The 243,793-nt window shown below is 43.2% G+C and overlaps 1 protein-coding gene and 1 pseudogene across 1 annotated transcript; both read right to left on the bottom strand.

The window, feature by feature from the left end:
- Window positions 1-10,588: 10,588 nt before the first annotated feature.
- Window positions 10,589-120,421, bottom strand: LOC139275814 (single-minded homolog 2-like). Its single transcript, XM_070893022.1, has 11 exons — window positions 120,247-120,421; window positions 95,776-95,858; window positions 95,308-95,397; window positions 86,587-86,695; window positions 70,894-70,979; window positions 62,031-62,230; window positions 59,477-59,583; window positions 58,365-58,512; window positions 29,401-29,566; window positions 16,234-16,642; window positions 10,589-11,761 (listed from the first exon to the last, which is right to left on the bottom strand). The coding sequence occupies exons 1-11, from the start codon at window positions 120,419-120,421 to the stop codon at window positions 11,037-11,039; spliced, it is 2,298 nt and encodes a 765-aa protein (XP_070749123.1). The 3' UTR covers window positions 10,589-11,036.
- Window positions 54,055-54,198, bottom strand: LOC139276649 (U2 spliceosomal RNA; annotated as a pseudogene).
- Window positions 120,422-243,793: the final 123,372 nt, after the last annotated feature.

Below are 243,793 nucleotides of genomic sequence, written 5' to 3'. Positions count from 1 at the left end.
GACACAAACAACATTCCGGGTATAAAAGGGGTCAGAGGGTCTAGTAAGAAGGAGGAACTGAGGGAAATCCTTATTAGTCGGTAAATTGTGTTGGGGAAATTGATGGGATTGAAGGCCGATAAATCCCCAGGGCCTGATGGACTGCATCTCAGAGTACTTAAGGAGGTGGCCTTGGAAATAGCGGATGCATTGACAGTCATTTTCCAACATTCCATTGACTCTGGATCAGTTCCTATGGAGTGGAGGGTAGCCAATGTAACCGCACTTTTTAAAAAAGGAGGGAGAGAGAAAACGGAATTATAGACCGGTCAGCCTGACATCGGTAGTGGGTAAAATGATGGAATCAATTATTAAGGATGTCATAGCAGCGCATTTGGAAAGAGGTGACATGATAGGTCCAAGTCAGCATGGATTTGTGAAAGGGAAATCATGCTTGACAAATCTTCTGGAATTTTTTGAGGATGTTTCCAATAAAGTGGACAAGGGAGAACCAGTTGATGTGGTGTATTTGGACTTTCAGAAGGCTTTCGACGAGGTCCCACACAAGAGATTAATGTGCAAAGTTAAAGCACATGGGATTGGGGGTAGTGTGCTGACGTGGATTGAGAACTGGTTGTCAGACAGGAAGCAAAGAGTAGGAGTAAAAGGGTACTTTTCAGAATGGCAGGCAGTGACTAGTGGGGTACCGCAAGGTTCTGTGCTGGGGCCCCAGCTGTTTACATTGTACATTAATGATTTAGACGAGGGGATTAAATGTAGTATCTCCAAATTTGCGGATGAAACTAAGTTGGGTGGCAGTGTGATCTGCGAGGGGGATGCTATGAGGCTGCAGAGTGACTTGAATAGGTTAGGTGAGTGGGCAAATGCATGGCAGATGAAGTATAATGTGGATAAATGTGAGGTTATCCACTTTGGTGGTAAAAACAGAGAGACAGACTATTATCTGAATGGTGACAGATTAGGAAAAGGGGAGGTGCAACGAGACCTGGGTGTCATGGTACATCAGTCATTGAAGGTTGGCATGCAGGTACAGCAGGTGGTGAAGAAAGCTAATGGCATGTTGGCCTTCATAGCGAGGGGATTTGAATACAGGGGCAGGGAGGTGTTACTACAGTTGTACAGGGCCTTGGTGAGGCCATACCTGGAGTATTGTGTACAGTTTTGGTCTCCTAACTTGAGGAAGGACATTCTTGCTGTTGAGGGAGTGCAGCGAAGGTTCACCAGACTGATTCCCAGGATGGTGGGACCGACATATCAAGAAAGACTGGATCAACTGGGCTTGTATTCACTGGAGTTCAGAAGAATAGAGGGGATCTCATGGAAGCGTTTGAAATTCTGACGGGTTTAGACAGGTTAGATGCAGGAAGAATGTTCCCAATGTTGGGGAAGTCCAGAACCAGGAGTCACAGTCTAAGGATAAGGGGTAAGCCATTTAGGACCGAGATGAGGAGAAACTTCTTCACCCAGAGAGTGGTGAACCTGTGGAATTTTCTACCACAGAAAGTTGTTGAAGCCAATTCACTAAATATATTCAAAAAGGAGTTAGATGTAGTCCTTACTACTCGGGGGATCAAGGGGTATGGCGAGAAAGCAGGAATGGGGTACTGAAGTTGCATGTTCAGCCATGAACTCATTGAATGGCGGTGCAGGCTCGAAGGGCCGAATGGCCTACTCCTGCACCTATTTTCTATGTTTCTATGTCGCCTTTGGTTCTTTTGCCAATCACCTTAAATCTGTGTCCTCTGGTTCTCAACCCGTCGAGTACCAGAGGACACAGATGTAAAGTGACCTTACATTGGTCACTGAGTAGTGAAGATGAATGTCAGATTGGAACATTGGAGAGAGAAGAGAGTGCTTTGCGCTGGGATTTGGAAGCCACTATGTGATTATCTGTTGGAAATGCAGGCACATTGAAGTCCTTGCACTGACCAACCTTCAGGTTATAAATGGTGGCGCAAAGTGAATTGATCTGAAGAAGCACTGAGTAGAAAAAAATAGGCAAAATGCATACAGGGTACTTCATGATTGGTGATAAAATAGCTAAGGCTAAAGGTAGACTCAAAGCTCAACATAGGAGCAGGGGTAGACCATTCATCCTCTCGAGCCTATTCCGCCATTTACTTTAGATCATGGCTGATCTGTACCTCAACTCCAATTATCCGCAATAATACTTGTTATTATTGAAGAATCTCAGAGTCTGTCTGCCTACCCCTGTCTTTAATATTGCTGCAAATACCAGCTCTCAAATATCACTGTTGTGGATTGGAAGCCCAATTCAGCAAGTTTTCTCTTTCAAGATGCTTAGAATTGTTTTCTTTCTCTTGTAGTTGATCTGAGAAAGTTGAGATTGCCATTTGTAGGTTGTCAGAGTTTCTTCACTGTGGATAGTAGCTGATCGCTTATAGGTTTGGATTTCAGTGTATCCCCGGCACACACTGCAAAAGTACTGAAGAACTCTGGGAATCCCAGCCCATAGCGATTTTGTTTAACTTTTCATAAGAAATGTGGATTTTCCCAGTGCAAGATTGCAACCTTCGTAAGGTATTCTTGCTTTCAACTTGCAAGATCTTCCTAGGTATATGACTATGTGAGATGGCTCCCTCTGTGTGACTGAGAGTTCAGAGCCATGTATAACTTATACATTTACATTTTAAGTTTGTGATCAAGTGTTTCTGAAGTAGGGCAGGTTTATTTTTTTTACTGTGCCACACTGCTTTTAGAAATCTAAAATGTTAATTTTGTGGTAAATAATTTTTAAAGTGTTTATAAAATGTAACTTTTATTCCCTTCACCTTCACCCCTTCTACCTTTATATGTCCCTTCTTCCTCCCCTTTTTTCCTCCCCTTCTCCCTCAATCCTTCTCTATTTCTCTCCCCCATCCTGCCTCCTCTACCCCCCCCTTCCACTCTTCTCCCTCTCCCTCTTCTTTTCTCTGCCCCCCTCTGCCTCCATATGCCCTTTGTGTTTTCCTCCTCCCCTCGTTATTCTGTCCAGGTCACTGGTTGCAGCGGTATGGCTGCTTCCTCTGGGCTTCAGCTCCACCCTGCAGTCTTCTGGCAAACCGTCTTCACCCCAGACGTCCAACTCGTCTCTGCGCTCTTACTATGCTCTACCTTTGTGGCCTGTAAGCTGCTCTTCCTTTCCCTTCCTCCCTGGCCTATCTCTCCCTTCCCTCTGTCCTCTGCAATGTTGCTTCAATTGTACAGAGCCTTGGTCAGGCCTCAGCTGCAGTACTGCATTCAGTTTTGGGCCCTGCACCTCAGGAAGGATATATTAGCCCTGGAGGAGATACAGTGCAGATTCACCAGAATGGGGCTTAATGGGTTAAATTATGAGCTCCTTGAGTAAGGGGGTTAATTGTAAGGGCCTTTTTTGCAGTAAAGGAATTCAAATCTGAGATTCCCTAGTTAAAAACTGATCATGCAACCATTGGAACACATGTAGCCCAAAAATCTACCATATACATCAGGACTATATTTAAAAGTCTCTCTGCCCCACAGTCACAACCTCAATCAGTTTTTTTTTTTACAATGTCTTATATTTATATATTTTTTAAGCGAAAGAGTACAAGGCCTCTCAGAGCAAGAGGGAACACATTATTCAGTAATCCTCATCTACACTTTGATAATGGTTGCTTATGTTTGTGAGTCACTTTGAGTGTTCTAGCATTGTCACCATGGGCTCAGTCCACTCATCTTGGACTTTATCCATCTAATCTGGTCTAAATTCAATAGCGTCTCAAATGCATCTGGATGATTGCCGAGTAACACTACTATCTTGGGAGATTTTTACTGTGCGATTTTTTTTTAACGTTCTAAAAGCAAGCAACTTGCATGTTGACTCAAGTGGGTTTTTCAGATGACAGACTTGAAAGGAAATCAATAACATCATGTGTGGGTATGGGCCCCAAACTGGAATTTGAGCTCATAATCTAGTCTGACAGTCCAGTGCAGTACTGAGGAAGCACTGTATTGTCAGAGGTGCCATCTTTCAGATAAGATAAACATGTTCTGGTAGTTCAGGTGGATGTTAAAGATCCCATGGCACTATGCGAGGAAGAACAGGATGTTCTCCCTGAGTCATGGTTATCATCAACTAATACCTTCGAAAGAAAAGATAACTGGTCATACATCTCATGGCTGTTTGTGGGACACTACTGGCAGAGAATAAAAAGTAAGACCTGCATTTTTATTGCAGTTTGCCTACTTAATTTTTTTTAATTGTGTGAAGTACTTTGAGATGGTTTGACATGATATTGTAGAATAAAAATTGCATGTATTTTATATAGGCTTAATGAGACATGGTCTGAGCAACTGCTTAGAAAACAATTTAGTACACAGAGCTATCGAAATACAAGTTGTTGTTGTTGATCTACCATCTCTGAATTTCTGTTTTGAACCACACCCTGTCTCTGCTCCACACTGTGTCATGGCCACAGTACCAAGGACATTGCTTGGGAGCTCAGATTTTGGCTACTTCTGATGGACGTCTTGTTTGAGGTAATGAATATGCACTACATTTAGCATTTCCAAGCCTGGCACTGATTAGTACTCCTGGTAATGGCAGTAAATACACATCCCACCTTCTGGGCAGGTCCTCTGACCTCTTGCCATGCTCACTCACCAACTATGCTCCTGTAGGGGTAGGGATACAGCTGCCATATTGGTCCAGTAGAACCTGTCTTCATGCAGCAGCCAGACACATGCCTTCTTCTGCACTTCTCACAAGCAATTTGTGTACCTTTAGTCACTTGATGGAACTCCCAATGCCCTAACCTGCATGTAACCTCCCCCCGCCCTCTAGTTCCTTTTTGAAAAAAGGGTTGTCTTTCTTTTTTCTTGAGATTATTACCCTTGTTTTTCATTGTCTCAATTCTCCTTGAAGGCAAACACATGCTGGTTGTGTACTATAGATCCCCAAACAATCAAAGGGAGATAGAAGAGCAAATGTGTCAGCAAATTTCTGAAAAATGCAAAAACTATAGGGCGGTAATAGTAGGGGATTTCAACTACCCTAATAGTAACTGGGATAAAATAAGTGTGAAGGGTATAGAGGGTTCAGAATTCCTAAAATGCATTCACGAGAACTTGTTTAGCCAGTACACGGCAAACCCAACAAGGAAGGGGGTGGTTCTTGAATAGTTTTACGGAATGAAGCTGAGCAGGTGGAAGGGGTATCAGTGAGAGAGCATTTTGGTACTCGTGATCATAATTTAGTTAGATTTAGAGTAGTTAGGGAAAAGGACAAAGATAGACCAGGAATACAAGTTCACAATTGGGGAAATGCCAAATTTACTTAGCTGAGATGTGATTTAGTCAAAGGGGACTGGAAACAGCTGCTTGAAAGTAAATCAGGAGGAGATTGTGAGAGTTCAGAGCAAATATGTTCCCTTAAAGAAAAAGGATGGGACTAACAAATCTAAAGCCCCCTGGATGTCAAAGAGCATACAGGGCAGGATAAACAAAAAAAGAGAGACTTTTGACGGATACTGAGAGCTCAACAATGCAGAAACCCTAGAGGAGTATAGAAAGTGCAGGGGTGAAATTAAAAGGAAATTAAGAAAGCGAAGAGAGCATTTTTTAGTAAGTAAAATCAAGGAAAACCCGAAGATGTTTTATAAATACATTAAGAGTAAGAGGATAACTAAAGAAAGAGTAGGGCCTATTAGCGACCATAAAAGTAATCTCTGTGTGGAGGTGGAAGACGTGGGTATGGTTCTTAATGAATACTTTGCATCTGTTTCAGAGAGAGGTGATGCAGACATTGCAATCGGGGAGGAGGAGTGTGAAATATTAGATAAAATTAACATAATGAAAGAGGAAGTATTATTGGGTTTAGCATCTTTGCAAGTGGATAAGTCCCCAGGCCCGGATGAAATATATCCCAGGCTGTTAAGGGAAGCAAGAGAGGAAATAGCAGAGGCTCTTACCATCATTTTCCAATCCTCTTTAGCTCCAGGTGTGGTGTCAGAGGACTGGAGGACTGCTAACGTACCGTTGTTTAGAAAGGGATAGACTGAGTAATTACAGGCCAGTCAGCCTAACCTCGGTGGTGGGAAAATTATTGGAAAAACTTCTGAGGGTCAGGATAAATTTTCATTTAGAAAGACACGGATTAATCTAGGACAGTCAGCATGGATTTGTTAAGGGAGGGTCGTGTTTGACTACAACAACACAAAAGCAAAATACTGCAGATGCTGGAATCTGAAATAAAAACAGAAAATGCTGGAAATCTCGACAGGTCAGGCAGCATCTGTGGAGAGAAGCAGAGTTAAAGTTTCAGGTCGATGACCCTTCGTCAGATGACCATTCTGACAAAGGGTCATCGACCCAAAACATTAACTCTGCTTCTCTCCACAGCTGCTGCCTGACCCGTTGAGATTTCCAGCATTTTCTGTCGGGTCTGACTAATTTGATTGACCTTCCTCGCTACCTCAAAAATTTCAATGAGGGTGGTGCGTTTGATGTAGTCCATATGGATTTTAGCAAGGCTTTTGATAAGGTCCCACGTGGCAAACTGGTCATGAAAGTAAAAGCCCATGGGATCCAAGGCAAAGTGGCAAGTAAGATCCAAAATTAGCTCAGAAACAGGAAGCAAGGGGTAATGGTTCATGGGTGTTTCTGTCACTGGAAGGCTGTTTCCAGTGGGATTCCGCAGGGCTCAGTGCTAGGTCCCTTGCTTTTTGTGGTATATATCAATACTTTAGATTTGAATGTAGGAGGTATGATTAAAACGTTTGCAGATGATACAAAAATAGGTTGTGTGGTTGATAATGAAGAAGAAAGCTGTAGATTGCAGGAAGATATCAATGAACAGTTCAGGTGGGCAGAACAGTGGCAAAAGGAATTCAATCCTGCGAAGTATGATGTAATGCATTTGGGGAGGGCTAACAAGGTAAGGGAATACACAATAAATGGTAGGATACTAAGAAGTGCAGAGGAACAAAGGGACCTTGGAGTGAATGTCCACAGGTCCTGAAGGTAGCAGGACAGGTAGATAAGGTGGTTAAGAAGGCCTTTATTAGCCGTGGCATAGAATACAAGAGAAGAGAGGTTATGCTTGAACTGTATAAAACACTAGTTAGGCCACAGCTAGAGTACTGCGTGCAGTTCTGGTCACCACATTACAAGAAAGATGTGATTGCACTAGAAAGGGTACAGAGGAGATTTACGACAATGTTGCCAGGACTGGAGAATTTTAGCTATGAGGAAAGATTGGATAGGCTGTGGTTGTTTTCTTTGGAACAGAGGAGGCTGAGGGAAGAGCTTATTGTGTATAAAATAATAAGGGGCCTAGGAAGGACCTATTTCCCTTAGCAGAGAGGTCAACACCAGGGGGCATAGATTTAAAGTAATTGTTTGGAGTTTTAGAGGGGATTTGAGAGGAAATGTTTTCTCCCAAAGGGTGGTGGGGGTCTGGAACCCACTGCTTGAAAGGGTGGTAGGGGCAGAAACTCTCACCGCATTTAAAAAAGTACCTGGATATGTACTGGAAATGTCGTAAGCTACAGGGCTACAAACCAAGAGCTGGAAAGTGGGATTAGCCTGGATAGTTCTTGGTCAGCTGGCGCAGACATGATGGGCCAAAATGGCCTCCTTCCTTGCTGCAAATTTCTATGATTCTATGATTGTAAGTCCCTTCCACCTTTCTAATTTCTCTCTCATGTTATCTTCGCCCTCTCTTCCTATACGTGTGCTTTTGTATTTTATGTTTACTTGGTCTTGCACCATTTTCAATTGCTTCCACTTGCTAAAGTTGAAGCTCATAGAATTGAGGGCAAATTATTAACCTGGTTAGGAGATTGGTTGAGCGCAGGAAACAGAGCGTAGGGATAAAGGGCAGGTACTCTAATTGGCAAGATGTGACTAGTGGCATCCCATAGGGATCTGTGTTGGGGCCACGACTATTCACTATTTATTAATGATTTAGATGATGGAATAGAAAGCCACATGTCAAAGTTTGCAGATGACACAAAGGTAGCTGACATTGTAAACAGTGTATGTGGAAGCATAACATTACAAAGAGATATTGGGGCTGAATTTGCAGCCCCTATGGGTGAATACGAGGTCTGCACGTGGCCGTAAGGGCCCCACAAGTTCCAAGTTTAGGCATGCACTGAAACCCAGAACTTGCGATCTGTCAAGAATCCTTTTGAAGGATCGTACGAATCCAAAAGAAAAGGGCGTGAGGTTTGTAGATTCACGCTCCTGAGCCTCTCTGAGTACCCGCGGGTAGAGGTCCACTCATCCTAGGGGTGCATACAATTTGCAAGGGCCCCTGGGATGACATGGGCTTGCCCAACTAAAAAAAGGGAATTTCCATTCATATTTATGGGGTTTCTGTTTGTACAGACAGAAACCCCATAAGTATGATTGGGAATCACTTAAAAAATACACAAACACACAAAATAAATATATATTTTTAATTACATATTTAAAATTAATTAAAATGTAATTTAATTAAATATTTTTTGAATTTTTTTTTACTATATTTTAACAGAGCTAAAAATAAACTTACCTTATTGGACAGGGTTTTTAATGTATAGTGAATGCTAACATTTTATTTTGCTATTTTTTTAAAACTCTTACACTGGTGGTGTAAGAATTTCAAGGGTATTCGCTGGGCAGAAGTTGGGCAAATAGCCCAAATCTCCGGCCCAATTTCTACCCCAATAATAGATTAACTGAATGGACAAAACTGTGATAAATGGATTTCAATGTAGGCAAATATGAGGTGATCCACTTTGGGCCTAAAAAGGATAGATCAGAGTACTTTCTAAATGATGAAAAGCTAGAAGTAGTGGGGGTTGAAGGCGACTTAAGGGTCCATATACATAGATCATTGAACTGTCATGGATAGGTACAAAAAAATCAACAAAAAGGCTAATGGAATGCTGACCTTTATATTTCGAGGATTAGAATACAAAGGATTAGAAGTCATGCTGCAGCTATACAATGCCTTGTTAGACCACAGCTGGAGTAATGTGTTCAGTTCTGGGCACCACACCTTAGGAAGGATATATTGACCAATTCCCTTTTAAGGCTATTATTGAAACTGTATCCACCACTTTATCAGGCAGTGCATTCCAAATCCTAGCCACTTGTTGCGCAAAAAAAGATTTTCCTCATGGCGCCTCCAGTTCTTTGGCATCCCACTATCCGACTCACCATTCAAATACATTGAACGGCGTAAAGTTGCTGTACTTACTTCATAGATACGGACTAAACTCACCAGAAAAAGTTTGGGCTTGTCCATTCCAGTGTAAGTACTCTTTTAACGGCATGGTTAGTCTTAATTACTGCCAAACAAACCTCTCCGGCACTGAAAATTAATATTTACAAGTGTGGAGTCTCATTCCTTCAGATTTTAATTATTGTTGGAGATTTTTTAAAATTTCTCTGCTCACTCACCAGCTTAGCTTCTGCGGGGGTAAGGATGCAGCTGCTGTGTATTTTTTTTTAACCTTTTTCTTTCTGCCTCTTTTATCGCTCTCTCTTAATCCAAGCTTTGTTTCCCTCTATTTCGCTTTCTGTACCTGATTTGACTTTGAATTAAATATTCTAACTGACATTTCCTGGTTCAGACTGTTCTGCTCATTAACGATTCTTCAATCTGATTGGCTAAGGTTACTTAACTTGTTCACATAAGTCCCAGATGCTCTGTAGAGGGTGCTGCGCTGTTTGGCTTACAGGAAGTTCTAGTGCAAAAGCCCATAGAATGTCAATGGGCAAGTCTAATAAACAGCTAGCCACTTGGAGCAAAATATGTGCAGCTGTAAGATTTTTAATGTATTTTAGATGGATATTAATAATCTAGTTCTGCAGAATGAACACATTAAGTAGTTTGGGTGCCCCCCCCCCCACCACTCCCCCCCCCCCCCCAAGAACAAAAATGTTCTATTTAATATTTATATATTATTTTTAAAATGTTCTGAGATGATTTGCTAAATTCCTGAGTTGAACAGCTTGTGTGCATTGACCAAAGGTTTGCCAGTTGTATATTAGCTTAATCTCTGTAATAATTAATAAAACTAACTTGATCAGTATATGTTTTAGTAGTGTCATTTAAATAGATGGTGCTAAAACTTGTCCCCTGTTGGTGTCATTCCCTTTTAATTGGTGGACTTTACATGTCATTTTAAGGTTTTTGAATTGTTTTGTTCAAAATGTGAATAAACCCTCACCATTGACTTTTGAGTGACAATTGTGATAAATACATCTGTATTTTAAAGAGACAGCACATGTGCTACATGTTTTTTTAGGTTTGGTCTACTGGAGGCATCAATGTGAAACTGTTCTGGTAAGGGGCTAGCAAGGGAGTAGTCTGTAGTTATGCACTGATCATTTTCTGCAAGTGTTTCCCATACTTGTCCATTTAATCTGATTTATGATTTAGAAACAATTTAGCTTGGCAAAGACCACTTGGTGCTCACTGAGTTTTGCAGAAGCAGCAGTTTGTTGTATAAAAGTTCTCCGTTACAACATTGAGTGATGCATGGGCCAGTTACAACCTGTGTATACTGTGGAGCAATAAAGGACCTTGATTTTGATCATTGCAATCATTTAATACATAGTATTATTCCTTCATGAATCTGAAACAAGACCTTACAATGCAGACAAGAAGTAACTTTCTGTTTGACATTGATAGTGTCCATTATATATAAGTCAATAAGATAATCACTATTAATGGGGGGGGGGAGCAGGGGTGGCAAGCATATTTTCAATAATGCAAGTAAAAAGGTAATGCAACATTCTGTGAACAGTTCCATGTGCCCACATTTCGGATATTGCACAAGTGATAACGTTTTGTGTGTTTGTCTTCTTAGGACATATTGGTTTAGATTTTAAACTCCAGAGACAAAGAAACGCATCAGCAACTCAAGGCAACGGAATAAGAATTTTGAGCTTTGAGTTATTTATGGTTTGCCAGTACAGCTGCAAACTTGGCCGAGTGTGGTACCTGGAAATGTAACAACAGTTCTTGTTTAGTTACTCTGTAACAAATGCGCCCTCTATATACACATGTAGATTCCTTGTCACCTCCCATTTGTTATTATGACAGATGTCCCTATGTAATGTGGAAGGACAGGTTCTTGGTGCATTTCTGGTGAAGAGTTCAATGCTGGACTTGGGTTTCTATAGCCAAAAGAATTCTTCTCATCAGCAGCATGTCCTCGGTTTTCCATGATGTAGCCTGTAACCGCGCAGGGTGATCTTTGGAAGGTATGCTTAGTAAAGAACTGACCGTAGCTTAAGGATCCGAGCTGGGTTTGTCCTGATGTCCCCATACCCAATGGTTCCTGCTGTTCGTGTACCCTCCCTTCATTCAGTTTTGTCATGTCTCTAACATTATTCATGTTGTCCAGGTTGGGTTTGTGGTGGTTGCCGTGTTCGTACTGGAGCTCTTTCATACAAATCCTTCTAGTTTGTTCATATGGTGTTTGGGTTGGTAAAAGTTGCTGGCTTATCCTTGCCATTGGCTTGGCTGCGTCGCAGTCTGACTTAGCTAACAAAGAATTATTCAAAGAGGTTGAAAAATACTTTTCGTCATTGCATAATTTCTCCTGAGAATTATGTTTGAACAGTACCTTACACTCTTCCTTGATAGCATGCTGCGTGGGCTGTAATATTTCTAATTTGTTTTGCTTCACAGGGTTAATGTAAGGTTCTTCCTTATATTTATTGTTTGGTCTTGATGATGCACAACTTGGGAAGGTGGCAGATGTTGCTGCTTCACAATGCCTGCTGTTAGGCAACACACCTAAATGAAAGAGAGGGTATTAAGAAAGCATTAGGCACAATGCAATGGGAGTGCAATAGCTGTTGAATGAGCTCTAAATTGGCAACTGGTGTTTCTAATTAGCCTAGGTTGTTGACGCAACGTCCAATTATTTTCCAGCATTCCATTAAGGTGCGAGCAAATCAATTTATTCATTCAAGAATCCTATTAAGTATTCCAGTGGCTGATTTCATATTAAAACAGAAACTGTACCATATGTCGGCTCTGGCATTTTGAAACTTTGGGAATACAAAAGGAAGCTACTGTGTCCATTTACTCTTAATGGAGGTTTGTGTCTTAGATCACTGTATAAACGGCATGTGAATTCAATCAGCATATACTCGATAATGGATGGTTTACAATGAGGCATAAGCCAATAATTAAATAGAGATGTTCTGATGATATCCTCAACAGCGAAAGCAATGTTTTGAGCAGTTTAGTAACCTGTGTAAATCTCCCAAGATTGAAAGGCAGCTTTGATCTCATTTATGTTTATTTATATGGCATAATATTAAGTTACTGTTTTTGTAATGAGTAGATGACATACATTATCAATTAACAAAGATGATCAACTTGAAGGCATGCTGCATAATATAAAAAGTACTGTAGTCATTTTTTCTGCCCCACAGAGCTATAGAGATTTCTTTTCTTGTTTTGGGGAATGTATTTTATGCACTATATGGGCTAGAATTTCAGTAAATTTTGAAAAGTTGAAAAGATAACAGCCAGGCGCTAATCATTCTCTCCTCCAGCAATATTCAGTTTTAGCGCTCCAAGAGGGAAGTGGAGCGCTAACTCAAGCGCTATATACTTCGCTTAGGGCGCTAAAGTCCGAGAGCGGGGCTGTAGTGGCAGAATAGTAAACAATTTTGAGTGCATTGGTAATGGCATGGGAGGGTGCTTCCCTCACTTAAAGGAAAGGCCCAATGATGCTGCACAAGCTAGTTATCGGCAGTTCTGTTTTGCAAGGCGACCTGCGTGACTGCCATTACAGCCACAAACATTCTCACAAAGTGGAGGGCTTGGCCATCTTCCACCAGTGAAACATGAAAAACTTTGTGCAGACACCAGACTGGTGCAAATAATAAAGGTTGCGCTACCTGAAACCCATTCCCTTTAATTACCGCTCCCTAAGCGGCCAGCTGAGTTCACAACCTCTTGCTGGCGTTGTCGGCGCAAGGCGATATAACAAGGGACGGGAATTAATTTTACATCTGGGGTGATAACGGGGTGCTGCACATTTTATGATGTCATGATCTGCGAGGTGCTATAGGCCCAGGTGCTATGAGTTAAACCGACACTGAGTTTTGCAGGCGTCACTGCATTCGCAGCGCCCAGTCGCTAATCCGTTAGCGCCCCATTAGCTCCCCCGGCGCTAACAAGTGCCGCAAATCTACCAAATTTCTGGCCATATATCTTTCAGGAAAAAATTGATTTGTTTCTGGAAGGTGTCAGTTAGTTTCTAACCTGGTTACCTTAATAAAATTAGTGAGATTCAGTGATACTTGACACTCCATTTTTGGTCACTCCAGGCATTATATCGGTCACTCCAGGCACGACCTATAACCCCGGTAGTTGCCACTTAAATTTTTGAACAGTTACATAATTGGATGTGGCAGTAGACACTTGAATTCAGATGCAAATCAAGGGCATAACATTTTTTTTAAGTCCTTTCTTAACTCTAGGCTGACACTCCCAATGCAGTACTGAGGGAGTGCTGCATTGTCGGAGGTGCCGTCTTTTGGATGAGATGTTAAACCGAGGCCCCGTCTGCTCTCTCAGTTGGACATAAAAGATCCCATGGCACAATTTCAAAGAAGCAGGGAGTTATCCCCGGTGTCCTGGCTAATATTTATCCCTCAATCAACATCACAAAAACAGAATATCTGGTCATTATCACATTGCTGTTTGTGGAAACGTGCTGTGCAAATTGACTTCTGCCTTTCCTACATTACATCAGCAATTCCACTTCAAAAGTACTTCATTGGTTGTAAAGCGCTTTGGGACACCCTGAGGTCATGACAGGCGCTATATAAATGCAAGTCTTTCTTTCCTAAGAACATAGTAGGAGCAGCAAAATTTATTTTCAGCTAACACTTTGTCAAATATTGTCCACATTGATGAAAGTCGGGAGTTTTAATTAGGCACATGCTCTTACATAGATCGACAGGAACATTTTGGCTGTGAACCTTTGATGAACTAAGTGAAAGTGGCGGTTGTCTGCAGTAGTATCCTCATTGCTACAGCCATTCGTTATTTTTATTTTTTAAAAATTGTGTGTGTGTAATTTTACTGTCTTGCCTTCAAATTTTTCATCTCTGTAAAAATTGTTGATTTACTGTGCAGTGTCTTACTCAGCTACTTCATGGCACACTCCCAAAGACACATACATCCATGAGGACAAGAGAGCATCACTCCAGCTACTTCACCTCTGGTACATAACTATTCTAAAACTCCGATAATTAATCATACCCATTGGCTAGAGGCTGGAGTGTGGGTCTCCAATTACAATATGAGCCTAGAATGAAATCAGTGTAACTTGAGCTCCTGGCTCGTCAAACAGTCCATTGGGCTCCCAAGGAAAGCTACCAAGAAAGTTTACACAACTAAAAGTTATTTTGTGTTGTTTTTCTTTAAAGCTATTTTTATTAATCTCCAAATGTACAATGTGGCTTTAATAGCCCGTAATTTGCGGCCAGTGGTAAAGCAAAGGTGCTTGGCCACTGCCCTGAAGAAACCGTCCACAGAGATCTCGCAATCTCTGTGGTGAGAAGTTTGCCTTTTCTGACCTTCAATTGATTTCAGCGCTCTGCAATGGGAATTCCCCAGTGCGATGCTGCGGTGACGTCAACAAGCTGTCAAAGCAGCCAATCGCATTGCAGAAGTTTCACAGTCAGGAAACGAGAAGCTGTTTTTATCCGGACTTTAAAAAAAAATGTTATAGAAAGTGAAATAAAGATTGGGGGGTGGGGAGAAATTGCCCCTATTTGAGAGGCCCGTTGGCGCCAACGATGGGCACTTTTCGCATGGCGGGGGTGGGTGGGAGGGGTGGAGTACCGGCTCCCGGGAAATTGCCTGGGAGTTTGCGGAGGTGCTGTCATGGAAATTTCCCCATGTCCCACGAGGCAGGTCGCGAAGCTGGCCAACTTCCCCTCGTGAGGCAGAAGTTAAAGGGAAGGTCACCAGTGCCCCACGGATGCATTCTTAGTTTTTTGGCCAACTCTCGGTTCGGCTAGCCTACCTGTGTTTTTCCGTGGTCCGGGCAGCCATTGTCCAGCCCGGCACTCCGTTTTGGTTGCCGGGCTGCAGGCCCAGTACCACGCTGCCTTGGTGGTCCAGTAGAGGCCTTGCAGAGTGTGCAGCAGTGCTCCCCTTTAAGGGAAGGGGAGGGACGTTGAAGTGTGTGAACGCTATTCGGAGCATCCACGTAGTGCTGCACAACTCGCCCCGTTAGTGCCGCCAGAACCATCCCTAAAGGAAGTGGAGCGCATGAGATTGCGTCCATTTCCTTTGAGGGGCGGTATTACCAATTCAGCGGCTGGAGCGGTACTTCTGCACAGGAAGACCCGCCCCGAGAAGGCAATTTTGCTGCCTGAAACTCTCTCATGGGCATAAGGTAGATGCTGACATATCACAAGCAAACTTTTTTTTAAAAGTTTTTAAAATAGTAATTTTTTTATCATAATAGAGAAACTTAACACTCCACAAATATAAAAATAGTTTTTCAGGGCTAGAACGTTTGTTTAGCAGTCAATACGCTGTTACAATCCCAGTTACACCTATTCCAACAAGGCTTAACATTTAATGGGATATTTAATAGCGATATTACCACGGAAAAGCCGAAATTTCCAGCAGTTTCACCGATTTCCCTGATTACACTGATTGCCGGCTATGGGAAGTGGGGAAGAAGGCGTCCACAGCATAGCCAGTGTCAGAGCAGTGAATAACTGACCACAACTTCAGGATTTCTGCGGTTAGATGGGCGTGCGCCACATCCTGAAGCCGCAGTCAGTTTCAGAGGGGTAATGACGGTGAATGCTGCTAGTTCACCATCATTATCCACTGCAAATGCTGGGCCAATAATTTTTAGGAGCTGTGTTAAAACAATTTCAAGCAAGCAAATAATCAATGGTGAATAGATTACATTTTTCTGGATGAGGCGTTGGCCTGTGAAAAATCCTATGGCATTTTTCAAAGAGGAGCAGGGAATTCTCCTGATGTCCTGAACAATATTCTTCTCTCAACCAGCACCAGCAAAAGTGATTTAACTGCTCATGTATTTCATTTGCTGTCAGTGGGATCTTGTTGCTGCATTTGCCTATGTAACAGTGACTGCACTTAAAAATAAATAAATAAATAATTGGTTGTGAAGCACTTTGAGAGTCAATTGAAAACCTGTGTAAAAAAATATATATATATTCTTAGGTAGTTCACAGTAGAACAGCATAACTTACACTGATAATTCTGTGCAGAACAATACTGGGATTCACTGATCTGCTGATCATGCAGATTCTTCGGGGGAGACCGACTTTGAGTTGGTGATGAACTTGTCAAATGCCAACAACTGTCGCTGGTTGCCTGAAACGCACCCATGTAGAATCTTGCTGTTTCACAAGGCGACCCTTGACTCTGGGCTATCCTGCTAGGCGTCATCTGTTTTTTGCTGGCAAGCACTTGGGGCTCCAGTGGGAGGTGTCCATAGGTGTAGGGGAAAGGGAGCCCATGTGACGAGGCATAAAGAAGTTCATTGTTGTCTTGCTGGGAAGTGTCTTCCTGGGGTGATACAGCGTTCAGCGAGGGGCTTCCTCCCCAGCTACTGACATGGTCATAATCAGCTTTCTCAGTATGGAAGGAATTATATTGCTGCAAATGTGGAAGAGGGGAAAGGAAAGTCACTTGTAATAAAGGAACTGCATGTCAAAAAAGGAATTTAATCTCATTGCACAACCTTTTCTCAAACCATATTAAAAAAAAATGATTTAAAAAATATTTTTGCATCTATTTATGTCATCCACATTCCTGTTATATGAAATTGATTACATTAGATTTGATTTTCTGGAGTTTTTTAAACATTTATCTCAGGATATTAACCAATTCTGGAATTTTCCAACATCTGCAGGTGTCTATTCCCTTTATTCGCTATTCCTGGTGAAACCATCAGCCTGAGCACAAACACCTTTATAGTTTTGCAGCAAATACCATGCAGAAGCAAGCTTTCTCCTTGTGTGTATAAGAAGCCAACAAATCATTCATAAATATCAGCTGCAGACCCAGGCTAGGGAAGACTTTAGAACTAGCTTCATAATTCTAATTATTTGTGAATAGATACTTTGGGGGAGAAATTCGGGTCGTTTGAGGCACAAATGACTTTTCGCCCGGGCGTGGTGCCACTAACGATTCCCACGCACTTCCGCTGGAGTTTAGCGGCGGAGCTAATCGGTTGCACCCCAGGCTGTTGCACTGGCGATGATGACATCATCACCGTGCACAGCGACCCATTTTTGTCCCAGAGCAAAAATTGGGTAGTGCCCCTTGAAGCTGCCGTGGGCGATGACAGTGCCAGCTTCACGGGGCTCGTACAGGGCTGTAGGCCGCTCGCGGGTCGAAAATTAAAGGGGAGGTGTGGCAGTGAAAAATTTTAAAATGGCCGACTTACCAGTCGCGGCCTTATTCATTGCAGATCATGAGGCCCATGCCGCGATCTTGCAGTCCGGCACTCTGCTTGTGTGCAGGACAACTGCCACCCCTCTCCCTGGTGGTCCAGCGCTGGCCCCTTCTCCCTCCTGCAGATTCGACAGCTTGGCCCTCCCTTTTAATGGAATGGGAGGGCTCTGTCTTCCTGCTAGCTCCCTCTGCATAGCGCTTTAAATTCACATGCCTTTGTGCCCCTGTCCCGCCCCCGATCAGAAGTGGAGCGCGAGATATTGTGCTCTACTTCCTCTAGGGGGCGGTTAGGCCAATATAGGTTGTGGGTGGGACTTCTGTGCCTTGCGCAGAAACTCCCACCTCGCGGCTAGTATCGCCCCCAAACAATACCCTTTTTGCCCCCTTTATTTTTGCACATTTTTGAACGACTCAAATGTACTCTTCATAATTTTCCAATAAATTTCCTTACCCTACTTGCAAAATGCCGAGGTATCAACACTGCATCGGATCAATTAATCTGATCTTTATTACATTAAAAGCAGTTGGCAAATTTGTTGTTATATCACTTAATGTTAATTGTATTGCAAATGGGAAAATTTCAACATTCCGTTCGAAGGATGTACAGTAGTTGTGACAGTTCAACTCTCAAAACTTACCAGCATTGGTTGGATAGTCCTAAAATCTATACAAAAAGTACATGTTCTAAAGAATTCCTAATATTCATTTAATTTTCTTTTTGTGTTTAAATTGATGTCAGCCTTGGCTCAGTCATAGTACTGTTGCCTCTGCGTAAGAAGGTTATAGGTTCAAGCTCCATTCCACAGACTTAAGCAGATAATCTAGGCTGAGACTTTGGTGCAGTACTGAAGGATTGCTACACTGTCTGAGGAGGAGGTGTAAGAATAAAAGTGTTTATTAATGATAAAATTGATTCTGTGTATGCATAAATGTTAAAAGTGTAGATTATATGGAAAGGCTGCAGTGTTGAAACAAAATGGAAGCTCACAGACTTCCAGCATGTTTGTATATTGTCTTCTGGCTGGACAGAGCTTAAAGGAACAAAGGTGTTAATTGGAAAGCCATTAACCTAGTCAAGGAGTGGCGCCGGCCCTCCAGACAGACACATGTAGGAGGAGAAGCCAATCAGGAACGGCTCTGGAACCAAGATCCAATCTTGAGGCTTCCTGAGAAACAATTGCTTTAAGAGGTATAAAAACTCAAACCAAGATTGCTCTGTCTCTTTTCTTAAGCACACAGCAAAAGGCAGAACCTCTCTCTACGGACAAAGAAGCAGGCCGTGTGCTTTGCCAGAGGGAAGTGACGTATACCTTTTTATAAATCATCATTGTAACATCATTGCAGCTGTTGAAATTAAGTCGATCCATAGGATAGCCGATGACTGCTGATAAATGTACATGTGTGTGTGTTTAATAAACTATTCCGAATTGTTTTAAAAGAATCGGTCTCACTGTCAATTTAATGCCAGAGATTTAGAGATCTTACAAATTGGGGGCTCGTTCGGGATCTGGCGAGACAGCTGTTGATGATTCTTTTGAACAATTGGAAATTTTGGGAGTTGCGATTCTAACCTGTGTTGCGAGTATAAACTATTAATGGTTAAACAGATCGGGAGAGTTGTGTCTTAAGGAGTGGTCGTCTCAATAGTTGTAACTGGTTAAGTGGGGACCCACCAGTAGTTACATTCAAAAGACACAGGACAAAGGGATCGGTCATGAACAGAAAGCCAACAAAAAGAAATGTTTATCAGGTGAAGTTATCCATAACGGACATAGAAGAGTTACAGGCATGGGCACCGTACTTCCGTAAGGGCCAACATGCATCCTTTGGGGAGCTCGTGGCATTTATCCAGGAGAAAGTAGAACAGGGAAAGCTAAGGCCAAAATGGGCAATCGGTCTCTTGGCATTCAGCACATTTTATTGTGCCCGGAGAGATGAGGAATTAATGAGGCAGGACGCCAAAGTAATCCAAGATTTAAAAGAACAAAAGGCAAAAGAGATACAGGATTTAAAAGAATTGTAAGTAAAAGAGATTCAACTAAAAGAAAAAGAGATTCAAGTTATAAAACAACAAAAGGAAGAAGGCCTCCAAATTGTGAAGCAGTTAAAAGAGGGAGAAATACAGCATTTAAGACAAGAAATTAGTAAATTAAACCACAGTATTAGGCAATTAGAAAGAGGGGCTGAACAGGCAGCTTCATTGCTACAACAACAAAGCCTCTCAAACTTAAATGCCATTGCAGCCATCGTTGAAGCAAATGAAAAACAATTGGAGTTAAAAAAATATAAATTGGAAAACTTGGGGCTCCAGCAAGAGATAGAAGATGCTAGGGGTGCATTAAGGCAAGTAATTAAGAAGCTACATAGGGAGGCACATCATTCCCAGTGCCAACTAGAAATAGCGAAGCTAAAAAGTAAGTTAGGGGAGCAGAAGGCCCTCGTATCCGTAGTAGTAATACGAGGAGCCATAACAGAGACAGCAGAAGGGGATGAGGGGGAGATAGATTGGGAAGAGGAAGGCAGTCAGTATAATCCCCAGCGTGGTGGTGTAGGATGGGATATCTTGGAGACACAAGAGCCAACCGTAGCCATAGTAACCACTTCTTTACAACGTAATACACATGGTCACATCACCAGTAACTATACCGACTCACGGCCCATATCTGGTGCTGACGCCACGGCGTGTAGCCATGAGTTGGGGCCCATTAATGATGAAGATGACCCACTGGAAGTTAATAGGAGGTGGGCAAATTTCAGGAGGGGTCACCCTGAGTTGGAAGAGCGAGACTTAACACGAATTCTCCTCTTGGACTGTTCCACTTCCCTAAAGGATAATCTACCATACACAGTCCTCCAGCCTGGCACAGTGGCCGATGCACTCATGACTGAGATGCTAAATCATTTAGGGATCCAAAACTTGAACTTAGTGGCTCTGCTTAATCAGACCAAGCAGCGCCAGGAAGAGACCCCTAGAGCCTTCAGTAATCGCCTGTACGATATCTATCAACATACGCAGAACGAGGTATCTGCAAATGCTACAGTAGGAAAGAATCAGGAACAATTTAAATCGATGTTCCTGACCCAACTCCACTCTTTAGTTAAAACCACCCTGGGCGTAGCCATGACGCCCACCAATCAGTGGACAAATATAGAGATCAGCGCTCAAATAGCCTGGGAGATGGTAAAAGACCAGTTAAAGGTGAAGTCACCACCCTTTGCAAATAAACCAGTGTCAATGGTGGAGGGATCTCAAAACTAATCCTTTAAGGGACAGTGCTTTAATTGTAAGAAGGTAGGCCACCTAACAAAAGACTGCAGCAGACCCAGACCAGCACTGAACCATGATGCAACACATAGATATCTCCCAAGGGATGAATCCAAACCCTCTGGGATGGAACAACAATTGGCTCAGTTAGTAATCCTTCTAAAGAAGGATGAATCCAAGCCCTCTGGCTCAGATCAATGATTGGACCAGTTGATAACCCTCATACAAACCCAAATTGCCATGGGGAGGATGCAAAATCATTTACACAATCACCGATGCACACTCATTAGAGAGACCCATTCAAGGATGGACCCTATGACAGGGTTCAGCCTCCAAAGATTGGTTGGAAGTGGGGCTCCGACGTGATGGTAGCGGGAGACCAGTAGTCCTTGTTGTCTTAAAAGGGAGCAGGCAGCAGATTATGCTTATTAATACTGGCTCAGCCGTTACCATCATCCACACCCCATACCCTGAACGCCATGCAGCGGCAGGCAAGGGTTGTATGATCCTTAAAGGATTTAACGGTGATATAACCACCGCGTATACAGGGAAGGCCACTGAACTTCAGTTGGGAGGCCTCACCTGTAAGGTCCCAGCGCCGATGCTGATGACCACCCCCGACGGAAGGGGAATTGTAGGGACTGATGTGTTGGATCAGTATGGCACGGTGATAGATTATAATCAGGACTGTGTTTGGATGGGATTGAGAGATAAGGCAGGAGTGATAGAAATTTCAGATGCTCACTCAGTTTTTGCTATTAAGAAGCCATCTGAGTATGACCCTCCGGGGAGCGAAAATGAAGCTGTGGCAAAACTAATTCAGGAACACCTAGTGGTGTTTGCCACAACTGTGGAAAAATGGCAGGCAAAAAATCTATTGAGCGACCCCCCCCACTCATTCACTAAACAGTACTCCATCCCAAGGGAGAGTCACCCTTACATCCGCAACACCATAAAATCCCTAGTCAAGCAGGGTGTTCTTAGGATAGGCACTTTCACGACCAATTCTCCCACATGGCTGGTTAAAAACCCTGATAGCAGCTGCCAACTGACTTGATTACAGAAAGTTAAATTCTGTAACACCAGCCTGCTCACCAGCAGCAAGAGAAACTCCCACCATATTATCTCAAATTCCTGCTGGTTCCAAGTACTTCTCGACCCTCAACATCGCCAATGTGAGCTGATCGATTACAGCCCATTGTGTATGCGACTGGAATCCTACAGGGGGCAGAAAAGCCGTATACCACATGCGAGCGCCACCTACTGGCCGTCTTCTGGTCGGTGCATCTCTTTACCTTTATTACTGGGTTACAGGCTACAATCCTGCACAGCGGACACACACCTCCGAAACTATTGATGAAACCTGGAGATTCGCTAGTTTCCTCGCAGCGCCTCAGCAAATGGACATTGGACTTTATGGAAAGAGACATTGATACCATTTCCAAACCCACCACATTGCTGCCACAATTTCTGATCTATCATTGAATGCATGAATGCCCGTTACCTCTGAGTAACTTTGAGACCCATCCTGTGCAGAAAGAGCCCATACAGGGTGCCCCAGATGTCTACATCGATGGATTCTCATATCACATTGAAGGATCCCCTCACACCGGATATGCTGTGGTATTGCCAGAAAGAACAATCCAGTGAAGATGCAACAGACAGTCTTCACAATATGCAAAAATAACCGCACTTCTAACTGCTGTGAAGGAAACCTCAGATAGACCCGTGAATATTTGGTCTGATAGTGTCTATGCTATAAACACCATGCTCTCCCTGCCCCTATACCACAAAAAAGACTATTGTATGATAGACTGTAAGGCCCTGGTCCATGGGCCCTGGTTACGCCTGCTCTGGTCATACCTTAAACAGCGATCCCAGTCCTGCTTCATTGGAAAGGTGGCAGCCCATAGAAAAGGGGGTTCACATAGTAAGGGAAATTCCAGAGCAGAGCAGCCAAGGACGCTGCAAGTGATGGGGAGATAAAGGATATAGTTGTTGAGCTCTGCAATGCTGTTAGCAAGGCCTCCCCAACAAATCACCTAGATTTAAAATCCCTGCAGCAGCAATACTGGTCATATGCTGTTGTAAAGAGTGGGAATAAACGGGTCCTTTTCAGAATGGCAGGCAGTGACTAGTGGGGTGCCGCAGGGTTCAGTACTGGGACCCCAGCTATTTACAATACACATTAATGATTTAGACGAAGGAATTGAATGTAATATCTCCAAGTTTGCAGATGACACTAAGCTGGGTGGCGGTGTGAGCTGTGAGGAGGATGCTAGGAGGCTGCAGGGGGACGTGGACAGGTTAGGTGAATGGGCAAATGCATGGCAGATGCAGCATAATGTGGATAAGTGTGAGGTTATCCACTTTGGTGGCAAAAACAGGAAGGCAGATTATTATCTGAATAGTGACAGATTAGTAAAAGGGGAGGTGCAATGAGACCTGGGTGTCATGGTACATCAGTCATTGAAGGTAGGCATGCAGGTACAGCAGGCAGTAAAGAAGGCAAATGGCATGTTGCCTTTCATAGCGGGGATTTGAGTATAGGAGCAGGGAGGTCTTACTGCAGTTGTACAGGGCCTTGGTGAGACCACACCTTGAGTATTGTGTTCAGTTTTGGTCTCCTAATCTGAGGAAGGACATTCTTGCTATTGAGGGAGTGCAGCGAAGGTTCACCAGACTGATTTCTGGGATGGCAGGACTGACATATGAAGAAAGATTGGATCGACTAGGCATATATTCACTGGAATTTAGAAGAATGAGAGGGGATCTCATAGAAATATATAAAATTTTGACGGGATTGGACAGGTTAAATGCAGGAAGAATGTTCCCGATGTTGGGGAAGTCCAGAACCAGAGGTCACTGTCTAAGGATAAGGGATAAGCCATTTAGGACCGAGATGAGGAGAAACTTCTTCACTCAGAGAATTGTGAACCTCTGGAATTCTCTACCACTGAAAGTTATTGAGGCCAGTTTGTTAGATATATTCAAAAGGGAGTTAGATGTGGCCCTTACGGCTAAAGGGATCAAGGGATATGGAGAGAAAGCAGGAATGGGGTACTAAAGTTGCATGATCAGCCATGATCATATTGAACGGTGGTGCAAGCTCGAATGGCCGAATGGCCTACTCCTGCACCTACTTTCTATGTTTCTATGTTTCTATGTAAGCGCTTGGCACAAGGAAGGCAGACCCCTTCCTCAACCAACAGCCTGGGCTCCCAACACCATACTAGCCACTGCCCCTGACTCAGATGAGCAGTTGCTGATGTTCAAAAGAAAGCTAAACACCTGCCCGCTGGTGTGTGTTCCACCAGAGGTGGGTCAGGAATTGCTCTCCCTCTTTCACTCCCACCCCACAGCAGGGCACTATTTGGCCCTGGTAACCTTCTACAAGGTAGCATCCACAGCTTGATGACCTTCCATGAGGGAAACAATCGACCAATATGTGACACGATGCCTACCGTGCCTGCAACACAATCCTCCCGCATGCATTAACCGAGCCTTGCTTCAAAGCGTACCCTCACCTCAAGGGCCATGGACTCACCTCCAGATAGACTTCATTGGGCCACTTCCACAGGAGCAAGGAAATTTTCAGCATACCCTAGTGGTGGTTGATCAATTCACTAAATGGATTGAAGCATTCCCCTGCCACTCCAACACCGCAATCACAGCAGCCAAAACACTATTGAATCATGTGTTTTGTAGGTGGGGAGTACCAGTACAAGTGGACAGCGATCAAGGTTCACACTTTACTGGTAAAATTTTTGCCCACCTGCAGGAAATATTGGGGATAAAACACAAATTACATATTGCTCACCGCCCCCAGTCATCCGGAGGGGTTGAAAGGGGGAACAGGACCCTCAAGTTAATGTTAAAAAAATTGTGCGTGGACCACCCTACTCAATGTGCTAACATGCTGCCAATGTGCTTAATGGCAATGAGGTCCACATCTCATAGAACAACAGGGGTCTCCCCATCTCAGGCCATGACGGGGAGGCTCATGAGAACACCAGGTCAGCTAACATTGTCAGGGGACTCATCCCTGTTAATGAAAACATGTAGTTCCAAGTGGCTGGAACAAGTGGTAGATCACACCATCAGATCAATCGATTTGTGGGCACCAAATTGGGGAAGTCAAAAAGACAACTTAAAAGATACTTTGACAAGAAAGTACGTCCCTTTGAATACAAGGTGGGAGACTCTGTAATATTCCAAATTATGGGAAAAAGAAGCTGCCTTTGAGCCCAGGTGGTGGGGACCGCATAAGATTATAGACCGATTGAACCTCGCGGTTTATTTGATTCAGTTACCGGGGGAAAAGGGTGTTAAGTACGAGAAGTGGTTTCACATTAATCAGTTAAAAAGTGCCAAAGAGTAAATACTGCACTGATCTTGTTTCCCACAGACCATGTTACGGATCCTCACGATTGTCAGGATGATACAGGCCACGACTGAAGCCGAGGGAAGATGAAGAAGTGGGAGCTGCAGCATGACTCACGAACATCATCAATCATCAATGTGCTGTGAGAAGCGACGGTGCACTGAAGATTGTACTATAGTAAATCCCCTACATGTGGCATACACCTTACGAGGTGGGGATCAAGTCAGGCCATGCACTTTCCCCTATCTCTAAGTTTAAAACCCATTATACAGCGGTCATCTACCTCACAGAAACATAAACAGCAGAGCTATCAGAACCCTCTCATGTTTATGATATATGAGCCTTGAGGAGATCAACCATATGAGGTGTCAATAAGGATATTTCCCCCTCAAGGTGGGGAGTTTGTAAGAATAAAATTGTTTATTAATAATAAAATTGATTCTGTGTATGTATAAATGTTAAAAGTGTAGATTATACAGAAAGGCTGCAGTGTTGAAACAAAATGGAAGCTCACAGACTTCCAGCATGTTTGTATATTGTTTTCTGGCTGGACAGAGCTTAAAGGAACAAAGGTGTTAATTGGAAAGCCATGGAAAGTCAAGGAGTGGCACCAGCCCTCCAGACAGACACATGTATGAGGAGAAGCCAATTAGGAACGGCCCTGGAACCAAGATCCAATCCTGAGACTTCCTGAGAAACAATGGCTTTAAGAGGTATAAAAACTCAAGCCAAAGATTGCTCTGTCTCTTCTCTTAAGCACACTGCAAAAGGCAGGACCTCTCTCTACGGACAAAGGAGCAGGCCGTGTGCTTTGCCAGAGGGAAGTGACGTATACCTTTTTATAAATCATCATTGTAACATCATTGTATCTGTTGTAACTAAGTCGACTGCTGTTTCTCTGATAAGATGTGTATGTGTGGGTTTAATAAACAATTCCAAATTGTTTTAAAAGAATCAGTCTGACTGTCAATTTAATGCCAGAGATTTAGAAATCTTACAGAGGAGGCATTAAACCAAGATCTCATCTGCCATGGCATCATTCAAAGAAGAGCAGAGTGTTGGTCCCAGTGTCCTGACACAATTTATCCTTAACCATCACCATTAAAACACATGATCTAGTTATTTATCTCATTGCTGTTTGTGGGACCTTGCTTGGGCGCAAATTGGCTACTGTGCTTGTTTACATTCTAGCAGTGACTGCATTTAAACATAGAAATATAGAAAATAGGAGCAGTAGTAGGCCATGATCATATTGAATGGAGACACGAATGGCTGATCCTCTATCTCAACACCATAATTCCCGCTTTTTCCTCATACTTAAAAATATTTAATTGGTTGTGAAGTGCTGTGGGATGTCCTGAGAACATGGAAAGCCCATATAAATGCAAGTTTATTCTTTCTTTATTCATTGGTGTTGAATGATCGGGGAAGGGGAGGGTTCCAGTCTCCTGCTGCTCTCCAGTGGTGCCTAATTGGGATGGCAGGGATGTGAGGGTGGCGGGTGGGAGCAAGTTTGTGATCAGCAGTCGAACCTTCCAAGGGTACATTGGCTGCCAGCATTCGCTGCTTGAGCTTGCATATAGTGAGTGACCACTTGTATGAAGTGTCAAGGCCTGTGGAGCTGTGCTCCATTTAAGTGTCTTGCTTTTAAGCTTATTGTGTTTACATTTTCCAATGCTTGGAATAGTAGAGAACAAAACATTGGGGATATTCAAAAGACAGATGACGCTATAATGCGCGAGTTGGGGTTGAGCTTCAATGAACCTTTTCCCATTTCCGACTGCCCTCATGTTCTTCATGTTAAGTTTTACAGATTGGCCCAGCATTCATGACGCACGCTGTTATTAGTGCGTTCAAAACCCAGCAGTTTGTGGCGAGGAAGAGATATGCTGTGAGTTGTGAATCGCCACAAATTGTTGGATGATTAGTTAGCCTGGCAAAATCCTCCCCACAGAATTTTGTAGCTCGCTGTCATCCTCCTCGTGGGTTTCAACAAATTACTGGATTTACACTGTAAATATGAATTAAACTCGTCGCAGAAAGTTAGGGAGGCTATTTCATGGCGTAAGGACCCTGTAAATGGAGTAATTAATAGTTCTGACAAGAAACTCAACCTTGGGGCGCCCAGAAAGGGAACAGTTGAAACTGTGGAGTAGTAAACTGTCTCTGGAGGGTTTTACATTTTAAATATTACATTTAAAGCTTTTGTTGTAACTTTTCTTTTTAGTCTCTTTTTTTAAATCTCTCTCTGAATCCAATCTTTCTTTCCCTCTCTTTATTTTTCTTTTTGTATCTAATTTCAATCTAATTCATCCTATTTTCTTCTCTGTCATTCGCTCTGTTTCTTTCTGTATCCTTAAATGTTATTGGTTAAGGAGATGGACCATTGGTCCTGGTGTTCACCAAGGTCCCAGATGCCCCGTTGGTCTCACTGCGCCATTATCTATTTGCACTTCCAGTATTTTGTGGCATATAAATAATTGGAGCTAGAGGTTGAGGAAATAAAATCCAAACTATCCCCACTCCCGCAAATTCTGGACCATTATTAAGCTATTGAAAAGGGCTAAACGTCCATGCTACAGAAAACAGTGTTAAATTTTTATGTTTTTCTGCCATTATAGAATCCAGTTGTGTTATGAAGATCCCTAGTGTTTTTTATAGCTACTATCCTGCCAGGCAGAATATTCGAAACATTCAAATTGAAACCATATAAGATTACAAGTTAGGTTATTTCAAGACTGTCATGTTATTTGGTTATATGTATTCAAGTTACTCAGCTTGATTTCATCCAGCATAGTTTTCCCCGACGTTTGTGGGTAATTACATGGCTCAGAGCGGTATTATGCCATGGAATCATAGAATGATACAGCATAAAAGGAAGCCATTCGGCTCATTGTTTCCGTGCTTTGGTAGAGCTTTCCAATTAGTCTCACTTCCCTGCTCTTTCTCCATAGCCCTGTAAATGCTTTTCCTTCAAGTATTTATCCCATTTCCTTTTGAAAGTTACGATTGAATCTGTTTTCCATCTTTCAGGCAGTGCATTCCAGATCACAACAACTCGCTGTGTGAAAATATTTTTCAGGCTGGTCCCACCAGGTTTGAATTCTTGTTTTTAGCTGAATGATCTCCGCTGCAGTGAGGGAAGGAGTGCTACAAGTGGTCTCCTGGATTAGGGAAGGGAAACATTACCTAGGGTTCATCGTCCTCATTACTATCCAATGAACCACACTGCAAAATGCCCTGTGTGCACCTTGGATGAGTAGAAATTCAGACTCAGAGGCAATCTTCCCATGGCTGAAAAGCCTGCCAACACACACAAGTGGCTAATGGGTACTTGGATGACGTACAGTAAAACACTTTCTGGGCATGAGTTAGTATCTGTAGATGAGAAGTGTATAAAAGGGAAGAATTGTTTCTAAAATAAGCAATAAACATTAGAAATGTTAAAGTAATCAGTTTTGGAAGTGTTATTGAAGAATAACTGTGCCTACTTCTTGTAGCTTGGTTCTCAAACCATTAAGTTTTTAAAGTTACAATAAGTGGCAGTCCAATCTATGACTGTAAATTGGAAACAGTCTTGTATCAAGGGATGAATATACAGTGCCTCTCTTATTTGAATAGCTGAAATTATTACCGTGTTGAAAAGCAATGAGAATTGAAAAATAAACATGCAGTCAAAGGCCTACAGATGTAATTTCCATCTCCATCTCCAACTTCATGTAAATGTTTGGAAATGTTTGAATATGTAATAAAGAATTCAGTATTTTCGGCTGGGGATGCCTTGTGTTACTGTAAAACAGCATTGTGCATGGTACTGCAGTAGCCTTGTGTGCTTGGTGCCCCAATGTGGTAGGGTGTAGGTTTGGGCTTATTATTCTCTATAGTCTCAGTTCTTGCCCTTACCATGCTGTCAGGGAGAAATAGAAAACACAAGCCAAGTGCTTCCCCATAGGGAGTAAGTAAAAGTCAGATGAGTCATCCTGGATGTCTTTTGTACACTTCCTATTGCCTTAATCAAGCTTGGCTTTTCCAGAGAGGCCTACAAGCAGCTCATCTGCTTTTTTTCATCCCTTTCTTCGATTTGCACTATGCAGCATTCCAGTGAGACATGCTACTAGGAACTGTGCCAGAGTAACTCAATGTAAGAAAGCATCTGCCCTCGGCTCTACACTTCTCCTTGACAACCAGGCTGCGAGTCTGAGAAAACCTCAATTCTAGTACTGTATGCACGGTGAGCTCAACGTTCTGCGGTGTCTGGACAAGCGGGTTAGGGGTGTGGGGTGAAGGACATTATTCCATAATATGTACCTGTGGGTAAGGAGATGTTTTTAGCTTAGACTTCAACTTGGAAATTTTGGGTTTCAGTTGTTTTTGGCTTTCATGTGAGGTAGACAGCAGCATCTTGTAGGGAAATGAGGACTTGGCGGCTGTAGTCTGGTCCAGTGATAATTGCAGTTCCTTGTATTCAATGTCCCTGCAAGATAAGATTCAACAACACTGTAACGTGCGGTAATAATTTTTACAAAGTGTTAAACACATTATTTTAAATGACTTAAAAAGTGCATTAATAGAACACTGACAGGAGTTTAACGCAAATTCATTAACCAGTCCTCTGAAAATAGCACACAGGAGGAAATTAAATCCACAAGTGTTCAAACAGTCGTATCTGCAGTAATTAACTAATGTCGGCTTTATATCCGCTTAATATTCCGATCTGTCTCTTTGTCAGGCAACAGTTGATAGCCTTGTCCTGGTCATTTCCTTTAGACCAGCGGCTGTCTGTCATACATCTGGAATGTGCTTGGAGCATGCTGCTGATTTCATCGTATCACCAGCTCTCACAAAACCCTGTTTCTCATATAAGAAAAAAATTAAACTGAAAATTTATTGCACTTTGACGTGCAACAGGGACCTGCTGCTGAGAGATGACTGGTTATTTTATTCTACTGTATATTCTCGTTGGACTGTGCAATCATACAGTAAATGAAGCTGGAAGGCCCACATATTCTTATTTTGTCAAAAGAGGGGTGTAATGCCCATTTTTATTTGCACTCATTACTTGTCACCTGCTAACATGATGGAGATGTGTTGTTTTGTAGCATGCAATTTTATTAAATGCAACTTTCAATAGCAGGAGTGGGAAATAACAATTAGTCATGATGCATCTGTAATAATAATCTTTTAATACTCCTTGAGCACCTGGTAAGCCACTTAACCAGTATAATGAATGAAAAGCTGAGTAATCCAGCTGTGGATTGAGCTATACAGGTACTTGTGTGAAATAATTGAATGGCTGAAGCTTTGCTTGTCAACTGTGCTAGGATGAAACAACAGAACTTTGTTCCCTGCAAGATAAGAAATTAAATGTGCTAGAAAAGCAAAGAGATCGGAGATTACAAATATCGAAATCACAAAGGACTGCAGTTCATTTCTAGAAGAATAGCATAGAATGCAAAAGTTAAAGACCGCAATAGATTAAAAGAAATGTTGCTAAAAAAAAATAGCAAACCTTAGGATTGGGATGATTTTCAAATTCAGCACAGTATGTACAAGAAATTAATAAAGAGAGAGAAAATAAAATATGAGAGTAAACTAGCGAGGAACATAAAGCAGATTGTAAAAGCTTCTACAAGTATGTAAAAAGGAAGAGATTAGCAAAAGTAAATGGGGGGTCCCTTACAGGCAGAGACAAGAGAAATGGGGAATAAGGAAATGAGAGCGATATGAAAAAAATACTTTGTATCTGTCTTCATGAAGAAGATACAAAAAACATTCCGGAAATACTAGGTAACCAAGGGTCTAGTGAGAATGAGGAACTTAAAGAAATTAGTAAAGAAATAGTACTGGAGAAACTAATGGGACTAAAAGTCGGCAAATCCCCTGGACCTGATGGTCTACATTCTAGGATTTTAAAAGAGGTGGCTACAGAGATAGTGGATACATTGGTTTTAATCTTCCAGGATTCTCTAGATTCTAGAACTTGTCCCCACAGATTAGAAGGTTCAAAATGTAACCTTGCTATTCAAGAAAGGAGGGAGAGAGAAAACAGGGAACTATAGACCAGTTAGCCTGACATCCGTCGTAGGGAAAATGCTAGAATCTATTATTTGGGATAATAGGGGTAACAGGGCACCTAGAAAATGATAATATGATTTGGCAGAGTCAATACAAATTTATGAAAGGAAAATCGTGTTTGATAAATTTGTTAATGTTTTTTGAGGTTCTAACTCACAGGGTAGATAAGGGGGAACCAGTGGCTGTAGTGTACCTTGTATTCGGATTTTCAAAAAGCATTCGTTAAGGAGCCACACAAGAGGTTATTATACAAAATTAGGGCTCATTGGATTGGGGGTAATATGTATTGAGGATTGGTTAACGGACAAAAAACAGGGAGCAGGAATTAGCGGGTAATTTTCGGGTTGGCAGGCTGTAACTAGTGGGATATCGCAAGGAACAGTATGTGGGCCTCAGCTATTTACAATCTGTATCAATGAGTTAGATATATCCAAGTTTTCTGATGATACAACGCTAGATGCGAAAGTAAGTTGTGAGGAGGACGCAAAGAGGCTGCAAAGGGATATAGACAGTTTAAGTGAGTGGGCAAGAACATGACAGATGGAATATAATATGGATAAATGTGAAGTTAGTCACTTTAGCAGGAAAAATAGAAAAGTAGAATATTTTTTAAATGTTGAGAGATTGGGAAATGTTGGTATTCAGAGGGATCTGGGTGTCCTTGTACACGAATCATGGAAAGTTAACATGCAGGTACAGCAAGCAATTAGGAAAGCAAATAGTATGTAGCCTTTATTACAAAAGGATTGGAGTATGAGTAAATAGGTCTTAGTACAAGTATATAGGGCCTTGGTGAGACCACACCTGGAGTACTGTGTACAGTTTTTGTCTCCTTACCTAAGGAAGGATAAATTTGCCATTGAGGGAGTGCAACAAAGGTTCACCAGACTGGTTCCTGGGATGGGGAGATTGAGGAGATTAGACCTATATTCCCTAGAGTTTAGTAGAATTAGAGGTGATCTCATTGAAACATATAAAATTCTTAAGGGGTTTGACAAGGTAGATGCTGAGAGGTTGTTTCCCCTTGCTGGGAGTCTAGAACTAGGGGGCATAGTCCGTGTCTGTCCCATTTCCTACACCTCTGCCCTCATCCCTACCATTCCTCCCAGAACCATGACAGGGTTCCCCTTGTCCTCACCTTCCACCCCACCAGCCTCCACATTCAACGGATCATCCTCTGCCATTTTCGCCACCTCCAGTGTCATGCTACCACCAAACACACCTTCCTCTCCCCTCCTCGTTCAGCATTCCAAAGGGACTGTTTCTTCCGTGACACCCTGGTCCACTCCTCAATCACCCCAACAACTGCTTCCCTTCCCACGGCACCTTCCCGTGCAAGTGCAGGAGATGCAACATCAGCCCTTTTACCTCCTCCCTTCCCGGCCCGTCCAGGGCCCCAAACACTCCTTCCAGGTGAAACAGCGATTTACTTTGTACTTCTTTCAATTTAGTATACAGTATTCACTGCCCTTGATGCAGTCTCCTCTACAGTGGGGAGACCAAATGCAAACTGGGTGATCACTTTACGGAACAACTCCATTCAGTCCACAAGCGTGACCCCGAGCTTCCGGTTACTTGCCCTTTTAATTCTCCACCCCACTCCCACTCTGACCTTGTTGTCCTCGGACTCCTACACTGTTCCAATGAAGCTCAATGAAAGCTCGAGGAACAGCACCGCATCTTTCAATCAGTCACATTCCAGCCTTCCGGACTCAACATCGAGTTCAACAATTTCAGACCATAACCACTGCTCCCATTTCTTCGGACAACGTGTGCTGGTAATAAATCTGCTATAGACATTTACCACCTCTAGATCCATATTCTGTTTCTTTACTTGTCCCATTACCATCTCTTTTCACTTTACACCATCACCCCTTTTCTCATTTAATCTCTCCTGCCTTCCACTCTATCACAGACCTACACCTTTGTTCTTTCCTCCCCTCCCCCCTCTCCCTCCCTCTGTACTTGCTTAAAAGTACATCTGTAACACTTTCCAGTTCTGATGAAAGGTGACCGACCTGAAACGTTAACTCTGTATCGCTCTCCACAGATGTTGCCTGACCTGCTGAGTATTTCCAGCATTCTTAGCTTATATTTCAGATTTCCAACATCCGCAGTGTTTTGCCTTTTTATTGGAAAGATATGGGGGCAGGATGGGAAGAGGTAATCAGAGTGGGAGGAGGTTTATGTGGATTATAAACACTGGCGTAGACCTGTTGTGTCGAATGGTCTGTAGATTCTATATAATTCTATGTAGCATAATGTAAGTTCTGACAATATAGAATCAAAGTGAATAAGTGCTCATACGTCTTTTAAATCGCAAGAAAAATGAGCAATCTAGATTGATTTTATATCCTTCCTATAATGGAGTGGCCAAAATAGCACACAATATTCTGCTGTGGTCTAAGATTTCATACTAGTATGCTTTAATATCACAATTTTTTCTTTTAAATCATAGAATCATAGAATGGTTATAGCACAGAAGGGGGCCATTCGGCCCGTCGAGCCCGTGCCGACTCTCTTCAACAGTACTTCAGCTAGTCCCACTCCCCTGCCCTTTCCCCGTAGTCCTGCAATTTTTTTCCTTCAGGTACCCACTAGTTCCTGTTTGCCAACCGGAAAATGGACCATTTATCCCGACTCTCTGTTGTCTGTTAGGTAGTCAATCCTTTATCCATGCTAATATATTACCCCCAACCCCGTGACATTTTATCTTGTGCAGTAACCTTTTATGTGGCACGTTATCGAATGCCTTCTGGAAATCCAAATACACCACATCCACTGGTTCCTCCTTATCCACCCTGCTCGTTACATACTCAAAGAACTCCAGCAAATTTGTCAAACATGATTTCCCTTTCATAAAACCATGCTGGCTCTGCTTGATTGAATTTGCTTTTCCAAATGCCCTGCTCCTGCTTCCTTAATAATGGACTCAAGCATTTTCCCAACGATTGATGTTAGGCTAACTGGTCTATAGTTTCCAGCTTTTTGTCTGCCTCCTTTTTTAAATAGGGGTGTTACATTTGTGGTTTTCCAATCTCCAATCCGGAGGGACCGCCCCAGAATCCAGGAAATTTTGGTAGATTACAACCAATGCATCCACTATCTCTACAGCCACTTATTTTAAGACCCTAGGATATAAGCCATCAGGTCCAGGTGACGTCCACCTTTAGTCCCATTATTTTACCGAATGTATGCAACCCTATGTAACCAGCATTCTACCGCCACCAGAGGGCATATCTGTTGGAGTCCCAAGGGATCCCAGCATTCCTTGGGAGCACTGTATAAAAGCAGGTGTCCCATGCTGTACCAATACTCTGGAGTTAGAATAAAGAGACTAAGGTCACACTCACTCACGTCTACAGTACTCAATCACATTACCTTATTCTGGACATAACAACTGACGATGAAATAACGAACCATTACACGAAAATGCAGAGAACTGTTGGTATCCTGGAGAAATCCTCAGAAGGGGACGATTGGGAGGCCTTCGTGGAGCGACTCGACCAATACTTAGTGGCCAATGAGCTGGAAGGGAGTATGAATGCTGCCAAATGAAGGGCGATCCTCCTCACAGTCTGCGGGGCAACAACCTATGGCCTCATGAAGAATCTTCTTGCTCCGGTGAAACCAACAACCAAATCATGTGAAGAACTGTATACACTGGTCCGGGAGCACCTAAATCCGAAGGAGAGCTTTCTGATGGTAAGGTATCGATTTTACACATGTCAACAGTCTGAAGGCCAGGAAGCGGTGAGCTACATCGCCGAACTAAGGCAGGACATTGCGAATTTGATGGATTCCTGGAGCAAATGCTAAGAGACTTTTTTGTGCTTGACTTTGGCCATGAGGTTATCCTTCGCAAACTATTGACTGTCGAAACACCGAACCTGAGCAAAGCCATAACGATAGCCCAGGCATTTATGTCCACCAGCGATAACATCAAATTTTGCAGCATAAAGATGTTTCGGCAAGCACTGTACACAAAGTTACGTTGTTTTCAGGTAGGAATGCATGTGGCAGAACGTACACGCCTGCAGCTGCATGACCTCAGATGACTCAGAATCCACCATCAAGCGTTAATGCGAGGCAGTTAACACCTTGTTGGCGCTGCGGAGGTGATCACCGAGCCCATCAATGTCACTTAAACACTATGCGTGCAAAGGCTGTGGAACAATGAGACACCTCCAGAGAATGTGCAGACGAGCTGCAAACCCTGCAAACCACCACGTTGCAGAGGAAGACCGATCTATGGTGAATCAAACTGAGCTAGAGACTCAAACCGAGGAGGCAGAAGTGTATGGGGTACACACCTTCATCACGAAATGTCCACCGATCATGTTAAAAGTTGAACTGAACAGAATTCCAGTATCCATGGAATTGGACACGGGTGCAAGTCAGTCCATCATGAGCAAAAAGGCCTTCGACAGGCTGTGGTGCAACAAGGCACACAGGCCCAAGCTGAGCCCCAAGCTGAGAACTTACACTAAAGAGCTGATCCCTGTAATTGGCAGCACAGCAGTAAAAGTCTCCTATGATGGAGCAGTGCACGAACTACCACTATGGATTGTACCAGGAGATGAACCCACCCCACACTGTTCGGCAGAAGCTGGATGGGAAAAATCTGCTGGAACTGAGACGACATCCGAAATCTGAGCGCTTTCGTCCATCGACGAAGCCTCATATGCCCAGGTTCTGAGCAAGTTTCCGTTGTTGTTTGAGCCAGGCATCCGAAGTTTCTCGGGGGCGAAAGTGCAGATCCACTTGATTCCCGGTACTAGATCCTTCCACCAGAAGGCATGGGTGGTGCCATATATGATGCGAGAGAAAGTGGAGATCGAGCTAGACAGGCTGCGTCGTGCCGGTAATCCCGTGGTTTTGCCCAAGAAAGGCAGGGAAATGTTCATACGCGACCTACACAGTACCCACCCAGGCATAATAATGATGAAAGCTATAGCCAGATCCCATGTGTGATGGCCCGGCATCGACTCAGATTTGGAGTCTTGCGTGTGCCAATGCAACACTTGCTCTCAATTGAGCAATGCAACCAGGGAGGCACCGCTAAGTTTGTGGTCATGGCCCTCCAAACCGAGGTCCAGGATCCATGTTGACTTCGCTGGCCCATTTCTAGGAAAAATGTTCTTGGTGGTTGTGGATGCTTATTCTAAGTGGATTGAGTGTGTAATAATGTCTGTAAGCATGTCCACCGCCACCATCAAAAATCTACGAGCCATGTTTGCCATGCACGGTCAGCGGCAATGGCCCGTGCTTCAGCAGCACTGAATTCAAGGAATTCATGACCCGTAATGGGATCAAGCACATCACATCTGCCCCGTTCAAGCCCGCATCCAATGGCCAGGCAGAACGGGTAGTCGAAACCATCAAGCAAAGCTTGAAACGCATGTCGGAAGGCTCCCTGCAGACCCGCCTGCCCCGAGACCTGCTCAGCTACTGCACCAGACCCCATTCGCTCACCGGGGTTCCCCCAGCCGAGCTGCTCATGAAAAGGGCGCTCAAAACAAGGCTCTCTCTTGCCCACCCTGACCTCCATGATTACGTCGAGGGCAGGCGGCATCAACAAAGCATGTACCATGATCGCGCAAATTTGTCACACGACATTTGAAGTCAATGACCCTGTATTTGTACTCAACTATGGACATGATCCCATAATAAGAACATAAGAACATAAGAATTAGGAACAGGAGTATGCCATCTAGCCCCTCGAGCATGCTCCTCCATTCAACAAGATCATGGCTGATCTGGCCGTGGACTCAGCTCCACTTACCCGCCCGCTCCCCGTAACCCTTAATTCCCTTATTGGTTAAAAATCTATCTATCTCTGACTTGAATACATTCAATGAGCTAGCCTCAACTGCTTCCTTGGCCAGAGAATTCCACAGATTCACAACCCTCTGAGAGAAGAAATTCCTTCTCAACTCGGTTTTAAATTGGCTCCCCCATATTTTGAGGCTGTGCCTCCGAGTTCTAGTCTCCCCGACCAGTGGAAACAACCTCTCTGCCTCTATCTTGTCTATCCCTTTCATTATTTTAAATGTTTCTGTAAGATCACCCCTCATCCTTCTGAACTCCAACGAGTAAAGACCCAGTCTACTCAATCTATCATCATAAGGTAACCCCCTCATCTCCGGAATCAGCCTAGTGAATCGTCTCTGTACCCCCTCCAAAGCTAGTATATCCTTCCTTAAGTAAGGTGACCAAAACTGCACGCAGTACTCCAGGTGCGGCCTCACCAATACCCTATACAGTTGCGGCAGGACCTCCCTGCTTTTGTACTCCATCCCTCTCGCAATGAAGGCCAACATTCCATTCGCCTTCCTGATTACCTGCTGCACCTGCAAACTAACTTTTTGGGATTCATGCACAAGGACCCCCAGGTCCCTCTGCACCGCAGCATGTTATAATTTCTCCCCTTTCAAATAATATTCCTTTTTACTGTTTTTTTTCCCCAAGGTGGATGACCTCACACTTTCCGACATTGTATTCCATCTGCCAAACCTTAGCCCATTCGCTTAACCAATCTAAATCTCTTTGCAGCCTCTCTGTGTCCTCTACACAACCCGCTTTCCCACTAATCTTTGTGTCATCTGCAAATTTTGTTACACTACACTCTGTCCCCTCTTCCAGGTCATCTATGTATATTGTAAACAGTTGTGGTCCCAGCACCGATCCCTGTGGCACACCACTAACCACCGATTTCCAAACCGAAAAGGATCCATTTATCCCGACTCTCTGCTTTCTGTTAGCCAGCCAATTCTCGATCCATGCTAATACATTTCCTCTGACTCCGTGTACCTTTATCTTCTGCAGTAACCTTTTGTGTGGCACCTTATCGAATGCCTTTTGGAAATCTAAATACACCACATCCATCGGTACACCTCTATCCACCATGCTCGTTATATCCTCAAAGAATTCCAGTAAATTAGTTAAACATGATTTACCCTTCATGAATCCATGCTGCGTCTGCTTGATTGCACTATTCCTATCTAGATATCCCACTATTTCTTCCTTAATTATAGTTTCAAGCATTTTCCCCACTATAGATGTTACACTAACCGGCCTATAGTTACCTGCCTTTTGTCTGCCCCCTTTTTTAAACAGAGGCGTTACATTAGCTGCTTTCCAATCCGCTGGTACCTCCCCAGAGTCCAGAGAATTTTGGTAGATTATAACGAATGCATCTGCTATAACTTCCGTCATCTCTTTTAATACCCTGGGATGCATTTCATCAGGACCAGGGGACATGTCTACCTTGAGTCCCATTATCCTGTCCAGCACTACCCCCCTAGTGATAGTGATTGTCTCAAGGTCCTCCCTTCCCACATTCCTGTGACCAGCAATTTTTGGCATGGTTTTTGTGTCTTCCACTGTGAAGACCGAAGGAAAATAATTGTTTAAGGTCTCAGCCATTTCCACATTTCTCATTATTAAATCACCCTTCTCATCTTCTAAGGGACCAACATTTACCCAAATGGTTTGCTGGTACTGTCATAGCCAAAGAAGGGAGTCAGGTGTTTCAGGTCAAACTTGCAAATGGACTAACTTGCAGAAAGCATTTGGCCCAAACCAAACTGCGATTCATAGACAGCCACGAGCAACCTGAAGAGGACACCACCAACTTCGATCCTCCGACACACACACAAGTGGCAACTGACATCACGGTTGACTATGAAGCTGAGCTCATCATCCCCAGCAGCCTGGCAAGGCCAGCTGCCCAGCAGCCCAGTGAAGAAGCAACCATCTCACCTGCACCTGCATTTGTACCGAGACGATCGACTAGGAAGCGAAAAGCCCCAGATCTTCTCACCCTGTAAATAAGTGTACTATTGACTTTGGGAGGGAGTGATGTTATGTATGCAACCCTATGTAACCAGCATTCTACTGCCACCAGAGGGCATATCTGTTGGCGTCCCAAGGGATCCCAGCATAAACAGGCCTCCCATGCTGTACCAACACTCTGGAGTTAGAATAAAGATTCTAAGGTCACACTCACTCACGTCTACAGTACTCAATCACATTACTTTATTCTGGACACAACAACTTTTTCTTTAGCGACAGTGATTGTATTACGTTTCTCCCTCCCTATAGCCCTTTGATTATCCACTATTGGGATGTTTTTTGTGTCTTCTACCGTGAAGACCGATACAAAATATTTGTTCAACGTCTCTGCCATTTCCCTGTTCTCTATTATTAATTACCCAGTCTCATCTTCTAGGGGACCAACATTTACTTTAGCCACTCTTTTCCTTTTTATGTCCTGCAGAAATTCTTACTACCTGTTTTATATTTCATGCTAGTTTACTCTCATAATCTATCTTCCCTCTCTTTATCATTGTTTTAGTTATTCTTTGTTAGTTTTTAAAAGTTTCCCATTCCTCTGCTCTCCCACTAGTCTTGGCCACGTTGTAAGCCCTTGTTTTCAATTTGATACCCTCCCTTATTTCCTTAGTTAGCTACGGATGATTATCCCTTCTCTTATAGTTTTTCCTTCTCATTGGGATATATTTATGTTGCGAGTTATGAAATATCTCCTTAAATCTCTGCCACTGCCCATCAACTGTCCCACACTTTAATCTATTCTCCCAGTCCACTTTAGCCAACTCTGCCCTCATACCTTTGTAGTCTCCTTCATTTAAGCTTAGGACCCTGGCTTGAGAACCAACTTTCTCACCCTCCAATTGAATTTGAAATTCAACCATGTTATGGTCACACATTCCTGGAGGATCCTTTACTACGAGATCATTTATTAATCCTGTCTCATTACACAGTACCAGATCTAAGATAACCTGCTCCCTAGTTGGTTCCGCAACATACTGTTCAAGGAAACTATTCCGGATACACTCTATGACCTCTTCCTCATGGCTGCCCTGGCCAATTTGCTTTCTCCAATCAATATGAAGGTTAAAATTGCCCATGATTATTGCCGTTCCTTTATTACAAGCGCCATTATTTCTTGATTTATACTCCGTTCAACAGTGTAGCTACTGTTAGGGGGCCTATAGACTACGCCCACCAGCGACTTTTTCCACTTATTATTCCTTATCGCCACTCAAACTGATTCAACATCTTGATCCTCTGAGCTAATATCGTTTCTCACTAACGCACTGATCCCATCCTTTATTATCAGTGCTATCCCACCTCCTTTTCCTTTCTGTCTGTTCTTCCTAATTGTCAAATACCCCTGAATATTTAGTCCCCAGTCCTGGTCACCTTGCAGGAATGTCTCTGTAATGGCTATCAGACCATACTCATTTGTATCTATTTGTGCCGTCAGCTCATCTATTTTGTTACGAATGCTATGTGATTCCAGATAAAGAGCTTTTACATTTTTTTTTACCATTTTTTCCTGGTTTGACCCACTAGTGGGGTGCGACAGGGATTGGTGGTGAGTCCTCAACTATTTACAATCTACATTAATTACTTGGATGAAGGGACCGAGTGTAATGTAGCCAAGTTTGCTGATGATACAAAGATGGGTGGGAAAGCAAATTGTGAGGAGCAGACAAAAAATCTGCAAAGGGATATAGACAGGCTAAGTGAGTGGGCAAAAATCTGTCAGATGAAGCATAATGTGGGAAAATGTGAGGTTATCTACTTTGGCAGAAAAAATAGGAAAGCAAATTACAATTTAAATGGAGAAAAATTGAAAAAAGTTAGCATGCAGGTACAGCAAGTAATCAGGAAGACAAATGGAATGTTGGCCTTTATTGCAAGGGGGATAGAATATAAAAGCAGAGCAGCCCTGCTACAACCGTATAGGATATTGGTAAGGCTACACCTAGAGTACTGCATGCAGTTTTGGTCTCCATATTTAAGGAAGGATATACTTGCATTGGAGGCTCTTCGAGAAGGTTCACTAGGTTGATTCCGGAGATGAGGGGGTTGACTTATGAAGATAGGTTAAGTAGGTTGGGCCTATACACATTTAAGTTCAGAAGATTGAGAGGTGATCTTATCGAAAGATATAAGATAATGAGGGGGCTCGACAAGGTGGATGCAGAAAGGATATTTCCACTCATATGGGAAACTAAAACTAGGGGACATGGTCTCAGAATAAGGGGCCGCCCAGTTAAAACTGAGATGAGGAGGAATTTCTTCTCTCAGAGGGTTGTAAATCTATGGAATTCTTTGCCCAGAGAGCTGTGGAGACTGAGTCATGGAATATATTTAAGGCAGAGATAATCAGATTTTTGAGCAATAAGGGAGTAAAGGGTCATGGGGAGCGGGCAGATCAGATCAACCATTATCTCATTGAATGGTGGAGCAGGCTTGAGGGGCCAAATGGCCTCATCCTACTTGTATGTCCTATGTTCTCATGTTCTTATGTACTTATCCAACTCACTTTTGAAAGCCACGATTGAGTCTGCCTCCACCACCCTTTCAGGCAGTGCATTCCAGATCATAACCACTCGCTGTGTAAAAAAGTTTCCCCTCATGTTGCCTTTGTTTCTTTTGTCAATCACCTTAAATCTGTGTCCTCTGATTCTCGATCCTTCAGCCAATGGGAACAGTTTCTCCCTATCCACCCTGTCTAGACCCCTCATGATTTTGAACATCTCTATCAAATCTCCTCTCAATCTTCTCGGCTCCAAGGAGAACAACCCCAGCTTCTCAGTCTATCCACGTAACTGAAGTCCTTCATCCCTGGAACCATTCTCAGAAATCTTTTCTGCCAGCTCTCTGAGGCCTTCACATCCTTCCTAAAGTGCAGTGCCCAGAATTGGACACAATACTTCAGTTGAGGCCAAACCAGTGTTTTTTAAGGTTCATCGATGACACCAGTTCCTCAGTTTTGGTTCTTATACTCTGTGCAATAATCTACATACATAAATTACATAGGTAAAGGGACATGAGTGAAAGCCTTAAAGCCAGATTGAAAGAATGAAAGAAAAGATGATATTCAGCAAAAGAGAAAATTAGACAAACACTGATCGTGAAAAAAAACATTCAGAGATAAATGGGAATTTTCTGGGGTCTTTGCAGATGCGACCGGAGGCGGGTCAGGTGGGAAAGTTGAAATAAGTGGCAACGGGTTGTGAATCCGCTGTCTTCCCATTCCCATGCGCCTTTCCCTCGAGCACGTTTGCCGGCACGGCAGCGACCTGATCGGCAGAGGAGGGCGAACTAATTCAAATCATTATCAACACTTTAAGGAAAAAAAGATCCTTAAGTGCCTTTTTTTTAGCCAAACTTTCAAATTTCACTGGATGACCACGGGATTCACACAGCTCGGGAACCACATCTGTCAACCTGAGACGGGCGTTGAGTGGCCATTGATCCAGCTGATTAGCTGACAGCATGAAATATACTATAAAATCTCCCACCTCTCAGCTGGTCACTTTCCTCAGGCAGATGTTGCTGCTGACTGCATTCCCAGCACACATTTAGCTTTCTACAGGCTGCAAATGTTCCCAGCAAAGTTTCCATCTCGTCTCACCTCATTGGCAGAACCTACCACACCATTGACAGATTGCTTCTGCACCAACAACAACACCAACCTTCTCCACAATCACCTGCTGCTGCACAGGACAGAGCGTATTAGCGCAGGGCTGCATCGTGACAGAGGCGATACCCCCAACACAGGGTATACAGGCAGAGAATGAGCTTCCTCAACATGACGGAGCAGCAGTGCCAAAGGAGGCTCAGACTATCGCGCTAGGTCATCGCAGACATTTGCACATTGCTGGAGCAAGACCTGCAGCCCAGATGAGCGGGTGGACATGACTAACCAGTGGCTGTCAAAATCGGCACCACCCTCAACTTCTTCGCCTCAGGCTCCTTCAAGGGATCTGCAGCAGACATTTGCAGCATCTCACAGTCGGCCGCCCACAGATGCATTACCCAGATCACCGATGCCCTGTTTGACAAATCGACCAATTATATCAACTTTGCCACTGATGAAGCCAGTGTAACTGTGCGGGTGCTAGGCTTTGCGGCTCTGGGTGGCTTCCCACGGGTGCAGGGCATCATCGACTGCACACATGTGGCCATCAAGGCACCCCCACATCACCCAGGAGTCTTTGTCATCCGCAAGAGCTTGCAATCCCTCAATGTGCAGCTTGTCTGCAACCATTGGAAGATCATCGTGCACATGTGTATCAAATTCCCTGGCATCTGCCATGACTCATCCTGCGCCAGTCCACCCTCCCTCAGCTCTTCGCTCCTCCAAACAGACTTTCCAGCTGGCTGCTTGGGGGCAAGGGCTATCCACGGAAGACGTGGCTCATGACACCCTTGAGGAGGCCAAGTACTGAGGCCGAGGTGAGATATAATGAGAGCCACAGTTCCACCAGATGTGTCATAGAGCAGAAAATAGGCATGCTGAAAATGCGCTTCGAGGCCTTGACAGATCTGGAGTAGCCTTTCACTAATCACCAGAATCATCGTGGTCTGCTGCGTACTGCACAACATAGCACAATAGTGAGGATTAGCACTGCATGGCAGAAGGAGCAAGACACTGAGCACACCGCCTCCTCCTTCTCCTTGAAGGAGCATCAGCTGGAAGATGAGGAGGAGCAGGAGCTGGAGGATCCACCCGAGCACATTGCTGCCCAGGAAGCCAGGGATGGCCTCATCCTGGCCAGATTTATTAACTTGACGCTGTACACCCATATGGCTGTCACATGCTGTGCCAGGTTGGCACCACCACAATGACCAAGCCATTCTTTTCACACTGACCACCATTGCTGGAGGTAATGTTATGTCTCACCATTCATTCCAATGCACTAAGCCACTTCCAATGGTGCACACAGATTTGTCCAAGATCGGAATGTGGTGAAAATAAAGATTTTTATGGTTGTGATTACAGTAATGGAAACTTGACATTAGCATTGACTAAAACACGCAAGTGGCTACCCATGTGAATCTACCTGTGTGTCATCTTTCTCTTCCGTGCTCTACATCAATGATTTGGATGAAGGAATTCAATGTAATATCTCCAGGTTTGCAGATAACACTAAACTGGGTGGCAGTGTGAGCTGTGAGGGGAACGCTAGGAGGCTGCAGAGTGCTACCCCTGTGGCTTCAGCAGAGGTAGAGGCAGGCTGCTCACTTCCCTGCTGTGACTGGTTAGACACTGTTAGTGGATGTCCTCTGGATTTTGGAGCCTGTGATGGCCCAGCCAAGGTCTGCTCCTCCTGTGACTGTGCAGGGGCAGACTCGCCCATCGCTGTCCGAGGAGGCATCTGGGGCTCCGACTGAGGGAGTGGCAATGGGGGAGAAGTGTAAATACTTTGAGAGGAGCCCACACATCAATGTCCCCTCTCACAGTAATCCCTCTCATGGGCCATCTGCATTTTCCTGCTAATAAGGAGCTGGAGAGCACCTTGCTGCACATCAGTGGGCCCATAATGACCCACATCTTAGCTGACATCCCTCCTATGAGGAGGTCATCTCTGCCATCTATTCTCCATAGAGACATGTGGTCCTGTGAGTAACACATTAGCTGTTCTATGCAGGTGGCCATCCTATCCATGGAAGAGCCTACAGTCACCATCACTTGTGACACGTGGTGCTCATGTTAGAGATGGACTCCTCCATTCTCTGCACATTTGCAGACATCACACTCACAAAACCTATCAAAACCTCCTGCACTTCTTGCTGCACCTCCAGGATCGTCCGCTTTCTGGATGGCCCCCAAGGCTCAGTGTCTGCATGCAGCTGAGCAGAGCAGGGAGCGTCCTGCGCTCTCCGTCGGGGAGTCACCACTGCTGTCCCTGCCTCCACCATCTCCTCTTACTCACTTGTAACTTGTAACAGACCCGGTGAGAACACTACTCTATCCCGCGTGGGACCCACCAAGGTGTGCATCTCTGCGCTGGTGCTGGATGCACTTGTGTCTGGTGATACTGCACCCTCAGAGGCTGGAGGTTCCTCTGAGGAGTCGTCTTCTTCTTCCTGGACAGCCGGAGGTGGGGGGTGGGGCTCTTGATGGACCTGTGAGAGAGTAAATAAATGAGTTTACATAGAAACATAGAAAATAGGTGCAGGAGTAGGTCAGTCGGCCCTTCAAGCCTGAAACCACCATTCAATAAGATCAAGGCTAATCATTCCCTCAGTACCCCTTTCTTGCTTTCTCTCCATACCCCTTGATCCTCTTAGCTGTAAAGGCCATATCTAACTCCCTCTTGAATATATCCAATGAACTGGCATCAACATCTCTCTGTGGCAGGGAATTCCATAGGTTAACAACTCTCTGAGTGAAGAAGTTTCTCCTCATCTCAGTCCTAAATGACCTACACCTTATCCTAAGACTGTGTCCCCTGGTTCTGGACTTCCCTAACATCGGGAACATTCTATCCGCATCTAACCTGTCCCGTCCCGTCAGAATCTTATATGTTTTTATGAGATCCCCTCTCATTCTTCTAAACTCCAATGTATAAAGGCCCAGTTGATCCAGTCTCTCCTCATATGTCAGTCCAGCCATCCAGGGAATCAGTCGCTGCACTCCCTCAATAGCAAGAACGTCCTTCCTCAGATTAGGAGACCAAAACTGAACACAATATTCCAGGTGAGGCCTCACTAAGGCCCTGTACAACTGCAGTAAGACCTCCCTGCTCCTATACTCAAATCCTCTAGCTATGAAGGCCAACATACCATTTGCCTTCTTCACCGCCTGCTGTACCTGTATGCCAACTTACAATGACTGATGAACCATGACACCCAGGTCTCGTTGCACCTCCCCTTTTCCTAATCTGCTGCCATTCAGGTAATATTCTGCCTTCGTGTTTTTGCACCCAAAGTGGATAACCTCACATTTATTCACATTATACTGCATCTGCCATGCATTTTCCCACTCACCTAACCTGTCCAAATCACCCTGCAGCCTCCTAGCGTTCCCCTCACAGCTCACACTACCACCCAGTTTAGTGTCATCTGCAAACTTGGAGATATTACATTGAATTCCTTCATCCAAATCATTGATGTATATTGTAAAGAGTTGGCGTCCCAGCACTGAGCCCTGCGGCACTCCACTAGTCACTGCCTGCCATTCTGAAAAGGACCCGTTAATCCCGATTCTCTGCTTCCTGTCTGCCAACGAGTTCTCTTTCCACATTAGTACAATACCCCCAACACCATGTGCATTGATTTTGCACACCAATCTCTTGTGTGGGACCTTGTCAAAAGCCTTTTGAAAGTCCAAATACACCACATCCACTGGTTTTCCCTTGTCTACTCTACTAGTTACATCCTCAAAAAATTCCAGAAGATTTGTCAAGCATGAGTTCCCTATCACAAATCCATGCTGACTTGGACCGATCCTGTCACTGCTTTCCAAATGCGCTGCTATTTCATTCTTAATAATTGATTCCAACATTTTCCCCACTACTGATGTCAGGCTAACCGGTCTATAATTACCCACTTTATTTCTCCCTCCCTTTTTAAAAAGTGGTGTTACATTAGCTACCCTCCAGTCCATAGGAATTGATCTGGAATTGATAGATTGTTGGAAAATGATCACCAATAGAAATCCACTATTTCTAGGGCCACTTCCTTAAGTACTCTGGGATGCAGACTATCAAGCCCCGGAGTTTTATTGGCCTTCAATCCCATCAATTTCCCTAACACAATTTCCCGCCTAATAAGGATATCCTTCAGTTCCTCCTTCTCATTAGACCCTCTGTCCCCTAGTACATTCGGAAGGTTATTCGTGTCTTCCTTCGTGAAGACAGAACCAAAGTATTTGTTCAATTGGTTTGCCATTTCTTTGTTCCCCATTATAAATTTACCTGAATGCGACTGCAAGGGATCTATGTTTGTCTTCACGAGTCTTTTTCTCTTCACATATCTATAGAAGCTTTTGCAGTCAGTTTTTATGTTCCCGGTAAGCTTCTTCTCATACTCTATTTTCCCCATCTTAATTAAACCCTTTGTCCTCCTCTGCTGAATTCCAAATTTCTCCCAGTCCTCAGGTTTATTGCTTTTTTTGGCCAATTTATATGCCTCTTCTTGGATTTAACACTATCCTTAATTTACCTTGTTAGCCACGGTTGAGCCACCTTCCCTGCTTTATTTTTACTCCAGACAGGAATGTACAATTGCTGAAGTTCATCCATGTGATCTTTCAATGTTTGCCATTGCCTATCGACTGTCAACCCTTTAAGTATCATTTGCCAGTCTATTCTAGCCAATTCACGCCTCAAACCATATGTCATATGAAGAATGGGTACAGGTACCATTATGCACATGATGACCATTCAATAGCTGCTGACATCAGCCGCCATATGAGTGACTGCTGTATGTCATGTAGCTGTATGATACTTGAATCTGTCACCCAGTTGCTCAGAGGTCCCCGTCTCCCAGGTCGCCCACCTCCAGCTGCTCGGTGTCTCCAGATACTTCTAACACAGCCTCCTCTGCCGTTGTGAGGGTGGCAAATGATGGAGGGCCACCTCCAGTTCTCTCCCTCTCTTCCTACAAGGAGAGAAAGAAGAGAAGGTTGAGTGAGAGTGATGGAATGAGTGTGAGGAATAGATGGGTTACATCTTTAGAGGGAGACTATGATGGAATGGTGTGCCAAAGCCAAGTGGCTTCCTTGTGTGTTGTTAGTTGGTATGATTGCAGTAGGATGAGTGTGAGTGTGAGGGGTGGCTAGTGAGATGGAATGTGAGAATGTAGACAGGGAGAGGGATGGGTGGACGTGCAAGGTATGTTGGTATGAGTAAGGGTGTGCAGAAGTAGTATTGGGAAGGCAGAGTGATAGGAATGTGATGAGGGCACAGCAGGATGAAGTTGAATGTGACTTTGTACTCACCATTCCTCACCTCATGAGATCAGTAAAATATTCCCGGCACTGCACCCAGGTCCTCCTGACCACGTCCCTGCTGTTCACCAACTCTGCAATTTGCAGCCAGGCTCCTTTTGTCTCCTGGGGAGGTCTCTTCCGCCCATTAGAAGAGAAGAGGACCTCCCTACCTGCCCTGTCTCACTCCACAAGCATAGGGAGGACCTGGATGCAGCCCTCTGCCTCTGTGCAGTCACATTTCCAAGTTTTTGCAACAATCATGAGCTCCAGTTCGGTGACTGCACACTCCTAGCTGAATTTTCAAATGCAATGTGGCCATGGCTCCTTTAAATATCCTGGCCGAAAACATGTCATTGATGATGTCATCAGACCCACACCATTTAATAGGGCTGGGTAACGCGCAGGGCGGGCTTAATGGGCCCCATTAATGCCAAGTCGACTTCTGCAGTGGGATGGAATGAAGAACGGGGTCGCGACCTGCCACGACGACCGCCCGCACCCGACCCGCCCAGGTAAAGACAATTCCGGCCTACAAGTGTCAGAACCATACAGGGACAGAAGAACCACAGTGCAAGATAAACAGGATGGCTCAGGGGGCAGTACAAAATGAATTAGAGAATAGAAAAGAATGAGACTGTTGCTAGAAGCGATTGTAAATTTAGCTTATTTTCCCTCCAGGAGCAAGTACACCAGAAATCAAATTATATTATATAATATTATAGCATATGTTACATGGTACAGTGCCAGAGGTTGTGAGTTCAAGTCCAACTCCAGGGACTTGAGCACATAATCTAAGCTGGGGAAATGTGAAATTATTCATTTTAGTGGGAAGGATAAAAAAGCAGAATATTTATTAAAGGTGAAAGACGAGTAAATGTTGGTATGCAGAGGGATTTGATTGTCCTTGTACATGAATCACCGAAAGTTAACATGCAGGTACAGCAACAGTTAGGAAGGCAAATGGTATTTTAGTGTTTAATGCAAAGAGGTTAGAGTACAAGAATAAGGAAGTCTTGCTGAAATTATATAGAGCTTTGGTGAGACCACACCTGGCATACTGTGTACAGTTTTGGTCTCCTTACTTAAGGAAGGATATACTTGCCTTAGACAGGGGTGCAACAAGGTTTACTAGATTGATGCCTGGGATGAGAGGGTTCTCCTATGAGGAGAGATGAAGTAGAATGGGCTTTTATTCTCTGGAGTTTGGAAGAATGAGAGGTGATCTCATTGAAATGTATGAAATTCTTACGAGGCTTGATAGGGTAGATGCAGGGAAGCTTTTTGCCCTGACTGGAGAGTCTAGAACCAGGGATCACAGTCTCAGGGCAAGGGGTCGGCCATTTAGGACTGAAATGAGAAGAAATTTCTTTACTCAGATGGTTGTAAATCTTTGGAATTCTCTACACCAGTCGTTGAGTATATTCAAGACAGGAATCAACAGATTTTTGGACATTAAAGGAATCAAGGATGTGGAGATCAGGCAGGAAGGTTGAGGTAAAAGATCAACCATGACCTTACTGAATGGCAGAGCCGGCTTGAGGGGCTGTATGGCTTACTCCTGCTCTTATTTCTTATATTCTTGAAGTACGAGTACTTCACTGAAGTACTGAGGGAATGCTGCATTGTCGGAGGTGCCGTCTTTTGGAAGAGACATTCAACCAAGGCCTTGTCTGCCCACTCAGGTGGATGTAAAAGGTCCCATGGCACTATTCGAAGAAGAGCAGGGGAGATCACCCTAGTGTCCTGACCAATATTTATCCTTCCGACATCACCACTAAAACAGATTATTTGGTTATCATCACATTGGCGCTTGTGGGAGCATGCTGTGCACAAATTGGCTGCTGCATTTCTCACGACAGTAACTACGCTTCAAAAAGTACTTCATTGGCTGTAAAGCGCTTTGGCACATCCTGACGTTGTGAAAGGCGCTATATAAATGCAAGTTCCTTCTTTATTACAAAGATTTTGATAACATCTATCACACTTCAGACATCCCACTTCACAAGGCCAAAAGCATATGAAAAAAGAAAGTTGTTCATCTCATGGTGATTGGCTCCCATCCCGTGCTGTTTCTGGCCCCCGATCCTCCCCCTCCCCCCCACAGTGCTGAACCCGGCCGGCCCGGGATGGTCTGGACCCCACCCCTCTGCTCCTTCAGCCGCCCCGCGATGATGTGGACACCCCCGCTCTCCCCCACCCCACCCTCCCTCCCTCCCTCCCCACACTGAGCTGGTCCTGACCTGTGGTCGCGATCATGATCTTTTCACATCCCCCAGCCGCTCCTCTGGCCAATCTTTTCGGACCCGCCCCCCCCTCGGCCCCTGCGCGATCCCTCCCTCACTCCTCTGTGCGGCCTAGTGCCGCAGACCTCCCTGCCCACAGCCAGCCTCTCAATCTGGCTGGTTGCGGCTGGGAAACAGAGGTTTCCCATTCAAATCTGGCCCTGCCGTTAAAGTCATTCTCCCGAGTTTCCTGACCGCCTTGGAGCCTCCCACCCGCAATCCATCTTCCCCATTAAGATTCAGCTCAGACTAAAAAGTTGTGCATAATGCTCCTGTAGTTATAAAACTGCAGATCCTCTGACTTGCCAGGAGAAGACCACAGGAGATCCACTGGTATTTCTGGTGCAGAAACGATGGACTTAATGGCCTCCTTCTATGTCATAAATTTGTATGATTCTTATAACAATGAATACTTTTCAGTCCTGGATAAACTTTAACTTGTGTTTGCTTCTGTCTGTTAGAGGAATCTCATTTATATTTCTGCTTGCCAGCTAAAATACAACAACATTGCAATTCCTGATTAACATTTTAATTGTTTTTTCTGTGCATCCATTAAAGTTAAATGCTAGAAATGTATTCACCTTTGCACCTAGTGACAGCAGCATAAAGTCGCCACTGGTTTATGCAGACTGAATTTGGCCAGTCTTTATGGTGTAAGCAGCCTGGGGGTTATTTTGGTGAAAGGGTGAAATCAGGCGCTAAATGGGAGCTACGCAAATAAGACTCGCCTGTTTGAAAGTTTGGTTTTAGCACGCAATTGTGGTCTGAATTGCTGATTACCATTTTTTGAACTTGCCTGGATGTGCTAAACCAGATACCTGCAGGTTTAGCACTCAAGCACTGATTAAATGCCATTTTCATGAAGCAGTATATGTGGGCTCCACTCAACCACTTACACTGATGATGTGGAGTGTACTGGCTGACACACAGCATCATGTTTCAGGATGGCTCAGCAACCAAGTGAGAGGGTGCACAAGTTCTTGGACGCAGCAGTGGGGGTCCTGGTGAAGGAGGTCCAGAAGAGGATGGATGTCCTGTACCCCCCCCGTTGCTCTCTCCTGCAGCAGCTGGTGCTGCTCTGCCTAGCCTCTTGTCCTCCTCACATTCCTCCTGCAGAGAAAAGGGGGATCCTTAGCAGGATGCCAGTGACCCAAGCACTGCCTTTCTCCTGGTGACTCTTATAAGGTGTCCAATAAGGTGGAGTAGAGCAGCACTCACTTTTTTGGGGGGAAGTCCTCAGAGAATTTATGGAATAAATGTTGATAGAGTATTGGTGAAGTTTTAAGAAAGTGTCCCAAAAGTCTCCCGATGTGTTTCAAAAGTCCTCTTCAAACCTCCAGCAGCAAGTGAACAGAAAAAGGTTGTGCTTAAAATCCTCCACAATGGCTTGTTTACTTTCAATCAGCTGGTCGGGGCTAGGAGAAGGCGTTAGGTCAAGCGCTAGCCACCGAAATGCTGTGCAGCCTCCTTAATGAGCGCTAACAGGAAATACAAGTGGTAATCAGCATCTTAACGATCCTTCGGGCAACCGTTTCTAGCGCAATCATCAACTCCTTTACCAAGATGGCGGCATATGCTAAATGCAGGCTAAACTGAGGTTTCCCCTTAAGACCCCACCTTGACCACCTCAGAGGCTCTTTATCACCTAAAGTATCTGGGGGAAATCAAAGCAAGATCAAACAATGACACTATATTCTCCATGGGCAGGAGCCAACAACTGGTGGGAGCCCAAATGTTCTTCCAAATGCCACAATTTCCCAAAGTGCAAGGTGTGATTGATTGCACACACATGTGCACCTGCACACAGTAGTGAGTCATGCATGAACTAGCAACACTGTCAATCAATGTATAGCTTATATGCAAACATCTGCACAAAGCAATGCAGGTGAATGTTTGCTTTTCTGACAGCACTTATGATGTATTCATTTTAAGGCAGTCACCATGTCCCCATTATTTGCTCCTTGGTGTAATTTTGGCTCAGTTGCTAGCACTCTTACCTAGAGCCAGAAAGTTGTGGGTTCAAGTCCCTCTCCAGGAATTGAACACATAATCTAGGCTGAAGCTCCAGTGCAGTGCTGAGTGAGTGCTGCATTCTTTTAGATGAGATATTAAACCAACTTCCTACTCATTGGCCATGAAAGACCCCGTGGCATCTTTTGAAGAACAGGGAGTTCTCCCGGACAACATTCCTCTCTCAACCAACGTCACCAGAAACAGATTAACTGGTCATTCACCTCATTGTTGTTTGTGGTGCCTTGATGTGCTCAAAGTGACTGCCACGTTTGCCTATATAACAGTGACTGCACCTTAAAGGTAATCCATTGGTTGCAAAGTGATTTGGGATATCTCGAGAACATCCCGAGTTTGATTAGGTGCTATATAAATGAAAGTCTCATGTTCTTTCTTTTTTTCCTTCTTTATTTCTTACTTTCCTAATCAGAAGGTGTAAGGCTGGATTCTTGGGGAGCAGGAATACCTGGTGTAGTAGTCTCGGACACTAGCAGAGTACAGGCATCATGAGCTTCCTGCCTCCCACGAGACCCATTACTGAGCACACCCGAGACAGGGTGGTGCAGTCAGAGGCACTCTGTATTATAGCCCCGTTAAGATGTCACAAATCGTTGTGGTGTGCTGCGCTCTCCGTAACTTTGCTCTGCAACATGGAATCCACATCAAGCTGCCAGGATAAGCGGCTCAGAATATTGAGACGTCTCTGAGGTCTCCAATGTAGATGTTTCTGGAGTTGTTTCTTTGCCATGTATCAGAGCATTACTTGTGCGGGTTGCAGAATATCTCACACTCGCTGCCATGTAATAAAAGCTGATAAAGCATATTCCACTATTGCTCAAAAATCTTGCTCAGAAAGCATCTATCTTCTAAACGTTCAGCTCGAAATCAGGACCCTCATTAACTGTGGATGGATGAAATCTTACACTTCTGGCCAGCTGCTTTCTGCTCCTCCCATGTCACTGCCACCTGCTGTTGCTACTTGTGCTCTGTGCTTCACCCACTATATTCTCCACAAGTTCAATTTCTAAATCCCTGGGTTGGATATACCTGCACTGCTATTTGCAAGGTGCACTTGAATGATGCAATTCACTGTGAGGTGTGTAGTTACACCTGGTCATTGGTCCCCGCCTCAGCTTCTTCTGCCACACCTACAGAAAGAGAAAATATATTTTTTACATCTTGATGGCATGTAGCCTTCACGTAAACAATTGATGTTCAAAGCATGTTTCATGGTCAGTGAGCACATGACGCGATAGGGTGGAGACTTAAGGAAGGATACGCGTGATACTAACCCTGAGGGCTGAGGACACTTACTTCCCCATCTCGTGATTCCTCTTCAAACAACCATCTCTGTTTGCAGAGCCTGTTTTTCAAAAGGGGGAAACAATGCATCTTGGTCAGTGCGCCTCCTGTTCCCGCTCTTCTCCTCTTGAATGCTTTCTTCTACAGAAGCAGAGGCATGCATTGAGCTGTTGATGTTGTTGGCATTGCGTACACTAAAACTTATGTATCATAAATGTTGGGAAGACAAAATGGTGCAGCATGCAAGTGTTACATCTGAAGAGAGGTGGTTCTACTGTTGAGGCTTTTATTGAAGGAGGATGTGCTGGCAAAAGGAGGTGGGACAAAGTGAAAAGTGCACCCTTATAGGCAACCAAGAAAAACTAGTCAAATATTGCAACAACAGGATGGTAGGAGGGAACCGTTCATGGCAGTAATAGTTACCGCACTGAATTTAAAAAAATTTTTATATCCAATTTCTTTCCAGATCAACTCTAACGCCAAAGATCACTTTGCGGCAATATATTTGATCTTAGCCAAAAGGCCGAGAGGCGAAGTTGCACCATTCCTGGATACACTGCAATACCAGGTCGGTGCATGGAGTGGACGGGGCAAGCCCCTGTTCCAGCTCCCTGTCCAAAAAACTGATAAGAACAGATACTACACTTGATCTTAGCCAAAAGGCTGAGAAGCGACTGCACTGAATATTTATGAGATCGCACTGTGGGCCCTTACCCTGCCAATCTGATGAGGTCATCCAGCTTTGTCTGCAATTACAGCCAGCTTCTCTGCACGGTGCTACTGTCATTCATAGAAAGAAAGACCTTAGATTTATATAGCGCCTTTCATGACCTCAGGAATGTTCCATAGTACTTTACAGCCAATGAAGTACTTTCGACGTGTAGTCACCTCTGGCCAAGGCCTTTGACCCAACTTGAGTTGATCCAATGGCTGTTGATTGGGTGGCGATGGGGGATGAGGGGGCAACAGGACTCTGCTGTGCTGCACTTGCTCCAGCAAGATTTCTGTAGCCTCCTCCTTGAAGTGCGCACCCTGCAGCTGCCACAGCTGCTCAGCGACATTTTCCATGTTTGCTAAAAAAAAATCTCCATTCCATTTTTATTCCATGTGTTTCCAGAATTTTTATTGTTTTTTCTGGGGATTGTAATTCCATTGGTTTTACCATTTAAAAAAAAGACTATATCAGAGTGATACCTCTATTTCCCACACTCAGGCCCCACCGAGGTGCAAGCGAGGCGGGCGACGTTGGGGATGGATTCAAACTCCGCTCCTGGCTCCATGCCGGCTTCCCCCACGACTTTGCCCTGATGGGGCTTGTTAAGCCAGCCCTGCGAGGTTCCTGGCCAATTGAAAGGAAGCAGGTCTGATGACATCATTTGATGATGCGTTTCCTTAAAGGGACTATGCCCACATTCATTTGATAGTTGTTCTGTCAGTGTTCTGCAGCCTTGAGCTGCTGCAAGCACAAAAGTGCATGGCTGCACTCCGGCTCTCCCATGACGCCCTCCACATGCTTATGGAGGGAGTCACAGCACGCAGGGTTCTCTTCCCTTCTAGTGTGTGGAAGATAACTCCCCAGGACACCAACACAACCTGGTTGCATCACAGGAAGGCACAAGCAGGGATGTCGTCAGGAGGACCTGGCTGCAGTGGCGCAAACCTTTCAATGATCTCAGTAGATCACAAAATGCTAAAGCAATGCCGCACCCAACCTCCTCCTGCTGTGCCACTCAACACATCCCTATCATTCTGCCTTCCCTACCCTACTCCTTAGTCACATCAACTTACCTTGCACTTCCACCCATCCCTCTCTCTCTATCTACTTTATCACTTTCCCATCTCACTAGCCACTCCTCATACTCACCCTCATCCTAGTGCAATCATACTAAAAAGACACAAGGATAGGCACTTGGATGTTTTATCCAATGTTCATGTAAAGTTTCTGTTATTGTGTTGTCAAACATTGAAATCTTTATTTTCAACACGTTGCCTTTTTGGACAGATTTGTGTGCACCTTTGGAAGTGGCTTAGTGATTGCAGTAAATGGTGAGACATAAGGTTATGCCCCGCAATGGTGATGAGTGTGAAAGGAATGGCTTGGACATTGAAGGGATGCTTTATGGTGTTGAAGTGGAGTGGTGCCAACCCGGAGCATCAGGTGGTAGCCAGGGTATACAGCATCAAGTGAGGTAAATATGGCCATGGTGAGGCCATCCCTGGCCTCCCGGGCAGCAATGTGGCCAGGTACTGATGCCCTCTGTCCTGTTCAGCATTGGGTGATTGTGGAGAAGGTTGGTATTGTTGTTGGTGATGCTGGTGTGGCTAGTGATGTTGGTGTTGGGGCTGATCGTGGTGGGATTCTGAGGACCAAGCTGAGATTTTTCAAGGGCAACGATGCAGCTGGAATATATGGCTGCTGAAGTTGAGATGACAGAAGTGATCTTTCAATGGTGAGAGATGTTATTCCAATGAGGTGAAACTGGATAGAGAGTTTAATCCAAACACTTCCAACCTTCCTAAAGCTGAAAAGTGTATTCCAAGTCCTGAAGGCTCTACCTTCTAACATTGGAAAGTGAACAGCTGTGAAATGGTAGCTTTTATACAACTTTTGCAGCTGTCACTTATTCAAAGCGATGGATAGTTGTTGAAAACCAGACCTACTTACCTGACGTGATCAGCGAGCGACGGAAACCACGTGAAAAAGTTGGAAAAATGGTTAGAAGGTGGTAAAATGCTGTTCAACTACCTTTAAACAACCTCTTAACTATTTCATTTGACTCACCCGCCACTTAGTGCCGGGTCTGTAAAGCGCAGGCAGACCCAGCACTTGGGAAACTTACACGGAGGCGGGTTGAGAGCGGGATACCGACTCGCTGTCAATCTTTTAGATTTTGACACCTCCAAACCCGCCCTCTGAGCGCCAGCAAAATCCAACTCTTAGTGTATGGGTAACCTGACTAAGATTGCTCAGGTAATGCTGACTCAGTTTTGAACCAGACCGACACTACCCAAATTTACTTCACTTGGGAACCACTACCGATCAGTGTAAGTTGATCCAGGGTTCTAGATATGAAAGGGACAGTGTTCTACTCCTCTATATTGATCAATTCAATCACCTCTCCACTCCCACCTCACCACCAACTTACAAAGAATTACTACTATGAGAAACTGGTAGTTTGCAACATAAACCAAATATATACTGAACCTGGTGTTAGTTACCATGGAATTCAACTTACTAAACTTTTTATCTCAGTTGGTCTTTTACATTGAACAGCCTGTTAAGTAAATACAATGTTATTTTCATTACTTTGTATTTGTTGGTCAGAGTTTCCCACCCTCACGCCACTGATTTCCACCCCCACCTGCCCTACTTCTGCCATGTTTGGAGAGAACTGGGATAGGCAGGGTGGAGGAAAATGTCCAAATTATGATGCTCATTTGATTTCCCACTGTAAGTGCTGAGTGTGTTCAATACATCTACCTATATACAGGCAAGCACATTGAAATGATTCAAATGATGGAGATACATCATCTGATCTATTTTCCGTCATTGGACCCATAACAACACTGGACGCAAGGGAAGCCTACTCATTCCTGGCATCCAGCATTGCTTTGACTGGGGAGAGGGATTTCAACTTTAAATGACAGAAAGCTTTGGCACCAGATCTTTATAAAGAAGTTCCATTTCACTGATAGCTCAGAGGCCCCTGTGGCTTGCAGCAGCAAATCTCTGCCCCTCACTGCTGCCAAACTCCTAGGCAGAGGCCAAGGAGCCCTCCAAAAATACCTAACTGAGCTGGAGGCTGGAAAATTGGCATGGGTTGAGGGTGAGCCTTTGTGGTGTGCAGAAATCCTGCCATGCCGAAGCTGCACCCAATTCTGCTAAAGCGAAGATCTGGGCTGTTTTCACAGGATCGTATGGCACAGAAGGAGGCCATTCGGCCCATCGTGCCTATGCCGGCTCTTTGAAAATTCTATACAATTAGTCCCATTTCCCCGCTCTTTCTACATAGCCCTGCAAATATTTCCTTTATATATAGAATAGTATTTATCCAATTGATTTTTATAGGTTACTATTCAATGTGTTTCCATCATTCTTTCAGGCAGTGCATTCAGATCATAACAACTCGCTGAGTAAAACAATTTCTCGCAATCGCTCCTCTGTTATTTTTTTGCCAATTATCTTAAATCTGTGTCATCTGGTTACCGAACCTCCTGACAGTAGAAACAGTTCCCCTTATTTGTTCTATCAAAATCCCTCATAATTTTGAATACACCTATTAAATCTCCCTTTAACCTTCTATGCTCCAAGGAGAACAACCCCAGCTTCTCCATTCTCTCCATTATCTTCATTAGACTTTTTTCTTCTTGTGGCTTTTCAACCTTGTAAGGATGACACCAATGGTTTACAATGGAAATCACTCTAGGCCTCTAGATTCCATTCATTTATTAACTGATGTTTTAACATATAAAAAGTGATCAGGTATACTGAATGACATTGTATTTTTCCCTTTCTTTAAAAAAAAGCAAAATAGTAGCCTTGGATGACATCTATTGAGAAGTGGAATTGAGAATTAGAGATATGTGACAACACTGCTTGACGTTTTTTTTCAGGGGCAGTAAATCAATGTTTCCTAAAGTAGGGGATCAACAGCTAGGTATAGGGGGAGTTCATAACAGAATAGTCATATGGGGAATCATAGATGGAGTAAGCTTGATGGGTTGATTGGCCTTTTCTTGTTCTGGATTTTTTAAAATCTTTTTGTGTATTACTGTAAGTTAGTTCTTTCAAACGTTATTACAAATTTTGAGTCGCTAATACATCTTATACATTTACTTACGTGAGGACATAATTGACGCTCACAATGCAGTGGGGTCTGGATGAACGACTGTTGTGTACAATGGTAGCATAACTCTGAACCCACACCCAGCCTCCATGCTTCGACAGCAGCCTGTAGTACTTCGTTGTGACTTGTCCTTTGACCAGCACTTCCAGAATAATTCAACAAAAGAAAATTACTTGGTAATTTTTTACAGCATAATTTCAGCTGAATATTAAAGCATGTTGCATTCTTTCCTCATACTGTACTACAGTTTGAAAAAATGTAACTAGGGAACTTGGAATCATACTATAAGTTAGAAACTATACTGTTCGCAGTATTAGCGGATAAGTGCTTAATGTGTTCATTGAACATGCTTCTCCCATTATTTTAACAGAAGTGTTAACCATTTTAAAATAAAGGGGAGTCTCTCACTGTTTAAAAATGCTCTTCCTCCTTCTAGAAATCTTCACTGTGTTTATTTCAATACTCATCACATTGTCTTCTACTCTAATACAATCTTTTACAGTCTCTCAATTTAGGAATTCCTAAACTCAATCAGGTTTTGCTTTCTTCTACAATCGTCAGGCTTTTAAAATGCAAGTTTGCTGTTACCTAATCACTATTTCGTGATTTACCTCATCACTTGCATTATTTCCCACCTAGCTGTTCTGTGCTACGAAGCCTGACCCGCCCCTTTGGTTTCTCAACAAAAGATGATTGAATGGGAGTTAAGTTTGCCTGTTTTGCAACTGTCAATCAAATCATAATCTTGAAATTGTTTATAATTACATTATTTTCATATTATATTTTATGAATATTATGTTCAGACTTCATTCCTTTATGGTATTAAACAGAGAATTGTCCAACGTTAGCCATATGGCTAACTGCCTTTGTTATTGATGGACGCTAAAGTTGACAAATTAACAGCTGTGCCACGATTACGGCAAGACCACCGAGTGATAGTCCACAGTTGATCACCTGAAAATATTGACCTATTTGTTATAAATCTAGATGCATAAACTACATTAAAATCAGCTAGGGAGTTTTAACTGTTAAGTGGTGTATAATAATTGATTCGTAAAAAGTGTTCTGGAATGAGTACCATTTCAGGTGAGCAGCTTGTTACTCACAGAGGTGATGTGCGTATCTTAAATGGAAAACATCACATCCATGGACGTGATGGTACAACGTCTTCTCTATCAGGTCCTGAGGTTCATATCCAGTTAACTCTGCAACCCTGGATGGTAAAAACAACAGACAGTGATATAAAAAGCAATCTAGTTCAGATAGAACAAAGCACATTGGATCCTGGGCTTTACATATATATATGTACATATATAGGTAAATAAAGTAGAAGGCAAAAATATATTGCTAAACAAATGCAAATTATTGGTTTGGCAGTAGTTTGAATATTGTAACCAGCTTTGGGTCTCTTATATTCCGAAGAATGTCAAGGCCATAGGCAGGATATCGAAGAGATTGACATGAAGAAGACAAGAGATAAGAGGTTTTGGTCATGATGAGAGACCACAGAAACTGGGGATCTTTTCATGAGTGCAGAGCAGGTAAATAGAAGATCTGCTAGACATGCTCAAAATTCTAAAGGTTTTGATGAGGTAAATATAAGAACATAAGAACATAAGAAAAAGGAACAGGAGTCGGCATACGGCCCCTCGAGCCTTCTCCGCCATTCAATACGATCATGGCTGATCCAATCATGTCCTCAAGGTCCACTTTCCTGCTCACTCCCCATAACCCCTTATTCCCTTATCGTTTAAGAAACTGTCTATTTCTGTCTTAAATTTATTCAATGTCCCAGCTTCCACAGCTCTCTGAGGCAGCGAATTCCACAGATCCACAACACTCTGAGAGAAGAAATTTCTCCTCATCTCAGTTTTAAATGGGCGGCCCCTTATTCTAAGATCATGCCCTCTAGTTCTCTTCTCCACCATCAGTGGAAACATCCTCTCTGCATCCACCTTGTCAAGCCCCCTCATAATCTTATACATTTCGATAAGATCACCTCTCATTCTTCTGAATTCCAATGAGTAGTGGCTCAACCTACTCAACATTTTCTCATAAGTCAACCCCCTCATCTCTGGAGTCAACCTTTTGAACCTTCTCTGAACTGCCTCCACAGTGTATATTCTTTCGTAAATATGGAAACCAAAACTGCACACAGTATTTCAGGTGTGGCCTCACCAATACCCTGTACAACTGTAGCAAGACTTCTCTGCTTTTATACTCCATCCCCTTTGCAATAAAGGCCAAGGTTCCATTGGCCTTCCTGATCACTTGCTGTAACTGCATACTAACCTTTTGTGTTTCATGCACCCCCAGGTCCCGCTGTACTTTCTCCATTTAAATAATAACTTGCTCTTTGATTTTTTCTGACAAAGTGCATGACCTCACACTTTCCAACATTATACTCCATCTGCCAAATCTTTGCCCACTCACTTAGCTGTCTATGTCCTTTTGCAGATATTGTGTGTTCTCCTCACACATTGCTTTTCCTTCCATCTTTGTATCGTCGGCAAACTTGGCTACGTTACACTCGGTCCCTTCCTCCAAGTCGTTAATATAGATTGTAAATAGTTGGGGTCCCAACATTGATCCCTGCAGCACCCCACTGGTTACTGATTGCCAACCCGAGAATGAACCATTTATCCCTTTTCCCCGTAGAAACAAGTTATTTCCACTAGTCAGTGAGTGGGTAACTAGAGAGTATAAATTTAAAATCATCATTAAAAGAATGAAGGTTAGAATCATTATTTTTCCCATGTGGAGGGAATATTCTGCAAGAAACTGTGGTGGATGCAATATCTGTAATATCTTATACAAGGGGAGTGGATAAAATTTTTTAAAGGTTATAGGGAAGAGCAGAGAATGGGACTAAATGGATAGGTCTTCTAGACAGCTGGTACAGGCTATGTCTCCAGTGTTGCAGAGTAGGTACATTGCAAGGGAATCCCACCAACTCCTGTAAATACCATCGACAAACAATGGAAGCACTTTAACATGATTGGAGATGATTACTGCAGCAACAGGAATAGGCCACTGTGCCCAAACAAGTCTGTCATTTTTCAGAGATCAACTCCACCAACCCACTCTCTCAACATAATCCCACAATTCTTTCTTTCTATCAAAGTGCATCCAATTAATCCAGCCACAAGGAATCATACTTATTGCAAAAGTAGAGTTTTGTATAATTGACAAAGTTCTCTGAAGCATGACCCTGTGGTGGACTACTAGAAAGAGGTGCTCATCGAGAGGTCGCGCTGTGGTCTGGCACAACTCAGGCTGGTAGTATCAGGCAGGTTTGGGCAACAGATGACACTGTTATGTTCTGTTGGAGGATGTAAAGCCCTTCTATTCTACTTTTTCCCTGCTCTTATCAGTCTCCTTGTGCTGAGGGCGCTCTAGCACCCAATTGTGCCATCCTTCAGTTAGGAGCCAAATCGCAATGGCCTGGTGATTAATCATCCTCCAGTTTTCCTCTCCCTTGTGCGATTTGCTAAGCAAAAGGAACACGGTTGAGAATGGGGAACTCAGTAAAGTGGAAGTTTCATGCATTGGTGCTCCGACACCATAATACCTACACCCTGGGATTTCAAAGCTATAGAGAACTCAATCCTTGCAACTATCACTTGCTTTTGAAACATTTTGCCAGTTTGAGGTTCATACCTTGAGTCCAGGAATATGAGTTTGAGATCCAGACTGGCTCTGAACATGAACATGTTACTGTGAAGTTTGATTTCAGTGATAGCGCTGGGTGGTAATGAATGTCCCACTGCCACCAGTCCCACAATCTGGTAACAGCCATCATAGAGAGCTACGTCAAATACATACTGGCGGATTTTCAAATACCCACTGCAGTGGATAACCTACAGAGAAGGAAGATTTGAGTTGATTTATGCATGGTGAGAATATTATCTAGACTTACAGAAGAATCTAATCAAGTGAAACTGATCTGTTTCACTCACAAATGCTAAAAGTGGGGACTTTTATTAAATAATACTAAGCTGCGCACTTATTTTTACTCTAACTTGTCCCACAATCTATTTATTAATAGGGAACTGCCAAAGAAGGGCAGGCTAGGTGCTGTAGAGCATTGGTGTGCCAAGATGGTGCAGTACAGAGAGGACACAATGTACGTTCACAGTTGATATTGCCAACCATGTCTTTGGAAGGAGATTCCTGTTCACCATTTGGGTATACATTGCTCTGCAGCAGGGAGATGGGGGAATACCAAAAAGACGATATCTAACCCCTGGTCTCCATGCTGTTATGTGGAAAATGTTGATTCTCTTAACAGTGTTGAGCATAGAAATTAAGAAAAGTTAAAATAATTATTAAAAAGGGAGAAAAGTTAATATAAGCAAAAAGAATCTAATGCAGCAAATAATTTTCTGCTTAATTATTGATTCAGACCTTTAAAAAAGAGCTTGATACACCTCTGATTTGGAATGTGATTGAAGATTGTTTGGATAAGTACAGACAGATCATTGAACATTGTTTGCTGAATGGTGCTTCCTGAGCTGCTAGGATCAGGGGAATGTCATGCCAAGGACAGCAGCCCACGCAAGGATCGATAATGTCGAGTGTAATGTTAAATAGACATTCTGGAGTTCTGCTTTTTAAGGAGAGAAGAAAGTTTGCAGAAGTTTTTTTTCCCAGCAGATGGGCTATGTTGGCTTCCTGATAAAGAGCTTGCAGTTATGATGGACTGGAAATTCATCAAAAACCATTACCACCGTTTTTTCGGCGGTATTTGCAAATCAAGTTTTTTTTTAACCGTCGAAATACCGCTATGACTGAAAGCCGCTAGTTTGGTCAAACGTTGACCGGTGGTAGCGCTAGCGGTTTTTTAGGCCTTACACGATTTGTTTTTTTGCCACTGAAAACAAACGATCTTCTGCGCATGCGCAATTTTTATTTTCCGATCTTTTTTTCCCCCCGCGATTCTGGTCAGGTCTCAGGGTTAGAGTGCACCTGTGCATGTGCAGAACATCCATTTGTTTGTCATCCACTTTTGAGAGAATTTTGAAAGGAGAAGATGCAGCAGGTTGAGGTCGCAAGGCAGAGGGCCAGAAAGTTTAGTTTGGATGCCCAAGAGGCACTTGTGGCAGCCGTAGAAAGTAGATGGAGTTTACTAGAAGTGGTCGAGGTAAACCTCCCCCAGCCGTTGCAAGAAGGTTATGGACTGCTGTTGCTGAGGAGGTATCCTCAGCAGAAGATATCCACAGGGACTTCCACCAATGTAGGAAGAGGTGGAATTACCTTTGCACATCCGTGAGAGTAAGTAATATTTTTATTCATGCACTCCTTGATTACTTACATTGTAAATCTGGCACATGTTGCTGTAGGTAGGCTTAGTGTTGCACCTTATTTGCCATGAATGATCTTTACACATTATTAAGATCGCTTTCTGAGATCTTAAAAGATGTTTCTGGACTTCGATGTCTTCCTCATGAACCAGGTGTAGCTTAATGGGCCATTAAACAAAGGATTGTATTAAATGCACACAGTATGTTCGAAGTGCTTTGATGGATATCTGTGTGTGCCACAAGAGCAGAAGGGCAATTCTGTTAACCATTGCTATTGTCATTTTTGCAACAAAAGCTGGCTTACAATCAGAAAGAACAGGCCGCTGACTAATGTGGAGGAACATGTGGCAGCTCTGGTTGGTGTCTACAGAAGATCAAGTATCCGTGCAGGTGCTGATCTCATGACTGGAACTGAGGGTAAGTCCTACAAAATCTCTGGGCTGGGTTGGGGTCATGTAATGTCATGTAGTGTCTGTGGACTCGGGTTTGGGTAATTTCATGTAGTGTTGCTCAACGGTATATAATGCAGTCGATATGGTCCTTCAAATAAGCCTGTGCTATGTGACCAAACTCATGTCACCCTGCCCCCTCCCCTGCTGCTAACCACTCATTTTTTGTTTTCTATTTTGCAGATGAGAGGTCGCACATGCCTCATCACCAAATGCAAGCCTCCACCTCATTCCATCATACGTGGGTCCAAGAGGAAGAGGAAGATGAGGATGAGGGGTGCCTAGAGGACCCATTAGAGGAACAACATGGTCAAGCTGTTGTGGGGTGGAAGGGGGGGTGGGTGTTGTCAGTGGGGGTGGAGAGGTTGGAGGAGTTAGCACCTGTTTTAGCTGCGGCCACAACTTCCTCGGAGGGAGCCACATTTCGAGGCTTCCCCGCCTCCGAGACAGCGGGTCCAAGTGGTGTGCAGCAACGCACATCCAGGGTAGAACCCCATATGCCGTTTCTACGGAGGTTGAGTTGGCAAAGCCGGTCTGCTGAAAGACAGGTGGACGCACACCTGGATATGGTGGGACTGTCAAGGGAGAGTGTCGAACTGGGTCGAGAGCTCCTCCAGGCCCTGGGTGGCATTTCCGGCAACATTGTGGCACAATCTGCGACACTATCTGTGGACATGTTGCAGATGGCTGCTGCGATCCGGGAGAACACCGAGGCTGTCAATGCCCAGCGGCAATTGAAGGTCTCGACTTTTGGCACAGCAGTCCCCCAGTGTCATACCATCCAGACCCACAGCACCTGTGAGTGGGGAGGCAGAACAAGAGCCCTCCGACTCAGAAGCCGGGCTTTCCATTCCCCGAGCTTCTTCATGTGGCATCTCCATCGTCTATCCCCCGGCAACAGCAGTGCCCTGTATGCCTTGCTGCACAACATCATGGTCCCAACGCAGGTAGGGGTAGGAACTAAGCGGGGGGGGGGAGGATTAAGACCGGGGGTGAGGGAGGGGGGGTGGTAGAGGGGGTGGGAGAGGTGGGAGAGGTGGCCGCAGTTAAAAAGAAGTTTGGTGTGGGGTGGGGTGGCGGTTGTTGTTGTTTGTTATGGTTATAGTTATTTGATCAAAGCGTTAACAACTATTTGAAGACATTTATTTATTTAACTGTCAAAATTACTATCAACAATGTTCAAATTGTCTTATTATTCACCTTAACCATTCTTGCGCAGTGTCTCATTTTTAGAATAAGAAGGGTAATAGTCAACATGGTGGGATAGAGTGGGCAGGCAACGGTGAAATGTGCCTTGATTTATGAGCTGCTGACTTAAGACTTTTGCAGTGGTGAAACCTCCACGAGGCCTCCCCTGTGGTGGTGGTGGGGGTGCTGGCATGGGTTCATCGCAAGGCTCCTCGTCCTCCCTCTCCTTGTCGTCGTTGTCTTCCTCCTCCTTCCCTCTCTCCTCAGGTGGTCCTGCAGCCCAGTGACAATTCCTGTCCCCTCATAATGGCTAAGTTGTGTAGCATGCAGCACACCACAATGAACTCAGCGACCTGCTGCCTCCAGAGTGGTCCAGGCATCGGAAGCGCTGCTTGAGCACTCCAATTGTCTTTTCGACGAAATTGTGTGTGGCTGTATGGCTATTATTGATACTCTGCTTCTGTCTGAGGGTTCCGGAGGGGGGCCATGAGCCAGGTGGCGAGGCCGTAACCTTTGTCCCCCAGCATCCAGCTCTGGCCTTGTGGCTGATGCTCAAACAGGTATAAGACAGTGCTCTCACGCAAGATGAAAGCATCATGGATTCTCCCTGGAAACTGGGCATTAACTGCCATGATGCACTGTGTGTAGTCGCAGATGATCTGTATGTTCTGAGAGTGGAATTCCTTTCGGTTTTGGTAAACCTCTGGCTCCTGTAAAGGTGCTTGTAGGGTGATGTGCATAGAGTCAATGGCACCCTGAACCTTGGGGAAGTCAGAAATTCTTGCCAAACCCACAGCCCTCTCATTCTGTGCCTTCCTGGTCATTGGGAAGTTTATAAAGTCCATCCTGCGTGTGTACAGTGCAGTAGTCACCTGGCGAATGCAGCGATGTGTAGCGTGCTGCGAGATGCAGCATATATCCCCTGCTGGTGCCTGAAAGGAGCCGGAGGCATAGAAGGCAAGTGCAGCAGTCACCTTCACCTCGATAGGCAGTGCAGTCCTGTTGGTGGTGGTGGGCTGTAGATTTGCCTTTATGAGCAGGCATATCTCTGTGACCACCTCTTTTCAAAAACGCAGTCTTCTAATGCAATCAGACAGGTGCATGTATGAGCGCTGTTCTCTGAAACCTGGTTATGGGTAAGGCCTCCTCCCCATAAGTCTGTGAGCTCTTTGATTACGATCATAATGCTCTTGAATAAGCCTTCTTCCAGCTCGATTCTGCATAGAAAAAGTAGCCAGCATTATTGGCAGAGATATTAAAGGCCCCATTCTTTTAAATGTCCTCAAATGTCCTCCAATGTGCTCAAATAGCCTTTAAAACGAACTATGAGCTCACATAAAGCTCACTGTGTAATATGCAGCTTTCGCTGAAAATCCTTTTATGCACTGAACTTTTGCTCCGTTTTTCAAAATGGCATCATTACCGCTGGGTGTGTCATGGGTCCGAGCAGATAAGGCTTCAGTTTTCACAGCGGTTTTTTAGGTCAGCAGTAAAAATGGCGATATCGACAAAATTACTGTCGGTGGTAATTTTGGGGCATTGCACATCGATTGACATCATAAAATGGTGAAAAAAATGGGCTGGCATAATTTTTTACTGCCGGTGGATAGCCACTGATAAATTTACCGGCGGTAAGTTATTATATCCGCCGAAAAATGGCGGTAAATGGGCCTAAAGCTGATGTTTTTCGGCGGTATTTTGTCGTTTCGGGCAGAAAATGGTGCGGCGGGAAATTCATTGAAGTCTTCCGCCGGCAGTTTTGAAATACTGCTGGGGAGCGGACCGCCGGCGTGCAAGACTGGAAAAAACACTTTCACCCGAGTTTGGTCACAGCGGTGATCTGTAGATAGGGTAAAAAAAAACACCGAGGAAAGCCTGTTGGTGTAGCCCTTGGAAACAGCGGTAGGTATGAAAATCTGCAAAAAAGGTAAGTTAAAGTTTATTTTTAAGTTCATTTGCAGCGATCCGCTAGAAAAGGGTCTTGTGAATATTTTGCAATTTATTATTTTTTGTTTTTTTGAAAAATATTTTTTGTATTTTCCCCCACGCAGCGGCAATCAGCCTTGGACTAAAGTTGGCGAGGATCGCGGTTTCTGCCGCGAATCCTTGCACAACGCCGATTTTTCCCACCGGGTGGATTTTTCCCCATTTTTTCATGGATTTTCCACTTCAAAATCACAGCGGAGTCATAGCGGATTTTTTTGGCGGCAAACCGGTGGTACCATTTTTTCGTGAATTTCCAACTCATCTCTCAAAGCACTTCACATGGAATGAATTACATTGTGTAGTTACTATTGTTAGGTGCATAAAATTGATTGTATATCACTCCTCTCCATCTTCCTGTTTCATCTCCTCTCACCTCTTGGGCAGCATATCCACAAGATTTTTTTGTCAATTGTATTTATTTCCTCCTTCCTATGTTTACCCATTTTGCTTCAGGTTTTTAAAAACAAATGATAGCTCTTATTTATTATCTCTCAGTTGTCTCTTTTTTGTTCGCTCACTAGTTTCGATCGCCTGCATGGGTCAGAGAAGAATTTTCCTAGATTTTTTCTCCCTAATTTGGCCTGGGTTTTTATCTGTTTTTTGCTTCTCCCAGATCATCACATGGCTCCAGTCGGGATGGAGTGTAGAATGTTTTAGTATAAGGGGTGTCGCAGTTGTGGTGAGGCAGACTGGTTGGGCTGGGTGATCTTTGCCTTTCCGTCATTGTTCATAGGTTTATATGTAACCTTTAGGACTGCTGACCAAGGGCCGTGTGGCTCTTTGTCGGCCGGTATGGACACGATGGGCCGAAATAGCCTCCTTCTGCGCTGTAAATTTCTATGTTTCTATGTTTCTATACTCTGATGAGTCCATGAGGTTAGTATGTTGCTGAGGAAAGATTGCTGGAATAACTTCTGACTCACCTCCTCTGTTAAATCAAACTTCCTGACTAACTTATTTTTCAAGATTCCACTCTCCAGCTATGTATGGAATGCAGACTTTGAAAAATCCACTTTCAGAAAAACCCGAAAATAAATTAGTAAGAGAATATATAAAATATATAAAATACAAAAACCCCATTGTAATAGGAAGTCTAAGCATATAGTGTATGATGTGGTGTAAAAACAATTCAAGTTGGCAGATAGTCTTTTAGCCATCATTACTCAAATCTATTTGTTTGAACTGCCATATAATCTAATTTATAAGGAAACTATCCAAGCTCCATGCACTGCCTAATGCAGAAGTGAGCCAGGCAGATGAGCAAAGGGACCAGATTTGGCCCCTGGCCTTTGCTGAATTAACTGATCTCAGCTCCGGTGTTGGTAGGCATGCAACAATCGACATCAGTGGCCCTTGGCTAGTGGCCCTTGGCTAGGGAGGGAATAAATTAGCCAGAATACCAATTATTGATTAGAATTCAGTGACCCTCATTGGAAAGTGCATGTGTGTGGTCATAAACATAAAGTTGCCACAGGCAGAATGGAGCTTTGTGATACTGGGAAGAGTGAAAGTCATAGTCAGGAACAGCCCACAGTATAACTTGGTCTTGCAGCTATGCTTTGCATGCTGCAGTTACTGATCTCAGACTGCAGCTGTAATTTGCATGACACATACATACTAGATAGCACACAGTGATTTTCAAGCCTATAAGAGACAAGAGAGGTAATTTTAACTTTGGGTAACAATGTAAAATGGGCGATTTCAGATTCTTTGTCTGTTATAAACCCTATTTTCCTTTCTATTGACATCCACCCCAAAGGGTGGAGATTAAATTATAAACCACAAAAACAAAACTCAAGTACAACTCTCACTTGTTATTGAAAATCCATAGTTTGTTATTCCGTATAATATTTAGAAATGTTATGATTTTACTTTTTTTACTAGCAGGAATATCATAGCAGTGGCAATCGGCAGATGCCTGTGACTGAGCCTTGTGGTTTAATAAGCTATGATCTTGGGTTTTATTGACTGTTACAAATATCACATGCCTTCTTTATTAAAAATATTTATGAAAAGTGCTTCATAGTCATTACCAAAGTGAGTATGAAATGGATATTCTGTTGTGCCCTGTAGCACATTCCAGCTGTACTGATGCTTTCAATAATGGTAGAACAGTTCAGCCACAGCGTTTCCGTAGTGTAGTGGTAGAACAGTTCATCTTAGATCAACCTTCAAGCAAATAAAATATCATTCTTGCAGACTGTGGTGCAAGCTCCAATTGCTTTCTTTTAATAGTGGTCACTCTGTCAGCATTTGCCATGAACTTTCATTGATACAAATAAAGTCAGTGTCAAGAAGGATAACGTACATAAAAAAGATTGTATGTGGTCTATGAAAGGAATAGGGTTGATGATTGAATGGCCTTCTCCCATTCCATGCGTTCCTGTGTTATGCTCATCTGTATCCCAGCTAACTCTGTTATAACAGCTTCATTCGTGTAGTGATTTTTGCAGCAAGGCCAAAAGACAAAGCAGAGCTTTCTGACATCAGTATTCAGACTGCTGACTGAGGGAAGACCGGGGAAATCAAATACATGTAGGATCAATTTTTTCCCTGCCTGAATCTGATCTGATAATTCATGAGTGACAAAGCCATAAATGATTTATAGTTGGTCTATTGAAACGAAGAAATAATTCTCCTTTTCTTTTCCTCCAATTTTCTCCTTTAATGCAAGTTGTTGCTGGTATATAGCCCCACAAGTGTCAGCAGTCCTATTTCAGCAATGTGGCAATTCTGCAGGTGTTACTCAGACAGTGACTGCCAGCAGGTTATTTGACTGGAGGGCCCTCACAGCCAAGCACAATCCTGTCCACGTGCACACTTACTTTCCAGCAGGATAGTAACAAGGAACAGGAACCATGCCTGATCTTCCGTAGCCCAGATAGCACTCGGGCTCACTGTTGTCAGCTAACAACATACAGAGCAGGGAATTAAACCTGGGTCTTTCTGGCCAGTATTAACGAAGGACCACACCAAGGGGTGCATTCAGCCACTGAGCCATCAGGGTAGGGAATGGAGTTATTTATCAGATTATATCACTGACCATAATATTTAAAATACTTAGAATTCAACTGAACAATAAATTAATTTTAATTAATATTGTTGTTGATTTTGCATTGGTGTTCGTGCCTTCAGCTGCCAAGGCCCTAAGCTTTGGAATTCCCGCCCTAAACCTCTCGGCTTCTTTACCTCTCTCTCTCCTCCATTCAGACGCTCCTTAAAACTGTCCACAGTCCTAATATCTCCTTATATGGGTCGGTGTCAAATTTGTTTGATTACGCTCCTGTGAAGCGCCTTGGGATGTTTTACTACATTAAAGGCGTTATATAAATGTAAGTTGTTGGTGTAGTAGCTTGAAAACATTAAGTTAAGTGAATGTGGTGTTACCTTGTCTTATTTCTTGAGATAAGTTTTTATTTACCCCACTGGTGTTTCAGCACAAGAGTGCAGTAAATTGGTCTCATCATCCAACCTGTGGGATATCTCCCAAACGAAGAATCGTGTAATTACAGATTAGTCTATGAGAGGATTTGATGCCGGTATTTTTATACATTTGTTTGTGTGTACTTCTTTCAATTATCATTTTCATTTTCTTACCTTGTAACCACCACAAGTCAAACCTGCATTTCTTTTGGCCAGAACACATTTCATGCGCAGAAAGAAGGAGCGCTCAATTTCATATTCTGAAAAGGAACATCAAACAATTTTATTATACCAGAGGTTAAAATTTCCAAACAACCTGCCAGCGCCCAATTACCGCCCAAAAGACTGCTAAGATTGTCAAGATTATCGCCGGCGAAAACTTCCTCCAAAAAAGAAAAAAATCCGCCCAGCGAATAAAATGGGCCCCGATTCGCGGCGAAAAAAGTGAATTTAGGGTTGATTGGGTGGTTCTTAGAGAAAATGGGCGATAATGAATAAATTTACTAAAATTTACCCCGAGGATGCGGGTTGGGACTGGGAGGAGAAAAACACTAAAAATATTTTTTCAAAAAACATAACATTAAAAATCATAAAATCATTCTCAGGATCCTTTCAACTTAAATCACCACAACAGAATTTTAAAATAATTAGTAGAAAACCAATTACTTACCTTTTTCTTGCAGGGCTACTTACCTACCGCCCAGCTCCGCTGATTCTGGGCGTTTTTAAAAATAATTACCTATGGGTCCCTGTTGAGCCAAATATCGCGCCATGGTGATCTGTGGATGGTGCACGCCGGTGGTCCGCTCCCCAGTGGTACTTTGAAACCGCTGGCGTAACTCAGTTGGGCAATTTCTCACCGACCCAGTTATCGCCCAAAATGGCCAATACCACCCAGAAACTGGGCGGTGAACCACTGCAAATTCTAGCCCCAGGACTTTTATAAACTAAGAAATCATGGTATGTTATTGTATAAGATGTACAGAACTATTGTAACCCAGTAAAAAAATAGTAATGTCTTTTAATATAATGATTATTATTTGTTCTTGGGATGTGGGTGCTGCTGGCATGGCCAGATTTAATGCCTATTAGTTGCCCTGAGAAGTGATGATGGGCCTCGGCTTGAAATATGTATGAGAAAAATGTCTTATTGTACAAGATATACTGTACTGTATATTGTTCAAGATTTCTTCACACAGAGGATTGTGGGGGTCTAGAACTCACTGCCTGAAAGGATGGTAGGGCAGAAACCCTCACCAAATTTAAAAAGTACTTGGATGTGCACCTGAAGTGCCGTAACCTGCAGGGTTACGGACCTATCGCTCGAAAGTGGGATTAGGCTGGATAGCCTCTTGTTGGCCGGCATGGACATGATTGGCCGAAATGGCCTCCTTCCGTGCTGTAAACTTCTATGATTCTACGTGTTGCTCGGATTACATTCCAGTAATAACAATCTTAGGAGTAACACTTGGACATGTTTTTTGATATTGTAAAACACATTCTGATTTACTGGGTTCTAACTATATTTTTTAGTTAAAACGATAGAACCAAATCGATCAGTATGTAGCTGGGAGTGTAAGAATTCATGTTGGAGGACAAGAGGATTGGCACATGTTTTTTTTTTATTCGTTATAGGATGCAAGCGTCGCTGGTAAGGCCAACATTTATTACTCATCTCTAATTGCTCGAGAAGGTGGTGGTGAACCGCCTTCTTGAACCGCTGCGGTCCATGTGGTGAAGGTACTCCCACAGTGCTGTTACGGAGGAAGTTCCAGGATTTTGACCCAGTGACGATGAAGGAACGCCGATATACTTCCAAGTCAGGATGGTTTGTGACTTGGAGGGGAACTTACAGGTGATGGTGCTCCCATGCCCCTGGCACCCTTGTCCTTCTAGGTGGTAGAAGTCGCGGGTTTGGGAAGTGCTGCTGAAGAAGCCTTGGTGAGTTGCTGCAGTGCATCTTGTAGATGATACACACTGCAGCCGGTGGTGGAGGGAGTGAATGCTTATGTTGTGATGAAGGGTGGGAATGTGGTGGATGCTGGGGATTGTATGTGGTAGCGGGGAAGAGGACTGATGCGCATGGACAATTTGTTTTAGGCCATTATAGTGAACCATGGAAGTGTGTAAAGTAAGTGGGGGAGATCGTACCCTGAGCTGAGCATTTTCAGAGGCCTGACAAGGTACATCTTGGTGGAAGAGGGGAGAAAGTTGTTGGAGGTAAGTTTATTGATAAGTGTGTTGTTTGTGAATAATTTAATTTTTTATATACTTTAACATGTTAGATTTTATTTGTCGGAATTTAAGAAAGGGGTGGGTTAGACCAATATGATCATGGATATGATTTGGAAAGAATTTTGTGAGTGATGTGCTCAAAGACTGTGAAGTAGTTGTTAAAGTATTTTAATTGGAGATTTATGAACACTTTCCCAATCTAATTTTATTATAACAAAGCACAAAACACACATGCAAAATTGTTGCAATTTGGTATTGATAAAATTAATAGGTTACTTATATCCTAGTCAATTTAGTAAGGATCCAGATAGGAGGTGAAATTATATTTCAAGCTTTACTATTGTTTTGGGGTATTTTCTAACTTTCTTACTCTAGACCATTTCAGCTGCCGTGTCTTCGATCACCCTCATGATCCAAATCCCCACAATTTTGACAGTGTCTATCCTTGCCTTGAGATATAGATAATGATTATAGTAACAAGCCTGAGAAACAAATAGGAAACACTGTCTGTTAATTGCTTTTCACTACTGGACTTATCCTGTTCCTCCATAAGTTCTTACTTCAATCTTTCAGAGTGGTAGAGGATCACATTTTAAGTTAAAATATCAAACAACTAAAAACCTACGAGCAAATAGGTTGACATTCATATAATATAGTTATATATTTATAATGGGCATCCTTCCATCTTGCTCCTTGAATACTAATAATACGGTTCATTTATGAAGACAGGTTGCAGCAACTTGGCTTGTTTTCCTTTGAGTTTAGAAGGCTAAGGGGTTTAAAATTATAAAAGAATTTAATAGGGTAAATATAAAGAGACCATTTTTCCTGGCGGGGGAATCTAATACAAGGGGCATAATCTTAAAATTAGAGATAGGCCAGGTAAGAATGAAATCAGGACACATTTTTTCACACAAAGGGTAATGTAAATCTGGGACTCTCTCTCTCTCTCTCTGGGTGATAGATTTTTGTTAGGTAAAGGGCATCAAGAGATATGGAGCAAAATCAGGTAAATGGAGTTAAGGTACAGATCGGAGATGATCTAATAGAATGCCAGAACAGGTTTGAGAGGCTGAATGGTCTACTCTTGTTCCTATGTTCTTAAAAGGATTCAAACTCTATGAACTGAGATAACCCTTTGTAAATAACGTTTAAATAAATAGTATTTTTGCTTTACTTTGAATTTCTTGCCACTGTGGGAGTCTAATTTATTAAAGCTGCTCCCTGGAAGATCAAAATGTTTTTTCACTCTTTTAAGAGTTTCAATCTAATTGGTTCCTTTCCTGAGATCATAGAATCATAGAATGGTTACAGCATGGAAGGAGGCCATTTGGCCCATTGAGCCTGTGCCAGCTCTCTGCAAGAGCACCTCAGCTAGTCCCACTCCCCTGCCTTTTCCCTATAGCCCTGCAAAAAGTTTTTCTTTCAGGTACTTATCCAACTCCCTTTTGAAAGCAGTGATTGAATCTGCCTCCACCACCCTTTATGTCCACCCGAGAGATTTTTGCATTCCAGATCCTAACCACTCACGGTGTAAGAAAGTTTTTTCTTATGTTGCCTTTGGTTCTTTTGCCAATTACCTTAAATCTGGCTCTTGATCTTTCCGCCAATGGGAACAGTTTCTTTCTAACTACTCATGATTTTGAACACCTCTATCAAATCTCCTCTTTTCAAACTCACTCCCAATTCAGACCAAATCGGTTCTCTTGTGTATCAGAGAAGAGTTATTGGGACTTGGAATTTTGAATATCCCACCAAACAAAGAACATTTGTGCAAACACTTTTCAATCCCGATAATGCCCATTTTATTCATCGGTTTTCAGATTGTGTCTGTCCCCCAAGTAAGAGTGTTGGGTTTTAGCTACATGGAGTTGGTGTGACTGAACTATTCGCACAAAGACTTTACCTCAGTAAAGAATCTTGCAACAAAATCACTTATAAAATGCCATCGGGTGACTGTCAACATAAGTACAATATAATGTTCGATGCCAGCCTCAACACTGATCACAGTTTATTGTGCCCATATTGTGCCACAAATTTCATGCCTCAGTGATCATAAATATGGCAAGAAAATCAAAAGTCCCAATTTACAGACACTGAAACCAAGCCATGCCCCTGGCTGTGTTGATTTCACTGAAAAATGATAATGTTCTGGCAGCAGCACTGGCTCCACTGTATCAGAAGCTGATGAAATGCCCTACAAGCCAATGAATAAATATGCACACAATGCAGCATGTATGTATCTGGGCATGTGTAGTAGACTTCTGAGGAGTTTTTTTTAAAGGGGAAATTAGTACACCCTGTTCAACCAGGCTAGCACTACTGAGCTGCATTGAATAATGACAGCTTTAGTAGTCAGGGCTTCTGCCAGATACAACAACAGTTTAAGAGCTCGGAATTGCACAGAGCTAAGAGGTTGTTGCTATTTTGTACATAACCAAACTGTTTTTTTTCTTCCACTTCTCTCCCGATTCGAGCTGGGGCTGCAGTTTCATCAACACCAGAAGCTCACTAGCATCTCGACCAGGAGATTGTTCTTCATGCAAGAATGCCAGCAAGCCACTGAACCATGCAGGCCAGTCGAGCTTAATCGTGTCCTTGCCCAAAGTCCAGGCAATTGCAGTTCTAGCAGGAACTAGTGGAATAGGAATCCTGGAGGATTTTATTTTCCTCTTCCCAGCCCAGGAGAATTGTTGCCAAATATAAGCCCCCAATTGCTGCCCACTCCACGCAGGCTGGCAATCAGCCCCGAAAAGCATCAATTATCTGTGTCAGTGGGTAGCACACTCGCCTCTGAGTCAGAAGGTTGTGGCTTCAAGTCCCACTCCAGGGACTAGCGCACAAAAATCTAGGCTGACACTCCAGTGCAGTGCTGAGGGAGCGCTGCACTTTCAGAGGTGCTGTCTTTCGGATGAGATGTTAAGCCGAGGCCCCTTCTGTTCTCTCAGGTGGATGTAAAATATCCCATGACACTATTTTGAAGAAAAGCAGGGGAGTTATCCTCAGTGTCCTGGTCAATATTTATCCCTCAATCAACATCACTCAAACAGATTATCTGGTCATCATCACATTGCTGTTTGTGGGAGTTTGCTGTGTGCAAACTGGCTGCCTTGTTTCCTACATTACAACAGTGACTACACTTCAAAAAGTACTTCATTGGCTGTAAAGCACTTTGGGACGTCTGGTGGTCAAGAAAGGCGCTATAGAAATGCAAGTCTTTCTTTCTTTCTAATTACTACAGTGGGTGGTGCTGTCACTCACTCGGCTGGACTGTTTTTTAAATGAAGTTCTTTCTCCTTGTGTACAAATATAGAAGATATAAATTTTAGCGATATCAGATATTAATAATTGTGCCATAATCTTAACTTGTCTTTTCTCTTTTTAGATGCTGTGTTTTCCCAGCACTTTCTGTTTGTACCTTGTAGATATTGGAGTAGATTTTCAACTCGGCGGCCAGGCGTAAAACTGGCATTGCAGATCTGCCACCCGCTATAGAAACCTCCTGATTTTCATTTCCGGTGGCAAGTTGAAACTCTACCCCACTGATTTTGCACCCCTTCTTAATGCAAATATGATTTGTTTTAATGCTCTGAAATTATTACTACTGGGCCCTGAAGAAATGTAACTAGTAATACTGTACATTTTCATCACTAGGAAGATGTCATTGAGACGGGATCTCATAGAAACATATAAAATTCTGACGGGATTGGACAGGTTTGATGCAGGAAGAATGTTCCCGATGTTGGGGGAGTCCAGAACCAGGGGTCACAGTCTAAGGATAAGGGGTAAGCCATTTAGGACCAAGATGAGGAGAAACTTCTTCACTCAGAGAATTGTGAACATGTGGAATTCCCTACCGCAGAGAGTTGTTGAGGGAAGTTCGTTAGATATATTCAAAAGGGTGTTAGATGTGGCCCTTACAGCTAAAGTGATCAAGGGGTATGGAGAGAAAGCAGGAATGGGGTAATGAAGTTCCATGATCATATTGAATGGTGGTGCAGGCTCGAAGGACCGAATGGCCTACTCCTGCACCTATTTTCTACATTTCTATGACTCTTATTGGTGCAAAGTATTCTGGGGAAAATGTTAATTGGTGATATTTTGTTCCAAAAGATTCTGGCCAATAACTAAACACATACTATTAATGTTATTACATACTTTTATGAGCCGGAATTCTTGTAAAAGTAGATCACAGTGATGTCATCCCTCCAAGAATACACCACAAAGGAGTAGCAATGGCAACTTGGCAGTGGGAAAAAAATGCTGTTTACAAATTTGGATTTCTCAACAACACGTAGGGAGGATGATTTACTCCAGTGAAATGGTAAGCTTGTTCTTTATAATTGGGCTTACAATTTTATTGCAGAGTTCATGCTTTGGATTTTTTTGTCAACAGTTAGTTATATAAAAAGGATTTTTTAAAGTTTGCAGTAAGATAAATACCTACGTGATATAACCAAAAAATAAATAAAACACACATATGCTGTACATAATTTGAGGAAAATAGGATCAATGCATTTAAAGGGAAGCTAGATAAGTATATGAGGGAGAAAGGAATAGAAGGATATGCTGATAGGGTGAGATGACGTAGGGTGGGAGGAGGCTCCTGTGGAGCATAAATACTGGCATGGACCAGTTGGGCTAAATGGCCTGTTTCTATGCTGTACATTGAATGTAATTCTATATGATTTCATACAACGTGCACCTGACCCAAATAACTTATGGTCTGGTTACTTGGCTCATTCATATAAAAATGGTGTCCATCCATATTCTGTATAACAGAAATTGTGCCAAGTTGCAGATGCAATATGACAATCTTTTTCCAGTGCCCCTCACATGTATAGACACCAACTTGCAGGGAGCAATACACCTCAACCCTTTTGCTTTGCTGGGGGCAGGAGACATCTTTTGTGTGAGCTGTGCCTGTTGCTCAGTGGGTAGCACTCTCGCCTCAGAGTTAGAAGGTTGTTGGTTCAAGTCCCACTCCAGAGAATTGAGCACATGAATCTAGGCTAACAGTCCAGTGCAATGCTGCACTGTCGGAGGTGCCGTCTTTTAGATGAGATGTTAAACCGAGGGCCTGTCTGCTCTCTCGGTGGATTTTAGAGATTCCATGGCATTATATTGAAGAAGAGCAGGGGAGTTATCCCCAGTGTCCAATATTTATCCTTCAATTAGCAACACTTAGAAAACATTTATTTGGTCATTATTACACTGCTGTCTGTGGGACCTTACTGTGCACATTTGGCTGTTGAGTCTCCTACATTATAATAGTAACTTCATTTCAAAAGTACTTCATTGGCTGTAAAGTGCTTTGGGATGTCCTGAAAAACACTATATAAATGCAAGTCTTTCTTTAAGTTTATCTGAGAGTCCCTACTCCTGCACAGCTCAGGTTCCAATCTAACCTTGGATTGGTCTCTTACACATCAGTCTTCACCCATTTAAAAAAAAAAGTTACCTAACTTACCACTGGTTGCTGCTTATATAGGTTTGTTGCTTAGCATTGTGCCAAAGCTTCCACAAAGTTACTATTTTAATGTTTCAATACAATAGTAAGACAGGGTATGTTTTCCCTCTGCTTAAATCTGAACCCACGTCTACGTCGAACATTAAGTTTCACTCATGCGGTTAACTAAACCGAGATTGTTTTTGTGGTGAGTGATGGGGGCAACAGTAAAAACTTTAAATTAGGACCACATTCATACACCAAAATGAGAAGGAATGGTGTGTATTGTGTGTGCCTCCTTTAAAGGAGACACTTGTTAATTTGATTGATTCTAATTGGCACCAAAAAAAGGGAGATGGAACAGGTGCTGGCGATTGGCTGTCTTCACTGACCAAATTTGTTAAAGTTTCTGGCATTTTTCCTGTTTAGAATCCAATTGGAGTCTTGTTACTTAAGTGCCCAGATCAACTTGACCCAATTCTCTCTCTCATCCATTCCTACAAATATCCTTCCCTTAGTCTGAAGGAACTAAGTGAGAGAGAAATAAAAGTCATTGCTGGGTTAGAATCAGAAACAACAAGACCTATGCTGGCTAAGTAGGAGGAGGAATCTGGCTAGTATCTCCCCCTAACCGTTACTACAAATGTAAAGAATACCATGACCTGAATTGTAATATGTGAAATTAATAAGTACATTTGGCTTGAATTGTGCTGATGTTCCAATCCAGAGGATTAAAAATCAGGGTTTATGTTTAATGTGCAATGATCATACATTCTTTTTGATCAGATCAACTTGCCTGAATGAGGTGTTCTCTGTGTGCTTTGAACACGCAGTGCTCGTCGGTCATGCTCCTACAATGTATTTCACAAACCGACACACACACACACACACACACACACACACACCCACACACACACCCCACCTCACACACACCCCAGCCGCACCCCACACGCACACACACCACACGCACACACCACCCGCACCCCACACGCGCACACACACATACACCCCACACACACATACTTGTAAAACCATATACTGCAATGAAAAGATATTTTATAGGCACATCAGTAGTAAGAATATAGTCAAAGTAAGGTAGGGCCATGAATAGATGAAGAAGACAAGCTTGTAGTGGAGAATGAGGGATGATAAGTAAGTACTTGCCTCAGTTTTCACAGAGGAGGTGGATTTTGGAATTGCAGAACTGTTAGTAGAGATTGTTGTTCAAAGAGAAATGGTACTAAAGGAGTCTCTCACACATAAGGTAGACAAATCATTAGGACTTGATATTCAATGATCCTGAGGGAATCTAGGAAAGGGAAATTATTCCAGAGTCCAGTAGAGAGTGACAAATCTGACTGCACGTCTGACTTCCCGCTTCAAAAAAGGACACAGGAATAAGCCAGGAAATTATAGGCATGTTGGTCTTGCTTCAGTCATTGGTTAACTAACAGGACATCAACATGAGCTAATCAGGGACAGTTAATACACATTTATAAAAGGCCAGTCGTGTTTGGCCAACCTTGTAGAATTCTTTAAGGAAATAACGGAGAGGGAAGATAAGGATTTTTATATAGATTTTCTTGGATTGGAATTGTGCGGTAAGTGCAATTCTACAGGTGTCTGTGTTGAGGATGCTCTCATTTACTATACGTAGAAATGAGACAGACTCTGGAATAAGCTGATGACATCAAATTGGAGTATGTGGCAAATTTTGTCGAGGCTTGTGAAAGATTTCTCATCTGATAAACTAAGATGCCATTCATATATTTTATTTGTACCAGAGGGAAAAAAAAGTTCATCCATGTCAAATCTATTCACAAAGTTGTTTTTACTTTTGATTCAGTTTTGTGTCTGATGTCAGACAGAGGTCAAAGCTGTTCTCATTAATAGCCAGTCAAGTTACTTACTTCTATTTAGTGACCTGCACAAAGTGTAAACTTCTGAATCTAATATTTAAAATTTTAATCTCGGAGTTATGTGAGCAATTCTTATGAAACAATTACTAGAGGATGGATGAATGCTAGTAGCAATTATTTTTTACAAGTTTAGTTATGGTGGCTTTAATTAATGTTGCTTTACAAAAATTGCTGCTAGATAAAGAAAATGTAATCTGGAGTGGCCCGGTTGTCTTTTTTTTTGCCTACCTCACACCTTTCACACAGGAAGCAGCATATCTCTTAACCCCGGGCCCAATGAACACAAGGACAAAAAATTAGAAGTGCCTTTTAATGCTGGGGCTACAAGAGAAATGCAGAAACCAGACTGCTACTTTCTCTTGGCTGGTCTTGCATGTCTGCTCACAGCCAGCTGGTTAGAGTGGCATTGGCTCAGATCCAAGAGCCAGTTGTTTGCCAGCTCACTTGGCTAGAGACTGATGCGTGACATGGACAGAGGGCTGGGAAATTTGAAAAAGGCAAAAGTATGTATTTTTTTTAACTGTGGAAACAGAAAATGCTGAAAATGCATGCAGCTGTATCAGCATCAGAAAGAGAAAAGGCCGGTTAATATGATAGGTGGAATGCTATATGTATGAATATAAAGGGGCTGCAGGAGGGGTCAAAACTAAAAATCATGGTTTAAAAACTAGTATTAAAACACTCTAGCTAAACGCATGCAGCATTCAAAAAAAGTAAATGAGTGGAAGGCACAAATCATTACAAATGGGTATGATTTGGTGTCCATTACAGAAACGTGGTTGCAGGGTAGCCAAGACTGGGAATTAAAAATACAGGGGTATCTGACAATTCGGAAAGATAGACAAGAAGGGAAAGGAGGTGGGGTAGCTCTGTTAATAAAGGATGATATCAGGGCAGTTGTAAGAAATGATATTGGCCCTAATGAACAAAATGTTGAATCATTGTGGGTGGAGATTAGAGATAGTAAGGGGAAAAAGTCACTGGTGGGCGTAGTTTATAGGCCCCCAAATAATAACTTCATGGTAGGGCGGGCAATAATCGAGGGAATAATGGAGGCATGTGAAAAAGGAACGGCAGTAATCATGGGGGATTTTAACCTACATATCGATTGGTCAAATCAAATCGCATGGGGTAGCCTTGAGGAGGAATTCATAGAATGCATACGGAATTGTTTCTTAGAACAGTATGTTACAGAACCTACAAGGGAGCAAGCTATCTTAGATCTGGTCCTGTGTAATGAGACAGGAATAATAAACGATCTCCTATTAAAAGATCCTCTCGGAATGAGTGATCACAGTATGGTTGAATTTGTAATACAGATTGAGGGTGAGGAAGTAGTGTCTCAAACGAGCGTACTATGCTTAAACAAAGGGCACTACAGTGGGATCAGGGCAGAGTTGGCTAAAGTAGACTGGAAACACAGACTAAACGGTGGCTCAATTGAGGAACAGTGGAGGATTTTGAAGGAGCTCTTTCATAGTGTTCAACAAAAATATATTCCAGTGAAAAAGTAGGGCGGTAAGAGAAGGGATAACCAGCCGTGGATAACCAAGGAAATAAAGGAGAGTATCAAATTAAAAACCAATGCGTATAAGGTGGCCAAGGTTAGTGGGAAACTAGAAGATTGGGAAAATTTTAAACGACAGCAAAGAATGACTAAGAAAGCAATAAAGAAAGGAAAGATAGATTACGAAAGTAAACTTGCGCAAAACATAAAAACAGATAGTAAAAGCTTTGACCGATATATAAAACGGAAAAGAGTGACTAAAGTAAATGTTGGTCCCTTAGAAGATGAGAAGGGGGATTTAATAATGGGAAATGTGGAAATGGCTGAGACCTTAAACAATTATTTTGCTTCGGTCTTTACAGTGGAAGACACAAAAACCATGCCAAAAATTGAGATAATCACTATCACTACGGGGGTAGTGCTGGACAGGCTAATGGGACTCAAAGTAGACAAGTCCCCTGGTCCTGATGAAATGCATCCCAGGGTATTAAAAGAGATGGCGGAAGTTATAGCAGATGCATTCGTTATAATCTACCAAAATTCTCTGGACTCTGGGGAGGTACCAGCGGATTGGAAAGCAGCTAATGTAACGCCTCTGTTTAAAAAAGGAGGCAGACAAAAGGCAGGTAACTATAGGCTGGTTAGTTTAACATCTGTAGTGGGGAAAATGCTTGAAGCTATCATTAAGGAAGAAATATCTAGATAGGAATAGTGCAATCAAGCAGACGCAACATGGATTCATGAAGGGGAAATCATGTTTAACTAATTTACTGGAATTCTTTGAGGATATCACGAGCATGGTGGATAGAGGTGTACGGATGGATGTGGTGTATTTAGATTTCCAAAAGGCATTCGAAAAGGTGCCACACAAAAGGTTACTGCAGAAGATAAAGGTATGCGGAGTCAGAGAAAATGTATTAGCGTGGATCGAGAATTGGCTGGCTAACAGAAAGCAGAGAGTCGGGATAAATGGGTCCTTTTCGGTTTGGAAATCGGTGGTTAGTGGTGTGCCACAGGGATCGGTGCTGGGACCACAACTGTTTACAATATACATAGATGACCTGGAAGAGGGGACAGAGTGTAGTGTAACAAAATTTGCAGATGACACAAAGATTAGTGGGGAAGCGGGTTGTGTAGAGGACACAGAGAGGCTGCAAAGAGGTTAAGCGAATGGGCTAAGGTTTGGCAGATGGAATACAATGTCGGAAAATGTGAGGCCATCCACCTTGGGGAAAAAAAACAGTAAAAGGGAATATTATTTGAATGGGGAGAAATTGCAACATGCTGCGGTGCAGAAGGACCTGGGGGTCCTTGTGCATGAATCCCAAAAAGTTAGTTTGCAGGTGCAGCAGGTAATCAGGAAGGCGAATGGAATGTTGGCCTTCATTGCGAGAGGGATGGAGTATGAAAGCAGGGAGGTCCTGCTGCAACTGTACAGGGTATTGGTGAGGCCACATCTAGAGTACTGTGTGCAGTTTTGGTCACCTTACTTAAGGAAGGATATACTAGCTTTGGAGCGGGTATAGAGACGATTCACTAGGTTGATTCCGGAGATGAGGAGGTTACCTTATGATGATAGATTGAGTAGACTGGGTCTTTACTCGTTGGAGTTCAGAAGGATGAGGGGTGATCTTATAGAAACATTTAAAATAATGAAAGGGATAGACAAGATAGAGGCAGAGAGGTTGTTTCCACTGGTCGGGGAGACTACAACTAGGGGACACAGCCTCAAAATACGGGGGATCCAATTTAAAACCGAGTTGAGAAGGAATTTCTTCTCCCAGAGGGTTGTGAATCTGTGGAATTATCTGCCCAAGGAAGCAGTTGAGGCTAGCTCATTGAATGTATTCAAATCACAGATAGATAAATTTTTAACCAATAAGGGAATTAAGGGTTACGGGGAGTGGGCGGGTAAGTGGAGCTGAGTCCACGGCCAGATCAGCCATAATCTTGTTGAATGGCGGAGCAGGTTTGAAGGGCTAGGTGGCCTACTCCTGTTCCTAATTCTTACGTTCTTATGTTCTTATGCTTCATTCAGGTTTTATCGTTCGTTGTTCTCTTTCAATCTCATTTTTTGCATTTGCCTGAAGAAATATTTGTTTAAACCGTGAGTGCTGATGATGTCATGGAGCTGCAGAGATTGGCAGTGGATGGGAGAAGGATCATCACTCGTAGACATCAATATTACAACAGGCAGCTTCAGCGGTTTGTATTGCTAGCTGCGTAACTCTATCTCACTGTAGGAGTCGGTAACATGTCTAAATTAGTTCCCTTAAATGATGTCATCAGTGCCTTAGCAAAATGATTCAGAAACAGATGAAAAAATTAGGATTAAGATGAGACAGTCAATTCCTAAAATGTGTTGGTTCAAATATAAGTGAACATGAATTAAAAGCTGGTGGTTGAGATACTTGCTTCATTCCTCTGGCTATCATTTCAAGCAAAACACTATGTGGTTGTGATTTTCATTCATATTTTTTCTCTCTCTGCCAAATTAACCCTCAGCTTTGCACTTCTTAGGAAAATAGGAATCGGAGTTGGCCATTCAGCCTCTTGAACCTGCTCCACCATTCAATAAGACCATGGCTCATCTGCGCCTCAATTTCATTTACCCGCATTAGCTCCATAATCCCTTGATATCCTTGCTCAACAAAAATCTATCAATCTCAGTCTTGAAAGCTCCATTTGTCCCAGCATCCACAGCCTTTTTTTTTGCACCGGAGATTTTCTACCAGACTTTGTGTGGAGAAAGTGCTTCCCGATTTCCTTCTTGACTGGCCTAGCTCTAATTATTCCAAGAGCAGGATGCCCATCAATGTGAGGCATCTCAGTGCTAGAAGATGAAATACTTTCCTACTCTTGAGGTTCACTAGCATCAAGCACTCCCAGCTCAGGTCACGTGCAGGTTGATGCAGAATGCTTCCTTGTTGGCACAATGTTTCTTGGTTTCTCGGTCATGCCCCTTTGGTTGATGAGCACATACAACAAAAACAAATCACCAAGAAACAATAATTGAGGGAAAGGAAGAAAGTTTGCAGGCTCATGTGCACCATTCACAGCACAGTAAAATGACCTATTTGGTGCCAATTGGTACCAAGTCATGGGCAGTGGACTGTGGACTCATACCCTGTAAAATTGGGTCAAGACTATTCCAAATCATTTCATCTTGCAGCTGTCGAGAGAGAGTAGACTTAGTTCCGTCAATCTGGGCAGGATTTGAACCTCGGCCGCAGACTGCAGTTTAAAGAATATTCTACCAGTACATGAATATGCCAGCCATATTCTGCCTTGCCATATAGTTCATTTTTAACCATGAAATTATTATTTTTTTAATTTTAGAAATCATTTTTCTCAGCTTACAAATGCCTTGAATAGTGTATCAAAATGCTGCGTATATCCATGAGAGGAAAGATTTGCATTTACATAGGATTTATGACACAGAAACAGGTCATTCGGCCCAACCAGTCCACTCGAGCCTCCTCCCATCTTTTCTCATCTAAATCTATCAGCATAATCCTCTATGCCTTCTCCCTCATATGCTTGTCTAGTCTCTTCTTAAATGCATCTTTACTATTCGCTTCAACCACTCCCTGTGGTAGCAAGTTCCACATTCTCACCATTCTTTGGATAAAGAAGTTTCTTCTGAATTCCCCATTGGATTTCTTGGTGACTATCTTATATTAATGGCCTCTAGTTATGCTCTTCCCCACAAGTGGGAACATTCTCTCTGCATCCACTCTATCAAAACCTTTCAGAATTTTAAAGACCTCTATTAGGTCACCCCTCAGCCTTCGTTTTCAAGGAAAAAGAGACCCAGCCTGTTCATCCTTTCCTGATATGTATACCCTCGCATTTCTCATATCGTCCTTGTAAATCTTCTCTGAACCTTCTCTAGTGTCTCTATTTCCTTTTTATAATATGGCGACCAGAACTGTACGCAGTACTCTAAGTGTGGTCTAACCAAAGTTCGATACAGGTTTAGCATAACTTTCCAACTTTATATAGCATCTTATTATGTCTCACAGAACTGTCCCAAAACACTTCATGTACAACTAATTACTTTGAAGTGAAGTGGCTGTTGTTATATCTGCAAACAGAGTGACCATTTGGCACACAGAAAATTCAAACAACAATGACCAGTTGATCTGGGGTTGAGGGAAAAATCTTGACCAGACCACAAGGAGAACACTCTGCTCTGATTTGAATAGTACCACAAGATCTTTAACATCTGTTTGAATCAATCTTTATTTACAATTGCACCCACAAGGCAGCAAATCTAATAAGGCAGCACTCCCTCAGTATTACACTGGAGTGACTGCTGAGATCATATACTCAAGTCTTGAAGTAGGCTTGAAGTCACAACTTTCTGACTCTGAGGCAAGAGTGCTACTGATGGAAGCAAGGTGATTTACTTTGACAAGCAAGATTCCCTGAAGGAAACTTGATAAACATTTTCCACAGTGCTGTAAAAAGGGAGCTTACTGAGTTTCATGATGATAGATCAAAGTTCATCAAGTAACAGGTCTTGCTAAAAGTTTAAATATGGTAGTAAAAGATGAACACAGAGCTTTGTTAATCTCTGGCTGCACCATTCCTAGCAACTTCTTTGATTTCTCTTTTGTAGCATTTATAAAAAGTCTTGGATAAAATTGGTTTGAAATTATGTGAGCGGCGCAAAACTGTATGTTGAACCCTGCCCTGTTTAGGCTACTGATTATAATTAAATGCAGTTTAGAGAGATGTCAATCAGATGGTACCTTGCAGTAGATGAGGATGGAGAGGCTGGTGAGCTGCGAGGACCGCTGTCATCTCATCGTGATCGGAGGGATGAATATACTCATAAATGCTGTTCCCAGTTAGCTCCACCTGGTAACGAGAACCCATCAGACCTTATAAAACATGTATATCAACACATTGCATGTAATGTCGATCATCCTGCTTTGTTTAGAAAATAAAAATGGAAACCGGGCACATGAGCCCAGGTCACTTACCCAACCTGGAGCCGGCCTGATTTTAATCTGCTCAGTTGAGCCGGTGGCAAGGACACCCACTCAAAGCTGACGGGGTCCTTTCGGGATTGAGCGGGACCAGTTGCAATTTTTACTAGGCAGCCTCAGTGGGAAGTGGCAGCGAGTTTCCCGCCAGGCCATCCCAGCGGGGGAGGAACAGGGGCAGAAGAGGCCTGAAAAGGTCAGTTTAATTTTTTCTTCCCTTTCCTTGTGGGGCCAGGAGGAGCAGGATTGCTTCTCCAGCCCCTACAAGGAAAGCTTAGTCCTCCCCTGTCACAATCTTATTTTCCCTTGTCCCTCACCCAGAGGCACCGAAAGCTGATTGTAGTATGTAGATAAAAAATCAGAACCCATTTTACAATGGCTAAAAGCACCAAACATAGTAATCATCAAAATTTTTTGAGCCCTGCTGAAACCAGTTAATTCAGCACAGACTGGGAAGGAACGATGATCCACTCAGCTCCACAAAGTATATTTACTAACTGGGAAATTAACATGGACCCTTCGATGAAGATTAGATGTAGCTTGTGTTTCAAAATAACAAACAGTTTTACATCTAGGCAGGATCAGTGCAATACTGGACAATACTACAATCTGTCCTCTGACGAGATTGAAGATTTGAATATCAAATTAGAGTATATTTCAACATAAGGAATTTTATAAGAATAGATAAATGTCACTAGATCCAACAGCCTAGCCTTTTTTTGTTAGATCATTTCAACCAATTGACATATAGAACTGCTGACATCACAATCAGTTTGGTGCACGTGGTCTGCTGAAGACTGCAAAGCAGTTACAGAGCAATGCCTACGAAAGCATAGGATGAGCTTAGGCCATTTAGCCCATCACGCCCTCGCCTTGCATAGATGTTTTGACTATTTATAGAACCAGCACGTTATATTCAATTCAGCTAAGTTTGTCACATATTTTAAATTGCTGCGATAACTAGTTTGTTTACCACTATAAATAATGGCACAGGAGGTGAGATAATTAATGGTCAAAATACACAATCATGTCAGTAAGATTGGATACCAACCCAGTTATACACATTTACCAGTCAGTTTATCATCTCCACTTACATTTTAAAACTGCTATTGCAATCAATAGTATTAAAACTGTTCATGATTTTTCTCCCATTGTCTAATAGCGGGAGGATGAGATTTGGGTCAGTGCAATCATCTGGACTCCTCAAACCTGACTATAAATAAGGAAGAGGTTTGCTGCTACCAGCAGGAAGGCAAAGGCAACACTTCACTGTTACATACCTTTCTTGTGGAGATCCATCAAGCATGGCACAAACCTAAAATGCGAACTACCGCAGCCATGAATGCAGAGGTTCCCTTAAGTGTCTCTCCAAATGTTTATTTTCATCTGTGGATTGACACATAATGGAGGCATCATGGTTGCTTCCTCTGTAATGGCCACTGATGTTGATAATTATGTTATTGTGGTCAGGATGCACCTGAAGAGTAATTGAGTGCCAACCTTTTCTGTCCATGTAGATCATAGGGGTTATATGATAAGCCCTGATACCGACATGGGTATCACCTTTGGCACCTTACACTTGAGGGAATCCTGCCACCCTGTGAAGGATCTGCTCCCTGTTCAGATGATGCCTCCTTTTCACAAGGAAACTGATGAAGGTTTTGCCCCTTGCAAATATGGTGTTTGTCACTTGCTTGATAGTTATGTCTACTGCAGACTGCCTGATGTGATAGATATCCCTTGCAGTGTTTGGAAGGATCTGGTAGCACGAAAGCAACATGCTATGATAACCTTCATTTCTATGAGAAGAGACAAAATCTGGACCAGGTGTCTGTAGAAGATGGCACAACTTGGTGACATTTTGTCTTGTGAAGTGGAGCTGGTGAGACAGGTCACCATGTCTAGGTAAAGAAAGAACGCGCATTTATATCATGCCTTTCATGACCTCAGGATGTCCCAAAGTGCTTTGCCAATTAAATACTTTTGAAGTGTAGTCACCGTCAATGTTCCCTCTAATTTTTATTTTAGGTGTGCGGTGGCTGTGCGGCCCATTCAAAATTTCATCCAAGTGCGGTTTCTTCTATATAAAAGATGATGAGTGGTCTGCGCCAGACCTCCAGAATGCTGTGTGGCTTAGCGGGAATGTTAGTCACTGTTGTAATGTAGGAAACGCAGCAGCCTATTTGCACAGCAAACTCCCACAAACAACACTGTGATAATGACCAGATAATCTGTTTTAGTGATGTTGATTAAGGGATAAATATTGCCCCAAACACTGGGGAGAACTTGTCTACTCTTCCAATAGCGCCATGGGATCTTTTACATTCACCTGAGAGGGCAGGCAGGGTTTCAGTTTTATTGTCTCATCCGAAGGATGGTGTATATAGAAGCTATGTGTGGAGAGGCCTATAATTGCAGGTCCTGGTGTAATGATGGGTGAGGAAATAATGCCTCAAGTGCCATTGCAGCTGAAATTGTCCTTATCTAAATCATGCAGTGCTTTGTAACGAGCAAAGTGCAGAAAAATATCATTGCAAATGCAACTAAAAAAACTTTGAACAGCAAATTGTAACATAGAACTGTGCTAGAGATGAAATACATTGTAAAATTGGGTTTACAAAATAGCAGCTCAAAGTACATTAATCGCGAATGGGTAACATAGCCTTGCAACATTATCCCCTGAAAGTCTTGCATATAACATGTCTCACACTATGGATACATTTAATGTATTATTCTTTTACAATAGGCTCAAAATATCCCCGGATCTAATCAAAAAACAATTTACATTATCCACTTAGTGAATACCATAAAGACTGCATATTTTCCACCTCTGTAACATCGGCCGTCTCTGCACCTGCCTTGGCTCATCGGCTGCCAAATCTTTCATCCATGCATTTGCCAACTCCAGAGTTGACTATTCCAATGCTGTCCTGGCTAGCTTACCATGCTCCATAAACTTCAGCTCATCTAAAACTCTGCTTCCCGTAGCCTATGCTGCACCAAATCCCACTCATTCATTACCCCTGTGCTCGCTGACTACATTGGCTCCCATTCCCCCAGCACCTCAATGTTAAATTTCTCATCCTTGTGTTTAATCCCTTCATGGACTCGCCCCTCCCTGTCTCTGTAACCTTCACCAACCTGACAACCCTCTGAAAACTCTGTGTTCCGTCAACTCTGGCCGTTTGTGCATACATTACTTCCTTTGATCTAACATTGGCGACCATGCCTCCCTGGGTCTCTCCTCTCCTCTTTCGTCAAAACCCTCCTTAAAACCCATGTCTTTGACCAAGCTTTTAATGATCCCTCCTAATATCATCATCTTCAGCTCAGCGTCAGTCTTTGTCTGACTGCGCTGCTATGAAACACATTGGGACATTTTTCTACATTAAAGGTGCTATGTAAGTGGCAGCTGTTACAGCATAATTTTGGTGAATTTTGTGTTCATCAAGGTGTAGCAATGAGAAATGGAATTCCCCGTACTCCACAATGTGCCTCAACCACAACTTCAAAGGAACATACCACTGCAGCAGTGTGATATTTTCTTATTTCCCAAAAGAGTCATTATGTTCTCCTTCTGAGTGAGATTGCTAAAGCAGTAAATGCTTTGTGCTCTGGACATGCATCATTATAAGAAAAGCCTCTGAATGTGCTCACTAACTTGCTCTTGAAATGGGGGAACAATGTATATTAATTCTCAATGCCTATTACAACACCTAGAATTTTCTCTGCCAGCTAAAGTTTGTTTTCAAATAACAATATGTTAAAGTGTTTGACAGATTATTACAGTGCAAAAGGTGGCTGAGGAGCAGCTTGCCACAATGCACCAATTTACTTACAGCAGAAAGGTGGACCCCTGGGCTTAGATTCTGATCGTTGTTCAAATGTGTTGCATTAGGGTACCGTGCCCAATGTTAATAGGATATGTCAATTTAAAACAGATGAATCAGGATTGTGATTGAAACTCTCAAGAATAATTTCAATCATGAGCAATTCTGTGATTTAAGAAATTCAAATGTATTCATATAACATAAGCCACAGCTCAGCATCAAATATTTTGAAGTGACGGGGTGTTTCCAAAGGTGTTTTTTTTTAATGGATGCTTAAATGAGCTGCATTCCTTGATTTATGTTTTATAAATGTAACTTTATGATTATGGGGGTGCTATCTTTTACATACCATGTATTATTTGTGCAGGAATTTGCACAGTGCATCCTGTTCAGGTCGCTGAACATGAGTTTTCTCTGGCAGTTGAGTAAAAACACACCATCCTAGACCTGGGGCTGAGTGTGTGTTTGTGTGTATGTGTGTGTGCATTGACAATTATGGTTTTCAAACTCCAATTGGACCCTGCACCAACCTTTCTGTCATGGGGAAGGCGCATGCCCAACAGATACCGTGATGGTGACTGAGTCATTGTAGTGATCTGAATGATGTATTATTTGTTTTCTATTAAAATAATTAAGGAATTGATGCACAGCTCTAGCTGGTCCTGCCTTTTTCCTCCACCAAGGGCCATTGGAAGTGATGGACACAGCAGTGAGCTTATCCTACCAGTCATTGCGCCATCTAAGGGAATGGTGGCATAGTAGTTATGTTACTGGATTAGTTATCCAGAGGCCTGGTCTAATGATTCCGAATGGGATGAATTCAAATCCTGCCATGGTAGCTGGAGAATTCAAATGCAATGAATTAAATAATCTGGAATAAAAAGCTACTATCAGTAATGGTGACCATGAATCTACTGGATTGTCGTTCACTAATGTCCCTCAGGGAAGGAAATCTTCTGTCCTTACCTGGTCTGGCCTATATGTGACTCCAGACCCACAGCAATGTGCTTGACTCTTAACTGCCCTCTGAAGTGGCCTAGCAAGCCACTCAAGGGCAATTAGGGATGGGCAATAAATGCTGGCCTTCACAGCGATGCCCACATCCCATGATAGGAAATGCATTGCCTGGGAAATAGGGTGATCACAGGTGATAGAAAACATGAAGATATAATCCATTCTGTTCAGCCATATTCAAAAAGCAGCCCCAACACTACCCTATGTGCAATTATGTTTATTTCTTTTCAAAATTAGCTTAAACATGTTCCTCTGAACATTTCTCCTAGCTCGAAATAGTCTATCCTGTACACTCTTCTTCCTTGTTGCCTCTCACTATGTTTAAATCAAGATTCATCTCACTACTCCGAGTCCAATTCATCCATTCCTAGGACCCCCAAATCGTTGGCCTTCTCACCCACCTCAGTCTTCCTTTCCTACAATATATAAATGCTTTAAAACACAAGCTTACTCTCTCCTGATCACCCTATTTTGAGGTTTTTTTTCTCGTCATTCCTATTTTTAATTCAAGCTTGGCGGTGCCCTGCACAATGAGCTCAAGCTGTTGCCTAAATTTCTTAATAACATTAAATTAGGAATAGGAATGGGCCATTCATCCCCTCGAGCCTGCTCCATCACTTAATTAGATCATGGCTGATCTGTACCTCAACTCCATTTACCTGCCTTTTCTCCATAATCCCTAGATACCCTTACATAGAAACATAGAAAATAGGTGCAGGAGTAGGCCATTCAGCCCTTCTAGCCTGCACCGCCATTCAATGAGTTCATGGCTGAACATGCAACTTCAGTACCCCCTTCCTGCTTTCTCGCCATACCCCTTGATCCCCCGAGTAGTAAGGACTTCATCTAACTCCCTTTTGAATATATTTAGTGAATTGGCCTCAACTACTTTCTGTGGTAGAGAATTCCACAGGTTCACCACTCTCTGGGTGAAGAAGTTTCTCCTCATCTCGGTCCTAAATGGCTTACCCATTATCCTTAGACTGTGACCCCTGTTCTGGACTTCCCCAACATTGGGAACATTCTTCCTGCATCTAACCTGTCTAAACCCGTCAGAATTTTAAACGTTTCTATGAGGACCCCTCTCATTCTTCTGAACTCCAGTGAATACAAGCCCAGTTGATCCAGTCTTTCTTGATAGGTCAGTCCCACCATCCCGGGAATCAGTCTGGTGAATCTTCGCTGCACTCCCTCAATAGCAAGAATGTCCTTCCTCAAGTTAGGAGACCAAAACTGTACACAATACTCCAGGTGTGGCCTCACCAAGGCCCTGTACAACTGTAGCAACACCTCCCTGCCCCTGTACTCAAATCCCCTCGCTATGAAGGCCAACATGCCATTTGCTTTCTTAACCGCCTGCTGTACCTGCATGCCAACCTTCAATGACTGATGTACCATGACACCCAGGTCTCGTTGCACCTCCCCTTTTCCTAATCTGTCACCATTCAGATAATAGTCTGTCTCTCTGTTTTACCACTACCCAACAAAGGTCTTTCTACCTCAGTCTTGAAAGCTCCAATTGTCCTACCATCCACAGCATTTCGGGAGAAGAGTTCCAGATGTCTACTACCCTTTGTGTGAAAAGTGCTTCCTGATTTTTCTTTTCTCCTGAAGGGCTGAGCTTTCATTTGAAGCTTTGTCCTGGAGACATCAGAGGAAATAGTTTCTCAGTATCTACCTTATCAAATCCTTTTAACATTTTTAATACCTGGGTCAGATCACCCCTCAATCTTTTATACTCCAGGGACCACAAGCCGAATTTATGTAACCTGTCCTGATAATTTAACCCCCTAAGCCCCAGTACTATTCTAGCGAATCTGCATTGTACCCCAGCCAAGGTCAGTATATCCTTCTGAAGTGAGGCATCCAGAACTGAACGCAGTACTCCAGATGGGGCCTGACCAAGGCTCTATATAACTTTGGGGGGCGGGATGGCTGATGACTGGTGCTAGAAATTAGCAGTTATTAATGATTTACTGGGAAATATGGGAATTGAGAATAATGGCTTTTGCCATAATTTAAATACACTTTGGAACAAGTCATCAAAATGTAAATGATAAAACAGGCATATTACATTGCACCAGAGGGAAAGGTTGTTTGAATGAGTGAAAAAAAATTGCAAGTGTGACCGTCTGGCTAGCGACGGTAAGATTTCTTCCAGACAGAGGGGCTGAGAAAGGGTTAGGGACGGAACTAAAACCCGCAGATCACATTAGCATGTGAAAAGTAAAGGGACACTTTGATCCTTCATTTCAAAATCTGAGGGTCAAAATAAAGATTGGACAGGTCACGGCTTAGCACCTAGTGTACAAATTGTTTTGTGCAGTGGGTCAACCGATCAGATTAGGAACCATTTTTTTTAAATAGCACACAAAAAAATGAAGCGATGAGAACTGCTGAAAAAAAAACCCTAAAAAATACCTCGCAAACTACAGTGTCCGATTAATCCCGCGACATTCCTGTTGTAAAATAGCCCGGCGCTTTTTTGGATTGCAAACGGCGGCAGTACATCTGGTGGAAAGCTGCGCATACTTAAGCTTAATCTGCACCAATGTAGCATCACCCAGTCGGAGAGATTTGGGGGAAACCGAAGGTTCACGATTTTCTCAGCAATATCTGAGAAAATGAGATGTGTGTGTGTGTATCTTTGCAGACGTCGCCAATCGGCACTTGTTTTTTTCAGATACCAGTTTTACAACTCTATTCATGGTGTTTCCAATCTCGATTTACAGTTGTGGAGCTGTGACATTATGTGTAATATTTGTTTGATGTCATATTAATTTTCTTTTCATCAAAAGATAGAAGAGTGAAATAAGAGGAAATGCTGGAAATGTGTAGTTGGCACTTGACCGAGGAAGCGGGGGTTTAAAGTTTGAGGTGGGGACCTTCTGCAAACTGTAAATGTTAATCGGTGTTTCTCTTCCAAATATTAACTGACTATTCCCAGAATAGTGGTGTTCCTGATTATCTTTCTCTCTCCTTCCTCCTATTTCAACAACAACTTGTATTTATAAAGTGCCTTTAACGTAGTAAAACATCATGAGGGACTTCACAGGAGTGTTATCAAACAAAATGTTACTCCCAGCCACATAAGAAAATATTGGGACAGGTGACTAAAAGCTTGATCAGAGGTAGGTTTTCAGAAAGTCTTAAAGGGGGAAAGAGGGGCGGAGCGGTTTAGCGAGAGAATTCCAGTTGTTTTTCTCTTTTGCAATTTTCTATTGTTCCTCTTTCTTTCTATCTATTCTTTTCTCCTTCCTTTCGCTATCAACAAACAAGTCTAAAGAGTGACTCCAACTCCACAACCGGACTTCTAGTCATTTAATGATTTTTTTAAAGCAAAATTCTGAGTGGACCATCTGTATCTCCACAATAACCCTTTCTTTTGCAAGTTGTAGTCACCCAGGCGCTTGGCCGCTGCAACCTGCTCCCTTTCAGATACCGATTGTCAGAGCTGCTCTTTCCTTACGCATGTCCGTTGAGGAGGTTTATATTCTGACTCAAACGCTTTTAGCATTTGCTGTTTATATTGCACATTTAATTTTTTTTCTACTTTCTGACAAGGACGTGATCATCAAATGGAGTCACTCAAGGTGTATGCTGTGTATTTCAAAGGCGTTCCGAAAATGTGATTTCTTACCTGGGACAATCCCAAATGGACTGACGCAGTTTCCGAAATGTACATGATTTTACCATCGGACGCGACTACAAAAACAAAGCCATCTAGAGTCTGAAAAAGACACAGAAATAAAGAGCAAAGCACCCGTCAGTCTGTACATTTTAACGGAATGATCATTAATCGAATAAGATACCTCACACCACTCCACTGTTGCACAACCTTCTCTACTTTCCATTTAACACATTACAGATGCTGCCCGAATGCAGAGTTTGAGTGCAGAAATAATTTATTACATTTAAAAAAAAGGAATGAACGTCTTATTAAATGATTGAGTTTTGTGGGGATAGGAGTAGGATATAGTGGTAATGATCGTCTGCCGATTACTTGCTCCTCCCCATCCCCACCCCTCCCCCCCCATATTTATTTAATCGCATTGTGTCTACAAGTCTATAACCGGTATGTATTAGTTTCGTTAAGAAGTTCCATTACCTGAAGTAAGTGAGATCCTAATTCTCTGGCCATATTGTCCAAAGGACTTACGCGACTAGACTGTCCCCAGGCGTCTCCCAGACCTGAATGAGAAACAACACCAAGTGTATCAGCAGCTTTCAAACCATTTTAGTTGTTAACTGCAGATAACGAACTGTCACAGTGACCTGACAGAAATTGCATGTTTCAACAAGGTGATGACTGATTTCTGATGATTCCACAATTAATAACCAGTCAATCCTTATGCTTCTGCATAAAACAATCTTTAGGAGAACATTCACGTTTCTTTTAAGTAGCTTCTATATATGTTTGAATTGTTCACTGACGCAGAGTGAATATAGTTTCATTTTTTAAAAATATTTTTCTAAACAATTTTTACTTTACATGTAAGGTTGTCACTGAATCTGCAATACTGCTGTGAGATATGTCGGCTTGGCTGAGTTGTATGTCTGTGTTTGTGTGGGTACTTTGTTTGTTGATGTGTATGTGTGCGTTTCTCTGGGTGTTTAATGTTTTAATGTCTCCAGCCCGAAGGTTGCGAGTTCAAGCCTCACTCCATACAAAGATGGGAGGAAAAGCAATGGATTAGGAGGACACAAAAATCTGCAAAAGGACATAGACAGGCTAAGTGAGTGGACAAAAAATTGGCAAATGGAGTATAATGTTGGAAAGTGTGAGGTCATGCACTTTTTGGCAGAAAAAAAATCAAAAAGCAAGTTATTATTTAAATGCAGAAAGATTGCAAAGTGCCGCAGTACAGCGGGACCTGGGGGTACTTGTGCATGACACACAAAAGGATAGTATGCAGTTGCAGCAAGTGATCAGGAAGGCCAATGGTATCTTGGCCTAAATTTAAGACAGAAATAGACAGGGAATAAGGGGTTATGGGGAGTGGGCAGGGAACTGGAGCTGAGTCCATGATCAGATCAGCCATGATCTTATTGAATGATGGAGCAGGCTCGAGGGGCCATATGGCCTACTCCTGTTTCTATTTCTTATGTTCTTATGTTCTTATAAAAGCAAGAAAGTCTTGCTACAGTTATACAGGGTATTGGTGAGGCCACACTTGGAATACTGCGTGCAGTTTTGGTTTCCATATTTACGACAGGATATACTTGCTTTGGAGGCAGTTCAGAGAAGGTTCACTAGGTTGATTCTGGAGATGAGGGGGTTGACTTATGAGGAAAGGTTGAGTAGGTTGGGCCTCTACTCATTGGAGTTCAGAAGAAGGAGGGGTGATCTTATTGAAACGTATAAGATTATGAGGGGGCTTGACAAGATGGATGCAGAGGATGTTTCCACTGATAGGGGAGACTATAACTAGGGGGCATAATCTTAGAATAAGGGGCTGCCGATTTAAAACTGAGATAAGGAGAAATTTCTTCTCTCAGAGGGTTGTAAATCTGTGGAATTCACTGCCTCAGAGAGCTGTGGAAGCTGGGACATTGAATAAATTTAAGACAGAAATAGACAGTTTCTTAAACGGTAAGGGGTTATGGGGAGTGGGCAGGGAAGTCCATGATCGGATCAGCCATGATCGTATTAAATGGCGGAGCAGGCTTGAGGGGCCTTATAGCCTCCTCCTGTTCCTATTTCTTATATTTTTATGTTCCAGTGACTCGGAGGTGCTGTCTTTTGGATGAGATATTAAAGCAAGGCCCGTGTGCCCTCTCGGGTGGACGTAAAATATCCCATGGCACTATTTGGAAGAGTTGGGGAGTTATCCCGGTGTCCTGTTCAACATTTATCCCTCAATCAACATCACTAAAAACATATTATCTGATTATTGTCACATTGCTGTTTGTGGGAGCTGTGTGCAAATTGGCTGTCGCGTTTCCTACATTACAACAGTAACCACACTTCAAAAGGTACTTCATTGGTTGTAAAGATAGTTGGGACATCCAGAGATTGTGACAGGCCCTATATAAATGCAAGTTCTTTATTTTCGTGTATGTGTGTTAGTGTAGGGAGTTATGCGTTGATGTGTATGCATGTAGTATTTCTATTTATGTGGGCTTTTAGCGCATATGTATGTATGTGTGGGTATGAGTAGACAGTGCGTTAATGTGATGCATGGGTGTTTGTATTTTGTGGATACCTACTCTTTAACCTGTAGATATTCAGCATGTATGGATAGATGAGTATCTCGTGTGCTCATGTGAATTTATGTGGTTTATATAGTGTACATGTATGTGTGTGGTGTATATGCGTGTTTGTGGTGTATATGGGATATAATTGTGCGTTTACGTGATGTCCATGTATGTGTGAGGATGTGATGTGGGGTATGTACTGCAAGCTGCATTTTAGTTACACCCGATACCAAATTGATCCCAATTTTGGGCATAAAGTGGATCGCAGTTTTCTGGTACAGAACAGAATAACACCCCGTTTTCCTTCCTCTCAAACCCTCCTTTTACATCTGCTCCAGTCGAACAGTCCTATCAAACTCATTCAAGAGTGACTCCGACCCCCAGGCTGGTCAAAATATTGCGGTGAGTGGTACTCAGAAAAAAAAATCACGCCGGAACGACACTCCAGTTTCATCTGAGACCGGGAGCAAGTATATTATAACGTGCCCGATGTGGATTAGGATGTCGTTTTACAGCCTGTGTCACAGCAACGCAAAGCAAAGTTTAACTCCCGGGTCAAATCTTCGTCTAACTCTGAAACACAACAGTGTGCGTCGCCTCTCTCCTGCTCCCTCGGGGAGCAGTCATTTTATAAATGTAAGCAGAGATTTTTTTTAATGTTTTGAAAAGGAGGGCGACTCCTCTCCACTCTCAAAACCTACGTGTGCACAGCTCTCCCTCGCCCATTAAACTGCACTTGCTGTTCGAAGTAGAACTGAGCTGCTGCCCGCTGAAAATTGCGCTCTAGCCTGGTGCAGCCACGGCGCAAGTGGCACTGGATTTAGTCTTGTTTAAAGTGTTCTGTTATATTAAAAGAGTTTTCGTGTATGTGTGTGTGTGAGGTATCCAATATCGCGTGTCCGTTTGTGAAGTGAGCCTGATTATGGTTCGGTACGTAGTTGGATTTGTGCCTTATATATGGTGGACGGGTGTATGTCTTCACATGTGATGTACAAGAATGTATATGGTGCACGTTTGTCCTGGGCATTTACACGTTTGTTGTATGGGGTTTACCAATTGTCTACGCATTTGGTGTATGGGGGTGTCCTGTGCATCCTACTTATTTAAAAAAAAATGTATTCACTGGATATGGGCATCTCTGGCAAGGCCAGCATTTATTGCCCAGGGTGGTACTGCCTTCTTGAACCGCTGCAGTACATCTGAGTGGCTTGCTAGTTAAGAGTGAACCACATTGCTGCAGTCACATATAGGCCAGACCAGGCAAGGACGACAGATTTCCTTCCCTAAAGGACATGGGTTTTTACTCCGGTGGTTTTCTGGTCAACATTATTGATACCAGCTTTTTATATCAGATTTATTTCATTAACTGAAATTCAATTCCCCAGCTGCCATGGTAGGATTTGAACTGGTGTCTCCCGATCATTATTCTAGACATATGGATTAATAGTCTAGTAGCATAACCAACCACTATGCTACCGTACCATATTTATACAGGTGGTGTATGCTTGTGCACACATACAGTCTATGGTTGTGTAAACATTTACACGTGCGCTATATATTTACATGTGTACACATGGTTTGTATGTCCTGTATATTTAGATATGCAGCGTGTCCTGCACGTTTACACACGTGGGGTGTATATGTACTGTGCATTTGTACATATGTTTTATGGCGTGCACTGTATATTTACGCTTGCGATGTATACACGTGTGGCATGTGCAGTATGTTTGTCTTGTTTCCAGTTGCTGTTTTAAGCAGCCGAGTAATGTATTTATAGCAAATTTGTAATCTCAACTATCAGAATGTAGTTTTATCAACATGATTTCCAGTTCTCTCCTCTTCAAGTGATTATTAATTCCCCAGTCACTGCGGGGAAGAGCGCCATTGCCTTTGTGTGTAAATGTTTTTAGAAATGCAGCTGATAAATGAGTCCGATGGAATCATTCAGAACTAATGAGAGTATTAACCAGTCTGGGGATGTGCGGCTCCACCTTCACGTCTCTCATTAGAGAGCGTGTCGGCCCATGCTAATAGCACCTGAAGAAGAGTCAAGCCCACAGATCCCTGATGTCGGCTGCAACATCATTCGGGACGGGGGAAGGGAAGTGAGGATAACAGAGAGAAAATGAAACCCCCTAATGAATAGTTTTACATTTGATTTGACTCAAATGAATGTTTGCTAATGTTAGTGGGTTACAAATATGCCGCGGGCCGCTTTACTTCAAGTAATCCAGTGTTATAGTTGGATATGTATGTGTGCTACATATGTGTATCTGTGCGTGCATATGTGCCTGTCTGACTGACTGACTGAGCGGGGCTAAATTACATCCGTGCATGATGTCCCCTTAAGGATTGATTGGATTTCCCACCAAATAGTAATTAAAACACACACACACACACACACACACATATATATAATATATATATATTTGGAGAAGCTAATACACAATGTGATACTCCTCCGTCCCTCTTCCTCCCCACTCCTTGTCTGAATTGCAACATGTGATGGATATCTTAAATTGAATTTGTGTGATTCTGTGACGGGTATACAAGGTTTTTTTTATTGCATCATAAATTAACCACAGCGAATGCAGTTTTTAAAAAGGCAATCTCTCAAACTATAAAATCTATTCGAGTCCAAAAAGGATACATCAATGACGGATCAAACAGAACAAGCAAAGAATCTGCTATTTTCTTCCCGTTGATGAAGGGAAGGCGCCTTTTATTACAGGTTCTGGGGTACATTAGTGTCTGTCAGTATATAAGATTTCTGCCAGATGAAAATGTCAGCAATATTCGTATTACTGCTCGCTCCATGGGAGGAGCGGCGGGGCGCCCAGCACTTAGTTCAAACTAGACGGATAGTAATTAATTTTGGCAACACTTTAGGAATAACGCCGTATGGATTATTGCTCTAATATAACCTCTGGGTCGTCCATTACTGGCGCCTAGATTAGGTGTATTTCGTGGTCCAATAATCCGAAACACTTCTGGGCTAATAAGATTTCAAAATCGACCTAGATGTGAATGGAGTCTTAACAATTGACGACTGCTTTGCATGGCACTTAGAGCAATGTGGAATTTTCCACTATGACCGGGACAGAGATGCAGTATTATGCATCCACGCCTCCTTTAACATAGTATTTCTCTGTAATCAACTGTGAAGTATTTCTGGAGCCGCCACTTGCTAATCTTGCTCATTATGCTTCAACAACATGCAACATGTTGGCAGTTACCATCAGAATGCAAAAAAAACAGCCGGAAAAATGAATAAAGCCCCCATAATATATATACCTTCGAGTAATTTTAAAATAACAACCTAATCTCGTGGTTCAGCCGATGGTTATAAATCACTCAGTGTTCACTCTTGTATTTTGTACAATCTGATCCCACCCCCGCCGTATAATCATTGCCAGATCCAAAATGATTTGCAATTCACCATCCGAATCAACTCCGAGGAACAGGAGTCGGCCATTCAGCCTCTCAAGCCTGTTCCACCATTCAATTAGACCATGGCTGATCTGTATCTTAACTCTATCTACCCGCCTTGGTTCTGTAACCCTTAAATATACTTGCCTAACAAAAATCTATCTGTCACAATTTTGAAATTTTCAATTGACCTAGTGGCAACAGCTTTTTGAGGGAAGAGAGTTCCAGATTTTCACTAGCCTGTGTTTGAAGAAGTACTTTCTGACATCTCTCCTGAACAGCCAAGCTCAAATTTTAAGGTTATATCCCCTTGTTCTGGACTCCCTCACCGGATAAAATAGTGTCTCTCTATCTACCCTATCAAATCATTTAATCATGTTAAACACCTCAATTAGACCACCCAATTAATCTTCTATGTTTAAGAGAATACAAGTCTAGTTTATGGAGCTGTCCTCATAATTTAACGCTTTTAGCTCCGGTATTTTGTAAGTCTGCAACGCACCGCCTCCAAGGTCAATATATCCTTCCTGAGGTCCGGTGCCCAGAACAGAATGCAGTACTCCAGCTGGGGTCACACCAGACCTCTACACTGCTGTAACATAACTTCCACCCATTTGTATTCCAGCCCTCCTGAGATAAAGGCCAACATTCTATTAACCTTTTGAATTTTTTTTTGTACCTGTCTAGTAACGTTTAGTGATTTCTGTACTGGGACCCCTAAATCTCTCTGCTCATCAACAGATCCTAGCTACTCGCTATTCAGAAACTACTTTGATCTGTTCTTGGGTCCAAAGTGGATGACCTCACACTTTCCCACACTGAACTCCATCTGGTACAGTTTTGCCCACTCGCTTAATCTATCAATGTCCCTTTGCAACTTTCTGCTCCATCACCTAATTTAGTGGCATCAGCAAACTTAGATACACCGTCTCTATTCCCTCATCCATGTCACTTATATATAATGAAAAGCTTTGGCTCCAGTACAGATCCCTGGGGGACACCACTAGTCACATTCTGCCAATTTGAGTACATACCCATTATCACTACTCTCTGTTTTCCAGTGGGGTTCTGCAGAACTCGGTACTAGGTCCTTTGCTTTTGGTGGTATATATCAATGATGTATCAATGCAGTGCGGGCAGACGCAGCAAGAGGGGTGAGGGAGCGCCAAGAGTCAATAGAGGGAAGTGACCGGGGCCCAGGACAGGCGTGAATCTGGGGCCCAGAAGAGGCGAGGGCTCAGGGGCAGCACGGGCCAGCCCACACTGCGATATGTGTGCGCGCTCGGTCTGTGCAGCACAACTGGTCTCCAGTTAGTCTTGGTAACCCTTGCCACTGGACCAAGACCTAGCTCTGTCAAGCCCGTGTGGTGGCTGGTGTGCACGGCCACCACACGTTAAAACAATCCAAGCACAGGCATCTTCCAACCTTCACAATGTAGTTCGGGATCTGGAATATTCGGTCCTTCATTGAAACATCTGTGAACTCATCCCCTTTTGGCGTGGAATCAAGTCATCCTCGCTTCGAGGGACTGCCTATGATGATGATGATGATGACTCTCTGTCTCCTACCTTCTAACCAATTCCCTATCCAAGCCAATAGGTTGCCTCCGGTTACATGCGCTATGGATCAGGGGACAACATTCTGCATCCGTTTAATACTGGAGATATGCTATGACTTCAGAGTCAATATGATGCAGAGGTGGAAATATAACTGAGGACCCAGATCAGCAATTTGACTTCTAGCAAGAGCACAATCACCTGCCTCCTGCGATAAGCACTCCATTCTAGTGCAGAGCTGTGCGCTGGCATCACGCGGCCAGAAGCCTGGTGAAATAAGTCCCTTTACAGAGAACTGTTTGCCCCAAACAATCCATTGACTTAGAGTCCAGAGGGGTTACTTATATCCACTACACTTCTCATCACACTTTGGCAAATATGCTATGCACATGAAGATTCATGAGGGTGTGTGCTATCACGTCAACATCAAGGGCACATGTCCAGGAGCCCAGAAATTCACCTGAGTGGAGGTACAGTATAACTCCGGCCTATCCAATGGATGTAGGCTCAAAAACATACACTGGTCTCCGACAAGCTAATATAACAGCACCCATCCCTTTAGATAGACCATGATGCCATTCATGTAATGTATTTTAATTAGAAGCAACACAACAAATAAATCAGAAATCTGAAAATACTACATTGGTCGCAGAGGATTACAGACAGTCCAGGGTTGAGACGCGTGCTTAGTGTTTGAGTTTAACTCTGGCAGTTAGTAAAGCTCTGTCAAGCATTTGATTACATTGTAATCCATCCCCACTAGTTCCGTATCCTCTACCTAATGTGCATTAGGTAACGAATTCCATTATAATACTGATTTAGAACTACTAAAATACCCTCCTGTGAATCAAACGACGAAGTTATTACACAGTGGTGATACTACAAAAGCTTCTCAAAGTCATCAGTCAGCTCCACTAATAATTATCATTGGCACTGTTTCCATTTGTTTAATCTAAGACTGCAGTTATACTGCACTCTGTACCAATCAAAGCGGCGTGAGATGGCCTCAGGGCTTCAGTGCAGTACTTATTCGGCCACTTCTGATTTGATGTGTATCCAAAATTTCTGTGTATCGATGCGAAAGTGTCAGTATACATTTACCCTAAAGTACATAGGGATCAACTGCAGTTCCTGTGACATTCGTGAACTCCTGGAGCTGTTCTTTCTTCTTAAGTTGTCCTCTGAGCACTTGGAGTAAATTATATTCTTATTACTTACTGCCAAACATCTAGAATTTGATGCAAACTTTAATATTTCAACATGAAATGACAGTTCTTCCATGTATCAAGGCGTCGAACCCTCAAGAGTTATACAATAATTTTATTTTGAGAGTGGGGAAAATGTGATACAAGAAGGTTAGAACTGTTTGGGAATCTTTACATTTTAAATGTATCAAATTGCTGATTGGAACGCAGTCAACACACCTTTTTAATCCAGGGACGCCAAATAGATATAACTAGAACGTAGAGCTCCACACCCCGTTAATCGGCCTTATAGAAGAACAGACCTGACTTTTTGTCCGACTGAATAATGTTTTATCATTTTCTTAAGTATTTTTGGTTCGGATTAATTGCCGCAACAGCTAGCGAACCAGTGACAACAAAAGAACGTCAAAACAAGGAAATTGTGTCTTTTGGGTGGAATTCAATTTTTTAAAATTAATTAAAGTTTCAATAGTAATTTAAGACAGAAACTCACAAGGATCTCGGCCAATTGTAGCAACGGTAATTTAAATAATCTTTCACAAGCATCCATCCATCTGGGAATGAGTTCGTGGCTGAAGGTTCGCACTACCAAGGGGAAAGGTGTATTTTATAGGGTTGTGAAACTAGCCGACAGTTCTACTGCGGTCCTGCGACAAACGTGTGGGGAGAGACTTTAAATCCGCCATTATTAACACGCCACAGGGTTCACAAATTCACGATCAAATACTAACCCCCTCCTCGCTTTCTGGAATAGGAGTCCCTTTGCTAATGCAACAATCTATCAGTTTCAGATTTCTGGTCGTAAATTGAAAACCATCAAACAATGCATCTCTGCTGTAGGATCTGGAAACTTGCCATTGGAATGAATTGTTTGAAACGCTTGCTCAATGATTTATAGGCACCCATACGAAGTAACCTATTAATCTCCATATTGCGCTGTGCAGGTGTGGGTTAGTGCTCAACCCACATCTAGACGTGAGATATAGTACACATTATTGCAGATCTACCTATATATTTATTGCAAATGGAGACTGGTCTATTTTAACCGAAGCAATTAAGATGGGTTCTCAATAAATTGTGCATTTTAAGATCTGCAATTGAACAAATGCACTCAGAACAGGACTATAGGAGCATAGCCTGGAAAAGACCGGTCCATGCGGTTTGATGCTAATTACCTTACATAATGTCTATTGTATGTATTCTGGTAATCAGGGAACACAAACATTGCGCCTTTGTTAAAAAAACAAATATGAAAACAACATTTAAAGTAGCGTCTAAAGAACATACGAAAAGACATGAAACTAAGGTTCACAATAGTATGGCCAAAATACACATATGCACATGCAGAGAGTGAGAGAAGGAATTAGCCCAGATAAATTGGAAAGAAAAGACGATAGGCAAGACAGTGGACAAAGAATGGGAAGGAGTCAGAGGAGATATTTAAGATACCAACTAAATAAATTCCACAAGTGGTAAAGGATGTGCAGCAATAGATGATGATCCTTTGCCGAGTAGAAAATTACAATTAAAAAGGCATATGACAAATCTACTCGAGAAAATCAAACGGAATATAGAAAATATAAAAGCAGAGCAAGATTAGAAAGGTTAAGAGAGGGTATGAAGAAGGACTGGCAGGTAACCTAAAGGGAAATAGTAATGACTACTATAATGATGTAAAAAATAAATAATCGAGTTGATTAGAGATGAAGAATGCAATCTTATAGAACATGAAGGAATAGTTTGCCTTAGTTTTTAGAGGAAAATATGGTAATGAGAATGAAACGGCACAAGAGAAGATGTAGCAGTTAGATGGAATAACTATAGATTAGGAAGTAGTGCTGAATAAATTGTGGAACTCAAACTAGAAAAGGCATGGGTGGGGGCGGCTGATGGCATACATCTCAGAATGCTGAAGGAAGTCAGAGAGGAAATAGCAGAGGCTCTGGCCACTACATATCTAATATAATTGTGCCAGAGTATAGGGTTGCCAATATACCTCTTTTAAAGGGAGAAACATATAGACCAGGCAACCATAGACTAGTTAGCCGAATAACAGGCAATAAAGGCCATAATATGGAACAAAATTTTACACACCTAGAAAACCGGGGTTAATTAAGGACAGTAAGCACAGAATTGTAAAAAAAGGCAAGTCGTGTCTGACAAACAATAACAACTTGTATTTATATAGCACCTTTAATGTAGTGAAACGTCCTGAGAGTATTGAGACAAAAAAATGGACACCGAGCCGCAGAAGGAGAAACTAAGGAAGGTGACCAAAAGCTTGCTCAAGAGGTAGGTTTTAAGGAGCATCTTGAAGGAAGAAAGAGAGGTGGAGAGGAAAGAGAGATGGAGAGGCAAAGAGGTTTAGGCAGGGAATTCTAGAGCTTGGGGCCTAGGCAGCAGAAGGCACAGTCACCAATGGTTGAACGAATATAATCAAGGATGCTCAAGAGGGCAGAATTAGAGGAGCACAGATATCTCGGTGGTGGTGGTGGGGGGGTGGGGGGGGGGGGTTGTGGGGCTGAAGAGGATTACAGAGATAGGGAGGGGTGAGGCCATGGAGGAATTTGAAAACAAGGATGAGAATTTTGAAATTGAGGCGTTGCTTAAATGGGAGCCAATATAGGTCAGTGAGCACAGGGGTGATGGGTGAGTCTGTGGTGGATCTGTTGGTCAGGATTATGGCTTGTATGTTGTTATGGAGCAGGTGGAGGATGGTGACAAACTTTTGGGGGCAGCAGGAATGGAGGGGGATGCTCCATAGTCCCTCAAGATTGACAGTGTCAAAGGCCTTTGAGAGGTCAAAGAAGGCCATGTACAAGTGTTGGTGCTGTCCCCTGCATTTCTCTTGCAGTTGTCGCGTGGTCTTGATCAGGCCAACATCCCCAACATTGAAGCACTGACCACACACGAACAGTTCTGTTGGGTGGGCCACATCGTCCGCATGCCCGACACGAGATTCCCAAAGCAAGCGCTCTATTCGGAACTCCTACATGGCAAGCGAGCCCCAGGTGGGCAGAGGAAACATTTCAAGGACACCCTCAAAGGCTCCTAGATAAAGTGCAACTTCTCCACTGGCACCTGGGAATCCCTGGCCCAAGACTGCCCTAAGTGGAGGAAGAGCATCTGGGAGGGCGCTGAGCACCTCTAGCCTTATCGCTGAGAGCATGCAGAAAACCAGCGGAAGGAGTGTGCGGCAAACCAGACTCCCACCCATCCTTTCCTTCAGCAACTGTCTGTACCACCTGTGACATTAACTGTAATTCCTGTATTGGACTGTGCAGTCACCTGAGAACTCACTTTTAGAGTGGAAGCAAGTCTTCCTCGATTTTGAGGGACTGCCTATGATGATGATGAGGGTGAGTGGGACTTGGTGCGGTTAGAACACAGGCAGCTGAGTTTTGGATCACCTCTATTTTACGTAGCATAGAATGTGGGAGGCCAGCCAGGAGTGTGTTGGAATAGTCAAGTTTGATATAGTTCTTGGAGGAAATAACAGAGTGTTTTGATAAAGGAAATGCAGTGTACCATGTGCATATGGATTTTCAGAAAGCATTTGGATAAGATGCCATATAGAAGTTTTATTACTATTAAAGTATATGATATTATAATGAATGTGACAGCATGGATAGGAAGTTGGTGAAAGGCCAAAAAATAGAGTAGTGGTTAATGGGTACATTTTGAAACTGGAGTTATGTACTAGTGCTGTCGCACAGGGTCAATGTTAGGACTAACGTTCTTTCTCTCTTGAGTACAATATCACAATTTGTAGATGACCCCAAAAATAAAGGAGTCTGATTAACTGTAAAGGGACAGTAAATGACTTCAAGAATATGTAGACAGGTTAATAGATTGTGCCAATAAATGTCAAATAGAACTTAATGCAGAGAAATGTAAGGTGATACATTTTGGGAGGAAGAATGAGAGGAAATATACATTAAATGGCAAAGCTTTAGAAGGAGTGAAGGAGAAGAGAGACTCGGGAGTTCAGATGCACAAATCTTTAAAAGTGGAGAATAAGTTCATGAAGCTTTAAGGGTTTTATGAATAAGGACATTAAGTATAAAGGCAAAAATAAACTTACAAATCATTGCTCAGGTCACAGAATACTGTATCCACTTTTAGGTATCTAACACTTGGAAGGATGTTTAAGACAATGGAGAGTGTTCAGAAGAGATTCACTAAATCAATGCCAAGGATTAGATAGTTTAGTTATGAGGAAAGACCAAAGAATGGATACTTTTCACTAGAAAAGAGGGTAAGAGAACTAATCGATGTATTCATTATAAGAGTTTTGATAAGTAGATAGGGATAATCTATTTCCACTGATTGATAAGTAAAGGGCATAACTTTAAAATCATCAATGAAAGAGCGAAGGAAGAAGTTAGTTTCTTATGGACAAGTTTGTTAGGATTGGAATGCCCCCAAATAAACAATGGTTAAAGTAGAATCCATAGCTTATAAAAGGGAAGTGAGCAAATGTTTGAAACATTAAAACGGTATGGAAACAGGGCAAGGGACTGGAACGAAGTGGGATCGTTCTTTCAGTTAGCCCGTGCTGAATGGCTTCTTTCTGTGTTGTAAAATTCCATGCTTAGATCCAGCAGAACCAACGCTTTGTAGTGATATATTTTGAGTATGCTCATCCTTGAGCAAATATTATTTGAACTTAAGCTCATTAAAAATGATACTCGACACTGCGAGCTGGAGGCTCCACGGTAGGTGCTTTGTAAGGCTGAAGTGATATTCTTCCCGAGCACCTCCCTATGGATTGGCATTGACACAATAAGAAAACCCAGTTCCAAATGGGCTGTGCAGAATGCTGAGTCTCATTAGTTAAGTCATCAGAGAACTTAAAGTTTAAGAGGCAAGTCAATATGTAAAGGGGACGCTAACAGGTGCAAGCATTTTCCTTTCTTTTAGCTTTAAATGCAGTAACGCGGCCGCTGCTCCTAATTCACTGTTAGTTCAGTTGAAATAATATTCGCTTTCCTCGAAGGGCTACGTCTCATTTTTAAGCGGCCTTACTGTTTTTAAGTCCTAAATAATGCTCGATGTTGTGCTTCAATTTATGTCACTATAACACAACTACATTTTCTATGATATTTTGTTTCGAAAGTACTTAAGCATCAATTTCAATGTAAAATTCCCTCCAAATAAAATGCACAAACATCTCTTCATATTTGTCTTTTGTGAGATATTAAAGAGAGCGTTGGGTTTGGGTTATTTAACCAATAATCTCAGTCGGGTTATTTTTATTGGAACCTGAAAAGGTCCTTAACAAACTCTTTTCTCCCATCAAAAATAGTTGTCTGTACTCCGTGTAACAGGAAATACCCCTATCGAGGTTGGAGTTCCTCTTTCGATTTCAACTGGGTTGCAGATTGGGACCGAGGGAAAGGTCAATTATATCGGTATTCGACATAATTTCAGTGGAAAATCTGAAGGACACAAATAGACCAGAAACATTGCCTGGAGAAGGCTTATTTTCCATTGGCTTAAACCCCAGTAAAGTACGGCAGGGAGGAAGACGAGCTGAATGTCACCTGTGCTAAGATTGTAAATCTCTTGTGGTTAGGCATTTTGATCCTGATTAATGTATTAACAGAAACCTGTCGAGATTCTCTTACTGAATTAAGTAAAGTACTTTGAATTAATATGAAAGGAACGTGAGAAAAAAATCCAGAAAAAAATATGTAGGGTCCTTTTACAGCAGGCCTAGGTTAATTATAACCCCCTCCCACGGACTCCAGATACCAGTAAAGTGACTGACTTGTGATAAGCAGGTTTCTGTCATTATCTTGACATGTTCGAATCGGTACCAAATCCCTTTGTCCTTCAGTCAGTAATGAAGTCCAATATATCCAATCTGGTCATATTCAGCATTCATTGCACCTCCTGACATTATTGCAAATAATAGGATGGGGCAGAGTAAGCGCAATACAAATAAGCTATAGGGATATTTCAAATCGGCTGAAAGCTTTCTGACAAAATGTGTGAGTATGTAAAAGACTACGGCTGATGTATTGGTGGATTGTAAAATAATAAATGACAGATTGAGTATTCTGCACTATGTACGGTACATTGTTTCTCCCGCTTTGCCACTTATTCTATCTTGTGCAAACAAAAGATATTGCACTGACGTGTGACCTAGCCTCAGTATAGTTAACCGTAGCGTTAAAACGCCGCCGAGGTTGTGTGCCATTCATGAATGGGCTTTTGTGTTTTCTGTCTGTATATTCACTTCCTCTTTTTCACTTTCCAAAGGTCAAAAGGCAAGGTTGAGTTTTCTCTCTCTCTCTTTTCCAAGTTAGCTTTAACGATGGGCCTTTGCTTTGCTGAGTGATTCTCTCTCCGCACCCCGCCCCCCACCCCCGCCCCGTCCCCCACCCCGGAGAACGCGTGAGGTCGGTGGGCTGTGAGATTCTACCCCCTTACCCCAGCATCATCATCATCAACACCTACACCGTCAATACAGAGCGAGGGCGCAGGGAAGGTCCAACGTTATTAATCTGTCACTTATTTTCATCGTCGTTTAACCAACACTCATCCGCAGTGACAATATAATTTCAGGAAACACCGAGAATAAAATATTCGACATGTCCTTCTATTTTCTCTGAAAACATTTTAACGATCACATATTACTCGTGCTGTGGAAAGCATCCATCGAATTAAGAAAAGAGGCGTTTTCTTGGATCAGGAGATGTGTCACTTGGCGTTTATTTTGTTTCCATTATTTGCATTATTGGCATTTAAACGCCGCAGTTTACAGTGGCCTACATTTAAACCGATAGTTGGGGCATGTAATTGAAACAACACAGGCGAGGGAGCAGTGACTGTGGAAGCCGCCCCTGAGATTCACCAAGTTCTGATAAGTGAACGGAATTTATTTTCAGCGGGTGTATGTGTGGCACCCTTTATTGGCAGCAGCTCGTTAAACATTGACACTTTCCGATCTAATGGCTGAATGGAGCGGAGAGAGGTTTATTAGTCTGTCCCCTTCCCCCACCCCACCCCCCAACCCCACATCACTCCCAACCCCACCACGCCCCAACCCCCCACCCTCCCACCTCACCCCCAACCCACCACCAACCCACATCACCCCCAACCTCACCTCACCCAACCCCCGCTCCCCACCTCACCCCTGCCCCACCCCCAACCCCACATCACCCCCAACCCCACCTCACCCAACCCCCGCTCCCCACCTCACCCCCGCCCCACTCCCCAACCCCACATCATCCCCAACCCCACCTCACCCAACCCCCACCCCAACCGCATCCTCCACCCCGCCCCCAACTCCATCCTCCACCTCGCCCCCCAACCTCACCCAACCCCATCCCCCACCTCGCCTCTGCCCCCAACCCCACATTCCCCCTCCCTGGGGCGAACTGAAAAGTGTTCCAGTGCACCACGGAATACATTTTAGGGGCACTTGAGCCTTGGCCATCAGATGGTCCAGGAACTGTGAAAGCTCAGTCTTTGCTTAATCAAAGCAGATTTAAAACGTGACTCTGGTATCTAACTGTAAGCCCACATGCAGTATCAGGGTTTTACTGTGCAATGACTGGGTCTCGCGCCTTGTCATTAATTACTGCCGAATTTAACTAAACACAGGGGATTTCATCGTCTAACGGGACAGGGATGCAACAGTCCAATAAAGTCTTACAACGTGACAAATACAACAGGACTCCTTCACACCCATGGAGACACCAATTATAAGTATGCCCGACAGTTATTTCGGATCATGAAACCATCTTGAAAGTTGAAAATAAGAATGGTAAGTGCAAAATAAGCCAATCAACCCGGATTATTTCTTGCAGTCGCCGACTAGCTTGCTGTGCATTTCCAGCATTTTTTTAAATTTCAGATTTCCAGAATCCGCTGTGTTTGGCTGTAGTTTTTGCAGTTCTGTGTACTTAACCCTTTCCGTATCATACTGCTGCCTACGTACAGTTGGCGTTTCTATCGCATTAATCAAGATAATAAATAACCATTTTCAGAGAAACGGCTTTTTCCTGAAAAGATCGTAACACCTCAGAGTTGGTGTTGAAATGAGCAAGTATGTTTACATATTGTGGTCACCAAAGGTAGATTGAGCAGGGTGCGATTACATTTGTGTATGAGATGGGGGGAAGTATTATAGGAAATGCATTTTCACGGTATTATTCAACGTTCACGAAACGTCATTTTTTAAACTTTAACATGTGCGGTTAGTTTGTCTGACGTCGGTTGCAATATGTAATCATCATTAATGCACACTCCAATTCGCACCAGTGGACCAATCTCCGGCGCGATCTATATGAAACAGTTATTATTCAAAGTTCACAAAAGCAAATGTAAAATTTCTTTCCAATAAATATTTTCCAGAGGTCGGTGACTTTAATTTTCCATAAGATATATTTTTCTATGACAAAATCGGTATTGCTAAATCCTAATCCATTCCCCTTTACCGAATATGTTCCAGATGAGCATGCTTCCACCATCAAGCTTCCTGAAGTCTGGCAGCAAGATATCCCAAAAACCAAAGGAAAAAAATGTTAAATAATTACTCTTGCTAGGAGCGATCATGGAACCTTTAATGTGGGAAGCTTTCCGAAAGCATAGTTACCTTCTGCATTGATTGATGTCTTAATGAATTCGGCAAGAGTGAAGCAGCCCGCAGATTCTCATACACTAATGTGTATCAATATAAACACAGCGACCCCCCTCCATTCGCCTTGCACCATTTCACATAACTAATTACAAACGCATCTTAAATCAGTTAGTAAATTTATCACCCATAATTCTATAGGCTTATTTATTGTCCCGCATCGGTGTAGAATGTGCATTTGCAGAGCTGATTAATCACTGTGTTTCTGTGCAGCAGAAGAAAAATATTTTTAAAAATGGATTTACTTTATGCACATGACACTCGTTTAACGCTCATTTTCATGCCATGTGCGATCAAGAGCGCTCTGCGATTACTGTATGTTGACGTTGCCTGTTTCTATTTGAGACCTGTAACTGTTCGAATTCAATTACTGTCCAAGAAACTAACAGACGTCGGTTTGCTTTATCACACACACAAAAAAAATCACAGCAGTAACAATGAGAAACAATCTTATTCACCTGAGTTCTGATTCTGTGATAACTGCTCTTGGAGGCGTTTCAGCTCAGCATTTTTAAACCGTGTATATTCCCGCCTCAATGAACTGCATTTTACCAATCAAGACTTAAAGATATATAGTATGGAAAAAGATTTGCCTCTTGATGCGGGGATGTCTGTATTGCATGTATCTACCGTGTGCATGTGTATATATTAATCTGCGCGCATGTCTGTGCATCAATGCATGCATGTATTTGTGTTTATGTTTACATATATGTAATTGCATGTGTGCATTGGTACATGCATACCAGTATGTTAATACGTATCTTTATATCAGAAAAAGTTTGCATTTATACAGCAGTTTTCAGGACCTCGGGATATACCAAAGCGCTTCTCAGCCAATTAAATACTTTTGAAATGTAGTCATTGTTGCAATGTAGGGTAACGGTAGCCAATTTGGCAAAGCAAAGTCCCACAAACAGCAATGAGGTAATGATCAAATAATCTATTTTTTTAGTGATAGTTGAGATATATATATATATTGACCATGACACCGGGGAGAACTCCCGTCCTCTTCGAATAGTACTATGGGATCTTTCACTACCATCTGAAATTGCAAACGGCGCATCCGTTCAATTTCTTATCCGAAAGACAGCAGCCGCGGCGGTACAGCATTCCCTCAGTACTACACTGAAGTTTCACATTTGGAGTGAAGTTTGAGCCCCCAGCACTCAGAGGCGAGAGTGCTACCGCTGGACGGTGACAGATTAGGAAAAGGGGAGGTGCAAAGAGACCTGGGTGTCATGGTACATCAGTCATTGAAGGTTGGCATGCAGGTACAGCAGGCGGTTAAGAAAGCAAATGGCATGTTGGCCTTCATAGTGAGGGGATTTGAGTACAGGGGCAGGGAGGTGTTGCTACAGTTGTACAGGGCCTTGGTGAGGCCACACCTGGAGTATTGTGTACAGTTTTGGTCTCCTAACCTGAGGAAGGACATTCTTGCTATTGAGGGAGTGCAGCGATGGCTCACCAGACTGATTCCCGGGATGGCGGGACTGACCTATCAAGAAAGATTGGATCAACTGGGCTTGTATTCACTGGAGTTCAGAAGAATGAGAGGGGACCTCATAGAAACGTTTAAAATTCTGACGGGGTTAGACAGGTTAGATGCAGGAAGAATGTTCCCAATGTTGGGGAAGTCCAGAACCAGGGGACACAGTCTAAGGATAAGGGGAAAGCCATTTAGGACCGAGATGAGGAGGAATTTCTTCACCCAGAGAGTGGTGAACCTGTGGAATTCTCTACCACAGAAAGTTGTTGAGGCCAATTCACTAAATATATTCAAAAAGGAGTTAGATGAAGTCCTTACTACTAGGGGAATCAAGGGGTATGGTGAGAAAGCAGGAATGGGGTACTGAAGTTGCATGTTCAGCCATGAACTCATTGAATGGCGGTGCAGGCTAGAAGGGCCGAATGGCCTACTCCTGCACCTATTTTCTATGTTTCTATGTTTCTATGGACCACGGCGGACACATCGTACGTATGTGTCAATATTCAAGATCTACAAATCTCAGAGGCTTTAAAAATAAATTATTCGTTTTTTGGATGTGGGCGTCGCTAGCTCGGCCAGCATTTATTGCCCATCGCTAATTGCTGCTTTTATAAGTTTATATTTAAGATGGTTTGTGCCATTTGGTTCACCTTATAAAGAAATATATAACACCATGGATGTCTGGATACCACTTTGTTCAATGCCTCCCCACTGTAGCTACGGTTAAACCGCTTACATATATGGGCATGCATCTCACAGCAATTTCTACATGTTAAGACAGCAGGCAGGGCAGTCTCTCCATAACATTTAAGAGTGCATTTACATTGCAAATTTAGCATTAGCGCCAAGTATTTCCACTTTACTCCGATGCTAAACTTGAATGTAAATCTAGTGCAGTATCAACCCTGATTTACCAGGGCTCTTGGGCACAATTAAAACTGACCTTAATTTTAATAGTTAACATTGACGTTTTTAATTGTTGAGTGGAGCTCTGGGCAGGACCATTAAGATTCCCGCCATACAGAGGCCAAGCAATGTAAACATGGTACTAAGGACTCGAACCTAAACTGCAGCCATTGTCGGAGAGCAGTCGCTGCACTACAACTATATCCTAAAAAATTCTAAATTTAGAAATCCAAACGACTGTGTGGGCACTTCACACAGGGACTGGAGTTATACTATACTTGGTGCCAAATGTTATCGGCGCGAGAGGTCCTCCCGGGGGATGGGTCTCACACCATCTTGTTTTAGTGCTGCAGAGAATCAAACGGGGACTTGAATCCCCCAGTTATACTGTCAGGGGCAATGGGCACCTGAAACTGCTTTGCATGGACTGGAATGTGGCAGTATGACTGGTCTTTGAAGGATCAGTCAAGGAGAGTGAAATCACGCAACACAATAAAATATTTAATAATATGGGACACTATTACAACACTACAAATACTTAATTGGCTGCAAAATGCTTTGGGACGTCCTGAGGCCGGGAAAGGCGCTATATAAATACAAGTCTTTTCACTAAGCTCCCCTTGATTTGTTGCTTTTTTTTTTACGTTCATCTGTGTCTATATTACCAGAGTCACTCCAACACCCCATTCGGTTTCGAGACCTTTCCACCCGATAAGGCGTGAGACATGTACAAATGATAATTTATCTTCATCGTGGCAATATACGAATCTATCTTGTGAGGGATCAATAAACGCTGGGCTATGAGTGAGTGGGAGTCGCCCGCTTTCTTCTTGTCACAAACGCCGCTTCACCTACAAAGCAAAGCCCCTCCTCCCTCCAACTCGCGGTAAAAGCGGGGACCTGGAGTTTTTACATAAGGAGCATTTGGGCGTGTCCAAGCGACACGTTGATGTGACACCATCTCTCTGCCATGTTTATTGCCACGGTGCGCGTGTGTTTTGCAGGAGGGCACGGGTGTACGTGCCGCCAGTGAGCAACCTGAACGTAGCATTGAACTGGAGTTAAATGTGACCCCGCGGTCCCTGATGCATCATCCGAGAATTAAAGTGGGAATGACTTCAGGTACACACCACCAAAACAATCCATTATTGGATGTGTCGGCTTTGCTTTTAGGGCTGTAACGAACGAAGTGGATAATTCACAAATCGAATTATTTGTAAATTAAACTGGTTTCAAGCTACATTGCAAAACAGGCACCCTTTCAAAATAAAATCTGTTATAAACTCTAACTTGAACAGAGGAAAATTAATTGATTGAATCAGATATTTCATTGTGTCACTAAGAAATATCAGAGACGTCACTTTCTGTGAAGTTACCAATGTAATAGGTATATCATACCTATATATGAGATCCCTTATTTTCAGACCCCTGCGTCTGGGTTATGGCGCGGTTTACAGTTTTAAACAAATGGATCTGGCTAAAATAGCTTTAGGTATTTTCGTAGTGTGGTGTGCAGCTGATTTTAAAAACCTGGTCCACCACTCCAGATATATTAGTAAATATATGTGCTGATTTTCTCAAACAGTCATCGCAAGGAGCTATTCAATAGCAAAAATGATAGCTGGAAGAATGGACGCTGCGCCATAATGCAAACGGCGGTGAATATTCTTCTCTAATAAAATAACACTAGATTTATAGATGTCTTTATCCTCGGAATGTACAATCTCGCCTGTCCTCGTTAGATTGCAAACCAGTCTTAGTGCCTATCTGAAATCGGTCTAACTGATATACATTGTTGGAACAGAAGTACTTTGTATGCGTTTAATTAAGGAAGGTGAGTTATGAATGGGGTTGGCGATCTGCGGATCAATGCAAACACCTCAAACCGTACACTCGGATCCCAGAGAATGAAACAGTCCGACTGCTGAGAATATATTGGGAGAAGTGCCTCAACAAAGGAATGCATCAATAGCTGGCCGCTGCCCTGACCGTCTGTAGTCTTTCTATGGCCCTGGCCGCCTCTCTTATTTAATAATGGTCCCTTTGCATTAGCCACAGACTTCCGTACAAAAGCTTATGGAATGCAATGGAGGGGGATACAATAGCACTGTTGCAAACGACTGATCTATAATTTCCCTCCTAGCTTGACGAACGATCGCAAATGAAAATGATATATTTTTGCCATATGCCCATACCTTGGGACAGATGCATCTGCTCTGTGCTGTGACCCGATTGCATTTCGCAGCATCCACCATTACATTCTCCAGGCTATTATTTCATAAGAAATAAAGGACATAGATCTCTTTTTGCAAAAACTGGAAAAAGTGGAACAACTGTCAGTCCCCAAAGTTAAAGGGGTATATTACAAGCGGCACTGCAGATTGTTTAAACCTGCATCAAGGGGTATTATTAGAGGCTGTATATGCACAGCCTCCAATCCAAACAAAAGCGACTTGCTTTTTAAATCTTTTATTCAATCCTTCTAGATTATGAAGACCAATTTGCAAGCAAACCTTGCAGGAAACTGAACTCTCCCTCTCACCAGTAAATTCATACAAAACAAACGATTACTGTCAACGTCACGACTATCTGAATTATGCCTTGTTTAAATATGGGGAAATGGTGCGTGACCAGTTGAGATGCTGCACATGCAAATACTCGGACGATTGTTCAACAGTCAGCGTGCACCCCTCTTGGAGGCTGCGGGGAGATTTAAGAGAGCTCAGACACAACTTTATTTTACACCTTAATCCAGCAGGAAAGATGACGATATACAAAATGTGCGGTTTATGTAAATTCATTTTTGAATGTGTTTATAAAACACACTATATATATATATATACACACACTCACAAATGTATAATAGTGTCTATTTCTAATTTTAAGCAACGCTTTCTGGAACAGGTGTGTCACCAGTTTGAGTTTTAGTCCCAATTATACTATAAATGCGGATATACATTTAAGGATCTCCGAGAACAATATCGGCTTTTAACAACTGTGCAACATTTAATAATTAACTCGAATTAAATAACTAAAAATTGGGTTTGCCCATAATATTCTGCAAGGTGTGTTTTAAAAACACGATAAATTGTAGAATAGATTGAGAATAATGGTTCCCCCCATCACTATTTCAGTGCGGTGGAGGTACCCCGCTCTCTATTGTATATCTGAAATGACGGCTGGATCATTGCTGTTGCTTGGTCCAGTGCATCCTGTCAGCCTTTATTTCACACTGCAACAAGACAGGCCGCATATATCACGGAGTGGGACGTGTCAGTTTATTTAGTTATTCATCGAACATTAACCAGGATTTAATGAAAATTTTAGAGCGCAGAATTTTATTGCAGTGTCAATATACACAATGACATGGTAACAAATTGCCACCGGATTCCAGCTGAGATTAGGCATATCCGACCTCTGGTTCCTATGCATTAAAATATGTCAAGCTATTACATTAATAACAGCGATTCTAATTCTATAATTCCAATTACACGAGAGAGATACGGTTGTATATAAAGACGGACCGGGTACTTTTGCATTCTCCGTCTAAATCGCAGTTTAATTGCTAGTTTTAGACCCTAGATGTTGTATAGAATAATGGGCGCGTGTTATATTTTATAAAAGGGCGGAACTAGGCGTCCTGCTAAAATGTACCATTTTTATATTATTACACAATGTTGAATAATGATTTCCCCCTCTTCCTTTAAGAAAATGTTTGCGGAAAATTTAACATTTCTAACTGATTAGTAGTTCCTAGTTAAAACGTATTACCAATTTCACGAGAATAATGACTTTCTCCCTTCTCATCCGGAAAAACAAATCGTAATCCATATTGGTTTGTACAAATGATTTCATGTTTAAGGATAGTTTCCTTCGTGTAAGTGCACCTGTATGGAATTCATGTGGACAAGTGCTACACCCAGAAACGCGGTGCCTAGCACCGTAGGCCCAGAGCAAGTATCTTTATCTGTTGTGGGGGTGGATGGGGTTGCGCTGGTGTAGTAACATTGCAAATGCATTAAAAAAAACCTGTTTATGAATCACGTGCATACTTTGAAAAAGGCATCTAAGAAGTCTCTACACTTCGTGATCAAAGCAACTCCATTCCTCTTGGGTGTGTGTATTACACATATAAAGCTTCGGGTTGTGTTTATTTTAAATTGTAGGCCCTAATAATGTAATATTTATACTAAAGTGCTGAAGATTATTTCTGGAAACAAATGATTTTTTGTTGAAAATTCTTTAGTTACCAATCTTAGCGGATGCTTTCCCCCGAAAGGACACTGACACACACACACACACACACACACACAGAACTGACTAATCAGTAGTCAGGAATAATTCAGGCTTCACTGGATGACCCATGAACTCAAAGAAAACGCAAATCAACCCGAGATTGTGTCTTGACTGATATGAAGGTGTCCTGGAAGCTTTATATCTTTCAACCTGTTCATACACAACAGCTTCACACAGTCGGAGAATTGCTCGAAGTCTCATTTTACTAAACGACCAACGGGCATTTACACAAGAAGATAAATTATTTAAGATCCGGTTAGTTAAGCACGATGATTAATAATTTGTCATTGTGTCCGGCCGATTAACCTGCGAGAACGGCGCTGAGAACACTCGGTTGCCAAAAGGCTGGTTTGCCACGAAATTATACAAAATATTATTTAAGTAATGTCACATTAAAATATATAAAATACGAATGGGTTACAAAATCCGAATAAAATCAGGCCAAACTTTGCAATTTGCAGAGCAGATTAAAAGTGAATCTTATTTGGAAAATGGTCATGTATAACACTTAGGGCACATTATAACTGCAACTCTGAACATCTAAGTATAAATAAGCCCCATGTTTCATTAATCTGCCTTTTTAATACTAATTCAAGCAGATTTCCCTCGCGAATATTTATACCCTGGAACCCAGCTCTGATTTGAAGGTAAAAATGTTCAACTTTCGCTGTAAAATTAAACTTTAGAACGGTTAGCCTTAAAAAAAGGAGCGTTAAATTTTTAATAAAAAGGAACCTGGATTCAACTAGAGAAGGGGCTTTAAAGAATAATGGCACGGAACATCAAGCAACGCCGAATGCTAGGACTTGGAAGGAAACGACTTGTTTCAATGTCCTTTCGGCTAGTGCTTACCCTCAGGAAATACAGCCCTCATCTTGAGGTAGCTGGTCGTCAGTCTGATGATTGAGGCTTTGTCCAGCTGAGAGGTGATGGCCGAGGGTAGAGGCAGCAACTTAGCCAGCTCGTAAAATTCCCCATTTTCCTTTTCTCTTCTCGTCTTCGCGGCATTTTTGGACTTTTCCTTCATCTCGCCTATTGTACCGGAGTGTTACTGACATAATAAATACACTGGATCTGAAGCCCCGAGAACATTCGTTAGCTTTTTAAAAAAAAAGTTTTTTCGTCTGAGAAAAAAAGTTTTTCCTCTTCCTATGCAAGGGCCAGAAATATCACTTAAGGCTTTAAAAAAATGTTTCGAATAATGTTGCTTTTCATTCTCGGCACATTTCTGGCTTGTATTGAATATAATGAGATGGAGTGCTGTGTCTTTCAGTAGCCGCTTCTCCACACAGCACCTATGTGTTCGCCTTCAGGCTCGGCTTTCGGGGCAGATTCCGAAGAAATTGTTGTGTTAACTTCACAATCAGGTTGTGCGAGTTGTGGTGACACCCCCTTTTTCCCACCTCCCTTTCTTCCAGCCTTTATCCGTGATTCCCCGCTCTCTTATCCAACCCCCTTCCTCAGCTCCGAGCGAATGCTGCTCCCCGGCCGGCGGAGCTGGTGTGCTGGTCTCGGGGACTCTCTCCTCAGTTGGGGCTCCGGTTGTGAAGGGCGAGTCGCCGGACCCGCTGGCCACCCGCGACCATCCCGCGCTTTGACACCAGAGCTCCAAGGAAAGAGGGCCGCATTCAGAGGTAAAGATCGCCCCTAACAGCTCAGCGAGCCAATTCGTTTAGATCAGATCTCAGACTGTGATCCCCTCGCTCTCCAGTCACCATACCCACAGGTTCCTGTTCCCTACTGCGCACCATACGCTTGATGTTGGTGCTATGTCTTTAGGGGTGGGGTGTTGAGGGGGTGGGCGATGTTCATGTGCGATGCTCTCCTCAGTTTTCTGGCTGAATTATTCCAGTTCAGCCTGTCAGCCTCCCCTCAGTCCTGATCCGCATTGACCCCGTCACCATCTCCGAATCGTATTGCAGAGTGTGCGGGATCCGGAGAGGGAAGTGATCTGGCCCAGACCAGGTTGCCAGGGTGTGAGGACACTGCGTGCGGTTTGTTTTCGTTTTCCTTTTACCAGCCGGGAGGTTCTTGTTAAGTTTGCATGGCCCTATTTTCACTTGAGGTTCGCAGAGAGCAATGCATCCATCTCCGAGATAAGCAGTGATCTCGGTTCTCTGTGGCACACGCCCGAGTGGCGGGTCAGGTCTCTCACGTCAGTTCCAGGTTACGCGGATACAATCCTGTCCTCGCTTCAGGCTCTTAATATTAAGTGAACGCTTAAAATGAAAGGTTTTTTTTTCTAATGCTGTCGCCATTTCACTCCACTCGTTCACAAGTGTGCACTTGTGAGTGTCTGAGAGAGAATGAGAACATTCTCCAGATTCAGTGGAAGTCCACAAACTCAAAGATTCATTGCTTCTTGCAGTCCCTCACACACTTACCTCACTCACACTTAACCTCACTCACTCACTCACTCACTCAATCACACTCACACATAATCACGCACACTCAACCTCACTCACTCACATTCATTCATACTCAATCTCATTCAGACTCAACCTCACACTCAAGCTCACTCACACTCAACCGCATCCACTCACTTACACTCACTTACACTCAACCTCACTCACACTCAACCTCACTCATACCAAACCTCGATCACTCGCTCACATTTAACCTCACTCACTCACTCACTCACACTCAACCTCTCAGTCACACTCAACCTCATTCACTCAACCACATTCAACCTCACTCACACTCAACCTCATTCAACCTCACTTTCACACACAACCTCACTCACTCTCACACACAACCTCACTCACACTCAACCTCATTCACACTCAACCTCACTCAACCTCACACTCACTTGCTCACTCACTCAACTTCACTCTCACTCACACACTCAACCTCACTCACTAAGTCTCATTCACTCACTCAACCTCATTCTTTCGGCCTCACACAATCTCACTCAATCACACTCAACCTCACTCATTTGATCGCACTCAACCTCACTCACTGAACCTCATTCATTCACACTCATCCTCACTCACAATGTCCTTTTTGGTCTCACATAATCTTGCTCACTCACACTCAACCTCGCTCACTCACAATCAGCCTCACCCACCCACACTCAGCCTCACTCACTTGGCCTCCCTCAGTTAGATCTGTGATAATGACCAGATAATGGTCCGGATTTTATGGGGCCTCTGATCGTAAGTGCCCCGCAAGTTCTGAGTTTCCGCATGCGGTCTGTCAAGTTTCAGCTTAACCGACTATCCGCATGCGCAGGAAATGGACATTCACTGGTGGCGAGTTGGGCTATTTGCCCAACTACTGTCCAGCGAATGCCCACAAAACGCTTACACATGCTAAAAGCAGGCATAGGGCTTTAAAAAAAAACAGCAAACAATTAAAATAAATTAAAAAAAATAATTTAAACATTCAAAAATCTTTAAAATTAGTTTAGGTTATTTTGGCCTCTTTAAAAATGTTTCAATTTATTTTTCAAAAAATTAAATTAAAACAAATGTTTAATTAAATTACATTTTATATTCATTTTAAACATGTGATGATTTATTTTTATTTAGGTTCTGTGAAAGTGCTTTTTATGTCATTCGTAATATGCTTATGGGGATGCCATATGTAAATGGAATCCTCATAAGCATCATGGGAATCCCCCTTTTTGACTGGTCGGGCTGGCCCACCTGATCCCAGGGATGCTTGCGAACTGCATGTGCCCTTGGGCTATATTGGCCTTTACACAGGCGTATGCCAGCAGGCCCAGGAGCGTATGTCTTCAAAGGTACGGAGGTACCAGGTAGGCATGTACTTTTCTTGTGGATCGGAAGCATTCACCCACAGGAAGCCTCCGACCACAATTTCTCTGTTCTTGTTAAGTTCAACAGTGCCTACACTTCAAAAGCATTTATTTGGCTGTAAAGCACTTTGGGATATCCGGTGGTCATGAAAGTTGCTAGATAAATGCAAGTCTTTCTCTTTTCTCAGTCATTTGCTACCCCACAAACTCACTCACTGCCTCAATCGCCCACTTGCAGCCTCACTCACTGCTTGTGTCACTAATTTACTAATTTACTGATTGGCTCGTTCATTGTTTCACACCCACTTTCTCACTGCTTTGTTTACTAATTGTCTCATTCACTCTCCCTTTCATGCATTGGCTCACTCACTCACTTACAGTCCCTTGCACTCTCTCATCCACTTACTCATTCACTTGTGCACTATCTCACACTCCCTATCTCATTCACTCATTTAACTCACTGCCTCATTTGTTGACTGTCTCGTTCATAAGGGAACACTTGAGGGTAAGTAAAGAAGCATACATTAAGTACATGGAAACCAGGGGAGTGCATGATAAGGGAAAATATGAAGAGATTAGGAGAGAAGTCAAAAAACAATTCGGAAGGCAAAGAGAAACTATGAAATTAAATTATCAAGGAACATAAAACAAAATAGTAAAATATTTTATAGGCACATCAATTAAAAAAAAGGAAGGCTGAGATGGGAATAGGATCTTTAAGGGATAGACAGGATAATACCACAGGTAACTATTGAGCAATAGCGGAAATATTAAATAATTATTTTGCTTCATGGACCTCATTGGATGATGAGATTACTAATAAGATAACTGCATTTAAAATTAAAAGAGGGGATATATTAAATAAATTAATTAGACTCACAGAGGATAAAAGCTCTGGATTGCACCCGCACCTTTAAAAAGAATCTAGGGAAGAGATAGCAGAGGCATTACTACACATAGTTAATCATTCATTAGAAAAAGGTATAGTGCCAGAGGACTGCCAGATAGCTAATGTAATACCTATATTTAAGAAGGGGGATAGAAAATGTCCAGGGAATTATAGACCAGTCAGCTTAACATCACTGGTGGGAAAAATAATGTAATCCCTACTAAAGGATAAAATAGAACATCTAGAAACCAAAAATATAACTGAATAGTTAGCATGGATTTCAAAAGAGAACATCTTGTTTGACCATCCTCATTGAATTTTTTGAAGAGGTAATGCAGTAGATGTAATTTATCTAGATTTTCAAAAGGCCTTTGATAAGATACCCCATAATAGACTGATGAACAAGGTCAGAGAGTGCAGAGTCAGGGGACAAGTAGCAGAATGGCTAGCTAGCTGGCTTCAAGACAGAAAGCAGAGAGTAGAGGTAATAGAAACATAGAAAATAGGTGCAGGAGTAGGCCATTCAGCCCTTCTAGCCTGCACCACCATTCAATGAGTTCATGGCTGAACATGCAACTTCAGTACCCCCTTCCTGCTTTCTCGCCATACCCCTTGATCCCCCGAGTAGTAAGGACTTCATCTAACTCCCTTTTGAATATATTTAGTGAATTGGCCTCAACTATTTTCTGTGGTAGAGAATTCCACAGGTTCACCACTCTCTGGGTGAAGAAGTTTCTCCTCATCTCGGTCCTAAATGGCTTACCCCTTATCCTTAGACTGTGACCCCTGGTTCTGGACTTCCCCAACATTGGGAACATTCTTCCTGTATCTAACCTGTCTAAACCCATCAGAATTTTAAACGTTTCTATGAGGTCCCCTCTCATTCTTCTGAACTCCAGTGAATACAAGCCCAGTTGATCCAGTCTTTCTTGATAGGTCAGTCCCACCATCCCGGGAATCAGTCTGGTGAATCTTCGATGCACTCCCTCAATAGCAAGAATGTCCTTCCTCAAGTTAGGAGACCAAAACTGTACACAATACTCCAGGTGTGGCCTCACCAAGGCCCTGTACAACTATAGCAACACCTCCCTGCCCCTGTACTCAAATCCCCTCGCTATGAAGGCCAACATGCCATTTGCTTTCTTAACCGCCTGCTGTACCTGCATGCCAACCTTCAATGACTGATGTACCATGACACCCAGGTCTCGTTGCACCTCCCCTTTTCCTAATCTGTCACCATTCAGATAATAGTCTGTCTCTCTGTTTTTACCACCAAAGTGGATAACCTCACATTTATCCACATTATACTTCATGTAGCTATTCACAGTGGCAGAAGGTGTTCCACAAGGATCAGCGCTGGCACCATTGTTGTTCACAATTTATATTAACAATTTAGACTTTGGAATCAAAAACACAATTTTTAAATTTTCAGATGACACCAAGTTGGGGGGATAATCAATACTGAGGAGGACTGCAACAAATTACAGGAGGCCATTAATAAACTTGCAGAATGAGCAAGCATATAATTGGCAAATTAAGTTCAACACAGATAAATGTGAGATATTACATTTTGGTAGGAAGAATAGGGAGATCACTTATTACTTGGAGGATGCAAGTCTAAGTGGGGTAGAGGAACAAAGGGATCTCAGAATACAAATACACAAATCACTAAAAGTTGCGACACAGGTTAGCAAGGTCATAAAAAAGCAAACCAAGCACTAGGGTTTATTTCTAGAGGTGTAGAATTGAAAAGTAGGGAAGTTATGATTGAACCTTGGTTAGACCACACTTACAGTTCTACAGTTCTGGCCCCTATATTATACAAAGGGTACAGAGTCACTAAATAGGGTGCAGAGAAGATTTACAAGGATGATACCAGAAATGCGAGGGTCAACATATCAGAAAAAGGATGAACAAGGTGGGGGGTCTCTTTTCCCTTGAAAAAAGGAAGGCTGAGGGCTGACCTAATAGAGGTTTTTAAAATGATTAAAGGTTTTGATAGAGTGGATACAGAGAGAATGTTTCTACTTGTGGGGAAGAGCATAACTAGAGGCCATCAATATAAGATAGTCACCAAGAAATCCAAAAGGGAATTCAGAAGAAACTTCTTTACCCAAAGAGTGGTGAGAATGTGGAACTCACTGCCACAGGGAGTGATTGAAGCGAATAGTATAGATGCATTTAAGGGGAGGCTATACAAGCATATGAGGGAGAAGTGAATAGAGGGTTATGGTAATAGATTTAAATGATGAAAGACGGGAGGACGCTCAAGTGGAGCATAAACGTCGGTAGGGAACTGGTTGGGCCGAATGGCCTGTTTCTATACCATAAATTCTATTTAAATCATCTCAAACATACTACTGTCTCACTCACACTGTTTCTCACTCTGTCTCACTCGCCAGCTCGCTATCCCACGCGTTGTCTCATTCACCCACTGACTGACTGATTCACTCATTTCTACTCACTCGGCCACTTAACAGCTACAAAGTTATCAAGAACGTGAACTCGGTTCTAGATATCCAGCGCAGCGGAGACCCCGCAGTGTGCACCATGTGCCTTTCCGCTGAAGAGCAGAGACTGCAGCTACCCTTTCCACTGCCTCCGGAAGATTCAAGTGCACAAAGTTAGTCCCGTGAGCTCACTGCCTCGTATTATGCACAAACTGTTACATTTTCTGCACGATTCACTTTAAAACAACGTTAATTGTTGGATTTTTTCTCTTAAAATAAATTATATCGGATTGACTGACATACGTACCAAAGATTTTGTGAGTGAGTGATATAATGAGAGACAGAAACGTAGGGGCGTCTGACTGAAATTACTTCATAGTATCCTTGTTTCCATATCGAGAGACAGAGCACATTGGGGCTTTGATCATTGTCAATGAAACTCTCAAATCCATATTGTGATCATGTGACTGACATTATTCTATCGGAGTCAAGGGACTGACAGCATTAAATTGATTCACATTATTATTGTGTAAGTAAGTCACTACATTGAAGTGAATTGATTAACATAATATTGTAGTATAATTGATATTGGTTATGTGACATTAAATTGTAACTATGTGGCTGGTTATGTGACTGGCGTTATTCTTCTGTACTTACACGATTGACTATCATATTGTAGTTATGTAGCTGATAATATATTACAGCTATGGGACTGACGTTATATTTTGATTGTGATTGACATATTTTAGTTGCGTAACAGAAATTATAATATTGTTTTTATTGCAGTTATGTTTTTTAAATTAGTTCCTGGGATGTAGGCATTGCTGGCAAGGCCGACATTTATTGCCCATCCCCAATTGCCCTTGAGAAGGTGGTGATGAGCCGCCATTTCAGAGGAAAGTTAAGAGTCAACCACATTGTGGGTCTGGAGTCACATATAGGCTAGACCGGGTAAGGATGGCAGATTTTATTCCCTAGAGGACATTAGTGAACCAGATGGGTTTTTATGACACTAGCTTCATGGTTACCATTAGTGATACTAACTATGTGATACACATTATATTGTACTGACGTGGCTGACAATAATTATGATGTGGTATATGGCTGACTATTATATTGAACTGGTCTGATTGACAGTTATGCTGTGGTTATGTGATTGATATATTGCATTGCAATCAACTAATATATTGTAGTTGTGTGTCTGATATAATGTAGTTGTGTGATTGCCATTATTATATTGCAGTTTTGTGACTAACATTAATTATATTTTAGTTATGTGACTGAATATTAGTGTGCTTGTATGACATACACCATTACATGTTAGGTATATGACTAACATTATTATTCTAATCATCATCATCATAGGCAATCCCTCGGAATCGAGGAAGACTTGCTTCCACTCTTAGCATGAGTTCTTAGATGGCTGTACAGTCCAATAGAAGAACCACAGTCTCTGTCACAGGTGGGACAGACAGTGGTTGAAGGAAAGGGTGGGCGGGGAGTCTGGTTTGCCGCTCGCTCCTTCTGCTGCCTGTGCTTGATTTCTGCATGGTCTCGGCGATGAGACTCGAGGAGGTCAGCACCCTCCAGGATGCACTTCCTCCACTTAGAGTGGACTTTGGCCAGGGACTCCCAGCTGTCAGTGGGGATGTCGCACTTTATCAGGGAGGCTTTGATGGTGTCCTTGTAACGTTTCCGCTGCTCACCTTTGGCTTGTTTGCCGTGGACGAGTTCTGAGTAGGACGCTTGCTTTGGGAGTCTCGTGTCTGGCATGCGAACTATGTGGCCTGCCCAGCGGAGCTGATCAAGTGTGGTCAGTGCTTCAATGCTGGGGATGTTGACCTAGACGAGGACACTAACATTGGTGCATCTGTCCTCCCAGGAGATTTGTAGGATATTGCGGAGACATCATTGGTGGTATTTCTCCAGCGACTTGAGGTGTCTACTATACATGGTCCATGTCTCTGAGCCAAACAGGAGGGCGGGTATTACTACGGCCCTGTAGTTATGTGATTGACATTATTATATTATAGTGTGATTCACATCATATTTTAATTATTGTATTGTAGTTATGTGCCAGACTATCATACTATACTTTTCTGATTGATAATTATGTGAGTGATATGCTTTTGCAGTTGTGTGTCTGACATACTGTAGGTATGCGATTGGCATTATTATGTTATATTTATGTGTCTAACAATAGAACAGTTATGTGACTGAGAATATCATATTATGTTTATATGACTGACATTTTTATATTTTAATTATGTGACTGTTATTATTATATTGCTGTAATTTGATAGACATTATTATTTAGTTGTTCTGTGACTGAAAGGATAATGCTGTCTTTATGTAATTGATGTTACATACCACTTCACTGCAGTATTGAGGAAGTTCCGCACCATCAAAGAAACTGTCTTTCAGATGAGATGTGAAAATGCCCTGTCTGTCCATTCAGGTGGATATAAAAGATTTCATAGCACTATTCAAAGAAGTGCACGACAGTCCTCCTGCTGCCATGGCCAAAATTTATTCCTCAGCCAACATCACTAAAACAGATTACCTGGTGATTTATTGTTTTGCTGTTTGTAAGATCTTGTGGTGTGTATTTACCTACCTATAACAGTGACTGCAACTCATAAGAACTTAATTGGCTGTGAAGTGCTTTTGGATGTTTTAAGGTTGCAAAAGGTGCTATATAAATGCAAGATATATCTATCTGTCTATCTATCTTTTGTAATATATAGTAATGTCTAAGGTTATTAAATTGTCGTTATGTGACTGACATTATATGTTATTGTAGTTATATTAATAAGAACATAGACAGACTGGTGATATTTTGATAGGAAGAATGAGGAGAGGCATTATAAGCAAAATGGTACAATTTTAAAGGGGGTGCAGAAACAGAGAGACCTGGAGGTGTATACACACAAATCTTTGAAGGTGGCAGGACAAGTTGCGAAGGCCATTAAAAATGCATATGGGATCCTTGGCTTTATTAGCAGAGGCATAGAGTAGAAAAGCAAGGAAGTTGTGCTAAACCTTTAACTGGTAAGGCCCCAGCTGGAGTGTTAAGTCCAATTCTGGGCAACAAACGTTAGGAAGGACGTCAACTTGTCACGGCCTTCGAGAGCATGCGGGGTTGATGGTACCAGGGATGCAAGACTTCAGTTATGTGGAGAGACTAGAGAAGCTGGTGTTGCTCTCCTTAGTACAGAGAAGGTTAAAGGAAGCTTTAATCGAGGCATTCAAAATCATGAAGACTTTTGATGGAGTAAATAACAACAACTTTCATTTATATAGCACCTATAATTTAAGAAAACATCCCAAAGTACTTCACTGGAGTGTTGTCAAGCAAAATTTGACACTGCGCCACATAACGAGATATTAGGACAGATGGCCAAAAGCTTGGTCAATGAGGTAGGCTTTAAAAAAGTATCTTAAAAGAGCTGAGAGGTAGAAAGGTAGAGAGGTTTAGGGAAAGAATTCCATAACTTAGGGCCAAGCAGCTGAAGAGACAGCCACCAATGGTGGAGCAAAGAAAAAAGGAGCTACACAAGGGGCCACAATTGGAAGAGCGCAGAGTTCAGTGTAGGGCTGGAGGTGTTTACAGAAATAAGGATGGGTGAGGCCATGGAGGGATTTGAAAACAAGATTGAGAATTTTAAACATGAGACATTGCCAGACCAGGAACCAATGTAGGTCAGTGAGTACAGGGGAGATGGGGGAATGGAACTTCTAGGAGAAACTGGTTCCACTGGCAGAAGGATGGTAACCTGAGGACACAGATTTAAGGTAATTGGCAAAAAAACAATGGTGAGATGAGGAGACTTGTTATGATCTGGAATGCACTGGCTGAAAGGGTGGTGGAAGCAGATTCAATATTAAGTTTCTAAAGGAATTGGATAAATGCTGGAAGGGGAAACATTGTCAGGGTGATGGGGAAAAGGCAGGGGGATTGGGACTAATTAGATAGCCCCTTCAAAGAGCCGGTATAGGCATGATGGGCCAAATGGCTTCTTTCTGTGCTGTGTCATTCTATGGTTTTATGTTGTAGTCTCTGGAAATTTTTCTACATTGATGGCACAATATAAATTCATATTCTTGTTGTGTGATTGGCCTTATATTGTACAATAGTGCACATTCCCAATATTGATCACGCCACCATTGGCTGTAGCTTCAAGTGCCTGAGCACTATGCTCTGGAATTCCCTCCCTAAGCCTCTCCACCTCTCTCTCCTCTAAGACACTCCTTAAAACTTACCTCCCTGTCCTAATAGCTCCTTATGTGGCTCAGTGTCAAATCTTTGGAAGTTTTAAAGCCACTATATAAATGTAAGTAACAGAAAGGGTAGATAAGGGTAGAGTAACAAGAAGGATAGATAAGGGTAATGCAATAGATGTAATATATTTAGATTTCTAAAAGGCTTTTGATAAGGTCATAGTAGATTCATGATAAAGGTCAGAACATGTGGAGTCAGGAGACAAGTAACAGAATGGATAGCAAGCTGGTTACAAAACAGAAAACAGGGAGTAGGAGTTAAAGGTAATTACTCAGACAGGCAAAAGGTGGGAAGTGGTGTTCCAAAAGGATCAGTGCTGGGACTACCCTTCATTTACATAAATGATTTGCACTCGGGAATCAGAAGTACAATTAAAAAATTTGCAGATGATGCCAAATTGGAGGGTGTAGTTAAAACAGAAGAAGATAGCAACAAAATACAAGAAGACATTAATAAATTGGCAAATGAATTTCAATATCGGTATGTGTGAGGTGATACATTTTTGTCGGATGAATAAGGAGGCCATACACTCCTTTGAAAATAAGTTTCTAAATGGGGTAGAGGAGCAAAGGGATCTGGGGTTACAGATACACAAATCACAAAAAGTAGTAACACAGGTTAAAAAGGGCATAGGAAAGCAAACAAAGCAATGCGGTTCATTTCTAAAGAGATAGAATGGAAAACCGACGAGTTGGGCCTGAAATCCCAGTGCTGGGCTTCCTGCGGGCACTCCCCTGAAAATAAGATAAAAGATCCGCAACTACCTATTGCTGTTGCGCCCTCCAGCGATTCCGGTCAGAGGCCTTCTCTTCCTGCGCATCGGAGTGCATTCATGGCTTGGAGATGCGGAGGGAGAAGCTGGAGTCACATGGTACTGGACAGCCAATCAAGGTACAGTATTCTCATTCATAATAATGGGAACTCCGCAAGTAGAAGTTCTCATTATTATGAATGAGAACCCTCCCCCCAAACACCTAAACACAAATATTTTTTTTTTAAAAAACCTCATACATTTAATATTAATTTAAATTAAAGTTAATGAAATGTATTAGAAAAAAAATATTTTTCGGTATTTTTTAAAGTGATGTAATTAGGGCCTAAATAAACTTACCTTAGTGGACAGGGTTTTTAACATAAAAATGTGTTTTTAAATTTTATTTTTTATGCTTTTTATATGTTTTAAAACTCTTACACTGGTACAAGAAGGCTTTGCGTCTGCTTTTACCGAGTGCAAGAGTTTTGAGGACATTCACTGGGCAAGAGATGGGCAAATAGTGCAATCTCACCCGTGTGAATGTCCTGGCTGTGGGAATGCGTTGTATCTGTCAAGCTAAAACCTGACAGATCGGAAAAGCCTGTTTTCGGCGCATGTGCATCACGTGCAGAAAACCGGCTTTTGTGGGGCCTCGCCGGGTCCGTACGTATTCCGTACGGACCCGGCAAGGCCGGAATTTCAGGCCCAATATATTAAACTTGTACAGAACCTTGGTTATACCACACTTGAAATACTGTGAACAGTTCTGGTCTCCATATAATAAAAAGGATATATAGGCACTGGAGAAGGTGCAAAAAAGATTTGCTAGAGTGATAACAGAACTGAGAGATTATATCTATCAGGAAAGATTGAACAGGCTGGGGCTCTTTTCTCCAGAAAAGAGAAGACTGAGGGTTGGCCTGATGGAGGTCTTTAAAATTATGGAAGGATTTGATAGAATAGATGTAGAGAAGGTGTTTCCACTTGAGGGGGAGACCAGAACTAGGGGCCATAAATATAAGATCATCACTAATAAATCCAATAGGGAATTCTGGAGAAACTTCTTTACCCAGAGAGTGGTTAGAATGTGGAACTTGCTACCACAAGGAGTGGTTGAGGCAAACAGCATAGATGCATTTAAGAGGAAGCTAGATAAACGCTCTAATGGGCAGGATGTGAATAGTGGTGTCCCACAAGGATCTGCATTGGTGCTTCAACTATTCGTTGTATTTACTAACGACTTAGATGATGGGATAGAAAGCCACATATCCAAGTTTGTCGATGACACAAGGCTCGGTTGCATTGTTAGCAGTGTAGATGGAAGCATAAAATGACAAAGATATTAATAGATTAAGTGAATGGGCAAAACTATAGCAAATTGATTTCAATGTGAGGTTATCCACTTTGGACCTAAAAAGGAAAGAACAGAGTACTTTCTATGTGGTGAAAATCTAGAAGCAGTGGGGGTGTAAAGAGACTTGAGGATCCATGTACATAGATCATTAAAATGTCATGGACAGGTACAGAAAATAATCAAAAAAGGATAATGGAATACTGGCCTTTATATCTAGAAAACTAGAGTACAAGGGTGTAGAAATTATGCTACAGCATCTGCAAAGACCTGGTTATAACACATCTGGAGTACTGTGAGCGATTCTGGGCACTACACCATAGATAGGATATATTGACCTTGGAGGGAGTGCAGTGTAGATATACCAGAATGTTACCTGGACTCCAAGGGTTAAATTACGAGGAGAGATTACACAAATTAAGGTTGTATTCCCTGGAATTTAAAAGGTTAAGGGGTGATTTGATCGACGTTTTCAAGATATTAAGGTGAACTGAGAGTAGATAAAGGGAAACTATTTCCATTGGTTGGGGAATCTAGGACTGGGGAGCATAGCTTAAAAATTAAAGCTAGACCGTCCAGAAGTGAAGTTAGGAAACACTTCTACACACAAAGGGCGGTGGAAGTTGGAACTCTCTTCCACAAACAGCAATTGATACTAGAGCAATTGTTAATTTTAAATCTGAGAGTGATAGATTTTTGTTAACCAAAGGTATTAAGGGGGAGGGGGCAGTGTGTATATGAAGTTAGGTTACAGATCAGCCATGATCTAATTGAATGGCAGAACTGGCTGGAGGGGCTGAATGACCTACTCCTGTTCCTGTGGGGGAGAAAGGAATAGGAGGATATGTTGATGGGGTTAGATGAAGAAGGGTGGGAGGAGACTCGTGTGGCGCGTAAACACCGGTATGGACCTGTTGGGCTGAATGGCCTGTTTCTGTGCTGTAAATACTATATAAGTTGTTGCTGAGGTTGTTAAATTATCGATGTTTGCTTTATATTATATATACATGACTGGTAGTATTATATTGCCCTAAGGAGACGGACGTTATATTCTGGCCTGACTGACTTTATTATACTGTAAGTATCTGATTGAGGTTTTTTTTTAATCAGAGCTCGTTCTGTTGTTGCTTTTTAATATTGTGACGTTGATGTGCGCGTTGCTGAATATTTACTGTTCATTAATTTTTGTGAACAACGTATTTACATAGGCTCGTGAAACTTGTTTTGCAACGCGAATGTAAATGATAGGTCTGGATAAATTTTGAATAACAGCCCGAAATGTTTCTAATGTTAACGCGGGACATCTGCAGAATCACTTGGCAATTATAAGAAGGTGAAGAAAGATGTAGCCTGATTGTCTTCCTTGGGATTCCAGTCCTTTTCTGGAGATAGGGACAAGCAGATCACACACTTTGTGGCGCATCTATTTCAAAAGCTTGGAGTAATTCACTCCAGCGGCATATCTGCATCGTCCCGGGAATTATGCAACCTTCGACTTACGCCGTTGCATAATAAGCCTAATTTATTATTTTCAGGATTGGTTAATAGAAAGAAGTTTATAGCATTCTATATTGGGGATTGTAATACACATTTATCGAGTGCAATACACCTGTTTGTGCTAAGCCTTGCGTTTATTAAATATTTGATTAAGTAATGTTATAAGCGGAAGCGCACAGTGTTGCATTTGAACGGACTTTCTTATTTGAGATAAATGCTACTGAATAATACAACAATTACAAATGAGAAGTTGCAGGAAATCCGAAATTCGAGCAGAAAATGTTGCAACGACCAGCCGGCGTCTGAACTCGCAGGACGGAACTAATGCAGATGTCCCACTTGAAACACGAGAGCATCTTTCTCTATCAGATGGTGACTGACATTCTGTTCCTCTCTCGCATTTTCTGTTTTAATTTTCCATTGTGCCGTGTGTTGGATCCCGGGTTTACCGAGTGAAATGTATATTGTCGCGACTTGTTACCCAAGTCCTTCAATTACTGGCAGCTCAGATGCACAAAGTCAGTTGGCGCTGGACACCGAACTATCTTCACATCTATCTTTCGAAGACGGCGTTAAAATCCAACAAGCTCTATAAAATATGTTGATATAACAATATTTGCTATTAATTGGTCTATTGCCATTTATTCAGTCTTAATCAGAAAGGAACGCGATAACCCGATAGAAATGCAAACAATCGCATCCAAATATGCGTTTTTTTATTGTAATTCTAAATACGACCATTTTATCTGATCTTATCCACCCAATTGAACAAACACAGTCCCGTCCAAATCTATAGTTTTGTGTTAACATGCGGTCTATTATTTTCTACTTGCTGTGGTTTCCAGTTTCAGAATCACAGACGGTGCAGCAAATTCAATAATGTGATAGTCCTGCTATTATCGCCAATATTTTCCATATTTTCATTTGATAATGAAATAAACGCCGAAGTTTTATTTAGTTGACGATAACATTGTCATTTCTAAAATACGTTGCGTTAAATACAGAATTTTATATTATTTATGCCAATCATGAATATATAATAGCTGCACTCTATAAACACCACAGAAGCTAAATTTGTGAATTTATGAGACTACGAGGTTCCTGACAATACCATCCTCCTGGAATTATGTGATTTATATAGTCCAGAAGTTTTTTTATATCATATGGATTTTTGATATTTGTATATATATATATATGTGTGTGTGTGTGTGTAGCAAAATAGCCAATAAATCTGTATTGGACAGAAAGTAGTTATAGTTTCTTTTTATCCAATATGGGCTATTGCATACAATAAAAATGTAATTCTATAACTATCAATAACAAACAAAATATCTTCACACCTACCTCAATAGTGTTTTTTTCTGAAGCATATGCCCCTCGCCATTAAGGGAGAACTTCCAGATTCCTTTCTTGGCATGCGGGATGTGTCTCGGTTAATGGGAATAAAAACCAAAGCAGAGCTCTGGGGAATTAGGCAGTGCTTTCTAAGAGCGGACGAAGGTACGATGGGCCCAATGGCCTTATTCTAGGCTGTATAATCTATGATTCTTTCTGGAGAAATCCCAATCGCCACAGATTTCTACATTAGCCGGTTCACCTTTTTTTGATCAATGGTATATACATATGTGGGGCCACTCTGGGAAAGGGAAATTCCAGTTGATCCAATGTGTCCTCTCGGGTAATGCCGAATGCACCGCTATGTGGCAAAGAATCACTGCCCAGGTTCGTAAATGAATTCCTCAAATTGCCGACATTCGATCATTTGGATCACACTTCAATTGATAAATGCTCCACAGCGGAGATGAATCTACACAACTGATTATCCTTGGTGCAGTTTTAAACGTTAATTATGAGGTTAGTTAACAGCATTCTCACAAATACACAATCTGCATTAAAAACCTTCGGATCGTCGTCTATTGCGGCAAAGCCATTTATACAGGAGAACTACATGCCATGATTAAGTTGTGTATGAATTATTTGTCACTTCGGGTGATGGATTCCCGCGGCGAGTGAGATTTAACTCGAGCGCGCAAATTGAATTCTACCCCGTGCACAGAAACGAGATATCTATATATATCATCAATTCTCTTTATTTCATGTATCAAATGATTCGCAAGGTACACAGATTACGCAAGGACAAAAGTATTTCCCATACAGTGTTTCCCTCATAACACATAACTCACACATGTTGCAGACACTTTACAGTTGGAAGTGTCGATGTAACAACTTGTATATAGGCCTTTAACGTAGTAAAACGTCCCAAGGCCTTCACAGGAGTGTTATAAGACAAAACAAATACATTTGACACCGGCCACAGAAGAAGAAATTACGCAGATGACCAAAAGCTTGGCCCTGGAGGTAGGTTTTAACGAGCGTCTTAAAGGAGAAAAGAGAGGTCGAGGGTTTTAGTGAATGGAATGGAGAGCGCATTCCGTACGAAAAGGCGCGGAGAAAGAGTGAGGGATCCAGCGAATTTTGATTAAACCATTTTCACAATGAGATTAAAATACATTTTTTGTTTCTATAAACGATTAATTGAAATACATCTTTTGACACAGCGGGACGGGTTTCAGTGGCATTTCTGCTTGATTAACGAGGCAACGGGCAGACGAGGAGCAGAATGAAAGGCTGCTTATAATTCTGTAGCATTGAGTCGATGTAATAGTGTTATTGAGTAATTCATTGAATGGACCGCTTTGGGTCGTTTTCTGAAAAGTGTGATAAAGCTACAGAAATACAAACTGCAGAAGTTAAATTATACATTTTTACGAATTCCGATAGATCAAAAGAAACGATTTGATAAGAAAGTAACAGAATCGGAGTTATTTTCAATGTTTTTAGAACACAAACTTTAAATGAAAAACCGATGGGATAACTGGGAGTAAGAGGTCGCTTTTTTGCGGACTCATTGCTCTGTTGTAAGGGGGCGGTCTGCAGCACCGCTAAACCGTTCGGATTCATTTGAACAGAATGCTTAAATGAGTAACTTTGTCTTAGTGAAAGGTTTCGGGCTTCCCACAAGCGCGCATTGTTGGAACCTTTTCAGGGAGCGACTGTCCGAAAATACCTGGGCCCTCTCCAGCTGTGAAGGCTTCATGTCGCCTGATACAGTTGATTTATTTATTTTGTTTCACTGGCTGCGATACTCAAGCTATCACTTTCGTACAGCCTACCATCTCTGATGGATTAATGCAAGTGGCCGATATACAGGAAAAAAGGCGCCACCAGATGCTGAACACTGCCCACTGAAACAGTCTAATTCAGAAATTCTTGTAGATCACTGCCCTGGAGCTTCTGTGCTCGCACTCCTTTCCTAGGGCTTTATGCACGATGAGAATTTTAAGCTCCCGAGTGATACATTTTTCTTGGGCTGCACACTGTTCAAATTGATCAAATCTTGCTCACTTTCAGGGCAACCATGGTAATGGACTTCCTATAAAACTTTTATTTTTGAACATTTCGGTAATCAACATTGCTCGCGTCAATATCTCTGCCCAGAATTTTCACTTTGGGACGTGTCAATTAAAATACATTTTGGATTGCTTTATCGTCTTGTTTGTTCAAATGTTACATATACAATAAAAAAGCACGCCTCTTTTGTATCGTCTCTCTCCATTCCCATCTATCTTTCCTGCTTTCTCCACCCTCACTCTCACTTTAAGGGCCAAAAGTTGACGACAGTTAAACTCAAACGACAGTTTGTTTTTAAAATGATTAAAAATGGTAATTTGATGCATTCGGAATGTGTCTATTTCAGCGATGGATTAAACCCATCCAAAGACGCGCGATGTCTGGAAGGAATAATTTCCAAAGTATGAACAGACGACCGAATGATTCATGATATATTTTAAAATCTCCACCTACAAAAATCTTGTTAGTTAAATGCCCCGAACCTGTTTCTCTAAACAGCGTGTATCATACTTCCCAAGTGAGTAGTTTTATCCGCATTGTGGACATTTTATTGGTAGCTTCACGTCCTATGCACTTAGCCGAGCGCAGTCTCACTTACAATTACCTAAGCATAACCTAAAACATATCTAGTTGCAAATCAACTAATGAGTTACCTAAAAATAAGTGCAGACGCTGAATAATGCACTGAATCTAAATGTTGGGATGAGATTATTTTAATTGGGTTTGGAAGTAGTTATTCATTTTAATGGAGAGGTATTAAGGTCTCCCTCAGCACAACACCCAATCAGTGAGCGTCAGCTCGCTACGTACAGATTGAAACCAATTCATTGTTAAACTTGGATGACATCACCAGGACCACATGAAGGAAAGCAGAATAAAACTCAGAGGGCTGGATTTGGGATTTTCGAGATTCCCAGGTGCAATTCATGGCGGTGCGCAAAAGTTAGCACCGGGATAATGTTAGCGACAGAGCGAGGAACTTTTGCGGAAAGGAAGCCCCATTGGCGTTAAGTCCAGCGTTGCACCACAGACTGTGTGTGGCGGAGGCGAAATTTCCGGCGCGGACGGAGGCGGCCATTTTGCGCATGTGCTTTTCTTGTCCCCGCCCCCCCTTTCCACATCCTGGTTTACGTTCCTGTCGCAAAGGCCAATGCAGCGCGCAGCAACTTCTTGTGTGCATGCGCATTTAAACCAGCGCACTTTAGCCATTTCTGCAGAGATGGAGGAGGAAGTGGCAAGCCAGTCGGGAGCCAGGCCTTCCAGGCCACGAGCTGGTCTAGTGCATCCCTAGACACCATCTCCATTGTCTGACCCCCCAAGACATCATCCCTCTCACAGCTTTCCTGCATGCCCTAATGCCACATTGAAGAGGAGCAGCTGGCATGGGAGGGGGATGAAGGGAAAGGGGGCAAAAGATGGTGGCGAAAAATAGTGGGGCAGGCAAAATCTACAGTACAGGATGCAGACTTTACTTTCGTTTTGATGAAAGTGCAGGATGCAGCATTTATTTTCATATTGTTGTGACTGCAGGATGCAGTTATTCTGTGAAATGCCTGACTCGGTGAAATCACTGTGGGCTTTGTTGAGGGAGTATTTAAGAATCATCTTCATCATAGGCAGTCCACTCCTGAAGTGAGTTCTTTGGTGGCTGAACAGTCCAATACGAGAGCCACAGACTCTGTCACAGGTGGGACAAATAGTCGTTGAGGGAGGGGGTGGGCGGGACTGGTTCATCGCACACTCTTTCCGCTGCCTGCGCTTGATTTCTCCATGCTCTCAGCATTGAGACTCGAGGTGCTCAGCCCCCTCTCGGATGCACTTCCTCCACTTAGGGCAGTCTTGGGCCAGGGAGTCCCAGGTGTCAGTGGGGATGTTGCACTTTATCAGGGAGGCTTTGAAGGTGTCCTTGTAGCGTTTCCGCTGCTCACCTTTGGCTCGTTTGTCATGAAGGAGCTCTGAGTAGAGCACTTGCTTTGGGAGTCTCGTGTCTGGCATGCGGACTATGTGGCCTGCCCAGCGGAGCTGATCGAGTGTGGTCAGTGCTTCAATGCTGGGGATGTTAGCCTGAGTGAGGATGCTGATGTTGGTGTGCCTGTCCTCCCAGGGGATTTATAGGATCTTGCGGAGACATCTTTGGTGTTATTTCTCCAGCAACTTGAGGTGTCTACTGTACATGGTCCATGTCTCTGAGCCATATAGGAGGGCAGGTATTACTACAGCCATGTAGACCATGAGCTTGGTGGCAGTTTGGAGGGTCTGGTCTTCAAACACTCGTTTCCTCATGCGACCAAAGTCTGCACTGGCACACTGGAAGCGGTGTTGGATCCTGTCGTCGACGCCTGCTCTTGTTGATAGGAGGCTCCACAGATATGGGAAGTGGTCCAGGGCCGTGCCGTGGATCTTGATGACTGGGGGGGGCAGTGTTGTGCAGTGAGGACAGGCTGGTGGAGGACCTTTGTCTTTGGGATGTTTAGCGTAAGGCCCATGCTTTCATATGCCTCAGTAACTACGTTGACTATGTCCTGGAGTGCGGCTTCTGTATGTGCGCAGATGCAGGCGTCATCCCCGTACTGTAGCTCGACGACAGAGGTTGGGGTGGTCTTGGATCTAGCCTGGAGATGGCGCAGGTTGAACAGGTTCCCACTGGTTCTGTAGTTTAGTTCCACTCCAGTGCGGAGCTTGTTGACTGTGAGGTGAAGCATGACAGTGAGAAAGATTGAGGAGAGGGTTAGGGCAATGATGCAGCCCTGTTTGACCCCGGTCCAGACTTGAATTGGGTCTGTGATGGATCCGTTGGTAAGGATCACGGCCTGCATGTCATTGTGGAGCAGGCGGAGGATGGTGACGAATTTTTGGGGGCATCTGAAACGGAGGAGGACACTCCATAGACCCTTGCGGTTAACAGTGTCAAAGGCCTTTGTAAGGTTGAAGAAGGCCATGTATAAGGGCTGGTGCTGTTCTCTGCATTTTTCCTGTAGCTGTCACGCTGCAAAAATCATGTCCGTTGTGCCCCATAGGGGACAAAATCCGCATTGTGACTCCGGGAGGAGCTCCTCAGCCACAGGGCGAAAACGGTTGAGGAGGACTCTAGCGACGACTTTCCCAGTGGCTGATAGCAGGGAGATTCCTCTGTAGTTGCTGCAGTCAGACTTGTCCCCATTTTTAAAGATGGTCACGATTACTGCATCTCTGAGATCCCCCGACATGCTCTCCTCCCTCCAGATGATAGAGCTGAGGTCGTGAATTCATGCCATCAGTGCCTCTCCACCATACTTCAATGCATCGGCAAGGATTCCGTCCACACCCATAGCCTTGTTGTTTTTGAGCTGTCTTATGGCTTTTTCTACCTCGTGCAGCATTGCTCCAAACAACTCTCACCAGATCTCGGCAACTTTCCCTCCCCACAACCTCCCCCTCCTCCCGCTCTCTAAAACTCCCCTAACCAAATAGACCCCAATAGGGGGTCTAAGCACGTAAACCGAAACCCTTACCCCTCACCCTAGTCCCAACCCTGCCGGTCCCATGAGTTCGGGCCTACCTCAGGCTTCCTACCACATCACCCATCGACGTTCCCCGGCGACCTCCGACACCTCCCGGCGACCTCTGATGCCCCCGGGCCGACCTCCGATATCTCCCGGTGACCTCCCATGACCTCCGAAGTCTCCCGACGACTTCCGACTTCTCGCAACGAGTCCCACGAGTTCGGGCCATCCAGGCCTACCGCAGGCCTTCCATCGCCGACCTCCGACGTCCCCCGGCGACCCCCAGAGGTGGCGGCTTCGACCTGGACTTGGACATCGGGCCTCCACCCCCCACTCCAGCGACGACCGGAACACCTTCTATTTAAGAATGTTACATTGTTGATTACATTTTTCCTTCACCTTAACCATTGCTGTCTCGTGTCTCATGTACAGAGTAAGTGGGGCAATAGTCAGCATGGTGCAATAGAGTGGTGAGACAATGCTCCAACCTACCATTCAACCTTCAAACAAAGCATTCAATGATGAGCTGCTGACGTAAGGCTCTTGCAGCGGCCACATCTCCACACTGCCTCCCCTATGGTTGTGGTGGTGGGGCATTGGTTCGTCACCAAGCTCTTCTTCCTCATCTTCCTCCTCCCCCTGAGATGGTCCTGCAATCCCCATTGGCACTATATTTTACACATTCCATAACTAATTGTCGAATGCCTGTTTCAGTCCTGAGTCATGTTGCTGCTGGTAGGCTGTAGGTTTGCCTGTGGGAGCTGGCATATCTCTGCAGCCACTTATTTTCTGAAGCGCAGCCTTTAAAAGCACTGCGCATCAGAAATGTGTAGGTAGGACTGATGTTCCCTGTAAACCCGTGGGGGGGTAAGGCCTCCTGTTGAAAAGTCTGTGACTGCTTTGATTCCGTTGCAAACGATGGTAAGACTTCTTCCAGTTTGAAGCCATCTGGCAATAGCAGCCAGCATAGTGACTCCAGAGCAAGCCTGGCCCCCATTGTATTCTCTTATTGACCTTAAAAACAGACGATAAACTCACATAAAAGTTCGATTGCAAGTGTGCACTAACGCAACGTTCTGCTCGCAACCGTGGAGTCAGTCACAACTGCGACATTACATTCTCCAGTGTCCCTTTAAACATGGTGCCTATTGTGCCTGTACACCCTGAGGCTGCCTGGTTTTTCTGGTTGGGTACTGGAGTGGATGCAAAAGCAGGTGCTAAGGCCGAATGTTTCGCTCGGGGCACTAGTGCGGCGTTGCACGACGATTGATGTCATCTGGACGGTCCAAATGGCGGACGGGCCGCAAATGTTTTGCACCGCCGCAAAACCAATGGGGAAACTTCCACTCTGGCGGCTAATTTTAAATGTTAGCAGGTGTGTGGGTCTGCGTTTTGATAACATTCAAAACAATTAAAAGTAAGTTTGGTAAACGCTAACCTGATACAAAGGATCACTTGGAGGTTTCTAAATTGAAGCTTTTCACTGAGCTGGAGTTACACTGCACCAGATATGAACTCAAATTGGTGTCAAATAACCTTCTTCGGGGGAACATTTCAAACACCTGTCTTTAGTGTGCTTAGAAGTCAGATTAGGCCCTGGCTCCCACTTTAGTACTGGTGCACATCCAAAGCCATTTCACACCAATGTGCCAGTAGCAGTAGTATGCCCACTCAATGACGCAATGCGAGTCCACCTCAAGGAGGTCAACCTGTGGATTGGAATTTGGATATGTAGCCGGCCAAATCAAACTGAATTGAGACAAACTGTGTGGAGGCAACCTTACACAGTTTCTGCTTCACCTCAGTTGCTGTATAACGACAGCGAGCATAAAGGGACATTTAAGAAGTTCCTCGGTGGTCAAATGTACTGCTTAGAAAATTAATAAACTTCATTTGTAACCATTTTAATGTGCATATCTAAATGTTAAATTAAAAAAAAACTGGGATTCAATTAGCCATGTGCATATGCAGATCGATATTTTCCCTCATCAGAGAGTGGCACAGAGTTGGCAGTATAACTTGATTATGTGCACTAAAAATGCTCTCAGAAGGCGCCAGACTCAAATCAGTAACTATTATAATTGTGTCAATGGTAATTAGTGAAAGGGCACAAAAGGAATTTCAGATGTTCACAGCTAGGAAGAGGAGAAGAGTTTACTGGGAGGGAAATATAAAACATTTGCTTTTTAGGAAGTTTTGAGCTTTTGATCAGTTGGATGATATAATGTAGTTTGCTATAATATAATTTCCTTGAAGTATTTTCCAGGATATCTATCACATTACATTCTAATTACTGGATCTATTTTTCTTTCAAAATTTGAAGAGGATATTCATTATGTAAACATTCTAATGCACATTACCCAACCACTACCCAATTATTAATCTCACTACCTCCAGCTGTACTGGAACAAAATCACAAAGGAATTTCATGCACCATTTGATCCAGCTTTTCCGACCTACCTCTTTGCTCAATCAAGTTATTTAAAATAAATCATTTCATACAAACATTATGAAACCAGTGGGATATGATTTTTATGTCCCACTCATTGGTGCTGATCATAACTCACTCATTAATTCATTGTTCACAATATTATTGGTTCAGTCATCATGACATATGAATCAAATCCCATCGACCTTTCCAATGTATTCTGCGTTCATTAATTAACCTTGTAGATGTATTTGTTGAAAAATGAAGAACTGCATTGCTATGGAGTTAGAACTGGTCAGTATTTTAGAAAAAAAATCATATTTAATATATTTTGGGAAGTTGCTTCTCTTGGTATGTTCATTATGCACAATATAAAGGAAGCTGGAAATAATTATTTTCAGTAGGTTACTGCAGAAAATTCTAACATGCTGGTTAAAAATGGTTGAAATTGCACGTAAGTAGAATGCTCTTGAATTCCATTTAGTGGGTTCTCTTATTCTTTATTCTTGTTGATGCAACGTGAAAATATTACCATTTTCTGAAAAATGATGGCTTTCATATTGGACAACATACTTTGTATTTGAACATAATCTATAAAGTCTCTCATCTCAAATTGCACATTCATTTAACTCTCATTTAACTTGAGCACAATACAAATCTAGGCTGACCCTCCATGGGCTGAGGGAGTACTGCACTGTCAGAAGTGCTATCTTTCCTCTCAGGTGGATGTAAAAGATCCCATGGCACCAGTTCAAGCAAGAGCAGGGGAGTTATCTCTGTGTCCTGGCCAATATTTATCCTTAAATTAACATAACAAAAACAGATTATCTGGTCATTGTCACATTGCTATTGTGGGAGTTTGCTGTGCACAAGTTGACTGCTGCGTTTCCCACATTACAACAGTGACTACACTCCAAAAGTACTTAATTCATTGTAAAGCGCTTTGAGACGTCCAGTGGTCGTGAAAGGCACTATATAAATGCAAGTTTTTCTTTCTTTTTCATTGGCTCGGATTCTACTCTCACCAATGAAAGAATGGGACTCGCCATTCACGTCGCTGACAGCTGCCTACAGACTTTCCACCAGCTTGTCAGCAGAGATTTCCTCTAATTCAGCGTCTTTTCCAGCACGGCAATCTCTACAAGCGACTGTCATGTCTGTGAACATGGCAAGCAACAGTATGTCTCTTCAACCAATCAAATTGAAGAATACTCACTGAGACACACAGTGTCCAAACCAGGAAATATGAAGCAGGATATATAAATTAGATTTCACTGATGTACAGAAAGCAAAATCAAGGGCCTGAACTTGATGGAAGCTAAGTTCTGCCCAAGTGCCGCCCAAAGGATCGCTGAGAGACCTGATGGTACTTTGGGCAGGAGTTGCATTAAAAAGTCCTGGAATGACCACCTGGCAGCAAAGAAACGACTTACGCCATGAATCTGGGCAGCAGTGAGCGAGAGCTCCCAATCTCGGCGGCAGATACAACCCTTGGCAAAGTACCGCCGAGGATTGAGTCGGGCCCAGGGAGGGGGAAACATATAAAAATAAAAATGTACACACAAAAAAATATAAAACACTGGAAAAACTTCAGGGGACCCCATCCACCTGAATTGCTGTAAAAAAAATAAAGAAAAGAAGATTACTAACCTTTTTTTGCAGGTCTTCGTACTTACCGTTGAGGTTAGACCTGCCTGCACGCAACAGTCCTTCCCCCTGCTGCTGCCAATTCCCACTCGGAGCAAACTGGTAGCTCGGCGGGCGGGAGGACACTTGCGCACGTTGCGCGCTAGCGGACATCAGCGGGCGGTTCCCAGCTGTCTTCCCTCCCCGCCAGTGGGAGGCCTCCATGAAACTGGCACCAAGGGGAGACCGCCCAGAAAACTCTGAGGCAGTCGGCGGCAGCGGGCGACAGTGGGCGGTGAGTCCACCAAGTTCGGGGCCCAAGATTGGGAAATACAGATGGGGTTAAAGGAGAGAGATAAAAGAGACAGACAGAGAAAGTAAAAACAAAACACAATTTTCATTTAAATTTAAAAATAAATATCTCCAACACTACTTTTCTTCTGAGGGAATGAAACTCCACACTTATAAAATTAATTTTTCAGGGCCAGATTTGTTGTGCAGCAGTAATTATCACTTACCACACCTTTTAAAAATTCACTTACTCCTGAATGCACCAATCCTAAGTTTTTCAACTGTTTTCAGTGAGGAACCAATGGGCAAGTAACTCAAGTTCATGTCATTGCAGTCATTTCAGTACCGAGTCTGTCAGTGAGGACTGCAACAGCATAACCTGTGGAGGAGCGAGGTTTATCTGACAGCAACTTCCGGACTTCTGCGTGTAACTGCGCATGCGCGTACTCCAGAAGCTGCTGTTAGATTGCCTCCATAATAATGGTGAGCACTGATAGCTTCACAGCTATTCTTACTGCAAATTCTGGGTGTGTTGGCATCATCTAAACCAACTCATAGGATTATAGCCTTAAGCCTTACTCTCAGCCACTTAATAATGTTTTCATGCTCAACAACAACAACTTGTATTTATATAGCACCTTTAACATAATGAAACATCCCAAGGCGCTTCACAGGAGTATTATGAGATAAAAAATTTGACACCGAGCTGCATAAGTAGAAAATAGCGCAGGTGACCAAAAGCTTGGTCAAAGAAGTATGTTTTAAGGAATGCCTTGAAGGAGGGAAAAGATGTACAGAGGTGGAGAAGTTTAGGCAGGGAGATCCAGAGCTTGGGGCCTAGGCAACAGAAGGCACGGCCACCAATGGTTGAGCGATTATAATCAGGGATGCTCAAGAGGGCAGAATTATGGGAGCACAGACATGTCGGCAAGGGGGTTGCGGCTGGAGGAGATTACAGAGATAGGGAGGGGCAAGGCCACGGAGGGACTTGAAAATAAGGATAGGAATTTTGAAATCGATGCGTTGCTTAACCAACTGGAAGCCAATGTAGGTCAGCGAGCACAGGGATGATGGGTGAGTGGGACTTGGTGCGAGTTAGGACACGGGCAACCCAGTTTTGGATCATCTCTAGTTTACGTAGGGTAGAATGTGGGAAGCCAGCCAGGTGTGTATTAGAATAGTCAAGTCTAGTGGTAACGAACGCATGGATGAGGGCTTCAGCAGTGGATGAGCTGAGGCAAGGGCGGGAACAGGCGATGTTACGGAGGTGGAAGTAGGCGGTCTTGGTAATGCTGCAGATATGTGGTCGAAAACTCATTTCAGGGTCAAATATGACACCATGATTGCAAACAGTCTGGTTTAGCCTCAGACAGAAGTTGGGGAGAGGGATGGAGTCAGTGGCTAGGGAGCGAAGTTTGTGGCAGGGACCGAAAACAATGGCTTCGGTCTTTCCAATATTCAATTAGAGAAAATTTCTGCTCATCCAGAACTGGATGTCGGACAAGCAATCTGACAATTTAGGGACCGTGGAGGGGTTGAGGGAAATAATAGTGAGGTAGAGCTGGGTGTCATCAGCGTACATGTGGAAACTGACACTGTGTTTTCAGATGATGTCGTCAAGGGGCAAATGTAGATGAGAAATAGGAAAGGGCCAAGGATAGATCCTTGGGGGAAACCAGAGATAACGATGCAGGGTGGGAAGAGAATTTGTTGCAGGTAATTCTCTGGCTACGTTTAGATAGATAAGAATGGAACCAGACAAGTGCAGTCCCACCCAGCTGGATGATGGTGGAGAGGCATTGGCGGCATTGAATGGTCAACTGTGTTAAAGGTTGCAGACAAGTCAAGGAGGACGAGGAGGGATAGTTTGCCTTTGTCACAGTCACAAAGGATGTCATTTGTGACTTTGATGAGAGCCATTTCTAACCTGTGGCAGGCGCGGAAACCGGATTGGAGGGATTCAAACATGGAATTGCGGGAAAGATGGGCATGGATTTGGGAGGCAACAACACATTCAAAGACTTTGGAGAGAAAAGGGATTTTGGAGATGGGGTGGTAGTTTGCAAGGACGGAGGGGTCGAAGGTTGTTTTTTGAGGAGGGGGTGATGACGGCAGATTTGAGGGAAAGGGGGACAGTACCTGAGGGGAGAAAACCGTTAACAATGTCAGCTAATATGGGAACCAGAAAAGGAAGTTGGGTGGTCAGCAGTTTGGTAGGAATAGGGTCAAGGGAGCAGGAAATGGGTCAATCATGAGGGGAGATCAAAGAGAAACTGGAGAAAGATATGAGGTCAAGGCTAGGGCAGGGGGCTTCCTTAGAGGAAGTTTGGCCCAGTGGGCTAGGGGAAGGAAGAGAACTCGCAGAGGCAGCTGATCGCATGGTCTCAATCTTTGAGACAAAGAAGTCCATGAGCTCATCACACTTGTTAGAGGTGAGTGTGGTGGAGACAGGGGAGAGGGGTTTAAACAGACAGTTAGCACTATAGTAGAATTGTAGCTGAGGGTTATCTTTGCTTTCCAGAATGATCCTGGAATAGTGAGCAGTTTTGTCAGACAAAAATAGGACCTGATAATGCTTTATGTGGTCCAGCCAGACCTGGCGGTGAATGGCTAAACCAGTTGTCCGCCACATCCGTTTCAGTCTGCGCCCCTTGGACTTGAGGGAGCAAAGATGAGGGCTGTACCAGGGGGAATGGCTAGGGTGAGAAAGAGTAATAGTTTTAACAGGGACTAAGGCATCAAAGATGGTGGTGAGGGTGTGCTTGAGCAGATTGGTGGCTGCAGAAATGTCATGGTGAAAGGAGGGCCAAATGCTGGACAGTTTGGAGTTGATAAGTGCAGTTGTAAGAGAGTTGGGAGAGAGTTTTTTCCAGGGGCGGACACAGAGGAGGAGGGTGTGGGTGGAGAACAATGCAAGGAAATGTTCAGAGGTGGCCTTATCTACAATTGATACAGTAGGAGTAGTAGCGAGGCCACAAGAGATGGCAAGATCAAGGGGATGGCCGTGAATATGGGTTGGAGAATTTACATGGAGGGAGAGATTAAGGGAGGATAGGAGGATTGTAAACTCGGAGAGGGAGCATGATGAATTGAGATGGAGGTTGAAATCACTGAGGATGAGAAGTTGCCCGGTGCAGATGCTGAAGGAGGAAAGCAATGAAGATAGCTTAGTGATAAAACTTTTATGATACTTGGCTGGGCTGTAGAGAATGAGAAATTTAAATGAGAGCTCGGAACACAAAAACGTACATACAAAAAGCATACAAAATTAATATTTTCTACTTTCGTACTTGAGACAACCTGCAAAAAAACAGCAATTGCTCTACTGTTAATTCAGGTGGAATTAGATTCTTGCATTATAACTGAAGGAGTATCGTATCTGGCTGACTGAATTTGCTCAACTTTGACACAAGACTGTTCACTACTAATAAATTAACACCCTAATATTAAGGAAGTGACTGCGGCCACATTAGAAACAATGGCCATAATTGACAAGATGTAAGTCTTTATTAATAACATTAACTTGAGTAATACCATTAGCTAGCGGGGGAGATGCACAGTAAAGGTGAAGGAGCGTCCAATACCTATTTCTAGCATCATAAAAAGAAACAACTGGAATTGCTCATTTTATAACCCATAAATAAAATGCTGGGAATCTGTGGTTTTAGAATTAGGAGCAGGAGCAACCATTCAGCCCCTCGAGCCTGCTCCACCATTCAATAAGATCACAGCTGATTTTCTACCTCAACTCCACTTTCATGTACTGTCCCTGTTATATATGTAAACTTGTATATACTCTGTCCAGCCACCAGAAGGCTCATCCTCTGGAGTCCCAAGGGATCCCATAATCCTTTGGGAGCCCAGGTATTTAAGGAGGCCTCACAGGTTGGAGGGGTACTCTGGAGACCTGCAATAAAAGACTAAGGTCACACTGTACTTTGAGCTCACAGTATTCAGTCTGACTCTTTTTTCATACGTAACAGTTCCCATAATCCCTTGACTTACTATTCAAAAATCTATTGATCTCTGTCTTGAATATACTCACAGATGAAGCCTCCACAGCCCTTGGGGTAGAGAATTCCAAAGATTCGCCACCCTCTGAGTGAAGAAATTTCTCCTCAACTCAGTCCTAAATGGCTGACCCCTTATTCTGAGCCCTGGCTCTAGACTCCCCAGCCAGAGGAAACATCCTCCCTACATCTACCCTGTCTAGCCCTGCAAGAACTTTGTATGTTTCAATGAGATCATCACTCATTCTTCTAAACTCTAGAGAATATAGGCTTAGTCTGCTCAACCTCTTCTCATAGGACAATCCCCCCATCCCAGGAATCAGTCTGATGAATCTTTGTTGCACTCCCTTATGACAAGTATATCCTTGGAGACCAAAACCGTACATAATACTCCAGGTGCGGTCTAACCAGGGCTGTATAGAATTGCAATAAGATGTCTTCACTCTTATACTTAAATCCTCTTCTAATAAAGGCCAACATACCATTTGCTTTCTTAATTGCTTGCTGTACCTGCATGTTAACTTGTAGTGATTTGTGTACAAGGACACCCAAGTCCCAATCTCTCACCATTTAAAAAAACTCCGCTTTTCTATTTTTCCTACCAAAATAGAAAACTTCACATTTCTCCACATTATATTCAATTTGCCATGTTCTTGCCCATTCATTTAGCCTGTCTATATTCTCTTGAAGCCTCTTTGCATCCTCCTCACAACTTACATTCCTACCAAGTTTTGCAACAGGCAGTTTTACTAATTAAGGTTTAATTTGTGAGAAGACTGAAAAGCAGCCACTCCTGGTGCACCTGTAATAAAGCTGCTTTGTCTCAACAACAACTTGTATTTATATAGCACCTTTAAAGCTACACAGGAGTGTAATAAGACAAAAACAATTGACACCGAGCCACATAAGGAGAAATTAGGGCAGATGTCCAAAAGCTTGGTCAAAGAGTGTTTTATGGAGTGTCTTAAAGGAGTTAGAGAGGTGGAGAGGTTTAGGGAGGGAAGTCCAGAGCTTAGTGCTGAGGCAGCTGAAGGCATGGCCACCAATGGTTGAGCGATTAAAATCGGGGATGCTCAAGAGGACAGAATTAGAGAAGCGCAGATATCTTCTGGGGAGGTGGGGTGTGGGGGTGGGGGTGGGGGGACGGGCTGGGTGTGGACTGGGGGAGATTACAGAGATAGGGAGGGCAAGGCCATGATGGGATTTAAAAACAAGGATAAGAATTTTGAAATCGAGACGTTGCTTAACCGGACGCCAATGTCTTCTTCTTAGGCAGCCCCCCGGAGTTGAGGATGACTTGCATCCCCGCTAAAATGACTGATGAGACCAATGTGGGATCTACAGTGTCTGTCACAGGTGTGGCAGATGGTGGTTGAAGGGACGGGTGGGTGGGGTGCATGGTTTGTTGTACGCTCCTTTCGCTGTTTGTGCTTGTCTTCCCCGTGCTTCCGACGAAGAGACTCAAAGTGCTTGTACCTTCTCGAATGCTTCTCCTCCACTTTGAGTGGTCATGGGCCAGAGATTCCAAGAATCGGTGAGGATGTTACATTTTTTCAAGGAGGCTTTGAGGGTGACCTTGAAGTGTTCTCTTTGCCCTCCTGGGACTCACCTGCCATGTCGAAGCTCGGAGTCGAGCGCTTGTTTCGGGAGTCTAGTATCAGGCATGCGGACAAAGTGGCCCATCCATCGGAGCTGATCGAGTGTGGTCAATGCCTCGATGCTGGGGATGTTGGCCTGAGAGAGAACGCTGATGTTGATGCGCCTATCCTGTCAATTAATTTGTAGGGTTTTGGGAGGCAGCGTTGATGGTACTTCTCCAGTGCTTTGAGGTGCCTACTGTACATAGTCCATGTCTCTGAAGCATATAGGAGGACGGGTATCACTGCTGCTCTGTAGACCATGAGCTTGGTGCCGGGTTAGAGATCTTGGTCTTCAAACACTCATTTCCTCAGGCGGCCGAAGGCTGCATTGGCGCACTGAAGGCGGTGTTGGACTTCATCATTGATGCCTGTCCTTGCTGATAGTAAGCTCCCAAGGTATAGGAAGTGGTCCACATTGTCCAAGGTCTCATCATGAATCTTGATAATCAGGAGCAGTACTATGTGGTGGGGCAGGTTGGTAGAGAATCTTTATCTTACTGATGTTTAATCAGGCCCAGACTCTCGCACGCTTCAGTGAAGGTGTCAACGATGGTTTGGAGTTTGGACTCCGAGTGTGCACAAACGCAAGCGTCATCTGCATATTGCAATTCAGTGACAGAGGTTGGGACAACCTTGGATCTGGACTGGAGACGTTAGAGGTTGAACAATTTTCCGCTTGTCCTGTAGATTAACTCCACTCCAATGGCGAGCTTGTTAAAGGTGAGATGAAGCATTGCAGCGAGGAAGATTGAGAAGTGTGTTGATGCGATGACACAGCTTTGCTTGACCCTGGTCTGCACTTGTATCGGGTCTGTGGCTGATCCGTTGGTAAGAATCACGGCTTGCATGTCATCAAGAAGCAGGCGGAGGATGGTGAAAAACTTTTGAGGACAGCCGAATTTGAGAAGGACACTCCATAATCCCTCACAGTTGACAGAGTTGTGAGGTCAGAGAAAGCCATGAACAGAGGTTGATGCTGCTCCCTACATTTTTCTTGGATTTGTCGCGCAGTGAAGATCATGTCCATTGTGTTCCTTAGTGGGCGGAATTCGCATTGCGACTCTGAGAGGAGCTTCTCAGCCACTACAATGTAGGTCAGTAAGCACAGACGTGATGGGTGAATGGGATTTGGTGCGAGTTAGGACACGGCAGCCGAGTTTTGGATGACCTCCAGTTTATGCAGGGTAGAACATAGGAGACCAGCCAGGAGAGCATTAGAATAGTCAGATCTAGAGGCAACAAAGGCATGGATGAGGGTTTCAGCAGCAGATGAGCTGAGGCAGGGTGGTGTAAGAATAAAAGTATTTATTAATGATAAAATTGATTCTGTGTATGTATAAATGTTAAAAATGAGATCATACGAAAAGATAGTTTTGAAAGAGACAAAATGGATGCTCACAGGCTTCCAGCATATTCTGTGTGTATATTGTCTTCTGGCTGGACAGAGCTTAAAGATGTGTATTGGAAAGCCATTGACCTAATCATGGAATGCGCCGGTCCTCCAGACAGGCACATGTGTGAGGAGAGCCAATAAGGAACAGCCCTGGAACCAAGATCCAATTCTGGGGCTTTCTGAGGGACAATGGCTTTGAGAGGTATAAGAACTCAAGCCAACGTCTTCTCTCTCTCTCCTTCTCTCCTGAGCACATGGCAAAATGCCCACTCACGACCAGCTGAAACACCAGGCCGTGTGCTCAGCCAGCCAGACAGAGGAAAGTGACGTATACCTTTTTATAAATCATTATTGTAACATTGCATCTGTTGTAACTAAGTCGATCCATAGGATAGCTGATGACTGCTGATAAATGTGCATGTGTGTATGTTTAATAAACTATTCAGAATTGTTTTAAAAGAATCAGTCTCACTGTCAATTTAATGCCAGAGATTTAGAAATCTTACAAACTGGGGGCTGTTCCTGGATCTGGCGAGACAGCTTTTTGATGATTCTTTTGAACAATTGGAAATTTCGGGAGTTGTGATTCTAACCTATGTTGCGAAGTATAATTACAAATGGTTAAATGGATCGGGAGAAGTTGCGTCTTCAGGAGCAATCGTCTCAATAGTTGGAACTGTTTAAGTAGGGACCCACCAATTGTTATATTCAAAAGACTCAGGATGAAAGGATTGGTCATGAACAGAAAACCAACAATAAAAATAAATGTTGAGCTAGTTTATCAGGAGAAGTTATTTGAAACAGTATCCATAACAGACATAGAAGAGTTAAAGGCACAGGCACAGTATCTCCACAAGGACCAACCTGTGTCCTTCGGGGAACTAGTGTCATTTATCCAGGAGAAAGTAGATAAAGGAAAGTTAAGGCCAAAATGGGCAAATGGTCTCGTGGCATTCAGCGTATTTTATTGTGCCAGGAGAGAGGAGGAATTAATGAGGCGGGAGGTCAAAATGATACAGGATTTAAAAGAATTGCAAGTAGAAGAGATTCAACTAAAAGAAAGAGAGAATGAAGGTATAAAACAACAAAAGGAAGAAGGCCTCCAACTTGTGAAACACTTAAAAGAAGGAGAAATACAGCATTTAAGACAAGAAATTGGTCAATTAAACCACAGTATTAGGCAATTAGAAAGAGGGGACGAACAGGCAGCTTCAGTGCTACAACAACAAGGCCTCTCAAATTTAAATGTCACAGCAGCCGTCGTTGAATCAAATGAAAACAAATTAGAGTTAAAAAATATAAATGGGAAAACTTGGGGCTCCAGCAAGAGACAGAAGATGCTAGGGATGCATTAAGGGAAGTAATTAAGAAGCCACATAGGGAGGCAGATCACTCCCTGTGCCAACTTGAAATAGCGAGGCTAAAAATTAAGTTAGGGGAGCAGAAGGCCCTGGTATCCGTAGTAACATGGGGAGCCATAACAGAGACAGCAGAAGGGGACAAAGGGGAGACAGATTGGGAAGAGGAAGGAAGTCAGTATAATCCCCAGGAGGGTGGTGTAGAATGGGATATCTTGGAGACACAAGAGCCTATCGTCGCTGTAGTAACCACGTCATTATGATGTAATATGCATGGTCATATCACCAGTAACCATACCGACTCACGGCCCATATCTTGTGCTGACGCCACAGCATATAGCCACGAGTTGGGGCTCATTAATGATGGGGACGACCCACTGGAAGTTAATAGGAGATGGGAACATTTCAGCAGGGGTCACCCCGAGTTGGAAGAGAGAGACTTAACCCGAGTCCTCCACTTGGACTGTTCCACTTCCCTAAAGGAAAATCTGCCAGAAGCAGTCCTCCAGCCTGGCACAGCGGCCGATGTACTCATGACCGAGATCCTAAACCTTTTAGGGATCCAAAACTTGAACTTAGTGGCTCTGCTTAATCAGACCAAGCAGCGCCCAGAAGAAAGCCCTAGAGCCTTCAATAATCGTCTGTACGATATCTATCAACGTACGCAGAACTAGGCAAATGCTAGAGTAGGAAAGAATCAGGAACAATTTAAATCGATGTTCCTGACCCAACTCCACTCTTTAATTAAAACCACCCTGGGCATAGCCAAGAGGCCCACCAATCAGTGGACAGATATAGAGACCAATGATCAAATAGCCTGGGAGTTGGTAAAAGACCAGTTAAAGGTGAAGTCACCACCCATTGCAAATAAACCAGTGTCAATGGTGGAGGGATCTCGAAACTACCTCTTTAAGGGACAGTGCTTTAATTGTAAAAAGGTAGGCCACCTAGCAAAAGACTGCAGCAGACCCAGACCAGCACCGAACCATGATGCAACACATAGATATCTCCCGAGAGACGAATCCAAGCCCTCTGGGACAGATCAACGATTGGATCAGTTGATCATTCTCATACAAACCCAAATTACCATGGGAGGATGCAAAATCATTTACCGGTGCACACAATCGCCGATGCACACTCATTAGAGAGACGCATTCCAGGATCGACCCCATGACCATGTTCGGCTCCCAAAGATTGGTCGGAAGTGGAGTTCCAACATGATGGTAGCGGGAAACCAGTAGTCCTCATTGTCTTAAAAGGGGGCAGGCAGCAAATTATGTTTATCGATACTGGCTCAGCCGTTACCATCTTCCACACCCCATACCCTGAACGCCATGCAGTGACGGGCAAGGGTTGTATGACCCTTAAAGGGTTTAGCGGTGATACAACCACCGTGTATACAGGGAAGGCCACTGAACTTCAGTTGAGAGGCCTCACCTGTAAGGTCCCAGTACCGAAGCTGATGACCACCCCCAACGGAAGGGGAATTGTAGGGACTGGTGTGTTGGATCAGTATGGCACAGTGATAGATTATAATCATGACTGTGTTTGGATGGGATTGAGAGATAAGGCAGGAGTGATAGAAATTTCAGATGCTCACTCGGTATTTGCTATTAAGAGTATGACCCTCCGGGGAGCGAAAATGAAGCTGTGGCAAAACTAATTCAGGAACACCTAGCGGTGTTTGCCACATGCAAGCATGATTGTGGAAAAATGGCAGGTGAAGAATCTATAGAGGGACTACCCCCCCCCCCCCACTCATTCACTAAACAGTACCCTATCCCAAGGGAGAGTCACTCTTATATCCGAGACACCATAAAATCCCTAGTCGAGCAGGGTATTCTTAGGATAGGCACCCTCACGACCAATTCACCCACATGGCTAGTTAAAAAACCTGATAGCTGATCCCTCCTGATCCCATGCAGCCCTTCCATTTGGAGGTCGGGGCCACAGAGCAAAGCCTCACTGCAGTTCTGTGCCAAATGCGAGCTGATCGATTACAGCCCATTGCGTATGCGTTTTGAATCCTGCAGGGGACAGAAAGCCGTATACCACATGCGAGCGCCACCTACTGGCCGTCTTCTGGTCGGTACATCACTTTACCTTTATTACTGGGTTACAGGCTACAATCCTACACAGCGGACACACACCTCTGAAACTACTGATGAAACCTGGAGATTCGCTAGTTTCCTCACAGCGCCTCAGCAAATGGACATTGGAATTTATGGAAAGAGACATTGATACCATTTCCAAACCCACCACATTGCTGCCACGATTTCTGATCTATGAGGGGGACCCGCATGAATGTCCGTTACCCCGATTAACTTTGAGACCCATCCTGTGCAGAAAGAGCCAAAACAGGCTGCCCCAGATATCTATATCAATGGGTCCTCATATCACATTGAGGGATCCCCTCACACCGGATATGCTGTGGTTTTGCCAGAAAGAACCATCCAGCGAAGATGCAACAGACAGTCTTCACAATATGCAGAAATTGCCGCACTTCTAACTGCTGTGAAGGAAACCTCAGATAGACCCGTGAATAGTTGGTCCGATAGTGTCTATGCTATAAACACCATGCTCTCCTTGCCCCTATGCCACAAAAATGACTATCGTACGATAGACAGTAAGGCCCTGGTCCATGGGCCCTGGTTACGCCTGCTCTGGTCATACCTTAATCAGAGATCCCAGCCCTGCTTTATAGGAAAGGTAGCAGCCCATAGAAAAGGGGGTCCACATAGTGAGGGAAATTCCAGAGCAGACAGAGCAGCCAAGGATGCTGCGAGTGATGGGGAGATAAAGGATATAGTTGTTGAGCCCTGCAATGCTGTTAGCAAGGCCTCCCAAACAGATCACCTAGATTTAAAATCCCTGCAGCAGCAATACTGGTCATATGCTGTTGTAAGCACCTGGCACGAGGAAGACAGACCCCTTCCTCAACCAACAGCCTGGGCTAGTACCATACTAGCCACTGCCCCTGACTCAGATGAGCAGTTGCTGATGTTCAAAAGAAAGCCAAACGCCTGCCCGGTGGTGGGTGTTCCACAAGAGGTGGGTCAGGAACTGCTCTCCCTCTTTCACTCTCACCCCACAGCAGGGCACTATTCGGCCCTGGTAACGTTCTATAAGGTAGTATCCACAGCTTGGTGGCCTTCCATAAGGGAAACAATCAACCAATATGTGGCACGATGCCTACCGTGCCTGCAACACAATCCTCCCGCATGCACTAACCGAGCCTTGCTTCAAAATGCACGCCCACCTCAAGGGCCATGGACTCACCTCCAGATAGACTTCATTGGGCCACTTCCACAGGCGCAAGGCAATTTTCAGCATGCCTTAGTAGAGGTGGATCAATTTACTAAATGGATTGAAGCATTCCCCTGCCGCTCCAACACTGCAATCACAGCAGTCAAAACACTATTGAACCATGTGTTTTGTAGGTGGGGAGTACCAGTACAAGTGACCAGCGATCAAGGTTCACACTTTACCGCTAACATTTTTACCCACCTGCAGGAAATGTTGGGGATAAAACACAAATTACATATTGCTCACCACCCCCAGTCATCCGGAGGGGTTGAAAGGGGGAACAGGACCCTCAAGTTAATGTTAAAAAAATTGTGCGCGGACCACCCTACTCAATGGGCTAACATGCTGCCAATGTGCTTAATGGCAATGAGGCCCACACTTCATAGAACAACAGGGGTCTCCCCATATCAGGCCATGACGGGGAGGCTCATGAGAACATCAGGCCAGCTAACACCAACAGGGATGAGTCCCCTGACAATGAAAACATGTAGTTCCAAGTGACTGGAACAAGTGGTAGATCACACAGATCAGATCAATCGATTTGTGGCCACCAAATTGGGGAAGTCAAAAAGACAAATTAAAAAGTATTTTGACAAGAGTGCGCCCTTCTGAATATGAGGTGTGAGACTCAGTAATAATTCCAAATTATGGGAAAAAGAAGCTGCCTTTAAGCGCAGGTGGTGGGGACCGCATAAGATTATAGACCGATTGAACCCCGCGGTTTATTTGATTCAGTTACCGGGGAAAAAGGGAGTTAAGTACGAGAAGTGGTTTTACATTAATTAGTTAAAAAGTGCCAAAGAGTAAATACTGCACTGATCTTGTTTCCCACAGACCATGTTACGGATCCTCACGATTGTCAGGACGATACTGGTCATGACTGAAGCCGAGGGAAGCTGGAGAACTGGGAGCTGCAGCATGACTCACAAATATCATCAATCATCAATGTGCTGTGAGAAGCGATGGTGCACCGAAGATACGGGAAGGGGAGAGCCTCCGCTGGAGTTGTTATTGTACTATAGTAAATCCCCTATGTGTGGCCTAAACCTTACGAGGTGGGGACCAAGTCAGGCCATTCACTTTTCTCTCTCTCTCTCTCCCTAAGTTTAAAACCCATTATACAGCGGTCATCCACCTCACAGAAACATAAACAGCAGAGCTATCAGAACCCTCTCAATGTTTATGGTATGTGAGCCCTGAGGAGATAAACCATATGAGGAGTTAATAAGGATATTTCCCCCTCAAGGTGGGGAGTTTGTCAGAATAAAAGTATTTATTCATGATAAACTTGATTCTGTGTATGTATAAATGTTAAAAATGAGATTGTACGAAAAGACAGTTTTGAAAGAGACAAAATGGACGCTCACAGGCTTCCAGTATGTTCTGTGTGTATATTGTCTTCTGGCTTAAAGATGTGTATTGGAAAGCCATTGACCTAATCAAGGAATGTGCCGGTCCTCCAGACAAACACATGTGTGAGGAGAACCAATAAGGAACAGCCCTGGAACCAAGATCCAATCCTGGGGCTCTCTGAAAGACAATGGCTTTGAGAGGTATAAGAACTCAAGCCAAAGACTTCTCTCTCTCTCCTTTTCTCCTGAGCACACAGCAAAACACCCGCTCAAGACCAGCTGAAACAGCAGGCGGTATGCTCAGCCAGCCAGACAGAGGAAAGTGACATATACCTTTTTATAAATCATTATTATAACATTGCATCTGTTGTAACTAAGTCGATCCATAGGATAGCTGATGACTGCTGATAAATGTGCATGTGTGTGTGTTTAATAAACTATTCAGAATTGTTTTTAAAGAATCAATCTCACTGTCAATTTAATGCCAGAGATTTAGAAATCTTACAGTGGAGACTGGCACTGTTACAGAGGTTGAAGTTGGCGGTCTTAGTTATGCTGTGGATATGTCTCTTTTAAACAGCTCAATAGATACTTAACTGATAAAAATAATAAGTTTGGTAATCCAGCCTTGGAGTGCATAACTACTCAGTGAACATTGGGGCAATCCCAATCTACCTCCAAGTCCCTGCATGTAGTAAGAATTCTAGTAGAAATGCGGCAGCCAGTTTGCGCACAGCAAGATCCCACAAACAGCAATGTGATAATGACCAGATAGTCTGTTTTAGTGATGTTGGCTGAAGGATAAATGTTGTCTAGGACGCTGGGGAGAATGGGATGCTTTGCCACAGGAAGTAATTGAAGAAGAGGCCTTTGCAACTTTAAGGGAAAAGTAGATGAATATTTGAAGCAAGGGAATATACAGGGCTATGCGGCACGAGAAAAACAGTAAGATTTATTTTGGATTGCTCCAGCAAAGAGTTGGCACAATCATGATGGACTAAATGGCTTCCTTCTGTGCTGTGAATGTCTATGGTTCTGTGGGCTGATATGTAATTGCACTGGCCACACAAACTATAGTCCATGCAAAGGTTACAGAGAAGGGAAACAAAATCATTACCGACATTTCTTTTATCCTATAAGACCATCATTTTCAGAGATGTATTTTTTACAGTTAGTTTATTACACACAGGATTATTTTATAACCACACAGTTCATTAACTGAAGACGCATACTGGGGAGCAGCTAAATGTTCTTAGCAATGTACTGCTTGCCTAGCCCAATATCCTACATGTATTCTAGCCACTCCAGCTGCAGTTTTAAAATTCAGCTTCACTTTAAAAATGGAAATATTAAAAAAAATCTTGTGCTTTATTATAGCTCTAAACTCCTGCCAAACTAGACAATTTTGTTACTTTTCATCCACGCCGGTTAAGTATATACTGTCTCAAAAGACTTGTTCCTGTAAACTCACTCAGGTTTAAACCTGGTCCACTTTATTTGCGCCCAAAGTGACTACAAGACATGGTACCAGCACTTATATACCAGGACCCGCACAAATGCAGCCCGATGACCTCCGACAGTGGCGCCCCCTGGAGTCTAGTGACTCCAAGCATCAATACATGACAACATCCCCCTTCAAGATAGTATCAGTCTCTTTACAAATTAAGATGGTCCGGGGCTTTCCGCTCACGAGTTGAACATCTCAGGTCAACTCCATTTCTGGGCGAGTGTTCGGAGTCAGTTATGACTGGAGGCTGAGTAACTAATCTGATGGGAGTGGTAATGACCATGTCAGAGACTGAAAGTCCAGGTTCGGTAATGACAGCAAAGTCCTCTGATGAATGACCATTGGTTGGTTGGTCACTGACGGCATCTTTCTTAAGTGGTTCCAGTTCATCCGTGTGCTGCAGTTTCATTTGATCAACATGTTTCCTGAATGTTTGCCCATTCTTGAGCACGACAATAAACACTCTGTTACACTCCTTGGCTGTGACAGTACCGGCGATCCACTTTGGACCTTGACCATAGTTCAATACATAAACTGGATCATTGACAGAAATATCACGTGATACAGCAGCACGATCATGATATAATTGCTGACTTTGACGTCAGTTTTCAACACGATCATTCAAATTGGGATGAACAAGAAAGAACTTGGTCTTGAGACTTCTCTTCATCAGTAGTTCAGCAGGGGAGATCTGGTAAGCATGTGAGGTCTTGTCCTGTAACTAAGCAATATGCATGACAAACGAGTCTGCAGTGAACCCTGAGTTACATGTTTCATGCTCTGCTTGATCATTTGAACAGCACACTCTGCTTGACCATGAGAAGCAGGTTTGAATGGGGTTGACCTCACATGTTTAATACCATTGAATTTCATGAACTCTTGAAACTCCAGACTTGTGAAGCAAGATCCGTTGTCGCTCACAACAATGTCATGCAAACCATGAGTAGCAAACATGACACAAAGGCTCTCAATGGTAGCTGTGGACGTACTGGGCGACATAATAATACATTCTATCCACTTTGAATATGCATCCACCACAGCAAAAAACATCTTTCCCAGGAAAGGGCTCTCAAAATCGATGTGTATCCTCGACCATGGTTTAGATGGCCATGACCAAAGACTCAGCGGAGATTCCGCTGGTACTTTACTTAGCTGCATGCAAGTATTGCACTGATGCACACATGATTCCAGATCAGAGTCAATTCCAGGCCACAAAACATGAGCCCTGGCAATGGCTTTCATCATGACAATGCCAGGATTGTAGTTCATGTACAAATTTTTCTCTGCCTTTCTTGGGCATGACAACACGATTGCCCCACAGTAGATAATCTGACTGAATGGACAGTTCATCTTTGCGACAGTTGTAAGGTTTGGTCTCATCACATATTTCCATGGGTATTGCAGACCAATCAGCACTGAGGACACAACATTTTACAACCGATAAAATAGGATCATGGCTGGTCCAGGTCCTAACTTGTTGAGCAGTGACAGGGGTACATTCACTCTCAAAAGCCTCCATTACCAACAGTAGATCTGCAGGTTGAGGCGCCTCCATACCTGTTGTGGGCAAAGGCAGACGACTCAGTGCATCAGCACAATTCTCATTGCCCGGTCTGTGACGAATAACATAATCATAGGCAGACAATGTCAACGCCCACCTCTGGATACGGGACGATGCATTGGTATTAATAACTTTGTTTTCCGAAAACAATGAAATGAGTGGCTTGGGATCCATTTCAAGTTCAAAACGAAGACCAAACAGATATTGATGCATTTTTTTTACCCCATACACACAGGCCAAAGCTTCTTTTTCTACCACTTTCCGCTTTAGACAAACTTCTCGAAGCATACGCAACAGGTTGTAGTTTACCCGACTCATTTGCTTGTTGGAGTACACAGCCAACCCCATATGATGAAGCATCACAGGCCAATACGAGATGCTTACACGGATCATAGTGAACCAGCAGCTTGTTTGAACAGAGCAGATTCTTAGCTTTCTCAAAAGCTCAAACTTGAGATACACCACAGACCCAGTTGTCACCTATTCTGAGCAGCATGTGCAGTGGCTCTAGTAAAGTGCTCAATCTGGGTAAAAAATTACCGAAGTAGTTGAGTAGCCCAAGGAATGAACGCAGCTTCGTCACATTCTGAGGCCTGGGTGCATTTTTGATGGCCTTGGTTTTCGAATCCGTAGGTCTGATGCCATCAGCAGCAATCTTCCTCCCAGGAATTCAACTTCAGGTGCCATGAAGACACACTTTGAACGTTTCAGCCTGAGTCCCACTTTGTCCAGTCGATGTAGGACTTCCTCAAGGCTGTTCAGATGTTTAGCAGTGTCGCAACCTGTGACCAGGATGTCATCTTGAAACACGACAGTTCTAGAGATGGACTTGAGTAGACTTTCCATATTCCTCTGAAATATGACTGCAGCCGAACGAACTCCAAAAGGACACTTGTTGTAGACAAACAATCCTTTATGGGTGTTGACGCAGGGAAGTTTCTTCGAAGTGTCGACAAGCTCCTGTGTCATATAGGCAGATGTCAGATCCAGTTTAGTGAATGATTTTCCACCAGCTAGCATGGTGAACACGTCATCAGCTCTCGGTAATGGATACTGATCCTGTTTCGAAAATCGGTTAATCATAACCTTGTAGTCTCCACAAATCCTAACAGTGCCATCATTCTTCAACACAGGAACAATAGGACAGGCCCACTAGTTAAACTCAACTGGTGATATGACCCCTTCACGTTGCAGTCTGTCAAGCTCAATTTCAATCTTTTCCCTCATCATATAGGGAACAGACCGAGCTTTATGATAGACAGGCCTTGCATCAGAATCCAGATGAATCTGCACCTTGGCTCCCGTAAAATTTCCAATGCCCGGTTCAAACAAAGAAGGAAACTTCTTCAACACTTGAGCACACGAAGTGTCATCCACTGATGACAATGCTTTGATATCATTCCAATTCCATTTGATTTTCTCGAGCCAATTCCTGCCGAACAGCATTGTACCATTGCCTGGGATGATCCATAATGGAAGATCATGAACCACACCTTATATGACACCTTGACGACTGCACTGCCAATCACCTTAATGTAAGTACGCAACTTGGCATTGACTGGACTCAGCTTAGGCTTCACCGCCTCAGTGTTCCACAGCTTGTCGAATGTCCTTTGGCTCATTATCGACTGACTCACACCCATGTCCAGCTCCATCGATACCGGCACGCCATTTAGTTTCACATTAACCATTATCAGCTGGCTCTTTCCCAAGAACAAATGCAGACTATACACTTTCTCTTTGGGTTGTGCATCCAGACCAGCACTAGACTAGTTATCATCACCAATGTGATGAGTGGCAGCACGCTTGCTCAGTTGTGGGCACATTCTCTGAAGATACCCCACTTTGGAACAGCCGTTACAGATGTACTGCCTAAATCGACACTGATGAGGCTGATGATTGCCTCCACAATACCAACAGGGTGAAATCGGATTCGTACCAGTTGGCAGACTTTGAGTAGCTACAGGTTTCACGTAAGCAGTCGAGTAGGCTGCCATAAGCAGCTCTGCCAGATGACAACACAATCTTGTTTAGAGTACTTGCTGTGGAGCTCCGACTTTTCGATGATATCTGCCTCAAATTATCATCAGTTGTCAGGCATGCCTGGGCAGTCACGATGGCCTTGCTCAAATCCAGCGTCTCTGCAGCCAATAACTTCCGGCGAATCACATCATGGTTGATGCCTATTACGAAGAAATCTCGCAGCATGTCTTCCAACACAGTCCCAAACTTACACGGCTCAGCAAGACGTCGCAGGTTGGCAACGAATCCTGACACATCCTGGCCCTCAGCACGAACATGTGTGTAGAAGTGATAGCGTGATATGATGATCTCCTCATTTTGCTTGAGATGGTCACGTACCAAAGCACACAACTCCTTGTATTCTTTGTCTGTTGGACGTGCAGGAGAGAGCAGATTCTTCATGAGGCCACATATTATTGAATCACAAACAGTGAGGAAAACCGCCCGACGCCTAACTGCGTCATCGTCTCCCGCCATGTTGTTGGCCACAAAATACTGATCCAGGCGGTCGATAAAATCCGCCCAATCCTCGCCATCCACGAATCTCTCCAGAATTCCAATAATGCCCATTGTGCATGTGAAGGTTCTTAAGTTACCTCATCGCCAAATGTTAAGCATATAATGACTCAAAAGACTTGTTACTGTAAATTCACTCAGGTATAAACCTGGTCCACTTTATTCGCGCCCAAAGTGACTACAAGACATGATACCAGCACTTATATACCAGGGCCCGCACACATGCGTATGCAGCCCGATGACAGTGGCGCTCCCTGGTGTCTCATGACCCTAAGCATCAATACATGACAATGCCAATAAACCTTTTTGTACTCCTTTCCTCTAAGGAAGAGAAAATATTTTTCATTGTCTGTTTTAAAAATAGTTTTGTTTGAAATTTATCTAATGTGTAAAACAAATACAGCAAATAGACAATTTATAATGATCAACTTCCCCTCATCGCAATTTAAAAGTGAAATAGGCAAAAAGTCAAGGGCAAATGCTTTTTGTTCAAAAAAACTTTTCTCTTCCTTGGAGGAAAGGAGTACAAAAAGGTTTACTGGCGTGGATGAAAAGTAACAAAATTGTCTATTTTATAGCAAGAAGCATGAGTATGAGATGAATTTATATTTTGATGCCTTAATGTATGGGCGAGATTTCAAAATATTGATCATCTTCAAATTGTCAAGAATTTTGTAACTAAAACAATTTATGTGAAAGAGAATGTTGCTATGGCACTCTCAATATATATTGTTTTATATTTCATGTAACCAGAAGTGGATTTAAGCGATGCTGGCAAAATTCTGATTCTTTTGACTCGTTTGATGAATATCTGATATATACACCATAACCACAGTTTTATTTACTGTACAGACAAATTGCATTAACTTTGAAATGAAATGAAGTTCAGGTTTCCTATTAACAATGATCTGCACAATATTATGTGAAAGGAATCCTCTGCCTTCAGTACTTGGATCACACGCTGCTGTTGTCTTTAACAATCTACCCTTCAGAAGCAGGAAGTTTATCTTGTGCTGCTATCAGTATATACATCTTCTCCCGATGTTCTAGAATGTGCCAGCTCAACAGCCTTAAAACACATCTGATTGTATTTTATGGGACTTAATTCAAAACTTCCTCCCAGCAGAGGCTCAGACTCATTCCTTTTAGTACTAGGCATTTGAGTTTGCTGTGAAATGTGAATATTACAAATGGCCGTCATGGAATTCCTGTCAGAATCTGTCAGAGTCAGCCTATTTTAAGGGAAAGTGCTGAACTAATTTTAAAATAATATTTTTACAATATGAAAGCCGGTATTGAACCACATAGCTAGTTCTATGATCAAGTTTAATGAAAAAATATATATTTACGTTCTCCTTTAAAAAAAAAAATTCTGGGATCCATCCAACTATGACCCACAGTGAACCACAGAGATTAAATCTTGTGTCTTCAGTGCTTGTACTGTCCCCCAGGAATATCTAAAAACACCACTGCTGGCCGGTTGCTTTTAAAGTAAAATAGAACAGCCATCAATTTGATAACTAGCTCAATCAATTAAAAAAAAGTTTTGTATTGTTTTTCTCCTCTTTCCCACAATATGCACTAGTCTCATTTATTTTTCTAACAAAATGAATCTTTAAGGGTTGTGAATCTTTGGAATTCTCTACCTCAGAGGGCTGTGGATGCTCAGTCGTTGCGTATATTCAAGACAGGGATTGATAGAGTTTTGGATACTAAGGGAACCAAGGGATGTGGGAATAGTGCTGGAAGGTGGAGTTAAGAACATAAGAACATAAGAAATAGGGATAGGCCATACAGCCCCTTGAGGTAGATCATCAGCGATGATCTTATTGAATGGCGGAGCAGACTCAAAGGGCAGAATGGCCTACTCCTGCAGCTATTTCTTATGTCCTTAAGCTGCTTCTTGGCCTCAGTTTGATACTTCATCGTTTGTTAAACTTGCTCATGGGAGGTCTGTCCCAGGGCTAAGAATTCACCTTGTTACTATGTGTAGCAACATCAAATATCTGGTCTTAGAGATTTTCTTGGTTCTGTATTACTAGTGACAAAATGTGTTTATGATTTTGCTACAAATACCAAACCGAGGAAAACTTCATGAATGCATTTACAATATCGCTCCAAAGGAACACTTACTTTCTGGAGTAAAATGTTTATGTTTCAATATGAGTGTATATGGAATGCTGCACAATTTCCCCATTAATGACTTTATAAGAGCTTAATAATAAATATTTTTTTAAGTAAGTTTTTGTTAATAATCATTATAGCATGTTTGGAGGGGTAAGAACAGTCAGAACTAAATAACTAAAATCTGAGAAATAATCTATTTGTACTTTCTAGCTATATTCCATCACTTCTTATGTCTAATATTCTGCCTGAATTTCAGCTCTGCAGTCTAACTTTATAATGATACATCTGGTTCCAGGCTGCCTGCAGTCTAAAACAGGGTAATGGGTGTCTTGAGGCACAAGCAAGCCTACATATCTTTCTTCATAACTTTTAGGGGTACTTGTCAATTCAGTAGAATTAACTTTTCTTAATGTGTACCTCTTATAAGGTGTGGTAGTTGTTCCATTTTGTCTTTAAGTTCCCAGCAAAATATAGTGTTCAACAACCCTGCTTTACCCACAGAGGAATAGCACCAGACTCCATCCTTCCGAAGTGGTGGGATAATTGGTGTGATACTGAAAACAGATTGAATTATTCCATCATTACCTGAAGCTGGCCTGAGAATAATGTAGCTTGGAGTTGATCTCAATGAGCTGTTGACAAGGTCATTTTATATTAGACCTCAGTTTGAAATAAGCTTCTCTATACTTTTGATCTCTTGATTTCTTTCCATCTACCAATCTGTTTCTAGTTTTTGACAGATTGTGCAAAACGTAAACCATGGTTGTGAATCAGTGTGGTGCTTAGCTACTTAGATGGGATGAGGAGGTAGAATTCCTGCTTAGGGCACAATCGAGAAATTGTGCCAAAATATGCTTGAAATTGCACTGGTTAGGTTCGGCTTTTGCTAAAAATCATTTGCATAATCACAAATGTAAAATCTTCCATGGACAGCACAATTGGGCAGCATAATATAATGTCATTTTTTTTACTTTCCATTAAAAAATATTCTTTGATCTATTTAAGAGTGTTAACCTTTTGAAGTTTTTTTAAATACAGTTGATGCATTATGGTTTATCAGCAAAAATAATTTTTTTTAATAAGGGTGTCCAGTCCTATACCTGTGAGTAATCTGATTTAATATCGCTGAAAATGACAAACTACACTGAACTATTCAGTCAGTTTCTTAGTAAATGAGTCAGTTTCTTAGTAAATTAAATATTTTTTGATATGAAAAATGTTAAAACATGCCTGTGCGCCTAAGCAAATGAGCACAATTTGCAGAGCCTTCCCGAACCAGCGGAATCTCACAATTTCAGTGGATGGGGCTTGACTTGGGTAAAAATTGAATCTTGAACCAGTGCAAAAGATTGCGGAAGACATGGGTGTGAGTGAATTTGGGTGTAACTCACTTGTGTTTAAGATTCCCCGATCTTTTGTGCTGGTTCAGCTGATTCCGCGCGGATTGCGCTGTTATGATTATCAATTACCAAGGTGTTTATCAATACTGTATACAATCTGGATAGTATGTCACTTTGAAGCACCCATTTTCTATTTCTGGTTATATTTCCCACAATTTTCATATATAAATACAAGTTGTTGTTGTATTACAACACTGGTTACATTTCAAAAGTATTTCATTGGTTGTGAAGAGCTTTGGATTGTCCTGAGGTAGTGAAAGGCACTATATAAATGCAAGACTTTCTTTTTCTTTTAGTTAGCCTTGTCATTTAGCTGTAACTTTCAAGATACCAATAAAAGAGTGCTTGGATACAGACCAAATGAAGAGTCAATGTGCCAATTGGTGCTCTTTGAGTGCTTTCAGAATTAAGAGAGTTGGGCAATACCACCTGAGGAATGATTCTAGTTTAGGCATGCATCAGCTGGATGCCATCATTTTTCTGAAGACATTGATGTGAAGCATTTATCGTATTCAAATCTGAACCGATAGCTTGAATAAGAAGAGACTCTTGGAAAGGATGGGCTGGTGGCACATTACACTGATATAGCACAAGCCTCCCCCAAAGATATCCCATAAAGTGAGATCCTCATTTCCATTGGTCCTGTTAAGACGTGATGCCTCCCAAGAGTTACGCAGAAAAGGAATCGGAAGGTGCACCAGCTTGCATCCTTTTTCACTCCTTTTAGTCAGTTCGAATGCAGAACAAGAGAAGGCACGGGAGTATGGATGCAGAGTAGTGTAAGATATATACAGTTATATAAGGATATTACAGTTATATGAAGCTCTGGTTGGACCCCATTCAATTTGGGCAGCACACCTCAGGAAGAATATATTGGCCTTGGCAGCGCGGATTCATCAGGTTTAAATTATGAGGACATGTTACACAGATTAGGCTGGTATTCCCTTGAATATTGATGATTAAAAGGTGATCTAATTGAGGTGTCCAAAATGATTAAAGGAATTGATAGGGGGGTAAACAAAAATAAATTATTTCTTCTGGTGGGGATGTCCAGAGCAAGATGGCATAACCTTAAAATTAGACAGGACATTCAGGTGTGATGTCAGGAAGCCATCATCATCATCATAGGCGATCCCTCAAACGAGGATGACTTGCTTCCACATGAATTCACAGATGTTTCAAGGAAGGACTCGATGTTACAGACCTGAACTCCAATTGAGGGGGTGGAAGATGCCTGTGCATGGATTTTTTTTAATGTGTGGTGACCGTTGCACATCAGCCACCATACGGGCTTGATAGAGCTAGGTCTTGGTCCAGTGGCAAGGGTTGAACCAGGACGACTGGAGACCTGCTCTGCTGCACGGACCTAGTGCACACATATATCGCAGTGTGGGCAGGCCCGTGCTGCCCCTGGGCCCTGGGCTCTTCTGGGCCCCGTACCCTCATTCGCCGCACCTCCGCCCACGATGTTCCAGCTCTATCTATAGCCCTGACCTGCTGTGGTGTTCTCTCACAGGTCGGGGCGGCCCACGCTGAACCCTAGAGTCATGGAACTATTGGAAGAGGGGCAGGGGCATTCTCCCCATGTCCTGGCCCAATACTTATTCTTCAACCGACACCTGCTGACCTCATCTGGACATGTATCTTACTACTATTTATGGGAGCATGCTGTGCCTCGCTAGGTGGGAAGCGCTTTGGGGCGTCCTGAGGTGGTGAAAGGTGCTATATAACTGCAGATCATTTATTTATACTTTGACCTAATTCCCTTCCGTCTCTCTCTCTCTCTCTGCAGCTGAAACCCCTTCTGTTCCGTCTCCTGCTGCTATCCATGATTGACTTGCACGCAAGCAAGATATCTCCTCTGTCACCTCACCGTTGGACCCATGCCTCCCCCAAGAGTGAGAGGTGGAATGCTTGTGGGGGAAATCACAGCTGGGGGTTGAACAATCGGTTCTTTCGCTCAAGCACTTCTTCATACAAAGGGTAATGGAAATCTGGAACTCTCTCCCCCAAAAAGCTGTTCAGGCTGGGGTTCAATTGAAAATTTCAAAACTGACATTGATAGATTTTTGTTAGGCAAGGGTATTAAGGGTTACGGGACCAAGGTGGATAAATGGAGTTAAGATGCAGATCAGCCATGATCCAATTGAATGGCAGTCCCGGCTCGAGAGGCTGAATGGCCTACTCCGGTTCCTGTACTGGAGTTCTTCAAAGAAACGGGTGGTACTGCTTTTAGAGAGAAGTAACAGATAAAATTCATTATCTACCACAGTGCAATGCAGAAACCACCAGTATTATGGCTTGGTGTCACTGTGGAAGGTTTCTTTACTGATCCTGTGGAAAGATATTGCAAAATACTCATTTAGATTTCAGAAGGATAATAAAGGTCATCCACTTAAATTAAATGAGCGAATTTACTGTGAGTAATATAATGGTAACTTGGCAAATATGCAATAACAATGATGTACAAGTCAGAAAAGCACCAGACTTCATGATTTTAAATCTCTGCCTGGGAATAATAGATCTAGTTATTAGAAGTAATACATATCTGCATTAATGCATAGTAGTTTTGTTTGTTTGCTTGGAGTAAGTGGTCATTCATTTCTTTCCCCTCTTGTAAAATTGCTCATGGGCTGGGGGAGGGGGGGATAAACACATGTTACACCAACAGCACTGCAGCACATATCTGGTAATAACATTTTTAAAGCTTTTTTTAAAGAAACAATTAATTAATCTTTGTGCAGAGAGCAGAATACTTGCCATTATTAACATGAGCTAATGCAGGAGCTTGTGGGTACACTGAACTTCCCATATTTTTACCGTTAATCTCAACAAAAAGCGCAAGAGGCATATACTTCTGTCATCAGCGATGGGCAACATTTTCAGGTTTAAACTCATTCGTAGTTTAACAAGTGGCTCAACCATTTTGCTGGATGCTGATTTGATCCTCGATTGCAGATTAGTTATAAGGTATCTGATCATGCAGAATGTGCAATCAAATAACATTTTCCTGCGAGTGTGTTTAAAAAGAACAAGAGCAATTGTTAAACCACATTTATCACATTCTCCAGGCATCAGGGGTAGTTTCTAATCCTCCTGCGCATCCCTGATTTTCTTCACTCCATCATTATTGGCCGTGCCTTCTGCTACCTAGGCCCCAAACTCTTGAATTCCCTTGGTAAATCTCTTCACCTCTCTACCTTTCCCCCTTTTTAAGATGCTCTTTTAAGCCTACCTCTATGACCAAGCTTTTGGTCACCTGTCCTAATATCTCCTTATGTGGCTCGGTGTCAAATTTTGTTTGATAACACTCCTTTGAAGTGCCTTGGGGCGGTTTACTACATTAAAGGGACTACATAAGTGCAAGTTGTTGCTGTTAGTGTTCAGTGGTGCATTCAGGAACTACTAGGTACATCCAAAGTCCCTTGTTGCCCATTCCCTCCTTGACTCTGCCACCACCTTGATTCTGCATTATTATTGGCACAGACCTCAACTTGAGCAGCAGCTCCCAAGTACTAGGTAAAGAAGTAATGGAATATACAGAAACCACAAAGAAATTAATGTGACCCATTTCAGAATTCTCTGAATAACACACATTCCAGATGAGACATTTCAATGGTCAGCTGACTCTAAATTCAATTGATTCTTTCTTACTTATTAAATAGTAAGCATGTGTTGAGTCATTTTTTCACTTTAGTTTCAACAGTAATGGTTGAATTCTGTTCCATTTGTTGTAACAAGCTTTACAGTTGTCACATCTTTTATTGCCATATACATCCATATAAAATTCTGACGGGGTTAGACAGGTTAGATGCAGGAAGAATGTTCCCAATGTTGGGGAAGTCCAGAACCAGAGGTCACAGTCTAAGGATAAGGGGTAAGCCATTTAGGACCGAGATGCGGAGGAACTTCTTCACCCAGAGAGTGGTGAACCTGTGGAATTCTCTACCACAGAAAGTTGTTGAGGTCAATTCACTAAATATATTCAAAAAGGAGTTAGATGAGGTCCTTACTACTAGGGGGATCAAGGGGTATGGCGAGAAAGCAGGAATGGGGTACTGAAGTTGAATGTTCAGCCATGAACTCATTGAATGGCGGTGCAGGCTAGAAGGGCCGAATGGCCTACTCCTGCACCTATTTTCTATGTTTCTATGTTTCTATGTCTATATATATATATATATAAAGAAACTGTATTTTGCTGTGTCTTTTTGGTTTTGTGCATTATTTTACCTGCAAATAAATTCAATCAATTGTTTTAACCTGAAAGTATTGATCTGACAGTGTGTTATTTTTCACTTCTGAGACAATGAGAGAATGGGGTGGACATCAATGTAATGTCCAGTAAGTGATTTACTGCAATTGCTAACTGATACTCAGTGATGTATGAAGATGCAGAAACTAGTATAACTATGAATGCAAGAAGAAATGTTCGGAAAAAAGCTTGAATTTTACATCTCAGGGCGAATGTTGTGTTGGGAGTATTTATCGTGGCTGAGTGGAGCAGAAAATCAGTCTTCATTTTTTCACCTGAATAAATTGTGCAAATAGCAGATCTTTGAATAACAAAAATATATTTTATGCGCTGAACTCGATCAGTCAGTGATATAACAGGTTAGTTATGCTACATAGTTTGAGTCAATATAAAGCTGTTCCATTTTAGCTAAGTATGAAACCAGATTAAGAATTTCTCAATTATTCTATTTTTAACTTAAATTTGAAGTTTAAAATCCTTTTAATAATAGTATATAGAGACAATGAGGTAGTCATCTTTCTTCTGCCATTACAAATGTAGCTGGCATTCAGTTGCCAGCAAATGACACTTTCATTTTCCATGGCTAGAGTTGAATTGGCAGTATATTTCCAATCTGGCTGCAGATACCAGTCTGAAACCTGTAGTATGATCTTATTTTTTTCAAAAACAGTAAATCTTGCAAGCTATAAGTGCAATACCTGACACCTGCCAACAAAAATAAGGAAAAAAAATCTTATATTTTGCTATTTTGACTTTTTTAATGAACATTTCCACTGGTATTTCCCCTAAATGTAATAAGATTGTTTCACTGTACCACAGTTTACGCAAGTGAGAGATGAAGTGTTACCATAATGGTCTCGGAAATCTTTGGGGGTATGAAAGGTTTAAGAGGATTTTGGCAAGTGAGTTGCAGCAAGAATTCCAAGCCTTCTGTTAGGCAGGACAAAGAGAGACTGTGCACTCTATTGCTTATTTCTGAACATGAGCAAAGTGGCAGGGGTGAATTATTGAGTCGTCATTTATATGTAGCTATGGAATGGAGGTACTCAGAAAGGATATAAACTACCACTTTAGGTTTAAAAAAAAATGAAAAATTTTCCTTTTTTTCCCCTGGTTTTGTTTTCACTCTCTTTAGTAAGATGTGATAACCGTTAGTGACTGAATATATTTCTGCAAGGTCAGACTCACTGCACCCACCACTGACAGCCAGTCACAAAAGGTCAACACCCAGCTCATTCGGGCTGGAGATGAGGCAGAAATGAACTTCAATCCAAGGATTGAACTTGCTTATTTGCTCATTCTATTACAAGCAGAGTGAGTTTATTAGGCAGCCACGGATGCTGCAAAGTGACATGCTCTTGTGTTTAAAATACAGTTACTATGGCGACTTCTCAACTTGTAGCTTGGCATCATGGGATTACAACCGGGCAGAATATTGGTGAATGGTTGGAATGACAAGAGTCCACAGCTGATGTTTGATTTACTGCCGGTTGATCCAGTAATGAGAGGGGTTGGTGTAATCTTATCTGCAAAGCTCTGGTGTCTGCCCCTGGAATGTGCTTTTAAATATACAGCCCCAGAGATGGAATATGTTCTCAACACTCATATTACCATCTGGATAGCTAAATGAAGAACATGCAATTTCCTGTTATGCTTATTATCTAATAACAGTCTTTGTTTTATAATCCACATGGCCTGAGCCCAGAATATTAATACTGTTTCTCGCACTAACCATTCCAGTCACAACATTGAATCATAACAAATTTATAAAATTCACATTTAAATCATTCATTAATGTTAGGTTATTTCATACCTGAGAACATAGCTTTCATTTTATTTCTAAGACATGTTAGTCTGGATAGGGTTGTAAAATAATTGAGGAGTGATGTCCGAAATTGTGAAAGCGAACTACTAGAGGATTGAGAATAGCATCTGAACCCAACCCCACTAAACATTGACCTCGGTTTTAAGATTGCAATGGCAATGATAACTCACTAAAAGGAAACCTAGGCCAATTGTATAGTTACTTTGCATTATATAGAAATGACACAATCCTTTTATGTAATTATGTAGAATTTACATAGCTACTGTGTATTATGGAGCCGTTAAATTTTATAATGGTAGAAATGACTGTCTGTGATGTCAATGTGCTCATATCAAATTTTTCTCTCACCTATTTTAACACAGGAGTTATTTTAAACCAATTAATACATTCTTCAAAATAGCAAAGTGAGGAATTTAACACATGTAAATTTCCTGTCTACAAAACCTTACTTATGGTTGTCACATTTTTGTGCCAGTCTTGTCCATTATAAATTCTTATATCCACATTCGTATGGAAATTGCCAATGTAAACTTGTCACAGTGTAATTGCATTCTCCTGTCAGTGGCGGCACTGTAGTGGCTCAGTCTTGCATCTCCTAGCTTGTCGGCCTGATTTGCAGAGAAACTCCTTTGCTCCAACCACTCTACTTCTCTGCTTCACAAATGGCAGTCAGTTTTACTATGTAATTATAAATAATTATATAAAATCAAAGTAATATGTAAAAATAAGTTTAATTTTAATATGGGGATACAATACATGGGGATAGAATATATCGGCATGCCCTGGCCCAATTATTTCCTGCTTCACTAGAAAACTACATTTGGCTTTGATTCAATCGGGAGATCATTTTGTATTTTATATATTCCTGTTTAGTTTATAGCAATTATACAGCCCATATGGATTGACATGGCTACTATATATTCAATGTAATTTACACACCCAGCATAAATAATACAGAATTTACAGTTATGCAACATTACCAAATACTAATCAGTCTCCAATGGCATTGCACATGGGCAGTTAAAAGTCTACTCTTCAGGAGAAGTGGGGTTAGAGAGCAGAGGATAATTGGACTAAATTCTATCCTTATTTTTGTATAACACTTTGATTTTGTGTTAATATTTATAGTTAAATAGCAATATGTACATCAATTTGGAAAACAAAGAAGTAGATATGGTTGGAGCACAGGAGTTTTTCTGCCGTACAGGTCGAGGAGTTGGGAGATTCAAAACTGAGGTGCTACAGTGCCAGCACTGGTGGGAGGGTGTAATTATAGTTTACACAGGTAGTTTCCATTATCAATGTCGACATAAAATTGACATGAATATGATAGAAAAGCGACAACAAGAAGTAAGGTCTTGTAGGCATGAAGTAGAAAGAAAAACTTGCATTAATATACCACCTTTCATGACTACCGGACGTCCCAAAGTGCTTTACAGCCAATTAAGTACTTTTTGAAGTGTAGTCGTTGTAATGTAGTGACAGTGACTACACCTCAAAAAGTCCATTCTTTCTTTCTTTCTTTCTTTCTTTCTTTCTTTCTTTCTTTCTTTCTTTCTTTCTTTCTTTCTTTCTTTCTTTCTTTCTTTCTTTCTTTCTTTCTTTCTAGAGTTGAAGCATTCATCACACTTTATATAAAACAACCATTAATCAAAAAGAAAAATAAACACAATTATTTTTTGTTATTTCTGATTATGAGGCAACAAGAAGAAATTATTGAAGTAATAAAGAGCTGCTGCAAATCCTCCAACAACATTTGGTCTTTAATTTACCTTAGGACCTATTTAGATCACTTCCTCACAAGGAATATTTGAACAATGATCTTAAATGGTCCAATGCCATTAACTGTGTTCTCAGACAGCCCTTGAGCACTGCCACAGGTGATCAGCTAGTATTACATAAAAATTAGGCAGGCATTATAATTAATGCAGGCAAGCAGATCAACAATATTTTCCATAACTTGTCACATGGTGATTTTATTGCGTTGATGTGAACATTTTTCATTTTCAGCAACATGAGCAATGTGTTTTATCCAAATTATAACTGATGGTGGTTTTGCAGCCTCTCACTTGTTAAACGTCCAACTGTGCTAAAAAAATAATACTTGGCAAAATAAGCTGCTCTTCCAAAACTGAATTTGAGCCAATTAGGTTCATTATGGGCCGGATTTTACTGCGCGCGATGAATGAACAGCACCAGCCATTCATTAGACTCGCACATGCCCCTAGACTTTGCATGGGGTTTTGCACGGCAAGTTGCTGTTAGAGGGACCTGAACAGGACAAGCAACTGTGTATCTCCTTAACCAATCAGATTTAATAATTGTTAATAAACAGTGCAGAGTCTGAACCAGGAAGTTTAAGTTAGAATAGTGAATTTAATGTCAAATCAGGCACAGCAAGTGAAATATTGAGCGGGAAAGAAAGATTGGATTAAGCAAGAGTGATAAAAGAGACAGATAGAAAAAGTTAAAAATATATTAATTTTTCAAAATTAAATCTCCAACAATAATAAAAATCGGTAGGAATGAGACTCCACAATTTTAAAATTTTCAGTACCAGGGAGGTTGTTTGGCAATAATTCAGACTTACCACGCTGTTAAAAGGATACTTAGACTGGAATGATTTGACTTAACTTTTTGTGGCAAGTTTAGTCTGTATTTACAACACCCATACAGGAACTTCACGCCGTTGAATATATTTGAATGGGGAGCCAGACAGCAAGATAATGTTTTAACCACAGCTTACGGAAGAGCGCGCAACTTGGACAACAACTTGCACGTATTCACATTTAACTGTGCATGTTCGCTCGCTGGAAGTCGTCTGATTTGTGCATAAATAACAGTGAGCTGTACTTTAACTCCTTTGTAATTTATCTATGTAAAAAATAGATCGTATTGCTTTCTAAATGGTGAAAATCTAGAAACCGTAGAGGTCCAAAGAGACTTGGGGATCCATTTATATAGATCGTTAAAATGTCATGGACTGCTACAGAAAATAATCAAAAAGGCTAATGGAATGTTCGGCTTTATATCTAGACGATAGAATACAAGGGGGTAGAAGTTATGCTGCAGCTGGACAAAGCCCTGGTTAGACCACACCTGGAATACTGTGTTCAGTTCTGCACACCACATCTTAGGAAGAATATATTAGCCTTGGAGGGAATGCAGTGTAGGTTTAATAGAATGATACCCGGATTCCTGGACTCCTGAGGTTAAAGAAATAAAGGATGGTATCCAATTAAAAACAAGGGCATACAAAGTGACCAAAACTAGTGGGAGGACAGAAGACTGGGAAGCTTTTAAAAGCCAGCAAAGAACGACTAAAAAAATGATTAAGAAAGGGAAGATAGACTATGAAAATAAACAAGCACAAAATATAAAAACAAATAGCAAGAGCTTCTACAGGTATATAAAAATAAAAAGAGAGGCTAAAGTAAATGTTGGTCCCTTAGAGGACAAGATTGAAGAATTAGTAATGGGGAACATGGAGATGGCAGAAACTCTGAACAAATATTTTGTATCAGTCTTTACGGTAGAGGACACTAACAATATTCCGACCGTGGAGAGTCAAGGGGCTAATAGGGGGGAGGAACGTAACACAATCACAATCACTAAGGAGGTGGTACTCAGTAAGATAATGGGACTAAAGGCAGATAAATCCCCTGGACCCTAGGGTCTTAAGAGAAGTAACGGCAGAGATTGTGGATGCATTGGTTGTAATTTACCAAAATTCCCTGGATTCTGGGGAGGCGCCAGCAGATTGGAAAACTGCAAATGTAAAGCCCCTATTTAAAAAATGAGGCAGACAAAAAGCAGGAAAATATAGACCAGTTAGCCTAACATCTGTGGTTGGGAAAATGTTGGAGTCCATTATTAAAGAAGCAGTCGCAGGACATTTGGAAAAGCAAAATTCGGTCAGGCAGATTCAGCATGGATTTATGAAGGGGAAGTCACATTTGACAAATTTGCTGTTCTTTGAGGATGTAATGAACAGGGTGGATAAAAGGGAACCAGTGGATGTGGTGTATTTGGACTTCCAGAAGGCATTTGACAAGGTGCCACATAAAAGGTTACTGCACAAGATAAAAGTTCACGGGGTTGGGGGTAATATATTAGCATGGATAGAGGATTGGCTAATAAACAGCAAACAGAGAGCCAGGATAAATGATTCATTCTCTGGTTGGCAGCCAGTATCTAGTGGGATGCCGCAGGGATCGGTGCTGGGACCCCAACTATTTACAATCTATATTAACAACTTGGAAGAAGGGACTGAGTGTAATGTAGCCAAGTTTGCTGACGATACAAATATGGGAGGAAAAGCAATATGTGAGGAGGACATAAAAAATCTGCAAAAGGACATAGACAGGCTAAGTGAGTGGACAAAAATTTGGCAGATGGAGTATAATGTCGGAAAGTGTGAGGTCATGCACTTTGGCAGAAAAAAATCAAAGAGCAAGTTATTTGTTAAATGGAGAAAGATTGCAAAGTGCCGCAGTACAGTGAGACCTGGGGGTACTTGTGCATGAAACACAAAAGGATAGTATGCAAGTACAGCAAGTGATCAGGAAGACCAATGGTATCTTGGCCTTTATTGCAAAGGGGATGGAGTATAAAAGCAGGGAAGTCTTGCTACAGCTATATAAGGTATTGGTGAGGCCACACCTGGAATACTGCATGCAGTTTTGGTTTCCATATTTACGAAAGGATATACTTGCTTTGGAGGCAGTTCAGAGAAGGTTCACTAGGTTGGTTCCGGGGATCAGGGGGTTGACTTATGAGGAAAGGTTGAGTAGGTTAGGCCTCTACTCATTGGAATTCAGAAGAATGAGAGGTGACCTTATCGAAACGTATAAGATTATGAGGGGGCTTGGCAAGGTGGATGCAGAGAGGATGTTTCCACTGATGGGGGAGACTAGAACTAGAGGGCATGATCTTCGAATAAGGGGCCGCCTATTTAAAACTGAGATGAGGAGAAATTTCTTCTCTCAGAGGGTTGTAAATCTGTGGAATTCGCTGCCTCAAAGAGCTGTGGAAGCTGGGACATTGAATAAATTTAAGACAGAAATAGACAGTTTCTTAAAGATAAGGGGATAAGGGGTTATGGGGAGCGGGCGAGGAAGTGGAGCTGAGTCCATGATCAGATCAGCCATGATCTTATTAAATGGTGGAGCAGGCTCGAAGGGCCATATGGCCTACTCCTGTTTTTATTTCTTATGTTCTTATATTCTAAATTATGTGGAGATTACACAAATTAGGGTTGTCCATGGAAGTTAGAAGGTTAAGGGGTGATTTGATCAAAGTGTTCAAGATATTAAGGGGAACAGATAGGATAGAGAGAGAGAGAGAGAAACTATTTTTGATGTTTGAGAAGTCTAGGACTAGGGGGCATAGTCTAAAAATTAGATTCTGGCCTTTCAGGAATGAAGTTCGGAAGCACTTCTACGTGCAGAGTGGTCGAAGTTTGGAACTCCCGCAAACGGCAGTTGATGCAGGGTCAATTGTTAATTTTAAATCTGAGATTGATCGATTTTTGTTAACCGAAAGGTCTTAAGAGATATGAGAAAAAGGTGGGTATATGGAGTTAGGTCACAGATCAGCCATGATCATATTGAATGGTGGAACAGGCTTGAGGGCTAAATGGCCTACTACTGTTCCTATGTTCCTGTAAGGTTGAAACACCATGGACACTGGTTTAAAAATGAAGAAGTTGTGTATAAGGAGGGGATTCAGGCAGAATATTTTTCACCTAATGGGTAATTGACTTGTGGAAAAACACAACAGAGAAGGAGATTGAAATGGGCAGCACAAGTGGATTCAAGAGGCATTTATATGTGTCCTAGACAGAGAAAGACAGTTGAGATAGTGGTCAAAAAGAGATGGGGATATTGGTTCTGATGGGCTTTTCAATTCCTAAACATTTTTACATTATATAAGTAGAACATTTGTGAAATTTATTCTCCCCATATGTAAGACCTGGACTTCATCATTTGTAATCACTGCCTTTCTTTTATTACCCTGCAAACATAATACATTCCTTGTTAAATTTCACATCTCGACTGATGCCACTTGTACCCAGCAAGCTCATCAATATAAACATGATCATTATTCCTCTTTGTATGCATCCAATTTAAAAAATGTTTTTCTTTTACTTGCCTGAATGCTGATCGAGGAGGAGCCGGAGTGCTCCTCCTGGCTCCACATTGAAACTGCGGGTCATTGTCAGCTGCCGCTCGCCCCTTCCCGATCACTTTCCATCACCCCACCACCCCGGGTATATAGTAGGCTTGGTGCTGTCCATGCCGGCCAACTTTCCTACTCTTCGAGACAAGACAGCCTCTTAAGCAATTTGCATTCCCTGCACACCAGTTGCATCCTGATCAATTTTGCGTGGTTCTCTTGCACATCAGTTTTGGTGTGGCAGTCATTGCTGCTTGGTTTGTATCTGAATTTGGGTGCAAACCAATTTCTCGACCCCTAAGTCCTAAATTCCATTATTTAAACATTTGGGTCTGCTGATTCAACATATGCCACTGTAAAACCACCAGGGTGGTAGCTGCAGAAGATCATTCCTCAATATATCCTTATTGTTAAGAGGCCGCCATTCTATGGGATGTGTACAGCAGTTCCTGAAGTTACCACTCACTCTGGGATGACCTAGATTGCAGAGTAGCTCTCTCTGATAGTGCTGCAAATAATGCCATTCCTGCCATCAAATGCAAATCTTTGGAGAGTCTTCATATAGTTCTGATGCTCAGCGAGCATTTATCTTTCCATGGCTGCACCAATGAGATTGTCGTCCAAATCCTCTTCGGCCAAGTGCTGCCATTTCCTTAGCCTCCGCTCAGCAACGTTCTTCTCCACTTCCACTAACTCTTCCTCTGGCTTCTTTATGTACTATGCAGCACTAGTATCCACTCCTCCTCATCTGAACAGTCTATATCCTCCCAAGTGACTCTAACTGGTCTGGTAAGAGTGAGTTGGAGAGTGTATGATGATGTGAGGGAGTTTCCACTGGCTATCCCTGCTGTTGAATGTCATCCTATTGGGTTACCTCCTCTCTCTGCTGACTGGGATCTCCGTATCTCAACTGCTACCTCCTGCTGGGTTAAGAGCCTAATATCTGCTGTTCCTTCACCTCCTGTAGTTCAATGTTCCTGTGAATTATGGGCCATTTTTATCCTGCATGAGAACAGAACAGATAATACTTTCAGTCACAGACTGGTTTATTTGACAACTATCAATTCTTTTACAGAGTTCCCATAGAGAAAATGATTATTCAAAGAGCATTCAAGCATTCCAGGATTCTTCAAATGATACAATATAATTTTTCCTTGTGAAGTAGTCTGTACAGTTCATTCTTCATTCAGTTTGCAGGTTTATGGGCTAGAACCTCCACTTTTGTGCTTGGGCGATATTTCCGGCGTGGGTGGTAAAAAAGGGTTTTCAGATTGCCGGCTTCTTGCCCATTCTCAAAGCACCTAGTCTCCATTTTTGAAAATGGGTGTTACCGCGAGCGATAAGAAATGGGCGTTAGCGTTAAATTTTTTTGACCTTCTGCCGTACAGTGTCGCCATCCTTAGCAATGGCATGGCAACGCTCGATTCTTGCGATTCAGGAGGTCAAGGGTCATCATGACATGCGCAGAAGAGGAGACAGATAGAGAGGGAGCTCAGAGACACTGGAAGTGTGTGTGGCTGTAGTGTGTGCTTGTCTGGCTGTTGTGGGAGGCACGAGGGAGATTCACCAGTAGCAAAAAGCCTACTAAGCAACAAGAACATAGTTGGCACCGAGTCTTTGCCCAACAAATAAGATATAACATAGAACGGATGGAGGAGGCCCTGGAGCTGGTAGCCAGGAACACTAGTGGCAGAGGGCTCCCAGTGATTCTGGAGCACAGCACTGCACCCTAAGGTGCCACACCCCCATTGCCAATCACACATGAGAGTCGCAGCAACATCTTGCTTCTGGCTCAGATCACGTGTCCACCTCGGGACCGTCATCTCCTGTATCCGTCCAGCAGCGTTTCGGCTGTCACCCCCACCCCCTCAATGAAGCATTGCCTGAGGAACTCCTCAGCCAGGTGGCTTGGAGTAAGGAGGGGATGGGGCAGAGGTGGGGAGGAGAAGCAGGTGGGCGGGGGAGGTTGGGTTGTACTGATGATTTCAGACTAATGTTCAATTTAAATGTTTTTTATTTAACAAAACCTTGTAGTGCATTGGCTCAGATAGTTGCACCATTACACACTGTTGATTCCTTAACATCAAAGGGTATAATTACACTTAAATTCAATCAACTTAAACTTTAACTGTCACCAAGGTGATGCCCACCATTGATGTATGAGCTGCACACCCAGCAGTGTGTCAGCCTTGTAAATAAAACCAACGTTCTTTCAGGCAAAGCGATCATTGATGAGCTCCTGACGTAAGGCTCTTGCAGCTATTATGCCACCATGGGCCCTTTCATATAGTTTACAGGGGGGCAGGGGCATGGCTTCAGCGTCAGCCTGATTGTGTGGGCCGATGTTAGTGTCCGCCTCCTCATCCTCCTCTTCCTCTCTCTGGTGAGGTGGAATGTCAGACACATCAGGCAATTCTTGTCCCCTCCTGATAGCCAAGTTGTGCAGCATAGAGCACACCACCATGAATTGAGCTACCTGCTCAGGGTAGTATTGGAGTTCGCCTCCTGAGTGGTCCAGGCATCTAAAGCATTGCTTCAGCAATCCAATGGTTTTCTCCACGATATTGCGAGTTACTATGTGGCTCTCGTTGTATCGCCTCTCGACTTCGGTGTGGGTTTCACGCAGGGGGGTCATCAGCCAGGTGGCGAGGGCATATCCTTTGTCACCAAGCATCCAGCATTGACCTTGTGGCTGATTGTTAAACAAGTCAGACACAGTGCTCTCACGCAGGATGTGAGCATCATGGATGCTGCCTGGAAACTTAGCATTCACTGCCATTATAATTTGCTGGTGGTCGACAACCAGTTGGACATTCAGGGAGTGGAATCACTTGCGGTTCCTGAAAACTTCTGCATCCTGAAAAGGTGCCCGCATCGCGATGTGCGTACAGTCTATTGCTCCCTGCACCTTGGGGAAGTTTGCAATTCTGGAGAATCCTAGAGCCCTCTCAATCTGTGCCTCCCTGGTCATAGGGAAGCTGATCAAGTCCCTCCTGCGTGCGTACAGGGCTTCAGTGACCTGTCTAATGCAGCAATGTGTGGCATGCTGAGAAAGTCCTCAAATGTCTCCAGCTATGGCCTGAAAAGAACCCGAGGCATAGAACAACAGTGCCGCAGTGACTTTGACCTTGACAGACAATGCAGTACTGATGGTGCTGGGCAGGCTGCAGATCTGCCCTTATCTGCTGACATACCTCAGTGATAACCTCTTTGTGGAAGCGTAGTTTCCAAAGGCAGGTGGTGTTGGGCAAGTCGAGGTAAGAATGCTTCTCCCTGTACTTGCGGTGGGTGTAACGTCTGGTCCTCCTCATCAGTCTGTCACGTCTTACATAATGCAGTGGAGCGTTCCTTCGGCCATCTCGAGTCTGCGGCATGTAATTGATCACCAAGAGAGAGTGAGAAAGGACAGGCCCCATTGCAGTAGCTCTCTGAATTCCACCAATTGGTCACAAACAAGGAATGTCCTGACAAAAACACCTATTCAATTCCAATCGGTCACAGTGTGGTCAAGATGTTTGTAGAGATGTTCACATCAACTCCAACGACCTGCAGAGTACATTCGAACTCCCCCGAGGTCGAAGCACAGCAGCCTGTTGAATGAAGCGACCTGCGATTTAAAAAATGGCAGCCACACTGCTGGCTTTAGTTCAGAACTGTTCCACTTTTTCTGGGCATTTTTTTGGGTGAGTGATATTGTGGCCGATATGTGTGCGAGGTGGTGAAATTGATGCTGGTCGATCTCATGGCCGCTAGTTTCAGTAAATATTCAGTAAAAAAAGTGGGCGGGCAGTATTATTGAATCTCGGCGTTAAATCAGTGCGGAAATTAACGCTGGGCGATATTATGGGCTTTGATTTCGCCCATTCTGATGATTCCGCTCCAAAAAAGTGGGCAGGCAGTAATATTTTTTCCCGGTGTTAAGCACATGGGGAAAGTGACGCTCGGCGATAGGTTTCTGAAAAATGCCCGTCAGTTTCCATTTTGTGCCAAAATGGGCGATATATGGGCATTATACGTCATTTCAGCAGTAAAATGAGCATTAAGTGGGCGCTAAAAAGTGGAGTTTCTAGCCCCATATGTTTAAATTTGTTACTGTATTTTTAGGGTTACTGATCTGAAGTCTGTAAAGTTTAAAGCTTGCTGTCATCACACTTCCCTTGCTGACCTTGTGAGGCCATTAAACTTCTTCCTGGACTGGAAAGGAATCCTGTGGATTAAGAATTTGTCTTTCACTGCCCGTGCCATCCCCTTCCATATGGTCCTGGTTGCTTTGCTGGCAGATCTCTTGCCACCCACTCTCACTATTGCATCCCTCCCGTGCCTAATTTCAGTCAGAATAATATTTACATCACACTGCTGCTCTCTTTACTGTTTCCTGTTGGAACCATGTCTTCAGCTTGCTGCATGCTGATTCTGCTTTCAGATCAGGCCAGTGTTAAATTTTGCAGCTGCACCCTGTTTCCCTCAAGTCATAAGTTATGGGCCTTTGTAACGAATGTTCTTGTGTCCTTGTACCGAACTTGAAATTCCGTAGCTTATATCCATTCTACTGCTGAAAGAGCAGATTACAAAGGAATTAAGATCAGGAGTAGGCCATGCAGCCCCTCAAAACTGCTCCGCCATTCAATAAGATCGTAACTGATCTTCGACCTCAACTCCACTTTCCCGCCCGATCCCTGTATCACTTCATTCCCCTAGGGTCCAAAAATCTATCGATCTCGGCCTTGAATATACCCAATGATTCAGCATCCACAGCCCTTTAGGGTAGAGAATTCCAAAGATTCACAACCCTCTGAGTGAAAAAATTTCTCCTCATCTCAGTCTTAAGTTTGGCACATCATCTGAAGTCTGGTACAGAAATTTCCTCGAAGGTTCCCCCATGTCCCCATCCCTTCTGTACCAGGCCACTGCCCGTTCTGTACCAGGCCACCGCCCATTCTATACCTGGCCACCATCCCTTCTGTACTATGCAAAAAAATAAAGTAGGAATCCCATTAGGATACCTATGATTCCAATTTATAGGGCAAAAGCAAAAATGGTCAAAACACATGTCACAAACTTTCTCAGCTACAGTGTGGTTCCAAAAATTCATCACAAAAAAACAGAGGGAAAGACTTCAAAAGTGGGTTACAAATCCAGTAAGAGAACTGGCTGTGTGTCTTTTTAAATGAGACTCGCTTCCAAAACAGCATCGAGAAACTGTAGACACCTGTTTTATATGGGCAACGTGATGAAACAATGTGCATCTGGCAAAATCATTTGGAAATTATGTGGACATCTAAATTACATAATTGGGACATCATCAACATCTTCAAACAAAGCTCTCACCTTAATTGTCAGGTCTGGTGTTGAAACCTGCTACTATATTGACAGTAGATGGTGCTACCTGTGTCTGGTCAACACTGAATGCTGGTAACCCAGCCATCTCCAAGAAGTGTCAACGGCTTCAGGCAGATGAGCACCTGGAGGAGGACAGTGGCGAAGGATGACGGAAACGCCATCAAAAGGCAGCAGAGCCTATCCCTGAATTAGCTAACAGCACCTACAAGCTGCAAGTGACACAACGGCACTACGTAACAAGTCAATGAAAGACCAAGAAAAGCTCCACGATGGTCAACTGACGGTGATGATAGAACATAACACAACCTAAGATCGGGGCTTGTTTATCCTGTGGCATGCTAACTTATTCAAATAAGACAACATGTTTCTATGCAGAGGAAACTGGCTTGTGCTGTGCACACAAGTAAAAAGTGTTGTGAGAGAGAGCAAACTGAGACTGCACCATGCCACCATCCATTCTGTACTGAACTACCATCTATGCTGCACTATGCCGTGAACCCTTGTGTTCCATACCACCATCCATTCTACACGATACCATCATCATTTTTCTGACATACCTCACATACCTTTGTTTTTTTCTAGTTGGCTCCTAAATCTGCGCAGATCAAGTTTCATCCTGAAAAGTAAGTGCAAGTGCCACAAAACTTGGATTAAAATACACTTTGTGTTGATTAAAGATTTTGAGAAAATAGCCTTTACTACCCCAATTGGGCATCAGCCAAACACCGTTTGCTCTGCACTAGTTAATTGACTGGCAATGTTGAATAGTTGATTCATGGCTATGAAGACACAGTTTGCCCAGTGATCTGATTTATGTGAAGGATGGAACTTTGCTTTTAAATGACCACAGTTAAGAACTAGATTTAAAAAATATTCCTTGATCTTTACTGGGGCTTGAATTTTGTGGATTAATTTTAAGTGGACTATTGTTTTTCTGGTGAAAAGGAATAGGGGTGTGAAAACAAGTTTATCTGAAGTTGAGTTTTATCTTATCAAGAATGACCAGAGTTGAACTTCAAGTGGTCACAAGTAGAATTGGTTGGATATATTTAGTTTGAGTCTACTAAGACTCGCAGGTTCATAAGAACAGAAGAACATAAGAACTAGAAGCAGGAGTAGGCCATTTGACCCCTCGAGCCTGCTCCGCCATTCAATAAGATCATGGCTGATCTGATTTTGGCCTCAATTCTACTTCCCTGTTTTTCAACTTTATCCGTAGTTATTTCAACACCATCCATAGAGTAAACTTGTCACAATGTTTCCCTTCCTATCTGCAACACTTTACACTTGTCTGCAATACATTTATCTGCCATTATTCTGTCCGCATACATACTTTTTCCAACTCACTCTGTAAGTTCTGGTCTGCCCCTTCAAGTGCACAGCCCACTCTTGATATCACAGCTTGATATCTGAAACGGTATCTAATTTGTACTGAGCTTCTGAGTCGAAGTCATTGATGCCAATCAGACACAGTAGAACAATAATTGCATTTTCTTCATCCAACCAACTAACCAATCAGGCAAGCAACTGGATAACTAACCATCCAATGAACTGACCAACCAACCAATGGAATATTGGCTCCAGACATGATTTGCTTAAGGTTATAACTACCTTGTGAAGTTCCAGAAACAGGCCGCTGTATCATAGGCTGGAATTTTCTGGTGTCCGTGCGGGTGGGTTTGGACGCAGGTCAGGAGGGAAGTTTGAAATATTGTGCAGCAGGTCGGGAACCCGCCATCATCCCGCCCCCACGCGCCTTTCCCTCAGATGCATTTGCCAGCGAGGCAGCGGCCCGAACAGCAGAGATGGCCAAGCTAATTCAGATGATTATTAGGTACTTGTCAGACCCTTAAGCATTTTTTTAACCCAACCTTTCAAATTTCCGTGGATGGGCACGGGAATCACGCAGCTCGGGAACCATGTCTGTCAACCTGAGGTAGAAGTTGAGTGGCCATTGATCCAGCTCATTAGTACACAGCATGGAAAGCACAAAAAATATTCCCACCTGACAACTGGTCACGTTTCTAAGGTAGATGCTGTTGCTGATTGCAGTGTCAGCACAGATTTGGCTTTCTAGAGGTTACAAATCTTATCAGAAAAATCAGGATCCACTGTCACCTCATTGGTACCACCTAACATACCATTGACCGATTGCTTCTGTCATCTCTACTTCACCTGCCATCTATTACATAAGCATGGCTGCCGTTTACACTGTCTCACCGTGGTCCTCAGAATTGGACCATGGTGAGCCCCAACACCAGCAGCACCAGGCACACCAGCAGCACCAACAACACAACCAGCACCAACCTTATCCTCACCAACCTGATGTTGCACATGACAGAAGACATCAGCGCAGGGCTGCACCGTGCTGGAAGCGATACCCCCAACACACGGTATACAGGCAAAAGGATGAGCTTCCTAAATATGACTGAGCAGCAGTGCCAAAGGAGGCTCAGGCTATCGCGCCAGTTCGTTGCAGACATTTGCACATTGCTGGAGCAAGACCTGCAGCCCAGAGAAGCAGATGGACACGCCTTACAAGTGACTGTCAAAGTCACCAGCGCCCTCAACTTCTACACCTCAGGCTCCTTCCAGGGATAGCGCAGTAGCAAAGATTAGTGCTGCATAAGGAGTAAGGCGTTGAGCGCACAACCTCTTCAGAGGAGCAGAAGGAGCATCAGCTGAAAGATGAGGAGGAGGAGAAGATGGAGGAACCTGTGGTCCAGATGCCACCAGCACCCGAGCACATTGCTTCCCAGGAGGCCAGGGATGGCCTCATCATGGCTAGATTTACTTAACTTCATGCATTACACCAATATGACTGCCATATACAGGGCTAGGCTCCCAACAACCCACAGCAACACCATAAAGCATCCCTATAATGACCATGCCATTCCTTTCACAGTCATCACCATTGCTGGAGGTAGTGTAATGTCTGACCATTCACTCCAACTCATTAAGCCACTTCCAAAGTTGCAAACACAATTGTCCATAACCGTAAAGTGGTGAAAATAAGATTTTGTATCTGTGACATCACATTAACAGAAACTTCACACAAATAGTTATTAAAACACCCAAGTACTTACCTTTGTGCATCTACTTGTGTATCATTTTTCTATTCCGGGTGCTTCTACAAGGTGCTATCCCTGTGGCTTCAGCAGAGGTAGAGGCAACTGGCTCACTTCCCGACTACGACTGCATAGACACTTTTGGCGGACGTCCTCTGGGTCTTGGAGCCTCTGATGGCCCAGCAAAAGTCTGCTTTTCCTGTGACTGTGCAGGGGCAGACTCACCCATAGCGATCCCAAGAGGCATCTGGGGCTCTGGCTGAGGGGGAGGCAATGGGGAAGAAGTGGGAACGCTTTGAGAAGAGCCCACACTTGCATGTCTCCTCTCACCGTCATCCCTCTCATGGGCCACCCGGACTTCCCTGCTAACAAGGAGCTGGAGAGCATTTTGCCGCACTTCAGTGGAGTCATGAGGACCCATGTGTACATTTATATCCCTCCTAGAGAGGAGGTCTATGAGCGTCTGTCATTTATTCTCCACAGATAGCCATCTATTGTCCATAGGGGCCATGTGCTCCTGTGAGTGGTGCATTAGTTGCTGTATATAGGAGACCAGCCTTTCCATGGAAGAGCCTACAATTGCCATCGTCTGCGACAAGGTGGTGCTCATGTTGGAGATGGATTCCTCCATGCTCTGCACATTTGCAGACATCACGGTCACAAAACCTGTCAAAGCCTCCTGCACATCTTGCTTCACCTCCAGGATTGCCCGCTTTCTGGATGGCCCCCAAGGCTCAGTGTCTGCTTGCAGCTGAGCAGAGCTGGGAGTGGCCTGCACCCTCCGACAAAGAGTCTCCACTGCTGTCCCTGTCTCCACAATCTCCTCTTGCTCATTTGTGAGTTGTGAGACACCAGGTGACAATACTGCTCTATATCACTGAGGTGTGGGTGTCTGCGCTAGTGCTGGGTGAGCTGGGTGATGGTGCACCTCAGAGGCAAAAGGCTCCTCTGAGAAGTCATCTTTCTCTTCCTCCTGTACAGTGGGTGGACTCTTGATGGACCTGTGGGAGAGTAAAGGGATGATTTAGAAATGTCATATCAAGAATTGGTAACGATACCTTTATGCACATGATGAACATTCAGTGGCTGCTGACATCAGTCCCATATGCTGTGTGACATGTAGTTGTATGAGATGTTATTCTGTCACCAGATTGCTGAGATGTCCCCCCTCTCCGTCTCCAACCTGCAGCTGCTCTGCGACTCCTGGGACTTCCAGGGCGACCTCCTCTGCTGCAGTTAAGGTGGCCAATGATGGAGGGCCACCTCTGGTTCTCTCCCTCTTCCTCCTATTGTGGGCTCTCTTCTTCTGCAAGGGGGCAAAGAAGAGAAGTTTGAGTGAGAGTAATGGAATAGTGTAAGGAATGGATGGGTTAGATCATTCGAGGGTAACTATAAGAGAGTGTCGTGCCAATTCCAAGTGGCCTCCTTGTGTGTTGTTCATTGGTATGATTGCATGGGATGAAAGTGAGTGTGAGGGGTGGTTAGTGTGGTGTATCTGTAAAGCATGCACTCCCATGTTCCGCCACCAGGGAGCGCATCCCCTGAAGTCCCAAGGGATCCCAGCATCCCTTGGGAGCACTGCATATAAGCCGGTTCCGAAGGCCTGTTACTCACTCTGGAGTGTCTTAATAAAGACTGAGGTCACTGTTACTTTAACCTCCCTGTGTGCAGTCTCATCTGTGTTAGGAACACAACAACTGGCAACGAGAATACGAATCCAATGCAAAGATGCAGCAAACTGTGAGCATCCTGGAGAAGTTCTCGGAGGGTGAGGACTGGGAAGCCTATGTTGAATGGTTAGACCAGTACTTTGTAGCCAACGAGCTGGACAGAGAAGGAAGCGCTACAAAAAGGAGAGCGGTCCTCCTCACGGTCTGCGGGGCACCGACCTACAGCCTCATGAAGAATCTTCTGGCTTCGGTGAAACCCATAGATAAGTTGTATGAGGAGCTGTGTACACTGGTTTGGGAGCATCTTAACCTGAGGGAGAGCATGCTGATGGCGAGGTATCGGTTCTAAACTTACCAGCGATCTGAAAGTCAGGAAGTGGCGAGCTACGTCGCCGAGCTAAGGCGACTTTTAGGACAAAATGAGTTTGATGGCGACCTGGAGCAAATGCTCAGAGACCTTTTGTACTGGGCATTGGTCAGTACAATCCTACAAAAACTTTTGACTGTAGAGACACCGACCCTCAGTAAGGCCATTGCGATAGCACAGGCGTTTATGTTCACCAGTGATAACACCAAACAAATCTCTCAGCACACAAGTTCTAGCAATGTTCATAAATTAACTGGAACTGTGTTTTTGAGCAAAAATATACAGGGCAGAAACCATGAGTCTGCAACTGCCAGCAGGACTCAGGTGACCCAGATGACTCAGAGTCTGCAACAAAGGATGAATGCAAGGCAATTCACACCTTGTTGGCGTTGTGGAGGCTTCCATTCAGCCTATTCATGCAGCTTCAAAGGTATGTTTGCAAGAGCTATGGAACAATGGGGCACCTCCAACGAGCTTGCAGATGAGCTGCAAGCTCTGCAAAACCTGCTAACCACCAAGTGGCAGAGGAAGATCGGTCCATGGTGGACCAAAGCAATTTCAAGCCTCAGAGAGAGGAGGCAGATGCTGAAGTACACGGGGTGCACACATTTTTGACGAAATGTCCACCTATAATGCTAATCGTAAAATTGAATGGCTTACCCGTAGCCATGGAACTGGACACTGGTGCTAACCAATCCACCATGAGTAAAAAGATGTTTGAGAGATTGTGGTGCAACAAGGCACTCAGACCAGCCCTGAGCCCCATACACACGAAACTGAGAATGTACACCAAAGAGATTATCAGTGTCCTGGGCAGCGCCATGGTTAAGGTCACCTACGAGGGCACGGTGCACGAACTGCCACTCTGGATTGTCCCAGGCGATGGCCCCACACTGCTTAGAAGGAGCTGGCTGGGCAAAATCCGCTGGAACTGGGATGACATCCGAGCGCTATCACACATCGATGAGGCCTCATGTACCCAGGTTCTTAACAAATTTCCTTCCCTTTTTGAGCCAGGCATTGGAAACTTTTCAGGGATGAAAGTGCAGATCCACTTGGTCCCAGAGGCACGTCCCATTCACCACAAGGCGCGAGTGGTACCTCACATGATGAGAGAGAGAGTGGAAATCGAGCTGGACATGCTGCAACATGAGGGCATCAGCTCCCCAGTGGAATTCAGTGACTGGACCAGCCCGATTGTTCCAGTACTCAAAAGTGATGGCATGGTCAGGATTTGCGGCAATTATAAAGTAACTTTTAATCGTTTCTCGCTACAGGACCAATACCCGCTACCTAAGGCAGACGACCCATTTGCGACGCTGGCAGGAGGCAAGACATTCACCAAGCTCGACCTGACTTCGGAGCTGGAGGAGTCTTCGAAGGGCCTCACCTGCATCAACATGCACAAGGGACTGTTCATCTACAACAGATGTCCCGTTTGGAATGCGATCTTCCAGAGAAACATGGAGAGCCTACTCAAGTCGGTACCATGCACAGTGGTTTTTCAGGACAACATATTGGTCACGGGTCGGGACACCGCCGAACACCTACAAAACCTGGAGGAGGTCCTCCAGCGACTGGATCGTGTAGGGCTACGGCTGAAGAGGTCGAAATGCGCCTTCATGGCAACAGAAGTGGAGTTTTTGGGGAGAAAGATTGCGGCGGATGGCATTCTGCCCACAGACGCCAAGGCGAAGGCTATCAGAAATGCACCCAGGCCACAGAACGTCACGGAGCTGCGGTCGTTCCTCGGACTCCTCAACTATTTTGGTAACTTCCTACCGGGGTTAAGCACCCTCTTAGAGCCCCTACATGTGTTATTGCGTAAAGGTGAGAACTGGGTATGGGGAAAAAAACAAGTAATTGCTTTTGAGAAAGCCAGAAACATTTTATGCTCCAACAAGCTGCTCGTATTGTATAACCCGTGTAAAAGACTCGTGCTAGTATGTGATGCATCGTTGTACGGAGTCGGGTGTGTATTACAACAAGCTAACATTGCGGGGAAGTTGCAACCCTTTGCCTATGCTTCCAGGAGCTTGTCTAATGCCGAGAGGGCTTACAGCATGATTGAGAAAGAGGCATTAGCGTGTGTGTGTTCGGGATAAAGAAAATGCATCAGTACCTGTTTGGCCACAAATTTGAGCTGGAAACAGATCATAAGCCCTTCATATCACTGTTCGCTGAAAACAAGGGGATAAATACTAATGCCTCAGCCCGCATACAAAGGTGGGCACTCGCGCTACCAGCTTATAACTATACCATCCGCCACAGGCCAGGCACTGAGAAATGTGTGAATGCTCTCAGTCGGCTACCATTGCCCATCACGGGGGTGGAAATGGCGCAGCCCGCAAACTTGTTGATGGTCATGGAAGCGTTTGAAAATGATAAATCACCTGTCACGGCCCGCCAGATTAGGACTTGGACCAGCCAAGATACTCTGCTGTCCCTAGTAAAAAACTGTGTACTGCGTGGGAGCTGGGCTAGCATCCCCGTTGAAATGCAAGAGCTAATCAAGCCAGTCTAGCGTGAAAGGACGAGCTGTCCATTCAGGCAGACTGCCTGTTGTGGGGTAACCGTGTAGTGCTACTCAAAAAGGGCAGGGAGACATTCATCTCCACAGCACACACCCGGGTATAGTAATGATGAAAGTGATAGCCAGATCCCACGTGTGGTGGCTCGATATCGACTCTGACTTAGAGTCCTGTGTATGGCAATGCAGTGTGTGTGCTCAGTTGAGCAACGCGCCCAGAGAGGCACCACTAAGTTTGTGGTCCTGGCCCTCCAGACCATGGTCGAGGATCCATGTCGACTATGCGGGCCCGTTTCTCGGTAAAATGTTCCTGGTGGTGGTGGATGCTTTTCAAATTGGATTCAATGTGAAATAATGTCGAGCAGCACTGCCACCGCCACCATTGAAAGCCTAAGGGCCATGTTTGCCACCCACGGCCTGCCTGACATATTGGTCAGTAACAAGGGGCCATGTTTCATTAGTGCCGAATTTAAAGAATTCATGACCCGCAATGGGATTAAACATGTCACCTCGGCCCCGTTTAAACCAGCCTCCAATGGGCAGGCAGAGCGAGCAGTACAAACCATCAAACAGAGCCTCAAACGAGTCACAGAAGACTCACTCCAAACCCGCCTGTCCCGAGTACTGCTCAGCTATCGCACGAGACCCCACTCGCTCACAGGATGCCCCCGGCTGAGCTACTCATGAAAAGGATACTTAAAACCAGACTCTCACTGGTTCACCCCAACCTGCATGATCAGGTTGAGAGCAGGCGGCAGCAACAGAATGTAAACGATGGTCGCGCCACTGTATCATGGGAAATTGATCTGAAGGACCCTGTGTATGTGCTAAACTATGGACGTGGTTCCAAGTGGATCGCGGGCACGGTGATAGCTAAAGAAGGGAGTAGGGTGTTTGTTGTCAAACTAGACAATGGACAAATTTGTAGAAATCACCTGGACCAAAGAGGCTGCATTCACAGACTGCCCTGAACAACCCACAGCAGACACCACCTTTATCGAGCCCACAACACACACCCAAATGATCAACGACACCACACCAGACCAGAAAATCGAACCCATCATGCCCAACAGCCCAGCAAGGCCAGGCTCACTCAGCAGCCCTGCAGGGCCAACAACACGCCAGCCCAGCGAGGGCACAGCCACGTACCAGAATAAACATTTGTACCGAGGCAGTCCACCAGGGAAAGAAAGGCTCCCGACCGCCTCACCTTGTAAATAGTTTTCACTTTGACTTTGGGGGGGAGTGATGTTGTGTATCTGTGAAGCATGCACTCCCATGTTCTACCACCAGGGAGCGCATCCCCTGAAGTTCCAAGGGATCCCAGCATCCCTTAGGAGCATTGTGTATAAGCCGGCCCGTTAGGCCTGTTACTCACTCTGGAGTGTATTAATAAAGACTGAGGTCACTTTTACTTTAACCTCATCTGTGTTAGGAACACAACAGTTAGTCAGATGGGGATGCGATAATATAGATAGAGAGAGAGAGAGGGATGCATGGATGTGCAACGAATGTTGGTGTGAGTAAAGATGTGCAGGGGAAGAGTTGTGGGGTTGTGATGAGGGGCACAGCAGGATGAAGTTGAGTGTGGCTTTGCACTCACCTTTCCTGATATATTGAGATCATTGAAGCATTTCCACATCCCTGCTGTTCACCTCCTCTGCTATTTGTGTCCTGGGGAGGTCTCTTCCACCCACCCATCCTCCCTGCATGCACAAGCATATGGAGGGAGTCATCTGAGAATCTGGGTGCAGTCCTCTGTCTCTGTGCTGTCATGTTTTCAAGTGTTTGGAACACTCCAATGGTGCAGTACTGTGCTTGCACAATCCTAGATGAACCTTCAAATGCAATGTGGCCTTCTCGGCTACAAACACGTCATTGACCATTTAATTCGGCCGGGCCTCAATAGGCGCCATTAATGGAAAGCCGATTTCAGGAGCGAAATGGAATGAACATTGGGGTCGTGACCCACCATGGTGACCGCCCACACCTGACCCACCCAGGTACAGAAAATTACAGCTATAGCAAAAGGACCTACTTAAAGGAGTAGACTGTGGTAAAGTACAAAAGTGATAATGTTAACAAGTCAGTATCTCATACTGTTAGACAAAGAGTCACTTCACTCCCTTGTGAGTCTTTTCCATATTACTAACCTCAGGATCATGCTTTTCAGAATAGTGCTGACCATGGTAAATATTATTCCATTTTTCAAAGACGCGTTCATGACATTAAAACAAATACATAATCCAACATCCATGTTCAGTATTATGACTGAATGTTATTAGCAAGAACATTGGAAATTAAGTGGAATAATACAGAATGTACTGGTGTCAGTGTGACACGCTATAAAACATGAATCAATGGGTTAGCAATACCCTAATACATGAATTCTATCACAAGCCTTCAAAAACTGAATTGTTTGGTGTCTAAATATATAAAACTGTATTGCTGATATTAATACGATATATTAAGAGAATAATTTGGATGATCCACTTTAAATCTAAAGGGATGATAGTGATTAAATAATAATCACTCCCACTAATTAATATTTCAGTGTGGAACAGTTGGCAACCTTTGCTGAGAATTTAAAAAATTTGTTCCTGGGATGTGGGCGTCACTGGCAAGTCCAGCATTATTGCTCATCCCTAAAGAAGATGGTGGTGAGCTGCCTTCTTGAACCGCTGCAGTCTGTAAAAGAACAAGGACAGCAGGTTCATGGGAACACCATCACCTGCAAGTTCCCCTCCAAGTTACACACCATCCTGACTTGGAAATATATCACCGTTCCTTTATGGTCACTGGGTCAAAATCCTGGAACTCCCTCCCGAACAGCACTTTTCTGTCTGTAGTCATTTTTTTTTGTGTTGCTTATTGCTTTTTGTAGTCATTAGATAGGGGTACAGTAGCATAGTGGTTATGTTACTGGACTAGTAATCCAGCGACCTGGACTAATGATCCAGAGACGAAGGTTCAAATCCCACAAGGCAGCTGGAGAATTTAAATTCAGTTAATTAAATAAATCTGAAAGTTAAAAAAACTAGTATCAGTAATAGTGACCATGTTGTCATTAAAACCCATCTGGTTCACTAATGTCCTTGAGGGAAGGAAATCTGCCGTCCTCACCTGGTCTGGCCGATATGTGACTCCAGAACCACAGCAATGCAGTTGACTCTTAACTGCCCTCTTCGGTTCAAGAAGGCAGCTCACCACTATCTTCTCAAGGACAATTAGGGATGGGCAATAAATACCAACCTTGCCAGCAACTCCCACGTCCCATGAACAAATAAAACATGTTTTTGTTGTTGCACCTAGCGTATTGGCATTTTCATTCAAGACTGCCAGCTCCCATTTGTGCCAAGTACAATTTAATGTGGCACTTTGACTATGGGTTGCTTGCTGGACATACCATGAAATTTTACTGGTTCTTGAGGAGGTGTGATGACAAGGGGTCTTTACACCTCAGATGGCCAGGTCTTCCCACTGCCTTTACCCAGCTACCAATTTGTGTAGAATGAGGCACATTTACTGTGACCTATCAGAGGACATTTACTTTAGAGGGTTATGATTTATGATGGAGGCGGGGACAGAAATATGCACTCTCCTGAAATCAGACCTTCACACCAGTTCAAGGACAACGATAGCCAATGGCTATTGAAGTGATCAGATCCATAAACATTTACAACACTGGTTCCGATCCAGCAGCAGCAGCAAGGAATATCTGCCAAATCTTGCAACCAGCAGTGCGTTCATGCTTCAAGCAGGTGACAGATGCCTTGTTTGCCAAACTACTTCATCAACTGAATCCACCAACACCAGATAGCCAGCACTTTTACTATGTGGCAGGCTTTTCCATTTTTAATAGCAGGTATGTGGCCATTTGAGTTTGGCCTCCAATCCCATCTCCTTCATGAGGAATCCCACTCATTAACATGCAGCCACTCAGTGAACACTAATTCAGACTCATGCATGTGAACGCCTGTAACCCTGACAACAGTTATGATTCTTTCATTTTATCAATGTTGCTATCATTATGTGAAGGGAGGATGTGATAGATAACTGTACGAGGATCAAGGTTATCCTCCAGCTCATGACTCCCTTGTGACAGCCCATAAACAACAACAAGCTTACATTTTTGTAGCCATTTAATGTAGGAAAATGCCGCAAGGCACTTCACAGAGGCGTAAGGAAAACATTGGATGCTAATCAAAAAGGAGATATTAGGAAAGATGACCAAAGTCTTGGTCAAAGAAATGGGTTTTAAGGAGGATCTTAAAGGACAGATGGAAGTGGAGAGAATGCAGGGTTTAGGGAATTCTAGGCATGACTGCCAATGGTGAATTGGTCAAGGTAAATGTGCCTCATTCTATACAAATTGATAGCTGGGTAAAGGGAGTGGGTGCAGTTAAAATAGGCCAGAGTTAATAGAATGGAAAATTTGAGAGGTGTGGAGGATGTTATAGAGATAAGGACGGGCAAGGCCAAGAACTGATGCAATCATAAGGATGAGAATTTTAAATTTGAGGTGTTGAAGAACCAGGAGCCAATGTAATCAAGCAGGAACATGGGTGATGGATGACAGAGATTTGGGGCTGGATTTTGCCGGCGCTCAGAGGATGGGTTTTGAGGCGGATTGACAGTGGGGTGGTATCCTGCTCTGAACCCACCTCCTTGTAAGTTTCCCAAGTGCTGGCTCTGCGGGTCAGGCAATTGAAATACTTAAGAAGCTGTTTAAAGGTATTTAAGCAGCATTTTACTAGCTATTGACCATTTATCCAACTTTTTCACGAGGTTCCCATCGCTTGGGGATCACATTGGGTAAGTATGTCTGGTTTTCAACTACTCTGCATTGCTTTGAATAGGTGACAGCTGTAAAACTGATATAAAAGCTACCATTTCACAGCTGTTCACTTTCCAATGTTAGAAGCTGGCGCCTTCTGGATTTTGGAATTTAATTTTCAGTTTTAAGAAGGTTGGAAGTGTTTGGGGCAAACTATCCAGTGTCACCTCCTTGGAGTAACATCTCTCACCATTGATAGATCGCTTCTGTCATCTCAACTTCAGCTGCCATCTATTCCAGCAGCATCAGTACCCTTGAAAAAACTCACCTTGGTCCTCAGAATCCCACCACGACCAACCCCAGTGCCAACATCACCAGGCACACTATCATCGCTAACAACAACACCAACCTTCTCCGCAATCACCCGATGCTACACAGGATACAGGGCATCAGCACATGACCACATTGCTGCCCGGGAGGCCAGAGATGGCCTCAGTATGGCTACATTTACTTCACTTGATGCTGTATATCCTCATTGCCACATGATGCGCCAGGTTGGTACCACCCCACACCAACACCATAAAGCATCCCTACAATGCCTAAACTATTGCTTTCATACTCATCACCAATATGGGGGTGGGGGGGGGGGGGATATCCTTATGTCTCACTGTTCACTGCAACTCACTAAGACTCTTCCAAAGGTGCACACAAATCTGTCCAAGAAGGCAAAGTGTTAAAAATATAGGGGCCGAATTTGGTCAAGGCCTCCGCCCGCCCAAGTGCCGCCCAAAGTGCCGCCGATGGCCGGCGAGGTACCGGACGGTACTTTCGGTGGGGTTTTCATCGTCGAGGTCCCTCGAAGGTCGGCGGAGGGCAAATGAACGACATACGCTGCCAATCTGGGTGGCAGCAGGCGGGAGGTCTCATTCTCGGCGGCAGAGGTGCTTGCCACCCAAATGCCGCCGAGGATGGAGTCGGGCCCGCGGAGGGTCAGACAGCTGAAAATAAAAATCATCAGGAAAAAATAAAAAACTATTGGAAGACTTTCAGGGGACCCCATCCAGGCAAGTCGCTGTGGAAAAAAAAATCTTCACTAACCTTTTTTTCAGGATCTTCAGACTTACCGTTGGGGACAGACCAGCTTCCAGCCAGTGGTCCACCCCCATTCTGATGCCGACTCCTGCCGCATCAATATGGGAGCTCAGCGGGCGGGAGGTCAGTTGCGCCACTCCGCCATCCACTGACGTCAGCGGGTGATTCCCGGCAGTTCTCCCCTCCCGCCCGCTGCAGGCCACGTCGAAAGTGGCAATGGGAGGATCTTGCAGAGGAATGTCGGCGGCAGTGGGCGTTAAGTTGATCAATTTCGGCCCCATAGATTTCAATGTTTGACAACACATTAGCAGAAACCCTACATGAACATTACCTAAAGGACCCAAGTGCCTACCCTTGTGTGTTGTTAGTTGGTATGGTTGGACAAGTGAAGGTGAGTGTGAGGGGTGACTAGTGAGATTGGAAGGTGATAATGTAGATAGAGAGGTATGGGCGGAGGTGCCAGGTAAGTTGGTGTGAGTAAGGATGTGCAGGAGTAGGGTAGGGAAGGCAAAGTGATGGGGATGTGATGAGTGGCACAGCAGGATGAGATTGAGTGTGGCTTTACAGTAACGTTTTGTGATCTACTGAGAACATTGAAAGGTTTACGCCACTGCAGCCAGGTCCTCCTGATGGCATTCCTGCTTGTGCCCTCCTGTGTAATGTGAAACCAGGCTGCATTATTGTCCTGGGAAGGACTCTTCCACTCATTGGAAGGGAAGAGAACCTCTTTGTGTGCTGTGACTCTGTCCATAAGCATATGGAGGGAGTCATGGGAGAGTCTGGGTGCAGCCCTGCACTTTTTTGCAGTGCTTGTCAGTGTTTGCAGCACCTCATTGCTACAGAGCACTAACAGTGCAACTGTCAAAATGAATGTGGGTCTCTTGAAGGAAACTAGCTGATGACGCGTCATCAATTAACGTCATCAGATCCGCTTCCTTTTAATTGGCCAGGAACCTCGCAGGGCGAATTAACAAACCCAATCAAGGTAAAATCACTTCAAAAGAATGTAACCGGGAGCAGGGTTCCAATCCACACCCAAGTTGCCCGCCTCTCTCCCAACCTTGCAGGAAAAATCGCGGTCTAGATGTGGGATACACTGTGTGCAATAGAGATTTGGATACTGAAATTTATGGAGGTTGGGAGTTTGGCCAGGAAAGCATTGGAACAGTTGTGTCTGCAGGTGACAAAGGCATCCTACATATACCTCTCCCAATTTTAATTTTGGTTGACTTCAATTTGGCCCAATTAAACTGCATCAATGGGAAGCCGATGTAATTCTGTACCGTAGGAACAGGAGTAGGTCATTCAGCCCCTCAAGCCTGTTTCACAATTACATCATGGCTAATCTGTACCTCAACTCCATTTATGCGTCATTACTCCATATCCCTTGATACCCTTGCCTAACAAAAATCTATCGATCTCAATCTTAAAAATTTCAGTTGACTCAGTAGACACAGCCTTTTGGGGGAGTAATTCCAGAATTTTCCGACATTTTGTGTGGAAAAAGTGCCTCCAGATTTCACTTTTAAATGACCAAGCTTGAATGTTAAGATAATGCCCTCTTGCTCTGGATTTCCACACCAGACTAAATAGTTTCTCTGCATCTACCCTATTGATTCCCTTAATTATTTTAACGACCTTGAATAGATCACTCACCAACTTCGAAACTCAAGGGAATATAAACCAAGTTTTGGCAAACTATCCTCATAATTTAAGCCCTGGTCTCATTCTGGTGAATTTGCCCTGTACCTCTTCCAAGGCAAATATTTCTTCCAAGGCAAATATTTATTTCTTACAAAGTTGTATAGATACTCTATAAGAAGACGCTGCTTGTATTGGATCTACAATTTGATACGAAAGAAACTTCAAATGAAAGGTATAGGATTCAAAGCAAAAAGAATCTTTGTTTTGCGACCGTAAAAAGGGAACTGACTCCAAAATGTTTCTTTTGCTCTGGAAATATCCGCAATAAAGACTGATGAAGTGGGCAATTGTTTTCAAAGTCGACCACCACTCAGCTCACATCTGGGGAACACGTCAATGGTTCTGTTACTGTTTACCAGACCAGCAGTTACTTTTTCTTTTGAAACTTCACTGTAAATTCTTATTATAGAACAGCTATGTTTTTCTCCCCCCCAAACCAAAATGAATTACATCGCGTGCTTCACCTGACAAGGCTTCCTTTAAATCTTTGTCATATTTTGTGCCACGTTTCAGTTGCACATTATTATTTCAAGGCTGGTAGAAAATGCTGTCCATCTGTGCAATATTCCCTCAGGACATCAGTTTAAACTCCCGAATCCTTCCGTACGATATAGGCCTGGTGCATTCATAATCCCGGGCCCATGTGGTCGCACAGCATGGGAAAGCAAACACTAGGCCCTGTCCAACAGAGGGTCACTCCTATCAGGTACTATTGGAAGAGCTGTGTAAAGAAAGAAGCATAAAATCAGGGAAGTCTAAGGTGTGATGAATTACTTGAGCTGCTACTGACCCCCATTAATCAAAGGACATGTAACAATATTGCAACAGCCTTAGGATGAGGTGGGCTGACCCTGGGTGCATGATTAGATCAGAAAAACAACCATTGTTACCAGCGCACCATCATAAAAGAGAGTTTGCCTTCTGCAAATTGCACAGGCAATGAGGCCCCAGTAAAGACTGATAATGTAGTTGAAGTATGCCGAAAGGTGCGTAAATAACAATAATTATGTATCCCAGAGCAAACAGACAGTTACATTCCTCCATTCCACATCACGAGAAATCTTATAGGACCCATGGTATCCCAGCATCAGTCAGTGCCTTTAGCAAAGGAGAGAAAGTTAGAAAAAGCAAAAGAAAATCATCTTCACCCTCGTTAACATCCTAATATCAATAAATTTTAATAGTAAATGAACATGTCTACATTAAACATTCTGATATTCTGTTGCATATATCAGACTTTCATCATGTATAATGATATCTAATAAAGTTGAACAGTGCACATGTGTAGTGTGCCAAGGCAACTGGGCCAAAAATTCATTTGCTTAGTGCCACCTGTTTGTGCCTGAAAGAAGTGTTAATGGGCCGCTAAGCCGTTAACGCCGTAGCGCCGCACTATTGGAGCCTGTCGCGAACATCATTGGTGGTTTAGCAGCGACGCTATCAGTTAGCGCTGCACACTCTAGCACCACCTACTCGGTGATGTCATGAGTATGCATATTAGCGCCTCGATCCTGAACTTCACTTCTTTCGCCTGCCGTAGCGCCTGACGCCGCCACCGACAGGGAGAGCGGGCATTCCGTGAAAGCTCCCGGGGGGACATTATAAAGCAGGAGCAGGTGGGTGTTCAGTGTAAAATCCTTTAATGTTGCTGTGATTCTGTGAGGTCTGACATGCTGCTGCTGATGTTTCCAATGCTCCCTTCAACATTCTCTCATTTTTCGGGTGGTCCAGCTGACCTCCCCGTTAGGCGCAGGATTCCGGTTTCCTAGCGCCAGAACTTCAATATACCTGCAGCGCTACCACCCCGTAGCACCCTAAGAGTAATGTGGAACGCTTCCCTTCGTGCTCCACTCCCCTCTTGGGGCACTAATAATGAATATCCCGGTTGGAGGCGGTAAACAACGGCCGGCACTAAAATTAGCGCACAGGTGGTGTCACCGCCTCAAACCGGGCTATAACGAATTTTTAGCTGTATCTGTAAAAGAGTTGCAATGAAACAAAAAGCTGATTTATAAGAATACACTCCTAACACTCCATTGTGGCTATTGGTATCACTGCGAAGTGCTGTTATGTAACTGAACTGCACTACCAACAGCAAAACCACCAGGGAACAATGAACAACATAATTAACAATTGCAACACAATAGGTACTATTGTTTAATTCCCTCTGGTACTGCATTGGTAACAGGTTCATGTAAATCCCTTTATATCCTATTTTAACACCGTCATAAATCTTTTTAAAATGTTTATTACAGGCAGCATATGAGGATCTTCCAGTGCCATCCTTGGATTTCTGGACAGGATACAAGAAAGGTTTGTCATCTGATACATAGTCCTTCTCTCACCTCTAGCCTCTAACCTCTCTCTATCTTAACCTTTTTTAATCTCTTTCTATTTTTATCATCAGTCCTCCCCTCTGAACCTTCCTCTCTTGCTCCTCTTAAGCTACAAATATCCAATCCTACAGGCTTTTCATTCTGCCTACATCTTCTCATTGAACTCGAGGCTTGTCACACTGTCTCCCATGCTAATGTCCTTTCCCAGGATCTAAAAACTGTGGAAGTCTTTACCTCCTTCAGTCTTGACTTCCTCCTGCAATCTACAGACTTTACAACTCAAGCATGGTATTGCCTGATCACTGCTTTCTGATTTTCCTCATCTTCCCTTCTACTCTTTTGAACGTTGCTGGTGTCTTACACTATGGTTCTTGGCCCTTTAACTAGAGGTAGATGATGCAACCTGTGGTACCCAAAGTATTGTAGCCTTTCAGCGCCAGAGAGCCCCTTACCCAGATTGCAAATAATAGGAACACAGGAACAGGAGTAGGTCATTCAGCCCATCGAGCCTGTTCCACCGTTCAATGAGAGCATGGCTGATCTAACTCCATATAGCTGCCTTTGGCCCATATCCTTTACCAAAAGCTATCAATCTCCGATTTAAAATTAACAATTGATCTAGCATCAATTGCCGTTTGTGGAAAGAAAGAAAGAAAAACTTGCATTTCTATAGCGTCTGTTCACGACCACCGGACGTCTCAAAGTGCTTTTCAGCCAATGAAGTACTTTTGGAGTGTAGTCACTGTTGTATTGTGGGAAACGCGACAACCAACTTGCGCGCAGCAAACTCCCACAAACAGCAATGTGATGATGAGCAGAAAATCTGTTTTTGTTATGTTGATTGAAGGATAAATATTGGCCAGGACACAGGGGATAACTCCCCTGCTCTTCTTCAAAATAGTTCCATGGGATCTTTTATGTCCACCTGAGAGCAGACGGGGCCTCGGTTTAACTTTCATCTGAAAGACGGCACCTCAAACAGTGCAGCACTCCCTCAGCATTTCACTTCACTAGGTTTATGTGCTCAAGTTCCTGACCTGAACCCACAACCTTCTGATTCAGAGGCGAGTGTGCTACCCACTGAGCTACAGCTGGCACAGCAGAAGAGAGTTCCTACTTCTACCACCCTTTGTGTGTAAAAGTGTTTCTTAATTTCACTCCTGAAAGGTCTGGCTCTAATTTTTAGACTATGTTCCCTATTCCTAAAATCCCCAAACAGCAGAAATAACTTCCATCTACTCTATCTATTCTCCTTAATATCCTAAAAACTTCAATCAGAACCTTCTAAATTCTAGCAACTACAACCCTAATTTGTGTAATCTCTCCTCATAACTTAACCCTTGAAGTCCCATTATCAAATCATTCTCCATTCACTCCTCTTATCTAGAATCATTCCTCATTCACTGCAATATCTAAAACCTAAATTACAAAATCATTCCCAAATTCAGTTGCATTATCTAGTGTTTCAATATAGAAAGAAGATTCCATTCAGTTCTAGTCTATAGAATTCCAGATCCAAATATATTTAATTGCATAATCCAAAGTGTGGACAGTAAGGAGCTGGGTGGTACAATGGATTTAGACTGTGACCTGTCATTGCTGGGACCTGTGTTCAAACCCAGTCCAGGGTGACTGGTTAAAGGGAACTTTCTATTAAATGGATTAATATGATTGTTAAGAGCAGGCAGGGGAATTTCACACAACAGTATTAACGTTGTTTCCTAATACCACTGACAATGTCAAAATCAGTTTTCGAGCCTATTTAAAAAGCGATTGGGTAAAGATTCATTGATTCATTGATTGTGATGCCTTCAGTTTGACTCTGATACCCACAACATTCACTGCATATATTACTTTTGAGAATTTGTAAGTTAAAAATGTTTGACTTGCTCACAAAGGCCAAAAATGCTCTTGCTTTTTCTTTTCTTAGTCAACATAATCCCAAATCCCACAACGTGAATAAGGTAGAAATAATAGGAGAAAATGCTGGAAATGCTCAGCAGGTCAGGCAGCAGAGTCAGAGTCAACGGGCCGGATTTTCGAGGGGTTTGCGACCGGATTTTCGCTGGGTTTTGACCCTCTGCGGCAAAAACCCGGTCGCAAAGCCCGGGTGGGATTCTCGGCTCATTGTTTGCGGCGGCGATGGGACGTACCGCCGGGGAGAGGAGTGCCGGACGTGTAACAACGCAGATTGCATTACCGTCGGACTTTCGGCTCTCTCCTGACCTATACGCCATGTCCAGAATAGCGACTGGTATGCAGCTCTGCCAGCAGCGGTAAGTTAGAAAACCTGCAAAAAAGATCAATTAAAGTTTTTATTTTTAAATTTTTTTTCAGCGATTCCGTAGCTAAGGGTCTTGGTAATTTTGTTTGAATGTTTTAAAAAAATCTTTATTTCCTCCCTCCCAAGGTCTCTCTCGTAGCGCAAACGACCCCGCACTAAAGTTGGCGAGGATCGCGTTTTGCGCCACGAATGCTTGTGCAACGCCTCCCTTACCTGGCGCATATCCCAAAGCCTGAAAGTTTGGCTTAAAATCGGTAATGCAGCAAAAACGGTAATTTTCTCGTATCACTGCCGTTTTCAACCAAACCTGAAAATCCAGCCCTATATTCCAGGTCTGCGACTTTTTGTCACAGTTCTGATGCAAGGTCACAGACCTGAAACATTAACTCTGTTCCTCTCTCCACAGATGCTGCCTGACCTGCTGAGTAGTTCCTGCACTTGCTCTGTTTATTTCAGATTTCCAATATCCGCAGTATTTTGCTGTTGTATTGGTGAATAACATAGTATTCCTTTTTAAAAAAAGCTGCTTCAGTATCTCATGTTTTGTTGGGCAAACTGATGCTGACAAAATAATGAGATCGTTTATAATCTGAAGAAAGAGTTCTAACAAAATTACTGGCACATTGCAGCACCGTTATCATGTGTGTAAGAAATTGATACACTTGCTAATAACAGAGCTGATTCAAGCTGCCAATATAAATGTAGCCGTTAACATCAGGAAACCTCCAAGGGGTTCCTCTAAATGAAAGCTGTTAAAAAAGCTCCATTGGTCATTTTAATTAGAGTGGAATACATATGCAAACCTCAGATGACTAGGAATGAAAACAAAATGTATCCTTTAAAACCCATGGGTAACCAACAGGCATTTGGATGTGGTCTGAAAGACTGATACACCAGGGAGATGGTAAGTGAGCAGATTTATCATTTCCATCAACTGTTAGAAAGCAGCAGAATGTAGTGCATATATTATCATTCATTTACCTTGTTACTAATATACTTGTTATATAGAATCATAGCAAGGGCAGACATTGACCACGAGGTTCAACACCGCCTCCAGTGTGCCAGCGCAGCCTTCGGCCGCCTGAGGAAGAGAGTGTTTGAAGATCAGGCCCTAAAATCTGCCACCAAGCTCATGGTCTACAGGGCTGCAGTGATACCCACCCTCCTGTATGGCTCAGAGACGTGGACCATATACAGTAGACGCCTGAAATCGCTGGAGAAATACCACCAACAATGTCTCCGCAAGATCCTGCAAATCCCTTGGGAGGACAGACACACTAACGTTAGCATCCACGATCAGGCCAACATCCCCAGCATCGAAGCACTGACCACACTCGACCAGCTCCATTGGGCGAGCCACATTTTTCGCATCCCTGACATAAGACTCCCAAAGCAAACGCTCTACGCAGAACTCCTACATGGCAAGCGAGCTCCAGGTGGACAGAGGAAACATTTCAAGGACACCCTCCATGCCTCCTTGATAAAATGCAACATCCCCACTGACACCTGGGAATCCCTGGCCAAAGACTGCCCTAAGTGGAGGAAGAACATCCGGGAGGGTGCTGAGCACCTCGAGTCTCGTCGCCGAGAGCATGCAGAAAACAAGCGCAGACAGCGGAAGGAGCGTGCGGCAAACCAGACTTCCTACCCACCCTTCCCTTCAACCACTGTCTGTCCCACCTGTGACAGAGACTGTAATTCCCTGTACAGCAGTCTACAGTATGAAACCACACGAGGCACCTTCTGGGCACCTTCTGGGGACAAGGTCACTCTGTGACCTAAACTCTTTATTCACAGGACTGCAAAGACAGTGACCCTGCATGGGACCTCCCTTTTTATACCTGTGTGATCTTGTAAGGAGTATCTCCCACAAGTTCACCCTTTGTGGTCAAGGTGTGCATCTACGTGAGTGTATACAGTAATACAGTGGTGTTACATTGTGGTTACATACATGACATCACCTCTCCCCCACAAAGTCTTATTGGAATCATAGGTTTAGTCTTTCAGGTGGTCTACGCTCCCTCGTGGAGCGCCGCAGTTGGAGCTCTGATTGTTGGACACTGACGGGAGTGTCTGTCACCTGTAGTGATTCCGGCCTGTCCGGGCTGACTGCAGGGACTGTGCATTCTTCTGATTGCTCTTGTTGCTTGTTCACTGGCGGTGTGGTGAGCTCCATCTCATGGTCTTCTTCAGGTACCTCCGTGTCGATGCTGAACCTTTTTTTTACTTGGTCCAGATGCTTATGGCATATCTGACCATTGTTGAGTTTTACCACGATGACCCTATTTTCCTCTTTGTCAATTACAGTGCCCTCAAGCCATTTGGGCTCCATGGCGTGATTGAGGACGAATATAGGATCATTTATTTCTATACATCTTCCCCTCGCATTACAGTCATGGTACTCATTTTGTGACTTGCACTTGCCCTCACTATGTCGGTCAGGACTGGGTGAATGAGGGACAACTGAGCTTTGAGCGTCCGTTTCATTAGTAGCTCTGCGGGCGGGACCCCCGTGAGCGAGTGCGGTCGGGATCTATAGGCCAGCAGGAGGTGCGATAGGCGGCATTGTAGGGAGGGCCCTTGAATCCTGAGCATACCTTGCTTAATGATTTGGACCGCACGTTCCGCCTGGCCATTGGAGGCCGGCTTGAACGGCGCAGTCCTGACATGGTTGATGCCATTGCCCGACATAAACTCTCGGAATTTGTAGCTTGTGAAACATGGGCCATTGTCACTGACCAGGATGTCCGGCAAGCCATGGGTTGCAAAGATCACACGTAGGCTTTCCATGGTGGTGGATGACGTGCATGAATTCAGAATGATGCACTCGATCCATTTCGAGTACGCATCTATCACAATAAGGAATATCTTACCCATGAACGGGCCCGCATAGTCAACATGAATGCATGACCATGGCCTGGTGGGCCAGGGCCACGAGCTGAGCGGGGCCTCCCTGGGGGCATTACCCAGCTGGGCACACGTCGTGCACCTGTGAACACAGTGTTCCAGGTCTGAATCAATTCCAGGCCACCAAACGTGTGACCGGGCAATGGCCTTCATCAGCACAATGCCTGGGTGCTCGCTGTGGAATTCCCTGATGAAGGCCTCCCTGCCATTCTGGGGCATAACTACCCGGCTGCCCCATAGTAGGCAGTCGGCTTGGATGGAGAACTCATCCATCCATCTGTGGAACGGTCTGACCTCCTCAGGGCATGCTCCGTGTGCGGGCGCTCAATCCCCAGTCAGGACACATTTCTTAATCAGGGATAGGAGGGGATCTCTGTTTGTCCAGATTTTGATCTGGCGGGCTGTGATGAGGGAGCCTGTGCTGTCAAAGGCATCGACAGCCATGACCATCTCGGCACTTTGCTCCGCTGCCCCCTCAGTGGTGGCCAGTGGAAGCCTGCTGAGCACATCAGCGCAATTTTCAGTGCCGGGCTGGTGCCGGATGGAGTAATCATAAGCAGCCAGCGTGAGAGCCCATCGCTGTATGCGAGCTGATGCGTTGGCATTGACAGCCTTGCTGTCTGACAACAGGGATGTTATTGGCTTGTGGTCCATCTCTAATTCAAACTTCCTACCAAATAGGTACTGATGCATTTTTTTTACACCGTAGACACATGCAAGCGCTTCCTTCTCGATCATCCCATATCCCCGTTCTGCTTGAGAGAGCGACCTGGAGGCATAAGTCCCAGGTTGTAGTTGACCCTCAGCATTGCCCTGCTGCAACACGCACCCAACCCCATAGGACGATGCATCACATGTCAGAACGAAGTTTTTACAGGGGTCATACAGGGTCAACAACCTGTTTGAACAAAGTATCTTTCGTGCCCGATCAAAAGCCCGTTCCTGACAGTCCCCCCAAAACCAATCGCAACCCTTACGCAGGAGCACATGTAGCAGCTCCAACAACGTGCTCAAGTTCGGCAGAAAGTTCCCAAAATAGTTCAACAGTCCCAGGAATGAACGCAACTCCGATGTGTTGCAGGGTGTGGATGCTCGTCGAATTGCCTCTGTTTTGGATTCGGTGGGCCGAATCCCGTCTGGAGCAACCCTCCTGCCCAGAAACTCAACCTCAGGAGCTAAGAACAAACATTTAGACTTTTTGAGTTGCAGGCCTACCCGGTCCAGTCGGCGTAGCACCTCCTCCAGGTTGTGGAGGTGTTCCTCGGTGTCTTGAACCATGATGAGGATGTCGTCCTGGAATACAATCGTTTCAGGAATGGATTTAAGCAGGCTTTCCATGTTTCGTTGAAAAATCGCGGCCGCTGATCGAATGCCGAACGGGCACATATTATAAACAAACAGTCCCTTGTGCGTGGTGATGGTGGTCAGTAGTTTAGATTCGTCGGCCAGTTCCTGGGACATATAGGCTAAAGTGAGGTCCAATTTGGTGAACAGCTTGCCGCCTGCCAGGGTGGCAAAAAGGTCCTCCACTCTCGGGAGCGGGTATTGATCTTGTAGGGACACCCGATTGATGGTGGCCTTGTAGTCGCCACAGATCCTGATTGAGTCATCCGCTTGTAGTACGTGAACGATGGGGCTCGCCCAGTCGCTAAATTTGACAGGCGAGATGATGCCCTCTCTCAATAGCCGGTCCAGTTCGCTCTTGATCTTTTCCCGCATCACATACGGCACCGCTCTGGCTTTGTGGTGCACTGGCCTGGTGTCCGGGGTGATGTGTATCACTACTTTAGTGCCTTTGAAAATCCTGACGCCAGGTTGGAATAGTGAATCAAATTGTTGTAGGACTTGTGAGCACGAACTTCGCTTCACAGATAACATTGCGTGAACATCCCCCCATTTCCAGTTCATCTTGGCTAACCAGCTCCTCCCCAATAGTGCAGGACCATTGCCCGGGACAATCCAAAGCGGTAGCCGATTCACTAACCCATTGCGTGACAGCCAACATTGCACTGCCTAGCACCGGAATGATTTCTTTTGTGTAAGTCCGTAATTGTGTCTCAATACGTGCTAATTTGGGTCTACTGGCTTTAAGTGGCCATAGCTTCTCAAATTGCTGAACGCCCATGAGTGACTGGCTGGCCCCAGTGTTCAGCTCCATGCGTACAGGGATACCGTTTAATAAAACCCTCATCGTCATTGGTGGCGTTTTGGTGTATGAACTGTGAATATTTGCCACATGGACCCGCTGCACCTTGGCGTCCATCGATTTGCCCCAAAGGTTATCCTGCCTCAAAGAACCCTCTTCTGGTCCATCCGCCTCATATATTAGTCTGGTTGCAGGCTTCCTGCACATTCGAGCTAAGTGGCCACTGAGATTGAAGTTCCTGCAGACAAGCTGTTGAAATCTGCAAGATCTAGCTGAGTGTTTTCCCCCACACCTCCAGCATGAGTTAAAGTTTCCATTGTTGGGAACAAAAAGGCTGTCGCCAGGCATTCCGCGCTGACTGTCCCTTTGACTGCTCTTAAGTACCCTATTAGTGGGTGTCAATGGCCCCATCCCGGGCCGCATTGTCCACTGTGATGACGTGAATGTCGGTTCAGCCTGCCATTGTCTCTGTTTGAAGTCCTGCTCTGGGGACTATTGCTTCGGACTGTCCCTGCCTGCCTGCGGGGCTCTGAGCCGCATTGATGATGTTGAATCCCTGATCCATCACCGCGTTAGAGGCAGAAATGCGCATGCATATTATTTTCGTCTCTTCCTCCCCCGCCATGAAAGTTTGAGCCATCAACGCTGCCGCTTCCAAGGTCAAATCCTTGATCTCAATTAATTTGCGGAAAATTCCCGCATGACCGATGCCCTCGATAAAGAAATCCCTTAGCATCGTCCCCCTGCAGGCGTCTGTGAACTTACAGAGGCTGGCCAAACGCTGGAGGCCAGCTACGAAGTCCGGTATGCTCTGTCCTTCTTGACGTCGGTGGGTGTAGAATCTGTGTCGGGCCATATGTATGCTACTCACTGGTTTGAAGTGCTCCCCGATCAATTTGCTAAGTTCTTCAAAGGTTTTGTCTGACGGCTTTTCAGGTGCTAGTAAGTCCTTCATGAGTGCGTAAGTCTTTGGTCTGCAGCTGGTCAAGAGATGAGCCATTCGCTTGTCGGCCGCTGCATCCCCCAACCAATCTTTCGTAACGATGCTTTGCTGAAGCCTCTCGACAAAATCGTCCCAGTCTTCCCCAACACAGTACCATTCCTCTGTGCTACCACTGGCCATCCTCGTGGGTCGTGAATTCCCGTTTATCGTCGCCAATGTAAAGTCCTTATTCTAAAGTATGAAACCATACGAGGTACCTTCTGGGGACAAGGTCACTCTGTGACCTGAACTCTTTATTCACAGGACTGCAAAGACAGTGATCCTGCATGGGACCTCCCTTTTTATACCTGTGTGATCAGGCAAGGAGTGTCTCCCACAAGTTCACCCCTTGTGGTCAAGGTGTGCATCTAGGCTACGAAGATAAACTTGCGCAAAACATAAAAACAGATAATAAAAGCTTTTACAGATATATAAAACGGAAAAGAGTGACTAAAGTAAATGTTGGTCCCTTAGAAGATGAGAAGGGGGATTTAATAATGGGAAATGTGGAAATGGCTGAGACCTTAAACAATTATTTTGCTTCGGTCTTTACAGTGGAAGACACAAAAACCATGCCAAAAATTGCTGGTCACAGGAATGTGGGAAGGGAGGACCTTGAGACAATCACTATCACTAGGGGGGTTAGTGCTGGACAGGCTAATGGGACTCAAGGTAGACAAGTCCCCTGGTCCTGATGAAATGCATCCCAGGGTATTAAAAGAGATGGCGGAAGTTATAGCAGATGCATTCATTATAATCTACCAAAATTCTCTGGACTCTGGGGAGGTACCAGCGGATTGGAAAGCAGCTAATGTAACGCCTCTGTTTAAAAAAGGGGGCAGACAAAAGGCAGGTAACTATAGGCCGGTTAGTTTAACATCTGTAGTGGGGAAAATGCTCGAAACTATCATTAAGGAAGAAATAGCGGGACATCTAGATAGGAATAGTGCAATCAAGCAGACGCAGCATGGATTCATGAAGGGGAAATCATGTTTAACTAATTTACTGGAATTCTTTGAGGATATAACGAGCATGGTGGATAGAGGTGTACCGATGGATGTGGTGTATTTAGATTTCCAAAAGGCATTCGATAAGGTGCCACACAAAAGGTTACTGCAGAAGATAGAGGTACGTGGAGTCAGAGGAAATGTATTAGCATGGATAGAGAATTGGCTGGTGAACAGAAAGCAGAGAGTCGGGATAAATGGGTCCTTTTCGGGTTGGAAATCGGTGGTTAGTGGTGTGCCACAGGGATCGGTGCTGGGACCACAACTATTTACAATATACATAGATGACCTGGAAGAGGGGACAGAGTGTAGTGTAACAAAATTTGCAGATGACACAAAGATTAGTGGGAAAGCGGGTTATGTAGAGGACACAGAGAGGCTGCAAAGAGATTTGGATAGGTTAAGCGAGTGGGCTAAGGTTTGGCAGATGGAACACAATGTCGGAAAGTGTAAGGTCATCCACCTTGGGAAAAAAACAGTAAAAGGGAATATTATTTGAATGGGGCGAAATTACAACATGCTGAGGTGCAGAGGGACCTGGGGGTCCTTGTGCATGAATCCTAAAAAGTTAGTTTGCAGGTGCAACAGGTAATCAGGAAGGCGAATGGAATGTTGGCCTTCATTGCGAGAGGGATGGAGTACAAAAGCAGGGAGGTCCTGCTGCAACTGTATAGGGTATTGGTGAGGCCGCACCTGGAGTACTGCATGCAGATTTGGTCACCTTACTTAAGGAAGGATATACTGGCTTTGGAGGGGGTACAGAGACGATTCACTAGGCTGATGCCGGAGATGAGGGGGTGCCCTTATGATGATAGATTGAGTAGACTGGGTCTTTACTCGTTGGAGTTCAGAAGGATGAGGGGTGATCTTACAGAAACATTTAAAATAATGAAAGGGATAGACAAGATAGAGGCAGAGAGGTTGTTTCCACTGGTAGGGGAGACTAGAACTAGGGGGCACAGCCTCAAAATACGGGGGATCCAATTTAAAACCGAATTGCGAAGGAATTTCTTCTCCCAGAGGGTTGTGAATCTGTGGAATTCTCTGCCCAAGGAAGCAGTTGAGGCTAGCTCATTGAATGTATTCATAGAAACATAGAAACATAGAAAATAGGTGCAGGAGCAGGCCATTCAGCCCTTCTAGCCTGCACCGCCATTCAATGAGTTCATGGCTGAACATGAAACTTCAGTACCCCCTTCCTGCTTTCTCGCCATACCCCTTGATCCCCTGAGTAGTAAGGACTTCATCTAACTCCCTTTTGAATATATTTAGTGAATTGGCCTCAACTACTTTCTGTGGTAGAGAATTCCACAGGTTCACCACTCTCTGGGTGAAGAAGTTTCTCCTCATCTCGGTCCTAAATGGCTTACCCCTTATCCTTAGACTGTGACCCCTGGTTCTGGACTTCCCCAACATTGGGAACATTCTTCCTGCATCTAACCTGTCTAAACCCGTCAGAATTTTAAACGTTTCTATGAGGTCCCCTCTCATTCTTCTGAACTGCAGTGAATACAAGCCCAGTTGATCCAGTCTTTCTTGATAGGTCAGTCCCACCATCCCGGGAATCAGTCTGGTGAATCTTTGCTGCACTCCCTCAATAGCAAGAATGTCCTTCCTCAAGTTAGGAGACCAAAACTGTATGCAATACTCCAGGTGTGGCCTCACCAAGGCCCTCTACTCAAATCCCCTCGCTATGAAGGCCAACATGCCATTTGCTTTCTTAACCGCCTGCTGTACCTGCATGCCAACCTTCAATGACTGATGTACCATGACATCCAGGTCTCGTTGCACCTTCCCTTTTCCTAATCTGTCACCATTCAGATAATAGTCTGTCTCTCTGTTTTTACCATCAAAGTGGATAACCTCACATTTATCCACATTATACTTCATCTGCCATTCATTTGCCCACTCACCTAACCTATCCAAGTCACTCTGCAGCCTAATAGCATCCTCCTCGCAGCTCACACCGCCACCCAACTTCGTGTCATCCGCAAATTTGGAGATACTACATTTAATCCCCTCGTCTAAATCATTAATGTACAATGTAAACAGCTGGGGCCCCAGCACAGAACCTTGCGGTACCCCACTAGTCACTGCCTGCCATTCTGAAAAGTACCCATTTACTCCTACTCTTTGCTTCCTGTCTGACAACCAGTTCTCAATCCATGTCAGCACACTACCCCCAATCCCATGTGCTTTAACTTTGCACATTAATCTCTTGTGTGGGACCTTGTCGAAAGCCTTCTGAAAGTCCAAATATACTACATCAACTGGTCACAGATAGATTTTTAACCAATAAGGGAATTAAGGGTTACGGGGAGCGGGCGGGTAAGTGGAGCTGAGTCCACGGCCAGATCAGCCATGATCTTGTTGAATGGCGGAGCAGGCTCGAGGGGCTAGATGGCCTACTCCTGTTCCTAATTCTTATGTTCTTATGAGAGTATACAGTAATACAGTGGTGTTTCATTGTGGTTACATACATGACAACAGCCACCTGAGAACTCATTTTTAGGGTGGAAGCAAGTCTTCCTCGATTTCGAGAGACTGCCTATGATGATAACAATCATAGAAACTTACAGCACAGAAGGAGCCCATTTCACCCATCGTGCTTGTGCTGGCTCTTGGAAAGAACAATTGCATTTCGTCCCAAACCCCCGCTTTTTGTCCGTAACCCTGTACATTTCTCATCCTCAAGTACCTGTCCAACTCCATTTTAAAATTATTTGTGGAAATCAGCTTCCACCAACTTTTCAGTAGAGCGTTCCAGATCCTGAATAAAATTCTCCTCATCTCCCCTAAGAAGAATAAAACTTTAAATGCATAAATGGAATGAACGAAAGCCTTTGCATTTACATAGAGGTAGATTAAAAAAAAATATTTTATGACTTTAAGACTTCCCGATGGTTCACATGACGGGAGCACATGTTGGAAATTTGTGCATCAAGACCAGCACGCCCAATGTGAGGCTCCACATTGGGAGAGGAGCCTTGAAGTATATGTAACGCGATGAAGGGATGTCCATTCGTAAAAATAGAAATGGAAAAGGAATGATTATCAGCCTTTTAATCAAAGTATCCAACTTCCAGATAGCCAATCCATGCAACCAATCAAGTACTGAGATGTATCATAAGCCTATTTGATTGTCAGTTGAAACAAGTTATCTTAGCTTTTATTGGTAAAACTTCACTTAGAATATTAGAGAAAGACTGCATCTGGTTGTTATGTGTTAGTGATGTTATAATCAAAGCAGGACCACATCCTGTGGTCACCATTTTCAACAAACTCTGTTCATTTAATATGCATTCACCGTTTCCTCAGACATCTTCCCATTGTATTTACTATGTCATTTACACATCGATGAAAAGAGCAATTTTAACCCCAACTACCCAGTGGAATCCGCTACAATCAGCAGTGAGACTTACCCGCCGACATCACACTCCGTTCCCATTGTCTTCGATTTCGACTTGCTCTTCTGAGCAGGTGGCAAGGACGTGTGCCTGAAGGGGGCAGATCAGGTTCTGATGATGTCAATTCTAACTGATGGCCTAAGCGGGGAAGCTGTTGTAACTTCCCCGCCAGGTGACGATAACGGGAAGAGTAGCCGCAGCCCGAAGAAGCCACTCAGGTAAGGTTTTTTACTTTTTGTTACATTCCTTGTGGGGTCAAAAGGAGAAGTACTGCTCCGGGATCACCCCATTCCCTGCTGCAAGACCCTCCTGTACCTCCCCCACACTTCCCATCCTCCCTCCCTGCGACTTGACTGAGTGCCAGCGACCGTTGCTTCGGTGCTGGCCAGCAACTTCCCATCGCCCGACATTCTGCTACCACCTGCCAGCCAGCTGCCACTTGCAACTGAGCAGGGACACGTAAATAAACCCCAGGAGTTAAAATCACCCAGGCCTTGTGCTGCCGAGGACAAGGTGGTGTGGGGGTGGTGCCGGGTGGGGGGGGGAGATGAAGTTTGCCATTTCCTCACTCTCCCCGCCTGCCTGATTCCCACTGCAGGTTAAAAGCAGGCCTGAAAGCTCCTCACATTGTGTGGAGTTTTCAGAATCTTGATCTGCTGGGTAACGTTCAAACTCATTGCTCAGCGACTCCTCGGAGCGACTTATTGCTCTGTCCTGAGAACTTACACAGAGCCCCAGTGCATAACCATCCTCATTCACCACTCCCTTCATCCTACATTAAGGAACATTCAAATAACCACTCTATCAGTGACATGTTGACAATGAAGACTTAAGCCTCCAATAAACCACACTACAGAACAACGTGCCAAGTGAGATAAAGGTGATTAATCTAACGGAAAACATCATAATTCCCATCCATTAATTCCTCACCCAAGTGATCAACCCATAGTTCTTAAACAACATTTACAAAGTCTACTGCTCCTGGAAGGTACTTTCCCAGGGACCTCAGCCGAGCTTGTGGAAGGCTGTCGTTCCTCATGTGGGGCCTAGGGTTGCCAACACTGGTTGGATGTGTTCCTGGAGGTTTCATCACATGATCTCTCACCTCCAACCGCTCTGCCCCAAAATTCTCGCCATTGGTCAGCCAATATCCTCAAGGCGCAACACCTTCCCACACCAATTGGGAAAATGTACAGGCTTTTTGTTACTCGATTGGATAATTCTTGATTCTCAGTCAAACAGCCTTTTTCTTCATTTCCAATAGTTTTATAACTAATAAGTGAAAGTGTTCAAAGAAAATGAAAAAAATCAATTTATGTTTAATGCCCCGATAATTTTTCTCCCAGGTTGCTGGAGATTAATCTTCAATCCCTGGAGACTCCAGGTCAAACATAGGGGGTTGGTAACTCTCGTGGGGACCCTTGAGATGTGTGTGACTGATGACATCTAGGTGCTCGAGCCTGTGAAGGCCTGACTGCGGACTGCTGCTGCCCGGGCAATCGAGCTCAGCTAACTTGTTGGCACCATGATGGGTATTGGTTGAACAGGCGGCAAAGGAGCAGACATTCTGACACTCATCACACCACTGCCATTCCCGTGGGACTGGGCCTCAGCACTTCCACTCATCTGTGGGAGAGCACACTGCAGAAAATGAGTGTGCAAAATGTGAACGGGCCTCATAGTACAATTATTCTGCCAATTCACTTCATCTCATACTGCAAGGCAACAAAATGGTCCAGTCATTCTGAGGCCAAAGATCAATTATATTACATCTCTGCCTTGTGAATGTATATTAATATAAGCCCTTTCCTGTGGGGTTTGGCGATTCTGTGTGAAATAGGTTACCTATATCTCAAGAACCACTATTGCATACTGCCTTCCTCCTCAAACAGTTGGGTAGTCCTTGATTTTCAGAAAATGAGCATTCATTCAATTGCATAATTTCTGGCTGGTAGTCACATTCCATATGAATGTTCAAGGAGCAGTTGTCTTCTCTCCTGATGAAAGCGAGGGCACTGACAATGGACAACTGACAATGTGCCTTGTACTCAGGCAATGCCACATTATGGATAAAATTGTGAAATTTTCTCCACTTGGTGTTATGTGCCATTCTTAACCAAGATGTGTATGCACACACGATGGATGAGCGCATCTGTTGCCTCAATGATACACACTGGCTGGTCCAGGTGATGTGTCCTGTTAGCACCTAAAAGCATCCAGTGGCCTGAAAATTTAGTGCATGAGTCCTTTTCCTTTCCGCTGAGCGCATCATCTGGGTGCACAACCTCTTTACACACTGCTCCCCTCACGGTCAAGGTAGCTGGCATGGCAGCAGCATTCACCCTGATTGAAAGTTCCAAGCCTTGAAGTCCACCTGTTATGGCCTCAAAACCTCGTGGGTCATAGCCACCTGCTGTTTGTGTTCCTTCTCCTCCTCGCATATATCTAGCAGCGACAGGCTTGGTGGAACACTTATGCTGCAGAGTTCACGGAGAAAGACTCCCCCATTAACCACTAGCTCCTGTTCTGCTCGCCATTCAAACTCTGCCAGTTCTCTCCTGTGTTTTGACATCAGGTTGAAATGAGAGATGTGAAAATGTAGTAAATCATCAGAAAATTTGAATGCTCCACATTAATTGCTGCTGTTCAATAAGTAATGAACAACAAAACAAACATTAATATTTTAGGGACGAAATTCAGCTCGCCAAAAAGGCCACTTACCGCCAGAAAGCGGCAGCCAGGCAGCGGAGTCAAGCAGCCGCTGACTTCTGGTCCGATGGGCGCCACGATCAAAATACAGCTCGGGGAATTTTCTGGTGGTCCACACTTCCACCCTGCTGCTGCCGACCATTCGAAGCACATCATCAAAGCACGCAGCGCTGCTCTCCCGCACCTCCATGGCACCCCCCCCATGAAATTTAGATGGAAAAATCAATAATCCACTGCGCGATGCCGCCGACAGCTTTTTCTGTCGGTACATCTTCCTTTCACTCTGTGAGCCATGGCAGCGTGGCAATCCTTCAAGGGGAGAGCGCACTGTCATGGCCGCTATGTTGTTTTTTGCCAGCCGACTTCCCGATCGGATAGTCTATTATGCCCCCAGGTTCAGCAGGGCTGCCAACAGGCAGCTTGGTAGGCCGCTGGCCTGGCCGAAACTCTCCCTGGTGGCCCAGTGGCTGAGCCTCAATAATCGCTGCTTCTCTCCCCTTTAAATGAGGGGAGAGACGCGATGACGCACTCGCACAGTGACATCACCACCGCTCCGCCGCTGACTGACAATGACGGTGACTCTGTCCCGCCTCCACTTCCACCCCTCACCAGCACGTACCGCCGCACTTCCGCCCCCATTATGGCCGACTTCCGGTCCGCTCCAAAATAATTGCTAAAGAGCTGAAAATGGATCAAGAGTCCACCTCGCCTGAGGCGACAGTAAAAACATCTCGAAAACGGTAGATGCGCCAGGTTTCCGGAGAGGTTGAATTTCTACCCTTAGGTGTCTGCATTGACATGGATCAGAAATATTTACCCTGGTGCCAATATTAAGTGCGTGGGTAAATATTAATGCATGCTAAATGAATGCCAACTTAATGCACAATTAGCTTGTGCACTAGATTTCACCTCCAGAAATAATTACACCCCTACATGGTTATCTTTATAATTTACTGTAAGCCTATTTAAACACTGCCATGTGCTCTTGAGGAATAAGATTCAGTTTAAAAAAAGAACAGGATATAACTTCCTGCACTAATGTTCCTTTGCTAACATTCTCCAGGCTTTCTTTGCAAGGACGACCTACCAGATCATTGAAAAATGTGCAAAGGATTTGCCCTAATTTGAACTCCAGGTGGATTCCCAGACCAGGCCCAAGTTAAAATCACAGTCGGGTCTCAATGATGTAATCGAGCCACAACATGCATATGTAAAGAAGGACCCTGTAGGCTCTGGATGCGTGTCCTTGCTGCCTGCTTAGGAGAGTAGGTTAAAATTGAAGATGTTGCGATCATGGTGGCTTTCGGACAATAAGAGCCAGGGCGAATTAACTGCCCACCCACCAGGTTTCTGCTGAGCGAGTGGGATTAAAACTACTCCCAAGATGTCGAAAGGTCACTGTTATTTATAGCAGTAACTAGAAGACACGCATCCTACTTTATACTGTGTCGGACAATGACAACCTAATCCTAATAAACGTAAGACAAGCCAAAGAACATTTATGGTCGGATCGATAAAACAAATCTAAAAATAACCAGTATGGAAATCTTCTCGCCAATATCTATTTAATCACTCATCAAGCAATTCAATCCAAACAAATACCACCCAGCCCTGCAATTTGTCAAAGGATGGAATTCAAATCCGTGTTTCTGGTGTAAGTTCAGTAATCTGTAAAAAGAAAGGCTTGCATTTATCCTATGCGGTCCCATTGGAACACAGGAACAGGAGTAGGCCATTCAGCCCCTCGAGCCTGCTTCGTCATTCAATGAGATGATCTGCGACCGAATGCCTTTGGCCCATATCCCTTAATACCTTTGGTTAACAGAAAGCTTTCAATCTCCAATTTAAAATTAACAATTGATCTAGCATTAATAGCCGTTTACAAAAGGGAGTTCCAAACCTCTATCACCCTTTGTGTGTAGAAGTGTTTCCTAATTTCAGTTTTGTAAGGTCAGGCTCTAATTGTTAGACTATGCCCCCTCGTCCTAGAATCCCCAACCAGCAGAAATAAGTTTCCCTCTATCTACCCTATCTGTTCCCCTTAATATCCAGAAAACTTCAATCAGATCATAAGAACATAAGAACATAAGAATTAGGAACAGGAGTAGGCCACCTAGCCCCTCGAGCCTGCTCTGCCATTCAATAAGATCATGGCTGATCTGGCTGTGGACTCAGCTCCACTTACCCGCCCGCTCCCGTAACCCTTAATTCCCTTATTGGTTAAAAATCTATCTATCTGTGACTTGAATACATTCAATGAGCTAGCCTCAACTGCTTCCTTGGGCAGAGAATTCCACAGATTCACAACCCTCTGGGAGAAGAAATTCCTTCTCAACTTGGTTTTAAATTGGCTCCCCCGTATTTTGAGGCTGTGCCCTAGTTCTAGTCTCCCCGACCAGTGGAAACCACCTCTCTGCCTCTATCTTATCTATCCCTTTCATTATTTTAAATGTTTCTATAAGATCACCCCTCATCCTGCTGAACTCCAACGAGTAAAGACCCAGTCTACTCAATCTATCATCATAAGGTAACCACCTCATCTCCGGAATCAGCCGAGTGAATCGTCTCTGTACCCCCTCCAAAGCTAGTATATCCTTCCTTAAGTAAGGTGACCAAAACTGCACGCAGTACTCCAGGTATGGCCTCACCAATACCCTATACAGTTGCAACAGGACCTCCCTGCTTTTGTACTCCATCCCTCTCGCAATGAAGGCCAACATTCCATTCACCTTCCTGATTACCTGCTGCACCTGCAAACTAACTTTTTGGGATTCATGCACAAGGACCCCCAGGTTCCTCTGCACCTGAGCATGTTGTAATTTCTCCCCATTCAAATAATATTCCCTTTTACTGTTTTTTTTCCAAGGTGGATGACCCCACATTTTCCGACATTGTATTCCATCTGCCAAACCTTAGCCCATTCGCTTAACCTATCTAAATCTCTTTGCAGCCTCTCTGTGTCCGATACACAACCCACTTTCCCACTGATCTTTGTGTCATCTGCAAATTTTGTTACACTACACTCTGTCCCCTCTTCCAGGTCATCTATGTATATTGTAAACAGTTGTGGTGCCAGCATCGATCCCTGTGGCACACCACTAACCACCGATTTCCAACCCGAAAAGGACCCATTTATCCCAACTTTCTGCTTTCTGTTAGCCAGCCAATTCTCTATCCACGCTAATACATTTCCTCTGACTCCGCATACCTTTATCTTCTGCAGTAACCTTTTGTGTGGCACCTTATCGAATGCCTTTTGGAAATCTAAATACACCACATCCATCGGTATACCTCTATCCCCCATGCTCGTTATATCCTCAAAGAATTCCAGTAAATTAGTTAAACATGATTTCCCCTTCATGAATCCATGTTGCGTCTGCTTGATTGCACTATTCCTATCTAGATGTCCCGCTATTTCTTCCTTAATGATAGCTTCAAGCATTTTCCCCACTACAGACCAGCCTATAGTTACCTGCCTTTTGTCTGCCCCCTTTTTTAAACAGAGGCATTACATTAGCTGCTTTCCAATCCAATGGTACCTCTCCAGAGTCCAGAGAATTTTGGTAGATTATAACGAATGCATCTGCTATAACTTCCGCCATCTCTTTTAATACCCTGGGATGCATTTCATCAGGACCAGGGGACTTGTCTACCTTGAGTCCCATTAGCCTGTCCAGCACTACCCCCCTAGTGATAGTAATTGTCTCAAGGTCCTCCCTTCCCACATTCCTGTGACCAGCAATTTTTGGCATGGTTTTTGTGTCTTCCACTGTAAAGACCAAAGCAAAATAATTGTTTAAGGTCTCAGCCATTTCCACATTTCCCATTATTAAATCCCCCTTCTCATCTTCTAAGGGACCAACATTTACTTTAGTCACTCTTTTCCATTTTATATATCGGTAAAAGCTTTTACTATCTGTTTTTATGTTTTGCGCAAGTTTACTTTTGTAATCTATCTTTCCTTTCTTTATTGCTTTCTTAGTCATTCTTTGCTGTCGTTTAAAATTTTCCCAATCTTCTAGTTTCCCACTAACCTTGGCCATCTTATACGCATTGGTTTTTAATTTGATACTCTCCTTTATTTCCTTGGTTATCCACGGCTGGTTATCCCTTCTCTTACCGCCCTTCTTTTTTACTGGAATATATTTTTGTTGAGCAGTATGAAAGAGCTCCTTAAAAGTCCTCCACTGTTCATCAATTGTGCCACCGTTTAGTCTGTGTTCCCAGTCTACTTTAGCCAACTCTGCTCTCATCCCACTGTAGTCCCCTTTGTTTAAGCATAGTACGCTAGTTTGAGACACTACTTCCTCACCTTCAATCTGTATTACAAATTCAACCATACTGTGATCACTCATTCCGAGAGGATCTTTTACTAGGAGATCGTTTATTATTCCTGTCTCATTACACAGGACCAGATCTAAGATAGCTTGCTCCCTTGTAGGTTCTGTAACATACTGTTCGAAGAAACAATCCCGTATGCATTCTATGAATTCCTCCTCAAGGCTACCCCGTGCGATTTGATTTGACCAATCGATATGCAGGTTAAAATCCCCCATGATTACTGCCGTTCCTTTTTCACATGCCTCCATTATTCCTTTAATTATTGTTTGCCGCACCATAAAGTTATTATTTGGGGGCCTATAAACTACGCCCACCAGTGACTTTTTCCCCTTACTATCTCTAATCTCCACCCACAATGATTCAACATTTTGTTCATTAGAGCCAATATCGTCTCTCACAACTGCCCTGATATCATCCTTTATTAACAGAGCTACCCCACCTCCTTTCCTATCTTGTCTATATTTCCGAATTGTCAGATACCCATGTATGTTTAATTCCCAGTCTTGGCCACCCTGCAACCACGTTTCTGTAATGGCCATCCCTTAACCTTCTAAATTCTAGGGAATACTATTACCAAGCTGCTGAATAAAACCAAAGCTATCCAAAACAGCCATTTGTTTTTTGTGGGATCTTGCTCAGAGCAAGGTCCCACAAAAAACAAATGGCTGTTTTGGATAGCTTTGGTTTTATTCAGCAGCTTGGTAATAGTATTCCCTAGAATTTAGAAGGTTAAGGGGTGATCTGATCGAAGTTTTCTGAATATTAAGGGGAGCAGATAGAGTAGATAGAGGGAAACTATTTCTGTTGGTTGGGGATTCTAGGAGTAGGGGGCATAGTCTAAAAATTAGAGCCAGACCTTACAAAACTGAAATTAGGAAACACTTCTACACACAAAGGGTGATAGAGGTTTGGAACTCCCTTTTGCAAATGGCAATTGATGCTAGATCAATTGTTAATTTTAAATTGGAGATTGAAAGCTTTCTGTTAACAAAAGGTATTAAGGGATATGGGCCAAAGGCGTTAGGTCGCAGATCATCTCACTGAATGGCGGAGCAGGCTCGAGAGGCTGAATGGCCTACTCTTGTTCCTGTGTTCCAATGGGACCGCATAGGAACTGTATCAAACTTAAAGCTAAATGTCTTCAATGTTAAGTAGATCTGATGGTCCCACCTGCACTGCCTTAACTTTAAAACTTTACCATTGAACAGATTTCTGCTCCTGCATGGGTGCACCTAAGTGAGGAGCTCCTTTTGCCGCTGCGCAATGTGTGCTGAGGAGACAGCAGTCTCTTTTGATTCTGCTGGCTGCACAACATACTGATAGGAGCCGATACAACAAGCTCTTTCCTTTTCTCTTTTATTTTCTCTCTCACATTTGAAAGTAACATGCGAGCAGTTATTCTGCTTGAATCCCGGGGTTGTGTTGCTGTTTTTAATTTTCTCATGTCTAATTCGCTAACACACATTTGTTTTTCTCTGTATTGATGGAGCTAATCCACTTGCCACCCGGTGGCCTGATATAGCATGATGGCTATGTTTCATTTTAATCACTGCTGTCTTATGTTTACTTTATTCCAAGTATTCTGTTTCAAAAATATTTGTGTTTTTAACAAATACGCTAAATTTATGTTTTTGTACAGAGGAATGAACATATGAAGGCGTTTACCACACAATAAAGTTTCCAAAACACAATAATAAACAGAAATCATACTGTGTCCATATTAAGTCACTTTCAGCTTTAAACTTTAAGGGAAAATAAACTGGTTGGTTTTGATAACTAAAGTCCTTCTTCGCCACATGTTGTATCTGCAGTGATTTGAGCTTTTTGTGGTGGGCTGTTTTGATTTCTGTTAAGATTTGATGATAGAGTTTGGAGGCACTTACTTCCAGATTGAGAATATTTTCTTGAAGTACTCCCTCATGGCTTTACAACTGTGAGCTATTATCTGAGCAGTCAATGTATGTGGCAGGGTGTCTCACAAAGATTTCCTCATTGCTGTTAGAAGATATTAATAAATGATGCCCAAACTGAGAGCACATATTCTAGATTCTTCTCTGTTTGTCAAAAATGTATTCTGAGGACTGGAACTCTCTTGATTGGCCAGTGATTTATATTCTAACTTTTAGTTATATTATTTGTAAAGGTAACTGTTACAAAATAAGATTTCTGTACTTTATTTCATATAGTTTTAGATAGGTAGAATAAATGCGATTTAAAAATGCAGCTTTAATGGAATATCATTGTTTCTGTGGCTGCGATGACCAATACACATAACTGGCTAGACTTGTCAGCATTTTCAATCAGAACTATCTGTCCTCAAAGATTTTCTTTGTTTCTGTTTCTGCCTTTGTTCAGAAATTAATTAAGAAAGAACAAACTCGCATTTATATATATTTATCATGTCATCAGGGTGCCCACAGTGCTTTTGAAGTGTAATCACTGATGTCTCGGAGGAAAATATGACAATCAATTCCCACAAGCAGTAGATGAGATGAAGGACCAGCTAACCTGCTTTTAGTGGTGGTGATTGAGGGCAAATTGTTATCTAGTACTTTAAGAGAAATACCTACTCTTCTTGAATAGTGCCATAGGATCTTTTACATCCAGCTGAATGGAAAGAAGGGATGTTGGTTTAACGTCTCATCTGAAAGATGGTACCTCCAACAATGTAGCACTCCCTCACGGCTGTACTGAAGTGTCAGCCTAGATTATATAGTCATGTCCTGAAGTAGGGAATGAATCTACAATCTTATGACTTAGAGACAAAAATACTAGCAACTGAGACAAGCTGGCAATTCAAAGAAGGTGATTGGTGACAGATTAGTTAAAATGCCAACTTGTGCGGGTTGACGGACAGTGGTAGAGTTGAACCTAATCCCTCTGAATGCTGAGTCATTGGGAAAATGCATTATAGGAGTAGAACTCAGATTAAGGAGAAATGTGCGTGGAAAATGGAATTGAGGTTAATGTCATAAAAATGCCATTTCCCACTTTAGTTCCCTTTGATGGAGTTTTACGCATGTAATGGATTTTTCTAATGTCTAGAAAGATTTAGAAAGAATAATTCCTTTGTTTATTTTAAAGAAATGGCTGTAACGTGAAGGTCTTCCTGCAGCATAAATCACAACCCAAGTTTAGCGTCACCTAATCACGACTTCCTGCGTAACATATCTGTTTTATTCTTTGCAACTGTGGTTGATTCCTATAATATTGACCGTGTCCCTTCATTTGGGACTCTCATAAGGCGGAACCGAAAGGTATCAGCATGACTAACTATGCATATGGTAGATGTAAGGCAATGTTTTCCTCATCCCTTCCACACATCTCTTTATGGATAATAGGGGAAAAAAAAGTAGAAACGTCTGATAAATTAGACAATAAGGCTTTTCTAAGGGTCTAATCTTGGATTTCTAAAGGCTGTACTCTGAAAATGAGTTTCCAGTGCAAAATGGGAAGATAGACATTTCAGACTTTGCAAAAACAATCTCCACCTTTTCTAGGAGACAATGACAATAGCCTGTGCCACCACCATTGAACAGTGTCTTCATAAATCTGTCACCACCTTTTCAGCACCTCAGTCATACAGTCTGAGCAACACTGAGATCAAAACTTACTGGAGATTGTTACACTCTCAGAGCAAAACCTTCAAGCTCCCCTTATCCTTTATAAGTTTGGCTGACTTTCTGCACACATCTGTGCTGTAAATGAGAAAAGAGAATGCTTTTAATTGTGAATTGAGAACATGTTACGACACCTTTCTAATATCTATGCTTCACTTAACCTGTTTAATCAGCTCCTGTGGTTTATTTAGTTCTGATTCATAGGACCATTTAAACTAATCTTACTGTACAAAAGCTGTTCTTCAAGTGCTTGCCAAGCAGCCAGGATTGAGCCACCTAGTCCTCCATCTCCATTGTACAGTCTAACAGGAAACGTTATATTAAAGCTTGGATGATTGTGCTACATTCTTTGGAAGTAAAACATCTTTATCATAATGGTGACAACTTTTGTCATTGCTTAATCACGACTCATTTTAAAAAGGAACGATGAAAGATTTCCCACTCGACTGCAGATTTAGCAGTATTGCTTGTCTACTCAATTCTACTCTGATGACAAGCAACATACAGAAGGAACCAAGTAGTTGGGATTTATGAAGTTATGCGGTTAGTACAAAGGTGATGCCTTTTATTAGATTTTCTTGTCAAAAAAACATTGGTACATAAATGGGTTGAAATCTGCTTGCATGATACTAGTAACAAATGCATTAGTGTGTTACTATGAATTCTTCTGTCTAAAATTAATGAAGGTCAACCTAGCAATAATAACTTTGTCTACTCCTTTGTTAAAATAGCATATGAAGGAACTTCATCCAATGTTTTAATGTGTTTGTTACTAATACAGTCAATTCTTACTTTAAAGTTGCTTCATTCAAATTATCTGATAATTCAATTATTTTTAGCACAAAAAATAACTTTGAATTAGCAGTTTTACACCATGAAATTTCAATGCCTTTGATTGACATTGTGACATGTGATGCTAGTAATGAGCGTATCTTAATGCACCTTAATGCATTTTGTTATTAATATTCCACAGACCAATTTCAAATTGAAAGTTCTCTGAACATCCCAAGAGAAAGGTTAAAACTGTTCTTTCCCTACTTATATCAGTGTGTAGTGGACCATAAATTGGCAGGAGGTGAATCAAATGGTGAGGCAGAAGATTAGACAGCTCACTGAGTAAAAATCGTCAAGCATACTTTAATAGACCAAATATTTAATGAAGTGCTTGAAACCTTCAATGAACAACAGGCATCTCTACATGTGCCCAATACCCTTGCTGTATCAATCTTCCTTCATTTGAGCCTCCGGCCTCATCATTGGTGTATCATTGTAATGTGCTTCAGATTTAAAGCAGTGTTGCCGGTAAGAGCGATGGCCCTGCAAATTTAAGTTAGGGAGCAGTGACGTTAGTCGGCGTTCAACACCAATTTAACATCATATTGCCGTACTTGGACCTTAGCAATGAGTTCAGCGCTGGGCCCTAAACCCAGTGACAGCACCATCTTTCAGGTAAGTTTGTATTTAAGCTTTTGGACTGTTTTTTTTAACATTTTATTGAAGTAGTGACATGTGAAAAGTTTTTTTAAGTGTGCAAGAAGTACTGCTGGATGTTTCCAAGGCCTCGGATAGTAAAGGAAGCCCTCTGAGAAGATAGAAAATGCTGTAAATACTCAGCAGGGCAGGCCCATGGTGTGAGATTTGAACTGTGGAGAAAGAAACAGAGTTTATGTCTCAGGTCGAGATGTTGCCTGACATGGTGAGGGAAGAGGAAGATGCAGCAGAGGAAGACACAGAAGGAAGGATGCATCACAAACAGCCACTTTCTGGCCAGGATATCGGGGGTGGAATCATCTGCCTGCGTTAACAGTGACCACAACCCAAATTCCCCTATCAACATTTGTCCTTGCCTCTGTTGCTGACCATCACAGCATCCTCGTGACCACAATGCAGAAATAAAACCCCCCACAAAGCACACTTTCCAATCCAACTTTATACATCTATCCATCCAATATAACATCAAGAAACAAACTCAACACCTTTATGCATTCCCTTATTGACTGTCTTGAGTGTGCCTTTGCCTATTCTACTGATTTTACACAATGCTACTGATTTCACACAGTGCGACTGATTTCACACAGTGTTACTGATTTCACACAGTACTACTGATTTCACACAGTGCTACTGATTTCACACAGTGCTACTGATGTCGCACAGTGCTACTGATTTCACACAGTGCTACTGATTTCACACAGTGCTACTGATTTCACACAGTGCTACTGACGTCGCACAGTGCTACTGATTTCACACAGTGCTACTGATTTCACACAGTTCTACTGATATTGCACAGCGCTACTGATTTCACACAGTGCTACTGATTTCACACAGTGCTACTGATTTCACACGGTGCTACTGATTTCACACGGTGCTACTGATGTCGCACAGTGCTACTGATTTCACACAGTGCTACTGATATCGCACAGTGCTACTGATATCGCACAGTGCTACTGATTTCACACAGTACATAGAAACATAGAAACATAGAAAATAGGTGCAGGAGTAGGCCATTCGGCCCTTCTAGCCTGCACCGCCATTCAATGAGTTCATGGCTGAACATTCAACTTCAGTACCCCATTCCTGCTTTCTCGCCATACCCCTTGATCCCCCTAGTAGTAAGGACCTCATCTAACTCCTTTTTGAATATATTTAGTGAATTGGCCTCAACAACTTTCTGTGGTAGAGAATTCCACAGGTTCACCACTCTCTGGGTGAAGAAGTTCCTCCGCATCTCGGTCCTAAATGGCTTACCCCTTATCCTTAGACTGTGACCTCTGGTTCTGGACTTCCCCAACATTGGGAACATTCTTCCTGCATCTAACCTGTCTAACCCCGTCAGAATTTTAAATGTTTCAATGAGGTCCCCTCTCATTCTTCTGAACTCCAGTGAAAACAAGCCCAGTTGATCCAGTCTTTCTTGATAGATCAGTCCCGCCATCCCGGGAATCAGTCTGGTGAACCTTCGCTGCACTCCCTCAATAGCAAGAATGTCCTTCCTCAGGTTAGGAGACCAAAACTGTACACAATACTCCAGGTGTGGCCTCACCAATGCCCTGTACAACTGTAGCAACACCTCCCTGCCCCTGTACTCAAATCCCCTTGCTATGAAGGCCAAAATGCCATTTGCTTTCTTAACCACCTGCTGCACCTGCAAGCCAACCTTCAATGACTGATGTACCATGACACCCAGGTCTCTTTGCACCTCCCCTTTTCCGAATCTGTCACCATTCAGATAATAGTCTGTCTCTCTGTTTTTACCACCAAAGTGGATAACCTCACATTTATCCACATTATACTTCATCTGCCATGCATTTGCCCACTCACCTAACCTATCCAAGTCGCTCTGCAGCCTCACAGCATCCTCCTCGCAGCTCACACTGCCACCCAACTTAGTGTCATCCACAAATTTGGAGATACTACATTTAATCCCCTCATCTAAATCATTAATGTACAGTGTAAACAGCTGGGGCCCCAGCACAGAACCTTGCGGTACCCCACGAGTCACTGCCTGCCATTCTGAAAAGTACCCATTTACTCCTACTCTTTGCTTCCTGTCTGACAACCAGTTCTCAATCCATGTCAGTACACTACCCCCAATCCCATGTGCTCTAACTTTGCACATCAATCTCTTGTGTGGGACCTTGTCGAACGCCTTCTGAAAGTCCAAATATACCACATCAACTGGTTCTCCCTTGTCCACTCTACTGGAAACATCCTCAAAAAATTCCAGAAGATTTGTCAAGCATGATTTCCCTTTCACAAATCCATGCTGACTTGGACCTATCACGTCACCTCTTTCCAAATGCACTGCTATGACATCCTTAATAATTGATTCCATCATTTTACCCACTACCGATGTCAGGCTGACCGGTCTATAATTCCCTGTTTTCTCTCTCCCTCCTTTTTTAAAAAGTGGGGTTACATTGGCTACCCTCCACTCCATAGGAACTGATCCAGAGTCAATGGAATGTTGGAAAATGACTGTCAACGCATCCACTATTTCCAAGGCCACCTCCTTAAGTACTCCATCAGGCCCTGGGGATTTATCGGCCTTCAATCCCATCAATTTCCCCAACACAATTTCCCGGCTAATAAGGATTTCCCTCAGTTCCTCCTCCTTACTAGACCCCCCGACCCCTTTGATAACCGGAAGGTTGTTCGTGTCCTCCTTCGTGAATACCGAACCAAAGTACTTGTTCAATTGGTCCGCCATTTCTTTGTTCCCCGTTATGACTTCCCCTGATTCTGACTGCAGGGGACCTACGTTTGTCTTTACTAACCTTTTTCTCTTTACATATCTATAGAAACTTTTGCAATCCGTCTTAATGTTCCTTGCAAGCTTCTTCTCATACTCCATTTTCCTTGCCCTAATCAAACCCTTTGTCCTCCTCTGCTGAGTTCTAAATTTCTCCCAGTCCCCAGGTTCGCTGCTATTTCTGGCCAATTTGTATGCCACTTCCTTGGCTTTAATACTATCCCTGATTTCCCTTGATAGCCACGGTTGAGCCACCTTCCCTTTTTTATTTTTATGCCAGACAGGAATGTACAATTGTTGTAGTTCATTCATACGGTCTCTAAATGTCTGCCATTGCCCATCCACAGTCAACCCCTTAAGTATCATTCGCCAATCCATCCCAGCCAATTCACGCTTCATACCTTCAAAGTTAGCCTTCTTTAAGTTCTGGACCATGGTCTCTGAATTAACTGTTTCATTCTCCATCCCAATGCAGAATTCCACCATATTATGGTCACTCTTCCCCAAGGGGCCTCGCACAACGAGATTGCTGATTAATCCTCTCTCATTACATAACACCCAGTCTAAGATGGCCTCCCCCCTAGTTGGTTCCTCGACATATTGGTCTAAAAAACCATCCCTTAGGCACTCCAGGAAATCCTCCTCCACCGTATTGCTTCCAGTTTGGTTAGCCCAATCTATGTGCATATTAAAGTCACCCATTATAACTGCTGCACCTTTATTGCACGCACCCCTAATTTCATGTTTGATGCCCTCCCCAACATCACTACTACTGTTTGGAGGTCTGTACACAACTCCCACTAACGTTTTTTGCCCTTTGGTGTTCTGCAGCTCTACCCATATAGATTCCACATCATCCAAGCTAATGTCCTTCCTAACTATTGCCTTAATCTCCTCCTTAACCAGCAATGCTACCCCACCTCCTTTTCCTTTTATTCTATCCTTCCTGAATGTTGAATACCCCTGGATGTTGAGTTCCCAGCCCTGATCATCCTGGAGCCACGTCTCCGTAATCCCAATCACATCATATTTGTTAACATCTATTTGCACAGTTAATTCATCCACCTTATTGCGGATACTCCTTGCATTAAGACACAAAGCCTTTAGGCTTGTTTTTTTAACACCCTCTGTCCTTTTAGAATTTTGCTGTACAATGGCCCTTTTTGTTCTTTGCCTTGGGTTTCTCTGCCCTCCACTTTTCCTCATCTCCTTTCTGTCTTTTGTTTTTGCCTCCTTTTTGTTTCCCTCTATCTCCCTGCATTGGTTCCCATCCCCCTGCCATATTAGTTTAACTCCTCCCCAACAGCACTAGCAAACACTCCCCCGAGGACATTGGTTCCAATTCTGCCCAGGTGCAGACTGTCCGGATTGTACTGGTCCCACCTCCCCCAGAACCGGTTCCAATGCCCCAGGAATTTGAATCCCTCCCTGCTGCACCATTGCTCAAGCCACGTATTCATCTGAGCTATCCTGCTCTGATTCCTACTCTGACTAGCACGTGGCACTGGTAGCAATCCCGAGATTACTACTTTTGATGTCCTACTGTTTAATTTAGCTCCTAGCTCCTTAAATTCATTTCGTAGGTCCTCATCCCTTTTTTTACCTATGTCATTGGTACCAACGTGCACCACGACAACTGGCTGTTCTCCCTCCCTTTTTAGAATATCCTGCACACGCTCCGAGACATCCTTGACCCTTGCACCAGGGAGGCAACATACCATCCTGCAGTCTCGGTTGCGGCCGCAGAAACGCCTATCTATTCCCCTTACAATTGAATCCCCTATCACTGTCGCTCGCCCACTCTTTTTCCTGCCCTCCTGTGCAACAAAGCCAGCCACGGTGCCATGAACTTGACTGCTGCTGCCCTCTCCTGATGAGTCATCCCCCTCAACAGCACTCAAAGCAGTATATCTGTTTTGCAGTGGGATGACCGCAGGGGACCCCTGCACTACCTTCCTTGCACTACTCTTCCTGCTGATCTTCCATTCCCTCGCTGGCTGTGGACCCTTCTCCTGCGGTAAGACCAACTCGCTACACGTGATACTCACGTCATTCTCAGCATCGTGGATGCTCCAGAGTGAATCCACCCTCAGCTCCAACTCCGCAACGCAGACCGTCAGGAGCCGGAGGTGGACACACTTCCTGCACATGTAGTCGTCAGGGACACTGGTGTTGTCCCTGTGTTCCCACATGGTACAGGAGGAGCATATCACATGACCAAGCTGTCCTGCCATGACTTAACCCTTAGATACACTTAAATTGCCGACAACAATGTTAAAAGTTACTGACTAATAAAGAAAAAGAAAAACTACTCACCAATCACTTACCACGTTGGCTGTGACGTCACCTTTTGATTTCTTTCTCCTTCTTTTTTGACTTCTCTCAGCTGGAGCTGCACCGGTACGCCTGATATCGCACAGTGCTAGTGATTTCAAACAGTGCTGCTGATTTCACACAGTGCTACTGATTTCACAGAGTACCACTGATTTCACACAGTGCTACTGATTACACACAGTGCTACTGATGTCGCACGGTGCGACTGATTTCACACAGTGTTACTGACTTCACACATTACTACTGATATCGCACAGTGCTACTGAGTTCACACAGTGCTATTGTTTTCACACAGTGTTACTGTTTTCACACAGTGTTACTGATTTCACACAGTGTTATTGATTTGACAGAGTTCTACTGTTTTCACACAGTGCTACTGTTTTCACACAGTGTTACTGATTTCACACAGTGTTACTGATTTCACACAGTGTTATTGATTTCACAGAGTGCTACTGTTTTCACACAGTGCTACTGACTTCACACAGTGTTACTGATTTCACACAGTACCACTGATTTCACACGGTGTTACTGATGCAACACAGTGTTACTGATTTCACATAGTGCTACTGATTTCACACAGTGTTGCTGATTTCACACAGTGCTACTGATTTCACACGGTGCTACTGATGTTGCACAGTGCTACTGATGTCGCACAGTGCTACTGATTTCGCACAGTGCTACTGATTTCACACAGTACTACTGATATCGCACAGTGCTACTGATTTCACACAGTGCTACTGATTTCACACAGTGCTACTGATGTTGCACGGTGCTACTGATTTCACACTGTGTTACTGATTTCACACATTACTACTGATATCGCACATTGCCACTGATTTTACACAGTGCTACTGTTTTCACACAGTGTTACTGATTTCACACAGTGTTATTGATTTCACAGAGTGTTACTGTTTTCACACAGTGCTACTGATTTCACACAGTGTTACTGATTTCACACAGTACCACTGATTTCACATGGTGTTACTGATGCCACACAGTGTTACTGATTTCACATAGTGCTACTGATTTCACACAGTGTTGCAGATTGCACACAGTGCTACTGATTTCACACAGTGCTATTGGTTTCGCACAGTGCTACTGATTTCACACAGTGCGACTGTTTTCACACAGTGTTACTGTTTTGAGACAGTGTTACTGATTTCACACAGTGTTATTGATTTCACAGAGTGCTAATGTTTTCACACAATGCTACTGATTTCACACAGTGTTACTGATTTCACACAGTGCTACTGTTTTCACACAGTGTTACTGATTTCACACTGTGCTACTGATTTCACACGGTGCTACTGATGTCGCACAGTGCTACTGATGTCGCACAGTGCTACTGATTTCACACAGTGCTACTGATATCGCACAGTACTACTGATTTCACACATTACTACTGATACCGCACAGTGCTACTGATTTCACACAGTGCTACTGATTTCACAAAGTGCTACTGATTTCATAGAGTACCACTGATTTCACACGGTGTTACTGATGCCACACAGTGTTACTGATTTCACATAGTGCTACTGATTTCACACAGTGTTGCTGATTTCACACAGTGCTACTGATTTCACGCAGTGCTATTGGTTTTGCACAGTGCTACTGATTTCACAGGGTGCTACTGATTTCACAGAGTGGTACTGATTTCACGAATTATTACTGATTTCACACGGTGCTCCTGATTTCACATAGTCTTGCTGATTTCACACAGTGTTATGATTTCACACAGTGCAACTGATTTCACACAGTGCTACTGATTTCACACAGAGTGATTGATTTCACACAGTGCTATTGAATTCACACAGTGCTACTGATTTCACACAGTGCTATTGATTTCACACAGTGCTACTTAATTCGCAAAGTGCTACTGGTTTCACACGGTGCTTATGATATCACACAGTGCTACTGATTTCAAACAGTGTTGCTGATTTCACATAGTGCTACTGACTTCACACAGCGCTACTGATTTCACACAGTGCTACTGATTTCACACACTGTTACTGAATTCATGCAGTGCTGCTGATTTCACACAGTGTTACTGATTTCACATGGTGCAACTGATGTCACACAGTGTTACTGATTTCACACAGTGTTCGGATTTCACAGTGCTACTGATTTCACACAGTGCTACTGATTTAAAACAGTGTTACTGATTTCACAAACTGTTATTGATGTCATACAGTGTTACTGATTTCACACAGTGCTACTGATTTCACACAGTGTTACAGTTTTCACACAGTGTTACTGATTTGACACAGTGTTACTGATTTCACAGACTGCTACTATTTTCCCACTGTGGTACTGATTTTTCATGGTGGTATTGATTTCACAGTGCTACTGATTTCTCACAGTGTTACTGATGTCACACAGTGCTATTGATTTCACACAGTGCTGCTGATTTCACACGGTGCTATTAGTGCCACACAGTGTTACTGATTTCACACAGTGCTACTGATTTCACACAGTGTTACTGATTTCAAACAGTATTGCTGATTTCACAGAGTGCTACGGATTTCACACAGTGCTGCTGTTTTCACACAGTGCTACTGTTCTCACACAGTGCTACTGATTTCACACAGTGCTACAGTATTCACACAGTGCTGCTGTTTTCACACAGTGTTACTGATTTCACACAGTGCTACTGATTTCACACAGTGTTACTGTTTTCACACAGTGTTCCTGATTTCACACAGTGTTACTAATTTCACACAGTTTTACTGATTTCACACAGTGTTACTCATTTCACACAGTGTTGCTGATTTCACATAGTGCTGCTGATTTCGCACAGAGTTGCTGATTTCACACAGTGCTGCTGATTTCACACAATGCTATTGGTTTCACACAGTGCTACTGTTTCACACTGTGGTATTGATTTCATCCAGTGCTACTGATTTCACACAGTGTTACTGATTTCACGTGGTGCTCCTGATTTCACACAGTGTTGGTGATTTCACACAGTGTTACTGATTTCACACAGTGTAACTGATTTCACACAGTGTTATTGATATCAAACAGTGTTACTGATTTCGCACAGTGCTACTGATTTCACACAGTGTTACTGTTTTCACACAGTGTTCCTGATTTCACACAGTGTTACTAATTTCACACAGTTTTACTGATTTCACACAGTGTTACTGATTTCACACAGTGTTACTGATTTCACACATTGCTACTGATTTCACACAGTGTTACTGATTTCACACAGTGTTACTCATTTCACACAGTGTTGCTGATTTCACATAGTGCTGCTGATTTCGCACAGAGTTGCTGATTTCACACAGTGCTGCTGATTTCACACAATGCTATTCGTTTCACACAGTGCAACTGTTTCACACTGTGGTATTAATTTCATCCAGTGCTACTGATTTCACACAGTGTTACTGATTTCACATGGTGCTCCTGATTTCACACAGTGTTGGTGATTTCACACAGTGCTACTGATTTCACACATTGTGATTGATTTCACACAGTGCTACTGAATTCACAAAGTGCTACTGATTTCACACGGTGCTAATGATATCACACTGTGTTACTGATTTCACACAGTGCTACTGATTTCACACAGTGTTACTGAATTCAAACAGTATTGCTGATTTCTCAGAGTGCTATGGATTTCACACAGTGCTGCTGTTTTCACACAGTGCTACTGTTCTCACACAGTGCTACTGATTTCACACAGTGCTACAGTATTCACACAGTGCTACTGTTTTCACACAGTGTTACTGATTTCACACGAGTGTTACTGATTTTACACAGTGTTATTGATGTCATACAGTGTTGCTGATTTCACGCAGTGTTACTGATTTCACCCGGTGCTGCTGATTTCACACAGTGCTACTGATTTGACACAGTGCTACTGATTTCACACGGTACTGCTGATTTCACACAGTGGTATTGATTTCACACAGTGCTACTGATTTCACACAGTGTTACAGATTTCACACATTGCTACTGATTTCACACAGTGTTACTGATTTCACACAGTGTTACTCATTTCACACAGTGTTGCTGATTTCACATAGTGCTGCTGATTGCACACAGAGTTGCTGATTTCACACAGTGCTGCTGATTTCACACAATGCTATTGGTTTCACACAGTGCTACTGTTTCACACTGTGGTATTGATTTCATCCAGTGCTACTGATTTCACACAGTGTTACTGATTTCACATGATGCTCCTGATTTCACACAGTGTTGGTGATTTCACACAGTGCTACTGATTTCACACATTGTGATTGATTTCACACAGTGCTATTGATTTCACACAGTGCTACTGATTTCACACAGTGCTACTGAATTCACACAGTGCTATTGATTTCACACAGTGCTACTTAATTCACAAAGCGCTACTGATTTCACACGGTGCTAATGATATCACACTGTGTTACTGATTTCACACCGTGCTACTGATTTCACACAGTGTTACTGATTTCAAACAGTATTGCTGATCTCACAGAGTGCTACGGATTTAACACAGTGCTGCTGTTTTCACACAGTATTACTGTTTTCACACAGTGCTACTGATTTCACACAGTGCTACAGTATTCACACAGTGCTACTGTTTTCACACAGTGTTACTGATTTCACACAGTGTTACTGATTTCACACAGTGTTACTGTTTTCATACAGTGTTACTGATTTCACACGAGTGTTACTGATTTCACACAGTGTTATTGATGTCATACAGTGTTGCTGATTTCACGCAGTGTTACTGATTTCACCCGGTGCTGCTGATTTCACACAGTGCTACTGATTTGACACAGTGCTACTGATTTCACACGGTACTGCTGATTTCACACAGTGCTGCTGATTTCACACAATGCTATTCGTTTCACACAGTGCAACTGTTTCACACTGTGGTATTAATTTCATCCAGTGCTACTGATTTCACACAGTGTTACTGATTTCACATGGTGCTCCTGATTTCACACAGTGTTGGTGATTTCACACAGTGCTACTGATTTCACACATTGTGATTGATTTCACACAGTGCTATTGATTTCACACAGTGCTACTGATTTCACACAGTGCTACTGAATTCACACAGTGCTATTGATTTCACACAGTGCTACTGAATTCACAAAGTGCTACTGATTTCACACGGTGCTAATGATATCACACTGTGTTACTGATTTCACACAGTGCTACTGATTTCACACAGTGTTACTGAATTCAAACAGTATTGCTGATTTCTCAGAGTGCTATGGATTTCACACAGTGCTGCTGTTTTCACACAGTGCTACTGTTCTCACACAGTGCTACTGATTTCACACAGTGCTACAGTATTCACACAGTGCTACTGTTTTCACACAGTGTTACTGATTTCACACGAGTGTTACTGATTTTACACAGTGTTATTGATGTCATACAGTGTTGCTGATTTCACGCAGTGTTACTGATTTCACCCGGTGCTGCTGATTTCACACAGTGCTACTGATTTGACACAGTGCTACTGATTTCACACGGTACTGCTGATTTCACACAGTGGTATTGATTTCACACAGTGCTACTGATTTCACACAGTGTTACAGATTTCACACATTGCTACTGATTTCACACAGTGTTACTGATTTCACACAGTATTACTCATTTCACACAGTGTTGCTGATTTCACATAGTGCTGCTGATTGCACACAGAGTTGCTGATTTCACACAGTGCTGCTGATTTCACACAATGCTATTGGTTTCACACAGTGCTACTGTTTCACACTGTGGTATTGATTTCATCCAGTGCTACTGATTTCACACAGTGTTACTGATTTCACATGATGCTCCTGATTTCACACAGTGTTGGTGATTTCACACAGTGCTACTGATTTCACACATTGTGATTGATTTCACACAGTGCTATTGATTTCACACAGTGCTACTGATTTCACACAGTGCTACTGAATTCACACAGTGCTATTGATTTCACACAGTGCTACTTAATTCACAAAGCGCTACTGATTTCACACGGTGCTAATGATATCACACTGTGTTACTGATTTCACACCGTGCTACTGATTTCACACAGTGTTACTGATTTCACACCGTGCTACTGATTTCACACAGTTCTACTGATTTCACACAGTGCCTCTGATTTCACACAGTGTTACTGATTTCGCACAGTGTTACTGATTTCACACAGTGATTTCACACAGGGCTACTGATTTCACACAGTGCCACTGAAGTCGCACTGTGCCACTGATTTCACACAGTGTTACTCATTTGACACAGTGTTACTGATTTCACATAGTACTGCTGATTTCACACAGTGCTATTGATTTTTCACAGTGCTACTGATTTCACACAGTGCTGCTATATCTCACACAGTGCTACTGATTTCACACAGTGTTACTGATTTTGCACAGTGTTACTAATTTCACACAGTGATTTCACACAGTGCGACTGATTTCACACAGTGTTACTAATTTCACACAGTGCTACTGATGTCGCACTGTGCTACTGATTTCACACAATTTTACTTACTTCACACATTGCGACTGATTTCACACAGTGTTACTGATTTCACACCATGCTACTGATTTCACACAGTGTTACTGATTTCACACAGTGCTACTGATGTGACACAGGGTTACTGATTTCACACCGTGCTACTGTTTTCACACAGTTCCACTGATTTCACAGTTTTACCAATTTCACATCATGTTACTGATTTCACACAGCACTATTGATTTCACACAGTGCTAATGATTTCACACAGTGCTATTGATTTCACACAGTTCTGCTGATTTCACACAGTGCTATTGATTTCACACAGTGTGATTGATTTCACACAGTGCTGCACATTTCATACAGTGTTACTGATTTCACACAGTGTTGCTGATGTCGCACAGTACTACTGATTTCACACAGTGCTCGAGATTTCGCACAGTGCTACTGATGTCACACAGTGCTTCTGATTTGACACGGTGTTACTGATTTCACACAGTGTTATTGATTTCACAGTATTACTGTTTTCAAACTGTGTTACTGATTTCACACAGTACTACTGATTTCACAGTGTTACTGAGTTCACACAGTGTTACTGATTCAGTGCTACTGATTTCACACAGTGCTGCTGATTTCACACAGTGGTATTGATTTCACAGAGTGCTACTGATTTCACACAGTGTAACTGATTTCGCATGGTGCTACTGATTTCTCACAGTGCTATTGATTTCCCACAGTGCTACTGATTTCTGCGACTGATTTCACACAGTATTACTGATTTCACACGGTGCTTCTGATTTCACACAGTGTTGCTGATTTCACACTGTGTTCCTCATTTCACACAGTGCTACTGATTTCACACAGTGCTAATGATTTCACAATGTGCTATTGATTTCACACAGTGCTGCTGATTTCACACAGTGGTATTGATGTCGCACTGTGCTATTGATTTCACACAATTTTACTGATTTCACACGTTGCGACTGATTTCACACAGTGTTACTAATTTCACATCGTGCTACTGATTTCACACAGTGCTATTGGTTTCGCACAGTGCTACTGATTTCACACAGTGCGACTATTTTCACACAGTTTTACTGTTTTGAGACAGTGTTACTGATTTCACACAGTGTTATTGATTTCACAGAGTGCTAATGTTTTCACACAGTGCTACTGATTTCACACAGTGTTACTGATTTCACACAGTGTTACTGATTTCAGACAGTTTTACTGATTTCGCACAGTGTTACTGATTTCACACAGTGTTACTGATTTGACACAATGCTACTGATGCTGAACCGTGCTACTGATTTCACACAGTGTTACTGATTTCACACAGTACTACTGATTTCACACAGTGTTACTGATTTCACACAGTGTTACTGATTTCACACAGTGCTACTGATTTGACACAGTGCTATTGATTTTACACAGTGCTACTGATTTCACACAGTGTTACTGATTTTGCACAGTGTTACTGATTTCACACAGTGATTTCACACAGTGCTACTGATTTCACACATTGCGACTGATTTCACACAGTGTTACTGATTTCACACCATGCTACTGATTTCACACAGTTCTACTGATTTCACACAGTGCCTCTGATTTCACATAGTGTTACTGATTTTGCACAGTGTTACTGATTTCACACAGTGATTTCACACAGTGCTACTGATTTCACACAGTGTTACTGATTTCAGACAGTGCTACTGATGTCGCACTGTGCTGCTGAGTTCACACAGTTTTACTGATTTCGCACATTGCGACTTATTTTACTAAGTGTTACTGATTTCACATAGTGCTCCTGATTTCACACTGTGCTACTGATTTGACACAGTGTTGCTGATTTCACACAGTGTTACTGATTTCACACAATGCTACTGATGCCGAACCGTGCTACTGATTTCACACAGTGTTACTGATTTCACACTGTACTACTGATTTCACACAGTGTTACTGATTTCACACAGTGTTACTGATTTCACACAGTTCTACTGATTTGACACAGTGCTACTGATTTCACACAGTGCTACTGATTTCACACAGTGCTACTGATTTCACACAGTGTTACTGATTTTGCACAGTGTTACTGATTTCACACAGTGATTTCACACAGTGCTACTGATTTCACACGTTGCGACTGATTTCACACAGTGTTACTGATTTCACACCGTGCTACTGATTTCACACAGTTCTACTGATTTCAGACAGTGCCTCTGATTTCACACAGTGTTACTGATTTTGCACAGTGTTACTGATTTCACACAGTGCTACTGATTTCACACAGTACTACTGAAGTCGCACTGTGCCACTGATTTCACACAGTGTGTTGTAGACGGTAGGCACCTTTAGAATATACCAGAATACTAGGCATTAGGCACCTGCTAGATATATCAAAACTCACATAAGCTTAAAATGGACACACACATAAAATGGCTGCCCAGGCCTGATGGGAAATTAGGTAGTCAAGCTGTGAACTGTTGAACATTCAATGACCAAGCAATAACCCTGTGAGGCCCACTGTAGGAATGCCTGGGATGCGGGAAGACAGAGATAAGAAGGAAACCATCTCCTGTGAACAAGGTCATAAACCAATTAATTCCCCAGGAAGAAAGATAAGAGGGAAACCATCTCCTGTAAACAAGGTTATAAACCAATTATTTCTCCCAGATGAAAGAACTAGGGAGAGAACCTATAAAGTCATCGATCAGCCCAAGCTGACAATAACCGAACATATGGTTCCCTGGATACTAGGGGAATTCTATTGGGTTAAAAGAACCTATATGTAATCTATAATCATTGTGATTGGCTTGTGTCCAGCCGTGATGGGCTGTGTAGCTGTAGTAAACTGTTTTGTAACTGTTGTGAAACATATAAAGGTGCATGTAACCCTTTGTTCTGTGGAGAGAAACCTAGATACGATCCTGAGTTTTTCCTCCCCGCTGAGCGTAATAAAAGCCGCATCAGCATTGGAACCGACTCTGAGTGTTGAGTGATTCTTCTGAGAAAACACTAACGCTAACAATGGCGTAGTCGGCAGGATTTCCCGGAGTTGCTGGACGCCCTTGGAAAAAACCCGGGTGAGTATAAAAAACAATTTTTAAGTATAAAGGGTGCGGAAGGTGGAAGCTGGTTGAACGACATGAGGAGACGGTCTAATATCTCAAACGCCTAGCCTGAGCCTGAATTAAGAGGACTTTTGTCCCACGTGACGTCCAGGAACCAATTAGGCGTAGGGAACACACTTAGACCGTGGGATCGTGATACCGAGAGACATCTTCCGGACCCAGTAGTGTAATTTGAAATACCCCGGGGTAGAACCAAGCGGTGTACAGTGGCTAACGGAATCCAAACCTGTGAACAGGGTCGGACCAACGGGCTGAGCGGTGGTAGGTAGTCGTTAAGGATACGTAGAGCACTGCGGGAATTGCTTAAGCACGTTTTTAAGAATTGTATACGTTTGTGTAACAGCAGAACTTGTGACCTGACAGTAGCCAAGAGACAGTTTACTACAAGTCGCGCTAGAAAGAAAGCGGACCTCTGAGAGTAGATTCCTAACGGTACTAGTCCTACCCAGGAATGGCCATGAAAACAAGTAAACTCGAGTGGGGACCAGAAGGGTCGCTTACCCGCCACCTGGCGGAAAAACAAAAGAAGCTAATTGAAAAAATGATTAAAGCAGGGTGGAATCCTCAGGAACTAGTTATGTGAGGAATTATTTAGATAAAACTACGAATTCCCTGAAAGGTCATGGATCCAAAAATAGAGCCGGCCAAAACAAGAAGAGAGACTGTTGTAAATGTCTGATCGTTGAGTGAGAAGTGTCTGTGTGATTTTTGACTGCAGAATGAATTTTTTTATGTTTTCATGTTCCGAAAGCCTGGTTGGAAGAGGAATGCAAGTGTCTGTTTATTTTAGAAACAGAGTGAAAGTCTTTTTTTAACCCTTTGTAATGTTGTCCTGTATGTGGGAAGTTTTAAGACATTTAAGTTAGAAACACAGGTGTGGATTTATTCGGATGATAAGTTACGGAGCTAGGAAAATAAACAAATAAAGAATAGGTTTGTTGAGCAAAATATTTATTTGACATGCTCACTTACTTGCCGAAAGAAACCATGCAATGATTGATTGGGTTGAAAGACATAAATTTAGTCTCGGAATGAGATAAAGAATGCTTTAAAAAAAAAGAGCTTCTAAAAAAAAAGTTTTAAATAAAGATTGAAATTACAAAGTTTGAATTGGGATTTTGAGATATTCAGAGAAGGCACAGGAAATACTGAGGTGGATTTAAAAAAAAAAGAAAAAGATTAAATTAAATCTGATCAGGTCAAACTCCTGGGCAAGTGGCGAGCTATCTGCGAAGGTGTAAAAGGAACTTTTGGAAAATGTTAAAAAACAGCAAGCTTTAGTAACGA

This window comes from Pristiophorus japonicus, chromosome 11 (assembly GCF_044704955.1).
Source record: "Pristiophorus japonicus isolate sPriJap1 chromosome 11, sPriJap1.hap1, whole genome shotgun sequence".
Lineage (NCBI taxonomy): Eukaryota > Metazoa > Chordata > Chondrichthyes > Pristiophoridae > Pristiophorus > Pristiophorus japonicus.
The sequence above is the reverse complement of the archived record's forward strand: the minus strand, read 5'-3'. Positions and strand labels throughout refer to the sequence as shown.

Bases quoted from the DNA above. Each gene is read 5' to 3' on its own strand.
- LOC139275814 (XM_070893022.1), bottom strand. From the start codon at position 120,421: ATGAAGGAAAAGTCCAAAAATGCCGCGAAGACGAGAAGAGAAAAGGAA. The intron at 70,980-86,586 runs GTACCATCTGAT...GTTCCTTTTCAG, and splicing joins CCATCCTCATCTACTGCAAG to AATATGAAATTGAGCGCTCC. The intron at 62,231-70,893 runs GTAAGAAAATGA...CCTTCTCTGTAG, and splicing joins TGACTTGTGGTGGTTACAAG to GTTATCCACTGCAGTGGGTA.